Consider the following 288358-nt stretch of genomic DNA (forward strand, 5'->3'; position numbering starts at 1 on the left):
ATAAAGTTTAAAACATAGGATCACGAAGAACGGGACCTTTAAATATTTCATCCACACCAACCGAGCTGAGGCACAAGGTCACACTGGCTTTCCAATCATGAGGATCCAGTGCTTCTTTTTGCTTTCTTTGAACGAGCGAGGCCGGTAGAGTGATTGGGAAATGAACGACACGTGCGACCCATTACTGGTCTCGCTCGTTCCCACATCTCTCGGCCCCGCCCCACTCGTCACAGTTTCAAAATTACTTTTGTCTAACCAGCATGATTCTTCATAAACTGTCCTGCAATGGTTACATATTAGGTCAGTAGACCAAAGTGTGGATTGTTGAAACATGATTCTAAAATTCAGGAGTACATTAGTGCACAGTTTAAGTGTATAGTGTTTAGTAGATTATTTGGGATAAACCTTCTGTCATTCTGAATCTGATGGAACTCATTTAGTAGCATTCGGTATTCACATAATGTATTCAGGATAAGCAAGAAACTGAAAGGAATGCATCTCATTATTCATCAAGACATGATGAAACATATAGCACCTGTATTCGGAAAATAAACTTAATTTGGTTTTTAAATTTAAAGTCTATGAATACACTTTTACTCTGTCTATTCAGGAATATTCTGATACTGTGGTGTAAAAACAGCTTTTGTGCAGTACTGCACCAGTCAGTCTTATTGACAGAAACAGCCTTGGCATCTCTTTGAGTCAGACTCATTTAAATTGTAAAAAGAACAGCTAATGCAATGATAAAATATGTGCATTTTCTCTGACCGCTTTTTTCTCAAGGCCATCCAGCAAACTATAATAACATAGAAGCAAAATAGGAATAGTCAAGATAAGTTATAAATAAATACTCAAAATGCAATTCATTCAGTATGAATAGAGCTGTCAGCAACATCATGAACTGACAGTTAAGAATTGTGGGGTTTTGAGCTCATATTACAAAACTGAATAACCTAAATTTACCTTTTCTTGCAGTATTCGTACTTTAAATCTAGAGTGTTTTAGACTTGAGTGAAGTCATTTGCATTGCATGATGTTACAGCCAGCTAGTTTTCCTCGGAACGCTGTATAAATGAGCAGAAGAAAGAGTCATGCCCTCGGAGCGGTCAGGAACAGTCACCTCACATTATTGCACAAATTACATTGATTGTGTATGAAATCTGTCACCTGTAATGAAGCCGGTTACAGTGTGATAAAATATACCAGCTTTCTGTGTTGTAGCTGCAAAGAGGGACTGAACTTCACAATAGATGGCTGATAAAAATAACTGATTGACTTTTTTCTTGTGATGGTGGCTGGATGAGGGAATTTATTAGCTGTTTGCACCATGAAGAAGAACTTTATTTATTTTTATTTTTTTATGTAGGCCTATATATATATATATATATATATATATATATATATATATATATATATATATATATATATATATATATATATATATATATATATATATATATATATATATATATATATATAATTTATTTTTATGAGATTTTGTTTCAAGAACATCAAGTTTTGAAAAGCCAAAAAAGCAGATATTTATTTGAACTGAGAATCCATGAAATACAGTTCATCATTAATCTTTTTTTTTTTTCTTTTTTTTTTTTTGTTGAAGAAATATGCTCATGTACAGTAGAAATCTTTCAGTGTGCAAAGGTGTCTCTTCTCAGTAATTTTTAATTCAACTCCTTTCCAAAACTTAATAGAAACATGTATACTTTCCTCCTCGTAGCCATAAAACTGTCAAAAGTACTTTCCAAATCAAGAACAACCACCATGTGGCGTGAAATATGGTTCCTCGGAGCCCTGCCTAATGTGCTTGTGCAATTTCAAACTTCGAGAAACTTTTGTGATCAAATTTTACTTCCAAATCATAATCCCACGCTGAAGAACCAGGTTAGGGTTGTTTTGAGTCTCGGAGCATCGCAGTGTGACCGCCGCAACTATATCACATATACAGCTTTCATGTTGTAACATGAAAATCTCTTGGCTTTGGCAGATGCATATGCAAAAGCAAAGCCACATCCTCCTACCCATACCCTATAAGAGCAGGGCATAAAGGCATTATTTCAGATGGGGGAGGATCTTTTCTCCAAAAAAAGCAATTTCTGTTTGAAGAAGCCAGCCCAGGAGATATAAAGAGGTAAAGCTTCTTGGCCTCTCTATTATAATGTCTAGGGAATGCGAGGGTATTATTTTTCTGTTTAAAGCTAGAATGGGAGTGAAGTACATCCCTGTCTGTTTTATAAGCATGATTCTTCATAGTCACCTGTATTTAAGATAAATCTGTGAGAGGATACTGCCCCAGTGCATACTTGGACTGATGTCTGTTGTCATTCTTTCAGTCTTCTCGTTTATCTCTTCTTTTTCCATTTCTGTCTCACTCCATCTTCTACCTAAGGTTTTTTTTTTTCATTGCATATTAGTTGGTTCACTGGGCCTTTAGATGAATACATCTGTGTGGAAGTTACTCTTGCAGACATGCCAGTGGTTCACACACACACACACACACACACAATATTAGATTTTGAAAAGACTATGGCAAGTTCAGTGAATGATTCAGTTCCCCCTTTTGTGCTCATTGGCATGGCAGTCACTTATTTGACATCTGCCCTTGTGTGTTATTCACAAACCTTTCATTTTCAGTATAATGGTGCCACCTACCTCCTAACAAGGAAACTGAATGCCACTTTCCATGAGTTGAAAAGGATAAAAAATAGTTGAAATGATCTGAGAAATTAGATTCTTAACCCTCAAAAATTTAATTGTCAACCCATATTATGTAAGCAGTGCTATTTTTGGTAATTTATTATTATTTTCTATCCATCAAAAATAAATCACTTTAAAATTTGTAGAATTAAATAAAACTTGTTGCCAGTAAAAGGTTATGATTTAAGCTTAAATTAAGGCACTAAACAGAGGATTGATGGTTTCCGAATCATTTTTGGTTTGTAGTTAAACTGTAAAAATTGAGGAAATATAATATGATTTTATTGTAATGGGGGACAGTCATGTGGTAGCAGGGTTCCATGCACAGGTATGGGACAAATGTAAATGTCAGTTATTGAAATAGTCGTTCACTATAATTAACTAAGTATCAATTTACCGGAATATGCTACTGTCCAAAAGTCTGGGTTACTAATTAATGCTTGTATTCACTGACACTGGCTCAGTTTGCTATTACAGGATTAAATTGCATTTTAAATATTAAAACAGAAAACAATTATTTTAAATTCTAATAATATTTTACAGTACTAATTTTTACTGTATTTCTTGATCAAATAAATGCAGAATTGATGAGCATGAAAGACTTAAAAAAATAACTACAAAAAATAAATAGATAGAATCCTAATATTTTGAATGGTAGTGTTTATCAAACTTATCATTTCCTGTAGTATAATGTTAATCACTGGATGCTGTCAAAATGGTCATGACCTCCAATGTTATACAGGATAAAATCCTTGATTTATGGGAGATACAGAAATGCTTTTAAATGTTTTTAAAATGATATAATATATTAATGTTTCTTACATTTATTTAAAAGTTATTGTGTAAAAAAAGACATAATTTTTGCCTCGAATGATTTTTTAAGGGGGGGGGGGTACATGTTCATATGTGAGTCATATTTCACCCTCTCTTCCTTACATTCTTTGGAAGTTTCATAGTTTGTATCCTGGATGTGTGCTGCAGGCAGTGATCCTGCCTTCCTGCACACTTGGACCTGACTACAGTATACTGTTCCAGAGGTGAGTTGAAGATTACCATTGAGGAGATAGAGAGGAAGAGATTGAGAGTAGCAGGCTATTTTCACAGGACCATCTGTCTCTTGTCAGAAACCCTTCGATCGTCTACTGTGCTCACATACAACCTTCACTACAGGAAGAGAAAGAGCGAGAGACTCTGCTGCCATGCAAGATAAATGTCTTTTTCCTGAGCTTCTGTGACCCACTTGAAAGTAATCACTTCCCCGCAACATCTCTGCCTGTTTCTTGTTTTGGATTAAACATTTAATCATCACAATTGTAGTAAACAGTGGTGTTGCCGGTCAGCACTCACTGAACTGTACAGGGAACAACACAAAAGCATTTAATGTGCTACGTGTAAAGATTTTTTTGCAGCTTTTTGCAAAGAAAGCATGGTGGCAATAAAAGTTTAGAAACCACTAGGAAAGTGCTGATTTTACTAAATGAAAGTGACAGACATGTGAACCTGTAGCTCAGAGAGGAGAAGCCAAGTGCCACTGTGACCCAGGAGCACTTAGTTTTTTAGCCTTGGTATTAATATTTATTATTATTTTTAACAGTCAATTATATTTTTTAGTCCAAGTTAATGTAACTGAATTTAGAAGATAGATGGACATAAACATTCTTAAATGAGAGGCAGTTTTACTGCTGTATGTCAAGGCTGAGAGGGTGCAAAGCCAGCCATAAATGTGTGTGTGTGTGTGTATATATATATATATATATATATATATATATATATATATATATATATATATATATATACACACACACACATACACACATACAATTTTAATTTTAAGAGTTTATGTGCACAATAATTATAATAATAATATGCACACACACACAAACACACACACACACACACACACACACACACACACAAATGGATAAGTATAGAGAGGCAAAAAGCGTGGAGGGGAGAAAATGCTGTTAGCCCTTCCTTCCTGTCCCAGGCTCAGATTTTTCAGTTTTTGTATTATCAATCCTGAAGGTTTCAAGGCAAGTTAAATATTTATTAATCTCTCTTCCTTGCTGTATGTACAGTATTGTGTAACTCCAGTCACTAACAGATAGCCCCTTTACGTTTGACTCATTTGAGAGATAACTCTTCCCAAAGTCATGATTCCTGACAGCAAGACAGAGAGACGGAGCCACTGGATCAATATTACCTGTGAAACTGTAGTATTGGTTTTCAGCCCCACATCAGTGGTTCTATAACACTAGTCTGGCTACAGCTCCCCTGTAGGATTTGTAACAAGTCCCCAGCTGTGTATCCTAGCCTGCCCAGATAGACATTGATTGACATACATTGTTACTGTTTTAGCACTCTGTGTCTGATCTTAGTGTCAGTATTCTTACAGACTCCTGTACATCTTTAATATTTTATACTTTTTTCCCTCCCTTTCTTGGCTGCCACACTCAAAAAAATGATTTTTTACATTTGTTCACTTTACCTGAACAATTCATGTTGAATTAATGCCATTTTGGCTATTTTTCAGTTCAACATGATTGTGTCATGTTAAACTGACTTAAAACTGTGACTCGTTGGTTTAACATAAAGTTTTCATTTTGAAAGAACATGTTTCAATCAAGTACCTCAAAATAAGTTTTACACTTCCCATCATGCTTTGCACAGGACTGGATATGGGGAGAGAAAATGTTGAAATAAAGTGTTATTTTATGCAGTTTTTAGTAAAATGTGATCATAAGGAGACTTTTTCATGTCTAATGCTCTATTATATGGGCATTTTAAAAGACTTTATATTGGTGTATTTTGTGCGAGTTACCGTTGTGGTGAAGTGTGGAGCTTGTGGTTGGGTTGAGGACCTGCCAAGTTAGCTAAAATTATAAAAATAGGGAAGTTGCGGCCCAATGGTTAGAGTCGAACTGGCAATCGAAAAGTTGTGAGTTCGAGTCCCGGGCCTGCAGGAATTGTGGGTGGGGGGAGGGCATGTACAGTGCTCTCTCCACCATCAATACCACGACTTAGGTGCCCTTGAGCAAGGCATCGAATCCCCAACTGCCACCCCGGGTACCGCAGCATAAATGGCTCCCCACTGCTCCGGGTGTGTGCTCACAGTGTATGTGTGTGTGTGTGTGTGTTCACTGCTCTGTGTGTGTGCACTTCGGATGGGTTAAATGCAGAGCACAAATTCTGAGTATGGGTCACCATACTTGGCTGAATGTCACGTCACTGTCAATTACAACAATAAAGGTTTGAAAATGTAACATTTTTTGTCCATTTATTCAATAGAATTAAGAAAATGTAAGGTGCTTATATAAAGCAAGTAACAATAAGTTATTGAAAATGAGTAAAGTTTATGTATTATACAAGCTTAAATCACAGTTCATCAGTTTTCATAAAATGTATTTAATTCATTTACGTTAACTGAACATGAAAAGGTGAAGCTTAAACAAATATTAACTTTTGCGTTGGAATTATGTGATTACATTGGATGGAAAATTGACATCTAATTGAATTAAATAAGTTTTAACTTTTGGGGTTAAATATTTTTTTGAGTGCATGAAAACATTTCGTATTCGCTCACATTTATCTTTTATACCTGCTGAGCATGTGTGTGTGTCTTCCTGTCTGTCCATAGTTTGATGTAATGTGCCTTTTTCCATTTCCATAGTTGCAACCTATGCACTAATGCAGGAGATGTGTTCAATATGGCATGAGCAACATGTCAAGTTGCAATTCCACCTCCAGAAAAAATACAGTAAAAGACCTGGACAGTTTGTAAGTCTTTGTGTGTGTGTGTGTGTGTGTGTGTGTGTGTGTGTGTGTGTGTGTGTGTGTGTGTGTGTGTGTGTGTGTGTGTGTGTGTATGTGTGTGTGTGTGTGTGTGTTTGCGTGTGTGTGTTCGTGAGATGCATTAGAATCCATAAAATAGATGGCTTTTCAGTCCATAACTATTTTAGATAAAATGTTTTCCTATTAAAAATATAATAAGTAAAAAATAAGTAAATAAGTAAAACTTAAGTTTACAATCATTTATCATTTTTAATATTTTATATTTGTTTATGTTACATCCACTGTATCTCCTCATGTAATTCTCTTACACATTGTTGTGCTTTATTTATCACTAGGATTTATTTTTTATTTTATTTATTTTTTCACAATCAGCAGTGCTAATTTATTTCCCATTAATCAGACTATTTAGTCTATAACTGATTCACATAAAATCCTTCCCACTAAAAAATAAAATAAAAAAGAATAAATAAAAAACAAGATGTTATTATATATATATATATATATATATATATATATATATATATATATATATATATATATATATATATATATATATATATATATATATATATATATATATTTGATTATGTTACCCTCACTGACTCATGTAATACACTATTTGTTTTTTAAGGGAAAAAAATTGTGTATGTAATGCACTTGCTTTGGCTTTGCCTTTTATTTTTGATTAGGTAAATGCTCCATAGCAGATATAATTAATTTTAAATAACAATTATTATTTTTAAAATCCTATTTTTATTCAGTAAAGCTGATCCAATTTTAATCTCACAAAGGCTGCAGTTTGGTTTTATCCACAGGCAGGATCTTGCTCCGAGTGAAATTGTCTATCCTGACAGCAACACCTTTCATTACAGGAAAGCCAGGTGCACATGGAGAGGTATTGGAAAACCCTGTGACGCTGGCAGACAGCGTGACCCCTTAAGGGTGTGGGACAAGCTTCATCACGTCAAATGATGAGACTACCACATAAAAGTGCAGAGTAAGGGTAACACTGATGCATTATGGGGGAGTTGGTAGGCTGCACACGTATAGAGAGGGCATTAATATTATACTGGGGTTGAAAGTGCCCACTACCCCTAAATTCAGAAGGAAATGTATTTGCACATGCAGTATAAAAACCAATGATGCTAGGTGAAGTATTTAATACTGTATTGTCACTTGAGGTCTGCTTCAATGTCATTAAATTATGAAAAAGTATGAAAAAGCACAATTTTACATTTACTTTTTTACTGAATTCAGGTGATTGTGTGGATCACATGTTGTTTGAATTAATTGAACTTTTTTGGGACATTTATTTAATACATAAACATGAGACCAAATATTTTAACAATAATTTATTGTATGGATCTTCATAACATGGAGACCAGATATTAATGAGAACCCCAACAGGACAGACTCAGTGATATCGACCCATGCGAACACAATTTCAACAATGAGAGCAAGATGCATCTGTGGAAAAGTATGCCAGAAAATGCAAACAGAAGATACATCAGGAAAGGAAGAATTTCACAGCGCAGGATAAGTGACCTATTGGTTAGAGAGTTGGACTTGTAACTCAAAAGTCATGGGTTTGAGTTTCGGTACTGGAAGGGATTGTAGGTGGGGGAAGTGAATGACTAGCTCTCTCTTTCACCTTCAATACCATGACTGAGGTGAGACCCGTGAGCAGTGCTGCCTGGGTGCCCACAATGGTCGGGTGTGTATAAAGTGTGTGTGTTATTTTGTTCACTACACACTGCTGCATGTGTGCACTTGGGTAAAATGCAGAGCACAAATTCCGAGTATGGGACACCATCATTGGCCTCCTTTCTTACTGTACTGCAGGAGTTGCTCTAGATAACATTTGGGGGTTTGGTGCCTTGCTCAATGGTCTCACCTCAGCTGTGGTATTGAGGGTGGAAGAGAGCACTGGTTATTCACTCTCCGTAGCTACAATCCCTGCTGGACCTAAGACTCGAACCCACAACCTTCGGGTTACAAGTCTATAACCATTAGGTGATGACTGCCCCCACTCCCCCTAAGCACCATACTGTTTCATTCCCCCTTTAATGGTGTGCATTCACAAATGTTGTTCGTTCTCTTACCCATTAACTTCTAAAGCCTAGGCTGGCAAACTCGTTGTGAGCCTCTTGAGGTGGTCTGCAGAGGATTTTCAGAATGATCACTCTGCAAAGAATTTACGCTTCTAGGTATTCCTAGGTAGGAAAAGAGAAGGGCGTTCAGATCCGCAGCCTAAGCCACAGAGAAATTGGCTTTGGATTAAGAGGGGAGAACTGATGGGCAATCACTGCTGGGACACAGGCTGGGGTCTGATTAACCCCGACTGGGTCGCTTGGGTGAGGGTGTCAGATGCTGAAAGACCTGAAACACCCAATGACCCCAAGATACATCACTGATGATGTGTCCCTGTGCATCTGCATAATGATGTTATTATATTAATAAATATTCACAGTCCTAGTTTTTATTATTATAATTTTTAATATTTGATATTTGATCATGTTATCTTCACTGTGTATCCTTAAGTAATACATAAGCTTTCAGTAGGTTTTTTTTTTTTCTTCCTATTTTGTTGTTGTTGTTGTTTTTCCCGTAGCAGTTTGTCGGTCCATAACCATTTCTCAGAAAATACTTCCACAATAACTAATAAATAAATAAAATAAGAAATAAAGATATTACTGTATAATGTTTTTAAAATATTTGATATATAATCACGCTACTTCCACTGAATGTTAAAATGTATTGTACTTGTTATTTTGCTTTTGTTTTGATATCTTTTTCTTTAGAATTTTTTTAATAATATATATATATATATATATATATATATATATATATATATATATATATATATATATATATATATATATATATATATATCAGCTTTAATTTTTCAGTCCAAATAGTATTACTTAAACAATAATAAAAATAATAATAATAATAATAAAAATAGATAAAATAAAAAATACAATGCTGCCCTCTGTTGATCCAAAGACATAGCTACAGGTATGTAGTTATAGCTCCAGTACTAAAATTTGAAATAGTCCTGCTTTATAAGCCATTTATCAGCAGATGATTTATTTTCCTTCACCCTACTCCTCATTCACAACTATTTTTGTACATTATTTTTTGTCAAACCACCAGATGGCAACAAAGTCCTTCCAAATAACTTTTATACCTCATTTATACATCACATTATACCTCACATCTCACCTTTCATCGCAATATTTAATGGCCAAAAATACACCAAATGCACTAATATCCACATATCTGAACACATTCATTACCATATTATGTATAAATGAATTTAAAGTAGCCTGAGGATTTTTGGTCTAATATAATTTAGAAAATAATTTAGTAGGCCTGTCCTGCCACCTGCTGTTTTGGATGATTACAAATTATTAAAATACTTTAATTTCCGTGTCACTCTTGAGAATACTCCAATCCAATCACTGCTTACTAACATTATTATTATGATTCATTAATCATCTTTTTTTTGTGCCTTGTAAAACAAATATGCTAACATTAGAACTATATCTCCTCTAACAGGAACAAATCAATTCAACATCTCTTATTATCTCTAAACCCATCACAGACTGCTTGTCTGTGGCAACATACCAAATTGCTGGGCAGGAAACCATGTTACTGAGCTGTAATGAGGCAGTGGGGTCACAGAAAGAAGTGGATGAAGTGTGAAATGAGAGGAACGCAAGAGAGGGATGACATGGGTAGTTAGGTAGCTCTTCCCTCGCTTGTTTACTGTTCAGTAATTGACAGGAAGAGCAGAACAATGGCCTGTTTCAGAAAGGTGGCTGACCTGTTCTCAACTTACTTGCTATATATACAAACACTGTCTAATACGAACACACAAAAAACCCAAGTCAAAACATCTTTTTTTATTATTATTATTATTATTATTATGAGAGACTAAACTGGTTCAGAGCTGGAAAAGGCAAGGCATTCATCTTCATAATGGAAAAAGACAGGCAAGGGCAATACAGAAAGAAAGATTCATCTCTGACAGACAGTGTGGTCATCATTATCTTCCTTTCCAAAGTGTTATGTTGTATTTCTGTCTATGAGATTTTATTCTTTCTCTTGAACTGAAGATTTATTATTTTTTTCTACAAATTCAAATTTTCGTTTTTGCTAAAATTAGTGCTGTCAAATGATTAATAGAAAACAATTAATTTAAAAAAAGTTTTTGCTTTACATAATATGTCTGTATACTGTGTATATTTATTTAATATATATATATAAATACAAACACATCTATGTATATATTTAAGAAAATTGTTTATATATTAAAGTTTTGCAAGATTTTTATATTTTGCAAGTTTTGGATTTTTCTTTTTTATTTAATTTTTATATTTAGATTACCTTTGCTGACACTTAACCTAGTGTGACCTAATTCTCACTTGCTAGTGTTTTGGTGGCATGTTAGTCAGGAAGAGTTTGAACCAGCATTTTAGTCTGTTAAATTGATCCATTACATTAAATTGAGCTTGCCAAGGCATGCTTCTGAGTTAGCAATTCATATTCCAGAAATTGCTTTAAAAAGATATATTCCTGAAACATTAGCATCATAGCACCTAATTACTTTCAAAAACAGTTTAACAGTTTAACAGTTTAAAGTTAAAGAAATAGTTCACCCATGTCATTCCAAACACGTAAGAATTTTTGTTTTCTGTAGATAATTTAAGAAATGCCAGTTTTTCGGTTCCCATTGTTTTTAAAAAAATAATAATAATTTCTTACACATATGAAAATCATATAGGTTTAGAATGACATGAGGTTGAGTAATTGATTTATTGTTGCACTACTGTCCCTTTTAAGAAGATTGAATTTAGTATAACACACTTGTATGTTCTTTTTTCTCTCTCTTATTCTTATTCTCTCTCTCCACCAGTCCTTTATCTGATGTCCCTAATCATCATAATTGTTATCTAATGATTCTGTTATCTAATGCTTATCTCATTCTGTCATCCTCTCGCCCAGTCCTTCTCTTCCTGATTGATTTCTATCGCTTGACCTCAAGTCAAATCCAATATACGGGCACCTCCTTGGACAGCCATATGCCACCCATTGGAGGTCAGAGGGGTTCTTGTGAGGCAGCACACATTCTGTCAGTGTTCTCAGACTCAGTGAGGCGCCTCACTGCAGCCCAGTGCTCAGGCAAGGACAATAACTGCTCCTGAGGGACATATCAAGGGCGGGAGTCTCCTGGCCCACCCAGTAAATCAGACCTTACTGTACAATATGATGGGGAGGAACAGGAAATGTCTGCGAGGGTTTGTGTTCACATAGGGTGGTCAAGGTGTCAAGGTCTGTTAAAAGGGAAAGGAATGGCTGGGTTTAAGAATTAGTTCATTCAAAACATAAAATAATAAATCTAACTGTTGTTCCAAACCCAAATGCCAAAAGTTGTATTATTTACTTGTTTATTTGTTTGTTAGCTTATTTATATATATTTTTTGTAGAATGTTAATTTAAAAAATGACATGAGGCTGACACAATTAAAATTTTTTGATTTTAAGATGCAGGGTTAGTGAGGTTTAGTCTGTTCCTTAAGGTGAATCAAGAAGACTAGATTGGTTTGGAAGTAAAGGTTTGGCTGGTCACCGTTGTCCAGATAGCAGGTGTTGTAACTACAACATAATGCAGGCAAAATGCATCTTTCTCCATTGATCGTATAAAAAAGAAGATATTTTGAACGATGCTGGCAACCAAAAAGTGGTCATACTTTATATTAGGTGGCCTAAACTATTTACTTTCATTTAAAGGAATGATTTTATACAATGCACTTATTGTGTAAGTGCATGTTTTACATCGTACTTATATTTTAAAAATACCTGCGTGCAATTTCATCTATAATTGCTTTTATAGTTACAATGCTGAGCCATTCCTTACACCTTAACCCACCCTTAGACCTACCCATAGCACCAGACTATCCTTAACCTTAACCTCATCCTGCCTCAATAGCAGCAAAAGTGTGTTCCAATACAATATGAACACAATTAGTACATTTTACTTATTTTTGATGTGAGTACATAGTAGTTAAGGCAACCTAATATAAAGTGGGAAAACAGTTTTGGTTCACTTTGATTTCTATTATGGACATAAAATACAATGGAAGTGTTAAACAGTATTAAAACTGTTTGAGTATCAGCGTTCTTCAAAATATCTTATTTTGTGTTCTGCATTAAAAAAAAAAAAAGAGTCATGAAGATGGAACGACATGAAGATAATAAGAATTACTGAATTTTCATTTTTGGTTTGACTGTCCCTTTAAGTTGAAGTACTAAAATAAAAAAAATAAAAAATCGATATAAATTAAAGATAATAATAGAAAAAAACAATTAGGGGGAAATAATTATTTTAATTTTTTTTTATTAAAAATAACAAAAGCGCATACTAGAAATTAAAATTCAGTACATAGCAATAAAATAACATTGCCATTGATGAGACTTAAACAGTAGCAAATTATTTCACAAGCAACGTATAAATTCATGTTAATTTAATATTTATTAAAGCTGTATTGTTGTTTTGACAGTTTCTAATTTGTTTCTTTCGGGATCATGTTCTTGTGGTGTCATCATCCAATCAATACTGCCATTTACAGCTTAAAAAACAGGAACTGAGAAGAGGTAAGAAAATCTAGTGGCATGGAGGAATATGCCTAAAACCTTAAAGACTAGAAAAAAATGTGACATCAGGAGCAAGAGTTGCAGCAGCTGAGGGAAACAGAAAGAATGTGAATGTGCAACTAAGTGCAAGTGTATAAGGCTGGTTTCCCACTGTGAAATACTGCAGTGGATCAGCAGATGTCTTTCTTCAGATTTGTCCCTGAAGAGTTTCCGGCCTCGCATCTTCTGTCTCACATGTACACACTCTCACGCACACACTTAAAAATTCTCTCAGTATGCCTCATTGGAAATCACTGGCATTGATCCAGCTTGATCAATAGAGACACAGAGCTACTGCTGCTCAAAAGGCTTTACTAATACACTCCACGCCAGCCATGACCTACACACACACAGTGTTAGTACACTCACCCGCTGAGTTAATACCAGGGGTGTTCTTGTCCCTGCAAGCTTGACGTGAACTACTTTTAATAAATAGCATGTTAATATAAATTATAAGTATTGGTGGACAGTTATAATAGAGTGTGACCTTTTCTGGGCCAAACATTCTGTATAGAGAGACAGAGCAGGTGCTATTGCTTAACTTATTATATTTATTGCTTAAAATGAACCCCAAATACATGGGAAATGTCTCAATATGTTCAATAAATGAACATTTATTAATATTTTTTTAATCACCTGTTCATTTTTTGCATGTATACCTTTTGTTTTTGGAGTGTACATATTGCATAAAATTTTATTGCAATATTATACACTACCTTTCAAATGTTTGTGGTCTTTTTTTTTCTTTTTTGTTTACTCTTATTTTGCAAGAATGCATTACATTAATAAAGAGTTAAATTATTGACAATGTGTCAAATATGTAAACTCAAGTGTTTTCAATAATAATAATAATAATAATAATAACAATAAATGTTAAAACATTTTAGAATGATTTAGAATGTTAATTTGACACTAAAGACTGGAGTTAACAATTGCATTTCTATACTGTTATCAAATGTACTTTTAAAGTATGCTTTAACCAGTTTGACCAGCACTTAAAAATATGAAATGGACTTCAGATGTCATGATGTAATTTTTCTGCATTTACAGAGTGATTAGTCACATGACACATACAGCTCTTGTGATTGGCTACAAAAATAATGTACTCTCCATGTGCCAACCGAACAATTGCCATTGTGATGAATGGGAATGTTAATGGATAATTTTCACCTTCTTGATTTACAATCTACTGTACTATTCCTACTTGAACCCACAGCGTGGCAGCACTGAGTGTGTGAGATCAGCTCCAGTTCAATGTGTGTGTGTGTGATCTTCTGACAGAGATTTACATCTTTAGTTCATCTGTTTGTATCTTCCATCAAAGAGCCTCATCATGTTGGCCTGCGGGAGAGCGAGATTACCAGCATGCAAGTGTGTAAGAGCGAGCAAGCGAGAGAGAGAAAATCACTAGCCTGTGGCTAAAAGCAAACCTCTTCAGTAATGACAATCCACAACTTCCATTTCTATTCTGAGTCATAATGTGTGTAAGTGAGCGTCTGTGTCTCTGTACATCTGTATGTCTGTGATATGGGTGTGTGTGTGTGTGTGTGTGTGTGTGTGTGTGTGATGACGGCTGTAGCCAGGTGGGTGGGCAGTCGAGGCTCTCTGAGAACACACTCAGCCCAGCTGTTGATGTGATCCTGGCTCTCTTTGAAGTGCGGCTATCGCCCGCCCCTGCGCACACCCTCATGCACACACACATACACACACTCACCAGAGAAACTTCCAGACCTCTCAATGCCAGTCAAAGCACTAATAGCTGTTTTGACGTTATGTGCAAGGTTTGCATGTGCATGCATGTGTGTTTCTGTGTGAGTCATGTTTCTGTGTAAAGGATACATTAGCACAAGGGTTTTTGATATGGGGTCTGAGAACTAAATTAATATTGGCTGAAATTCCAAGGTTTGTAGTCAAGTGTGATATTTTGGTATCTTGGTGTTGTTACCAAAATATCTTACTTTGCAAACTTGCAGACTTAATTTCCAAGATTCTCTACATCAATTTTATAACTCTATTTTTACTGTGCATTTACATACAAATGGGTGTTAGTGCACGGAAATATATATCTGCATTATATTCTAGCAAAGGGTTTTTCACAATGGTGGTTCCAGTGCATGGCTTTGACATTCAACTTTGACAGAAATAAGAAATAATATCTTAAACTGTGCAACTTAATGAAAGAAGTTTTATTTCTTATCTTGACCTATAGCAGATGTTAAAATGGGCAAAATAGAAATCCACCCAAAAAACTCATTTTGAATATTTGGGCTTTGGGCTTGAAAATTATTTGTGGAACTTTGGCCCATATGCAACAATTAAAAAAAATAAAATAAAGATCCATTTGTCAGATGTGCATTATTACAAAGACAGTATGTCAGCTTTTATTTGCCATGGTACTCAAGTCTAATTAAAGCCCAGCTTCACAAATGGGGCTTAGCTTAAGCCAGGGCTAGACCTCAGTTAAATTAAGATATTTAACGCAACTTTTACAAAAAATGGCTTAGAAGAAAACATCACAGGTGTGCATCTTGACACGGAACAATGGCACTGACTTATGATAGATAAGATATGTCAGAGCTAGACATTTTCAGTTGAGACAGCTCAAACATGCATTTTAGTCTGGGACTATAGCTTAAGCCTTGTTTGTTAAACTGGGGACATATGTTTAAAAATGTATGTGTTGTGTATGTGTATGTGTATGTATTTATATATACATAATAAATACACACAGTACACACACACATATTATATATACAAAGACTTTTATTTTTGATTCGATTAATCTTTGCCCAGCACTATAAAATACATTATATTAAAACAGTTAAATTACATTTTAAAATATTACTGTTTTACTGTATTCTTTATTAAATCAATGCAGCCTTGGGGAGCATCAGAAAAAAAAAAAATTTAATGTACAATGAACATTTAGACAAATATTTTTGAGGAAACTCTATGCATATAGCTTAAAACCCTTTAGTTTAATTTAATAAGCTGTTTAGAGATACACTTTGAATCCTGTCCATGAGTGGATAAGATGTGCTCATGTCAGCGGTGTGTGTGTGTAGTCTGTCCATTCATGTTGATTTATGTATGCATGCATGTTTTTGTGCACATAATTGCGCTCCTAGTGTGTCCTTATTCCCATTTCCATCAACTGTATCTGTAGCTGAAATCTCTCCATACATTCCAAGCATTAGGGTCTTATCATGTTACCATGCACTTCCCAAAACTCTCTTATCTCCCTCTCTAATTTGGCACTTGCAATGCATGCTAATGTAGCTTTAAAAAGCTCTCCTCTGAGCCGACATGATACCTGGCCTTACCTGGGCCCCCTGGCTCCCATCTGCCAGTGGTTCCCAGCCTTCGTAACCCCGGTGAAGAGGCCTTTTGTTGGGTCGATAAACCCATCATTGTCTCCCATCCCTCCGATTTGTGAACCACCGGGGGTATCAGCATTCAGTCGCCCTTCATCATCCACAACAACCAGGGTTCCCTTGTTGCCTCTCTTTTTCACATTCACCTGTTCCCTCAATAGCTCATAGTCAGACAGTGATGAAGGGTTGGAAGGAGAGAAAAATGTCTGTCACAGTACCAATGGTATACCATAGTATTTACTTCTACCATAGTATAGTACCTCCCTTCAACAAACTGCACAATGTGAGGTATCATTCATTGCTATAACCAAAATATGTGAGTTACAGTATGCATCAGTGTTGAATACTTAGGGCTGATAACTTCGACAAACTTTGAGTAATATTTAGGATGTCAATACATTCTCTTTTTGTTTTGGAAAATATCTATATGTATTTATATGTATATATTTATATTTATAAAATGTATATTATATATCAATGTAAAAAAAATCATAAATATATACATGCATGTGTGTGTATTTATATATACTTAATACATATATTCACAGTACATACGCATATACTATGTAAACAAAAACTTTTATTTTGGATGCAATTAATCACGATTAATAATTTGACAGCACTAGTTCATACTTGCTGAATAATTGAACAGTAGTTTGACCAATAATGTTCAGACATTGTACATAATCGACAAATGTGCAAGAAGGTGGGAATTACAGAGAGTGGTCAAAGCAATATTATATAATGTAAAGCGACTGCAGAGCATTTCAATAGGAAAACAAAGCCATATTTTAGACAATTTAGAAATGGGACATTATTGGAAAAAATAAGCCATATGGTCACCCTATCAATATTATAGTGTCTATATTCTGTGCACTGCAGCCAAAATAGGTTGTAGCTAATTGTTGATTGATGTGATTATGTTTAGGATTAAGTTAGAGCCAAAGTTCTAGCTTTCTCTTAGTTTGCATAAGCTTGCTGTTGGCTAGCTTTTACAATGCTGAGGAACTGTGGGAAGTCGTTGATATAATTATGTTAGGATTTTATAGCATGCAGGTGGCACCAGCAACACTTCAAAAAGAATACATCTTCTCTCTAGACTTTGAATTACACATGGCAACAACTTGGGAAATTAGTTTTATAAGGATGTGTGACCTTGGCTTGTCTATTGACTTGCAACTGAAATTGCACACTTGAACAAATAACAGAACCCTCACTAAATGTCATCGGCTGACCTTTATGGGCTTTAATTCACTGATTCTTAACTTGGGACACAGGACTGTCTTTGAATTGTGGTAGTAGAATAATAAAATACAACTCGCTTTATAATCGCACAAATTTAGGATAAAATATTAAATAGGATTATAAAAGGAGAAAATGCTTCCAATATCTGTTTTTTTATATCCAGTGACAAACAATTTTCTGGCCGACATTTAACAGAATGTTAAATTATTCACACATCGCTCCAATTGTGTGATTTACTTACAAATTGTTTACATTTTATTTCCATATCGTAATATGCGTTTTCAGTTGTTTAGTGTAGACAGAGATCGTATCTGAAATGCAGCTAAAGCGCCAGTGTAAACGCGGATCGTTTTCATTCGAAAAAACAGGGCCTTAATGTTAAACAGTAGCTGATTCTGTTTCAGTTTTTTAAGATTTTGGTCATACGTTCTTAAAATCAATCTAACTCACTTTTAATTTGAATCCTCCATTTGAGCTCAAAGAGCCCTGTTGATGTCATTGCAAGGTCAAAATATACAATGCATCACAGCCCCATCGAACTTTGCGATCCCAATACTTCAAAGTAAATAAATCTATACACGTAACCAAGACTGATCGCTTTTGGCACATCACCCATATGCCTACTTCTGGAGGAGCTCCATTGGGCATAGACTGTCAGTAAGACAGATGTGTTTAACAATCTTTTCCTTTTGTGAGTGACTAGTACACTAATGTTTGGAGGATATTTGACACTGTCTGAGTCTTGCTCACTAAGCATTATAGTTATTGGGCTGAACAAGTTCTGCTCATTGGCATGAAGCATGCCGGACGTCTCTCAAGAGTGCATCAGATTGGCGTTTATGCCCCAGGGTGACTATTATTGATAGATGCCTGGTCCAAATGAATTAAATATTAACGATTTCAAATTGGAACTGCATGCGTTTGTGTTTTCAGCCAATAAATTTCTCATTATCTACACAAAGCCGTCCCCTCCCTCCAGAAGTATCTACAAATTTCCATCAGCGTGGCGTGTGGTTTTGTATCTTTCCATTAGAGCGTTTCTGTATGTAGTGCAAGATATACATATTCCCTTGTTCTGCTCATCCTCAGACTTTGATTTATGTGTGTGTTTAAATTGAGATCTTTAAAAGCACTGTGTGTGTCATTACAGTTTGTTTTAAGATCTGCAGCTCTCCAGGGCACCAGGAATTTCCCTTTAGACACTAACGTACTCCCTCCCTACAAGCTTTTCTATCTCTCTGTCTCTTTCTGTCTTCTTCTGAATGTGTTCACTGGCATAGCGGTTTGGCAGGCTGCTGTCTTCTTGTATCTGTTTGCGGAGTGATTTGTTTGTGTCTGCATTCGCAAGGGTGCATGCATGTGTATAAGATTCTCACAACATGCCGAGACCATGCTGAGGAATGTTACCCATTCGAGTCAATAATTCGTAGCCATACACACAGAAAGCTGACATCATTGCTCCTTTGAGACAAAAATGTGTGATTTGCTATGCTGTTTGAGTGCTTGAACTTGAGTGGTTCACTTTGTTTGACCTGCGGCAAAAGTCTGGTCCTCATAGTGGCCTTTTTTAACCAAGCATTGCTCACTTAGACAGAAGAAGACCACTTGATTGACATTAGCAGATTATTTTGTTTTTAGGTGCCGTATAGAGGCAGGGGATACATGAAATACATATCACAATTAAACAGGCACAAAAAATCATAGATTTTAGATGGAAAATTATATTTATAAATATATAAAAAAATATTTGATGTATGTTTTTTACAATTATATTTTTATAATTGAATTATATATATATATATATATATATATATATATATATATATATATAGATTTGCTAAAGATTACATTTAACAGTGTTATAAAATTGCTAACATTATTAAAGATATACATTGAGTGAACTTTAACCTGCTAAATGTCTCCCCGTCCCGTATACGGGACACCTATGTTGACTCTACTATATTACAATCAAATTTAATCTAATCTTGACAAACTATATATCGTTGGAAAGGTCTAAGACTCCCAAATATATATTATACCAATATTTTTTGTTAAAAATTATGTAGGAAAAGTAATAGATCAATTTATGACAAGAGTGCACCCTCAGAAATCTACATTACAAAAGGAGCTTTGACCTTTGTTTAAAAAAAAGACTTCCTCGTTGCCTTTTTCTCTATCACATTTTAGAAATCATGAGAAGTTATATATCACTTGAAAACATAAAATCTCAAAATTCATCCTTCAAAACCCATTTTAAAATCAGACATTGCATTACCATGTAAATGGCACATCAAAATCATGTTACAAAATGTTTTCAGTCATGAAATATAAAGATTTAGGTGTGTATCATGCACATTCAAGTCTATCTTCAAAAACGTGAGTGACAGTTATCAGGTTAAATTCTAACAAAGGTCATTTAAATCTAACAATACATTATGAGCGTGCACAATTAAATATCCATTATTGACTAGATTAAAAATATTCTAGTAATGGCCAGTTTAGTATTACCAATATATTGTGCATGCCTAAAAAATCCAAATATTATTTTCAAACAGACTACTGTTAAAAATTAATGTACTTGTTGCAAATCCAGTGATTCATTTTCCTGAAAAGAATTTAGCATCACAAGCATCACAATCAAAAAAGAACTGGTGATCTTAGCTAGCGATGGTGCTTTTTTGTTTTGTTTTGTTTGCATTTTGCATTTTGCATCAGACCGGCTGTGGGTGTGCCGTGTGAGGCTGAGACCTCAGCGTACTTCACTTCAAAAACTGTCTTCGTATCTCTGCGGTCTCTCAATATCGCTGTCCTTTTTTCTCATCTCTATGTTGATCTTTCTTTTCTTAACCCCATCTTTTGGTGTTTGTCTCCCTAGAGTTCTGTATCTTTCTCTCACCCGCATCCTGTCACCTCTTCACTGCTTGTCTGTCTCGGCGGCCGCATCTCTCTTTGATATCCGAGACCAGAGAGTCTCCTGCACAAACAAAGGCCTTCTTTGTGTGTTTGTATATGTGTATTCGCAGCTCTGTCCTTCTGGCTGTTTGTCTGCAAGTGCGGTCCAAACCCATACTGAGACGTAGCGGTCCAAAATCGCTGCGTAATCTCTAAGCTGCATGGGAGAGCTGCTACCGAGTGAGATTGGGATCTGGAAGCGTAAAGGAGTGTGAAGGAGGTCAGACCACACCACTGTGTGTGTGGGTTTGTGTGTGGCATATAAAAAAAGGCTCTTGAATATGATACACTGACTGGCGTTGGCATATTGAGAATCGTAATTCATAACATTTGATACAGATAATGACATCAGACTCATTTAAAAAAGGATGTAATTTAGCACTAACAGAGGATGTTTCTGATTGCAAAACAACAGCAAAATCAAGCAACACACACGCATGTAGAAATAAAGATCACAAACAAGTTTTCCTTAAGGCCATAAATATATTGTATACTACATGAGTATGCAAAAAGCAGACACAAATGGGTTTATTAAATAAAAGTTTATTTTGTGTCACCATACTTACTTGTGTAACTACTCATGTAACCGTCTTTAAATAGGGAAAACATGGAAAAGCTGATGCCTTAGTGAAAGATATCTGATATCTGATATCTGATAATAAGTATGAAAGACCTAAATTTGAGCCATTTAATTTTTCTTAAGGTGCATAACAATGCAAAACAACACCAGAATAATCTAGGTGTTCAGCCTCGCCTGTGTGTGAATGATGCAGAGAGAGAGAGAGAGAGAGAGAGAGAGGAGGAGGAAAAACACATTACTTTTATTGTCTTGTTTGATCTGAAGCAGTTTCACATGGGTTCACACAAGCACTCTCTCTCTCTCTCTCTCTCTCTCTCTCTCTCTCTCTCTCTCTCTCTCTCTCTCTCTCTCATACACAAACACACTCACACAAGCAAGCTCTCTTCCCTGGGGCTAAAGGTTGTGCAGGGTGGAGGTGGAGTGGTGATGCTCAGCTGTTTGCTTCCTCTCAGATAGACATGTTTGTTTTCACACAGCAGGGCTCTGTATGAAAAGACCTGTACTTGTCAGAGCAAATATAACGTTTATCCAGTCTGCCCTTGCACACACACACACACACGCGCGCGCGCGCACAGGTACTCACGCATGCCAGCACACAAGCACAAACCCACACTTTGTTTTCTCGCAGTAGTTTGAGTCTAGGGATGTACAGTGGCATCCAAAGGTCTGAGTGTGCATTGAAAATCTAAGATACAAAATACAGATAAAAGATAAGATACAAAACAGAAAATTTCAAACTATTTATTTATACTGTAGGTCACTAATATGAGTAAATTAGTATTTCAAATTCTTTGTATTTACTGTCAGATGTTCTTGCTTCTATTTTAGCACAAGATGCTCTTTGGCTCATTCTCAAATCATGCGGGATATAACATGTTCATCAGATTTTACGCAAACTTGTTAAGTTCGTGCAGCTCAAGTGCTACATTTTTTACAGCAAAATAAGGAGAAACTAAATACTAATTCAGAAATGTACTGTTAATTTATGTTAATAAATACATAACATACATCAGACTGACCAATCAGGTGTGTAATAAACACTTATAACATATTTTGAATCATGTATTTTCTAAATATATTAATATGTATATACAAATATGTGTCAAATAATTTTATAAAAACATTAATATTCAAATTTTAATATGCTAATAATATATATTTTCTGCTATATGTTTAATATATATTTTTAACATTAAAAATGTATTATAAATAATATATTAACATTTTAAATTATATTTAAAAGTGCTTTTTTAATATGTAAAATCCATTTCTGAAATATCATTAACAAAATATATTAATAATATATATATATGTGTATATTATTTTGTTATTTATTATAAACTATATATATATATATATATATATATATATATATATATATATATATATATATATATATATATATATATATATATATATATATATAGTTTTAAAATATTAATAATAAATGTAGCAATGTATTAATAATTAAAAATTAAATGTTTGTCTGTATATTTATAATTATTACACACACATTACATAGTTATATACACATTTATGTTTAAGAACAAGCATGTTTGTGTGTGCAGTTATTGTTTGTAAATTACTTAATTATTTAGCAATTTAGTAATATTTTATAATAAAATTAAATACATTTGCTAAAATTGTGATTATATATTAGAAAAACACAAAACTTTTGCAGTGTCTCAGAAGCTGTTTATCTACACTTCATAAAGTGTTTAAGTCATTTTATGTGTGTGTTTAGGAAAACTAGTGCCATGTGCATCAAGAGAGACGGAGCGTGTGAAAGACATTTCTCCAGCTGGCTCCTTGCAATGTCTTTGGAATTAGGTGACAGCATCAAACACGGATGGCCACTGCCTAGCTGTCAGAGCAAGAGAATGGAAAGTGTGGCGATTGCTTGGGTTTCTATGTGTTTGTGCAGGAAATACACTCAATGAGCTAATCTGGGTGTATGCCAGAACAAATGCATACAAAGGGTTTGTGATTCTGGAGATTTGCACACTTTTCTAACACACTCATGAACACTTATGGGTTTGAGATATGATACTTTGCAGAAACACAAGTGTGCACTCGCACACACTACACACACACACACACACACACACACACACGCACAATCAGTGATATCTTTGTTGCTTATCACAAGATCTAATTGTGAGTGATCCTTGGTTTTCCCAACCAGGGAATTTCCTCTCCTTGCTGTGGCTTCTTTGAGTGTGTGTGTGTGTGTGTGTGTGTGTGTAAGTAGAAGTGGCTGCACGCCGCACCACCAGCCGCTTTTGAAGTGCACACACACACTCACACTCACAAACCACATAAAAATCTAAACAAGATAATGTTTGCTCTCCAACATGCAGGTAAAAGCAGCCCCTTATGGTACATGTTGTTTCCCTTTGAACTCGCTGACACAAACACAGCTTTTTAAAGAACTGATGACACATCATGGCAGGAGAGGGGAAAAAAAGGGTAGACAGATCACTTATTTTTCATTATTCTCTTTTTTTAGAATGAGCTGTTTTCCCATGTCGGCCATCACTGTTACAGTACTTACTGTGAGCAAGTACCATTCATTTTAACCAAATTTGGTCCATGCCAGTAATATTAGATAATAAAGGTTCCGTAGTTACCAGAACCACATGTTGGCCACAATTATTGTGTCGTATAAAGTGAGAAAGAAAGCCATGAACAGGAAGAGTTGCCTGTGTCAGTTGTGTTTCTAAAGGCTTGCTGAGACTCGCTCTCCACCACTTCCCCTCCTCTCGCTCGCTCATGCGCTCTCTGATTGTCTGATTGATCTCAGCACTGTCTGCACGAGCTTTCATTGCTGACTTTGGGGCCATCCACACAGGACATGTTCTTCAAAAACAGCTAAATGCAGCAGTGCAAAATGTTAAACCTTATTAATCTTTAAGCTCCCTGTACAAAGAAAGTTGTTCGTTGTGGTTAAATTGTACTTGTTTAACAACCCTAAAGTAAATTATTTTCACGATTACTGCTTTTTGTATATGTCATATGAATACTTTCATTCATCAAGGATGAATTAAATTGATCAAAAGCGACAATAAAGACCGTTATAATGTTACAAAAGTTTTCTATTTTAATTGAGTGTTGTTCTGTTGAACTTTCTATTCATCAAATAATCATATTAAAGATGTATCACAGTTTCTACATAAATATTCAGCTGCAAAACAAGTAAAAATGTTTATTGAGCACCGAATCAGCATATTAGAAAGATTTCTGAAGGACCATGTGACACTGAAGTCTGGAATAATGGCTGCTGAAAATATATTACAAATAAATATATTTTTTGAAATATGTTGCATAAATGTAAACATTTGAAGTGTATAAAACTGTATTATTGAACATTTGCACAGGGTTCTAAAGGGAGTAGTTCACTAAAAATGAAAAATGTGTCATCGTTTACTCACCTTCCCCATGGTTCGAAGCCTGTATGAGTTTCTCTCTCACGTTGAACATAAAAGAGGATATTTTGAAAAATGCTGGTAACCAAAGAGTTGATAATCAACACTGACTTCCATATTTATTTTCCTACTATGTAAGTGAATGGGAACTAACAACTGTTTGGTTCTTTAAAATATCTTATTTTGTGCTCAATATAAGAAAGAAACGTAAAGAGGTTTGGAACAACTTGTGGGTGAGTAAATGATGACAAAATTCTGGGGTGAACTATTCCTTTAAACCGTTTTCAGTTTGACACTCAATCCTAAATACATGATGCTCATTGTGTGAGATGCTTTAAAAAAACAGCAATAAGCAGTGCAGTGAGCACAGACCTCCATCTGACTATATTATGTCAGCAAGCCCTTGCAGCTTTCATCACGTGTGTGCATGCACATGTGGGTTGTTGTCGCCTCTTCAGATTTGCTTCTTGATCTCACTGTGGTGATAAACTGCAGGCCAGGAGAAGTAGAACGATAAAGACAGAGAAAGTACAGTTTTTTTCTTTTATTTTTTTCTTTATTTATTTATTTATTTATTTATTTTTCTTTTTTTGGAGTTATTTAAAAAAAAGTCTCCATTTACATTTTATCTCATTTGTGTCCAGAAGAAACCATTGAGATCTTAAAGCAGTCCCATCTGTGATTTTTTTTTTTTTTCCTGTGGGAACAAGTATGTAAAATTGATCCAATAATTGTTAGAAGAGGGAAGACAACATTCTCATTTGGTTAAAATCATTACACAAAATCAAAGGCAGATAGTAGCAGTTTGGCTGCGCGTTTGAGTTTGTCTAGAACTGTGCGTGACAATTCAGTCATTTGAAGGATGTACAGATGATATATTCATATACTTGAAATAAAATATACTGTGTGTATATGTATATAATATGTATAGACGTAATTGAACTCCAAGGGGACACATAAGCTCAACTCATACAGTCTCATTCACAGTGACACATCCACATGTAGAGACACACTGCAGCATCTCTGAGATGAAGTGCAGCAGTGAAAGTGTACTGTCTGCAATCAATATATCCTTGCAAGCCATCACTCAGTGGGGAGTGTGTTGTGTGTGTGTGTGTGTGTGTGTGTGTGTGTGTGTGTGTGTGTGTGTGTGTGCACACGAGCATGCACACACATCAGAAGCTGAGACAGGTGCCTCAGGACACTTCTTCTGAGACTGTTTATTTTGCTTTGTGTAAGCTTAAATTTTTCCTAAATGAAACTACTTTCATTCTTCCATGAAACACAAAAGGAGACATTTAGCTAAATGTTTATGCTGCTCTTTTCCATTGGTGTGTGGGACTGTAGTGCCAAAACTGACTAAATGATTCAGTTACCACACAAGAAGTGTTAATTTAGTATGTTATAAATAATATAGTTTTGTATAAACTTTTTTTGTAATTTTGTAATGTAATGTGCATTTGTCATTTTTTATATTTTCTTTGAATCTTTAGTTTATTTCAGTAATTTTAGTATGTAAATTTAACGTGCACCTATTGTGCCTTTTCGAATAAAACCTTTTTTTTCAGCGTGTTATGTAGCTGAATGTGAACATAAACTACTCTATCTGCAAAGTTGTAAACCCGTGCACGATAAATAAAGTTAATGTATATCAAAAACAAAAGAGTTAGCTCGCAATCACCTGAACGAGTCGTCAGAAATTTGAAACTTATTCTGTTACGGCTCTACATCACAAAGTAACACATAAATGCTACGGATGTGAAAACTCAGAAAATTTAACCTGATCCGAACAAATTTTTTTATGATGGGTGAAAGTTTCAGAGGCAATGAGTAAATGGGATTGACACAATGTGAGGTAGTATTTATCTTTTAAGGTGAAAACTGTCTGCAAAAAAAAAAAAAAAAAAAAAAGGAGGGACATACACAGTTTGTGTGTTGTCTGCTTGAGAGTGAAGCGCACATGATCAGCTCTCGAGGGAGTTGACGGCTGCGATGTGAGCATTTTGTACTTTCTCCCTGGTGAGAGGGTGCGACGTTCTGCCTGTCTTTCTCTGAGGTGATTGATGTGGAAGGCATCGATGAGCTCGCCAGTTGCACAAGCATCAGTTGCACAAGCATCAATTGCACAAGCATATTATGCCTGATATTATAATGAGCAGCTTTAATGAGGAGTGGAGCTCGCGCAGTTGGCTCTCGGGGGCTAAATCTGCTTTTTTTCGCTGTTAAGCGCTCCATTCTCGGCTCAACCTATCTCCACCCGTGTTCCCTATATCTAGAGCTCGTTCTTGAGGCTTGGAAGCCCGTGCTGCGGTTTCTTACCCCTCTGAGGCAGATCTCACTGCAGCATTCATCTTTCTCTGAGGAGATTGATGTTGTTTGTGTGGCAAAAAAAAAAAGAAACACAGAGGCAATGCGTGTATCACATTGTTTTGTTTTGATGTGAATTTTTCTACACCAGACCATGTTTACTCGTCTGGTTGTTGACTACATTTAATTCTGAGGAATAAAATGAAATATTTATCTGACTATGAGAAGTTGGATGGGGCTCTTGGGATGTAATTTCTCGTATGAGAAGACACGTTTACCTCTCTTCCTCTGAGGAGGTTGAGGCGGTCAGGGGCTGCTGGGCGGAGCAGTCCCAACCCTACCGTGTTCCAGAGGAGACACTTTTTGTACTCCACAGATGCTAAAGTCAGAGTGGTGCTCCCAGGCCGAAAGATTGGGTTGAAAGCAGTTCTGGGGACCGTCTTTTTCACTGGATAGCCTTCGTCATAATGTCCTGACGCCTAAGGCCTTTTTGTGGGCCAGCTCCCTCTGGGGAAGAGCGGTATACACCGCATTACAAGGTGCCTGTCTCTCCTCAGTGCCCCAAGGAGATCAAACTGCCAACCCTGCTGGTGTTCCATGGCACAGTGGTCTCTAGCAGCAATTCTCTCAGTTACTGCCCAGAAACGTATCGTTGCTAGGAGGCTCACTAGCTCTACGAGGTCTCTAGAGCAGCTGGTGGTGTGGGAGCCCCTGCCAAGTGTGCTTCATGGGGTCCTACCATGAGCAGGCTCTGGTCTAGTCTTCCTAGCAGATGACGTGGGTCTGAGGACCGTTGTTTTTAGGAGAATTAAGCTATGAGATTCCTGATGCTGTGGCTCAGGACCTCGGAGGGCAGGCCCCTCTGGGGAAGTGCGGTGTACACCATATTACATGGTGCCCGTCTCTTCGCAGTGCTCTCAGGAGATTGATCTGCCAACCATGCCGGTGTTCCAGGATGCAGCGGTCACCAACTAGCGCTTCTCTCAGTTACCACCCAGAAAAGTGTCGGTGCTAAGAGGCTCGCAAACTCCTTGGCGGTTTCCAGAGCACCTAGTTCAGCAGTCTCCTGACGGTGTAACGTTTGAGCTAATTGCTCTGATGACTCGAGAGGTTGATTCCCTTAGTAGACTATGTGTCTCAGTGGGTCCTGCACATTATAGTGAGAGGCCATAGAATCCAGTTTGGTTCTCCTCCACCTCAGTTCGTTCAGTGGGAACTTTCCCACCCTGGTGGGCCCCAAGCAGGCTCTGATATGGGAACAGAAGTCTGATATGGGAACAGAAGACACTCTCTGAGGATGGAGGCCATCGAGGTGGTCCCTCATTGCATTGCAAAGTCCAGGTCCTACAGCCAGTACTTCACTGTTCCGAGAAAGGACGAGGTGTTGTGTCCTTTTTTAGATCTGCATTTTTTGAACCGCTCAGTCAGGGTACTGAAGTTCAGTATGCTTGCACAGGCCAAGTCTGAGGACTGGTGTGTCACAATCTGTTAAAAAGATGCACTTATCTCCATCCTTCCTCATTGGAAATTCCTGAGGTTTACTTTTGAGGGCACTCGACCACATTGACAATTGGTTGATATTAACTCAATCAGAGCAGATGATGGTTCGGCATCGAAGTGTCATTCTCACTCACATGAAAGAGCTGGGGTTAAGACTTAACGGCAAGAAAAGTGTGCTTTCTCCAGTACAGAGAACCACTTATCTGGGCGTGGTGTGGGATTCGACCATGATGCAGGCATATATGTCACCTGCTTGGATCGAGTCAATCCTCACTGCAGTCGCAAGAGTGATAGAAGGCCGGTCACTCACTGCCAAGCAGTCTCAGAAATTTCTGAGTCTGATGGCCGCTCCGTCTAATGCCTATACTATTGGCCTGCTGTAAATGAGACCCCTACAGTGGTGGCTCAAGACCAAGGGGTTCTCCCCGAGGGGAAACCCAGTTTGCATGCTAAAGGTCAAGTGGCGCTGCCATCGTGCCTTGGACATGTGGAGAAAACCTTGGTTCTTGTCTGAGGGTCTGGTGCTGGGAGCTCCTTGTCGCCGCGTAACTCTGGCTGGGGTGCAGTCATGAGTGGCTTCCCTGCCCGTGGTCTGTGGAGTGACCACCATCTGACATGGCATATCATCTGCATGAGGATGCTGGCCGTGCTTCGAGCACTACATTACTTTCTCCCAGAGGTCTAAGAGGTCACCATGTGTTGTACCGACAACACAGCAGTGGTCTCTAACATTAACCACCAAGGAGCTCTACACTCATGCCGTTTATTCAAACTAGCGTACCAGATCCTTGTGTGGTCCCAGGGTGAGCTCCTCTCGCTGAGAGCAGTCTACATTCCCGGGCATATTAATATGGGAGCAGACATCCTGTCAAGGCAGGGGCCGAGGCCAGGGAAATGGCAGCTTCACAGCGAGGTGATGAAGCAGAGTTGGAGAGGTTGGCCAGACTCGGGTGGATCTGTTTGCGACTTGAGAGACATCGCACTATCCCCTGTGGTTCTCCCTGACTCATCCAGCTCCAATGGGGCTGGACGCCATGGTACAGACATGGCAGAGGCTTCGTCTGTAAGTTTTTCCCCCGATTGTTCTGCCCCCGGGAGTTCTGGAGAGAGTGAGCCGGGACAGAGTCCAGCTGCTGTAAGTAGCCCCGTTCTGGCTGGACCGGGTTGGTTCTTGGGCCTGATTTCTCTCTTCGATGGCCCTCTATGGGAGGTTCCCGTCAGGAGAGATCTCCTCTCGCAGGCAGAGGGTGTGGCCCCGCACGGAGCTTGGAGGCTGTAGGTGTGGTCTCTGAGGAGGCACAACTCTTAGCCTCCGGTCTCTCATCCGAGGTTGTTGAGACCATTCTCCAATCCAGAGCTCCCTCAATGAGGAAACTTTACTCATTGAAGTGGAAGCTTTTCACTTCTTGGTGTGGAAACCGCCAGCAGTTAACTGTCTGGCCCTTCTCTTCGCAGGGTTGACCAACTCCACCCTGAGGGTCTATGTGACAGCCATTGTGGCCTACCGCTCCCCTCTCTGTGGCCAGTCAGTGGGCAGACACCCTCTGGTTGCATGTTTCCTCCATGGCGTTGCATGTTTCCTCCATGATGCTCAAAGCATTCACAGACGCAGTGTCTTGTTCCCTCAAAGAACCATGGTTACATACGTAACCTGAGATGTTTTAGTTGTAGTTTTAAACAATAACCATATTGTAAAATGGTCCATAAGAGTCATGTGCTACATTGCAAATCTTCTGAAACCATACAATAATTGTATGTAATGAACAGACTGAATCGTTCCCTACGCTGTAGTTCTAGCAACATGTGTTCTTTTGTTTACATGTTGTTCATATTTTCTTTCTTTGTTTTATGGAAGAAGAAAACTATATTTAAAACTAAATGAAAGTGAGTAGTTAACTGAATTTTCATTTTTGGTTGAACTTTTCCATTAAATAGACAGCAGCAGAATGGTTCTCTTTGGCACTTATTTTTCCTCCTCTTCAGCTGAAGTGTTTTATCCCATTAAAGAGTGAACTGTAAGCCCAAATCTACTGCATTTACACAAGGCATGTTCCCTATAAGTAATGCAAATTAGAGGATCGTCTTTTGGGAGCATGCTGTCAATCAAACTGAACCCCAAGGCAACACTCAATCTCTCTCCTCACAAAGCTTTAAGAGGAGTTCAGGATGGGGAGTACAGACTTAGTCTTACTCATCCATCATGCGAAAGCTGGCACTGTCCCAGGCAACTTCCTCTCTTTAGATAAATGAATCTTCGTAAGGCTATGTATGTCAAAATATTTTGGATTAAATTTGTCTTCAAGGCAAAATATTAAGTTATGATTTCTTGATTAAATGTTTGGGTAGAAAACCATTTTAAATAAATGCAGACTGATTTAAACACTGCATATTAGAAAGGGGTGTAATCATTAAAATAAATGTAGCTTTAAGTGTTTCCAGAAAAGAAAAGTAAAAAGTACCATGGTACTGTGTGAACATAGTGATTTAACATGTATCTGTGCTTTGACGTGTGTGTGTGTGTGTGTGTGTGTGTGTGTGTGTGTGTGTGTGTGTGTGTGTGTGTGTGTGTGTGTGTGATGAATTAGTGGTTCAGCTAAAACCATCTTGGTAGATATGAAGGCACAAACAGTGATTATGTTAACTCTGAACATAACTACACTTATAATGAGCTTGTCAACCTCAAACATCTACAAACATTGTGGCAGAAAGAGGAACTCGCTCATTTGTAGAATTTTTTCATTTCTCTCTGTAGTCTGCTTTCTTAAGAATACATTATTATATCTCAGAAGTTTCAAAGCTCATGAGGCATACTGGAGATTGAAATTACATTGCGTTTAACCTCAACCTAATAGATTTTTCACCTGAAATCTAGTAAATGTAAGATTGTTTGACTGCATGCTTGCAGGTGTCTTTGCATTTTGTGACATTTTTCAGAAACACATATGAGATTTTTTTTCTCAGGAGAGGAATCTGAAAAGCACAAGATTTAAGCAGAACTCTCTATCCCATAATTGTGTTGCTCTCTGGGAGAAACAAGTTGTCTGAACATTATTTATGTTATGTTTACTTACTTATTTATATTTTTCACACAAAATATGTGGTACTGGATGTTTATCCATGTGTACTGGATGTGACTGATTAAGGAAATACACACACACACACACACACACACACACACACAATTGGAAAAAAATGACCTAGCAGAATAACAATTCCCTCAAGCATCCATAATCTGACACTTCTCTCATTATCAGTGTTTGTGTGTGTGTGTGTGTCTGTGTGTGTGTGTGTGTGTGTGTGTATTTCCTTTGACGTGCCGCATGGACACCTGTGCAGTTTTTACCTGAGCCACAAAGACATGCAGGTGAAAGATCACTCACTTCAACACCTGTCTTAAAACAACACATGCTTTAACTGTCCAAACACACGCACGCACACACACACACACACACATTCTCACAAACATAAATATGTGACTACATAGTGCCTCTATTTCTCTCTCCCTCCCTCTCTCTCTCTTTCTGAGGTGAAAATATTGAAAAGTAGGTCTGTCGATCTGGCCACATCAGCCTCACCTCATCCTTTAACTGTAGTAGTGTTTCTGCTTGGGGGAAAACCCCTGTGTGTGTGTTGTAGGCTGGGGTGTGTGCCGGCAGACTGACTCTCAGTTAGGAGAACCCCTGGCTCATCATCACAGAGATTTAGAGATCACACAACATACAGAGCTTGCTGATATGCCTGCGCACACAAATAAAAGTATCATCCCACCCCCCAAAAAGGGGAAAAGACACACAGTTCAGACACTCCTACCATACAACATGTCAGTTATGTAAGCTGTACTTATGAACTTTTAAACGGAAAAACTCTCAAAATTTGTATTTCTTTTTTGTAAGAAATTTTGCATTTGATTATTCAACATATTATGGAACCACAGATATTATAGGTTATCGTTGCTTTTTAGAGTTAGTGACTAAAAGTGTAAATCTAATGTTTTTTTTTTTTTTTCAGTCATAACATAATGAAACATGGCAAATTGTGTCATCCAAAGACATTACTCCAACATGCAAAACCTATTTAATATGGGCATGGACTGCAATTCTCAAAAAAAGCAAGGAAGAACCAACTAAAAATATGATTAACTGATTATATTCTAGCATTCAATGTATGTTTTATTCCCTTTCAGCTTTGTGTTTCAGTGCATTTTCATTTCATTCCATGATAAGATGTATTTTGCTTTTTTGGACAAATAATTCTGACAATAAAATATTTAACAAAGTTCTTTATTTTATTTACTTTTTTTCATCTTGTATAGTAACAAAAGCAAAAAATACTGAGAAGTTTCTCTCCAGATATCACTTTTGGCTACTACTGTTTTTTTTTTTTTTTTTTTTTTTTTTTTTTTTTAATATGTTTTTGAAAGATGTTTCATCCTTACATATTTGTTTGATCCTAAATGCAGTAAAATAGTAAAATACTTAAATATCACTACAATTTAAAATAACTGATTAACATTTTAATTAAATGTTCATAAGCAATTACTCCAGGTACTCGAAGTTTCACATGATCCTTCAGAAATCATTGCAATACTGATTTGGTGCTGAAGAAACATTTATTTTTATCATTATTAATGTTAAAAAACAGTTGTCCTGCTTAACATATTGTGGAAACCATGATGTTTTTTTTTTTCTTTTTTTTCCAGGATCCTTGATGAACAGAATTTAAAGGAACAGCTTTCATTAGAAATATTTTTGTCAAATTATAATTTTGCTCATATTAATGTACCCTTGCAGAATAGAAGTATGAACTTCTTTAAAAAAAAGTGGAAGTGTATGTTTTCTTTGTTTTCAACCATTTTATTTGCTGTTTTTTTTTATTCAAATGAGCATAAATTGCATAATTTTAGTGTTCCATGCTGACCCCAGTATAGTGAGAGTAATGCACTTGTATTTGACACTCATTTACACTATTTAGAGATGTATTATATTTCTAAACTATTTTAAACGGGAAAACATTATATTAAAGTGAGAGAGTTTGCAAACAAAATGTGTTACAATGCTCTCAATATCCCCTATTTATCTGTAACGTGTTTGCAAGCCCTCATACTAGTGTTATTTTGGAAACGCACGTGTGCCCCACATCCACCCCTCCCCTTACACTACTTAAAAAGTATCATTTCCTTCCTTAAACACACATACAGTCATCTCACTCTCACAGACAGCCAGATTGACAGGCAGCCAGCACATCGAGTGTCATCAAAGCCAATGAATCACAACCGTGGGGGGTAGTGAAAAGCATCAAACAGAAAGAAACAAGAGATGGGAAAGCACAAAGCACTTGCCAGTCGGCGTAATTGTGATATTTCAGACCACACGTGATTCTGTCTGTCTTGAAATGACCTCATGCTTCCTAAGAAAACTTCCACCTGCACTGGCTAAGCAAACCTATATCCCAGAATCCTGCATTTTGCAACAGCTTTGAAAGCTCCTAGTGCATGCTTTCAGAAGACACTTAGCAAAAGAGAAGGCCACTTTGTAAAGGGCCTTCTGCAGGCCAGAGTTACAGGCCAAGGTGTCACTTGAGAAGGTTGCCGTTGGAAGAAAACGGGAGGGGAAATCGTTTTTAGGTCATTGTGTTTTAATGATAGCATTGTGCTGCCTTTTTAACAGTGGGGTATTAAGAGAGAGAGTGAAATGGAAAGAACCAAAGATTCTGAAGCATTAAATGAACATTTTTTAGCAAATTATATTATCATGCACTGTTTAGCATAACTGTTTAAGCTTTTAGGCGATTAAAAACTCATTTGATTTCATTTCACCACAACAGGATCAATGAGAATCAGACAGCTGTATACACCTGCTGTCCTTGCTTACGTTTCCCTTAAAGTCGACCTTTTTCTGCAAATAGACATTCAATAACCATTCACCTCTGACAGGTGACCTTATGTTTCTACTGAAAGGACAGACACAACAAAATGCAGTCATTTGAACTGTTTAATTCCCCAGTGAATTCTGGAACATTCTCAGGCTTTTAAGGATCTGGTTTAATGACATGAGAGAAAAACAAAAACGGGGGGACACCAAGGTGGATCACATACATCCGGAAAATTTACAAATCATAAGAAAATACTTTCTTCAGTAGTTCTATCTCTAGAAGTCGTGTCTCTATAGTGGTAGAAAATAAAGCTCTAATGACGTCCTGTTACATGTTGCATATATTCTTGTAAAAATATTCTTTTAAAATAAATAAATATATAAAATAAATATCTTTAAAAAAACATAAATTAAAGGACCTAAAGAGAAATGTTTGGAGGAGTTTGTCTCCTGCTTGTCCATGCCAGTGTTTAGAAGAGTATGAAATCGCAAAAACATTTCACAGAATTCCTTCAGAAGCCTTCTAGAATTTTCAGTAGTAGTAGTAGATGTCCATCATTCTCTGGCAAGAAGTCCACCAGTGCTCTCTTTTATTCCAAAATCCCTTGTGTCCTACGAACAGCAGGTGTGAATGGATCCAAAACAGTGTTCTGTTCTTCAGGAACTATCCAGACCTTTGGTTCCTGCCACTCCAATCAAGGGCTTTCCATCTCCTGCTAATGCTCCAACCTTGGCCCGCAAAAGGGGGCCTCTTTTCCCCCCGTCTGCCCTGCTTTCTCCTGAGACAGGTTTGTCTGAGGGGGATAAAGAACATGCAGGTCCTTTTTTGGGGTTTAGGTTTGCGGTTCAGTCTTTCAGCTGTGACCTAGTATCTCCTTGTAAAGCTCAGGAACCCGCTCTGGATCCACAGGCCGTGGCAAGAAATGCGTGAAACGCTGGTGCCTCCGAGAGCGTGTTCCATCTCGGGATGTCCCGTCTTTGTTGAGGGCTACATAATAATGAGATCCTCGCTCGCCGTGCCGATACAGGTTAGAAGAGTAAGTGTTGTACCAGTTCTCCTCAAACTGCTCTCTGAACACACACTCCGCTGTCAGCTTTTCCTAAGAGAAAACGAGGCAAGGCAAGGGTTAACCACACTGCAAATGGAAGAATAAACTGTGTCCAAAGGCTATTTGAAATTACGCCATAAATCACTCTCTCAGTTTAGCACGACCAGGCAATGAATGAAATTAATTGTTGCATTACTCAAAATAATATACAGCCGGCACAGTACCAGTAAGAAGAAAATGTGCTATACTTACAGATCCATAGAGTATGCCGTTTTTGTTCATTCCCAGATACAATCCGCTATCCACACCACGGATGCTCACCATCCCCACAGCGAGGCTAATGAATTCCAATATACCTGTGAGAAAGGCACAGCTGTTAGTTCCCAGTTAAGACAGCAGGACAAGCACCTGCAATAGTGGCATCAGACTGGCCTATACTTAATTCATGACGTCTTTCACACTTAATCACTGTGTTTTGCTATATTATAATGTTATTCGAGCACAGTATGACAGGTTTATGAAAATAATAATAATCACTGTTGTCATGATAATATCACATTTTACATTACAGTGCAATTACATACCAATAGTCAGCAATTTCATTATTGAAATATGTATAATGCATATGTTTTTTATTTGATTTCAGAGTTAACCATTAAAATATCCATCAGTTCTGGTCAGTCTATTTACATAAGTGAACTGCATGTGCAATTGTGTTGTGGATATGCTTGTTAATACACAAGCATACTATAAAAATTAAAATAAAACAAAAATTATGGTAAATGTGGTTATTATTATTATGGTTTGTTAGCAGCACAGACTATATAGCTAATAATAATGAAGCAACGATGAAAAATACTTACCAAATCTGCTGTGGTCTTTTCTCGTGCCTTGCACAGAACCGTCCGGTAATATCTCGAGGTGGTAACCGGTCCTGCAGTAGAGCTGCCGCCGGCGGAGGATCCCTTTCATATGCGTCAGGTCCGGTGAAGCACTGCGTGACAGGCGCTCGGCGGAGACGAGGTGCTCGTTCATCAGAGCACCGGAGTCCCCGGGGGGCGTGAGGACAAAATGAGACCCGTGCGCAAAGCTCTCCAAGCCGTGAGAGAAGCTGCCCACCAGCTCGCCGACTGCATCCATCACCGACACTCGAAGAAAAGTTACCTTGAGGAGAACCCCTGTGGTTTTTCTTTCCCTGGTGTTTTGCGTAGTCACTGCTTGCGGCTTTGACAGTCAATGCGTGTTTACATCCGATTATCTCTCTCTATATCTTCTGGTTTTAGCACATGCTCTCTCGACCTTCCAGGCTACTCCTCTTTGCTCCGGTCCCCTGTGTATCCAATACTCTCTCTTAAGCACTCCAGCACAAGCTTATGCGGCTTCTCTCCTCTTGTGGTCTCTGGATGTGACTGGCTCTGCTCTGAGACACCAGCCTAAATATGGCCCTTATGTAAATGCCCTCTTGACATATGCTAATTGAGTCCTTTATAGATGACTGCTTGAAACATAACTCCTTGATCGTTTGATCCTCTTCTTCTGTCTTCTTTGATGATCGGTTTCACCTGCATCCACGCGTTTAATCCATTGATGGATTATGATAAAAGTGCAGAAGGCAACATTGTGGAGATCATGTACAAATCTTTGCAACGAGGAAAAGTGCAGTTGGATGAAGAAGAGGGATGCGCACTGTGTACCGATCCGCTCCGTTCCCCGGGGTTTACGCGCACTGACGCGCTCTGGCGAATCTCTAGTGTGAAGCAGGTGGAAGCCAAGGAGAAAGAAAAAAGAAAAAAGAAAGGGGGCGGTGCTCGATAGAGAACGAGAGAGAGAGAGGGCGAGAAAGAGACAAGACTTCAAGGTGTGTATGTTGTGTGTCGTTAGTAGGCTATTCCAAAAAGTGTGTTCTTCTTGATTTGCGATTTGGTTTTTACACTGAAAAAAAAATAGTGTAGTAGAAACGGGTTTCTCTCAGAAACTGCCAGTGAATTTAATAATTAATAGCAAAGAAACGGCAAGTGTTATGCTACGCTGAATTATAAAATCTTAAATTAAAATCACTTAAATCTTGTGAAACATAGCATACTTCATTTCTACAACTTGCTGTCATTCTTAGATTTAAAGTTTCGGTTGGCTGCCTTAGCCAGGTGTACATTTATATGACCTAAAAGCGCGCATGTAACTGGCTTAAAAAGAATAAAGAAAGAAAAGTCAAAACAACCTGCACATCTGTGCAAACGCCACCACTGCACTATCAACTCTGACTGATGTCAAAGTGCCTTTGAACAGTTCCAGCATAACATGAGTTGAGATGAAGTATCAAAGATATCAGAGATCAAAGATTCATTACGCACAAAAGCAGGGTCATTAACACAAAGGAAGCGAACTGTTTGATGGCAAATCGTTGATACTTATGAGTGATTGATATAGAAATTTTCCAGCCCAACAGCTAAGAACATGTCTCAAAGTAGATATTACATGAAAGATCACTTAGGTATGGATTTGATGTTACCTTATTAATTAAAAAAACAAAGAAAGATGCGCAATCGACTGCCTTATTATAAGTCTACTGTTACAGTAGTGCTGTATTATATGAGCTATTCTCTGGAGCTCATGTGATTTCGTTTACTGTATGTTTATTTATTAATCCATCCATTTATCCAGTCATCCATTGATGTATGTATGTATTTATTTATTAATTCATTCATATTAATTATAAAATATTCAGTAATAATGTAATATGTGTAAATACAATCGTCCATAATGCTATTGTATGTATATATGGTGCACTAAACAGTAGCCTATAATCATCTAGAAACATTTAAGTGCCAAACCCCTTTGCTATCTCTCTGGAGGATAGATCACTTCCACGTAGGTGATTAATCAACAGTTCTCTCAAGGGACACGTTCTCCCACGTCGTTCCCCTTAGCTCATTAGTATTTATGATCTCCAAAAATACCTTAAACCAAAATCAATGTGGTCAGCTAGAGCAGGATCAATCCACAGACGCAGTGGATCGATCGCTTACAATAGAGATGTCAGCCAGATTTCGTGTGACGTTGACAGTTTGCTGCATGCATGGGTAAACTTAAAACAAGTCATACGAGTTTTTCATAAAAGCACCACATTCTCTGATCAGACTTTAGAATCAGTGCAAAGCAGATGTGCGCATTTGACTTCAGTGACTACAGCACAAGTGTCAAAACTAATTTGCGTGATAACACTGGATTGAACTAGCTATGTGTGAATAGATGTTCAAATTGTCTGAATACGAGAAATTTTCAAATAAGTGATTTTCCAGAAGTTTAAGTGTGAATTATTCAGTAGACTTATTTGATTTCTGTTTACATTTTGCTGTACATTAGCTTACCTCTAAGCTTCGTATTTCTCTACGAAAATGATAATTGTTAGCCTACAGTATGTAAATCTATAATACAGTTAAAATCACTTATAGCCTACTTATGTTTTATCGACTTACTGTAAACTGACATAAAGAAAAGTCGCACGAGTTTTGCAATGGTTGTAATATCTATAACTTAAAACGCATACCTATATGGAAAGGGTACCCCGACCTCTTGTTTTGACTTCAAGGGGTTCATAGTGTACATTATGTAAGTTCACAGGTGCCATGCTTTATTGGACTTGCTGTTTCTCTGGTCTGGGTAATCCCGGTGAGGGAGCAGCACATCTCGCGATGAATGCATGTGAACTCGAGAATCTTGCACAAATTCTGTCATACCTACAATAATGGCCGCTGTGCGCAGACTAGGAGTCATATTTAGGAGTTTGTCGCTGTCGTCAGCTACACGGAATGCGCTTTTTCGTTCTCCGGTCAAGGATAACCGATGCATACCCCGAGGTATAGCGGTTGCTGTGGGCGTTGCGACCGGAGGAGCGGTGTTGTATTGTTACTATTCAGAAATGTGCGGATTCAGAGGGAGGAAAGCCCCGATAAATGGAATAGGCTGTCGGGCTCTGCTGCCTTCACTACCCGCTGTAGCCGCCAAGGAGAAGGTATGACTGTTCCCACTGTTCTCAGTGCCACGTAACACTGCGTCCCTATTAGTGCTTTTTTCCTGGCGTCAAATCTATGCAATTGCTAGGGATTGTGCACTTATATTATGCTCTCATGCTGTAGAGTTGGGTGAATTGTTTTGCTTGCGCACACAAACAGTAATAACGCTTGGATGACAATGCGCGTTTGTGTGATGCTGCAGCAGGAAGAAGGGCGCTTTCCTCGGTCATGGTGCTGAAATTACTACGCGCACGTTTCAGATCACATATCTGAGCGTTACGGTTAGATAAAACAGCTATGTACCTATCTGTGCTGTATCATAGAGGCCTGTCAAACGGTAATCTGCACCCTATCAGCGTTGAGCTGTCATGTCTAAGTACAGAATTCTTTGGCACGTGCATATAAACATATTTTTGGGATTTTTGTTCCTTTGGCAGACAGTCAGGTTTGGTTTCCATGGGCTGCCAGATGTTTTGGTCTGACTGTTCCACTTAGTAACTAAATGTTTTCCTGACTGGTGTGGAAACGTTGCAGTTCAAGTTCTTCCATTCCCTGTGTGCGCCTGTTACTATGTTAAATAAAACTTTTCTTTTACTTAATCTAATGCATGGGGATGAAGATATAAAATCAATGTATTTTTCAATTGTTATTTAATCAATTAAAATGTTAAGCTCATTTTACATTATTTTACATCACAGCATTATGCTGTGTATTCATGCGTTGTTTTTCAGAGCACATCTACACTTTTTAAATATTTTTATACTGACAAATCAAACTTTAATCAAAGCAAGTCTTTTTATGACAAGATTCCATAGAGATTTTCTTATTTTTAATGTAAAAAAAGAATGTTCTATACACCAAATTAAATTCAAATTTAAATGTATTTTAGTATTTTAATATCTATATCTTAAATGAGATATTTTGATTCAGTTATCAATCTGTAATTCAATGCAATGCAATTCATACAATGCACGAGGGTACAAGTAAAATCATGACATGACACAAAAGGGCATAACAATTAAACATGATGCCTTTTATTGACATTTTGACGTCTTTCAAAGATATTATCCATTCAACTTGACTGAATGAAGACAGTTTCACTACAAATATTAATTAGCTATTCAACACTGATCTTTTAGCTTGTGATTCATGAATGAGATAAAGACAATGGATTTGAAAAATTGAAATATTAACAAATTGTATTGCTCGTCATTGGTTCTTGCAGGCTCCACTGTTTGATTTTGATGAAAGTGAGGTGTACATGTCGTCTCATGAGCATCGTTTCCGTCTCTTCAGCTCAGTGGAGTATGAGGGACAGCTGTACATGACTCCTCAGAACTTCATCGAGTCGGTCACCATGAGCGAACCCCGCAGTGAGTCACATGTTATTTTCTGATGTCAACATGTGCTCCATCTAAACCCTACAATTATATTTCAAACAGCAGCAGACTGCAAAGCTGTAATAAAATCAGATTAGATTAACTTACTTCAAATTGCAAAATGACTAAACATGTTTATTTGTGCCAATAATTGCATGTCTTTCTTTATGGTAGTACATGATGGTCTTCGAATCAACTAATGTGGTCTTCTCAAACCATTTAATCTAACGTGTCACAAATAGACTTATCTCAGATCATTGTGTTTGTACATTTACTGTATTCATTTAGAAGACACTTTTAAACAGCAACTTACACATGAGCAAGAAAGAGTCTAGGTGTCCTTTTTCTTATTTAGATAAGAATAAAATGATAAAATAACAATCATATGACAAAGGGAAATATGATAGGCTTCTTTTTCCCCAGTACTTTAGTGTAATATTTAAATATTTATGGTCATGTAATGTTTAATTAAATAATCTTTGTGAATTAAATGGTTTGTTGTTGAGGCTTAATCTAATAAATGGATTGCCAGCATGCTAATGAATAAATATTAGAAACAAACGTCATTAATGGGTCTTAATGGGTCAGATCAAAGCTGTGCAAGAGAGCAGTAGAAGTGCTTAGTATTTACTTAGCTGGATTCAAACTGGTCTTTCAAGTGCATTGTCTTGATAGAATAATTGTCATAATGTTCCACAGTAAACACAACAGGCATCTTAAACGAAAAGAACAACATCCATTAATGCTATACCTGCAAATCCCTATTGTTTGTATTGTTTGTGCTCCATGTTTTAACAAATGTTGATTATGAGTAGCAGGAGGCAAATATATTTCATTATTTTTATGTGTTTTAAAGATCATTTCATTAAATCCAATAGGCTTTAGAGATCTTTAATATAAAGGTCTTAAACAAAATTCCTATTTTTTGTAGTTGCTCTATGTGAACCAAACATTATTTCACATGCACCTGTGGAACAGCCCTTGAGACAGTTATGCTTTACAGCTGTCTTGGTGGAAGAGTGGAGTAACATCTCACAGCAAAAAACTGCAAAAAAAAATCTGGTTTTGTCTGATTGTTAAATACTACGGGATGAAACCCCCATTCTGAACTTATCTCACCAGCCACCCTCTTTCTGTTTCTCTCTATCTGTTATTCTTAGTAAGGAAACCTTGGAAGTCCCTCAACAAACAGGTATGCTGCAAATCTTTTAGTAATGCATGCAATGTAGACATGATAGCTCAGTGAAATTATTTGCTATTTAAAGACAATACTTCAGTTTGCATTTCACAGTGTTTGCAGTCCTGAAGATTGAATCATTTTTCCCAAATAGTATGTTTTGTCACGACTTACAGGAGCTGGAGAAGATCTTGTCTGACACTCCACCAGTGTGGAAAGGAACATCTAAGCTGTTCCGGAACCTTCGGGAAAGAGGTGAGTTTTGCATTCCAGCTCATTATTATATGGAAGTAAAACAGCAATGACTATCTTTCATAATATACACTATAATTTATTATATTATGTAAAAATGAAAAAGAGACCAGGTATAATTGTGTAAGTATTCTGTTCTTAAAAGACCATGCTATATATACTCATTCACTATCAGTGAACCATGGTAATACCACCTAATACCATCAGTGGACCATGGTATCACATTATTTCTTTTTGTAAGAGAATGGGAATATAGAAAGTGGGTAAAAATATTGTTTCTCAGTTTTGTGGAGGCTGGACAGAATCATATGAAATATGATACCTGAGTGGTGCTGAATTGTCCTCGCCATTCCTGTCTCTCATTCTCTTCCTCTCTTGCTCTCTCTCACTGGGTACCAGTCAAGCACCAGTTAAGCATGGGCCTGAGGCTTTCACTTCCTGTGAGCACTCTTAAAAATAGCTGTTCACTCTCTAAGTCTCCCTCTTTCTCACTGTTTCCAGTTCCTCTCATTCTCTTACTGGGACCAGTGCAACGTATACATTCTCCAGGCAAAATACATGCTGACCAGAACAGAGGATGAAACCTAAAAACAGAGTGCTGAATTGCATTAATACCTAAACAAAGATTGTTGAAATAACTGCAAGAGCGAGCAGTTCTTCAGCAGCAGAGCCACAATTAAAGTATTTGCTCGTGGCGTACGTAGCAGCACTTGCTCACACCACCAGCTAATTCCCAGCGGTGATAATTATACACACACACACACACTCCACCCTCTTATACTCCAGCAGGACTCTAAAAATAAACCCTCTGAATCCTGTTCTTCCTCATAGTAATTACAGTTTTTGAAATCATCACCTTAAATTGGCGGCGGTGCATTTATCTTGTTGGTTTCACTGATGTGGAGCCATGCATCCAGCAGATGCCCGTGCACAAGAAGCTGCAGCTTGACACGCCGTCTGATCTCAAGCTGTGGTAATGATAGCATGCAGATGTTAATTGAGGAAGCTATGCTAACGAGATCCGTGAATGTGCTCTGGTCTCTAAGGAGCAGTTTCTAAGAGGATGCAAACTCAAGGGAAGTCTTAGTGAAGAACTTGAAGTTAAAAATGTGGCAGTATGAAAACAATACAGCAAGGAATTGTACACCAAGTAAAGATTGTTCTGATTTAACAAATAATTGTTAAATAAATTTTATGTTATTTTATTTTATTTTGGATGTGTTTATTTATTTATATATAAATAATGCCCTGTTCTGCGTAGTTTATTTTGTTTGAATTTAAACAAAATGGATTTATACTTGAAACAAGCACAAATGTCAGTGGGTATGAAAACATGTTTTCTCTTTTTATGTTGCTGTATGATTTCCCTTTAATTTATTCCTTCAATTTTCTTTACTTGGTCTTTAAAAAGTCTTAAATTTACCTTAAAAAAAACATGCAACCTAACCGACTTGGACAGGTTATGTGACATCCTCATCCTCATCTTAATCCTAAAGTTGAACCTGTGTAGTTCTGATTACTAACAGTTGAGAACAACTAATATAGACTGTAAATTAATACCTTTTAGAGCTCATGTGCTGTTTGCTTTTTTATAACAAAAATTCTGCAAATATTTTCCATTACTGTTGTTATGCATCCAGATCAGGAACCAGACCTTTCGTCTCATGCCAGTGTTTCTGCATTATAAATTGAGAACGATTGGTATGCGAACCCTTAAAAGTATGAATCATCTCATACAAACACATCAGATTTGGCATTTAAACTCTAGGAGACAGACTTAGTATTGAGACCGTATTGAACAGGAATGAATGGAATGTAAAACAGCGCCTCTTCATTTAAGGGTCTATGCTCAAAACAAAGATTTGCCACATTTGTAAGCACCATGTCAACATTAACAACATGTCTGCAACTAAAAAGCTGTGTTTTACCAGTTTAAAGCAGCTTTTAGACATCTATTAATGTCTTTCAATTTGTTTTAGATCCCCAGTGATAACCTTTGACCCTGAGTCTAAGCCACAGAATTCGCAGTGGATTTTAAAGGTTTTTTCATCTTTAATGTCATTATTAACCCTCTATTATTACGCACAATAAGAGATGTCAGAGTTTCAAATGAAGGCAAGTGAGATTTGAGAGAGGACAAGATTATCAGAAAATAACTCAATTATACCCACATTTCCCAATCTGATTGTCTCTTCTGGCTGTAGCTGTCTTGCTCAGTGGACTTTGAATGCCTCTGTATTGCTTGAGTGAGTGTGTGAGACCACGGGTGTTGGGTTGAAGTTTCAGTGTCGGGTTTTCCTCCCGAAGGCGCACAGGCAGTGTCCCGTAACACTCAGTCCACTCACCCTGAACTATCTCTTTGCCTGCTACTGTCTCCATGTCCCCCTTCACACAGAAGCTGTGGAGAGGAACACTTTCAATGGAGGTGTAGGAAAACGTATCCCTTCTCCCTGCCCTCCCCCAGTGCCTTTACATAACAGAACTTCCATCTTCTCATCAGCCCACCTCGCTTTGTCTCTTTCTGGCTTTTCTTTTGACTCTCACTCTCTCTTTCCTTCATCCTCCACTTTGCCACTTTTCTCACGAGGCTAACAAAAGCAGGGACAGTTCCCTGTCTAAATGGGGCACATCTCCCAGTCCTGACGGATGCCTCTAGAACACCCTTATCCAAACAGAAGGCTTTGAATGCAGCCTCCGTCTCCATGGCGGTCACTCACAGTGTCAAAGTCTTCAGCTTCGGTGTGTGGGCCAAACGCGGGGCAAATGTTGCCTAAATGTAGACGGACACTTTAGCCAAGAGGCACCTTTTTAGATGTTATCATCATGAAAGGGGGGATTACTCGTCCTTTTTTTGGAGCAGGAAAAGAAGGGAAAAGGGTATGTGGCTCCATCTATCTCTGGAGGCCCCTAGCTTTGAAAATCAGTAAACATTTTAATCCAAGCTTCAGATGAGCCGCCTTCTGAGTTTTCAGTTTAGACAAAGAGTTAAAGAAAAAGGAGAGATTATAAAAAGGGTAGACGAAGCCATTTGTGGGTTGTTAGTGTGTTACTGTACATTAGCAGAATGGATGTGACCCTTTGATATCCTTTTTCAGGCATCATCGCTTACACGGAGTATCTCTTTCTGCTCAGCATTCTGACAAGTGAGTATATGACCTCTATCTCTCCATCTTTTCTCTGTCTCCTTCCCTTAACCCTTCATTCTTATCCCATGCTTTATTTTTCTGTGCCCCTCTCTTTTGAAACCAGGACACTATGCATTTATCCTATTTTAAACATGAATCAAAGATCGTTCTGGTCCATGGATGTTTTACGTCTGTAGTGTGGCCCAGACCTCAGACAAGGCCCACCCAGACTCTCTCCCTCACCAAAGAAAAATAAAAAGTTTCTCTAAAGCCACTTTTTACTCACTTCACATTTAAAGTTTCAGATTTCAGGCCAAAGGAAGATTTTGCTGCTCAGAGGTTGCTCATTTAAATATCAGGAGACTGGGTTCTGTGTTTTATTTTATTTAAACACAGAAAAAGCACATGAACATAAGTCGTATGTTGAAATCAAAGGGTTTCACACATTTCTACATTGAAAATGTTCCAAAACCACGTTTCATGTGAGTTTTTAAAGGTTTTCACGTGTGAGTTTAACATGTGATTGCACATGTGAAGTTCATGTGCTTTTTCTGTAATATCAAATGTTTCTCAGAAAGTTATTTGAAAGAATTTGCACTATTTAAAGAGTATTCTTGAATTGACATAGCCCAACATTTTAAAAGTTCACAATATGGGCAAAGTATTTGCATTTTTGAAATCAAAATAATTAATTGAAAAGTTAAAAAATAAATAAAATAAAGATAAAAGGAATGTTGATCACCTACAGGATCACAAGTTTATCCTAATGCATATATGAAGTTCCATTAGTCATCTAGACACAAATGAGACCAATGTTACTTTATACTAACTGATATAAATGAATGTGGATCGCATAGCCCAGATAATTTAGTGATGGAAGAATTTGTGAGAAATACGAGTTCACATTAAAATCACAGACTTTGGAATCTTGGCTAATTTTGTGCCAAGAAGCACAGTTTGTTACATTGTTGAGATTTCTTCTGAAACATTCATGTGTGAGATAACTCTTTATCTCAAGATTAAACGTCTGTGAAGCAGGAGGTTTCAGCAAAAGTCTTCCGTTCACTATTTAGGAGGAATGACTGAGATGTTAAGTAGATCTCATTTATGATTTTCCATTCTCTTCTGCTGTTGCTTAGGCAACATAACAACGTGAAGACATGTGGCTCTTGACTGGTTCAAAAACACATGAAGAGAGTGATGAAAGGAAAAGTGGTGAAGGCAAAAGTGTATTGCAAGTTCTTGGGGTGATAACAGGTTCTTAGAAATGTGGGCCTCACCTCTGATCTGAGTATTCTTTTCGCTACCTTGTGGCTTAACGTTTAATAGTGGTTTACCAGATTGCTTAATGAACAAATACATTTATACATTGTATTGTTTTATTACATTTGTGCTACAACTTCTAAAAGTAGGCCTAATATAACATTATTTTCGCATCTATTCTTTAGAGCCTCATGCAGGCTTTAAGATTGCTTTTAACATGTTTGATGCTGACGGTAACCAGATGGTGGATAAACGGGAATTTCTTGTGGTGAGTTGATAAATTGTTGGTTCTAGCCCTTGTTGTTTGTTTTTAAAAAAGAATTATTCAACTCACCATTATTTATTTTCTTCCTTTTCTCGATTTCTGTTTATAGTTGCAAGAAATCTTTCGAAAGAAAAATGAGAAGAAAGGAAGAAGGGGAGATGTTGAAAAATCTGCTCAACTGGTAAGTTGATATCAGGATCTTTGTTTAGAACAATACTGTAATCTGTTTTTCAGTCCTAGTTCTCACAAATTGTACATTTTAAATCATAATCCTGTATTTTACATATTTGTACATTTAATTAAAGATAAATAAATAAAATACACAAATTAAAAACTTATTTAGATGTATCCAAAATTCAGTTTTCATAGCACATAAATCTGAGCTTGATAGTCAACATTTCTGATTATTTTTCTCCTGTCACTCAACCATTTGTCAAGTGGGAAAAATTCATACACTATTTTGTTTTCTGTTTGTAAAAAAGTGTCATAAACAGTTTATTTAATTACTTATTAGGATGGTGTAGACAGTATCTCACAGTTGCATATACATTTTGTCACCAATGTGATTTTTAAAGGTTACTGTATATGTTTATAAACCTTGTAGTTTGTTATGCTCAATCAGTAATGATCAATATTTTCCAAATTGCCGGTATTGAGTTGTAGTAAAACTAGAAAACTAGAGGATTTCATGAGATAAACAGGGTTCAAAGGGTTTATGGCATTAACTTAGAATACAGCGTCTATGTTTATGTGTCTTTTGTTCAGAGTGATTGGGGATTCTTATTTAAAATTATATATGTTTTGTTATTCTTCATTGTAAAGGGAAATTTATATTTTGTCATGACATGATAAAGTTTCCATTGATGTATGGTTTGTTAGGATAGGACTATATTTGGACGAGATACAACTATTTGAGAATCTGGAATCTGAGGGCACAAGAAATTAAAAATACTGAGAAAATCGCCTTTGAAGTTGTCCAAATGAATTCTTAGCAATGAATATTACTAATCAAAAAAAAAAGTTTTGTTATATTTACAGTAGGAAATTTACAACATATCTTCATGGAACATGATCTTTACTTAATATCCTAATGATTTTTGTCATAAAGGATAATTGATAATTTTGACCCATACAGTTTTTTTTTTTTTTGGCTATTGCTACAAATATACCTGATACTTAAGACTGGTTCAGTGGTCCTTTCAACACATGATTACTAAACTATATAATGTTCTACATAAGATATAGAAGGAGTGACATCCATTCACTCTCTCTGAATTCAACACTCTTTGAACGAGCTTAGTGTGAGACAGTGGTACTGTAACATGTGATTAGTGGTGTTTGCTTAAGTATTTGTTTTGCTCATGCCTGGGGTTAGTGGTATAACCCTTACCTACAGTAAATATTAAACTTTGGCATATAAAGCATCCTCCAGATATGTATCTCAAGTCATGCAGGCTGTTGAAGAGGAGCTGTGTTATAGGGATGCACTGATGGGTCAGTAAGGTTTTTTTGTTTGTTTGTTTTTGTTTTGTTTTTAAGAAATAAAAAGGGTTATACCACAATTACATTATTTGATCAAAAGTGACAGAAGTCATTTATATTCTACATTTTTTTATTTTAATTTTCAACATTGATAAGAAATGTTTTTTGAGCTTCATGTCAGCATATTAGAAGGATTTCTGAAGGATCATGTGAATAATAAATAAAATAATAATAAATAAAATAAAATAAACAATAAATACATTAAAATATGTAAAAATAGAAAGTGGTTATTGCAATAAACACACTTCAAAATATTTATTTGTTAAATGTACTAATGTAGTTCTGATCAAACACAATCTTTGTGACCATAAGACCTTCTTATAAATAAGATAATCAAAAAATGCATTGCCCCCAAAGGTTTAATGTGTGTGTGTGTGTGTGTGTGTGTGTGTGTGTGTGTGTGTGTGTGTGTGTGTGTGTGTGTGTGTGTTTGTGTGTTTGTGTGTTTGTGGGTGTGTGTGCGTAGTGCATCCCTATTTATTAATTTTCAGAGTTACAATTTTCTGCTTTAGCCAAATGACAAATTGGGTTAAAAAATCCCATGGATGGCCATTGAACAATGGACCTGAGCCATATTTTGACAACACCCTAGCACTAGAACACCTTAACAACTGCAAAACCATACCTTGACAACCAACTACGATGGCCATATCATATTTGCAAGTTTTGCACAGGCAAGCAGCAGTCACATTATCTTCAGAAAATGTACATGCCTAGTTATGGGATGCTCAAAATACCCCTATATATATATATATATCCCAAAGACAACTGAGTACATTTGGCCATCCACTGTAAACTTCCTCTAGACTTACAGTATCTGCATTCACTTTGCCTGTCCCGGATGCATAACCCTTCTTATCTCATTCACATGTCCAGTTTCCCAAGGGCTGCCTGAGAGGGAGCCAGTCACGTCATCCCCTCTTGGAAGCTTGCGAAATTGTGCCAACTGTCCTGTGGTTAAACCACTTTCTACTTTTTGCATGTTTAACCTGTCTTTGTCCATCTCTTCTTATGTCGTTCTCTCCTTCCTCTCTTCTTCCGCATGCTGTGACCTCTCCCCTCGTCTCTGTGTAGAGTATGCAGCTCTATGGATATCAGGTTGCCCCCATCAACAGCGTATGTATCACCCCCGGCCCTCTGGCCTGTGAACTATAACCTCTGTGTGAATCTTGAAATCATGGCAGGAATGATGGGAGAATGAGAGAGATCTGCAGATGACTGAATGAAAATGTGGAGGGAGGTGGAGTGGACCTCAGAGGTCAGAGAGCATGTGGGTGTTTTGCCACAATCAGTCTAATTTGATTCTTATTGATTTTAGTTTGTTTATCCACAACGTGTCAGTTACAAACTTCATCAGTGGGCTATAAAGAACAGGTCTGGGTAAGAGTAGGTGAGGTTGTTGGTGTAAAATGTGTTTTCTATTGAGCCAGCTCTGGAGTCTTTCACTCGTTCACTCATTAAATCACTTACATTACATCTCTCAAATGAGATGTTGAAGTTGCTTCTTCTAGACAACAATGAGATCAAAGGAACATTTATAAAGTCAGAGATTTCAAAATGAACTCAAACTATTTTTTTTTTTCTCAGCTCTTTCAAGACCAAGATTAATGGATATCTTCATATATACTACCATTAAGTCACTAAGGTTTTTAAAATAATTGATTAATGTTTTATTCAGCATGTATGCATTAAATTGATCAAATGTGCTAGAGAAGACATAACAAAATATTCTTAATTTAAATAAATGTTGTTCTTTTGAACTGTATATTCATAAAAAAATCATATAATAAGTTATCACAAAGCACAATCATGTGGCACTGAAGACTAATAACAGAAGACTGTAGTAATGGACAAATAGCTGCTGATTATTCAGCTTTCCCATCACAGAAATATATGATATATTAAAAAAATAATAATAATAATAATAAAATAGAAAGCTGTTTTTTAAATTTTAATAATATTTTACAGTGTTACTGTTTTTACTATTTTATTTATTATTTGTTAAATGCACTAGTTGATAAACAGAAAATATAAATGGGTAGATACTAAAAATCGATTTTCTTTTTAAATAAATTCATTCTAATGACCATAGACTAACAAACCTTTTTTTTTTTTTTTTTTTTTTTTTTTACAATGTTCCCAACTTTATTAGTAGTAGTATTAGTAATAGTAGTACTATAGTAGTGGACAATTCTGTTCACACAAAAACAAAAGACATGGACTTTTACATTCAGATCAAGTACAAACACAAACATCTACACAAGAGTGTCCATGAAAGCCCTCCTGAGCTGGTTTTCCAGTTCCGAAATTTGGATAAAGCCACTTTTTTATATATGTGAATCCCAGAGAGCGACAGAGTGAAAGATAATGGTCTTCATTGTCTATTAAAGCACAGGACTGATGAGAGAGATATATTTCCTGTTTTCCTTAACTTGATGAGTCACTATTGATAGTTTTCACGTGAGGTCACACACTCATAGGAACGCCCAACTGGTGAGCAAAATGAAGAACTGCTCCACTGACCACCAGTAATTTTTATGCAGTTTGCAAAGTAATGAAGTAAAACGCAGATATTAAAAAGTGAAATTCAGTATACATCTTATTGATTATGTATATTCTGTACAGGCAAGCATATTGCATTTATATTCTGGCCTCATCTGCTTGCATATGTAAACTATGCATCATTAATATAGTGATTACTCTTTACTTTAAGTGCTTTTACAGCATTAGTCAAACTGTTAAAATAATTAAACTATCGCCGGTATGGCTTGCAAATGGCCAAAACTTGGAATTTGTTCACAAACCTTTGTTTTATTCTTTTGAGAGGTGATCTAAATATGTGCGGCTGTGAAACAACTGTAGTTTTGTGCTGCAGTTACGGATGTCTTGCCCTCCAGGTCTTCGAGGAGGTCACGTGACTGAAAGCTATCAATTAGTCTCTCAGCCACTGTATAATCATAACTCATTGTATTATTGAATGCACATGCTGTCATGTTGCAACAATTCAGAATCAGTTATTCTGCTTAAGTCATGGCTACTCTGTGTATTTATCACAAGAAACCCCCCCCCCCAAATTGTGTTCCAGCATATTGCTTAAGTCTGAGCCACTGTTATTAGTTCAAAAGTGTCTGAAAAGAACATGGCGAAGTGATATGCATCTAAAAACAAACCTGAAAATATTCATAGACTGGACCAATCATAATCAAGATTTTGTGCTGTGGTACAAACTGTATACTGTGAGTAAATGATGTCGCACATGAGCCATTTCACAGAAGATTCTGTACCTGATATATTGATATATATGCTGGTAAAACCTTTCAATCTTGGTTAATCTCCAATTTTTATTATTATTATTATTATTATTATTATTATTATTATTATTGATCACTCACCTCATATAACCACATACAATTAGCATTTGGCTAACATCAACAAGTCCCCTCTCCCAATCTTCATATTAATCTGTCACACTGTATATTTAGTTGTTCAGGTTGATAAATTTGCAATATATCCTTCATGATTGAGAAAAGGACTGAGAGACCACCTGACACATCCTATTATTAACCATGTCTTTCAAAGCTAACGTGATAACAGCTTTCCATCTCATGCTAACCCCTCTGCAGGTGCTAAAAAAAGAGAGTCAGGAGTTTGTGCCCAGGAGCTACTGGGATATACTGAGACGTGGCGCGAGCCAGGCCCTGTTTTCTGATCTGGCAGAGGTACGGCCATAGCCCTCTGTCCTCCAGTCTCATCCGATGTTTTTATTTGTCCCTAGCCATCCCTAACACAATGCTCTCACCTGGAAAATGTACATTGTAACTATCATTCCTCCCTGTTTTATCATCTCAACCCTATAACATCATTGTCATTTAAATGACCTATGCATATCCTTTTATCCTAATTCATTTTGTAACCCCTTTTTATCTATTTTATCAACTGTTGATCTTCTAGTAAATCTGCTTTTGATGATTCACTCCAAAACTCAACCAACCAATCAGTATTTTTCCTCAAAATTACATTTTTTTTAATATTTAAAATATTAAAAAAACCTTCACATTAGTAAGAAATAAAGCTAAAATTTTCACACACAAAAAAAAGATATTTACCAGTGTTATTTTAATATTTTTTATATACTTTTTAGACATTGTGGGGACCAGCCTTCGGTGCCCATGAGAGGAAGAAAATAGTAAAAATAGTAAATGATGTTTATCTGAAACTGTAACAATGCAAACAGGTGTTCTGTAAGGAGTAGGTTAAGGGGAAATTCCTCTCAATTTACAGAAACAAATGTGTGTGTGTGTATGTGGGTGGGTGGGTTTAGGTTTCAGTTTCACGTTTAACATGATTTTTTTGCAGAGAATTGCAGAGAATTGCTAGCTTGGTTCATGCTTCATCATCGTTTTTGTAATTTCATCATATCGATGTCTGTGTTTAGTTGTTTTTCTGATATTTTGCGTGGGCAATCCTTGTGTTAAACCGACTGCAAATAATAACATAATATCGTAAGTGCTCTCAGCTGGCAGGCACATTAAAAACCTTTGTTTGTGCACTGAATATGTCAGAATATGTCTGCTCATCCTGATGCTGTGTTTGTGTTCTAATGGCTAATAGAGGGCGTCTGTAGGAAGCAGTAGTTTAATGATTGTGGAGAGCTGTGTGCAGATGCCCTGTATTTACTTAGTCTGTTATTCACAATGAAAGGGTAATTTCAGCTTGGCTTCCTCAGATGACACAGCAGTTAGACAGGTCTGTTTGTCTGAGTTGACAACTGCAGGGTACCAGACATTGTGTGTTTGTGGGCTAAAGGGCGCATGCTAGCATGTGTGGAAGTGTGATTGGGGTTACTCATCTTAGAAGTCGACAGCAGTAATCACTGTTTTTACCGCTGTTTTTAGATCAAAGAGTAAAATGCTTCAGGCAGTGTCTAAGTCACACTGTGGGCCTGGCTGTGGTGTTACATAGAATGATGACCTCACATTAATGGTTTCCTGTAACCACAGTGTTGTGATGTCACTCTTCCAGCAGATTGATGATGAAATTGTGAAAGGAGAAAAACAGCTACAAATGTTTTAGATAAAAAAGGATACATTTGTTTATCCGTTTCAGTCACATGGCATATTTATGACCGCCAGTGGGTAAAGTAATGGGGCGAATACAAAAACCCAAAGATACAAATAAAATAAAATAAATACATTTTGCGGGGTGGGGTGTTGATCCATGCCAGATCCCAGAAAAATTTTTTTTTATCTCAAGTTAGGATAGAACCTGCCAAATGTAACATTTGTGGACATTTATTTAAGCTACACTGAGAATATGTTTTTATAAAATAAAATGAATGACTAAAGTTTCAGTCTTTGCTAGTAATTTATATTTATTTCAGTTAAAGTTTTAGTTCAGTATCTTTTATCCCCCCAGTATTGTATTTAGCATATAGAATATTCCAACATTGGCAATATGTATATATTTAATCTACACTGAAAATAAAATGGTGTGGCATTTACTTTGAAACTATTGTCACTCAGGAATTGCTTGCATATAATTTGCACAAAAGAAGAAATGGCAATTAACTTTGAAGTTTAAAGACTGAAATAGTATTCTCTTCTAAAACATGCTAATCACTGTTTTATTTACAATTATGTAAAATTATGTTTTACAGTGTATAATGCAGACTGTTGTTAAGGATTTTCCCCATGATGGTCAAAAATATATGAATTTTTAACAGGTCATTGGCAGCTACCTTTTAAGGCAGGATCCTAATCGGTATGAAACATAATAAGTGATCGATTTAGAGCATTCTTACATAAGTAGCAAGTAGCAACTGTTAACAATAACTTTACACATGCATCACACTAATAATGGTCCTCCCCTGACACTTACAGTTGTTTCCAAAAGAAATGCAATGTTGTGAATAGGTACAAAAATTAACAGCACACACAAATATTGCGTGAAGTAGTATGTTTTAATGAGGTGGAACTGCTTTTTTTGTCAGTGAATGAAATATGTATGTATATTAAAAATCTGTTAAATTTCCTTTCGACATATGATTTGGAGAAGCTGCAGTGTACGTGATACTGCTTTTAAATTAAGTTAAAACAAGGTATCTTAGAAGACAGCATACTTGTATACTTTGGAACAGCTTCTGAGTTGAGAACATGCCTACAATGCTTTTGGAACTCTCTTGTATAAGGCTATTAATGAATAAATAAATATGTATTTGCTTTATCACAATTGTGGTTTTATATCTCACAATTGGGACTTTTTTTTATAAAATTTCACAATTATGGTCATTCTATTCTATTCTATTCTACTCTATATTCTGGAAACAGACTTTCAAAGTGGATTTACTGTTGAACAGTCTCTGTTTTACAGTTTTGTGTTATTGTATGTTGATAAAACACCACACCTCTATCACACTGAATCTATCTGGCTAGTGAAAAAGAACCATTGTTTTTCTCTTTGTAACTACCCACTGATTGTTTCTCCATGGATAGGATTTTAAGCTAGAGGTACAGCATGGACTTGCATTCTGGCCCGCTTTATTGCACAGAGGCCCATAACCATGAGAGGAGCTGTTTAGTGTTTATGCCTGGTTTTACCTGGTCTACCTGGTCTAAGCATGATAGGCTCTTCTTGCAGATGACGGTGAAGCATGGGTAGAAAAAAAAAAAAAAGAAAACCAACCTGGATGTGCACCTTTCGGCCACCTTTCTCCAGGTTTTTGGACGCCGTGCCACTGGCAAAAGTTTTTTTTGTTTGTTTTTTTACTGGTGAATGAACAACATGAACACCTTTTCCTGAGCTCCACTTAAAAAAAAAAGGATTCATGATACTTACAAGATAGCTCAAATTGATCTTTAACTTTAGAGTTGAGGTGTTTAAACAAGCTGAAGATTCTCTCCAGAGAAGGAAAGGTGGAATTTGCTCCTGTGTGCATTTCTTTCACAAATCTCTTGCAGATACACTGTGTGAAAGTTTGCTGCAGAAACGCATGCAATGTGGATGCTCTGTGTGTCTTTGCTCTTGTTGTCATGTTTTGGTGTCCTGTATTTACATCTGGTATAAACGTCCAATCCTGACAAGAGATTTTTGTGAACCACATTCATTAGTAATTGAATATACCAGATGTATACAGGGGGTCTATAAGTGCACAACTGGCATGTTTGTGTGCATTTCTGTGTATCATTGCTCTTTGTGCTTTTGTTTTGGTCTAATATACAATCTTTATGCCATTCTCACCCACTCATGGTATAAAGATGCACGTCTGCACGTCTTCTCAGAACAAGTCTGAAGTGATAAATGGATGCACACTTTCAAGGGCTGGATGGCTGGTACTCTGAATGGCTCAGCAAGCCTATGATGAACTGATTTCTTATTCCAGAGACAGAAGGATTTTTGTCATAGTTTCTTCTTTCTCATTTTGCTCTCTTTACTTCCACTCCTCACCAATCACAGCGTGCCGATGAGAACATGATGATTGACACCACTCTGCTTGTGCACTTCTTTGGCAAGAAAGGAAAGGCAGAGCTAACATTTGACGACTTCTACAGGTATGACAACTTGAGTTGAAAAAAGCCCTAAAAACATGGCACTAATTCATATCCACTTGGCAAGAATGGATGCATGAGAACTAATGTCCATCAAGCAGGTAGAAGAAAATGTTGAAGTCAGTTAACAGCTTGTCCTAACAAGATATAGCATGATAAAATGACAAAGAAGTATTTAAAAACATCTCCTATGCTTAGTTAGGCTGCAAACTGACTCTGATTTTTGCGTTCATTGCTCTTTCAGATTTATGGATAATCTGCAAACGGAAATGTTGGAGATCGAGTTCCTGACTTATTCCAAAGGCATGACCACCATCAGCGAGGAGGACTTTGCACGGATTTTGCTGCGCTACACTAATGTAGAAGATATCCGCAGCTATCTGGAGAATGTGCGGCAGTGTATACCTGATGAGAAGGTAATGAATAACATCACCTAGCCTCTAACTTCATCTGAAAGGAAGGTGTAGGACAACTGTGATGACCACCTCCCCCATACTCACACTTTCACCCAGCATGTTACTTCTCTTCCCAACAGCATTACATGGGTCAACACTGTGTGCCCCGCAAGGAAACTGTATATTAAAAATACAGCTACAAATTAATTTTTACTAACTTTACTAACGCAAAAAAATACTAACACATATATTTTTTCTATGCATGTATAAAGCTCTCTTATTCAGCCCCAAGATTTCTACACCTTGAGTGCTCATTCACCCTTGAATGCTCAAATGGCCCATAGTGAGTGTGGGACACTTGCATGTAAACTGCAGTTTAATCTTATAGTCTCTCTGTTCTCACCCCACTACAACTTAGTTGACTAAACCTTTCCATCCAGCAGACAGCCATCTTTCTTACTATTACCATGTTTGTATAAGAAGCAAGTGTCAAACTCACACGTTGTAGTAAAGTGGAACTGGTCTTTTCCCAGGCCCAGTTGTTTTAATGGAATAGTCAACAAAAAAATAAAATAAAATTACAAAATATGTTGAAAATGTACTCACCCTCAGGCCATGCAGGATAAGTTTGTTTCTTCATTCAAGATTTAGATGAGATTGTTTCTTCATTGGAACAGATCTGGAGAAATTTAGCATTATATAATTTGCCCAGTGGATCCTCTTCAGTAAATGAGTGCCACAGAAATGATAAAAAACATTACAATAATCCGTGTGACTTTATTATTATTATGACTATGTACATAATGTAAAGAACTATGTCTTCAATGCAAACGTTATATTATGTTTCTTTGCTTTCTATTTATTATTTGTTCGGTATACTGTGCCACTATATTAAATCTTTAATAAATTCCTCCAATATTTAGTGACTTTCAGAAGAAACTGATCCCTTTTTTTCCAGATATTCTCATCAGTATCCAGTAAATATCTATACTGATTGCTGTAGTAATGACGCATGTGCTATAGTAATGGTGTAATATAGTCAAAGAATGTCTCTGGTGCACACAAGATGCAGGGTAAGTTCCAGCTCTATTACAGTGTACAAAAACGTCCTGTATTCTCTCTGTCATCCCTGTTTATCTCACACTGGAAGAAAGCAGAGGTTTGTCCCTGCCAGAATGATTCGCCGTCCCGCAGCTCTTGATCAGATCGTGTTTTGTTTGGATTTGCCTTTCATTTTGTTTCAGTTGTTTTTCCTCCCTTTGATTTTGTGGCACGTGTTCAAGAAAGTAAATGACCTTTACTTTCAATCAGCAAAGATTATCTTGTTGTGAGAGCTTTCAATATATTTATTGAGTTTCAAATTATATAAAAAAATACAGTGGCCCCAAAAAGCATTTGGTTGCTTCATCCACACTTAAAATATTTTTCTGTCTGTCTCTCTGTCTCTCTGTCTGTCTGACTGTCTGTCTGTCTGTCTGTCTGTCTGTCTGACTGACTGTCTGTCTGACTGTCTGTCTCTCTGACTGTCTCTCTGTCTCTCTGTCTCTCTGATTGTCTGTCTGTCTGTCTGACTGTCTGTCTCTGTCTCTCTGACTGTCTGTCTGTCTGACTGTCTGTCTCTCTGACTGTCTGTCTGTCTGTCTGTCTGACTGTCTGTCTGTCTGTCTGTCTGTCTGTCTGTCTCTCTGTCTCTGATTGTCTGTCTGACTGTCTGTCTGACTGTCTGTCTCTCTGTCTCTCTGTCTGACTGTCTGTCTGACTGTCTGTCTGTCTGTCTCTCTGTCTCACTGATTGTCTGTCTGTCTGTCTCTCTGTCTCTCTGTCTGACTGTCTGTCTGTCTGTCTGTCTGTCTGTCTGTCTGTCTGTCTCTCTGTCTCTCTGATTGTCTGTCTGTCTGTCTGTCTGACTGTCTGACTGTCTGACTGTCTGTCTGTCTATCTGTCTGTCTGTCTGTCTGTCTGTCTGTCTGTCTGTCTGTCTGTCGGTCTGTCTGTCTGTCTGTCTGTCTGTCTGTCTTTCTGTCTGTTTGTCTGTCTGTCTGTCTGTCTGTCTGTCTGACTGACTTTCTGTCTGTCTGTTTGCCTGTCTGTCTGTCTGTCTGTTTGTCTGTATATCTGTCTTTCTGTCTAAACACATCTATCTATCAGCTTGTCTCTTCCTACCTGGATGTCTGTCTACCTACCTATAAATCAATCTATATATAAAATATATAATGAAATTGCTTCATTTCTATGTGAAGTGTCCAAATACTCTTTCGCCCACTGTATTTGTGTGGGTGTGGGGTGCATATTCGCTTGAGGCAAAGTTTGTGTTTGAATGATATGCTACCCATCTATAGAGGGTCACCTGATGTAGGTTCCTCCATGCCTGACTGCTCTCTTTTAGCTCTTTCCCAGTCCCATCTGAGGGAGCTGTTTGTGTTGAGGGTATCAGGTTTTGGGGCCCCTTTGAGCAGTTTGTACATTTGGCTAGAATGGCTGCACCTTCCTCTCAAAATCCCATGGAATAGACCCTAAACTCACTTTTATGGCATTTTATGGTTTTCCACCAGAGTGCCAAGTCCTGAACTCAGTCCAGCAAAATCCAGCTTTAAACATCAAACAGTTAAGCCTAATGTGTAACTAGAACTATGTTAAATACTTGCAGAGAGGTTTATGTGGATTGCCACAGCTGCGAGACAAGCCTTTCCTGTGCTTTTCTTTTATTCATTTAGGGCACTTTTAAATTATCAAAATGATGAAATTAAATTTCTTTAATTTCAAATATTGAACAGCACGACTGGTTCCAACATTGATGATAATAGGAAATGTTTCCACAGCATCAAATCAGCATATTATGATTTCTGAAGGATCATGTGACCCTGAAGACTGGTGTAATGACTGCAGGAAATTCAGCTTTAGGATCACATAAACAAATTTAATTTTAAAATATATTAAAATAAATATTAAAAAATGGGTATTTTTAATTGAAATAATATTTCAAAACAATGTTATTTTTGAGTAAATAAACTCAGCCTTTGTGTTTGAAAACATATAAAAAAAAGACCCCAAACTTTTTAGCTGTTTTTAAGTCTTGGTGTTCTGTTGTCAGTCAAATAGTAAGTTATCTCTTTGATTCCATGCTATGATGTCATGCTGTTTGTTTTCGTTTCTCTACATCCAGACAGGCTGACAATTATGACATTGCGCTGTAAAATGACTCATGCCTTTCAACCTCGCATGTATCATTGTGTGCATTGTGGCAGAGCACAAAGAGCAGAACATGCATCAGCAAACAAGCATGAGCGGCACAGCATCTGATTTCTTTTGCATATATCAAAATGTTGATTTCTTTTTGTCAATCATTGCATTTGTCTGTTCGGCAGATTCACTTGGGTATGAAATGCAAATTGTGCTTATGGATTTTGTGTGATGTCATGTTGCTCACAGATCCTCTTTGAAATGGAATGGAATGCCAGTTTATGGCAGCTGTGTCGGTTAGAATGGATGTCTCCGATTTAAAAAATGATTTTGCCCCTGTGTCTTTTTGCTCTTTCCTTTCATGATCAGGGCATCACCTTTGAAGAATTCAGGTCTTTCTTCCAGTTCCTCAATAACCTCGAAGACTTCGCCATTGCCATGCAGATGTACAACTTTGCATGTCGCTCCATTGGACAAGGTGAAATATTTTGGACCTGTCACTGTATACTCAAAATACTATTAGACACCCAAATTTGTGGAGCAAATTCACTATCCGAATGTGCATCTATCTGTCTTCCAGATGAGTTTGCTCGGGCAGTGTATGTTGCAACAGGCCTTAAGCTGACCCGTCACCTTGTTAACACCATCTTCAAGATATTTGATGTGGATCATGATGATCAGCTCAGTTACAAAGAGTTCATTGGTATCATGAAGGACCGGCTGCACCGTGGAGGCAGGGTAAGAGAGGGCTGTAGGTGAAAGAATGGTGCATTATCTTCACTGGGTTATCACAAGCCTTCGAATGTAGTCGTGAGAGCTAAGGACAGTATCTCTTCAACTATAGCGCCACCTAGTGCTATATCTGTACAATGAAACCTATATCTTCCTTTAGGGTTTTTTATTATTATTACAGATTTTCTCAGTCACTTTGGTACATTTCTCAGATCAGAATTGAAATTCTCAAAACTACCTGTTCAATTCTCACATCATTGTGTCACTTGTGCACATCATAAAACCAGTTTCTCATTTCTTTGAACAAGTTGCAAATGCTTTGGTACATCCATGCAAATGATTATGTACAATTCTCTGTTGTTTCCTACATTATCAGTTGCTAATGTCATGTTGCTCAAAATGTATTATATAGTTTTCGTTGCAATAGTCTCACCCCCCAAAACATCAAGTCTTTAGTTCATCGTATAAGTCATTAATTGTAAAATGGTTAATCTAGTTGTCATAAACTGCCAAGCACACTTTTTATTTTTATTTTTACACATTATTATTAGACTTGTTGTCAATCTGGCATGAATTGTGCAAGTGAATCTCGACTAATGAAGAGAATTTAGATGATAAACTAATGACAAACCATTTCTCTGAAATAGCTCAAAGGTTACAGTTTTTCTCAATTGCTTTGGCACATTTTTCGAAACAGTCTTAACATTCTCTAAACTGTGAGTGCAAATGTCACAACTGTTTGCAGGAACTTCAAAACTTTATAGCACGTCTACAAAATGTAGTTACTCACCCAAAACATTTAATTCATGCTTCAAAACCTAGTTATTGTGTCAATAATTTGGCCAAGGCCACCAAAATCTAAAGTATTTTTGTCATTGTGTGACCCACACTGGTCAAAATGTTTAGTTTTTTTTTTCACCACCACAGTCAACCATGAAAATTAAGGGTTTAAACAAAAATCTCATATTTTTTGAGAAAATTCAATAGCATGTAGAGAAAAAAAAAAGAATTCTATGAACATTTGTATTTTTACAGTGTTTATTTTTGTACTTCATGTGTATATACACAATACAAGTGTATTTACTGTACATGTAAAGTAACTGACAAGAGTAACAAGATTTCACTTTACATTTCATATTTGTGTATTACCACAAATACACAAACAACAAATAACATTCATGGGAAAAAATAACTCTGACTCTTCTATTTCCACCTCTTCCTCGATTATTTCTTCCTCTACCACCACCGCGTATTCTTACACGCCTTCCAATTGCTCTTCCACGAGAATGTTGCTGCAGTTCAGGGTTGTGAATGTCCTCCATTCTGAAAAACTTCTACAGCAGTGATTGTGCTGTGGGCAATCTATATATATATATATATATATATATATATATATATATTAGTGCTGTCAAAATTAGCGCGTTAACGCATTCGATTAATTTGAAATATTTAACGCGTTAAAATAAAATAACGCAATTAACGCGGTTGCAGTTTTTTTTATTTCCAGTTGTGACCTATGTGTGTTCAACGTGCAAAGAAATATGGATAAGACCAAGGAAGGACTTTTAGACGGAAAGTTTCAGTAGCCTACAAAACTCTGCCGGATTACTCTTCAGGCTGCCACAAGAAACATTACTGTTCATTCAGTCTGCCACAAGAAACAGCAACATTAAAATCATGAACTCAAATGTCATTGTTTAAAAAAAAAAAAAAAAAAAAACAATGACTGTAACAGTGCGTAAATCAGACCTTTCTGTAACGCTAACGTTAATAAGCTTAAACGAAATAATTGTGTAGCGGAGTATTTTTTGTACACAGTGCCGCGAACTGTCAATCACTCCTGTACACTGTAAAACCCGACAAGTTAACAGTAAACAGATTGCCTTGATTTAAACCATGTAAGTTTTAAAACTTTGCATTCAAGTAATTAAGTGATTAACTAAGTGCTGATTGAGAATTAGTGATGAACAGCTGCTGCTAACAAACAGAATCACTGAAGAAAAGAGAAACACAAGAACTACTACAACTGACTTCTGACACAGCCTTAGATGAAATCAACTGAAATAAAATACATGAAATCTCTCAAGATCTGATTAAACAACCTGTATTTCTGTCAGACGTCTACAGAAGATCTTATTGAGAATGAACTAAGGTTTAGATGTTGATTTATTGTTTCATTTGAAGTAACCATGTTAGAGATCAGTGTTTGCTTTAGTTGGGCTCTTGACCCTTGATTACTGTCTTAGTCTTTTCTCTGGCTGTTATAACCGTGTGTTTCTAAAACATTTGTTGTAACTCAAAAGCCCAGAAGAAATGCTGTCAGGCGTTAACCTGTACCTAGGTGTAGGATGTTATGCTTTATATTGGTATAACAACCAATATATATATATATATATAATTATGCGACTGCTAGGAGTCTAATCTCTGATGGAATATGGGTTGTGTAATTAAATTGACTATAGTAAAAGTGACTGTTAGAACCAGTGGTTCTGTAATAATCAGTTAATACAAAGACTTTCCAAACAGTGTGGTCTTCTACGGTGTCAAACAGTCACACAAAGACATCAATAATCAGAATATGAACCTCAACAATGGTGACCATAAAAGAAAAAAAAAGAAAATGCTGCAGAGCATGCTGGGAGCCATGGATGAGTTTTGTACTACAATAGTACCCAGCATGCATTGCAGCATGTTTTTTTGTCACCATTGTTGAGGTTCATATTCTGATTATTGATGTCTGTGTGTGACGAGCTACTGGCATAGAAGACAAATCTATGTGTACAAAATGTTTATGAAATCATTTTTATATTAACAGATTATCACAGAATCACTGGCTCTTAGTGTCATTTTTATTAGGTCCACTTGTACTAATTACACATTTGTTTAATCAGAGATTAGACTCTGTATAGATCAATATTTGTGAATAATAATGAAAAATTATCATCACAGCTATAAAGTATAACAATCTACACGTAGGTACAGGTTAACACCTCATGGCATTTCTTCTGGGCTTTTGAGTTACAACAAATGTGTTTTTGAAACACACGGTTATAACAGCCAGAGAAAAGACTAAGAAAGAAATCAAGGGTCAAGAGCCCAACTAAAGCAAACACTGATCTCTAACATGGTTACTTCAAATATAACAATAAATCAACATCTAAACCTTAGTTCATTCTCAATAAGATCTTCTGTAGACGTCTGACAGAAATAAAGTCAGTCTGGTTATTAATAAGTGGAGCTGGTGATGCTGTTTGTGGGGTTGTTTTATCAGATCTTGAGAGATTTCATGTATTTTATTTCAGTTGATTTCATCTAAGGCTGTGTCTGAAGTCAGTTGTAATAGTTCTTGTGTTTCTCTTTTCTTTAGTGATTCTGTTTGTTAGCAGCAGCTGTTCATCACTAATTCTCAATCAGCACTTAGTTAATCGCTTAATTACTTAATTGCAATGTATATCTTCTTTCAATGAACTCAACTGAATTAAGTTCAGAGTACTCGTAACTATTAGTTTTTTTCAACTTAAATGGTTTAAGGCAATAAGTTTCCTCAAACGGTTTGAGTTAACATAACTTGTCAGGTATGAGTGAGGCTGTGTCTGAAGTCAGCTGTTGTTCCTTTCTCTCTTTTCTTCAGTAATTATGTTTGTTAAAAGCAGGTGTTCATCACTAAAGCTCAATTAATCACTTAATCACTTAATTGCAATGTATATCTTCTTTCAGTGAACTCAACTGAATTAAGTTCAGAGTACTCATAACTGTTAGTTTTTTCAACTTAAATGGTTTAAGGCAATCGGTTTCCTCAAACGGTTTGAGTTAACATAGCTTAAGGATATCTGTTTACTCAAACCGTTTGAGTTAAGTTTACTTGTCGGGTATTACAGTCAAGGCAATCGGTTTACTCAAACGATTTGAGTTAAGTTAACTTGTCGGGTTTTACAGTGTACGCGTGCATCACTGTCCTCCTCGCAGCTGCAGCAACTTGCGCTCTCTCTCTTCATCAAGCTTTAAAACAAAAAGGAGACAAAAGGATCATATTGTCTTTGTGCATAGGCTATAGATTAATTAGATAAATAAATATCTAAATTTGTGCCTTGCCGTCTACGGTATTTTTTTAGAACTTAAAAAAAGATGCTGCAGCCAATGAGCAGCCAGCGGGGGCTGCAGGACGACTCAACCTCCGCAGACAGTTTTTAATGTTTATCAGACAATAAATACTCAAGATTTTGCTTTAGTATAACTCACAACGAGTTTCACACACCTTCTCCGGCCACGTTGAGTTGTTGACACTTAACAGTGGGAAAGCGACACATGCGCTATTCACTTGTGTAACTTAAGGGTGAATGGGTAATGTAGTTTCTGCTCTGGGTGGGATGAATTAGGAAGCTCGCATTGTGAAGGGCGCTCTGAAAATCAGCAGTGCAGGTAAAAGATTAAAACCTCTATTAAAACAGATGTCCAAATGAGCATACCGGTACGCTACAAGCACGTTCTGGGCGCACGGAGAGGTGGCGGTACGCTCAAGAGCTATATTTGGAAGTGGCGGTACTGAGTACCGGTGCATACCGGCCCACTTAAAGCACTGGCAATGACTATACTTTGGAATTTTTTTCAGTCCACTTAGAATTCAACATGGAAATCATTTTTGTTTTTCATTGGCATTGATTGTTTTGAAATTCAAATGGTACTTACATGCCTGTGTTTTTATTTCTGTAATAAATATGGCTTTCAAGCCAACAGTTAAATTGGAGGATATTGATGGTTTATTGCAGGTGTGTTGTTTACATGAGAAAATCTGTTACAAGTTAAACAAAAATTCCAATAAACAATCATATTTTGAATTGAAATATTTTGAATTTAAATTTAAATGTCTTGAGTTTACATTAATTATTTACATTTTACATTTACATATCCAAAAAGTTTCAGTCTTTTAATTGCATTGATTAATCACGATTAATTTTTAAAAATTGTGCGATTAATTAGTTAATTTTTTTTAATCGATTGACAGCACTAATATATATATATATATATATATATATATATATATATATATACTCCCAAAGTTGATTGGTTATGTAAATGGTTAAATGGTTGATTCATATTAAAGGTAATTTGCAATTAGATTGTGAATGCAATTAGAGGTCATGTGCCAATTTAGCAGACATTACAAATAATGTCAATGTCAGATATATTTTAGAATATGCATTCATGTATACTAATTATGATAATTGAATAGATCGTTTTGAACGTGATGACTTACACAATAAATAATGTCTGAGAAGTTCTGAAGTGTTTGACAGTGTAAGTGAGAATCGAGTCATCAGTTTTGATCAACAAGCCATATGCAATTATTTGTTGTCCAAACTGCAGACAGTTTTATGTACTCTTTGCACACATGTGCCAAAGCATTTGCAATTTTCTCAAATCAATAAGAAATTCCAATCTGATGTTAAAAAGAAGCGAATTGTTCAGAGATCTGAACTTAATGTTTTGGGAAATAAAAAAATCATTTGAGAACTGAGCCAAAGCAATTGAGAAAAACTGTAATCTCATGAATCTTCAGTTGGAAAGTTTATACTGTATAGACAGAGAACAACACAAGAGTTACACATTCTGACAATGGACTTATTTTCATCTTTGTGCCCATATTTATTTTTCTATTTCTATATCACATTGATCACATTTTTTTTGGGCCATTATTTTCTAATAGTGACTTTTTTTTTTTCTGATAAAAATATTTGTTCCATATTTTCTTCCTGTAAACTAATTTGTAATTTTCTCTTTTCTGAAGGGCTATAAGACCGTAGAGCGTTTTACTTCATTTAAATCATGTCTGAAGAAGGAACTGGCGGGCAGATAAGTAACCCTATATATACAAGACAGCACTTATTGAAATAGAATTGTTTGGAAATTTTTTACATTTTAACAGAACTTTTGATCAATTTGATGCATCTTTACTAAATAGTTTCTAACAATAGTGTTTATTCTGTGCAGGAAATCTTAATTTAATGTGTAAATATTTGAAAAGTAAAGGTTTTAATTATCTCTTTTCCATTTTCCTTTGCACCAGGTGAATGAAAATCAGGAACATGGCTTTTCTGGTTCAGAATGAAACTGATTTGTCTGCTCTGGAAACGTTTGAGAGAAGATATAGTGCTAGAGATTCCATCATAAAATCTACCTCCTCCTCTTCTGATTTTGAATTCTTGGGCAACTTGGATTGTGATAGTGTCTCTGCGTTCAGTGCTCTACACTGCATGTTCAAGTATTTGCACAGGCCTGCATGATCAAACTTTATTCTGTAATCAACTATTAATCTATTAATAATTTGCATGCAACCTGGAGGACGGCATATCTCTCTGCTGTGTATCTGAATTTCAGCTGGTATAATTTGTATATGTTTTGAAGTTGCTTTGATGGCTGTCATGGCAAAGTAAAGAAATATTTTTTTTTTTTGCATTTTTAATAGAAATGTTTTAAGCAAGATGAGTTACTCATTATGGCCTTTTATTGGTTATATTTATACTATATTATATTGCATCATGCCATACATTTCATTATGCCAATTACAAACAAAAATATTTTTTCCCACTTTCAGGATTGTTAAAATATAATCATACTGAGTGAAAACAGTAATCCTTTATGGTAATAGGCAACCAAAATCATAAATTGGGTTTGAAAGAGATTATGTAGCTCATGTAGCATTAAACCCAATAATCAGCATTGCCTTAATCTAAAATTGTTATTTTATCACACAATTTATTTTTGAACAGGTATGAGTGTACAAAGATTGTCTGAGGCAATTAACAAAAAGTCTAAACATGCTTTTTAGACTGTACTGTAATGCAAGCATTTAACAAATACAGACCTGAAATTCCATATTATGCAAGTCAATAAAGTGGTTTCAATATGCAAATTTATCACTGTGTTTTTAAGATCGATGTGTCCAATGATTCTGTATGACATAATAGGTATAATCTTAATATAGTCTGTACACATGTTCTTATATTAGAGTATTATTTATCCATGAATGTATTCTGTGCATATTTAAAACATTTATAGGAGAAATAGATTGTGCTCAGAAAAAAGTTTCCATTAGTTACATTTTGAAACGTGCTGCTGGCTGTATTTGGTTATTAAACTTATCTTAAGGACGTATGTCTTCAGAATACCGCAAGTGCTGTTTTCTGGATTATAACAAATATTATGAAATTACCTGGAAGAAAATAAATATGAACCGATTGAACAGTTTTCACTCTTATCGGAACCTTTATAAAGACTAGGCGGTTTCCCTCCGGACATTTGTTAGTGCTGCACCAATTCACCATAAAACCCTACAGACACACGTCAACTTCTATATGTAAATAATGTATTCTTTATTTACTGTTATATGTTTTAATATGTATTTTCACATTATGTTTTTGTTCGAAAGTCTCATATGTGACGTTTTGTCTATTTTATTTAGGATGCTCTCTCTTGATTGGTTGCTTTATCACCCGTTGTTTGATTTGCATTATGGGTAACTGCATGTTTGACAATGATATAGGTGTATTTATATTTTTACTACAATAAGAACAAAGTATTTTACATTATTTATAATATATGTACAAAAATAAGAACAATGTTGCAAATTCAATTTCAATGTGTTGGTTGTTTTTATCATCGATGATAATGGTGAGCACTAGTAAATATCGAAATATATGTCAGTATGACTGAAAAATCGTGTATTCCAGATGTGAACTGAAGTGAGATGTGTTTGTATTAGTTGTGTGAAGTGTTGGTGATTGTTAAAATACCAGTGTTTATAAAATTTGCTTTACACAGTTATATTAAGTGTAACGATGACGTAAACCTCTGATCACCGTCTTTGAGACGCAAAGTGTCAGAATAGAGATGAGCTGGTTTTAGTCAGTACAGGTTAAGACTATACTTTCAGGGATCATTTCTATAGTTCTTAACTAGGAAATGTGTTTCGAAAGTGATGCGTCTCCCAAACCACGATGATGAGCTTTGATGCTTTTCTCTGAGCGTGAATCGGATGTAGAGTAATGATTCAATTCATATGCTTTACGTCATTGATGAACGTTCCTCAATGTGATTTCACAGAGAGGAGGAGAAGAGCATGAACAGAGTGGTTCTTTTTAGAGAATTAAAAATAGATATGAGATTTTCAAGGCTGTCTTATTTAGATCTAGTAATGATCCATATGAAATTGAGAAAGATGTGCATTTTTATGAAAATATTCAGGTCTACTGTGATACCTAGAACTGATTTAGTGCATATACGTAGATTAAAGTTGTTCAATAAATGTTTTAATTATGAAAGCATTAAAATCAGCATAATTGATTTCAGATGCTTATTTAATGAATTAAAGCAATTGTAGATCTCTAATGTGTACACCTAAAATAAAAAAAATGAGTTCAAATCACTTATTACAATAAACGTTGTCACAACGTATGAAAAAGAGTTGATGCAACAACAAAGATCAATTGCCAAGAAATATTTCAGAATATGTAAGATTTTTAATAAATATCAAATTTATTCTAGTGAATTAATTTAAACATTTGTGTGTGTGTGAGACAGACTTTACACGTGACACTTGAAACTTAAATCAAATAAGTTATATTTCTGCTTAACCGATACGTTTATTATTAAGCGTCTGAGAAACATTCTGTGGCACACTTCCGCGCAAATTGTAAAATATTAAATATAGAAAATTGTTTAATGTTTTATTCAAATGATCAATTCTTAAGTCACAATTCAGTGAAGTGAAAAAAGTTTTTGAAGTAACTGAAAAAAAAAATGAATGCTTTCATTTTTGCATTTACAGCATAAGGTCTGAAAATTTAATTGTGAAACGTTACACTACACGGATCCTTATGATATGAGACATTTTGAGGCGCCTAACTGTTAGTAAATTAAATTTGCAGTTGAGAATTCAGTTATCTGTACTATAGAATTTAAGTATGTTACGTATTGTGTTATACAGTATGGAGGAAAAGAGAATTACCCGAGGTTTTTTTTTTTCTTTCTTTCTTTTTTGAAGGTGTTAGTAGATTTAGTGAACTTTAATTTTCTTAGTGTTATTTGTTTTTCATATTTCTCGTTTTATAAAGAAAAGTTACACCTGGCATTATTCAATCTGCAATTAATTATTATTATTGTATTTTATTTGGATTATTTTAATGAGACGCAGAAAATGCTATTGTTGACGGTGTAACTTTTCTCATCGCAGTTGTTAGGTTGTGTCACCATCTTTGAGACTCAGAGTGTCAGAATAGAGATGAGCTGGTTTTAGTCAGTACAGGTTAAGACTATACTTTCAGGGATCATTTCTATAGTTCTTAACTAGGAAATGTGTTTCGAAAGTGATGCGTCTCTCAAACCACGATGATGAGCTTTGATGCTTTTCTCTGAGCGTGAATCGGATGTAGAGTAATGATTCAATTCATATGCTTTACGTCATTGATGAACGTTCCTCAATGTGATTTCACAGAGAGGAGGAGAAGAGTATGAACAGAGTGGTTTTATTTTTGAAATCAACAATAGAATCAAATTATAATTTATATTATTTATTCAAGATTGTGTGACATGTGTAATTTGATATGTCATGTAGATTTATGTTTCAGAAAATAATCTATCCATTATTACAAGTACTATGTAATTCAGGTTACTATAAAATAAAAGTGTATCGTTATTGTGTTCTGCAGTATGGAGAAAATATGAGTTCATTTTAGAAAGTTTTTTAATAGTGAATTAAACAAACTGTTAGTTTTTTAAATGTTCATCGTTTTTCCTATTTCTGATGTTAAAATTAACAACTGGCATTATTCAATCTGCAATTGTGTTTAATTTTAATTTTAATATTTTAATGAGACACTAAAAATGCTGTTGTTTCATAAGTCAATAATCTCACTTCGGTTATTAAGTTGTATCACCATCTTTAAAGCTTTAAGAGTGTCAGAATAGACATGAGCTGGTTTTAGTCAGTGTAGAGGAAGACTATACTTTCAAGGATCATTTCTATAATTCTTGACAAGGAAACGGGGTTTAGAAGTGTTGTGTCTCTGCAACCACGATGACGAATTTTGATACTCTTTTTTTTTTTTGAGCATGAATCGGGTGTAGAATGATGATTCATTTCATGAGGTCTAACTGCATCATTATAGCCACGCTTATAAAAAAGATATATATCCAATATTAAATCTTTTGTAGTTAATGAAGCATGTTTTTTTTTTTTTTTTTTTTATTCGGGAGTGTATTAAATTATAAAAATTGAGGTTTGCCTTAGACTCTACTTATTTCATCATTGATAGATTGGTTGTCTGTGGAACTCGAAAGCCCACAGCTGGTATTAATTAACAAAAGTTTAAAGTTATACATTCAGAAATAATTTTTATATTTCTTAACTATGTTCCTTATTGTGTTTTTACAGTATGGGGAAAATAACTATGATTAGTGTTTTTGTTAGTTGTTAATAGAAGACTTAATGAACTGTAAGTTTTCTTAGTGTTTTTATCCTTGATATTTCTTGTTTCATAAAAAGAACTACATTTAGTCATTTAGCAGACACTTTCATCTAAAGCGACTTACAAATTAGGACAATACAAGCAATCAAAACTAACAAAAGAGCAACAATATGTAAGTCAACAATCAGTTCACAGACAGCAGAGAAACAAGGAGCCTATGGCAAGCCGCATTTCCACTGTCGGGCCAGTGCGAGCCAGGGCTTAAAGCGGGCCGGGCGGGGCTCATAGCTCCGGGACAGTAGCATCGAGGCCAGAATAGCGGAGGGTTTCCACAGGGGAGCTTGAAGCACCGCTGCACGTCACTAAAACACGCCCTTTACACGCCTCTCAGAACAACGTCATGCAACCTCATTATTTCACTAACAAAGAGAAGTTATCAGAAAACTAAGAAATAAGTCACTGGAACATGTGCGATCACAAAACCAACACGATAAAAGCGGCCGTTTGTTTGCATGCTTTGTTATATATTCAAATTCAAAAGCATGGATGTTTTAACTATAGAGTAAGTAATACAGTGATCATATTGATTTAATTTATCAAGACTCAAAATTAATCACACATAAATACACTTTCTATTTTATTTATTTATTTTTAACGCTTATGAAAATAGCCTGCTTATTCAGTCGAGTCTGTTTCTGTTTATTTGTAGTCACAGTAGCCTATACGTCACATTATAAGAATGAATGATAATATCTTTATTTTTTTATAAAGGCTCCCGAACAAAAACTTTTTTATGATAGGCTACTTGGAGCTAAACTCTCGAGACGAGGCTTGTGACAGATAATATAAGTTAGCCTACTAAATAATTACACGATTGTGATAGAGAATAAGAAGCTGACGTCTGATTTCTTCAAGCGGTCATATTTACCATGTTTAATGTTAATGCCCAGCGTGCATAGTCTTTTACATCGCTTATAAATATTTTTGCCTTGTATGGTGATTATAATCCACATTGAATCAAGCTATTTCAAACACTCTCTGCTGACTGAAAGTTATTTTTGAGCTTGACGTATTTAAAAAAAAGTGTTTAATGCTGGTGTTAGCTGTTATCTTTCTGTTATGATCCACAGCGCAGACTCTCTATTTTTATAAAAGCTCACGAACAAAAATCATTATTGTATTTTGATTATACGCAACGTGGAGCTAAACTCTTGAAACCAGACGACAGATAAAATGTTAACTTACTTAATAAATACACAGTTGTTATAGAGAATAAGATCTCTGAATTCTCCAAGTGGTTGCATTTACCATTGTAATGTTAATGTTTAGCGTGCATAGTCTTTTACATCGCTTATAAATATTTCTGCCTTTTTTAGTGATAATAATCCACATTGGATCAAGTTATTTCAAAAACTTGCTGCTGACTAAGAGTGAGTTTTGAGCTCAACTGATTTTAAAAAGTCTTTAATACCCATGTTAAAGCTGTTATCTTTCTGAAATGATCCGCGCTGACGCTCTCTAGACGCGGAGAAACCCCGCCTTTGATCGTAACCCCTCCTCTAGCCCCAGCTGGCCCGCTTTGGCCCAAGGATTTCGTCGGGCCGAAAAACCTGGCCGTTGGCCCCGAGGAAGCCCCGACGAGGCACGATCAAGCCCCGGAAGTGACAGTGGAAACGCGACTGGCCCTGGCACGCACTAGCACGCCCGGTCTTAGCTCGATAGTGGAAACACAGCTATTAAGACCATCAGTAGCCGTGTTTCCACTGTCGGGCCAGTGCAAGACAGTGCTTTAAATGGACCAGGCGGGGCTAATAGCCTCGTACCTGTAGCACAAGGCCAAATAACACTGCGTTTCCACCGTCGGGCCAGAAGCTCAGCTGAGCTTCACTTTAACCCGCCCTTAACAAGCCTCTCAGGAACAACGTCATGCAACCCCATCATTTCACCAACAAAGAGAAGTTATCAGAAAACTAACAAGAAACTGGAACTAGCAAGATGACAAAACGAACATGATAAAAATGGCTGTTTGTTTGCATGCTTTGTTAAATATTTAAATCCAAAAGCATCAATGTTTTACTATAATAAGTGATTGATCACAATTAATTAATTTATCAGAACTGAAAATTTGTCACAACGGGTGTGCGGCGGCGACTCTGGACGTGCGCTGGGCCCTTCTCGCGGATCTCCCCAGCTACGGCCCAGCGTCGGGACCTCCGTCTCGGTGCCCCCCTCCTCCGGGCGCCGGAGGAGCCGACTTAGAACTGGTGCGGACCAGGGGAATCCGACTGTTTAATTAAAACAAAGCATCGCGAAGGCCCGCGGCGGGTGTTGACGCGATGTGATTTCTGCCCAGTGCTCTGAATGTCAAAGTGAAGACATGAACATATATTCTATAAAATTTCCTTTCACTTGTTAATAACTACAAAAACTGCAAAACTATGCAGAACATAGTAAGCCCTACATGTTCTAATTTTTTGCTCGTAAAAGACTCAAAGCTTTGTTTTTGATACGAATAATAGACCACTCTGCTTATACTGTATTTCTCTACAGACGACTCATTACTCCACACCAAACTCACAGTCATTAAAGAATATAGTGATTTACCATCTTAAATTAAAGTACGCAACAGCTTCTAGAGCATTTACAAGATATGCATTACAAATTAGAGGTGGGCAGATCGATACTAATATCGATAATATCGATACCAACGTTGGTATCGGTATTGATCGATACCAACGGGAAAATATCGATACTTAAGTTTCAGTTTCTCTCTTTTTGCGACCTGGCCGTGTTTGTCAAAATGCTGCTACTGTCACAGAGCAGAGCAAGCTCTCAAGAGTGCTGCTCGTGCTCGATACTGCTCTCCGCCCCCTCTCCTGTGTTGTACCGTCACGTGACTCACCACTAGCGCTACCACCAGCAGTCAGGCGCGCGCACCGCTCAGCCGCGCATTTCTAACAGCAGTCAGTCAGAGGCGGAGAGAAAGAGGAGCGTTGTATGGCTGTATTTTCAGGCCGATCTACCCTTTTTGTGTTAGCTGTGAAAGGGGTACTAGTTTCTATATTTAAACTACACATAGATTTGCACCAGACTTAATTATTATTTATTATTTTATCAATAGCTGATTCTCCAAGAGCAGTGGATATTACAAGGCGTCTATCAGAAATGATTGTGAAGGACCTGCAGCCTCTTTCCATAGTGGAAGATGTCGGCTTCAGGAATTTTGTACAAGGAGAATTTGTTTTACATTGTGAAGTAAAACTTTGTGACTTTGTTTAAGAAAAAAAAATCCTGAAAAGAAGTGCACAGAGGAGAAACATTTTTTTTTATTAACATGCTACTTGAAAAGAGAATTTGTTTTTACATTTTTTTTTTATATTTGTGAAGTAATCATTTTGTTACTTTGTTTATTTAAATAAAACAGAAGTAACCAAAAGTTGTTTCTGAACAAAAGCTTTTGTAGTACTGATAAATAACCCAAAATGCAAATCACAAAAACAAATTAAAAGTCATGAAAATTCATTTAGATTTAGGTTGAAGACGCTTCCACCTTAATTATTAAAAAGTATTGGTATTGGTATCGGTATCGGCGATACTGGCCCTGTATTTACTTGGTATCGGATCGATACCAAATCTAGCGGTATCGCACACCTCTATTACAAATTAGAGCTCTATTACATAAAAACCTATTTATTTAAAATGAAAATCTATTAGTATCAATTCTGACACAAGGCATCTCAAAGATGGCAACTCTCAAGTGATGAGAAACAACATTTTTTTGATACAGTAGCATTCGATCGTCTCAAACGCTTCTATACATCTAATAAGCATAGTGACTATTGTCACTTGTATATAGTGATCACAATTTCTCTAATCCAATTAGTTATTGCTCAAATGCGTTTGATGAAGCATGGTAACTGGTAAGCATAGTTTTTCAGACTGTTTGAAGCATGTCGTTCTGCTGCCGTTCTTGTGTACTATGTAGAATGAACTGAAATGTAAAGTTTTCTGATTCTTTTATTGTGTAACAAATTAACTGTAATCAACCGGCCGTACTTGTTTTTGGCTTTTACTATGGTTTTTAGGCCCGTGTCCCTTTAAACTCCTCCCTGCTGTGAGTGATGACGCGAGCAGCTCTGAACAGCTGACGTCACGCGCACACGGTTGTTTTCTTGCGAGCCTGTGTACTTCAGACAACAGCTTAATCTCTCATAGTGTTACTACAACTCCACACAGATAATTTTTTGGCAGCCATTTAAGCGTTTCATTTAGGTTTATTGTTCATTAATTTAAACGTCTGTTAGGTCGCTACTACACTAAATAGTGTCGTAGCTAATGCTAATGGTGGCGTTGGGTATTTCTCGGATTTCTGTTTCATTTCATCAGGCCTCTTCAAACTGACATCGCCGAGAGATTCCAGCGTTAGTTGTCGTTTTGGCAGTCGAGGATGAACTGGATTTTCCCCCTGTCCAAGGGCTCTGGATCGATCCCTCCTCTGAACAGCTTACAGAAACAAAGACAGAGACAGATCGAGTCTCTCAAAGCCGCTCACTCCAAGTAAGTCTCATTGCATGGCTGTGTCCCAAACCTAGAGAGCTGAATACCTAGACATCGTTCAGGTATTCGGGATAGCAACAGAGATCGCGCTAAGATATAGGACAGCCAAAATGAATATAGCATCACGATTTCAGCATTGAGAACACGTGCTCGGTGGTCTGATCAGTGAAATGAATCATCTGAATACCCGGTGGTCTGTGTTGTTGTTGTCCGTCCGTGCGTGCGCGCTCGTGCTTGTGTTCTGGATGTGCTGCCCATGTTTCAGATTAAAGTATTAGCTCTTCATAGTTTACTCCAGATCCCTTCTTACTATACAGGATAGGTCTTAAATTAGTGGCATGATACACATAGTATGATTATCATTATATATATATATATATATATATATATATATATATATATATATATATATATATATTAAAACAGATAGAGCCATTTTGTTCCCGCTCGGGTTTAACTTCCCTAATTCTGACAAAGTTACATTATACTAGTCATTAAGAGCACACGTTTTTTGACCTACTTACGCAATGATGAGTTCAACAAAATCTGACGCTGGCAATCTAGTTAACTGTGCCAAGATACCAAAATATAATGACAGCTTCTTGACCTGTTTACCAAAACACTCAATTGTGATTGGCGTTGTGGAGGCCCTAAACATATGCTTTTAACCTTGTTTATTATTATAAAAATAAAAGTTTCATTATTTGTCTGTGACTTCATAATGTCTCCATAGTCTTGCAGAAATTCAGAAGGATGTAGAGTACAGACTTCCTTTTACTGTCAACAATTCGACTATTACTGTCAATATGTAAGTATAAAAAACTGTAGTATTTCTATGCATTTATATGAGTACATTTGCATGGTTTTAAGTGTGATTTAATATCATTTGACTTTGCTGTCATTCACAGCTTGCTCCCACCACAGTTCCCCCAGGAGAAACCAGTGGTCAGCGTGTTTCCACCAGTAGGTCATCATTTAGTAGACGGCAACAATGGAACAATGGTTACCAGCCCACTCATAACTAATGTAAGTTTTTGGTAATTTTATATTACTTTTAAGAAACTGGTCTTTAAAGCCAACATGATATTAAAATTATTGTTACTCCATTTCATAAACGTTTCTCTTGGTCTTTTTGTGCATGATTCATAAATTCACATTGTACAAAATAAAAATGTTTGTCTTCATAATCTTTGATCAAAGTCTAATAATGTCACCTTAGCCAGTGTTTCCCTATGTAGGGTCAACTTAAAACATATGTGGTTTGAGTTCAAATATGGTTCATATTTTTTTATATATTGTTTCTAATAGTCTAAAATGATCATCTGATCAGAACCAGCTGATAATTATATCTTTTGATCATATATATGGCATCTCAACTTGCCGATCACACAAAAACCGATCACATTTTTATAACGTAAGACATGAACCTTCTCACACCGTGAATATCCTACAAATATAAGAAAGATAATTTTATTTCTTATAAAGTAATTCAATATAAAATATGCAGCTATTATACGTTTTATAAATGAGTAATAAAAATATAAATACATTAATAATAATTCAACAAAGTATGAGTAATTTAATTCAACAAATTTCATTACACCTTGCCAAGTAATTTAAAGCCGCTTTCATGGAATCAAGTCACATGCTGGCTTGAGTTGACCTGAAAATGCATAGCTTTCTAAAAAAGTTTTACAGAACAATACAGAAACAAGTTCTACAATCTCAACCGTTATACTTCTCTTTCGTTTTTCCTTCCCGCTCAAGTTTGGAATGCATTCAGATTTAGGAAAAGTAATTCAGAGTCTGCTAGATGAGTTTTGGCAAAGTCCTCCTGCCTTGATGTCAGGTTCCGCCTTTCCTTAGTGAGTACTTTTCACCATTTTACCAGGATTCATATCTAAGTTAAATCGTGTCTAATAAGTAAGATGTCTAATTTGAGTTTTTGTTGTTATCTTCGTCTTGTGACTCAGTATGTACAAACCATCGGGGATGCCTCCTTACCCAACTCAGAGCTTCCATTTTGGTCCTGCCTTCCCACCACAGGATGGTCAGCGTCCTGTCGGCCCTGCCCCTGGGCCACATGGAGGGGTGGAGCCTCAACATGCCCCTCCACGACCAGCAGCACCAGCGTATGGACTCATCACAGACCTTCCTCTTCCTGTACCGACTGCTGACTCACAGGTACCTAACAGGCATTCAGCCAATTGGTTGATTAAGATTACTGCTTTTGTATTTTAACACCGCCATAGACCATTTTGAGATAACAATCTAACGCAACGTTTCTAACACATTTCCAGTTTTACCTTTTTAATGTCCTATTACTTTTGAGTAACCAAAAAGTTCCACATTTTGATAAAAACTTCTGACAGCCGTGTCAACGTTAGTTTTGACTGGATCACCACTTGGTATTGTTTTGAATAGTCTGACGACAAGCAGGAAATGTTAAAGGGTTAGTTCACCCAGATAGCAAAATTATGTCATTAATAACTTACCCTCATTTTGTTTCAAACCTGTAAGACATCCGTTTATCTTCGGAACACAGTTTAAGATATTTTAGATTTAGTCCGAGAGCTCTCACTCCCTCCACTAAAGCTGTGTGTATGGTATACTGTCTATGTCCAGAAAGGTAAGAAACACATCATCAAAGTAGTCCATGTGACATCAGAGGGCATCGAAAATACATTTTGGTCCAAAAATAGCAAAAACGACGACTTTATTCAGCATTGTCTTCTCTTCCGTGTCTGTCCGTGTCTTCCAGCAGTCTGGATATCCGGTTCGCTAACGAATCATTCAGTTCACCAAATCGAACTGAACCGTTTTAAACGGTTCGCGTTTCTAATACACATTAATCCACAAATGACTTAAGCTGTTAACTTTTTTAATGTGGCTAACACTCCCTCTGAGTTCAAACAAACCAATATCCCGGAGTAATTAATGTACTCAAACAGTACATTGACTGAACTACTGTGAAGAGAGAACTGAAGATGAACACTGAGCCAAGCCAGATAATGAACGAAAGATTGACTCGTTCTCGAGTCAAGAAACATTTCTGTCGGACGCATCCGAATCGAGAACCGAGGAGCTGATGATATTGCGCATGTGTTGTGTGATTCAGCGTGAAGCAAACCGACACACAGAGCGTCTGAACTGAACTGATTCTTTCGGTGATTGATTCTGAACTGATTCTGTGCTAGTGTTATGAGCCCAGGTAAACCGAAGGCTTGAATCAAGGGCAATCATCGCAAATGACGCCATTACGTCAAGCGCAAAAGAACTGTTTAACCGTTTTCTTCAACCGGTTTATTGAATCGAACTGTCAGAAAGAACTGCTGGGGATCCGAAAACCGATGCAGCCACATGACCCGTGAACTAGTCTGTCTATTGTTCGGTATCTGGCTCGGCTCGGTGTTCATCTTCAGTTCTCTCTTCACAGCAGTTCAGTCAGTGTACTGTTTGAGTGCATGCATAACTCCAGGATATTGGTTTGTTTGAACTCAGAGGGAGTGTCAGCCACATTAAAAAAAGTTAACAGCTTAAGTCATTTGTGGATTAATGCGTATTAGAGATGCAAACCATTTAAAACGATTCAGATCGATTTGGTGAACTGAATGATTCTTTCGCGAACCGGATATCCAGACTGCTTTGTTTTGAACTCTCTCTCACAACAGACATGGAAGAGAAGACAATGCTGAATAAAGTTGCAGTTTTTGCTATTTTTGGACCAAAAATATCAAATAATGTGATACAAAGTCTAAATAATGAGATAAAAAGTTTGAGGTGTGACAATTATGAGAAAAAACAAACAAAACAAAAAACACCAACTGTGACTTCTCACATGTATTACTTTTATCTCATATTTTGAATTATGATTATGACAATATAAAGCAATCAGACTAAGAGGTTACAGTATTCACACTGTCAGTAAAGGCAGTGTTGTGCTTGCAAAAGACTGTGTTGTTGATTAATATGATATAGTGCTTTTATGTGCATCAAAACTGAGTTCAGTGTACTGTGCCTTATGAAAGCCTTATTTATAAAAAAAAGAAAAAAGAAGACGAAGCTACAATTAAGATAAAATATTGTAAACAATTAAGTTATTATGAAATAAAATTAGTTGATAAAGTCATAATTATGACAAAAAAAAAATGAACACCCATAATTCAAGCCACAATAACCCGTAAATGCTCACTTTTGATGTTCTTCTTATGCAGTCAGGACTCAATGGACACATATACAGGATGCCTGAAATCCCAGATACATTTCCAGAACTGTCTGAGATGAGGTATGATGCTTCATGGCATTGCTTTTTTTTAATGTTTTAGGTATAATACTAAAACATCCCTTTTACTTTTGTCTGTCCATGCAAATTATGTCTTATTTGAACATATGAATTTGATAATCGTCACATTCTCTCATCTTTCTGGTGGGTTTGTCTGTTTGTAATCTCCTAGTAATTCTCAGCTGAAGGACATGAGTGATCAAGATGACATGCTGTTGGAGTTCTTCATGTGTCTGCCTCAGCTCAAACAAGTAACCTCTGACAAAGAGGAACTGGTCAACAACATTGTGGAGATGGCCAGTGAGTTTTCTGAGTGCACTGTAGTTTGAGCTTGTCTCTAATCTAAATTTTAGTCCAAAGTGGTTTCAGTGGGATTTGTGTTGGAAATAAGCAATACACCGATTATTTGAATCATCAAGCTAGTCCTTTAAACCTATAGACCCATACCTGTAACATAGTTCAACATAGATCAGATCCGTTTTTTTTTTGGTTTATAAATAATAGAAGTAATATGTCTTAATTGCAGAAAAGAACCTACAACTCGAGCCTCAACTGGAGAACAAGAGACAAGAGATGTTGTGTAAGGTATGTACTTTCACAAATACTGGAACAAACACTTGGGTCTAAGAGCCTGTACATTTTCACAAGTTGTCTCAGACTTTTGGACCCCACTGTACATTGCGATCTTCTCAGTATTTTTCTTTTTGAGAATGTTAACAATGAGAATGTTTTGTTTTCTGTAGTACGAACAGTTAACCCAGATGAAGTCTGCATTTGAAACCAAAATGCAAAGGCAACATGAGCTGAGTGAGGTAAAACACGCGTGAAAATGATTTATTATTCACATCTGATTGTGACAAGAACTTTTTTTAATCCAGTTGCATTTGGCTCAGGTTAATTGTTGAATGGACTGGACTAGTCAAAACATGATTGTATTTATTTAATCAGAAATAAAGAAAAATAGTAATATTTTGAAATATTAGCATATTTTAAGATTTGGTTTTATTCTTGTAATTGCTGAGGTGCATTTACTCTAGTCTTTAACGGTGCTTAATTCAGTTGTTACCCGATTATTAGTAGATCATTTATAAATGTCTTTGCTTTCACTTTTGATCAATTTAATTGTGTCCTTTACAAATAGAAATATAAACGTTTTCCTCTATTTTCATTATAATATATATATATTTTTTTTACATTCTCTAAAATTTTGATAGTTTCCACAACAATATAAACCTGCACAACTGGTTTCACCATTTGTTAATAGTAAGAAGTATTCAGCATTTTAATTTAATTTAATTTAATAAAGAATCATGCAACACTGAAGAATGAAGTAATGGCTGTTTTTTTTTTTTTTTTTTTTTTAAATGTTCACTTTGATTTTCATTTGCCAGAGCTGCAGTCTGAGTGCAATTCAGGCCAGATTAAAGGTAGCAGCCCATCAGGCCGAAGAGGAGTCGGAGGAGACAGCAGAGAACTTCCTGGAAGGAAAGACAGAGATTGACGACTTCTTAGCCAGCTTCATGGAAAAGAGAACGGTATTAAAGCAATATTCCATATAAAAGAATAAACAAATGTTTAAACGCAGATGTATGGTACACATTTCTCTGTTGGGAATCCTTAGATTCATACATTTCGCAAGACTAGTGTGATGTCCATAAGTCTTTTATGTTCTGCCACAACTTCCTGTTACAGCAAGTACGGTAGTCTGCACAGGAACACAGCTATGCTTGTCGCGCCAGTTCATTAGGTCTTATCATATGGTGTGATATGAAATAGGCGTGCACTTCCTGAAAGATGACATGATGATGGTTTAACCTTCTTTTTCAGCTTTGCCATTGCAGAAGAGCCAAAGAGGAAAAGCTCCAGCAATGCGTGAACACACATGGACAGTTTCCTACCACACATTAGATTGAATGTCCCAGAAAGGTCATTTTCTTCAGACTGATTTACTAATGTAAGAAAGTGTTTTTAACTCCCATGTTGATTAAACACATTAAATGCTTTTTTTTTTTTCTCTCACAGGTTTGGGATCAATCTACCAGCAGAAGAGTGGGCTTGGGACGAGCAGCACATCTTGTGGCCTACAGCCTTGATTGGACAAACCTAGATACATATATGAAAAAGAGATTTTAGCATCATCATCTACTGAAATCAAAGTGATTTTTGCACAGAATTTTCAAAAGTATTGCGCGATCCCTGGTTGAGAAAGACCAGATGTGAGTACGTCTGGATGTGCCCAGTCTGGCTGTGACCCAAAGGCTGTAATCAGAGGAAAGCAAACTCTTCTTAATAGTGTTCAGAAACGGGCCGAGTTCGAAGCTTATTAGTTCAGTTTTGAGTTTATGTGACAAATGGGCTTGGGCCTTGTATGCACTTGAAAATGAGTTTTGAAAAATGAAAAATGTTAATGCTGCCGACAAAAACAAACTGTATTTAATAATGTTGAAAAAAGCCTTTATCATAATTAGACACTGTATTATATGTTTATTTAATTTGATAGGTTAATAAAACGTTTAGAATAATCCCTGCTATGGTTTAAGTGTGGTTTTGCGTTTTCAATAGCATTAATACCATAAGACACCAGAGGTATATGCACAATACATCGGTACCATATCAGTTGAGTTATTTATTTTATGATGGTCAGTAGTACTGAACATTTAATTGAGTTAATTTTCCCTACTTTTAAATTCAGATTATGTCTTCCAAAGCAACTTTATAAACACTTATTTAATAATGTTGTTCATATTCAAATCTGAAAACAAATATCAATTTCTCATACTCTAATTTATGTTGTAATGCCTCATGCTAACTCATCTGTAGCATTTAACAATTGTGCGGTGTTAAGAGCAACGCAACTACCACATTCAAGGCCCGGAAAGGTAGTAAGGACATTAAAATAGTCCGTGTGACATTAGTGAGTCAACTATAATTTTATAAAGCTACAAGAATACTTTTTGTGCGCAAAGAAAACTAAAATAATTACTTTAGTCAACAATTTATTTTCTTTGTCAGTTTTCAAAGCATGTTCATGAGAGTACTACAACACTGTGAGCAGTCAATTCCAATAAAAGCAAATATAAAAAACCTATGCTAAACAAGTTGACCATATTATATACAATATTTAGTTATTATATATACATTTTTCAGAGGCTCGTCATTTTCTGATCAGGAACACCACAAGTGTAACAAGGTGTGGGGAAATTTTTCTAGGAAGCTTCTATGCCGTTTGAGCAAAGTAAGTTTTAGTCCAATTCAATAAAGGAACATTAACATTTTTAGAAAATGGAAAATCCTCTGTGTCAAAATGCCTGGGACACAACAAAAGGGTTCAAATTAATTATTTTTGTGTTTATTTTTAATATATTTGGACAAAAAAAAATTATTCAATTTTAAATTTGCCCATTTATCAGTTATCAGAGGTAGGGATGGGCATGATTAATCGACGATCGATAATTGATCGTTAAGATTTTCCTCGATCATGTTAATTTGTTATCGATTAATCTAAAGCATTTTTTTAATCTAATGCAGGTTGCGTTGCGTAGTGCGAGTCTTCAAGCAAATAAATGAATTTCACTGTGTGGCAGCAATTAAATATTTTACCACCATGGGGCATTTGTCAATGACACCCTACTCGGTTATCTGTGATCTTCCGTTTTGATTTCAAAGAATAATCATGAAGATGTCACGGCGAAGTGTGGCGTGGGACCATTTTGATTTAAAAAGCGAACTAGTTAACTGCAAACATTGCGATGCCGTGTTTAAGTACAACACGGCCACGACTCAAATGATGTACCTATGCATCCCGGCAAATTTTCATGAGGCTTTAACCCTTTCGAGTCGATTAACGCATATATGCGTTTTGAGTCATTTTCTCCTGATAACCCCTGATAAATTACACACTCAGTTTTTATCGTACAGATAAGAGCAATACATCAATCGAATCTGTAAAGGGTCTAGTTTTTTTTGGATACAGACATAATAACAAAAAACCTTTGTGCACTTATAAAATAAAGATAACAAACAAGGTGCGCTGTCTACAGTCTTTGTCTCCGCTGATCGTCATGTACAAACATTTCATTAAAATGAACCGTAACTCCGTGAATACTCAACGAAGAGACATGAGAGAGATATCTATAGAAAGCCTGGAATGTCTACTTTTAAACTAAACAAGTGCTGTCGAAAACAAATATTCTGAGATAAAGTAATCCATATGAAAACAACGCAATGTCTGTTTTTCATATCTCCGCTCATTATATTTAATGTGACCACGCCCCCGCGCTGAACGCGCTATTCAGATTCAAACTGAAGCGCGCGGCTTGAATACGCCCACACAGAAGAAAAGGCAGCGAGACTGTTCTTCAAGTTTTTATTTTATTTTACTGTTTGCTTCGTGATGAGAGGACTAAGACATAATTCACCCCAAAAAGATGTGATGTGGTTGATGATTTGAGAAATGGATTTCCTCAGAAAAAAGAATGAAGCACTTTATTCAGACTCAAAACGCATATATGCGTTAATCGACTCGAAAGGGTTAAGAACGCCTGCTAGCAGCTGCAGGTTCCGCTGCTTTAGAGCACTGCATATGCACGCGGATATATGTTCGGTTTGCCTGAACGTAGTTTAACTGTCTGCCACAAGTTGATCTTGTAATAAAGGTCTCACCGAGGAAAAACACGCTGTATTTTTGTATTCATTGCATTTTTTTATTATAAAAATTAAATAATTAATTATATTATAAAAATATTAATGATTAATCGATAGTCGATCGTTAATTCTCCCGACGATCGACTAAGAAAATTTAATCGAATGCCCATCCCTAATCAGAGGTGTAAAATACTTGAGTAATTTTACTTGATTACTGTACTTGGGTATTATTTTGGGGGATTTGTACTTTACTCAACTACAATTTAAACTGACTACTTGTACTTGATTACATTTCTTAAGAAAAAAAAACTGAAAAAATAATACTTTTTACTCCTTACAAATTTATTTAATCTTGAAAAGTAGATTATATTTTTATTTTATCTTACACACATTAAAATGGTAAACAGAAGCTCAAACGTGTGCCTGACGTGAGAACTAAAGATCATTGTTTTCATGCATCAAACACACACATTTCTACTTCAATTATGACTTTCCTCAGTTATCATTATCATGGGTTGCATGAGTTACTGTCATATTCTCTGTGTATAGTTTTTGAAGTGTCATTTTCGAATGTCCCATACACTTGCATTATATAAAGAGAATTATATATATATATATATATATATATATATATTTTCTAAAACACTTAGTTTGTGCTTATATGATAAATGAAAATCATATAGGATGGCATGAGGGTGGAAACTGAGTTTCCTTTTAATCCCCTGCATTTTTCATTATCTCCCTTTAACCATTCTTCTGTATGTCTGTCAGAAAAATACTTCAGTACAATTTAAAGTAGAACTTTTTTACTTTTACTCAAGTATGTTTTTGACCAGAAGAATACTTTTAATTGAGTAAAATATTTACTGAGTACTTGTACTTTTTACACCTGGTTATCAGCCATAAGATCAAAATAATAATTGTATGAGTGCATCCACAAGAGCTCAGTTTCTGCTAAAACCAAAGAAAACCACCAAGCCATTCATAAGTGGTCTTGAGGAAGAGTGCAAACACTTTGTAAATGCTCCTTTCAAAGCACTTCAGGGAAGCGTTTGACTTGTTTGTCCAACAATGCAAGAAGGGGCAGAAGTGTTTAGGAAACCTGTTTGGGGAAAAGAAATCATTCACTTGAAGTAACCACACATTTAAAATCTATGTTCATCCAAAATTGTAAAAAAACTGGCTCCAGATATGCTGTAATTTTGTTTGCTGTTTGGCAAACACTTTATTGAGAGCATTTGCCTTAGAAATGTAGATATTCATAAGTTCCAGACAAATTGTTTTAAATCTACTATTGTAGCTGAAATGGCAAATCAAATGAATGTGTGAGGGATTGATTGTCTATATGTCAGTTTGCCTACAATTACAGAAGTGGGAAGTAAGTAAATGTAGTGTGCATGCCATACAGCTCTTGGTTCCATAGCCTATAGTTCTTGTTTTTACATTCCATTTAAGGTTTTCTAAACACACAAGTGGGAATCTGATGGTCATAATAGGGACAGTCCAATTTCAATCAAGATATGGGCTATGATCGAACGAAATTCTAACATACACTATGCTGCCCTAGCATAACAGTATGCAGTGCTATATGGTCAAATAAAACTGTTGCATTACATTTCCTAACCAAAATATATATAAAAAATTTAAACCTGATAAAAGAGATTACTTCCATTTCATATATTGCTTTGTGGGACAAAGAATTTTAAGCAGTGTGTATTTTGGCCAAATAAGTAAATATTTGGTACGGAAGCTCGTTTCCACCATGGGATAAAACAAAAAGAAGCAATAACGAGTTTTATCTCTTTTGTCATAATTGTAAAATATAAAGAAAGAATTTAGAGATACGAATTTGCAATTGCCGAAAAACAAAAAGTCAGAATTGTTAGATAAATCTATGGTGGAAACAAAACAATTTGCAAGATCTAAACTCTCAAACAAAGAAAAACGTAATAAATGTGTTTGTCTCACAATTTTCTTTTAACAATTTTTTTTCCCATTGCGTGGCTGAAACAAGTTTCCATAATAATTCTGGGTTATCGGATATATGTTCTGTGTATTAGTATGAGTAGTATGGTAATATGCTGTTCTGAACATAGCTATGGACAATGTAAACAAAAAAATGACATGACGGCTTAAAGTTTCAGACAGTGAAATACAGTCAAACTAAAACCTAAAAAACCATACAAGAAATAAAAATTTACTATAATGAAATAAAGTCTTATCGCCAGACCATCTTTGATATGTGTACTTGTTCACATACTTAAATATAAATTCACACACAGATTAAAAAAAAATTAAAATAACATTAAAAACACAGCAGTTCCCAGTTTGATACCCGTTACTGTGCTTTGTCACCAGTTCTGTTTTACTTCAGGCGTTTGCTTTGACCACCTCGTCAGAATCAGGGTCCTTAGTGTCGTCTCCACCACTAGAGGAGTAGCTGCTGAGGTCAGCCACACCGGACTCGAAATCACTGCCGGTTGAAAGGTCATCAGGGTCACCGTTCTTGTGCGGGGTTGCTAACTGTAGCTGCAGTGTGAAGGAAGGAGTGTTCTTCTCGCTTCTTGGGGTAGTGAAGTAGTCTTGAGGGCTGCTGAGTTCGCTCTCGGTTGGAATTGGACGTCGGACATGTTCAGACAACTTGTTGGTCTTCTTCCTCTCCCCTGAAGTTTTCCTTTCCTCCAGTTGGGCAAGTCTCTGTGTAACACGTTTGAAGAGGACAAGGTTGGCGAGTTTTACAAAAGAAGGAACAAATTTAATTCCAATGGGATAATGTTCGAAATCCATACACCTTCCATTTCTAAACTGCCTAAAATGTCCAGGTTTTGGCTTTGTTTTCCAATTGAAATTGTCTCTCTACAGTCCTCATACATGATACATACACATATTTGCATTGCTTTGACTATGTACAATTATGTTACATACAATAGCTGCACACTATTAGTCAAACTACTTTTACCCAGACTTTTTAGGCAATTTAGAAATCCTGACCAGCACATGTCCAGGAAAAATAGTCACCCTAATAAAATGGAACACTAGTATACAATATAGTAAACATGTAATGTGTAACTCTGCTTGAGGATGAATTTTAAATGCTTGATGATACAGATGTGATATTTATTCATGCATGTGTATGCCTTGTCTAGCGTCCGTCTCCCGTGGTACCTCCTGGTGGGCGCTAAGCTCCTCCTCCAATTGTTGTGACTCCTCCCTCACTGCGTTCAGGCAATCTGCTGAAGATTGGTATGAGGCCACACTTTTCTCTGCACAGCCGTACATCCCCTTCCAAAACCTAGAACATAATTTTCAGTTGATTGATCCTCTGTTGCATAAAGATCACCGACAAACTAATTTTATTCACTTCTCAAAAACAAAATGCATTTTAGGCAGCAATAAAAGACTTAGCGGGGAGCTTTGTCTTGTCACTACATCATTAGAAAATGTTTATGTCGCGGAGCACAATGTGCTGTTTTATAGACTTTCTTAAACATATTAATAGATTTTTTCAGCCAATGTCATTTGGATGAATGAATGAAGAAAATTGCAGTTATCATATTTTGGTAGCCTTTTTAATTCTCTTGATCTAGATTGCATGATTTCACTGTGTTGGTATTTAATTTTTGTATTATTACTATTAGTATAAGTAATAATGATATTAATTCTATAGTACTATTTATTAATATTTTAAATGAGCTTTTATTTGTATATTTCTTATTCACATTATTTTAAGTGTTAAAACGTGCCAGTTGGGCAGAAAAAACAATCTTGTTGTGTCTGTTTTTTCTTGCCAAATGACAGATATTTTGTCTTGCTTAAGTTTTGTCTTTGCAAAAACTTACTAACAACATTTTAATACTTTTTTTCCTTCTTCAGAAAACTTAAGACATTTTGCTTTCTCAAGTAAACACGTTGATTCAATAATTTTACATATTTATACTAGGAAAGACAAAAATACTAAGATCTTTTTTTTTTTTTTTTAACAGTGCATTCAAATCTGCCGTGTTGAATTTTAGCCGTAAGTATTTTTCATCGATGTTCAGTGTAACAAAATGGTTTAATAACATTTTTCTAAGCTGTTTTTAACAAGTAAACCTGAGTCATTGATTCGCTGATCCATTGTCATACACCAACCAGACGACATACCCAAAATAGGTCTATCTTTTAATTTTCAAGACTAGTTTCCACCTAAACCTCCACTGGAACACACTTGAGGAGGCTTTTTGATCAGGAACATGGAGGCTGAAGGTCAAGGTCACCCATCTAAATGTATCCCAAAAGTAATGTTTCTTTTTCATATCAACAGTTATTTGTTGAACTTTTTGAAGAATACAGGCATCTTTGAGATTGGATTAGCCTAAATTAAATCATTAAAACTCTCTAGTGATCAAGTCAAACAATCGCTCTTATGAGGTAATAATCTTTCAAATCTGGGCACTAAATTGCCTTGGTGGAAATTAACAAGTATGTTTATTCCTTGCTTAATTCGATATTTAAATAAATCAACTCTGACTTCTTTTCTTTTGCTACATTGGCTTAAAACAAACATGCACAAATGTGTCATTGCAAGCTATTTTTTGTCCATTATACTTTCACTTCACTTCCTTATTCTTACAGTGTGGCGTTTTGTCATCTCTGAGCCAATTCCAAAAGAAGTATGACTATTTTACAACAGGAAGTGTAATGATCATATAGTGACAATTCAGTTGGGCTGACTTACTTGAAGCAGTAGGCAGTGGTGAGAGGTTTCAGAACACCCTGTGTCTGACTGTGGTCTGTCCTGTATAGAGGGTTGGTGTATTCAGCCCTGTTCTCCCACAGGTGCGGCCACAAAGAGTGTGTTCGCTCTTGTAACCTGCATAGTCCACAAAGAGAGAGACTGAGTAAACTAGCACATAAACTTAATGAAACCAAGATGGTCCGATGGTTACAACAGGCTACATTTCCTTTTGTTTTGAACTAGATTCTATACCACATTAAACAAAAATTGAGAACAGTTTTTTTTTTAAGTGGGTATACGATTGGCATGTTTATCTGGTCCACTTTGCAGGTTGGTCTGGTCAGAATGCCCACTCAACAGGAAAAGACCATCTAAAGGATTTAAAGGGACGAACCAAACCATATTTTTGGTTTTACTTTGTTTTTAGCAATGCTTTTTCTCAGACACATACTTGTTCTTCTTCAACACCAAGCCAATGATCATTCTGCTTTTCACAATGCTGGCATTAGTCAGACTTTCATCAGTGGCTTTTCGGCCAACTGATCATTTTCAATTGGATGTGAGTGACTGGCTGTTCGGCTTAGAGAACCAATGTAAGAGAAAAAAAGTGATGAAAGCAAGCCAGGAAAAGTTAAGCAAGACTTTCCCTACATCCAATTAAGCCTAGTTCCCTACTATATAGTTGGTGGAAAACAATATGTGAGACAAGTAGTATGTCCAAATTCATAGTATAGTTGTAAAACAATAGGTAAAAAGTGGATGAGCTACTTCTGGAGAGATTCTGAAGTGTGCCTCTGATGAACTCTTTACTAACCCAGGAGGCCATAGGCAGGGAAGTGATGTGAGTCATGCTACTGATACTGGTAGACCACATGACAGTGACAACATAAAAAAACCTGCATTGCTTACAAGACTGGCTGAGTGGATGAGTGCAGAAATATGCTAATTTGACACGGTATGCAAGCAGTCATGGGCGAGGCCTAAGCAATATGACATTATACTGGTCAGAAAATCTAAACGGCTTGATAGTTTAGACTTTTTAGGTTTTTGGGGAATAAAAAAAAAAAGAGGTGTGAACTGAGTTTTATCATTGTTGGTTGGTTGTGTCCACACACACTGGACACATTTATATCCTATGTCCCCTTTAATGGTTGTGAAGTATGCAAAGTACCTACTAGGCTTAATGTGATTTTTAACCATAGACTGTATAAAAACATGGAGTGTTTCAAGTGTCCGTGAAGTCACCCATTGGTTTCCGAAGAGCATTTTTGAAGATAAAGTAGGCAGAGCCGGCCATCACCATCTTGGCAGCGCGTCACTGCCTTATATAGTCTATGGTCACTGCGTGTCACTCCCAGATAATCGAAAATGGGCAAAAAGACAGGAGCTGGTTGCTGAAGCCACGCCCACCTAGCTCGACAGCATTGACGGGAATGGGCAATCCACATGTCACTCAAGTAGCCGCACCCTTAATTATGCAGAACTTTAAGGCTTTATATAATTTAAATGGATGGGTTATAAAATAATTCACCCCCTCACAGCTGTCAGACTGTAAACATTTTTTTTCTGCTGTAAAGTTGTTGTAAAGTTGCTTCTTGTTTTTAACACAACTTTGTACTTTGTTTTGTATCCACAGTCTTAGCTCTTCCATTTCCGTTTCAAATACAGACTACTGCCACATGCTGGTATGGAGAGTTATTTCCTCTCATGCAAACACAGAACCTACAAAATAAATGGCTGTTGCCTGTTGGCTGTAGTGTTTGCTGTGTGTTCAAGCGCAACTTTTGGTCGAGACACAAGTGACACCACAGTTGGTTTGGTGCTTTAGGAGCTCTCATAATATCAGCTTAAAAATGACTTTGGTTCCTGGCTGGATGATTTTTGTGAACAACTTGCCAGAAAACAGACTATGGTCCATCTATACAAGTACATCTGAAACCATCTCAATTCAAGAAGTGGTTGATTGCTGTCAAAATCAGAACCAAGTTATCCTATGTGCTCTGACATGTTGAGCTGCAGTTGCACAAGCAGCTGGTGTGAGTAGAGGCCTGGCAAATTTTGCTGATCCTGATCCCCCCTCTTCTCTCACTTCAATAAAATGAGCAATTATGTTATTTTTACCTCAAATCTCTCCTCTCTTTCTGGCAATTTCCAATGAAGTTCCCATACTGGCAGGAGTAGATATGTGTGTGTAGCTGTATGAGGAATCGCTCATTGAACTCAAAAGCACAGGGGAACTGCTGCATCAACTGCCACATGCACTCCAGAAACTGGTCCATGACTGGAGAAACCTCCTTAGGGTCACCATCAAGGTGAGCATACCTGTAGAAGTAATAAATGAATTTTGGTGTTTTCTGTCACAGATGTGCCAAGTATGAATGTGCACATATGTTAATTACTTTTCATGAATGAATAACAACATAAACATTACAGAAAGTTATCGTTTGGCTTTAGAAGACTTTGAATATGTTTCTGTAACTGTAAGCTTTTGCTATATGGGATAAAACAGCTTGAGCATTCTTGAAAATGTTCTCCTTTTCTGTTCCATGTAAGAAAATGTTCACATTTGAGGAGACTGACCCTGTAACATTTCATGATTGGAGCGTAGAGACTCGCTTAAAGCTTAGAGATGCATAGCCTAACATTGTATACTGCGTGACTGATGGTTTGGTCACAGTGTTTGCTATGGATTTAGGAATGAGACTTTTCTTGTTTTGCATGTTATCCATGAACAACATACACAGTAGGGGAGATCCACATAAAAGCTTCAATTCGGTTATGCAATTAACTGCAAGTTGTATGTGGTGTCCAACATGCGAGGCCAGAAACATGCAGATTAAAATGAAAACACAAACCTGTGGGAAAACTTGTGTCCAAATGACACCCAGTCCTTCTCAATCAGGACCTACAAAAAACAAGACTTGTGTTCAAAATAGAAAAAAAAATATGTTATATATTTAGTCTTAGATGATGTTGCACTTAACAAAAATCAAAGCAAAATGTATCAGTCGCCAATGAAGTTATTATTACCATCAGTCCTTTGATAGTTCTGTAGTATGGATCCAGTAGCACACTAGCCACCGAGCAGGCCTGAGCTGTTCTGTCCCACCCGTCTGAACAGTGCACCAAAACACTCACTCCCTCCTCTGCCACTGCCTGACAACACAGATATGAATGGAAGAATATGTGTGTGATCATATCATACTTATATTGTATTTGAAGATACAAATGATTCTTCAAAATGTTTTATTTTTTTCTAAGGCTCCTGTATTTATGTTCAGTTATTTCACTTTAATGGCAATGGAAAGAACCTATCCATTGCCATTAAAGTAAAATTACTGAACCTACACATAGGAGCCTGATAAAAATGTTCATTTTAAAAGAAAATTTCAAATGACACTTAGAGGCTTTTGCATCTGAACTCTTCATTTGTACTTAGGTTTTTAACTCGGATGTTTTTGGACTTATTTGCAACATGAGATAATGCCATGTTTTGTTAGATATGTAATTTCCATGATTTTACATTGCCTTTCATAGCCACTTGGGATAACAGAGCATGGCCTTTCAAAAACCATATGTAAAAACGTAAAAGAAAAGAAAAGAATAATAATGTATTGCCTTTGCAATGAAGACTCCAGCATCCAGCACAGCTTTGATATGTTTTAGCCACCCAGAGTTCTCCAGACCCCACAGGAAATCGCTCATGGAGGGAGCAGCGAGTTCACCAACTGTGAGACAGAAAAGGTTCATTTTTTATATGGACAGCAAATCAACACCAGACAAGTATCTGCTGGCATTAAAGTATTGCAGATTAATCGGTTTACCATCTATAAGCTTCTGTTGGCTGTTCCTCATGACATGGATGTTTTCTATGCCAATGAACTGTAGTTTTATGTTAGTGTAATTGTCTTCATTTTCATAGCCCTTCCCTGCTGCACGATTAGCCATGGCATTTAGCTGGAAATCGTTACAAACAGTGTTTCAAACAGTGTTTCAATGTCACAATGCTGCTGGTATTTATGATTAGATTCAAAATATCAACATTATATTCCAACATTCTGAGATGGGTGGGTGCTTCATGTATTGCAAAAAAAGCCAAATGTAATGCAAAAAAAAAAAGCCAAGGGCAACTACATAAATATTTAAGTTTCAGTAACAACTTTTGCATTGCTACAAATAATGGTATCTTTTTAACTTTCTATAAATTAAAACAGTTTAACGGTTTCTATGGGACAACTTTCCAATGACCCCGTCTAAATCTCAACAGCTTGTCCAACCTGCCCTTCCTCTTTGCTTTGGGATCCCTCACCTTTGGCCTTGTGTCCACCACATACATGAACTCGCTGAGGGGGTTTGACTTCATAATGGCCTGCAGCATCTGCTCATCTTCTGAGGAGCGTGCACTGAAACCAGAAAGAGGCTGACTGCTCCGGCAAATTGATGCCTAGGAAACCAATGGTGTAAGAATTTAAAAATAGAAAAGTGGGGAGGAGAAGACAAATGAAAAGACAAACAAACAACAAACAAGACATATTAAAAGATTTGTCTTAACATATTAAGCTTGATATAAAAAGAGAAAGTCTACATTGGGTTGATCTTGAGTTCAAAGGAGTGTCATTATTTTTGCACTCACACTGGTGTCTCTGTGAAAGTAACAGAGAACAGGAAGACGCCCTCGACTCCGGAACTTGGCACTGCCCACAATGACAGCAGGGGAGGCTGACTTTGGCACAAACAGCTCTGATGGGTAAGTGTCACTCAACTGCCAATCAGAATATTCGGATTAGAACTAGTGTTTTACATTCTTGTGGTCAACAGTGGCCCGGTTTATTTAGTAACACACATTCTTAGGACTCATTTAGGACACATTTAGACATGCTTTATGTGCAAGCTTCATCGAAATTCCTTAAAATATAACAATTTGCTCTGCCCCTGAGCAACTTTTCTTTTCTGTTACTGAAGAAACAAAACAAAAAAAGAGCTAGTTCTCAATTTATGTTCCATAAAAGAAAATCAGTCATAGTTGTGAAACTACATGATCTCAAAAGTACCTTTAGTCTTCTAGCTTTGTTTTTCACAGTGTAATTTAAGACACAAACACTGATCTTTGAAATTTTGTAGAAAATGAAATGGTTATTGACCTTGAGCATGAACAGGCATTTGATCAAACACTTACTCTGTACTCATGATTGGCTGCTGTGACCTGCCAGAGGTTGCGGGGTATTCCCATTCGACTGAATTCTGCCTTCAGGTCGATGAAGCCCCATGCCTTTTCCCTTAACTCTTTATCCAGGTTGGGGTTAAAAGAGAAACAAAACAGCTCTCCGTAGTGTTCTGCACATACGACATTAGTAAGGGAGGGACATTAATGAGTGTGTAGCTCAGCTCTCATGGGTGAAATTCACAAACTGCGTAGAATTGTGCTCTGACGTTGTTTGAATTTCACAGACAGCGGATTTTCATAATGATCTGTGATGACCTTGGATTGTCAAAGCAAAAAAGACAGTGTTCACTTTTCACAGAATAAAATGCAAATATATGGAACATTTTTCATGCTTCGCCAAATCATGTGATGGTCCTTCATCTAGGACCTTGTGCACATCTCTATACGAGTGTTGGCCTTGTTTTATGAATTGGAAAAGCCACTTGATTAACAGTCAGATTAATAAAGTCATAAATCAGATTTTGGTACTTCAAGTAGATTCTTACAGTATATTATCACCATAGTTTTTTTTTTTTTTAAGATATATTTTCTTTCTGATCATTGAAAAAAAAAAAATTGTAAACACTGTACACATTTTCAGATTTTAATACTGTATAATATGAATGAAAGCAAGCATGTATTTAGCATTCGACTGTTTAAGAACAGTCTGAAAGCATCATGTTTAATATTCACAACAGTGTGAACAGTGTGTTTTTCTTTACCTGGGCGTGAAAGCCGGGTGAGGCAGGCCAGCACATCTAAACAGTCCTTCTCCTGTGGGATCAGCAGTCGGTAAACATGGAAGTTCTTACAGCGGATAATAAGAGGACTTCCTGATGAGTTTGTTGGGAGTCTCTCCACATTGTATACCAAACTGTGCAGGACCTAGCAAAGCAAGATAGATCCTTAGTGGCTGAGAAACTCTGGATTCATTCATATTTTTAGAACTTTCTTGTTTAGACATAAAGATACACAGTAAGCTCTAAATTGTTTTTTAGAAGATATCACCAGATAATGAATTAATAACTCAAATTATGGTATAATATCACCAGTTAAAGAATTAACCATATATATATATATATATATATATATATATATATATATATATATATATATATATATATATATATATATATATATATATATATATATATATATATATATATATACACACATACACACACACACTCTCTCTCTCATGTTAAGTGGTATTTTCCAGCTCTTTAGAATTGGATATTTTTAACTGAAATTCAACTGCTTGATTGCTTGTATCATTTCAAAATATGAGTAATGTCAATGATAAACAGAAAAAACACAGATAAATCCATTTTCTGTTTTAAATTTAGCCAAAATAAAATAAATAAATAAAAAATAAAAGAAGGAAGAAGCTTGATTGTCTACATGAAAGGGTTTCAATTCTTACCCAGGTCTCTTTAAGGGCCTCTGAGTTCTCTACAAATATAGTGTGAGTAGAGGAAAGGTATAATGTTCCCACCGTAGATTTCCTGGGACTCACAATCATACGCACATTTTCCACCTGAAAGAAAGCAACATACAATATTTATTTTATTTTTATTTTATTTTTTTCTAAAAAACAATCTTTTACATTATATGTTATCAATTGTAACAGGATGTCAATTATTTCACAATCAAAAGACCAAGCTTCTCTTTTTTCCACAGCTTGACATTATGCTAAAACATTCAAGCAGTATTATGAAATGAAGTATACCTAGGGACAGATCACGTATGTACTTGTCCTAACCTTGAATACATTAAAATCCTAAAATACCATACCATACTATTTTTATGAAATAGTAAGATCTGCTGAGTGTCATGGTGCATCAGCAGTGCTGAGGCTGAACCATTATTCAGATCTTGTTACAATGCACTAGATGGGGGGTGCACTGTGGCCTATCACTGGGAATATTCCGTCAAACCATTTATTTTCACACAAAATTCAATCGGTAAGCAAATATTACGTTTTAAAAAGCATGTCATGCAAAACGAAAGCGATCAAGAGGATGACCGCTGTATTGCAAGCGTGTATTAACTACCCGGACAGAAAGGACACCAGCAGTAGTACCTTTGGTGTTCTGATGTGCTCCATCCTAGAGACGCCTGTCCAAATGATGCGCAGAAAATTAATCCGGACCGACCGGGGAATCGGGTCTTTTTCAGGTCAGAAGAACAGAGCAGTTCGTCGCATGTTGGTTAAAAGAACATCATTTGATATTGGGATGGACCGCCGGTACTGTAACTCAAACCATGGCTCTGGTCTAAGTGCAGAGATCCGAATGCGCTCAGACTGGTACACGGTGGACAACACAGTGTGCACACGCACGCTTCGAATCCTACTATGGCGAAGAACTAGCTCATGAATATTAAGTAAATTGCGTGACGTTTGTCCAATAGTTTTCTCTGATTGGTTGAAAGGTAGCAGCGTAAGGTGTGCTCTAGTCAGAGGGCGAATGAACGATTCTCACTTTGAGGAAGGTTTGGGTTATTCATTTTAATGAAGGTACGTGACTGGACGCTTTAGGAAGGTAACCAAGCAACGTCACTAAGAACTATTCAATATTTATGACCCAATCCCTCGCCGTAGTATGATTTGTATTTCGTATTACCTTGGATTAGTTCACAATCTGCGCAAGCGCAAGCATCCCGTCTGTATCCCCACTGAAATATATAAACTATCGCCCTTGAAATGAATCAAGACTAAGAACAAGGTGATAGATAATGGTTGTATTTTAAGAGATACTCTATATAATGTTCTGAATAAATATATATAGCATTTGCATATCTGTATTGGTTATTATATATATTATAATTGCGTGTTTCCATTATTTAAGCGATTTGGTAATTAACATCTAAAGTTGATTTCCAGTCACACGATTCAAAGAATCAATCACAGAGTTACAATTGCTGGTCACACAGTTTTGTCCTCTATCATGTTATTTTCAGACAAGCATTATTGAGCTGATGCATACGTTTTGTAATATAATGGTGCCAAATCTTTCACAATTCAAAATGACCCTTGTCATATGATTCTTTCAACATTCAAAACTTCTTTCATTTTATGATTATCATTTGTATACAAAAATCTTGATTTAAGTGATTACGATAAATGTTGTTGTTTCTTGTGTACAGGTTTGTCCAGATGGTGGCGATAAATTCCTGCTGTGAAGATTTGTGAAACAGTGTGGCTCGAGTTTCCCCATTGTTTACACGTGCACTTTACATGTGGTAACGTTTTATTTATATAATTTATTTTAATATATATTTAATTTTTTACTTAAGCTAAGTTTAACATTAGTTAAAAATTAACTACCGATCTATTGGTCATGTCCATTATCTGTCAAGTTGTACTTTGATCAATGTCAGAGGAGGTGCAGTTGTTTATAATCAAAGCTGAATTTGATTATAAATTCATAGAATTTTTTTGGTTGAGTTTTTTGTATTTTTTATGACTGTGAATATTAACTCTTGCTAATCAAATTTCTCCCTAATAATTCCCGTACTTAACCTTTATTATAATGGGACAGAAATTCATAATAAAACAGCTTCGCTCAACGCTGGAAAACTGGGACATCATAGGTTATGTAACCGACCTAGTCTGGCATGTCCTTCTTTTTTTTTTTTTTTACATTTATTGATGACTGATTGTTTTAAATGCTTACTTTTTTCCCCAATATTGTTTTGACGTCTGGTAAATAGGAGACAAATGGAAATACAGAAATTAATAGAATCATATGACAAAATACACTTGAACACTTCTTCATGGATTAATTCATGTCAATTAATATATCAAAGTGTCATTTCATGTTTGTTTATTTTTTTCAAGAGTTCAGGCTTATAATGTAGAGTTTTACAGTATTGTTCACATTTACGGAAGACCAGGCATAAGGCAAATAGTTTAATGTGTTATGGTCACCCAAACATGTATGTATTTAAATAAATAAATACAAATGTAAAAGTTTTGTTTTAAATGGCATAGACTGCATCAAAATAATTTTATCCATTTGTGTAAAACAAAGCATTTAAAGGGGTCATATGATGTTGCTAAAAATAACATTTATTTGTGTATTTGGTGTAATGAAATGTGAGAAAACATAATTTTCCACATACTAACCATTATTGTTTCTCCTCTATGCCCCGCCTTCTGAAACACTTAGATTTTTACAAAGCTCATCAGTAGGAAAAGTGAGGTGTGCTCTGATTGGCCAGCTATCCAGTGCTTAGTGATTGGTTGAATGCCTCAAGCATCTGACGGATATGTTACGCCCCTCAACAATGTAATCAGACTGTGATGCATGTCTCAATCAGAATAATAGCATGACAAGACAAAAACAATAAAACCCATTACAACCAATCCATTTGTTGCATCCACTGGAGACATAATGAATGATTATGACTTATACTGTGTTTTAACCCGTTGCGTTGCATCGTGCCGCATAAACATAAAACTATGTCTGCATTTGTGATCAGAGAAACGACTAACAACAAGCTTTACTCTACACTGCTCAAAACTCGTGTTTGAATCATCAGTAGCAAATCCTTTAAACATGTAAATGTACTTACAGACTGTGAGTCAGAACAGCTGGCATTGTAATCTTCTCTCCCAGGATCAGGAAACATCCTCCATAAAATGTGCTGCACACATCTGAATATTTGGGTTGAACTGTTCTGGAACAGTGTTGTAAATACAACTTAACCACTGATCTCTAGTTGTGTCCTCTTTTGGAAGGCCAAACAAAAGTACCTTTGCTTTCACAATGAAACAGCATCTCCATGAAATGGCCCCGACGGCAACAGCGAGAATCAAACGTTATACCTTCTTTTTTTCATGAACATTTGGGTGGTGTTGTGCAAATCTTCCCACATCGTGACATAGACATATAAATAAATAAATAATAAATAAATAAATTTAAGGGAAAAATATATTGTAAGTTAATGTTGTTAAATAGAATACTTTTATAATGTTCTCAATCTCTGAACTAAAACAATTATTTTTTGTGTAATTTGAAAAATATATTTTCAGACCTTCCTCAAACTCACTTATTGAACGTTTCTGTGTCGAACTGGTCAATAAAGCCACAGTGTTTTCAGGGTAATCATTCTACAGATGAGAAAGTGCCTGTGGCTGCAGTTTTAAGAAACTAGTCCAGCTGAGGCTCCAGTCCGAGCTGCGTGAAGGCCATGATGGACAGCTTGCTGTGGCGGTATCTTTTCTCTGTCACTCTGCTTTAACAAGAGAAGACAAGAAACAGAACATAGTTGCTTACACTTGGTCTTATTTTCTTGGTCCTCCTTTCTCAGTGATGTAGAAACCTAAACAGTTTTGAAGTGTATTCATAAATTCAATTGCATTAAAAGGTGCTTGGTAAGATTTTTATTTTCTTATACTCACCATTCACTTGAGTAAAAATGTGTTAAAGATCAAAATGGTGAAATAAAAATTAAATTTTGAAATAACTATTTTACTTATTATTATGTTATAAAATGTAATTTATTTCTGTGATGGCAAAGCTGATTTTTCATGAGCATTTAATTTGGTGTCATATTTATTAACAGAATCACTCATACTCATTGACCTTAATCAGGGGAGAAACCATATTGAATTTAACACAGATGAAAATGAGGCTGTGAAGGAAGACTTGCAGTCTTTACTCTAAATGGAGTTGTGAAACGTATGTAATTCCTACACACTCTTATGGAGTTTTTGTCTGCTTTTTTATTTTCCAGAAAGATGTTTCAGCTGCACAATCAGTATGTTTTTAAACAATAATACATTCCAATGAACACACAGTAATTCTGTCCCTCACAGCCTCATTTTCATTCCTGTCTAAAATTAAACATGGCACCATTCTGACTTAGGTTTATTATATTGTATGCAGGGTAAATTCATTTAAATTGAATGACCAGATAATATTGGAATGGCATTTTTCTATATTTGACATGGGACCTGATTTTACTGGTCTTAGTTTGCTCAGAGTGAGGTGTGCACTGTCAATCTTGACATTCTATTTTTATTTATAAAGTTTATATATTAGTAGTAAACACATGAATCTCTAAAAATATCATGAATGTTATATTTATGGTCTCTTCATTTTAAATAATGAATTGTTTTTGGTTGAGTAAAGATTATTAGTAACTCTATCTGCTGAAGTGTGCGGTGAGGTTGAATGTCTATATTTACGGGCCCTTAAAAGAGTGCTGATGTTTCTATATGAGTTACTAGTCTAATAGAGGGCGCCTGGGAAACATATGACCTTCAGACTGCTGGATCATATGCATGGGTGGTCAGGTTAGTGAGCTTCCATTCTATGTTTAAGTGAAGATGGATGCTGCTATTTCTTTCCTGAATGCATCAATCAAATACCTTTTAATTTTTTTTTACATTGGACCTAAAGGACCATTGTCCATGTTCAAATCTAGGTATCAATTTATTTCTATCTGTTCTAAAACAGAATAGCTATTGAATTTGTGAGGGTGTGTTAAAATGCGCTGGACAGATAAAGAGTGAAATTAAAGCCCTGCTATCTACAATGTTGGTTCAGTGTACCACACAAACGCACACACACACACACACGTACACACACACACACACACACACACACACACACTTGTTGGTATATGTGGTTTATGGGGACTCTCCATAGGCGTAATGGGTTTTATACTGTACAAACTGTATTTTCTATTTCCCTACCCCAACCCTACACCTAAACCTAATCCTCACAGGAAACTTTGTGCATTTTTGGATTTACAAAATAACTAATTCTGTATGATTTATAAGCGTTTTGAATTACGGGGACACTAAAAATGTCCTCATAAACCACCTCCTCATTGTAATACCTGTGTCATATCTATGTCATTATACAAATTTGTGTCCTTGTTAACCACATAAACAAGCTCACACACTCACACACACACACACACACATCACAGATGTGTCCAGGTTTGAAGTGCTGTCCTGGCTATAAAAAAAGATTTATGACATAGTTGCACAAAACCACTTAAACATGAATCTGTTTTTATCTCATATGACATTTTAATTATTAGGTTAGGAATTATGAATATATGAAAGAGATATTATGAATCTGCACTTCCAATATACCAAATTAACAACAAATTAACAGTCCTACAACACTTTTTTTTTAGATTTTAAAGGTGAACTGTGAGTTAAGATTTGCATTTAAAGGTTATTTTAATTGCAGCAAATACTGCCACCCTTTCATATATATATATATATATATATATATATATATATATATATATATATACACACACACACACACACACACACACACACACACACACACACACACAGACACTTTCATAGTTAATAGTAGTGTTTGATAAGCCAAAGTTCACATGCATTGACATAAAGCATTTTTGTAGGTTCAAGTGAAACCTTTGTCTGCTTGACTAAAGGTGCTGATTTGTTTTCCCAAGTGATCCTGATGTTAGTTCTCTGGAAGACTGCAAATATCAAATTTATCTTTAACCTGATAACATGACCAGGTCAAGCATTTATTGCACATCCATGACTCCTGTGTCTGAGCTTATGTTAAAATATATGCAAATGTGCTGTTTGCTAGTGTGGTCTAAGCTTAAAAAGACCCGGAGGCAAACGAACTGTTCTAAACAGAATTCTTTGAAACAATATGGTCCTAGTCTCCTTACAAGTGGTCTGCTTGTCATCTCTCAAAACGGTGCTGAACACATTGAAGGCAAACAGAAATATGGACTTCGTTCTAACAGTCTATTTAAGGGCAGTTAAACACAGTTACTCAGCACTCTGATATCATGCATCTCAATGTCAGTGGTTACAGCTGTGGTTATGGTTGCTGGCTGGGGTTTGTGTGTGTCATTGAAATTGTGTTTTTCCACACAATGTGTTATGCCCCCCCCCCCCCCCTTTTTTTAATTCTGAATGATGTTGGGAGTGAGACTGTACTTTTACAAGTAAATAACTAGTTGACTGTGATATGAAGTGGACAGGACAATATCTTTCCACAACTTAAGTCTTCACTGAGAATCTTTTTTTTTGGTTTGTTTGTGTGTATGTTTTGTCTCAGTGCTTGTCAGCAGTGTTTTCCTGCCGTCTAATTTGAGTTTATCTGGAAAAAAACAGCTGTAAAACTGAAGATACCATAGTCTATTATTGACCACAGTTCAGTGATAAGTCCGCTGACTAACCCACTATTTAGTTGATAGCAAGCCAGAATATCATACTTGCTGGTATGCTATTTTGACTTGCGTCAGCAAGCAATCACCCGGGACACCCCAGCAACCATATAGCATTCTGCCAAAACCATTGAGAACACTTAAAAAATAGAAAAATGGTATTTTGTGCAATTTAGTCTTCAGAAGTGCAATGTATCATTTGTTTCAGTAGTGTTACAAATATGACACAGAGTGAACTGATTAGCATTTTGTACGTCTATTTATTATTATTATTATTTATTTCTATTTCTTTATAAATGTCAGAAAGAGTTCTTTAAGATTATTAGTTTTTAGAATAAAAAAGATGAAGACTGTCTGTATTTTGACAAATTTGGTGAAACTAAAGGGTTTTGTCTAAATGGTTTTGACCATGATGAATATCACTATATTCAATATACTGTTAAAAAAACTGGGTTTAGTAGGGGGTTCTTACCAAGGCTGCATGTAACAGTAATATTATTAAATATTAATTATCTTTTCTTTTCTATATTTTTTTAATCTATTCTAATATATTTCATTTTTTAACTTAGTTTATTTGTAATTTTATTTTAACATAATTTATTCATGTGATGGTAAAGCTGCATTTTCAGCAGTCATTAATCCAGTCTTCAGTGTCACATGGTCCTTTGGAAAGGATCTTTTTTTTTTTTTTTTTTTTGGAAATCTTGATACATTTGCAGGATTCCTTGATGACTACAAAGTTCGAAAGAACAGCATGAAATAGAAATCTTTTGTAACATTATAAATGTTTTACTGTCAAAATTGTATCGATTTAATGCATACTTTTGGAATAAATTATTTAATTTAAAATTGAAATGCTTGTGTACCAATAAAGTAAAAGTAAAAGACAATGACTTGTTTTAGTTCATAATGTGTATCACACACTCTCCAGAAGAACTGTGAACTCAACGGACACGCATTTGGCTGGATTATCACTGTTAATCTGAACAGATTTGTGTGGGTTTTTAATCTCCCATTTTGAGTTAAAACCAACTGTAGTAAATCTGGATCATTTTACATCGTCTTTCCTTTTTTTATATAGTCATCTCTATCATTCACTAGATTCAAAACTGAACAGACAGAATCAGTTTCATCAAACAAGAGAGTTTTGGCTGCTTAGCAATCATGCATTCTGACACTCACAAGAGGGCCCCTTATTTCCTTCAGAAGTTGTAGCCATGAGGAGGTAATATGCCCACCCATTTACACACACATACAAAGCCATTCTTAGTCAGCAATGAACTTTGATCTCTCTGACACATAGAGAAAACCCCATCAGGGTTGACATGAAAACCCCAGCAGCCTTTAATAGTGTTTAATAGAGATTCTTTTTGCGGTTTTATTTTGTTTTTATGTGATGCTCGTGTGTGTCGCAGACCAGGGAAGATTGCCTTGGCTGGCATATTCATAGAGTTCTGGGTAAGGGGAGGAAAATGCATTCCAGGGCTACCTCGGAGAAGTCACTCACTCTCTGACACACACACACACACACACACACGCGCGCGCGCTTCTGGTCGGTTCCTGCGGCAGGGTTTTGGCTGCAGCTGAAGAGAGGGGAGGGGTCTCTCTGTCTCCGCTCTGACTGAAGCTGCTCTCTTGCAGTGCTTTTGCTGGCAGGATCGAATGAAACGGGACGTTCAGTCCGGGACAGGCTCACCTTGTGGAAAATGTGCGTTTTGATACAATGAGGACTGATTCCAAACACTTGAAAAGCAGGTATGTCTTCGGTGGCATATTTATGTCATTTACTGCGTAGTTGCATGAGACAGCCTCTAACTTTTCTTCAGCTCCATGTAGGCGAATGATGTTTTTATGGTTTTCCAGTCAGCTGGGTCTTTTTCACAGTCTAATAACTTATATTAGGATAAGAAGGTACGTTCTTGGAGCTAATAGTTTATTTATATTGCGATTTTTTTAATAGCTTACATCTCCAATCCATGTATTTGTATGGTGCCACAACAATTACATGTACAGTTATATAATGTAATGTTGATTTGTTTGCGCATGTGATGCTGGTATTGATAAGTGTGTTCGTGGAACCCGAATCACTGCTGTATATATTAATGATGAAGTTATTAGAGCACATCCTCTTTTTGGATGCTTTCCAGCACTCTTTGACATAACCAGGGTGATCTATTGATCTGTTGACACGTTACCTTGTACCAGTAGTACATGCACCAGCACCAAAGTCGAAATGTGCCAGACACCATCGCTGCTTTAGAGGGACGTGACTCTTTGTGTGTTGTAAGATTATTTGCTCTAGTGAACACAGTATATGCACCTGTTTGTATACCTTACCTTACCTTTCCTAGCCTAAAAATATTCATAACCACCTTTTTGCACTTAATTGACCCAAAACTGTTGTCAGCTCTTTTACTATAGTACGTTAAAAATAATATGATAATATATACATTTGAAATCAGAATAGGAGTGCTGGAGAGGCTTGTGGGTGTTTTGGTATGGCAGACACTGCTAATGACGAAGTACAGCTCGTCTCTATGGCAACTGTTTGGGAACTGAGAGAAATCCAAGTTGATGGTGCCTGTTACCTGCCTGAGAGGATTCTGAGACGAACTTATAATTTACTGATCAGTATATCTTATCAGTATTAGTATATCTCTGTGTTCAGAAACAGATGGCTTCAAATAGTGGTTTTCTGGGAAGTTATCTTAAAGGTGACATATCATGACAGTCAGCCTGTTTCTATGTGTTTAAGTGCTATAGTCGGGCCAACAAGCGTCTACAAGCGACAGTGGTGTACCAGTTCTAACTGTTCTGTCTTTGGATGCAGTGACGAGCACAGAAAACTATTTAGAATCCCAGCCTCAAAAGAGACAAGAAATGTGTATTGTTTTATTTTCTGTATATTATGCTGAAAAAAAAAATGCAATTTATTTCCCAGCTGTTTACCTTCAGAAACATAACCGACTGTTTTTGTAACTTGTATGTTTTCAACATAAACTTGTGTGTGTTTGAAAGCTTAAGCGCAATAAGATATGAAAGAGAACTTAGTTTAGTACTCACGTGCCGTGTGACAGCCGGTAAACAGATATGGCTTTAAAATGCATGGTTTCGGCACCATAGACATGATAATCAAAACCAAACAGATGATAATTATTAGAATCTGAGTTGTAAAGGCACAGATTCTGTAAAATGAGACAGGGGACAGCAGCTCATTTGCATTTAAAGATACATGCAAGAAAACAGCGTGTTTCTGCTTCCACACAAAACAGGCTTTTTCAAAATGATATAATACAGGATATGTGGGGTATTTTGAGCTGAAACTTCACAGACACATTCTGGGGACACCTGAGACTTATATTATGTAAAAAGGGGCATAATAGGTCTCCTTTATTATTTTAAGATTAAAGTCATAATAAGACTCAAAATGTGATCAGGTGCAATAACAGCTGATGAGCACAATCAAACTTATTTTGTTGTCAGTATGGCAATTAAATTGTAAGTATGTAGTAAATGATAAAAAATGATTAGTTACAATGACTAATTTCATCAGTATGACTATACTTAACAACTATGTGTGTGTGATAAGCCTATCATAATCAATTTTGTACAGCCACATAGATTAAAATGCTTTTTTCATCGCTGTTCTCACGTATTGAAAGTGGTTAATCTTCCTTATTAAGATGTCATCATTCTAGCCATGAGCCTTAATTACGGTTGCATGTTTTTTTTTTTTTTTTTATTTGTACGCAAATAAATGAGTACATCCCTGTTTCAGAGTATAGATGGCATTGCATTAGTTACAGTATTTTATTTTGTATTATATAAACCAACATATATAGAGATTCAATGTCAAAATGTACAAATAACTAAACGATTATTCTTTTGAAAATAAACAAATAAGATCTGTATTAAAGATGACATTATTACGCTTGCTAAACAACAACAACTAAATAAATATCTACTGAACCACAGTCCTTTGACTTTTACTTCAGTAATGATTGCTTAAGAATTCAAGCACCAGTAAATCTGCAGCTCTTTCTTAATATGTTTGACATTTCTTCCAGTCAATTTAGGGCCTATGTAGAGTTGTGCAAATCTGGACTTGACGCTGAAGCATTAGAATAAGCCTATGAGATCAGTTTTGGCACCAAGTGCTACTATGGGGAATAAACACCTTTTCAACTGCTGTAGCACCAGCCAAGCAAAAAGCCTGCTAATGCTCGGCTATGCAGTATAATTACACAGTATGGAGAGTGATATAGAGATGCAAAGGAAGTCACAAAAGAATATTTTATGGAGAGAGTATTTTATTCTGTTCACAGAGGAATTTTTATTTTCACTGTACAAAGTCACTCCTTGCTTAAATATGTCTATTAGTATTGCTCTGCTTGTGCAATGCAACCAGACTGTTATCAGAATGCATACACCAAGTTATCACATATGCCACGTGCAAAGTCCTTGTACTCTAGGATTTGTGTTGTGTGGAACAGTTTTTAATGGAACAGCTTTAGACCACAGGCTACGTCTACATTTAACTGACCAGGACACTTAGACAGGTGTCTGCACTATGATAGAGAGAGAGAGTATTTTGGGCCTGAGTCTATTTTTAGGTCTTAAATGGGAGGCGGAAAGAGAAATAAAACGTAAAAAAATTACTAAGTTTCTGAATTAAAATGTGCATTTCTGAATCAAATAGATGATTTTTTTAGGGTTTTGTGTTATGCAAAAGCGATTGTTAATAGGAAAAGCATAGAGGAGACTGATGTTAGAATGAGAAAGAGAGAGACCAGTATGAAAACTGAGACACTGTTGCATAATCGCTCCTAGCATCTCGGAAAGAATGACATTTATGTGGAGGTGTAACTGCCCACCTTAATAATTGATGTTGTTTATTCAAGTCGTCATCTAGCTGTGGTCATTTTGCTCAGTCTTTTAAGTCATATAAGGACAATATTAGTTGCAAATATAAGAAATGCATTTGTCTCATTTTGAGCGGCCTGAATTTGAACAATGCTAGAAGTGGCCAAAAATAATTTCAATTCTAAAAGCTTTGTCAATTTATGCGTAGGTGGTTTAAGAAGACATAGCAGCCTTTTGTCATCACATACTGAAATATTTTTGTTCTAGGTCATCAGCGTAATTCCTCATTAATGGAAATACTCACCTAATTACAAAAAAACCGTGTTACAGAAAGGCCGCAGCTCCCAAATGATATTAACCTTGGGAGTTATGCAGGTGCTAAATATGTGAGATGATGCTACAGAAGCTGTGCAGAAATTTGATCAGATGTTCTGTAAGGTTATAGAGGTGTTGTCATTTTAGTTCTGGGAAAAGCTAATGTATTGTGTATCACATTGACTCTTTGGAAGGTCATGCTGAAACTTAAGTCCATGGTTTTCTGATACAGCTCGGTATTACTGATTATATAAGTTCATGGGACATCCTCTGTTGTTGCTGTGGCCCTAAAGGCACTGAGGAGTGTTCTATAGATCCACTCGGTTCAGTCCTAGAACATCATAATCGTTTTCTGGATCATTCTGTCAGGGAAAAAGCATTAGCCACCCTTCGCTTCACTGTTGTTTTCACCCAGAGGGCCAGTGGGCAAACAGAAAACTGGGTTGATGTCAGTCATTCACTGGTGTGACGATGCCATAAAACACCATTCTGATTTAAATGCATGTGCCACTGCAGATTTTTGAGCCAGTTGGATTTAGAAAGCAGCTTCTAAAACTATTTGTATGTTTGATTATTAAGTGTAAGCACAGTTATTGTAGGAAAAGTCACACATGTAATGTCAAAATATGTTCAGTCAAAGTAAATAGCATGCATAGATCAGTTGTTTTAAACTTAAAGTGATTTTTGCTGTTCTTCTCCGTACATTCAAGTTGCCCATTGTTGATCTCATTATAGTTTTTGTGAATTTGTTGAATTTTTGTGAATCTCTGTGCATTTATTTGTGGATCATACTCTATTAATTTGGAATAATGGAACAAAAGTAACTGTCCCAAAAAGCAAACTCTATTTTTTAAAAACAAAACATAGTATTACTCTTTGCATATTTTATGTTTGTTACTTTAGTTAGAGTTTAGTTATTTTTTTCTAGTAGTAAAAGACAGTTCTTTGAGATTTTTAGCTGTGCATCTCTAGGCTTGAGTTTTGTGAACTTTCTGTCCCAGCGTGATGCTCGCTCAGAGTTATTTCAGTTGACAGGCATGCAGCGCAGCACAACAGGGCTCACTTTGCTCGTCATCTATTGCGTTGTGTATAGCACACATAAATGTGTAGGGCACGCTGCAAATCTGCTGGGTTTATGGAGACCACGACAGTGAGTGTAGAGAAATGTGTCTTGTCTTGTAACCTCACATTTGTTCAGCTGATACCTCGCTCACTCTCATTCTCTTCACACCCCGGGGGTTAGTAGGACTGACCCTAACACAGCATGAAATCATTGCTGCAGTATGCTTCTCTCTGTCACACTCTCTCCCCTTTCTCTGTTTGGCTATGTGTCTCATCTCTCTGATAATCTGGGTAGAAAGACGTTAAACCAAGTGTTATTATCAATCTCAGAAGATTAGAGAGGCCTTGGAAAACCCATGTTACACGGACAGAGAGAGCTATGCAGGCCAGGGTCATGTACTTCATGCTCAGTATCCCACTGCTCTCTGATCTGAGCACAGTGGGAAACGAGAAAGCGTTGCATAATACCGTGATCATTGAATCTATAAACAGGGCTGTTGATTGTACCGAAGTAGCTTTAAGAATTTGTTATTTTTTACATTTTCAGATTTTTCTACGACATCATAGTTCAGTACTGAATTTTGTGAAATATTTTTACAATTGAAAACATCTTTGGAAAACATTTTGTTTTTGTTTTTGTTTTTTTGTGGAGTCATTACTTCAGTTTTTATTGTCATGATCCTGCAGAAATCATTCTTATATGTTGAATTGTTGCTCCCGATTCATTTCATATTATCAATGTTGAAAACAGTTTGTGCAGTGTATTTTTTAATTTTTTATTTGATCAATAAAACTTTCAAATGAACGGCAATTATTTGAAACAGAAGGTTTTTGTAAGATTATAAAAGTCTTTACTGTCACTTTTAATTAATTTAATGTGCCCTAATTCTGAATAAATAATTAATTAATTTAATAAAAACCTTACTGACCCCAAACTTTTGAATGGTAGTGTATTTAACCCCCCAAAACAATGGTTCCTTGAATCAGCATGTCTCTTCCCATTAATGCAACTTTTCAATTGCCACTTACTAACAATAGCAAATAGCAAATCATTGTTTTGTGATGTTTAGTAAAGGCTATATTAGTTATTTTAAGTCTCTTGATTGAACATCAGAAAACATCAGTCAACAAAGAAAATTACTTTTATCAAATACTTTCATCATCATTTATGAATAAAAAAATTAAATAAAATTTCATACATGTATTATGGTTGAAATCTGCAGTTCCACTCAATACATAGTGAATAACTTCATAAGTGATGCTTGTACTTTTGCATGAGTGCATGACCAGCTCTTAGAAAGGGCACAGACGCATTTAGCCACCCACACATCCTCCCAGCCCGGCTTGATATCTGCATGTTCTTTGTATTAAACGATGACTTTTGGTGTATTCAACGAAAGATTTTGTGAGCAGAACAATCAGACTCTTGGTCGTGGACCATTCAGCATTTGTCTGGAAACACAAGGCCACCTTTGTGGCTGTAACTGTCCCCATTGCCTCGTGTGTGTGTGTGAAAGAGAATGCCCTGAATATCAAAATAAAAGCCTGCTTCTTTTATTAGCTTTTATCTGCCCTACATTGTCACCCACATTTGATTGAAAAGTGTGACTCTGACTTAAGACATAAGACTCAGACTTGATTGTGCACGTGCATGTCTAAATTATGCAAAGAGTGACTAATTTAGAGATAAATCTCCATGCAGGGATCTTTAAACAAGTTTTTCCAGTACTCAAGCAGATTAACAGATTTCATGAATCAATTTAGAGAGGGACAAAGAGTGATTTATATTATATTAGACACACACACACACACCCACCCACACACACACACACACACACACACATACATACATTTACGAACTAACCCGAGACTGTCAAAAATACTTAAAAGCTAAATGTTGACATTAGCATATATGAATATATTATATAAGTTGAACAAAATAATGTCTTATGGAAACTATATAAAAGAGTTGAGCAATGCATGAGAAATTGCCAGTAGGGAGCAGTAGAGCTCTTCATTAAACCTCTCTACTAAACAGTACACAACATTTTCTTATTTTATAAAATATTATACTATGGCTTATTGTCATTCATTACTAGATTTGACTAGAAGTTGAGTCAGAATGCTATTTTTGCATTATTGATTGATTGATTGATTGATTTTTTTTTATTATTCAACACTACTGTTGGGTTTGCTTTTTCATATATGACTTTGGTTTCCCTGTGTTTATCTCAGTCTCTATAATCTTTAAATCTCTTAACACAGTACAGATCAGGACTAGATGAAATACAACTGACACGCTGTTGTCGTTTCTTATTCCTTAGAGTCATTAAAAGGGTGCCAGCAAATCCATGGACGTCATCCTCTGAATGATCAAAGCAATAGACTTTCTACGATGAGAAACACATTAATCCCTTCTTCTACAAAGTAGAGTATTTCCAGTCCATCAGTGCTGGATTGGATCAAGCTATGGGGGATGTGGCTGTATGATTGTGTCTCCATCCACAAGTCTCATGGAATCACCAACAAACAAATCTGAGCTTCCATCACCTGCACTTCCCAAGAGGCCTTCTCAGGGATCTCAGCACGGGATGTGTCTGGCACTACACAGTAGTGAACAGAGTAGCAATGCTTTCACCTCTGAGTCCCCGTTGTCATCGTCATCGACCTTGCTCCTGTACGATAGAGGTGAGAAATCACCGGACTCGGTGCGAAGCTTGAGTAGTCTGAGCAGTCTCAGAACAGATAGTCCCCTGGATGTGGACATGCCGGAGGTGGAGATGGGAAAAGCAACAGCCAGCAGTGATGATTCTGGCATACAGAGCCCAGACTCCAGACCAGACTACAATGAAGACAACGACAACTCTGTGTCTGTCTATCTGGATGCTAAAGAAGACTGTTGGAGTGACAATGACAACAACAATGTCACTTTGGTGGTAACACATAAGGTTGGCCAAGCTGATGGTGATGATACATCCTTGTGCTCTTCAGAAAACGGCGATGATGATGATGATGATGATACTAAAGAGGAGGAGGAAGAAGACTCTTTTCTTTCTTTAGCCTCTATAGAATTAATAATGAAGAGCCAAGTTGGTGTCTCTGATCTGGAAGTCTCTATCAGCTCTGACGTGGTGATGCCTATCAATGTTTCACCAGAAGGCCAACAAGCAGAAGTGCCTAACATGGCTGTGGTGAATGAACACCAAAGGGAAGTTGTGTATGAAGAAGAGGAAGTTATATTGTCTTCGGCCATTCAAGAAACTGATGTCATGAATGAGACAGTGGTGTCCCTTGAAAATACTCCTATAACAGATACCAGGAACATAAGTTCTCACATCTCAAAAGAGGAAAACCAGCCAAAGTCCACAGCAAAAAAGAGCAATGATCTGGAAGGAAGTGTTAAAGCCAAGCCTTCTACAAGGGCTGCTCTGACCAAAGCCACAAAACCTGAGGCGAAGAGGTTCCCCAGGCCAGACCTGAGGAACATGAAGGCCAAGATCATCTCCAGGGCTGCCTCTGTGCCAAGACCAGCCAAACCCGCAAAAACAAACACTAATGTTAACCAATCAGCTTCAGGAAGTGTGAAGGTTCATGCTAGTAGGAAGGTGGAAGATAAAGCTGTTGGAAAAAGGAGTAGATCATCATCAAACCATACGAGAGGGAAAGAAACAAAGAAGGTGGTCAGTGGTGGTCAAGAGAAAGATGTAAACACTTTATCCTTGCCGATACAAGGAGAAGAAACAATGAAGTCAGAATACCCCCCATCAATTGATTTTAAAGATGAAGAAGAGCTGCAGCTTGAGAACGAAGCGGGCAAAGAAACCTCTAAGAGCACCAGCAAGGTTAGTGAGAGATTTTTCCCTTTATTCCCTCATGTAGATTAAGTTGCTGTTATATGTTGTAGCTATTGTTGTTCCGCATAATAATATTGAAACAAACATTAAAAATCCATTTGTATCTAGGCTATATGAAGGACTTATTATTTCTCTAGAGGAATTTGTATTTTAATTTATTTAGTTTCTACATTTAGAAATGTTTTTACATTTTATTTAAGCCATAGGCTAAATTTTTCAGTTTATGTGTTTATATTTTACTTTTTTAAAGCATTTAGTACATTTAGAAACAACTTTAGTTATTGTTGTTGTTTTTGTTACAACTTTTATTAAGATTTATTAATTCAGATTATAGGAATGCTAAGCCTTTTGTTAGTATTTTATTAAGTACTTTACAAGTTTTTACAATTAGATTTTTTTTTTTACTTTTAATAATAATTTTAGTATTAGTATTATTATTACTTTTATTACTGTGTATTTTGATTACATTTTGTTTGGTAATTTTATAACTTTTATGAATCTTTATTCAGTACATTTACATTTTATAATTACTATAATTAAACCCTTTATTACTGATTACATTTAGTTTCATTTAGTAACATTTTTACATTTAGTAAAAACTTTATCAGACACCATCAGGTGTTATAATAAAGCATCCTTTGACTAGTCAAGTAAGTTACATATATTGGGATGGACTGACAGGCTTAGACTGAGACCCAGCCAGTGGAAACTAGAGCCCGACCGATATGTTTTTTTGGGGGGGCGTTACCAATACTAGTATTAGGGAGTAAAAAAGGGCTGATATCAATATATTGGGCAATATTTTTGTAAGGGTGGCACAATATGATTTTTTTCAGAACCAATCCTGATCCAATAACAAAAGTTCAATAAGTTCAACAAAAGGACAATACCGATACTGATCCGATACCAGCACAGTTTTTATTTTTTATTTCTATACCTCAGTGTGTGTTGACTTGATCATCACTCTTTTTGTTTCACACAATCTTCTAAAGATAGACAACTTCATTATGAAGAAAAATAACAAATTAAAAAATAATCTTTGAGAAAAATTATATTTTAAACTAGGTTAGTAGATAATTCAGCAGCAAAAGTTACTCTACAAAAATGATAAATTTACAATGATTTTTATAAAATCTAAACATTTAAAGAAAAAAATATTTAGTGGGGAAACAAATAAAAGTAAATAGGTGTAATCTGGTAAAATGTTAAACACTGCTCTTTAAGTAAATTAATTATATATAAATATATGCAATAAATTAAATACGTTTCTTTTACATTTATAGTACAGTAATGAGGCAGCAACATATAATAGATAAGACAGAACAAGAAAGGCTATTAACAATATTTCATTGTGCAAAAGTATTATAACTTGAAAGACCCCAATACATCCCTTGCGCAGAATGATGCACTTGAAGCAAGATGGATCTCCACCAAATTCAGGGGATCCCTTCAGCTCGATGAGCCCTCTTGAAGTGCCACCCTTCATGCAATGGTAACCCCCGGGATTACCAAAATGGTTGGCACCCGCTCCACGAATTTAATCGCCAGTAACTCCCAGACCCCGGGGGGTATTGATGCGGGGGTGGTCTCATTCAAAAGGAGGCCTTGAGATGTACACTTGATTCAGCGTTCAAGAGGGTTCCTCAAGCTGATTGGATCCATCGCACTGTAAGGGCGATATGGCCGTTCACGGTTTCAATTGTATTCCATACACTTCATCCAGGTCGCCAGTAGCAAACAATGGAGCATGCTTTATGTTTTGTAAAAAAAAAAAATAATAATAATATTGGCAGCATATTCGCCGATACCGAAGTATCGATGTCAGACTCTAGAGATATATCTGAGATATATCGGTATACCGATATATCGGTTGGACTTAAGTGGAAACATGTTCACTTTTGATCACCAATGGCAGGAAGAATTAAGATTAGGAAGCATTCTAGACTTACACCCAGGCCTTTCAGGTTGTTTGTGTCATTTATGCACATACATCCAAATTTTGGTTTACTTAAACTGGAACATTCATTTACTGTAAACCTGTATATGAATATCAGCTGTATGATTCCATGTCAATCTTCTCCACATGAGGAGAACTGCTTCAACAAGTCCAGCTCTATACATGTCATCACATGATTGAGCTATGCTGTTATTCAGGCTTAAAATGTGTTATTATGTTGGGTCTAATCAAATGTCAAGAGTAAATGTAGACCTCAAAAAGGTTTTCGAATGCAAACACTGTGATCAGTGACAAACACAAATTTTAATTTGTGCATCAACACCTTGTTTTTCTCTATATGTTCACTGTCCAGTCTTACAGCATGTCAGAGCACTTACGCAATTCTACGTAAGTGCTTTTGGATGTTTCTGCTTTACTATGTTGTTAAGAAACATACAATTTCAGTTCCCTCTCTCCCTTTCCTGCCTTTTTCAGCTTGGTTAGAGAACATAAGTGAGATGTTTTTGCCAATAAAACAACTGTCTTGGAACAGAATTAGAAGGGAAACATTCCTGAGAGGAGTTTGACTCATATGAACAGTGATTCAGACAACAGAATCTTTCCACAAACTCACTCCATGTGTGTGTCGAGTTCAGAAATGAGCAGGAGAAAAGGAAAAGGTCTGGGCTGGTCCTGACATCAGAAGCCCCGAGGGAATAACACAATAGAAACGTTTTCCCTTTGCCTTTTTTTTTTTTTTTTTTTTCTTCTTCTGCTTTTTGGAGCTGGCGAGTCTTATTTCCCCTCCCTCCTTTCCGCTCCTCCTCCCTCTTCTTCTTGCTTCTCTCTCTCTCTGTACCGCTGCACATTTTCTGTCTGTTCTGTGGAATGGCTAACACTATGGTTAGCCTACGGCGCCCAGAGTTGGGCTCCCTCGCTTGGGATGCTGTTGCTAATCAACAACTCTTTCTACAGACTGTGTCTTCCAAGTTGGGACCATCTCTAGGGACCAACAGTACCTCCACCTCTGGACCCCCAGAGACCAGACTGAAGCCCTCTAACCGAGAAGCTCGACCCACAGGTAGTCTGGGTCCAACGGGAGGCCGAGCGGTTCAGCTGGCGGGTGAGTTTTGCTTGTTTAACACTCCACATGCCCAGAAGAAAATCTCAAAGTCATCATTTAAGGAAGTAGGCAGAGTGAACGCTACAGTGGAAGAGCTTCTAGATTGTTTTCTTCAGTGTAATGTTTCCGGTAAGCTTATACTGATATTGTAAGTGTGATTATTTCACCAGCATCACTGTCACAGTTCAGGTAACTTAAAACTAAAATGTGTTGTCTGCCTGATTCACATTTGCAAAATAATTTGACATAGCATAGTTGTGGTTTTTAAATGTGTGTACATAGTCTTTTTATATAGAGCTGATTATAATTTCTTTCTTTCTTTCTTTCTTTCTTTCTTTCTTTCTTTCTTTCTTTCTTTCTTTCTTTCTTCTTTCTTTCTTTCTTTCTTTCTTTCTTTCTTTCTATTTAATCTTACTTTTCTATTTAATACTAACTGTATCAAACTACCATTCAAAAGTTTGGGTTTATTAAGATTATAATCTTTTTTTAAATTAAAATAAAATACAGCTACATTAATTAGTAAAAATAGTTCACAATACAGATTTACTATCTGATCAAATAAATGCAGCCTTAGTAAGCAAAAGATGCATCTTATAAAAAACATATCTTATTGACTGAAGCGTTTGAACAATAGTGTATATTTTATTATTTAGAATTCTTATTATTTATTCAAATAATAAACTAAACATATAATAGACAAAATAACTGATAATATAAATAAATAATAAAATATATTAGTAATTACCTAACCTCAAAATATTTTATTGCATTGTTTTATTTTTATTTATTATATATTTTTATTTGTTAAAATAAATCAATGTAATTACTTTGTGTCCTAGTTTTAAAGACGTCCCCAGGTTTTGTCAGATTTAACTATATATATATAACTATATATATATCTATATATATATAGATATATATATATATATATTATTTTTTATTTTTTTTTGCTTTTGCTTTAAATTAGCTGTGTGAGAATTAGGTTAGGGGTTTACCTAATAGAATCAGTTCCTTATAAAAACCATTAGGTCTATGGGATCTCCTTACCAGTGAATCCAACATGTGTCTGTGTTAGCGAGTGAGCGGGAAGCTGCAGCTGGTGTTAATAAACCTGCAGAACTCAACACTTCAGGGTCCAAACTTTGCGCTGTGCTACGTAGCTCTCCTCTCTGTCTGTGCCACTGCCAACATGTTCATCATTCAAAGCCATAACACACACTTGAATTTAATTCTTTACACTTAACTTCAGTTTCCTGTCTCAATTTGTCCATTCATCTCTATTCCTCTTTGCCATTCTCTCTCTTTCCCTCCTCCCATCCTGTCATGTTTATGTCTGTCCGTTTCTTGTGTGTGTAGCCTAAGGCAGTTTTCCTGTTCTGGTCAGAAAAAGACATCTTATTGTGCTCAGTGTGTATATATATCTATATGTCTACACTTTTGAAAAGTTTCGGGCTGTCCCGTAACTTAACCTTTCTCTGTGTCATCCCCTTTTCTTTCTATTTTGCGTGTTTCCTCTTTCTTTAATTACAAGGGTAGCAGGGATATGTTTGGGTGCTTGTTATGCTGGGGCCATTCATTATTCTATATGTTTGTGTGTGCGTCATGTTTCAGTGTCAATGAAAAGTAGAATTGAATCAAGCAGAGAAGGTCACATTCCTCCTAGACAATCGTCGTCTTGTTTCTCCACAGAAACCTCAGGCCTACACTGTGATTTTCACTCCACAATCTAATTGCTGCCAATCAGGGGAAAGTTTTGTGTTGAAGGATATCTGTTACTGTGGAGTTAGATTCCCAAAACACTGCCATTCTATATCACCAGGACTACTACTTATATAATTATCAGGATAAAGAAGTTTTGTTTATTACATTATTTGATAGATTAACTATTTTTAGTGCCTTATGCAGATGACATTTTTTTATATTAAACACTGATTTCGTGGAAATAAGTGAGTGATATCTATTTGCAAAGTTACTGTTAAAATCTTTATTAGTATTTTATTAGGTTTGCACTTATTAGCTTCATCAAGGTGAACTGTTTTGTGTGATTGATTAGCCTAACGATTTCTTCTTTTAGCTACACAGATTTAGCTGCACCACTGCACCTTTTTTTCTGTGTTTTTGCTTGCTTTACTTTATTGTAGATAGTAACGAGTGATCAGATAAATCCACTTGCAGAATAAAAACCCAAAATTAGACTTTGCCTGGAGGTGAAGAAGCAAAATGTAGTACCATGTTTTCTCCAGCAGGTGGCATGTATCTCACTTATTGGCATCACTGCTGTTGAATCTAGTGTCATTTAAACACTTAAAAACATAGGAAAGTGCAGGGTTTCAGAGAGTGGTTTCTGGACCTGACTCCGGAGAAAGTGAGGAATCTCGCTGTACCAGACCGGCAGATTCAAACATAGCTGTAAATATATGTATTTATTTATTTTTTATTTTGGCAGACCTGGCATTCCATATAAATACAGCAGGTGACATGATGTGTATTTGTGCTGGTTGGTCTCCATAGCAGTGCCCCCAGAAGACCTTACGTTATGTACAGGATGTGTTTGTGTGAGGCGTTCAACCCACTGGAGTCAGAAACAGGATGCAGGAGACACACAGAGATTTCCCAGCACACTACTGCACGTTTTTACAAAGAAAAAGACACAAACACAACACAAGCTTCCCAGAAATTCGGTTGTGATACTTAGTTGGTTTTATTTTTTTTTTAAACTGGGATAACTGTGAAAACAAAGTATGAAAAAATACATCAACAAATAACTATAAATCAGTCAAGATAATCTTTAAAGTTTGTATGCATGAAAATATTTCATAAGTAAAAAAAAAATTACAGAATCATTATGGTGGGTATGGAAGTGCTCAAGATGCTATGCTATATGGTGTATGCTATATAAATAACTGCAGTCTATTAAATAATTGAGTAGACTGTGAGTGCAGCTGTCTGAATAGAACTGCCATGAAAACATCCAGTTTAGCCAGAATATGCTATAGTATAACTGAAGATGAAAAAGTAGAATTGATTTATAACTGTTTTGTTCTTTTGCATTCAGGTATTCCAAGGATGCGCAGCACAGGACCCTGCAGCCCAAATTCTGTTTCCAGCCCTTGTTGTAAAGGTCCTCAGAAAGCTGCATCTTCCAAACTGCCAGTCAAAGGCCTACCCACAAGCCCCAGCTGCTCATCACTGGGAAGTACAATCAGCGAAAGCAATAATATTGCTGTAAACAAAGGTGCGTGTCTGTAAGAGATCATACAGTCACCATACTCCTAATCAGTACTTTGAAGAAACAAGACATTTACTTAAGATGCAGATGACACATGAATATACACTAAAGTACTATGGTATCAACATTTGAGAGACAGAGTTTGCCAGGTTTTTTTTAATTAAAATCTTCAGAACTTAGACTGCCCTCATTCCTTTGGTCAAAGGTCACGTCTGCTCTGAGTTTAGCAGTGACTGTGAGCAACAGTCATATACAATACAATCTCTGCCATTCCAAAACTCTGTGTTGTAGACATTAATCACAACATCCTCTGCATGACACCCTCTTAGAATCATGATTAGTTCATGCCCACACACTCCTGCTGTCAACTCACAACCTACATCCAAGAAGAATCAATATAGCCACTGAGTTATCATGGTAACTTGGAGAAATTAGATCTAGTTTTAGTAGGAAAACATATGAAGGTTTTGAAGGTAATTTCACTACAAAACGGCCAATTAATATTGAAACAAAAGCCTTTAATTTGAATGATTAACTGATACAGTGATGACATGCTTAGCTTTTTACAAAATGCATTTAATGAAGTAATTGGTTCCTTATTTGAGTTTGGTATATTTTTGCACAATCATATACTCAGTATTTTTATTTATTTATTTATAAGATTTGTTTAAGGTGTTATTAATATGTGTTTTCAGTGATTTATAGACATTTAAACATTAATTAAAAAATAATATCAGTAAATTTAAGTGAAAGTAACATTTAAAATGTGAACTGGAACAAGAGAGTACATTTATATTCAAGATATATTCTCTGAAAAAAAATCTTAATATCATGTACAATTGTGCTTTTTAGGTAAATGTATTCTTTTTTTTTAAAAGTGTTGACATTTAAAAGAAGAAAAATGCTAATAAAGAATTTATTTTTTTGCATTGTACACAGTATTGTTTTCTAATGTGATGTGATGATTTCTCTTTAACCAGTTCCTGCTGAGGGGATAAAGAGTGAGGAGAAGTCTATCAAACAATCACTGGCATCCCAGCTTCAAGGAAAGTGTCTAGTCAGCAAACCCGTGTCAGGTCACCGCAGCAGAGCGAGCTCCACGCCGTCTAAACCAGCGACAGGTGGGAGAAACATACATACATGTCTCTCCAGCAGCACCCACATTTGTCCACATTCATCTGTCTCTCATCATTTATTATTCACTCATCAAAACCTCACTCTCCTATAAACATTAATCAGTGGGAAAGCTCCGATTGTCTTAAGCTAATGACACTGCAATTAGCAGTCCTTTGATGTCATTAAACCACAATAGGATTACTACCATATACCCCTCTTAATAGGTTTTAAACATTTTTAAAAACCTAACTTGTTAATGTAATTAGTGTATAGTTCCATTTTATTGTTATGCCAGCAGCAACTGATATAAATAGATCAGATTAGTGTTTTTAATATGGAAAGTTAATGCAAATCATCTACAAAACATTGTTTAAAAATAATCATTGTTATCATTGAAACAAGTTAAAATTCACCCTGTATGCAAAGTTGCATTAAAATATTAAAATGCTATTGAGAGAATATATCTTGGATATGTGGCACCAGTATATATATATATATATATATATATATATATATATATATATATATATATATATATATATATATATATATATAAAAGTGACAGTAAAAACAGTTTTAATCACACAAAAGATTTATATTTTAAAGAAATAATGTTCTTTTCAACTTTATATTTATAATATATAATTATTATTTTATCTTTTATATATTTATAATAGATGAAAATGTGTCACAGCTTCCACAAATATATTAAGCACCGCAAATATTGATAATAATAAGAAATGGTGTCATGTGATACTGAACTGAAAATACATTTAAAATATATTAGAAAATATTTATTTAAAATCGTAATAATATATCACAATATTACTGCTATTATTATTATTTTTTTGTATATATATATTTTTTATGAAAAAAATGCAGTATGGGGAGCTTCAGAGACTTCTTTCAAAAACATAAAAAACCTTTAAACCCCACATTTCTAAATTATGCACAAATCAAGACAAGATATTCCTTAAAGATTGCAAGACTGATTGTTATAGTTAATACTGATTGCCTTGCTAATTGATTTGTTAATGTTTCTGTTCCACCCTGTCCCACCCATTGCCATAAATACACTCATGCACCTAACACCTCTACAGTACACCTGACTCAGTCTGTTAACATGAAGTTTGATTTCTTCTGCACTATTTCATTAGGGCTGAAGGCCCCAGCTGTGACCAGCAACGTGACAGCTAAGACCAACCAAAATGCTTTGCAACGCAGTGGTTCTGCACGACTCGTTCGTTCATCATCAGTAGCAGGTAAGGAGAGAAAAAAAAAACATATTGTGTGTGTCCATATCCAAATACGCTCTACCACTGCTGCATTGTCAAAAGTACTTTAGCTTGAACTGTTTGTATCCTTACCATCACTTTTATTCAACACTGTTTCACTTCCAAAACTTTGTGGTGTGTATGTGGATCTTTGAAGTTTTTTGTGAAGTAGGTTTAATTCTGGGTTTAATTCATGCACTGTGCTTAGTGCTACATTTTGGAAAGGGACAGTTTGATGGTTAAATGAACATAAATATGGCCATATGATATAAAAGTTATAGAATGACTGAACAGTGGATTCCTCTGTATCTGTGCTCATGCATTTGTCTCATACACATGTGATACGATGGCAAAAAGTATGTGAAGTATGTGAACCCATCGGGATTAGTCATTTTTTTTGTGTTGATTGGTCATAAAATGTCATCTGATCACCATTGAAGTCAGAACTATTGACACGCACAATGTACTTTCAATAACAGCACACAGACAGTTATAGTCTTTCATTTGTTTATTGAACACATCCTATTAAACATTCACTGTGGAAAAAGTAAGTGAACCTTACGTTGTTGATGTTGATGATCTGAATGATACACAACAATTTTTTTTGAGTTTCATGAGTTGGTCATGACTCACTTGACTGCCTACTTTTATTCAGAAAAATCTTCCAGTTCCTGTAAATTCAAGCATATTCTTCATAGTTGAACTCTTTACAAAAGTGAGATCCATCTTTTCACACTTAGGACATTTAATGGAGTTATACACAGATATTACAAAGGGTGAAAAAATTAATTGGAGAAAACTTAAAAATGTATTTATTACTATTAATATATGTGATTGAAATCATTTATTATCCGCTGAAGGAAGGCAGCTTCATGATCAAAAGGTGATATTTCTTTATTTTAATAATAATAAAAAAAAACATTATAGAGTACTGGATAACCCCATTGCCTTTTGAACCTTCTTCTGCAATTCCCAGAAATTCTGCAGTGCTTCTCCACAGACATCCTCAAGCTAAAATTCCAGGCACATGCACAACCAGTTTACCCAACCAGTGCACGTTTCTTGGTATTTCTGGCCTTTCCGTCTTGTTTTACTTATAAACAACTTGACTTTAATAAAATATTAGCCACAAGCACCAGCTCCACCCCTTGACTGTTGCTAATTTATGTTACTCTGACCATGCAGCTTTTGACCTTTAGAGGTGAATATGGAAGCACAATAGTGTCAGAACACAGCCGTTCATGTGCTGCTTGATGTCTTTTTATTCAACAATGTCACTCATCAATATTCTGAGGCGCTTGTTTCTCTCGCTCTCTCTCTGTTTCTTTTTCTTTACCCAACAAAGGCATCCAGGAAGCCTGCTGCTTGGAAGATACATAAATGTTAAATAGATGTCTCAGAGAAGGCACCTAAAAAAAGATGGAAAGAAGAAGAATAAAAAGGAAGATTATGACATGAGGCAAGATTAGGGACTAAGAAGAACTTTATGCCTATGAAATAAGAAAAATTACAAAAAATAAAATAAAATAAAAAATAATATATATATATATATATATATATATATATATATATATATATATAGAGAGAGAGAGAGAGAGAGAGAGAGAGAGAGAGAGAGAGAGAGAATAAGAATGTAAGATTTCAGTGTTTAAATATTTACTAAAATTAATTAATAATAAAATAATAAAAATTCTGTCATCATTTTCTAACCCACCTCATTTCAAGTCTGTATGACTTTATTACTTATATATGGCACACAAGAAAATTAAGAAATAAATAAATATTATATATTTATATAAATATTATAATTGATTATTATTATTATTATTATTATTATTATTATTATTATTATTGCCCATATAATGAAAGTCAGTGGAAAACAACATTGGACCCAATTAGCTTTCGTTATTTGGTTAAATTCTGTCATCTAAGCATTCTTATATATTTTAATTTTATTTTATATATATCTATTTATTTATTGTATCTTGTATTTTAAATATGTCTTGAATTATGTTTTCTTACCTTGTCGGTGTTTTTTCTTGTTTTAAGCAAAAACCTCGCCAAATTTTGTTGCATTCAAAAGCATTAAAGGAGGGAGAGTGAAAATAATCAAATAACTGCATTTTGTTTAAGAAAGTTTAAATATTTTATAAATGAAAATACTGATTAAGAAAAAAAAATTGCAGTGTAATTGTAAATCAGTAGCTATGCAGCATCTTTCATCCTCACACCATAATCATACCCATACTGTAGCCAAGAGAGAGGGACTGAGAGAAGGACGTTACTCATAACACACCTACTCCCCGCTCTCTGCAAACTCCCTCCCCTTCCATCCCCCCTTCTGAGTGCACGAGTGTGTGTGTCAAGCTACAGAGAGCTTGGCTTCATGTGTGTGTGCGTGCGTGTGTGTGTGTGTGTGCGTGCGTGTGCAGCACACATAAAGGATTAGCGTGTGCACATTTGCAAGAGAGAGAGAGAGAGGAGGAGAATATATGAGAGACTGGCTGGTTCAGCATCCAAGAGGATAGCGCTGAACAGAGTGGCTGTTCCCACAAGAGCTACGCACCATTGCCAATCCAATCTTCATCGTCAGTTTGGTGTTTCTGTAGCAGTATCATTTTTTAAGACATTTTCTGAGAGATTTGGAGACTCTAGCTATTTGTATTTTTTTGGCAATTTTTTCTCCACCTATTTGGACTTTCCCTCTTATACCTTAAGGGGACCTTAACACTGGAATGTGACAGATACCAGAAGATTTTATTTTAATAATTATTTATTTATCATGTTAATTTTTTTTATATTTTCTTGATTTTTTGTGGAGGAATTCCTCTCCTCCATTTAAACGTTGAAGGTCATGTTATGGTCTTCGAGACTTCGTTCCCTATCAAACTTCCACGTGAAGCTCACGGCTAAAGGACTATTCCGCAATCTCCAGCTACTGCCAGGATGCAAGAAGACCACGGTGGTCTTCCATGCAGGTTGGGGAACCTCTCCTTTCCCTTCCTCCATCTCTCAATCTCTCCCTTCATCTCTCCCTCACCATACGCCCCTTCCCCCTCCCATATTTCTCATTTTGACAGCCGTCTCTTCATAGTTACCGTTGTTCTATCCATGCTTTAAGGAGCATGTGGCAGCCTCCACTATTGTTTCTTTTAACAGAAGATGCTTACAAAGAATCGTATGTGTTTGTGGGTCTGCGTGTGTGTGTGTGTGTGTGTAAAGTAGTGAAAGGCCTGATCGCGTGATATTTCGTGAGTGATTCCTGTGCCAGAGGGCACCATGTGCAGTGCCAGAAATAGAAACTGCTTGCTGTGTTTTATCTGTGCTGTCTCTGCTTCCTTTTATTCATATGTAAACAGCACATTTACATAAACAAGGGGAACGGTATATATTGATTTTTGTGCTGTGAGTAAATAAAGCACTGATTGATGTGATAGTGTGTGTGTGTGTGTGTTTATGAAGATGGTAAGGGCACAGCTGATTGCTAGGATGTGTTTCTGTGTTTTCAGATGCACATTTTATGTCTTAATTCTCTACTAAATTCTCCAGCGCCCTCCTTCTTTCTAGGTCAGATGAGAATTTGGGTTAGGGTTCATGTAAGGGTGCTCTCTCCCTAACTGTCCGACCCTCTTTCTCTCTCTTTCTGTGAATCTGTTGGATGATTTCAGTCATGGGGATTAATAGGAATTTCTCTTCATTATTAATTAATAGGGAATTAATAGGGTTTTCATGCTGACATCTGCTTTCTTTTACTCTTAATGACCTAATAAACCATTTTACATTCTTTGTAACCTATCTCTACGATAGCTTTATAGTAACTATTGCTTTGTCAGCTCAAGTCTATCAGTATATAATATGTCTTATTTGTATTTTTTAACAATATCTATAATCCATCCATCCATCCATCGATGTTAGTGTGTGTTAGGCATTTAATTAAGATGATTATTAAAAGTATGAACTATTAGTATAAATAAGTGTCATTCAAATATAAATACAATAAAATAATTTGCTTAATTTCGTTATGCCATAAAAAAAATAACATCCACACAGCAGATCTACAAAGCAGATATATATATATATATATATTAATTTCTTTTCCTTTTTTTTCTATTTTATTTTTGGGTAAAACATGACCTGGATATGTTCACAAATATTATTTCTCTACCACACCAGTGGTATAGGCATGGCATTCTCAATATTCTCCCCACAGTGGAAAATTCCAGAATATTCTTGAACACATACATTCAGAGTGCAGCATCTCCTCATAGCTGTCTCCATAGAAACTAGGATGCTGGATCATGTGGTGCTGTTATCTACAGTCCTGATATATGTGACCTGAACAGCCGGTGTGAGTGAGTGAGTGAGTGAGACTCGAGCATCAGCAGAGAGAACAGTCTGTACATATACTAAACGCTCCTGCACACACTGCACGAGATACTCGATCAGATTAATCTTCATCCGAGTACACAGGCTCTCTAATCAGAGCAAATGTATTGATTTTAGAAATGTAATGTTGTGTGAGCATGTAAATAGATATATATGTGCCAAATGCGCAGGGACACAGTGTTCTCAAATTTGGCCAGCAAACTCAGACATTAATTACAGCCTTCATTTTTTAATCTATCTGGATTTGATGGCTTGCTTTGGATTTGGTCATTTTCATCCCTCATCATGCGATTTAATCTAAACACAGCCACTGGCCTCATTCTTATAATTCCAATCCAGATTATTTCCCTGGATCTACCTTCTTATTCTATTTTCCACCTGACTGTGTCGTGGTACCTTCATAGTACTTTTTGTCCACAATAAGGACTTTAAGGAGGGTCATTTTAGGTTGAATAACAATAAAAACATGTAGGTATATCTGAATTAAACTAAATGATCAAAACAAGTGTGCTTGTTGTAATATTTACAGTACTTTTCAAAGTTTGGGGCCAGTGCATTTTTTTAAAGGAGTTAATACTTTTTATTCATCAAGGATACATTAAACTGATCCAAAGTGACAGTAAATACTTTTAATTTCATTAATATTTCAAATAAATGCCATTCTGTTAGACTTTCATTTTATCAATTTATTAAAGAATCTTGTCAAATGCATCACTTTTTCCACAATATTAAGCAGCACTACTCTTTTTATATTCAGCATTGATTGCACAACATTACTGTGTTTTGATCAAACAAACACAACCTTGGTAAGCTTAAGGTTTAACATTAGATAGTTTCATTTTGCTAGATGAAACTATGTCACAGTTAGACTGAGAAGATGTGCCGTGATCTGATTGAATGTGTTCGGTCTCCTTTTGAATGTGTGGCACTGTTTCTGTCTTAGTGAGATAATTCTTTCCATTAAGAAAAATACTGAAACGTTTATTCAGGCTTTCCTTCAGAGCGGGTGCATAATTTCCTCATCTGCCATCCAGTAATTATGTGGAAGCCTTTTTTTTTTCTTTGGAGGCTTGCGGTTTGCTGGTTGTATGAGTGTGTGTGTGTGAGGTTTAATCTTGCTCAGAGGATTGCTCAGAGAAACAACAGCATCAAAGGAGCACCACTCTGTCTGTTAGCACAACCATGAACATATCCGGCCTGGGTGTGGACACGCTTGACGGAGCTTGTGTTTGGACGCCGGTGGTTGAGCCCTGCTCAGTGTGTATGTGTGTGGTAGCTAGTTACGCTCTGTCTCCAGTGGAGTGTTTGGGGGACAGCAATCACAGCATGTCTCCTGTCACGGTAGACCATCATAAACACTTATTACGAGGCCTAGACTGCACACTGATTACATGCTACTTATGCACTTATCATGTTCACACACAGACGCACACACAAGCAGAGACTATGTACACTCGCTGACATTTAACAAAGCATAGTGATGACGTTCAATGATTTTGTACTCTACAACTAAGTTCATATATATATATATATATATATATATATATATATATATATATCTCACCAATTTCAGCAAGCTTTTAGAAAGCATCAATCAAACACAATACATAGTGAATCAAATAACAGTAGACAATGCATTGAATACATGAGTTTTATATTTAACTACCATAGCTTTACCCTGTCTTATTAGACATGCTACCATTGTAATACAGTTCCATATTTTAAAGAGTTCCGTGGCATTTAAATGTGGCATAGGCCAATATAAAAGAAAAGCTATCATCCAATACCACAATAGTACCACTGCACAGTTTTGAAAGGCTATTGGGGACATAAATCTGTGCCACAATGACATCCATAGTAGCGGAGTATTGCAGTGATGTGATCAGAGCTGATGACACAGTCCTGTGGGGTGGCAGATTGTGCAGATGTGGTCATGTGACCGCAGGCAAGGGCACTGCTCAGCACTGAGTTACAGTTATTTAAGGACATTACATTTCACCTCAAAGCACACATATTCCCTCACATCACACTGAGCCAGAAAAAGACTGCAGCAATCTTTCTGTTTCAAGCCTGTGTTTAAATAATGTAACAGTGACATCCGTCAGAAGGGAGCTTTGCATTATACATAAAGACTTCCAGGTTTAGAAGAAAATAGGTTTTGTATTAAGTATAAAAAAGAAAGAGGAAATATCTGACCAAAGAGCATTTTAATCATTGGACATTTATCATAAATAGGATAACATATTTCTATTTATTTAATTGGATACAATTCATAGTCGAAATAAGTAAACAACATGCCTACTGAGTGTTCTTATTCTTTGATGCACAAAGCAGAAAAGAGAACAAAGAATAATATGAGTGATACATTATTTGTAGATGATTTATTGTGTAAATTAATTTATTCAAAAGCTATACAAAGCTGAAAGCAGAATCTAAGGGTCCTACCACAGTGAAAATATATCTGCCAGCTGGGGGCGTCAGAGAGACTCTCTGATTCATGGAAGGTGATTTAAAGGGAAAGTTCACCCATAAATTTGAATTTCTGTCACCATTTCTCACAGATCTTACAGCTATATTCGAAATTCCATATTCAGCCGAGTATTCTGAAGCCATACAGTGATGCCTAGGGGCGAGAAGATTCCCTCACTTTCTCAGTTCAAAACAAATCTCGTTAATGCTTATATAATCATTTTGAAACAGATTTTTGAAACATGAATCATTTATTTTTATCAAGAATATATTTAAAATGCTGTAAGTGATTCTGTAAAGTATCATTCAGTATTTTTCAATAAATAAACATTACAGTTTTACATAGGAAGATTATTGGAGACATTGTACTGTTGTTTACATAAGACACATTAGGAGCAGCATTTACATAATCCTATATGCATTTAAAAATTACACAATTAAATGAAATCTCATTGTGAATTCGACTGAATCAAAGTATTTTTAATTAATAAAAATCTTTCCTGAATCAAATTGAAAACCTACACTTTTCTTTTTTTGGGTGTACTGTTCCTTTAAGGCCAGCTATCCAAAGCAGTCTACTAGAGAAAGAGACATAAACTGCATCAGCAATAGCTAATATTCAGTTTGCACTCTTCACCTCTTCACAATGTTTGTGTGTATATTATGGTTACTTGGCAGATTTGTGTGTGGGATATTTTAATGTTGCTTGGTAAATACACAAACAAGGACAAAATTAGCATCTAAATTACAGTTTTTTCATACACAGACTGGGGAGTTTGACAGAAGCCAACCAAATACCAAAATTACACATACAGTATATCCAGCCTTCGTCTGTCTTTATAACTTTATGTGTAAGCTTTACATATCTAATTAAGATATGAAGAAATTAGTAGAGGGCAGTTTGAAAATCGTTATGACATTTTGCTAATTCAAAAATGTTTTGTGTAGATGATATACTGATTGTTTGCAGTATGAGAGATGTGTGAGTCAATATTCATCACAGATTATGGGAAGGAAAACCTTACTTTGACTTCAGTTAGCCTATAGAAGATGAGACCGAAATGCACTTTCAGCAGACACACACACACACACTCAATCTCTCTCTCTTTCTAATGCACTCTTAATGTGTTCTCTAGACCTTAGTGCATTTCCATTAAGATGCAATCCCAGCATGCACCAGGACTTTTTCTCAGCATCAACACAAGAGAGGGCGTATGTTATTTGCGTGCCGAGTTTGTTTCTTAAAGCTTTTGTTGCAGAGATTTCCTATTAGTCATGTTCATTTCTTTCTCATGAATCCATTAAGATCTAAATATTTTTCTAGTGTATGGGTGTGAATGTTCTTCTCATGAGGGCAGTTTTTGCTTTCAGTTGTACTGATTGAATTGAGGAGTATATGTGATTCTGGACTGTGAAATCATGCTGAACATAATGGCCACACTGAACACCTGCTCTTTTACAGTGGACAAGAGCTCCAAAGGGCCCAAAGCTGCAGGGGCAACAGCTGGACGGACACAGCAGCACAGCTCAGCTAGTCAAGGAGGACCGACGGAGGAAGAGGAAGAGAAAGATCTTCGTCTTCAAAATGAGAAGAAAAGTCAATGCATCCTGCATCTCCGTAAACTCATCGTTAACGGCAATCGGCGGCTGGAGGCTCTTGCTCTGGTTGTGCAGCACATCTTCAGTGAGGTTGGAGAACTTTACTGTTAAAATCTTTGTCTTTTTTTATCTAGATGTTACTTTGTCAGCTTTATTCCCATTTATTTTCTATTTTTCTTTCTTGCAGTGGTTTTAATATATAGTTATTGAGCATATTACTGATCTTTTGGCAAAGTGGTCTTTGGCTGAGAGCTGTGCAAAATGGTGTTTTATATATATCACTGTGTTTAATAAAGCGCTAATTTATTATCATTTAAGATAATTTAAGAAAACAGCAAAAACAGAAATTTTGTGAAATGTTTTTGCAATTAGAAATAAATATTTCTGATTTGAATATGTTTTAAAATGTTATTTATTTCCATGATGGAAAAGATAATTTTTCAGCAGCCATTTATGTAGTCTTCAGTGTCGCACGATCCTTTAGCTGATTTGGCACTCAAGAAACTTCTTCTTTTTAACCATTTTGAAAACAGTTGTACTACTTAATGTTTTTGTGCAAACCAACAGTATTCAAAGGTACAATACAAAGTTACTAGGGTATTAATTTCTTTCAGAATTTTTTTTAATTGTCCCCAAACTTTTGAACGGCAGTCTGTTTAACATAATTATACATATCTTATATAATGAAGTCTTGACTATTCAAATTATCTTCAATCAAGAGATCTTTGTTCCTCTGTTTTATTAGTCAGATTATAATTGCAGGTATCTCAAATTATCATTTCATCCTTTGAAAATGTAATTGGGTCAGATGCAATTACAAACATCTGAAATGTAATTATGGATAATCAAGCATACTACAAGGACATGTCATAATGTATGCGCCTGTCAGTTTTGTCTACAAAGCAGATAAGTAGGAAATGTTTCATATGGTGGTACCATTAACCAGGATTTCCAGGTGTGTTGAAACTAAAAGGGCTCCAGGGGGATGTTCTCCCACATTCACTCTAAATGTCATGCATGAATTAGGTTAGTCAATAAGCCAAGTCTGACCTTACCCCTTCACATGATCTCTTTGCAACCCACCGAAACACAGCTCCTTCTATTCATTCATCGCCATCAGATCCACATGCTACTGGGCCTCTTTAGTTTGATGTTGCACTTGTGCATTGATCTCCCTCCTTTAATTTACTTCTTATCTTCAGCCATTGTTCTTGGAAATGGAATGTGGCTTCAGCGCAGCTTCGGTAGCGACTCAAGCTTGCACAATATACGTTGAAGAGGAAACAGTTGGCCTCTTTTGGGTCTCTTTGACTAAATGTCAGAGCCATCAAACTCTGTGTATACAGCCTGGCATGATCAAATATCTGGGAGTGTCTGTAAAAGGCCTTTATTTCGTGATTGGCTGGATCCTGGATACAGTCTTGTCACAGTGCTAATCTCCATTCCCCTTCTTTCAGTTTGCAAATATTTGCAGATCAAAGGAGCTGTCAATCACTAGGTGTAACTAAGTATTTAAGGACTGGTCTGAATAAATCAACCATGAGGTAAACACTCTTCCAAAACAATAGGAAGATAATAAATCACAGATTAATATTCTCTTGTATGAATGTAAGAATGTAACAGAAAACTGTTCATAAAACAGAAATTACAATTAAGAAGCAATTCAATTGTTTTTTTTCCGTTTTTTTTTTTAGCTTGCCTAACCAGTTAAACGTAATAATTAATCACCGGCTTTGACATGTCCTTGCCACGCGGCTTAAGGCTTATTGAATGCCTTTTTAATGCTTTAACATCTTGGTAAGAAGTTTCTCAAATGTTTGTGTAGACTAATAGACCACTATCCACTACCACTATCGTGGATACAGACTTAAATACATCCAATTATATAATGTCAGCTTGGATCATTCTGAAACCTGTGTGTGTGAGAGGGAAGTTTCAAGCCTACTGTTCATTTGATTGGGGAGCTTAGTAACACCCTACCGTTTTACATATTTGTGTATCTGACAGAGTAGGTTTGAGTGTAATCCCGCCCTCATGGGCCCTGAGGCAGAACCACTGACAGTAAAATCATCTAGACGCACGATGTTGTACTGAACCCTGCACCGTCTGATGATGTGTGATCATCTGAAGGCATGAACTGTCTTGTATTTCCTGCATGACTGGCTGGAATAGTTCTCGATTTTGAATGTTGAAATTGATTGAGGCCAGAGAGATAAAAGCCTGCAAGAATATACAAATGTAACATCCACTCAAATAGAGGTGAATTAAGATACTAGAGATTCGAAAATAAAACTTCAAATAGAATAGTTTGGATCATAAAAAGGTTCTGGCGCAGATAGGTTGGAGAAAGTACTGGCCCACTGACGGCAGCCAAAAAAGGCATTCCAAAGAGGTGGAGGAATGGATTACATTTTGTTGAAAGTATTTGACAACATATATTTGTTCTTTGAAATAATGTGCACTCATAAATCATGCACTAGGCTAGGAATGTGTGTTAAGAAAGGGAAATTGGGTACATTGTTATTGCGTGTTGACTTTAAATGTACTGTAATCTTCCTGATCTAATATCTAGATAAACACTATTAGCTAGGTTAGAAGTTGGGAACTGGTTTCTTTCTTTCTTTTTTTTCTTTTTCTACTTTAAGTCTGCTATTTTCAAATTTCCAGTTTAGCCATCTCATTCCATGCATTCCTCAGTGTCCTAATGTCCATTTGTTATCTTATCTCCATATCTCTCAATAACAGCAAGACTTCCCACATCAATTCTTATCAAAACAGCTTAAAAAACACATAGGATACTTCACAAATTTTGCACTTCTACTCCAGAAACCCCACATACTGTCTAGAAAACATAAATCTTTCACTTTCTTTCCACTCATGAAAAAAAGGAGACCTTACTTTGGGGAAAGTTGACAATTTTAGCCCTTTTGTGTCACCCACAGTGATTGATAGTGAGCACAGAGGAATGCACCAGCTGCTACTGAGCCCCGGGGGCGGGATTTGGAGAAGGGGTGTGGTTTATTTTCCCACCTCACTGCTGTTTGGTTGAGAACAGTAGAGTAATGTTTCTCTGTAGCCACCCACCACTTAGCATTTTACAATACTTTATATAATATAATGACATGAAATTTTTGACAAAAAAATAAAATAATAATAATGATAAAAAAGGAAAATAACACTGTGGAAGTGTCTACTAAAAATTTTATATTTCATGTAAAGCTAGCTGAAATAAAATTTGTTCAAGCACATGCAAATGTCAGTATGTGCTTGAACTGTCATCAAAATTGTTTCATGTGGATTTGATTCAAATCTAACTTTGAGCAAATACCTCATTATTTTCATTTCTTTCTAATTACTAATTTGTTCTGATTCTTCATGTTTTTTTGTTGGTTTTCTTTTCCACAGCCATGCAGTCCTGTGGTCTTCTGCCATGTAACGGTTCCCATGTTGATCATAATATTATATAAACTCCAATACACCAAGCACGATCTCATTTATAGAACAGCCATGTTATGTAACTCTGAAATCACCTTTGGACTTACTTCTTTCCTATGTACCCTGGCAAAATGTGATTCATCCATTACTCTGGTCTCAGTATATCAGTAAGAACCAATCAAATTGGTTGTCTATAAAAAAAGATAGATTTTCTTCATAACCACAGAACCAACTTTTCCACCTACTCACTCTTTCAACATTCATCTATCCATTTTCTCTTATCTGAGTTTCCACTCCCTCTCTCTTAGGAGGAATACGGGAGCAGGTCTGTGATAGGGAGGGAGTTGTTTCTAATGCAGCATGCCTGGAGACTGATGCTGACAGACCAGTTTGTAGCATAGAGAAGGAGGAAAGTATTGAGGAGTGTTGGGTTGTTTGACCGGCGGGGGAGAAGAGAGAGCAGGAGTGTGAGTTTGAGGAGAAGATGGGCTCCTCCGGGAGCAAACCTGGCTTGAAGAAGCTTCCAGGCTCCAAGAAGAACCAAAAGGTGTAGTTTAGTTCCTTTGAGTGGTTATTTTTGCCATTACTGATATTGGAAGATTTGTTAGTTGCTACTCTGTTTCTCAGAAACTTCTTTCTCAAAGTGTAGGTATGTTTTGATTCTTAACTTCCTGCTCCTCAACCAACCTATTGTCAATGTTGACAGGTGATTGAGTATGGTTTGTGATGGCAGCTGTGTGTCATGTGTTGTGCATATGGACTAATCTTTATTTATGTTTCCAGTTTTTCAGTTTGTGCATTCAAACTTGAAGTGCACAGTCACATGCTTGAGTCTGTAGAAGGCGTTCTTTGAATGTTTTGCCCATGCAAAATGTGTTTTTGTATAGTTCAGTTGTGTAAAACTCAAGTCCTCTTATCTCAGGCCATGAACCTCAGTGTATGTGAGTACAGTAACCATAACAGGGAGTTTGACTTCAGTTTGGACGTGAGGTTTGTGTGTCAGTCAGCATGTTCTGCTAAGAAAACATCTATCACGTGTTCCTCAGTTTTTATCACAGAACATAGTAATCTCTCCCAGGCCATGTGATCTGTTGCGGCTAAGAGGTTACTTCAACATTAAGCGTCACTTAATCATGGACACACACACATATGTTCTTCCTGAAACATTTAATCAGCCTCACACTAACTCTTGATCATGTTGCAGATAAGAAACTGTTTGTGATGATTCTTATCCAACATCAACAACAACCCATTCTGTCAGTACTGACAGTGTCCAGTTGAGTCACACATAATGCATGATATCATTGCAAAAGCTTCGGGATTGCAGAGTGTTTTATTCATAATTCTAATCAAATGTAAGGCTTGGTTTTTTACAGTATTTTTGAAGTTGAGTTGAATCATGTCTTGAATCTTTTCAAGGTTTTGGTGAAATTTTAATGACTTGTAGTGCAGTTGTTCTTATTCTGTGGACCACTGGTAGTCAACGACCAGATTCTAAGTTAGTGGATGTTTAAAAAACAAATGCATCTAAATTAATAACTATAATAGACAAAGGAGTAACAACATTACATTAAATGACTGATTAATCAATTCATAACAATAAAATAGTTAACTAATTATGTTAACAGTAATTTGGGATTCAAATATGTTTGAATATGTTCTTATTTAACAAACATTGGGCTCATAGAAGTTCATTGGCTGTGAGTGGAAGTAGCTTAATGAAAAGTATTTCAATGAAAGATGAATTTGCTAAATATGTGCTGGTTTCCCCCAGTAGCGATTATTTGGTTATCATCTGTATATGCTTATTCATATTTTCAATTAGCTTTTATTTTTATATAATAATAATAATAATAAACATTTTATTTAGTATAGCACCTTTAAAAGAGTACTTTCTCAAAGCACTTAACAACACAAGCAAACACAACAATCCAGAGTAATACACAAAAATACTGAATAACAATCAGTTAAATTAAAAAAAGTTTCAAGACAAATTTGCTTCCCTGATGTGTATGTATGTAGCTTTTATATATATTTTTATCATTCGTTTCAGTCATTTTGGTGTTTCAAATTCATTATATGTTTTTGATTTTTATTAAAATGTTTCTAAAATGTTTTAATAACCATTGCATTGTGACGAGCTATTTTTCTAAAAATATTTAAAACAACGCATTATTTTTTGTATTAAACATTGATTCACCTTTTATGCCCTTACATTATTTAACTAAATGTAATATATAAATATATAATTTTTTAAAGAATATAAATTCATCTTTTCCTATACAGTGTAATACTATATATTATTTTACAATAAAATCTTTCTTTATGTAACTAGCTATGCTTTTACACTTTTTTGATTTGTCTGAGTGACTCATTTTTGGTTTTGTTTCTTCTCGTTATAGCGTGAGGTGGCAGTCAAACAGAGGGAAGAACTTTCTGTCCAAATCAACAACCTGCGAGAGCAACTGGGTAAGCAACACATGTCCAGTCACACACAGAGACTCGGTTATTATGTCCCTTCTCAAGGCTCACAGACCCAAAGCTTTCATCTTGGTTAGATAGCAGTCATTTAACAGGTGCTTTTATTCAGAGTGACTAGAAAAACACTAATTGTAGGGAAAGTCTCTGTGAGAAACCTTGGAATAACTGCCTTGCTCAAGGGCACAATTCTGATAAAATAGGACTGTGTGAATGTCTAGTTTCGGGGTCACACCTAGTTGCAATTGCGGAATTTGTCTGTTTTTTTTTTTTCTTACGGATTATTTACCCAAGCCATATTTAGCTGTATTCATTCAATTCTTCTTAAGAAAGTGTTAAATTGTAGTGACCTTTATTTTCTTTGTCTATATTGTCATTAACACAACTTAGCTTGTGTTTGGAGCTTTATTACCTTGCTGAGAATTGCCAGTCACATATTGGATGATATTATTCTCCACATTCCAGAGTGAGGCTGTTTCGTGTTTTATCCTGTTGAATTCTCTGTTCTGATGAGCATTGTATTGATGGAAGTGTACAGCTAATTATTTGTAAATTGGGAAACCGATGTTAACAAGCACACAGCAATCACATTCCACCTGTTTTATTACGCCCTGTAGACGTTTGGCTGCCTTTTATTGTGTTTGCAGTTGGTGTATTTGTTTGTATGTGTTAGCAACAAAATATGACTCCTCGGTCCATTCGTACCTTGAACACAAATGCACACACATTCTTGGCAAGCCTGGACACACACATTTCTAATGCTGTAGAATGGCAGGGATGTGCAGCTTGTTATGTTTAATTAGTCCGACCTTACGCACTGACATGGCCTTTGGCTTCGGGACAAGTGTGAGGGATGTGTGTGGTGCATGAGGAATGTTTCACACACACTGGCTCCTGTCTGAAGGAAGTTGGCTGAATGACACTCTGTTCCTGGTTCAGTCCTCACAGAATTCAAAGAAATAGTTATCCTGAGGCTTCGGAAACACATGCATGCTAGGCTTAAATGTCCATTAAAACTTTGAGAGGAATCTTAACTGCATTTTGCAGAATTTGTAATTGTCATTTTAGTGTAAATGTACTGATTAAAAAATATATAATTCCAAATATATAGTTCCATTCTAGTTTCTATTGATACTTGTGGGAATTAAACCATCAGCATGTTCCAGATTATACTGGCTGAAAAATAAATATATATATATATATATATATATATATATATATATATATATACAGTATATGTATATACAGTATATGTATGTATTATGGCATTTATTAATATTTTGAATAAACTTTTATTTTTAGATTTTCAGTTTTCATTATAAAAATTTTGTTTATATTTGTAATGTGCTTTTTTATTTTTATTAATATTTTTTGTATTTCTTTTTAGCTTTATTTTTAGTCATTTTATTACTTAAAATGTGCATTTCTGTTCTATTTTGTTTCTTATTTTATTTCATCTTTATTTCAGTTAACAAAAACACTTTTCAGCAGTTTTAACTTTTAGAAGTGTTCTTCTGTTTCAATTTACATTAGGTTCAATTCTAGTTTTTAATCTCTTTGTCGAATTAAACCCATGGCACATTCTAGATTTTGTGTTATATTCTACTGGCTCCATCAAAACGTTCTAGGTTTTCTAAACTTTTTATTCACTGATGAGTCCGCAGAATCTAGAATAGAATTCTGACAACTTAAGGAATTTTACCACCAGCACATTCTAGGTTCAATTCTGGATTTTCCTGACTCTGTAGAAAATTGACCAACTGGTGGATTCTATTGTTTTGTCTGGATTCAATAGAATGCTCAATTTGTAATAAAATCTAGAATGTACTGATGGTTTTGGGAATTTGTTCAAGTTTTTATCAAGACTAATACCAAATTCTTCAAAACCCTAATTCAGACCAAGACCTGCCCAAGAAATATTGTTGTAAACAAAGAGAAAATCTATTCCAGCGTTAAATAGCCCCAGTGTGTTAGATATGGAGTAGATAAATCTAGACCTTAAATCCAGACCAAGAACTAAGACAAAGCCAAGTTTATTTAACTCTTGTGAGTTCTGAAGATCAGGACCACAGGTTCAAGAATCCTCTTCTTCCTAACATGCTCCTCTCTATCTCTTAATTCCCAGGCAATTCTATCTCAAGTTGTGAACAGCTGGAGAAAGAGAAGGAGGAGGTGCATGTAACTTTGGAGGCATTGTTTCAGAAACTACAGGAGCAGCATCAGACAGAACTACAGCAGCTGGAGGAGCGGCTGAAGGACTTCTACTCCGCCGAATGGGACAAGACCCACGAGGCCTATCAGAGAGAGGCGGATAAATGCAGGGCTCTCATGCAGCAGCAGGTGGGATCTTACCTGGGCTAGCCTCTGCTTTCATCACACAGAAATCACAAGTGTTATCTTGAATTACAGAAATCACAAGTGATCTCTAATCGCACAATTTTACGTCTGGTTTATTGTGAATTTTTTTTTTGTCTTTAAATTCATTCATTTATAATTGTTTTGACTGTGAATACATGGCATCAGTAACTAAAAACATGTTTACGTGATGGTGCATCTGTTCTGCAATACTAACCAGTGCAACTTAAGCCAAAAAATTCAAAGTTTATTTTTTTTCCACGGACAGGTGGAGGATGTGAGGAGCAAACAAGAAGCACTGAGGAGTCAACAGGAAGTGGCACACACTCAGCAGATAACAGCACTGAAACAGGAACATGAGACTTCACTTGCAGGTCATTTCACTCATCAGAAGGCCTATTGTTTATCCTTTCATTAAATGCACTATATTTTATATATTTATTTTGATCTAATCTTTCTGTCAGAGGAGGAAAATCAATCAATTTTTCTTTTTCATTTTCCAGAGCTCAGGAAGACTCATGAACAGGACGTGCAAGAACTTGATAAAACACTCAAGGAATCTGAAGCCATGCTCAATGTATGCATCGCCGTCTTAACATACCAATACGAATTAACTTAATTTAATCTTCAAAATTTATAGTATTCATATTATGCTTAATTTGCACATTTTTGGCTTTCTGGTAATTGTTTTTTTTGTTTTTTCACTTTTCTCTCCCCTACAGGAGAAAATTCTGACTTTGACAGCAGAAAACGAGGCGTTGAAAGAAAGACTGAGAGAAGAAGAGCAACGGAGGAGAGCTCTGGCAGACAAAAGTCAGGTAAAATATGTATTATTCACAGTATGACCACATAACTGGTTTACAGTTCGTGTAATTGAGTTTAAATCCTTTTTCCACTAGTTTTATGACAAGCCCCAAATCTACTGACAATATACCATTAAAACTTATTAAAAAATTAATATTTTGACTTTTTTTTCAATTTTTCAGTTTTAGTTTTTTTTTTATTACTTTTTAAATATTTCTGTTAGGCTTATTAATTTTTCTTTTCATTTTAGTTCTATTAATTTTAGTACTTCAATTTAGTTTCACATTTAAAATTATTACATTTTCATGTATTATTTACATGATATTGTAGTTCAGCTGTTTTTCTTTGAACAAAAATGACTGTTAATAGTTATAAATAAAAACTGTGTCCTAATGCAGTCCATTAGAAATGTTTAGATATGTGTGTTTTTTTCTGTTCTGGTGTGCTTGTCGACAACATTTGGCCCCTTAACCGTAGTTTCAAGCGGGCCATCTGATTAACCATCTTGACCATGTAAAGCTAGTTACTGTGACCCATGCCAAGCCTGTGACCTGTAGAGTTGCTCCGTGTATTTCTTTGTAGTCCCAGATGCCGTTAACACAAACTGAGCACCGTTTTCTCTGTGTGCAGAAAGACGCCCACACACTGTATTTGGAACAAGAGCTGGAGAGTCTCAGAGCTGTGCTGGAAATAAAGACCAACCAGATACACCAGCAAGACAAGAAACTCATGCAGATGGACAAACTGGTGAGAATATGCACATGTGTAATAATAATAATAATAATAATAATAATAAAAATAATAAATATGCATTAGATGCCCCTGTAGCTTCATTGTGGCATTATGAGCCAATCAAATTCTGATTACACTTGTTTCTGTCACTGTATTTATAATCAGCCTTTGCCAGGTCAGCTGTCTTCATGTAAAGTAGCTTCCTTATATTCCTGATACATCATTTATGCCACTTTTAGATATAGTAGAATAGTTAAACCCAATTCTGTTTAATTAGAATTTCTTGAAGATACTTTGAAGAATGGTTTTGTCCATAATGATAACAAAAATGATTTTGTGGTGAAGTAAATACTACGGAAAACAAGTTCATTTCTATATGTATTTTCTACATGAAAAAGTTAGTTCAGGCAAAAAAAAAAAAAAAAAGTAAATTCTATATTAGGACTCAATTCAAGGTTGTAGAAATTAAAGCATAAATATCAGTGTTATTAAATTTTGCAAAACCTAAAAAAAAACTTCTAATACTGGTGGTCTCATCATAAACTGGGATGTAAATAATAATAACAAGGTTGATTTTTTTTTTATTAATATTTATTCATTGCTGTTTTCCAGCTGTAGTCACTGTAATGTTTTATCATTGCTTTTGTTGTTAGGTTTAATAACATTCATAATCCAAAATCGATCAACAGAATGTATTGAAATCTTTGTGTTCGGATGAATGCTACATTATTAATTAAGTAGATATGGTGTCTATATGATATGAATTGCATTATTTACTTCTATGTTTCTGAGTAAAACATACACTTTAAAAGCGTGGTTTAATTCAGTGCTATACTGAGTAAAAGAGCCTTGACTAAGTGTAAAAAGTGTTTTTTTTTGTGTGTGTGTGTGTAATTTGCCACATTTATTTGTAACTTAACATTGGGTTTACTATTGGTTTAGCATGTTTTTGATGAATAAATAATACATTCATGTTTTTAACGTTGTTTACAGATTGATGATAATATGAAACTGGAAGAGTGTTTAAAGAAGGTCCAGCAGGAGAACGAGGACTACAAGGCTAGGATGGACAAACATGCTGCACTTTCAAAGTAAGTAGAATTTTTGTAGGCACAACAAATCGACTATTTTGTCTATTTATTGGATCCAGCATAGCCTTTTCATCATAACATCAATGTATTCAATTTTCAAAGTGGAGCTATTAATTTTTTTATTTTTCTTGTTTGACTGTAGGCAGCTCTCCTCCGAGCAGGCCATGCTTCAACAGACCCTACAGAAAGAGTCAAAGGTCAACAAACGGCTATCTATGGAGAATGAGGAGTTGCTGTGGAAACTACACAACGGGGACCTTTGCAGCCCTCGACGCCTCTCACCCTCCTCTCCTTTCCACTCGCCCCGAAACTCTGCCTCCTTCTCCACAACCCCGGTATCACCCAGATAACCTCTGACCTCTGGCCACGCTTGCTCAGAGGCAACTATGGACCTTTTGGCCATTTTATTCCTATAATAGGACTTGTACAGTTTGTAAAGCCTTGTAATGTTGACAAATGTTCCCTTTCCAGTTAAGACAATGATGCACGGTTGCACTTCTAGATCAAGGAATTGCCTTGTTCAGTTACACGCTTGTTTGTTCTTTAATGTCTGTCTCTCCCCCTTCTTCAATATCTTTCACAAACACACACAAACATTACTCTGAGGAGGGAACATACCTCAGGGATTGTACATAAAGCGTCTCTTCCTTGGACTGCCATTTTTCTTTTACTTGTGCTCTTTTGTCCTTTTTGATTATTTTATTAAAACGGTTTGTGCATAGTAAGTCAAAGTGTAAAGCTGTCGTATTCTTTCTATGCTGACAAGAACACTATATGACATTTGCAGAAATTATGGAAAACAGAAGTCCTCTGTTTGCTTGGACTGACATTTTTCAGCATGAATGCAGAAAGGAAAAAAAGACATTTCGAGAAAGAAGCTTAAATCTCAACCACCCCTCTGAACTGGAGTGCATATATTGTAGATCCAGAGCTCTATTCCTGATATTGTGGAATGTATTTACTTCTCTCCCAAACTGTTTTCAGTGGCCCACACACCCAGAATGCTTAAGGTGTGAATGTGTCCCTAACTCAACCACAGTGCCCTTCTTTGCTTTATTTAATTTTTATTTTTTTAATTAATGCATTAAATTTCTGGATGTTTATCTATTATATTTTGTATTGTTTATTGTAATGCAAACAGCACACAGGGTTTATTTATTTATTTATTTTTATTTAGTTTAGAAATTATTTGAATAAAGTACATATATACGTTAGTGGAAATAAGAAAATAATGGTGGTTTTGTACTTTAAGAAATAACTCTTATAATTGTTCTTTATTCCACCACCTTTACAAAAAAAAAATAATAATAATAAAAAAAAAATAATAATAATAATATAATTTGTTTTCATACTGGTAGGAGTTGAAATTAAGTTGACATTTTCAGTCTGATGGAAGGGATAGCCTGCCCAAAATGAAAAACGTTTCCCATTGACTTCTATTATTATATATTTTTTTGTACTGCAGTAAGTCAGTGAAAACCAAAGCAACAATTTTCAAAAATATCTTCTTTTGTGTTCTAGAGAAGAAAGTAAGTCATTCAGGTTTGAAACGGCATGAGGCAGAGCAGCAGAGTAAAATATAACAGTTGTATTATTCTTTTTTTGGAAGTGGACTATTACTTCAACCTATTGTGCCACCTTGTGGTTAAAGCTAAAACGTTTCAGTGTAAATGGAACGAGAGGGACATCTAGTGGACATAATTGGAAATGCGAAGTGATTGGAGGAGTGGAATACTACTGACAAGTTACACGAACAAAAATATTATATTTTATTATAATATTAAATATTTAATTTTATATTTTTATATGTAGTCTTTGTAAATTTTAATATGAGCAAATGTTTTCTTGTGTGTAAGAGTTGCTCATTTTATTTAACTATTTTTATGTTTTTGTATTTTTTTTAAAACTGGGGATAAAGGAAAGCAAAATAAACTGTATTAAGTATTAATAGTTATTTGGAGTTTCTCTGGGTTAAGCAAAATTTCAGCAAAATTATTAAATACTTTTTTTTTTTAAATACAATTTATTAAAAAGTAAATGATATCAGGTAGAAATTATTTTTCAACTTTAAAGCATAGCTGATAAGAGATCTACATTTAGAGACCATGTTGACATACTTTTTTCCAGGAAAACCTGCAGAAAATCTAATAACAGTAACTTACACGCTAGAGCTTAAGTATTCCTTACGGTGTGTGTAAAGAGTCTGAGAGGGCAGGAATGAGATTATAAAGGGCATGTGTGTGCATGTGTCAATATCTCACAGGAATGATCATAACTCACAGTATTTGCTTATTGAATTGCACTGAGAAAATGCTCACTGCATGATATCAACAGTCTGCTATTGATCAATAATATATCATGCTTCATATTCAGTAGTTGTGCAAACAGCCCCAAGCTCAGCTATTTCAGTAGAAATATGTCTAACAGTAAAAATACACAAACGCATCTTTTCAAAAAGGATATCATTCCTTGATGGACACTCGTGAAGGTATGTTTAAAATGGGTAGCCAAATGAAAGCATAAATGTCAGTGAAAAATAAGCCTAAGAACATTGTAACACTTTATTTTACAGTGTCCTTTTTACAAGTTAAATGTACTTGCTATAGCACTAACAGTAAATTATGCATAATTACATTAAACTAATCCTAAACCAAAACCATAATAGTATGTGTTGTTAACCGATATTTCATCAGCATAACCTACCAAGAGTGCTTATGATAAAGAGCACAACGAACAAGTACTCATTGATAAAAAATCTCCCAGGCCCTGTAAATTTATGTGACCTGAAGAGAAAGACTTTATATGTCTTATCCTATGTAAAAACAAGCTGGACGTTCATTTTTCAAAGTATTAACTATTGTTATTATACTAGGGGTTATCCTTGGAATTATTTCCCATGTTAACAATTTGGTTAGGCCTATGTGTACATGTTTCATTACATAATACCACGTTATTTTGAAATGCAATCCGTTAAAACAGAAATATTTGGTTTTTCATTTATTTGAAGTATTTCAACTCATCACCATCATTCCATCACTCACATTTCTCCGCATCTGTACTTTTAAGAGATTGCGCATAACTTCTCCAACTGTTCCGAATGCATCCGAGAAGTAAAATAGTGCCACACTTTTGAGGCCTCCGTTTGTTAGCTAGCTTAACACATTTACTGATATCAATCTTGAAAGATAAACATACAACTTTTAATGTCAACATATAGAACATATAAAAAGGAAATCAACAATAAATGTCTGTTCAATGAAAACGAGAGCGGTATCCTTTCGCCTGTTTGTTTGGATATGGGCTAAAGATGGCCGCGACTGGAGAGGCGGTCACTCCGAGTGGATGGCACATTACGCATTGACACTTTATCTGTGATTTTAATAAACTACATATGATAATTATTTTCATGTTGCAGTAATAGGTTGCCTCAGCGTTCAAGGTAAGTTTCCTGATTATTGAGTAAAACAACCTGCTAGCGGTGCTCTTTCAGTTGTTTTTCTTTCAACTTCTCTGAACGTTAGCTTGCTAATGTTAGCTCACTCACTAAAGACATTCAAAGTTATTTCAAGAAATATCAGCATATTTCGTATCTCGGAGTGAAATACGACTCAAATGTGAAAGTTTTGCTCTCGTTTTATTACTATGGGAAACATTTTAAATTGGACAATTTGATCTGGGACGCTTGAAGGTGGACCAAGTGGATCGTATTATGTGAGAGAATGATGCACCGGTCAGATGCCTTTGTGTCAGGTGGACAAGTTTAAGAACACCAAGCTCTGTGTCAATATAAAATAACACACTATTGAGCTGATGTGTGATTTAGCTTCTAATCTCCCTTATCTTCATTATAAATATATTAATCAGACTTGAGATATTTGGTTTTGTTGTTGTGACTCTGTTGTGTTTATTTCTCCAAGCCGCGAGGTTTCGCGGGAACTAACCTTAACAGTTCCAAGGCTCGTGCCAGAGGTTTCTATGGTGACAGATAAAAAAAAAAGCTTTCACGCGCCTGTTAAAGTCTCTGTCAGTTTATATGCTCAATGATTTAATGTCTGTAATGACTTTTATGTCTATCTTTAAAAAAACAATAATATCGCAAACTGACGTTACTCTTAACATATTCAGCACAGTTTTACCTGCACAGGTGAAAGCGCCTGTAAGAGAGACGCGAGTGTTGACAGTTCGCCTGGAAACTGAGCGGGTTGACCGGGTTAACCGTTTTAACGGAATCTTCTCTCACAATCGAGCAGATTATAAGACCACAACCAGACCTCAGTGCACAGTTCTCGGAGAACAAAGAGCACAGACATCGTTTTTGAAAAGTAAGTTACGTTTAGGTAACCATCTAACGCCATTTTGAACATTAAAAGTAGTAATGTGTTTAAATTACATGTAAGTTATACGTAACGTCATATATAACGTTAACTGTTAAGTTACATGTAACGTTAAGTACTATGGTCGTGTCATTGTTGTAACGTTTCTTTTGGAAATTCAATACCACACTGAATACTTAAGTTAAGTCAAAATACAGTTGTATTACAATTATTGCAGCATGGTATTGCCACAAAACATTTTGTTTTATGATACCGATATTAGGGAGTAAAAAAGGCAGATATTCTTTGTGTGTACGTTATATTATAATATAGTAACGTTACCAGTCAGAAGTTTGGACACTATTTATTTATATACAATTTTTTTGCAGTGACCACTCAAATGTGGTGTTCACACCCTTATAATGATGTGACAAAGATATTTAACGAAGGTTGGGCATTTAACAAACTTTATTATGCAAAATGAGTCTGACATCAGTGCACTGAACAGTAAATTTGGCATTTATTTAACTTTTTTTTTTCAATTCAATTGACATATTGGTAAGCCCTGCTCCCTGGAAAATGTTACATTGCGACCATGCTTTTTTAAATGTGTTTGAGCCCATATAGCCTACATTTACACAGCGTTGTTCTGGTTTGCCAGTTGGTCACGAATGTTCACAAATTAAATAAAAGGCATTGTTTCTTTTTTTACTAAATTCTCACCATCTAACCCTCTACTTTCGCAGGTTACTTTATTGCCATTCACTTTGTATCATTGTTTTCACGTCTCATACTGTTGTTTCTATTTTAATGTACTTTTAAAGTTTAAATCGCATTAGAAGCTTAATTTGTACATTATGAATGAAGGATGCATTTATATAACGTCACTGTCACTCACAGCTGCTTGCACATGTTTTGCCTACCGGAGTGGCTGATGTACTTGCGGCAACCACATGTGACGACCCCGGGCTTGACTATTCTTTGTCCACTGTGAAAGCCGATCCGGTGATCCAAAGCACAAAGTTGATGTATTTCCTCAGCGACCAGCACGAATCACCTCTAGTAATGTCAAAGTGGATATTGTCCTTTTTTGGAAGGCAAAACAAAGTAGTTTTTATTTCACAATGAAACACACAGCATCTCCACAACATGGCGGCAGAGGCTACACCTAGAATAAAAGTTACGCCTTACTTCTTTGCTTTGCTTCGATTATTTGGGCGGTGATATGCAAATCTTCCCACACAGTGACGTAGATGTGAGGACGTGTTAGAACTAGTGCTGCAACGACGCGTCGACTTCATCGATTACGTCGACTACAAAAATATGTTGACGTGCGTGAAATGCGTCAACGCATCACACTGTTTACATCTTGCTTAATGGCATACTGGGAATGGAGTAAGTTGCATTCTATCACAAAAACAGAGACCACTGTTATCAAAAGTATGGGAATACTTTAAACAGACGTCAAATGAAATGGCCCTTTGTACCCTTTTTAAAACTGATATGGTGTACCACGGCAGCACAACTGCGATGCACGAGCACCTCAGAGGAAAACATCCTGGCGCTCTCTCCGGTGTCACGATTTAACTGGTTACCGTGTGATCTGGCGACCAACTTCCTGGTTCAGGTCTCTGCTGCAGATGTGATGGAACAAACTGATGTGATATTATTAAGTGTCTAATAAATGCAGACTTGGTCATTGCATGATTCTGATATTCTTGTAAAGATTACAAGTTATTGCTATGATCACCCGTAGCAGCTGAAGTAGGGATAAAATAAAAAATAAAGTCTGTGTTGGCACGAGTTTCGAATACGCGTTAGGTTCCGTTCACACATCGCGCCTAAAATGCTCGGAAAATGCTAGTCGCACCGCTTTCTCCTTTCCAAAGCGCTCGGGCAGTTGCGCCCCTGGGGCCTCTGCCGTTGCTAAGCAACCATGACGTGCTCTCTCCATGAAGACCGTTTCTTCATCTTAGCTGAGCTTTACACGTTGTTATGGGAAAGGATGAAGCTGAATGGTTAGTTCTTGTCACATGACCCGCGGTGCGCTTGCAGCTCTCTGAAAAGTTGAGATGTTTTAACTCTAACTCAATTCGGTGCGGATGCACCTGTTTTCGTGTGTGCGTCGTGACTGCATCGCTTCCATTATGAGCGCACATACCACGCGCCTACATTGGAAATAATGAACTTGAGCGCGCAAAAGATGCGATATGTGAACGGCCCCTTAAAAGACAGTGCCCCGTGAGACAACAGTCACAAACCACCGAGCTACCCCGAATCAGCTCCAGATCTCTGGAAACCATCCTAAACCATAGCAGAACCCTGACTACATTTTATAGTTTGTGATGCTAAAGAACATGTCATGATGTCTCAGACAACTGTAAATGTGTGGCTACTGTGGTTTAATTATAAGCGCTATTGTAAACTCATATTTACCATAGTAAAATCATTTTCTTTGCCTCTTTATTTTTGTATACTGTAAAAACTTCAACCACATTGGTTGAAAATGAATAAAGGTTGAAATATTATAGTAGAAGTTGTAATTATATTTTTTTATAAAGTTATCCAAAGGATTCATTAGCTAATCAAAAAAAGAACATTAATTATTTATTGTAATAAAAATAATCGTTAGAGTAGTCGACTAATCCAAAAAATAATCGTTAGATTAGTCAACAGAAAAAATTATCGTTAGTTGCAGCTCTAGTTAGAACAAGGCGTTTTAGGAGGGCATGGAGAAGTCTTAACTTTCCTAAAGAATATCTTTAGATTTGAGACTTAAGTCTTTGCAACTTTACAGATCTTCTTTATGCACCAAGAGACTGTAACGCTCCAAAGAGAAAGGAAAAACTTAAATCGCATCATATGACCTCTTTAAAGCGATTCATCCAGGTTGCCAGTAGCAAACAAGGGAGAGCACTCTGCTGAAAAAAAAAAAACTATGTAATTACACCATTTACAGGCATTTTATCTGTGTTTTATATACTGTAAAAATATCGGTGGCATATTTTCGCCGATACCAATATATCTGCAACAGACATATATCGACTGATAAAATCTGCAGAATGATATATCGGTTGGGCTTAGGGATGTTCATTTTAACCAGTTACCCATTAGCCCACCGTTCAGAATTTTGACCGATTAATATAATCAGTTAAATGGTTTAAAAAGTCATTTATTTATTTTCAGTAATTTATCAAAATATTTAAAAAGGTTTGTTGAATGGTTAAAATATGCTACACACACACACACACACACACACATGTTTTTTAGAGAGAGAAAAAACAAACATAAGTATATAAGTATAAGTCATAAGTCTTGTATAATAAGTTGGCCTAATGCCAAATGTTTACAAACGTAATAATAAACTGTATACATAGCTAGGCTATTTTAGTTCCCCCCACTCCACAACAAATCCTTTCAATTAACAGTATTTAGAAAAGAACAAGAATTAAAAATAGGCCTTTCAGAAGTTATAGCAATATAAAGGATAAGCCAAAACAAATTAATCTAGGCTGAAACGAAACTGAAACCAAAGTTGGGTATCTCATTCGACACAAAATCAAATGTTTCCTTATTCACAATGTATTTTAATGTCAAATTATTATTTAGGCTATTATACAGCCTACTTCACTCGCGTTCCAATTTCCATGTAAAAGGAATTTTTTTGCATAACATCACGGCGGTATGGTGATAACACTTAAAGGCACAGAATTTACTACATATTTAAATTAAGCAGTGTGTTCTTTTTTTTTTTTCATATGTTTGACTGACTGTATTTTATTATGTTAATGAACAGGCTGCATTGTCAATGTAGCATAGCTTAACTGTGTGTTCGCATGTGTAATCAATTGAATTTTTAATTTTTTTTTTCTTTAACAGTGGAAGCAACTTCTCCTTTTAGTCATAAACAGTGGAAGCAACCACTTTTAGTCATAAATATAATCAGAATTGCAAACTGTTTGCTTTTATTTGTGTACATTCACAATAAAATCAAATAGTTTTGCTTAACATAAGCCTAAAGAAAAATAGGATGTCGCTGTCTGGTTTCCTTTTGCACAGCACAAAAATGTACTGAAACTGCGTTTTTCATTCATTTTCTTAATTATTTATTTTTATTTATTGTATAGACATATTTATTCATAATATGTATGTGTATAGCCTAGTTTTATTATGTTTTTCCCACTTGCAGAAGTGCTGCAGGTGCATGATGTGATATGACCATGTGAATCCTCATGTTCTGTTGTTTTTTTGCTTTATGGCATGTAAAATTATTCTCTGAGGAAACGAATGTTCGTATTTAGAATTTCTGATTTAATTTAATTCTAATTTAAAATAATCGTATTGGTTAACGGTTAATAATCAGTTAACGAGCGTTGGTTGTTGGTTAGGAAAAATAACTGAAATGAACATCCCTAGTTGGGGCTGTATTTGACATGCTCAGTGTGGCATGTTATATGTTGCTTGGCAGCTGGTCAAACAAACCTCAGCCCGTCAAATGAAATGGTCACATCAAGAAGCTGTGTGGCTACACAGTGTATGAATTTTCAGAGAAAAAAAAAAAATTGGGTATATGCATTTATTTAGGTGAGGTTTGTCTAAGTGTTCATTTGGTGGTTTTCTGCAGGCTCTGATTGTTCATGATGGCGACGGGCGGCACACCATTTGAAGAAGGCACAGATGAGCAGGAGCTGCACAACTGGAGCATTACCAATGGAAGCTTAGATGACAGACTCAACAATATGGTATGATTAAGTGGCACTGATACTTCTGCATAACAGAATCATAAAAGTGTGGCAAGGATGAAGTATGTTTGTAGGCCAACCTGGAAGTTAGCATCACTCTGGTTCCCTCTACAAAAAGTCAGTAGGTTCTTTCTGTTGACTTCTGGAGTAAAATAAAAGTTCATGAGACTTGGGTATTAATAACTTTTATACATTTTAAACCCTAAACATTTAGCTGACATAGACACTTTTTATTATGGATGGACACTTTTTATTTAACTTGTTTTGGACTGATGCGCTGCAACACCCACTTAGTGCCATTAAACAGCTTGAAAGATCAAAGACAATTTTTTTAGATAACTCCAACTGGATTTGTCTGAAAGAAGAAAGTAATATAAACCTAGGATGCTTTGAGGGGGAGTAATTTATGGGCTAATTTTCATTTTTTGGGTGAACTAACCCTTTAAAGACCTTATTTCAGGAATTTAAGATCCCATTAAAAAACCCTACCGAATTTTGTATGATTGAACCAAAAGGGCATTGTTTCTGGGCTTTATGACTCTTCTCTCTATATTTTAGGCTTGTGAGCTGATGTTCATTTAATGCTCAGTTGCATTAAACAGTAAAGCTTTAGCAAAACCTCATTAAACTGTGCTATCATTTATAGTTTGCAAATGTTGATACGCTATTCTCTCAGGATTGGGGAGTGCAGCAGAAGAAGGCAAACCGCTCCTCTGAGAAGAACAGGAAGAAGTTCTCTGCTGTGTCAGAGAGCCGGCTAACCAATGACATTTCCCCAGAGTCCACTCCTGGAGCAGGACGACGGAGGGCACGCACGCCCCATTCCTTCCCTTATGTGAAGTATAGCACTCAAATGTCTGTGCCTGACCAGGCTGAGCTCGACAGACTCCGGCAGGTCATAAACTTCACAGATCTAGATGAGGTGAGTGGGGCTTTACAACCAGGATCAGGTTTGTAGCACACTTTCCTGACTCATTGATTCTGGCTGAAGTTCTGGGCTTCCTACTGTTTCAAGACAGGAAGATCATTGATTTGAACTAGTTCTGAACCAAATCCTCAGAAGCAAACACTTAAACTCAAATACTCACTATCAAATAGATAACTGTCAAATTCAGGTCAGCTTTTAAATGAAATGCAAATGTCAGTGACATCATCTGGTAAACCAAAATATCACTTTTCACCCCTACAGAGAAGTATTGGCAGCGACTCTCAAGGTCGAGTCACTGCAGCCAACAATCAGAGACAGCTGTCAACTGAGTCCAAGAAACCATTCAACTTCCTGCCAATTCACCTCAACACTAATAAAAGCAAAGAGCCCACTGCATCCACTTCTTCTACACCTGGGGGCAAGGAACCCAAGAAACAGAGTCCTGGGAAAGAGCTGTTTGCCCCAGTGCCAGCAGTTGTTAAAGAGCCTTTTAGTCTAGACAGAGCCCAGCGGTTTGGATTGGAGGATGATAAAGCAGAGCTCAGCATTGACAGCAGTCAGGTAATTTAAAGTTAAATGTCTTTATAATGTCTTAATATTGTCTCTACAGGGCTCCAGACTGCGACCAAAAACCAAATTTTCTGGCGCGACCACCGCATTGCCCAACTCATAAGCTCTGCCATTTCTGTTGCATTTGAGAAACATCAAATGGCAAACTGTGCTACTTTTCAGCTGCGCAGCTTGGACCTTTTATAAGCTCTGATCGCGACGCAAACAGATTTGTCCGAGCTTAAAACAGCTATACTCGGGAGCCAAAGTTGATTTCACGACACTGTTACTGAACAGATGCAACAGTGCTGCAAGATCCATTGAGAAGAGTTTAAATTCACCATACAATGATATGGTTACTTCGAGATCTAGTTAAATTCATTCAAACTGCACAGAATTCAAGCACTTTTCGATAACTTTCAACCATTTCACACAACTATTTTCAGCACTTTAAAGCTATAAGATGGTCCAGTTTGAATGTTATTTTTTTATGGGATGAACAAAATATACTTTGTTGAGAACAAAAACTCATGGAAAATTTTAATTTACAGTTGACAAAAGTGTTCTTAACAAAAAAGAAAATGTGGAAAAAAAAAAAAAAAATACTTATCCCAGTTTAGTTATTTCCCCAGTTGCATAGTTTAAATTGTGAATTGCATGCACTAAAAAGTTGACAGAATACACTTTCTGTACTTGTTTTGCACTACTACTACGGTATATTGTCCTTGTCCAGAAAGGTAATAAAAACATCAAAGTAGTCTGTGTGACATCAGAGGGTCAGTTAGAATTTGTTGAAGCATCGAAAATACATTTTGGTCCAAAAATAACAAAAATTATAAGTTTATTCAGCATTGTCTTCTCTTCCGGATCACAACAAATTCTAACTGACCCTCTGATGTCACATGGACTACTTTGATGTTTTTATTACTTTTCTGGACAAGGACAGTGTACCGTAAATACATTTTCAATGGAGGGACAGAAAGCTCTCGGACTAAATCGAAAATATCTTAAACTGTGTTCCGAAGATGAACAGAGGTCTTACGGGATTGGAAAGACATGATGGTGAGTCATTAATGACATCATTTTAATTTTTGGGTGACCTTACCCTTTAACTCAAGCTTAATGCTTTACTGTCAAATCTTTATAAACAAATAAGAAATGAAGATGAAATATTATTAGTAACTGCACTTATTAATGCAAAACAATGGTAATATTATGATTAAATTATCTTTATTTTGAATACCCCCACAGACCACCTCCAGCGCTCCCAAATCTGCTCCTGGCACCACCATCTGCAGAACTTAGTGCTGCTGGTGCAACTCCTCACAAATGTTACATTTATGCATGTAGCAGACGCTTTTATCCAAAGTGACTTAGAGGGCCCTATTTTAACGGTCTAAATGCAAAGTGTAAATCGCACGGCGCAGGTGCGCTCAGGGCATGTCCAAATCCACTTTTTCCATTTTAACAACGGAAAAACGATCCGTGTGTCGGGTCGCATTTTTGGAATGGGTTGTCCCTATTCTGTTGAGTAATGGGCGTAACGTTCAATAAACCAATCGGAGTGTCATCTCCCATTCCCTTTAAGAGTGGGATGCGCTCGCGAAATGGCGGATCGTTATTTACATGGTGGAATTTCTTGGTGAAAAAAGCTGAATGCTTCTCAAGCAAAGAAACTGATTTGCTCATGCGAGAAGTTAAAGTGCGCGAGCAGATCATCTACGGGACAAGCTGGAATCCACCAAAGCTCCGTGCGATGAGTCCGTTAATATATATGTGTGTGTATTGACACGATTGTTCAATTAATTAGCCAATTTTATTCATCATAAGTAGTAATAGGCTGAATTGCAAATAGGTAGCCTAATTCTAATAGACGCAATGAATATCCATCATTACATTTTTATATTTATATAGCGTACACAATAATATAACTGTAATCATTTTGTATCTATGTAAATATTGCGCCATTGACGTTAGACTTTAGACCAGCTTTGAGTTGGTCTATGGCGCAGTCTATTTTCAGCTCCTTAAAATAGCAATGCACCTGAACACACCTCTTTTTTAGCCCAGCATGCCCATGGGCGCAAGAAAATGGCCGCAAATGCATTTGCCTATTAAAACAACGTGGCGCTGGATGGGAAAATGCAAATGCGCTGGACTGAAACTAGCAAACAACCTTGCGCTGCGTCTTGCATTGCATTGCGCAGGGTGCATGATAGGGCCCACAGTGCATTCAGGCTAACTTTTTTTTTTCCCCTGGGAATCAAACCCACAACATTGCACTGGCAACGCAAAGGTCTACCACCTGAGCCACAGGAACATATGAGGAAATGTTAGTCTGGAGCCCTGTCTCTAGGTGTGTGCATGTGCATTTATCATTAGGTGTGTTTACATGGACCATTGTATTCCAAATTCTTATCAGTTTGACAGGACATGTAAACATTTGATCAAAGATAAAAACCAAAACTGGAAAGTTTTGCGCATGTGATGTATGATACACAAAACAATCTGATGCTGTTGTTTTTGTTGTTGTTGAATGTAACAAATGAATGTTTTCAGTCTAAAATTCTCTTTCCACTCTTTTAACTTTTATTTTGATGTCGCGATGAACAGTTAACATGTTTAGAAGGATAACAATGAATTCTATTTTGTTGGCATACAGGTGCTGGTCATATAATTAGAATTCCATCAAAAAGTTGATTTATTTCACTAATTCCATTCAAAAAGTGAAACGTGTGTATTATATCCATTCATTACACACAGATTGATATATTTCAAATGTTTATTCCTTTTAATTTTGATGTTTATAACACACAACTAAGGAAAATCCCAAATTAATATAAATAAAGGGCATATTAAACCTGCAGTTCATATATTTGCTAACTGAATCGCAGCTTTTGTGAATTCACAACAGCATTATTATTCATTGTAGTTTCTAAATAATTGTAATATTTCATGCAGCCTTGAATGGTCTAATAGCCTAATGCTTTTCATGGATTCTTGTCCATGGAATGTGCCACTTACGGTATTTTGCTGATTAATAGACACAGACAAAATGCAATTGATTTATTTTTTTATGATCAAGAACTCAAATTTATTAAAAGAAACCTGAACGCCCTACTTGTGACACATAAATGCGCTCATTAACCTGATCACTTTGTAAGGTATTTATGTAAATGCTATGTACACTTTCGATGCACCATTAACAATCTAGATTCAATTTAAAAACTTTTTTTTTTTACCTCTACAAGTCTCTTCTCCCTCATTAGTCTGAAACTGTCAATCATCAAGTATTATTAATGTGAACAATTATTACACTGCCTATACAAAATAAGAAGGCTGTTTGTAAAAGACTTAAGAATGATCTTCTTTTAAATATTAAAAGCAGATGGCACAAATTCACTGTGTTCATTAGAACATTCCCTCCTGTTGTTGCGGAGCAAAAACTGGAGCACAGATGTGTCAGTGTGCACTCAGAATTTAGGCCAGTTTAAAAATATGCCACTGTCCGTGTGAGAGCTCTCCCTCGGTCTCTTTCTCTGCTCTTCTCTGTCTCTCTTTCCACCTCCTGTTATCTTTTCAATCTATTTCTCAGTCTTTTCGCCTTTCTATTTGATTGTTTTATTTCCTTTTCTGCCTGTGCACCTCTGTTCACTCACGTAGTTTCTTCATTCAGGTGGTCAGCAAACTGGTGCAAATTCGTGAATACATCGGGAAGGCCACATCCATGAGAGACGACCTGGTGGAAAAGAACGATGTACCTGCAAATGTGGAACGGCTCTCCCTTCTTATCACTCACTTGAAAGAACAGGAGAAGTCTTACCTGCGTTTTCTTCAGAAGATGCTGGTCAGTATTTCTCTCTCAGGTCTTTAGAAAGTTGTTATTGTGTTTTATATGCACTTTTATGACATTTATACACAACTACTTTTCTTTCTTTTGTTTATTTTGTATAAATCATTGCTCAGATGAATATAACAACAATTTCAGGATTGTACTGTAGGATTTTCAGTGGTTGATGATATTGTAAATATACATCTGACATACTTAAGAAATGGTCATGCAAATTATCTTAATCTTCTTATAGTTCTTATTATCTCTGCTTTTTAAGATGGAAACATTATTTGTGAATTACTAAACTGCAACACTGTTCAATGACTCGTGACTACTGCCTAAATATCCAAAATAGGACTTTCTGATTTTATGCTAGGGCTAGGCAATATATATATATAAAAAAAATGATATCTCGATATTGTATACAATATTCAATATATATGAAGTAGTGCAAATAATTACAGAAAGTGAATTCTGTCAACTTTTTAGTGCATGCAATTCACAATTTAATCTATTTAATCTAAGTATTTTATATATAAAAAAAAAAAGAAAATACGTTTTTTTATTTATTTATTTTTACTAAGAACATAAGTCTGTCTGTCTGTGGTTTTAAGAGGAGCTCTGTGACATGAAACTATGTTCCCACTGACACTTAAAAACCCTCTTAGATGGGGAGCTAGTTGCTGAAGCTCATAGCTATTTCTTATATATAAATTAATACCAAAGACTTTTGCACTCTCTCTGTCTATATTATGAAAACTGGTAAATATAACCGTGAAATTCCTAAATAGTAATTCCGAATGGCCATAGTCTATGCATCTCTATTCAAACATCAGCGGTTGGGTAAGTGCATTTATTCAGCGATCGCAATCTCATTGTATCAATCTCATTTCATTGTAACTGTAAAGCTCTGATTGGGGGATTGGCAACCGCACTCATGAAAGCTCTCGTAGTAGAGGCGTGTAGAGCAGTCCGCAGTTACATGTTCCTCTTTTGAACGTTCGGCACGTTCTTTTAGGAAAGTATGCTTGAATTTGAAATATTTGATATTCCAGATATTTTCTAATTTTACATCGTCGTCAAAATTATATATTTATATATATTATCGCTAATATCCAATATATTGCCCAGCCCTAGTTTATTCTTGTGATTGTTTAACAGTGTAACACAAACAGGTGTGATTTCTTAGACCTCTATTACAAGTAAGTCAGCTAAAGGTTTTTTATTTGTGGTTTTCTTAAAAAAAAAAGAAAATGTGAAAGAGGTTATTAAAACTCGACATGTAAATATCAATCATGAGTAAAACAACTAAATTTTTACATAAATCAGAGGGCCATCAGAGTGCTGCCACAGTATATTAGCTGCAAAAACAAGATGATGACAAAGTGTGGGGAAAATTGCAGGTTATATAGCTCAGTGTTTGCATTTTCTAGTTTGAGAAATATGGAACCTTGACAGAATGACAGAAAGCAGAAGCATATCTAGTTTGACATTGATTTCTGTCATTTTGTTATGTCATGAGAGAAGAAAGGATGTCTTTTAAAATTATTTAATGCACAATGAACAAATATCTGTTATCAAGTGTTTGTATTAAATAGCATTCACAAACATTAATGAATGTTGTTCATTAAGAGGTGTTTCAAAGATGGCCGCTGAGTGACATGACTTGACTTAAGGCTAATTTATACTTCTACGTCGGACCTACGCCATAGCCTTTACACCGCAAGGCTATGCAGCAGTTTTTATTTATACTTCTGCAACGTTGTCCGCATCGACGTGCAGTACACATGCAAACCGCTAGTCTGCAGTGTCCACAGGCATGTTGCTTGCGTAACATCGCAGACCACGGCAAAAGCCAAAGAAGCAGCAGCTAGTCAGAGAAGCATTATAGCCGTGATGGCGGCAAATAAATATTAAGTCATTACAAAAGTAGAAAACAGTGGAACAGGAGAAGATGGCATTTTTTCCATCTCCTCAAGGACTTGTACCACGGCAGATCAACATTGTTGGTCGCGGACAACTAGTGATGTATAATGCTATGTAGTATAATAAATAAGACACTTGTTATTTGCTTTGTTTTATTTTATATAAGAAGGTATAACATTAAAATATATTAAAATGCACATAAAAACACTTAAAACTTAAGTACATTTGGAGAGAGGGGTTCTTGCATAACAATCACAGCCCTTGTGGTCCGCAAAGTGTTGACACGCTGTTATATTTTTGTAGTGGTGCACGTCAGGCAACGCTGTACTACACATAACCTATGGCGTAGCTACGGCTACATTCGACACAGAAATATAAATTGGGCTTTAAAAGGACTTTGGTATTATTTGGACTTTGGACTTGTTTTATTTCTATCTGACATTCAAATTAAAATATGGGATAATATTAATAACAGAAACTCTGAATATAAAAAAATATAATCGAAACTTACCTGCTTGAACTTGATCGGGGTGTTTTGTTAGTTTCATGTGTTTCCTACTCTTGAGGTCGCCTCTGCTTTTATGAAGAGGTTGCCAGGTTTTCACAACAAGGGGTCCTCCGTTAAAAATTGTGTTCCGGGGTTAAAGTGCACGTGTTTTGGCATGGTTCCGCTGGTGAAATTCACATTCCAGGAGCTAAATATCACATATTTTGGGTCGTTTTTCAACCCGCAGACATGAAAAATTACCCGTTACTACAGTGTTAATGTACCCCAGTTCCACGGGAAAACCCCGGACTTGGCAAGACTGGAAGAGGATAGTTTTCGGATAGTGCTTCAAGAAACCGGGTTGACCGGGTCCTCAGTACCAATGGTACTTAAGAAAACCTGGTACCGTAACGGTTTTTAACCGACTTGGTATCGAAATACCAGTTCTTTTGACAGCACTAGTACATATATGTACATTGAGGGCCCTATTTTAACGATCTGAAACGCAAGTGTCAAAGCGCGAAGCGCAAGTAACTTTGTGGGCGGGTCTCGGCGCTGTTGCTATTTTCCCGGCGGGATAAATGGCTCTTGCGCCCGGCGCAAATCTAAAATGGGTTGGTCTGAAGTAGCTTCATTATTCATAGGTGTGGTTTGGGCGTAACGTGAAATAAACCAATCAGAGCGTCATCCAACATTCCCTTTAAAATCAGGTGCGCAAGTTCCATTATGGATTGCTATTATTATGGCGTATTTACCAGGCGCACGCCAGGAGTGGTTCACAGCCGAGGAGACTGATGTTCTTGTAAGAGCAGTGAAAGACAGAGAAGTTGTGTTGTATGGGGATGGGAGAATAATTAGCCTGAATAATTTGTAAGCTAGATTTATGCCTATTTTTTTCACATCTTCGTGTCACACCACAATGATTTCCGTCATCTCATGTGTTCATATTTTTTTAGTGTAACAATTTATGATTTGCAAAAATAACTGTTGCATCTGTGTAGATTACATGAGCAAAGTGTATGCGCGTTGTGCACGCTATACATTATGGTCAAGCATGCGCCCTTAAAATAGCATAATGAACAACGCGCAATGCGCCACTGACTTTAGACTAGTTTTTTTCTGGTCAGTGGCGCTATTGTTTAATGGAACAGCAAAATAGCACCAGGGATTGTTTGCGCCGGAACACGCCTCCTTTTTTGCGCTGAAACGCCCAGGGAGCGCAAGTTCATTCACTAGTTTAGCGAGCTTTGCGCGGGTGCATAATAGGAATGACACATGCGTCGGTGTACAAAGTCAATTGCGCTGGGTGCAAGATAGGGCCCTGAGTGTTATCCACACAAAATTGTTGAAGCTAATAATTGCACATTTTATTTGGATTTTTTTCTTTAAAATACATTAACACATTAACTACAAAACAATTAGAGTAATTGTGATTAATTCTAGATCTATTGTCAGATTGCACAAAACTTATCAGCAGTCTCTCAGTAACCTGAATCATACCACAGATATTCCGTGTTAGGCTTTGTTTTTAGTGGCATAGGCTTGATAAATGTAACTCAAATCTAGGGCAGCATGTCGTCTTTCTTCCCCCTCAGCTTGTTTTTGCACTTAAATGTGACCTTGCTCGCTCTGTGCATACATTTTTGAGTGTAAAGCTCAATGAAAAATGTATATTGTCCAGGTTCTTTGTGTTGAGCTGTTGCCTTTGTTTGGTTTACTCCTTTGTTTAAATACCCAATTGTAGCAGTATTTGCAAGTGTGTGCAGCTTCTAAATTGGGTCTGTTCTGAGCCCTGCCCCTCCTCCCTACGCTTTACAGGCGAGGGAAAATGAGGATGATGATGAAGGTGCCACAGTGGACTCTGCAGTGGGTTCAGGCTCAGTGGCCGAGAGCACATCTCTGAACCTGGAGCCACGCTCTGAAGCCTCCAGTGCCACTGTGAGTACTCAAGGCCCCTTCTCTTGTCATGCCTGAACAGAAAATTAATCAGGATGCAACAGGCATGCAAGTTGGAATCTAGAGTTCATGCTTTGTAAGCGTAGTTGGCTACACGGATTGCTGATTCCTCTTAACAGATAGGAAATTTGTTTTATAGTTATTCATTTTTCTGGTTTGACCTGTTTTTCTAGTTTGTCATTGAAGGTCATTGGTGTAGTCTTTTATAACTGACTCTTTTGCTGGTGTTTTTTTACTCCACCCCAAAATGAACATTTTGTCATTAATCACTTAACCCCATGTTGTTCCAAACCCATAAAAGCTTCGTTAGTCTTTGTAACTCAATTTAAGATATTTTGGATGAAAACGGGGAGGCTTGTGACAGTCCCATTGACTGCAAAGTAAATTAAACTGTCAAAGCACAGAAAAGTATGAAAGACTTCGTCGGAATAGTCCCATCTGCCATCAGTGGTTTAATCTGAATTTAATGAAGTGACGAGAACACAACAATGATTTTATCAAACAATTCGTCTCTATGTCAGCATAGCGCCATTTTGCAGAATATCCACTGGACACAAATAGCATATGCTATTCTGTGTCAGCCGCGCCAAATGTAAAATATTTCAGATATTAAATGGAATGATACAATAACGTTATTAATTGGTTTATGGGCATTTTCTATGCTGTTCGGAACTATAAAATTTGATTTTGTTTCTGGTTCTGTTCCTGTCAAAATTTAGTTTGTTTGTTAGTTTGTTTCCTTTTTCATTTTCGTTCCTTGAACCCTCAAGGTTCAGAGCCCTACTTGGAATTGTATAGTTTGTTTTAGGATGAATCGACCAAAAGCCTCACAAGGGGAAAAAAAGTGCTTTAGAGTTTTATTATTTGTCCATGACCGACTATTTTGGGGTTCAGAACTTGTAGAACAGCTAATTCTGTGCATTTATAACTGCTTCACCAAATGTCTTTAAATTGTGTGATGTGATTATGCACCACAGGCTCAACAATACGTGTATTTCCTGCTAACCTGTGGCTGGTTTCATAAGCTAGTTCTTTTCTTTTCAGTAACATAAAAGGGTTGCAGTAATTTGCATCTGAAAAATGTTCCCCTTGTAACTAAACTACTTATCAATTCTTGTATACTTTCTTATATACGTTCTTGAAAGTGACAGTTGAGTCGGCTGGCCTGAATAGGGTGACCACCCGTCGCGTAGCGCACAGCGCACAGCGTTTGAAGCCCAATTTATGCGTCCCACAAATTGAGACTGTGTCACGCACAATCAATGCTTGCTCAAAGAAAAGTTGGTCGCTCATCTATATCTGGAGTCATCAACCCGCCGATCGCGGTCGACAAGTCGATCTTGGAAGCATTTTAAGTCGATCGCGAAGATTTTCCAAAATCTGAGAAAGAAAGGTGCGAGCCTCCGGTGCGAGTTGGGAGGTGCGAGCCTCCGCTGACTGCTTTTTTTTTGTTTTAGACCAGATCATACAACTGATTTAGACGCGGGTGCCGGTGTGATGAGGTGTACTAATATCTGTCTGCTCGGGCATGATTGTTTTAGGCCTGTAATTGATTGATTATTGAGGTAATAGGGATGGCACGGTTCGCTGAAAAAAAAACCCCAAACCGTTTCTGTTGATGCATGCGCATTCTGGCTTCCCAAACATTACAAAAACATGAGAAAAAAAGAAAAAAAACCCTGGACAAATCATTCACTCTTGTTCAACAAGAATGCTGTATATAAGCAGTAATTTATTCTTAAAGTGAATAAATTGTAATGAAAAATAAATACAATTAAATAGCTAAAGTAAATCGTAAGTTGAAGTGCATTTGTCGATTCTGTCATAAGCATACAGTACATTAGCAATTACACATGTTTAGGGGAATAGGGCATTATTAATATACCATGTAAGGTGGTATGTGCTAGAAATAATGGGTAAACCACTATCAGTGAGTCTGCCCATGGGGTGGGGGCAACACCGCGCAAGGCAGTGTCCCACATTGCCCCTCAGAAACATACCCCTTGTCCCCACTTGGGCTTATTAGCAGGTGGTCACCCTAGGCCTGAAGCTTTCTTACACCATGGGCCTTGGTCAGCAGGGATCCTTATTGTTGAGCTCAGGCATTAGCTGACTGTAATGTCTCTAACAACCTGCAACCTCAGCATGTTGTTGTTTTTACATAGTTCCACAGGTTGATACTAGTAATTTCTCTTTTTTTTTTCTCTATCCTTCTCAGGGCCATGGTGTGTGTGGAGAACAGAAAGAAGAGCTAGAGAACATGAGAAAGCAGCATGATCTACTAAAAAAGATGCTAGAACAGCAGGAACAACTCCGAGCACTACAAGGCCGTCAGGTGGCACTGCTGGCCATGCAGCAAAGCGCTGAACAAGCCATAGCAGTGATGGATGACACTGGTGCGGGAAAAGATTAACTTCATGCTGCTTGAAGTTAGAATTGTTTCCATTATTTTTGACATCGTTTTTGCATTACAGTTGTTACAGAGACTACTGGAAGTGTGTCTGGAAGGAGCATTACCTCAGAGCTCAATGATGAACTCAACGATCTTATCCAGCGCTTTCATAACCAACTGCATGATTCTCAGGTACACACACACACACACACACATACACACACACACCTAAGCCTGATTTTTATTTATTTAAATTGATGTGTAATTTAGTTTGATTGGAACTCAACATACAAAAGTATGTTAATATGTGAAATATGAATGTTTTGTGCTCTAGGCTTTTAAAATCTCTTATGGTAAATATTAGTTATAGAATAATGTTATATGTAAAAAGAGAGAGAGAGTGACTGCATTGCAGTTTGACATTTCAACATCTGTTATTGAAAGCAATTGTTGAATGACGTGGTTCCATTCTTTGGACAGACAAAAGTTCTGTTGTCCTAGCTAAATAATGTAACCACATCACATGGCGTAGCATTCAATTTAATGTTTAACTACTGTTACATAAAAAAAAATGTATCTGTTCCTTAATAAAACAAAACCTAACAACTAAATTTCTCTCAGTCTCAGACGGTCCCTGACAACCGACGGCAGGCAGAATGTCTCTCTCATTCAAGAGAGGTGTGCCGATCACGCACTACCCGTAATTCCAGGAGTCAGTTGCCCTCCTCTGCCCCACTAACTACTGCATCAACATCCTCCAGCACTAAACTCACCAAACTGCAGGAACTACAGGACAAAAAGCAGACCATGGACAAGATCCTTCAGGAACTACACTCCCTTAGAGACCAGACCCTTAACAACAGTTCATGTAAGCCCCCTCACACAGCAAATGTTGCTACTATGAGCCTTTCTATTTTTAATAAGCCCCTTCTCTTTAGATGATCTGTAAATCTGTTGTTATGTTAAATGCTTTTGATGCAGTTGTGTGAAAGTACTGTTACTGAATAAATAATGTATTTGTGTTTCTTCAGGTCAGAGTGTCAGTCAGCGTGGGACACGCATGGGCATGTCAGAGCGTCCCTATGTATTGGGTAGAGAGGGAAATGGACCACGTCCAGTGAGGCAGAACTCTTCCTCATCTTACACGCATATAGATGATAACCACCCTGCTGATAAACTCAGGTTTCTTTATTAATCTTATTTGATGGATGAACAGATTTTTTTTTGGTTTTTGTTTTTTGGTAATTTTTAGTAATGCAGCATATTTTATTTCTGTTTTGTCACTTAATGCAGGAAACTTAAGGAGGTGCACAAGCGTTTGAATGAACTAAGAGAGCTTGTTCAGTATTATGAACAGACATCAGATATGGTGGTGGACACAGTAAATGAGAATTTGAAGGAAGATGATGATGAAACAGAGGACGGTTCACTTTTTGAGGCCATGTTTGATTCAGAGCAGGAGAACCATGAACCAGTCACTAACATCAGGTACAGAGTAGTCACTTGAGTACAAGACTTGTGTGCACACTATTGAAAGTTTGATGGACAAGAGCATAATCATTTAAATACTGTTTTGGAAGTGTTAGCTACAAAATGTAAACGTTTATGTGTTAACATGAGACTGTGTGAGAATTTTAGAATGGTCCATTTGGCAATACCAGAGTACTAGAGTGACTAGGCCTGGGTTGACGGTTAAAGTCAAAACGCGGTGCTGGAATTTTATATGAACCGACAGTCTTCAGAAAAGTTTGTGTAATTTTCATTTCATCTTTCATATAATTCCCGATAGCTTTCATGAACGCAGTGCTGCTTTGTATACAGCTTTTACCAGGAAACTGCTATTTCTACTGCTCCAAAAACACCTCCTGTTGGCAGTAGGGATATGCCGGTATCAAATTTTCATGTTGCGATTAATTGCTTGTGCTTTTATCACAGCAACACGGTATTATCACAATATTGAAATTTAATAGCAAAAAAGTGTTGTCATAGTACAGTATAACAGTTTTAATACCTTTCTTCTTATAGCAAAAATAACCAGACATTTAAATAGCCTACAATAAAACAATACACAAAAAAGGTATCATTAAAAATGTTATACCGATTAAAGTCCAAAAGAATGATAAAGACCAACAGGTATCACTTTACAATAAAATCTCATTAGTTAACCTTAGTTGAAGCATTAACATTCACAATGAGCAATAGCTACGTTTGCTACAGAAATTATTAATCTTTGTAAAAAAGAAAAAAAAAAATACAACTCTTAGCTGTCACGTTCATAATCTTTTCTTGCTAAAATAATGATGCAGTGCATCTGATATAAATGCAGAGCCGTTTCACCCGGCTTTTGTGAGCGCACAAGATCTTGCGATATTACTCCTTGAGGAGTATCTTGCGATATCTGTAAAAAGTTGATTTTGTGGTAAAACCTTTGATAGTGCTAGCATTATATTGTTCAGTCTTTTATTGCATGTGCAGTTTGTTTGGGTTTCATTTTGGAACACATATAAGGTCTGATGCGCTTTGTGTTACACTGTTATCATTTACAAACATGGAGTGTGTCTGCATCTCAGCAGCTCAGTCCACCAGCTCTTCCTCTGCATATGCTGTGAGTTTGGGTTGTTTAAAGGGTTAGTTCGCCACGAAAATGAAAATTATGTCATTAATAATAGAGGTGCTCCGATCACGATCGGCCGATCGTTATGCGCATCTCGTCAGTAAAGCCGGTTTTCTAATCAGCTGTTAATTCCATCAGGTGCGTGATTTCACATAGAGCAGCTGTTACTACACAGAGCCGTTGTTAAAAGAGAAGATGCGCAAATCACGTTAATTTTCAGCGTTTATTGGCCCATCTTCTCAGTTAACAACGGCTCTGTGTAGTAACGGCAGCTCTATGTGAAATCACGCACCTGATGGAATTAACCGCTGATTAGAAAACCGGCTTTACTGACGAGATGCGCATTAACGATCGGCCGATCGTGATCGGAGCACCCCTAATTAATAACTCACCCTTATGCTGTTCCAAACATGTAAGACTTCCTTTTATCTTCGGAACACAGTTTAAGATATTTTAGATTTAGCCCGAGAGCTCTCAGTCCCTACATTGAAGCAGTGTGTACGGTATACTCTCCATGTCCAGAAAGGTAAGAAAAACATCATCAAAGTAGTCCATGTGACATCAGAGGGTCAGTTAGAATTTTTTGAAGCATCGAAAATACATTTTGGTCCAAAAATAGCAAAAACGACGACTTTATTCAGCAGTGTCTTCTCTTCCGTGTCTGTGTGAGAGAGAGTTCAAATCAAAGCAGTCTGGATATCCGGTTCGCGAACGAATCAATCAGTTCACCAAATCGAACTGAATCGTTTTAAACGGTTCGTGTTTCTAATACACGTTAATCCACAAATGACTTAAGCTGTTAACTTTTTTTAATGTGGCTGACACTCCCTCTGTCTACTGCCACCGGCGGTAGTGCATGTGACGTCACACTATAGCAAGCATAATATAAAATTTTGTATATAAGTGTAATAACTGTAATAGTGTCAAATTCTAAGTCTGTGGTAATTAACACATTACCTCAAACACAGTGTTTCCTTTAGATTGGCAGATTTGAGCGTAGGAAAATAGTTTATGCATTCAGCACATTAATTTAGTGTTGAGCCATCTGCATTCATGTCACCCATCCGCGTTTGCACAAGTTCTCGTGATCGCAAACGCTGGCTGGTCAGGTTTGTTGAGGCTTTCTCCAAACTGGCCAAATACAAACAAGACAGCGATAAATAAAAATGTAAACAAGAAATATTGCAACGATTCCTATTTCAAAGAGAGCGCATGCAGATGAGGAGTTATTGAGCTCGCTTGGTTGCGGAAAAGTAAACCGGACACAACACCACCGCGACGCAACAGGTTTAGTCTGTTTAGTGTCTACACAGGACATTTGAACTCCGTGTACCTTAGTACCTCACAGACCGGACGGGGATTTATCATGTCGTGTTGTGCTGCATCCAGTGTAGCATCACTGATTATAATGAGTATTTTGTCATGCTGCGCGCTCGCGTTAGACAGGGTGTATTTAACTTTCTTATTTAGGCGTCTTTCTTGTTTAACTGCATTATTTTTTGGATATTTAAGTGTTTTGCCGGCGGCGTTCACTGACAGAAGTTCTCAAATAAACACGAACTGACAAGTTAAATAGGATGTGTTAGATGAGTGAGACAGTGCTGGGCTGATTTCATAGACATGTGCATACATATAAATATATCCTGTATATAATATATATAAAATATATTACATGCATCCACAGTTTAAGTCAGTTTTAAATTGAAGCCTTTAATCGCCTTTTTTGGTAATTCCATGAATTAACTGACCACAACACTGCTTGCACATAGTTTATTTCGTAGTTTGATATGAAAGGATACGCACAAAGGAAGCGCGCAATGGCGCCTTTGAGCACAGGACAGTTTCCGAACTCCCATTACTTGCCACTGATAATAAAGTGAAGAGGACTGCGTGTCTGAAACGTCTCCTGCTCAGTCATTCTGCGACTGAATAAATTCACTCAATGTAGTCAATATTAAGCCTGTTTTTTTTACTTTGGTCTATTTTTATTACTAAAGTATATCAGATTACCCAATTGTCACAATAATCAGTATTACTTGATTACCAAGATAATCATTAATTATGGCTATAAATTAAATATTTCAAAATACAATTACATTGTTTTACGTTTTGTGATTAAAATGACAATTTTTTTTTTGTTGTAATTTTAAATTTCTTAAAAATAGTATTTATTAAAATACTGTCTTATTCTAGTTAACCAAGTATCTGTATTTTTTTCTCATCTCATGAGCTAAGTCAGGGATAGGCAAGTTCGGTCCTGGAGGGCCACAGACCTGCAAAGTTCAGCTTCAACCTTAATCAAACACACCTGAACAAGCCTATCAAATCCACTCAGGATTACTAAGGTACAGGCAGGTGAGGTTTTTTTTTTCCCCCAGGGTTGGACCTGAACTGTGCAGGACTGTGGCTCTCCAGGACCGAACTTGCCTACCCCTGAGCTAAGTGTACTGTCACACCCCTAGTGTCTGCGAGCATGATAGCTCATAACCTTCCAAGTGCATAATGAAGTTTTTACTCTTCAGGTGAATCATATATTCATAAAAAATAACTTTGAAAAAGGAAAGTGATAACTTTGACTTAGTATCCTTTCCAATGTTAATGTTGCCACAGCCATTGCATGCTTTGCATGATTTTGCCATTTTGTTGTATTCATTTATTTATTAGAATTTGAACGGCAATGATATTGTGATCTCTGATTTTGGTCCTAAATTCCTAAAGTCCGGGAATTTCATTGTGCATTTTTTCTACGAACCCTGGGTAGAACCCTCATTCGACTGCTCTAAACACACAGATGCATTTGCCATCTAAATAATAGGGAATCTACCTATATTATTAGTTTTTGGTTGTGTAGATGGAGATTATTTCTGAAACGCAGTGAAAACTTCAGTGTAGACGAGGATCGTTTCCATTTTAAAACGTAAACACGCAAGTGTAAACCGGGCCAGAGAGTGAATGTGCTTTCATTCAGAGCATCTCTCACACGTTCTGCCATGCAATTCTCATCATTGGCGTGCAAACACCTCTCTGATGCATCTCTTGTTCACCTCAGAGTGCACACAAAAACATCGGTGTGTGCATTGTGAATAGTTAATGGGAAAAGTATTCTTAAAATGCATTCATAATTTTGAATGATTTGTAATAAATAATTATTCTTGGTATTTTGAAGTGCCCACGATAACGATACTGTGCATATTCATTATCATTATGTATCGCTTTACCCAATACCACACGTGTAGTTGGCAGAGAATTAAATTGCCTTTTCAGTAAGCCTGTCTGCGGTTTTATATTTACATTACATTACATTCACACACACACACACACACACACATACATAATTTGTAGCCCAGTAATCACATTAAGCTTTGTGCTTTGTTACTTTTTATATGAAATTTGTATGAAATCTCAGCTTTTAAATTCTGTTAATTACCATTTTGACACGTTTGATGTGGCATGACAGATGGCTGTAGCCACCTCAATTTAAGCTGCAACACTGAGCACATGTGTAGCGATCATCTTTATCTCTTTACTACTAGTTCTAGCATGGAACAAACATCTGAATGTATGAGCTATAATACAGAGCAACTTGCTGAAATGTATTATGTCTCCTGTAAGGATTGTCTCAACTACTGAAAGATCCAGTGTCCATAGCTTGCCCATAGCTATTAATTGAGTATATTCATTAAATTTTTACCTAACTTAGTAATGCGTGTTAATAATTCTGTCATGAAAATATGTTTTTATGAAACACAATTCAAAAACGAATTGGAGTAGAAACAGAATTATATAATTAAAACGCTGGTTTAACAACTGCCTCATGTTCAATTTAATTTGTATTCAACAAATTTTTATTTTGTTGATCTAAAAATTGCAATTAAATGTAATGTAATATTTAGGAAAAAATATTATATTTTGGATTCTGTATTTAATTGAAAACATTTAACATCATAGTATGTATCAACTGACAGGGTTACCTGTAGAGTTTACAGAGAGATTGTTTTCATTCAGAAAAATGTAATCGTACTGTACCTGATATATATCCAGAAAAATGTATAATCAAATTAAATTCATGAAATCTGTGTCAATACCCAGCTTTAGTGTCTTGCAAGAAAAATTATTTGGTCATGTGCTGTTCCAAAACACTGGCAGTCAGCATGGGTGGTCCAATCTTGAATATTTGTCTTCTCAATGCATCATCTGTGTAATTTATAGGATACACTTTGCCTCTGCTTCTGTGAGAATTGTCCTGTTGAAGGAATCTGAAAATAACTTCCTGCTTTTCAGTTGTTGTTAATTGAGGGCAAATTCAAAAGCATTGCATTACCAAGCACAAGGTTGGGGGTTCGAATCCCAGGGAACACATGTTAGGAGAAAATTGTTAGCATTGAATGCAATGTAAGTCACTTTGGATAAAAGCATCTGCTAAATGCATAAATTTATTTCCATAGAAATTCAGCCCAACCACAGACTCAGAGTAACTGGATGGACATGAACAGTTTGGGGAAAGCTCACAGTGCCTCCAATAATAGAGATGGCCGTCTGAACACGGAATGTGAAATCAACAACCGCTCAGCAGCCAACCTCCGCAGTCTCAACGTCCCTTCAGTCATAGGTCAGACCTCACAAGCTGTCAAATCTAGAAATAGTCATTGTTATGCAATATGTCAACACAGTCGTTCTTTGTATAAAATCAAAAACAAGCTGTGCTGACAAAACTATCAACCTATTAACTATTTATTATTTGATTTGCATTATCACTTTAGAATGTCAATTCAATCGGGACAGGCCTTATGATGGTGTTAAAGATGAGGATGATGATGAGGCACTGGAGGATGATGATGGGGCAAGAGGAGGAGGAGGAGACCGAGACAGTGACGGCTCAGGCTACAGTCGTAGAAGCAGTCTAGGTGGTGACACAGATTATGCTCAGAAAGTCCGTCGTCTTCAAACAGCCAAACAGAAACTCAGACAACTCCAAGAACTGGTGGCCATGGTGGAGGTGAGAGCCTGGAGCCATGAGGCTGATATGAGGTTTCTGGTAATTCATAATGCATAGCTGCCAACCTCTACACAGACTGCTGAGAACATCACATCTGTAAAGAAGCAGCTAACAACACTTTATTCTGTAGCTTGCTTCCTAATCAAGTAGTTTATTAGTGAACCTGTCATTGTATGTTATGAAAACTTTTGGCTCTTGGATGAATTGCCTCTGTTCTTTTTTTTTCTAAGTTATTTTGGATGAAAGCATCTACTACATGCATAAATATAATATCGATGCAAATATAGTGTGAGTGTAGCTTGTATTCAGATTCTCCTTTCTGCTTTTTCTTTGTTAGGCTTTCTTTTGCCAACCTGTTAAAGACTTTTTCTCCTTTTCTGTTAATGTTACTGTAGAGTGATGATACAGATGGTACTACAGCTAATGAGGATGAGGGTTTGAAACAGCAACCCAATAACACCCGAGCAACAGCTCCCAAAATCCAGAGGGACATCGCCCTCTCTGAAAAGACCAGGTAAGTGTATATTTCTCACAGGGAAATTAGATTTTTGCTTGCATTTTCAGTTTATATTGTGTTGTTTGTAAACTTGCTTTAAGATCATGCTGTAGCATGTTTTTGCAAAGTGTCTTTTGTTAAACATCATGTATAATACCCGTTTGTTTTGTTAGAGAGAAATTGTATGAGGAGAAACTCAAGCAGCAGCAGCAGGAACTAACGCAGCTTCATGAAGAGAGACAGAGACTGATGGAGATTCAGGGCAAGATTCAGGACTTACAATGGGCTTGTCCTGACCTGCAGGTACTTCAAACATGAACTTTTTTTGTGCATGTTACTCTCATAAAAACACAGAACTTCTGAGACATTCTTATTTAATTGAATCACGTCTCCTGTCAGTCATCTGTGAGCAGTAGTGTCAGTGGACAGATGAGGAAGATTCCTGCAGCAGCCTCTACTCCTGCACCGTTACACTCCTCTTCCTCAGCTAAAGCCAACACTAGTGGCCTCAAACCCACCACTGAACCTCCTCCAGTTACTGTCACAGACAATGAGGTTAGTGCACATTTGAAATGGCAGTTTTGCTTCCATTCTATATCATGTAGCGTTTTCAAATGAATATTTTAAGGAAAATTTTAAATTGTGATCTTATACTCTTCCTCACGCCATTCCAAATCTATGAGATTTTTGTTCATCTTTGAAACACAAAATGAAACCTGAGAGATTTCTGTTCCTTCACTGAAAGTCCATGTCACCAGAACTTTTAAGCTTCCAAAAGATCATAAAGAAATTGTAAAAGTTATCCATGCATCATCAAACCTCATTGGTTCTCGCATGTCAAGCAAGCACTTTTGAACCTCCATTTACTGTATTTACTTTTCGATTTCAGTGGAGGGACAGAAATCTCTTTAAGTTTCATTAAAAATATCTACATAAGGGTGAGTAATTGATGGAGGTTGAGGCTCAGGTGTATTCCCACCAGTAAAGTTCTAGTTCATTTGCTTTGTTCTGGACCAAATACAATGTTTATTTATTATTATTATTATTTTTTTATCCATTAATCGTTCATCCATTCAACTGTAGCAGAAATAATTCGTTTTTCAGCTGGGTCTCTGTATCGTTGTTTGTTCCACACCGAGAGCGATTTCTGTATTCACACTCATTCAAAAAAAATCCATAACAAGGGGTGAAATTGAGTAAGATTCATTCGAACCAAACAAGACCCTCTGATTTGTTTGCAGAAATATGAAAGTCCAAGTTTTATTTAAGTACATTTTTATAAAAGTTTTATTTATTTTTGGGGGGATTAGCTGTGGTTGGAGATGCGAAGGCATCAGATGTTGCGTGAGGAGTTGAGACAGAGGCGGAAGCATTTGGAGAGTCTGATGGCTGAGCAGCAGAGGAGAAGCACACTTAATGATGACACGCATGAGACCCAGTCCTACAGCCGTGATGAAAGGTAACACACTGGCTTGACATCTCATGGCTTAGTGTTTCAAAATGTCTTAAATATGTGCTGCGAGAATTGAATTTGTTGGTTTGCGAAAGATGTTTATCATAATTTTTCCATCAGAACCGCGGCCACCTGGGGTGGTTCGACACAGTGTCCCCTTGGTGATGATGATGATTACTCCTCTGAGGTGGGGGCTGAGGAAGAGGACGATGATGGACATGATGAGGGAGAGGAGTCCAGTTCCACTGATGAGCTGCATGCTTGCTCCATACAAAAACAACGCAACTACAGCAGAGATGGGTAAATGCACAGGCACACAATACTATACTATACATCAAACCCTTACATTATTAACGGTCTTGTCAATTCATGCAGTCTGAAAGTGCACAGGGAAATGAATGCAAGTCCTTCCCCCCGTGGATCAAGGGGTCACTCTCGTCAGCAGCCGCAAACTGAAAGAGGTAGTTCCAGTAGAGCCAAGCGGCAAGAGAACCTGCGATGGGCGGCTGATCTGTCTCTCTCTGAGGGCTCTGCACCAGCACACTGGCAGGAACAGATCACACACCTCCAGAAACAGCTCAACTTCAGCACTACCATGTGCCAAACCTTGCTACAGGATCAACAGGTCAGAGAGTATAGAATTAAAGATACATCAATGTATCAGCCAATTGTTTCAAAACAGCCACTGATCTGAGCTGATTATTTCAAAATTCAAACAATAAATGTTGCTTTGAAGCTCTTAAATGTGGTGTGACTGATTGCTGTTGTGCCTCAGTTCAAGCGTATGTTAAAAGATACAGTACAAGCTTCTGAAATGTATCATGTCTTATTTAATCACTCAATCAGAGTTTCAGCTGTGGAAAACCCTAAATAAAACCGCTTGTGATCTGACACACTATTTAACAGGAAAATTCTTACAGTTAATAGTATCACTGATGTACCAAATGAGAGGATTCCCTGTGCAATATGCAGCATTAGTTGGTAGAAATGTTTGGTTGCACTTTATTTTAAGGTGTCATTGTTACAGTGTAATTACACATTTAAAAGTACTGAGCAATATTAATTAACTACATGTACTTCCTATAGGGTTAGGATTAGGGTTTGCATGCAATAAAGCATAATTTATAGATGTTATAATAGTAAGTAAATGTAACATGTAACAAGAACACCTCAAAATAAAGTGTTACCGAATTTTATTTCTTTAGGACAGCTAACTGGTATCATTATATTGAATTGGCATTCGGAAATTGGCAGAGAAATTTAATATCATTGCATATCTATACAACATTGTTTAACTTTCTTTATTTTCTTACTAACAACTTTTTTTATTTCCCCTGTCATCTCTAGACTCTTTCATACATGCTACAGGCTCTTCTCGCAGGCCCCTATGGTGTTGTGTCCAATAATGTGACCTCTCCTCAAATCCCTCTTATCATGCACCAACTAAACCAGTGTTACACACAGCTGGCTTGGCAGCAGAACAATGTCAATCGGTGGGTCTTTAGACTTTAAAATAAAAAATATCAATTGGGAAAATATTTTTTTGTTAAGCATGAATGAGGCATTCACTGTAGATGCACTACAGTTTAAAAGTTTGGGATCAGGTTTTTCAGAAGCTCCCCAAATCTGCTTTTATTTAATCTAAAAGGATAGTAAAAACAGTAATATTATGAGTAGCATAACAAATTAATGTTTTGTATTTTAGTATCTTTTTAAACTGTAATATAAAGAACATCCTTTATTTGAAATACAATTGTAAATATCATTGTCTTTTGAGAGAGTATTTCTTTCAAGAAAAAAAATACTGACCCCAAACTTTTGAATGGTATTGTAGTTCCAAACTTAGAGTAAGCTTTGGTTTCATTTGTTCCTCCTTTCTGGTAGGTTGAAACAGGTTCTGAATGATCTGTTACGGCAGCAGCAGAGTCAGTCATTGTCAGGACAACAGCAACATCAAAATTTTGGGCAGGATTCTGCATCATCATCTCTGTTCGTAAACTATCCTCCTGTGAACACACTCAGTATGCCTGGAATCCCAAACTTCTCCAGTTTCCCAACTGGTATTGCTATTATCTGTTTGTAAAATTAAGGAATTACATTAATTAAAGAAAATTACATACTTCCATATATATATATATATATATATAAATGTTTTTCTTCTAAACTTTTTTTCTGGTTTTAGGTTTTAATTTCAGTCCCATATTTCCCTCTTCAGTTGGAGATTTTCAGCAGAACCAGGCCGGTTCAGATCCACAGCATGATCCAAACATATCCCTTAAAACAGAATACATGAGTTTCCCCCCTTCACTACCAAGATCTCCATTGAATAAGGCAGAGAAACGGTACAAATGTGTTTCTGTATTTTGGATTAAAGTTAATCATAATTATATTAATTGCAGTCAGGTGAAAATGCAAGAATTACCTACTTTGTGTTGCATAAACTACAAAAAGGAAGAAAAACTGTACCGAATCTTGTTAATTTTTTCCTCCCTTTACAGGTTCCCATCTCAACCTGACAATGTTCCCGATGCTAACAACTCTAGCTGGTTAAACTCCTCTCTGAATCGCTCTGGTCAGAGAACCACCCTCACCTCTGACCGTCAAAGTCAAATAGAGCAGAACTCCCCTTCCTCCTCTGCTGTCCCTCACCCTTCCACTTCCCGGGATCTTTCTTACGTACCTGACTCCCAGGAGTCTACAAGCAGCCTTCCAGACAGGGCAGATCCAACCACTGTCACCAAGACTTTCAGAGCAGGACGTAAGGCTGCAGCACAGGCCAGCCTGGCTTCTAGAGACAAGACTCCCAACACAAAGAGCCGCCGCAGGAGAGGCAGGGGACAAAAGAACACCGGTGTGTCTTTATTTATAATTGACATACTACAAACTTAACTGCCCATTAGAAAGCAAAGTTTATCTCAGTCACAGTAATTGAGTATATGGATTTTATTTATTTTTTTTTCAAATGGAGTTGTTTTTCTCACTTTCAGCATCTGTGGACAGTGACAGTGCTTCGAGTGACTCTCACTTTGATCAGGACCGAGAGCGCTCCTCTCAGGTCAGATACAAAGATCTCAACCAGGGTCTGCTTGACAAACTCACACAGGAGAAACTGGACAGCAAGACCAAGAACAGCAAGCCAAATGACCTTTCATCTGGTATGCCTTTTCATAGATTCTGCTACAGATATCATTGACTACACTAAACTTATAATGGTAGAACAATGCGAACAGTCTTGTTATACAGTGTACACTAGGCAGCTGTATATTCTTCAACCAGAGAACCATCTGCCACCACAGTATAGCAAGACAACTGACTTTTCTCCATTCTTATTTAATTTTAACATCATATGTCGATATAATTTGAACATCTCATGTCCCCTGTCCCCTGTGTTACTCACTAATTGAAAAAAAAAAAAAAAAATCTGTTTTTGTTCACATTTCATTTTGGGATTTGTGCTTGGTTTCTTCACAGCATATGCTTGGAGAACACCTTTTCTCTCTAACAGAATTGCATGCACTGAAGTCCCAGGTAACTCCACGTTCATCAGCTGTTTGAACTGCTAACTACTTGTTAACATTTTTTTTTATCTGCATGTTTCCTTTGTGTCATTTCTCCTCTCCTTTTCTAAACTGCTTTGACATGCATAGGAAGTACTAAGTGTGAGGCAGGTGTTTTAATTTTCATGGCACAGAATCTCTCACATAGATATACATTTAGAGACGGAGTTGTATTAAGTTAATTTCTATAGTCCGGTATCATTATTTCAAAAGATTGGGAAATTGGGGGAATCTGCTGTATTATTCATAACACCATTAACATAATTTTTTATTAATAATGTTAATAATGTTTTATACCTTAGCTTTTTGAGTTGTGGATCTGAGCATGGTGTTGAGTAAAAACATCCCTTAAATTTTCTTGAATGTTAAGTGAACTTAACATAGTATTTTTGAACATCTGTGTGAAGTTCAAGTACTAAAGGTCTTGCTATTTGTGTACTTGAATGTAAAACATGTTTGCATACATGTTTAGTTTTTTGTATAATTAGTTTGCATATACAGCAGTTGTTTGATCCACTGTTGACAGTAGATTGCCTATGTTCGTCTTTCATTTTGTTCTGTCTGTGTGTATTACTTTTCTCTAGATGTAAGCAGTGATTTCTCTCTGTTTGAGGCCCTGAGAGAGACGATCTACTCTGAGGTAGCAACGCTGATCTCTCAGAATGAGTCTCGGCCTCACTTCCTCATTGAACTTTTCCATGAGCTTCAGCTGCTTAATACAGACTACCTTCGCCAGAGGGCCCTCTACTCACTACAGGTACAGTACACAACAATCGAACTTGTGCACACCTCTATAGACACAACAGGCTCACATGAAGACTGGATGGTTTTCCACAATTTTTGTGTTAATTGTGTTGGAAATCTACACAATGGATTTAAATGAAAAATGAGTCCCTTAGATTTGAGAATGTTGAAAGAATGACCAGATTAATTACAATAAAATGATAACTAAAGACCATGCCAAAGGAGTTGAAAAGAAACATTTTGAGTGAGAAAAAGAAGGGTTCAATTCTGGATTTAGTGGCAGAGGGTATATCCTTAATTTCAAAGAGAGCGGTTCATGAGAACAATGTCAAACTGCAAACACTGGGAACAACGAAGCTACTGACCGGAAGAGGGTGAAAACGACTCTCCACTGACCAGGATGACCAGCCAATCCCCAGACCTGAACCCCATTAAAAACAACTGAAATGTGATCAAGAGGAAGATGGATGGCCACAAGCCATCAAAACAATCTGGGCTGCTTGAATTTTTGTGCCATGAGTGGCATAATATCCCCGAACAGCAATGTGGAGAACATGCCAAGATGCATGAAAGCTGTGATTGAATATCAGTTATTCCACTATAATTGATTTCCTAAGATAAAACATTATTATTATGTTTAAAAATAAATATCATTTATCATCAAAAATCATGAACTTGTTTTCTTTGCATTATTTTAGGTCTTGTATAACATTGTATATGTTTGGCCATTTTCTGCAAATAAATGCTTAAAATGAGAATGTTTATTTAGAATTTGGGAGTATTTGCTTAAATACCAAAGAGCTATTTTCACTATTTCAGTAGATCTCTTGTAGTGTTGTGGTTTTCTTTTGTGATGACTGCGTCTGTTTTTAAAGTAATAACCGTATTTCATTGTTGGCTCTGACCACCAGGACATTGTAACGAGGCACCTGACGGAGAAGAGCGTGGCAGACGAGCAGGCATCTTCTTTGGGTCCGACTGCATGGGCCACAGGTTCCCAGTCAGAGCTCACACCTAGTGAGAGCTTGGCTACCAGTGACAATGTGAGACATATGTCCTAATCATCTGTTTTTCTTTTTTTCTTTACTCTCTTTATCACACAAGCTAATGTTGGCTATTGATTCCAGGATGCATCTGAGAAGATTGTAACGGTTAAATCCAACTCTATACTGAAGAGGGTAGCAGATAGAGACTCGATGGACAATGAGAGCCTGCTGTCCACCTCTTCCAACCTTGAACCCTTTGCTAGTGATGATCTGGGTAAGAAGACAAGTGCTGTATGCATCATGCCAAAAACGCATGGGATGGGTTTCTTACCACAATCATGCTTGCTTTGCTGGGCTGGGGCTGGGCTGGGCTGGGCTGGATCCTGTTGTACACCTCTTGAATACGATTGTTTCTGTTTCTCTCTCTATCCATTGATTTCCTTTCTGCTTCTCCAGGTAACACAGTAATTCATTTAGATAAGGCATTGGCCAGGATGAGGGAGTATGAGCGTATGAAGCTGAGGGCTGGGTGTAACACAGATAACCCTGAGCACAGCTCTGGTGCTGCTGCTGCTGCTGCCGCCTCAGTACTCACTCAAGGTACTGCTGTGAACACACTCGGCTGCAAATTAGACCCAACATTCTGTTGCAAGTGCTTCTAACTGTGTGTCCCTAACCAGATACAATGCAACAAGTTTCCATACACAGTCAATACAATGTGATTTTTGAGCATAGAAACCAAACAGCTGGTAAACGACTGATCAGAAACGTATTGCATTGCATCTCCTTATGATATACTGTGACTTCTAATCACGGCCACTGATTCCCTGACTAGAAGGAATAATCCAGGCTTTTTACAATCTTGTGACTGTGCATCACACTTCTCTTCTCACATCTCCTGATTTTCAAATGTTCAAACTTTGACATGTCCTTCAGTGTGGTTAAAACATTAAAAGGTAATTTGCTAATTCATTTTCCCATTCATTAGGGTGAGAAAAACCTGGAATGTTTCTTTAGTCTGAGAGATTGCTATTAATGATTATGGGTTTAAATGTTTATAATTAGCACTGGCTCTGCTTGCTTTAAACGTACCTAATGAATGCTTGGGTTTTATAGTTCTTCAGGTAGACCTAATTGTGTTATAATGGATTTTCTGTGTATGTGTGTCAATGTCTGATTTTAGGTGCAGGACATTCATCTACAGATGCACATTGTCCTCAGATCGACACACAACAGCTCGACAGACAGATCAAAGCTATCATGACGGAAGTTATTCCTTTCCTAAAGGTGAGCTTGCTCCACCTTTCTTTTCAAATTTACAAATAAATGAACCAATAAAGTTGCAGTTCATAGACCTGCTGGTTTGCTTAATGTCTTTCTGTCAGGAGCATGTTGGGGATGTGTGTTCACACCAGCTGCTCACATCTGTGAGACGCATGGTGCTCAAACTCACTCGGCAAAATGACGAAAGCAAAGAGTTTGTTCGGTTCTTCCACCGACAGCTGGGAGGCATCCTGCAGGTAAGCTCATTTGTAAAGTTTTATTTATTTTTCCTTATGAAATTAGCCTTTTTTTAATAGCATAAAGTTTGCTTGGTTTTTTGGTATCGATGTTGGTATCAAAAATTGTGGATCTTAATTTTTTTTTAAATATAGATATACATAGATATATATAGATTTATATGAATTATTAGGTTTGTAACAACCTTGTTTCCAGCAACAACAACAAAAAGTAATGTAACATACTGTTACATTAGTATACATATACTGTATACACATCATGTATAAAAACAAGTTTTTGTAAAGAATAGTATTTTTGAGAATCATAAGCATAAGCATATGTAGGTAGTCACTACTCGCTGGATCACAGCCTGCATTTCTTTCTAAATGCTTGAAGTGTATAATAATGTCCAAGATCTTGGTTTTGTGCACAGGACTCCTTGAGTAAGTTTGTTGGGCGGACGCTGCAAGACTGTGGTGAGGACCTGCTAGTAGAGATCTCTGAGATCCTCTTTAATGAGCTTGCCTTCTTCAGACTGATGCAGGATTTAGACCAGAACACCTCCAAAAACAAACTCAGAACCAAGAGATGCTCTGACCACACATCTCCAAAACACTCACCTCACACCGAGGTAGGCTTGAGTGATTGATCATCTTCATGTGTATGTGACAATGCTTCTGTGTTTGAGCAACTAGTGTTTTTATTTAGGAGGCGAAAACTCTAGAGAGAGAAAAGACATTCTCCCCATCATATTTTGATGAAGACAGAGTAAGTTATAATTGTTGAAACACTTACAACATTCACAATAAATCACTAAGCAGCTCCACTGCACTTCATCTAAAGCCCCACAGCAGAACAGATTTAAATGCTAGCTTGCAGAATCAGACTGAGGAAAACACCTTACTGATTTCACACAGAAAACAGCAGCTGTTGTTCAACTATTAGTGTTTATGATCTTTTTCATTATGATTTTCTTTATTTTTTGATTGTCTTGAATTGACTTTAAATGTGTTTTTTGTATCCTTAGGATCAGGATGAGACTGAGAATGGTGGGTTGCTTCATGAGAGGGAAGAGGACAAAGAGAAAGATGCACAGAGCAGTGAAGCATCTGAGGTGGAAGAAGAGGAGGGAGAAGGGCTGCCTCTTTCTATAAGTAAGTTTATCTGAAACATGGAAAAATAAGTTTACCTCTGGGAAAAAGTACAGTGTATAGAAAAAGTGTGGGTCACTTGTGCCGTTTATTTGATCAACAATATACCAAAAAAAAGCAATATTGTGAAATATTAAATATTTATAGTTTCCTATTATAATACATTGTAAAATGGAATTTATTCATTTTGAGGCCAAGCTGAATTTTCAGCAGCCATCTCTATTGTTTTCAGTCACATAATCATTTAGAAAATCCTATGACTTTTGATTAGTTTTCTGAATTATAAAAAAAAAAAAGTACAGACCCCAGGAGTTATGAACTTTAATGTAAAAAAAAATCTCTGTTTTACTATAATGTTAATATTTTAAGTGATTACATAATGTTCTTCCTTTAAATTGGCATCATGGAAACACCATCTAGGGTAAATGATATGCTTGGCTTTCTACAGTACCTACAGTGTTTGCTGGAGGTTGTCTGTTTTATCGCTTACAGGTTGAGACTTTTCTGTAATCTATTTGAATTTGATAAGATTTAGTTTGACTTGTGTGTGTATAGGGTATATCTCGAACATCACCTGACCCTAAGAATGATAAAAAAAAAAAAAAAAAAAACTTTTAGATATCATTCCACATATGTGATGGACATTGGTTATGGTAATCATTGCTATCTACTTTAAAGACATCTTGAGTAACACTGCCTCATATTTAATGAAGCATATACGAAACGCTTGAACCAGACCAGGTAAACAGAATACAGATGTATCTTCCACATAACCCCTATCGTCTTTTTTTCTTCAGGCCTGTCTAAAGCAGAGACACAGGCTCTATGCAACTACGGCAGTGGAGAAGATGAAAATGAAGTGGAGGAGATGGAGGAGTTTGAGTCTGGACCCGTTGAGGTGCAAACATCATTACAAGCCAGCATGGACAACACTAGTGAACACAGCCAGGTGTGTTGGCATTTAATAATCTGATTCAGCTCAGACAAATGACAAACACACTGATCATGACCTGTTGTGGTGTTTCAGGGCTCTGCCTTACAAAATGAAGCCCCCCACGAATCCAAATCAGACTTAGAAAACTCCGAAAGCAGCCAATGTATGCCTTTTTCTTTCTTCTTATACCATTAACATTTATTGAGATCTATTGCAGTATTTATCCTCCACTCATTGAATTTTGTCTCCCTTTTTCAAACAGTGAAAAACATGAAATCTGAGTCCAAAGACATGTTTCAGCCTCCAGAGGAGGGCAGAGAGGAGGCAAAAACTAGTTCAGGCGATGAAAGACGGGAGGAGGAGGAGGAGGACTGTACTATTTCTCCAGCCCAGGAAACACCACAGAGCTCAGATACAGCCAGTCCTGACACAGAATCTCCAGTCATGATCAACACTGATGTGGGTCTCATTCTTCTCAGCAAACCTCTTTTATTCATTCATTTAGAATCTTTTTAAAGCATATTTTTAAAACATGTATTATATTCCTATTTTGTCTGACTTTTCATAATAAAGGAGGCTGGATCTGGAAATACCAGCCAGAGATCAGACGAGGAAGATTTTGTGAAGGTTGAGGATCTTCCTCTTCAGATGTCTCTTCTTTGTGAGGTAAGAGCTTGAGTGATCGCTCTCTAATAGGAATATGGGGCATGATAGTCAAGTTGACAAGTACAATTCATGAAAAAGTGAACCTATTTTTTGTTGTTGAATGTCAGTCACATGCACTGTTGTAGATGTGTTTAACATGTCCCTATATTCTAAAGGGTATAAGACATCATCAAAGAGCAGAGTTGGGTATAACGCGTTACAAAGTATTCTAATTACTTTTCGTGATAACGCAGTAATGTAACTCATTACATTTAAAATAAATGTAATTTGATTACAGTTACTGATGTCAATAAAATTACGTTACTTGCGTTACAAATGTTTTGGTAAGAAAAAATATTAAAGTAAATAAATTAAAATGCATTTCTAATCACGTTTTGGGGCGGCTGCCTCAGTTATTGAGCATGCGCTTTAATGAATTACCGAAGAACTCGTGCTGTTAAAATGGACGGAGATTTTTGTTCAAGATCGGGAGGGAAGGTAACTTCTGGACAGGTGAAGAGAGCTGTAGCAGCGTGTGTGGTGGAGGAAATGCTGCCCTTGTCGACTGTGGAATCGCAGTCATTTAGAGACTTGCTTTCGATGATAGTGACGGACAGCTCTGTACCCTTGCAGGACCGAAAGACATTTGCAAGGTGTCTAGATAAATGCTATGCGGATGGAGGGCTGTCACTTTTGTGTAAAAAGCATTTTCGATTTTTAAGACATGTTCATTTAATTGATTGTAAAATCGATTTTCCATGTCAAAAAAAAAAGACGTTTCCTTGTTTTTCAACGCCACATAGAGCGCTTGGAAACACACAAGTCAGCAATATTTCTTATTTATTGGCATTAAAGCTTTAATCTGGCCTTAAAAGTTAGGCCCGACAGGACCCGAGCTCGACAGGTTTCGGCCCCAGCCCGAGAAGTATTACATTTTGATTGACAGCTTTTTAAAAGCCCGAACCCGTGTGCAGCGCAGCCCGACATTCAGATATGCGCACGCACACAGCTCTTTTGCCTTTTGTCAACAATGAGTCATTTATACAGGTTTTAACATAATTTATTAATAACTAACGTAGACTAGGCCACTTGGAAGTTGGAATAAAGAAATAAAATAAGTAGGGATGCACGATAATATCGGCACAATATCGGTATCGGCCGATAAAAGCTTAAAATGACCATTATCGGTATCGGCCGATATGAATATTTCTGCCGATGAGCCAAACCGATATTCTCCAAGTGAAATAATTGACCTGTTTTTCAGATGTGAATGTCTGTCTACATTTGTAAAATAATAAATTTATGGTAGAATCAGTACAGAAGAGATACATGGATTTCTCTTCAGTAAAATTAAAGTTTAAATATATCAGTATATATTTGTATATATATCGATATCGGTATCGGCATCGGCCAAAATTATTTAGAAAATATCGGCTTATCGAATATCGGCCAAAATCCAATATCGTGCATCCCTAAAAATAAGTCCTCTGTAACATCGTAACATCTCAGCACTCTAAATAGACATAGACTCATTTAGCCTATAAATAAAAAAAACGCACCAATAAAAACGAGTCTTTTTTAACAGATTAAATTAAGATTAATTTTTAATTAAGATGGGTATTTGGCAATAACGAAATTAAGATAAAGGCTCCGCCGGTTTTGCTTCTCCACATATCAGCTGACATTTAATAATAGAATAATGCCAACATTAGCGTAAATGCTCAGTCCACATTATGCATTTAAGCCTTAATGAATATTTAGTTATCATTTGAAAAACCTTTACACACAGAGATTAGGCTAGGTCTACATGTTTTTGTGAAGGAAAATGATTGAATCCACTGTAGATGTCTTCAATGTGTTCCATGCGCTCACTGATGGTGCGTCATTATTCACTCATTAATCTCATTATAAACATGGTCAAAACTTTTCCACACCCCATAACTTTGCTTTAGTTGCTGGTGAAATCAAAACGTATTTTCGCCAGAGGCAAGCCTCCGTTGCATCTACTCAGCATCCATTCCACATCTTTCTCGCGCTAATCGAAACACATCACATGAACGTTCATTTACCTCACAAACTGCAAGCGCAAGCCCGAGCCAGCGTAACATGATATAAAGTAAGCCATAACACAAGTTTTTTACATCTATATTTTTTTAATTGTTTAATTATTTTTAAATAAATCGATAATTATTTCAAAATCGATTCCCTATTTTCATTTTCGAAACTTTTTTTGGTTGGTCCGATCGATTGTGCAATCGATTTTCGAACTAAAAGTGACAGCCCTATGCGGATATGGAGTATGTACTTAAAAAAAAATCGATCGTTTGGAATATGTCTCCACAACCGCAGACATCTGGACTTGTAATAATAGAAGCTTCCTTGGAATGACACCCATGTAGTGAAGACATACTGTAGATACATTTAAAAAGACTACAGTTTTCATTGTTAGGCAAGTTTATGTTAAGAATGTTAAGTTATAGAAATGCATTGCATTTTTAATTCAAGTTGCTGTTTTCATATTTCTCTAATATATTTCAGTCAATATTAAATTACGGAAAGAACTTCACTTTGTTTGTAGTTTTTTTCCTTGTATGTTTAATAGGTTTTCAAAGTAACTTGAAAGTAAAGTAATTAGTAATCTGATTACTTTTTACATGCAGTAATCAGTAATGTAATCAAATTACAATTTTAGAGCAGTAATTAGTAATTTGTAGTGGATTACTTTTTTTGAGTAACTTACCCAACACTGTCAAAGAGTGCTGTTTTTAAACATTTTCTGTACAGGAAGAGCTTTGTAAGAGGATCTCAGAAGAGCAGCAGAATAATAACTTAACAGCTGAAATCCTGAATGGAAATAAAGAAGAGATTACAGGATTGGTGGGAAATGCTCAAGCACTCAAAGAGCCTGGTAACTATTAAATGTCTTCCAAACCTTGTGCATTTGATATTCATATTACTATGATTAGTTAATCAACAGATATCCCTGTGATGGATGAAGAAATGTTTTTCTCCTATCTATTTTTTATTTTTTTTTCAGAAACCATTGGAGCTCAGAGTGCATGAGAATGGTATTTTGATTCGTCTTATCATTCATGCAACATTACTGTATAATAAGCTTAATACCTTGCCCAGTTAAGTCTTGGTGAATTAACCTGTCAGCATGTGTGATCTAACAGTTCAAGAGACGTTAAAGAAGTCTCTCTACACTTGTAATCATTTTATTTGGATTGTTTTATGAAGAATGTAGGAGACACTTTTTTGAAGGGGCTCTTGTCTTTAAGCCTGCAAGTACTTTTTCTGTCTTTCTTTGTTTAGCCAGAACTCTCCGTAAAAGCTCCTTCAAATACTTTGGTTTAAGAGATGCTAATCATTTTTGTGTTCCTATGTTTGGCATGGTTTGGCTTTTGTTTTTGCATTTCTTTCTAGGATATCTTCCCAGATTGCTATGATTATTTGCCAGTGCAATACATAAAGGACAATAGATGTTTTTTCTGATTCAGGACAAAATCCCTGTTTAAATGTATTTGACTTGACACAGGATACATGATGAAATGTTAATGGATAGAGCAAAATCGCATATTAGCACTGGTACACTGTCCTGTCCTTTCTTATCGCTCTCTTTGAAATGTTTTCTCCTGCTTTTATTTTTACCTTTTTAAGGCATGTTGGCCAATGCTTGGGTTCTCATCCCATTTCATCTTATGTAATTCTCCAATGTAGATTATTAAAATAAAACATTGATTTTTACCACTTACTGCAGTGATTGCTCTCTTTATCCCATTTACACAAAACCTGCTTTGGCAAGTGTTTATTTTGCAGAATGTTGACTGACTCAGTGCATTATTTCCACAAATAATTGTATCTCCATGATTTTATTTGTTATCTGTGCAAATTTGTTTATTGCTTTATGTACATTCATTTCTTTCAGTTGATAATTTTCCCTCGTACATTTGTTAACAGTGCTGATGAGGTTTAATAAAGTTATGAGACAACGGTAGTGTTGATTATCAAGTTGTTCCACTGTGCATAATTCTTTGTTAATGTAGTTACAAAAACATTCTATACAAAAATGTCAATCACATTCACACAAATTTAAAAGAAACTGTAAAATCTGTCATACATATCAACTGTGCAATTATTTTTTGTTTCCATAACATGCATCATTAGACAAGTTACTGTACCTGTTTGCCAGGTTAAGCTTGATTAAACCCAATGATGCCCACAAAAAGCAGACGACAAACCTTTTAGCATGTAAGCCTACTGATTCTTAATGAAGCTAAATTATGAATTAGATTCTTCTTTGCCCAAATGTACAGCCGTCTGTCCCTCACCACGGCATGCAGGGGTTAGGACAGTCACGGATGTACGACTCCAGTGTTCCCTTAGACACCTCCATAAGAGTCGTGTAGGTGGTCAACTGTACAGCACAATAAAGGGGAAGTGTTAATAAACAAGCCATAAAATGAAATATAAAACACTTAACAGTAAACTATGATGGACCTACTTTATTTAACACTGGCTTGGTGGAAAGGACATCATAGACTGTCTTTATGGAGATATCCTGAAAGGATTAAAAAAAAATATATATAGTACACACATTTTTAATAACAGTTTAGGTCAATGTTTGCAGTGTCAAAACTCACAGCCTGTGTGGTCTGATTCATGCATTTCATAGCAGGAGTTCTGCGGTCATCCAGAAACAGAGGCTCTTTCCAGTGATCATAGTTAGTCTCCAACACATACCACCTGCCATTCTTCACATCCAGCCTAAAATACAGTACATGAAAAAAAAAAAAAAAGTGTTAGCTGTAATACTGACAACCTCAAATTCACAACTTCTTTCAACTATACGTGTAAAGAAAAGCGATGCTTGTTCACTCACTCCAGTGGATTGATGCTGTGTGTTCTGGATCTGGTGATAATGCAGGCTTGACCGGGCTGGTTTCCTCCGAGGATGAAGTACGCTGGAGCCAGCAGTTTAGTGTCAGACAACAGAGCCTTGGCACTTTCATAGCTAAAAGAAGGGGATATCCAAATAATCAATAATCTTTAGGAACCCAAGAAACTTCCATCTGATTCTTTTGTTTTATATTTCAATATTTAATATTAAAAAATAAAGAAACAAATTGCTAAATATATACTGCCTGTCAAAATAAGATTTCAATAACACTTTAAGGCATTACCAGAGTTTAAAACCCCTTTATCCTACCCTTACTATACATAAGCAGCAATTCAGATAGATAATAGTGAAAATAGGACCTTAAAATAAGAGACCACTATTTTTTTATTTATTATTTTTTGAAAGACATCATTCTCACCAAGGCTGCATGTATTTGAAAAACAGTAACACTGCGAAATATATATATTTTTTTGAAGAACTATATTTTAAAATTATTTATGTTATGTCTGAATTGTGTCAATTTGTCTCCAGTGATCATTCGGAAATCATTCGAATAAGCTAATTTTGCTTAAAATTTTTACTTTTTGCTGCTTAATATTTTTGTGGAACCTGTAATACATTATTTCACAATATCAGTGTTTTTAGTTTATGTTCTTTTTTATTATTATTTTCAAAGAAATGCAACCATGGAAAGCAGAAGATATATATATATATATAAACTATCATAATTATTCCAAACTTCTGACTGGTGGTACACAGGTAACACTTTACTTGATGTTTATATTAAATTATAACTTGATTGTAAATGCAGATTAATGCCTTACACTAAAATAAAAAAAAGTTTTATAAGACATAGATGTGGTTATAATAATTTATGAAAGCATAATGCATTAGATTGTGTATTATAATTCATTAAAATACATTTATAATGCACCATAATGCATTATATAAAAAATATGTATTAATATATTTATCTATAGCCAACCTAGTAGCATTCTCCAGCACAGAACGAGTCAGAAAACTCATCCACATGCCGTCTCTCTTCCCCAAGATCCACTCCAGAATCCCTAGAATTCACAATAAAACATTCTAACAAAAAAGATCTAACCAAATTAAATCAGTATTTGTATATGGAGAAAATAAATTTTTCCTGCAAATCCTCAAGAAGCAAAGCTTCAACATATTTTTGACAATTCCTAATATGACTCAGCAAATGTCAGGCAAAGGCTTACCGATGTAGCCTCCATCCAGACTGAATCGTTCATTCATAGTGAGAGTGAATGAGTGCTACAAAGAAGACAAAAGACAGAGACACGGTGACAAACAGAAGCAATGTGATCACTGACCAACAATCCATGCTTTCACAATTCTCTTTCCTGTTAAATAGCAGAAGTCAAACTAAAAACAATGTGAGAGACAAAAGGGCATTCTGAATCTTGTCACCGTGTTTTATCATTCATTCTGGATTCAGACCTAATGAACTCGGGTGGCTCATACTGATGTGAGCTCTGTCCTTACCGGATGAATACCGGTCAGCATGCCCACGTATCCTGCAAAATTAGTGGATTTAAAGACGGTCTGGTTGTTGCGTCTAAAGTCAATGTTGACAACCAGTGGCTTCAGCTTCTCTGTGATGATCCATGACCTGTTCTTCAAATCCCAACTGTAAGCAGAAGAGAGCACAGAACAATATGACATCTTCATATTTCAATCAAAACATTCTCAATAATTGAGGAAGTAGGTTAACAACAATGCACTAAACTCACCCCATGAAAAGTCCAAAGTCCAGGTTCCTTGCATGGATGAGATTGCCTATAAAAAAAACAAACCTTTTTTTTTTTTTTTTTTTTAACTACCAAAACAAGCTTAGAGTTGGTATGATTTTGTAAGTCTCTTGTGCGCACCAACACTGGATTTATTTAAAAATGACTGTATTAGAATTATAATTACTATTACAATTTTAAAAAAACTGTTAAATATCATTCATTCCTGTTATGGTGAAGCTGAATTTTTAGCAGTTGTTACTCCAATCTTCACTGTCACATGATCCTTCAGAAAGAATTTGAATATGCTGATTTGGTCCAAACAGCATTTCTTCTTCTTCTTCTCCTTTTTTTTTTCAAAACAGTGATTCGTTTTTTAAAGATTCTTAACAGAAAGTTCAAAAGAACAACATTTATTTGAAATAGAATTTGATTTTAGCATGATAAAAGTTTTGACTGTCACTATTGACCCCAAACTTTTGACTGATACTGTATGTCATATAATCTGTATTTAATATTTTATAACACAGATTCAAATTATTAACTATTATAAAAAACAAAAATTAAATCAATGTGATCTATAGATGATATACTCACCATTGACATCCTCTGCAACCAGAGAAGTGCATACAGTGAACACCTCATAAAATACGTTGAAGAGCACCACCTCACCTGAGAACAAGTCATTTGTGTGATTTAAATATAGATTTTATTTAACAGTGTTATGCATAATAGTATGGTTTTGATGCATACCCAAAGGAACACCAGACACTGATGCTATTCCTCTGATCTCCTCATTGAACGGATAAGGCAGGGTATCCACCATGAAGGGCTGGGGATAAACACATTATAGTCCATTTAGCAAACACTGTTATTATTCTTGTAGTCGATGATCTGTGACAGCTTCTGTATATGTCTGATATGAGGTTTAAGATTATTGTTGACTTAAGTCAATCATGATTAAAAACCACACAAAATGATATGTTAGATAGATTAGAGATTCCTTAATAACTCACCAAGTCCTTGTCTACTAGATCAATAAGCTTTCCACTGGGAACAAATGCATCTGCTAGATCTCTGATAGCCTTAATCATGCTCACCATCTAAAGACAAAGCACATGAGCTCTTGAGCAACGGGAACACGTCAGCCCTTCTCAGATCATCTGGTTTTAGGTTTGCAGACGTCAAGGTTTTACAGTTCAATTTTGGTTCACAAAAGTTCAAAAACACATCAATTAAAAGAGATAAGATGAAAATCAACTAATAAGGCAACTAATAATCAAGTAATGCCACAAACTGTACGTTTTGCTGTAAGTGCATTCATAGATAGAGCACTGAAACAGTGAGGTATGAACTCACATCATTCTTTTTGTCTGTAATGATATCTGTCCATCTTTTGCTTGGTGGTAAATCCAGATTAACAGTATACCAGGACACATCGCCTTTAAATCTAAAAGATACAGAGATTATACAGATTTTCTTATTCTCTCTATTTTCAGTGAGAATTACAAACGTGTAACTACATAATACAATCGTTCATATTTGGAGAAAATCGGGATTTAAGTTCATTTAATTGTTAAATTGCTGTTTCATATTTTGTGTTTGCATAACAAGGATACATATCCACCCTGTTACAAAACACGTGACTTTGTTTCACTTCTTTAAAACTAAAGTATACTTAGTTTTGCTTATTAACATCACAGACAATAAGCTGTCAAAATACAAACTTTTGGAAATGTTTCAAATGAATTGTACATATCTGTTATACCGTTGGATTTTAATGTACACCTGTTGTACGTGATTTAACACGGATTTAAATGTCGATCTCTGACAGCAGTTTTTACAGGTTGTAGAATTGATCATTTCACTCGTCATACTCACGTTGGTCCGTTTGGAGGATACATGCCACTTCTGCACTCTTCTGTGTACTGAAATATAAACATTAGTCATTTATCACATATTTACTGTAAACTGGAGTTGCTAATAAGGTTACAAAAAAATAGTAATGGCGTATAGGTAAAAATTGATAGCCTGAATAACACTGTAAGTCGCTTTGGATAAATGCAATTGGATTGTCTGCTAAATGCAAAAATGTAATTTAATTTAAACACAAACTATTATAGCCCTGCTATTATTCTAAGTGATATATCTGATATGAGTAGACATGAGGATTATCGCAATCAAACATTTGTTTTCATAAATATCAATGACAACTTTAGTTTGTCACTTACCGGTGGTACATACTGCGAAGACGAACACATAAACATAAAAGAGAGAATAAAAGAGCAGAAGTTTAGTCTGGTGATCATGGTGAAACGAGCAGTGCCCCTCGGCAGAGTCTGTGTGTGTGAACGCGGAAGTGCCGATGATTCTCGTGACGGTTCGAGACACTGTGGGGGAGTTACCTAAACAATGAGTTACAAAATAAAAGATGACTTAACACTCTGTCTTTGGGGTTGTCCCTGTTATACAGGATATATATATATAATTGTCGTAGCATAAGTCGGGCCAACATCATCTTTTTTTTTTTTAATTTTAAAGCCTTTTAAGAATAAATAATAACCGCAGAATAACAACGCCGTTTTATCTCTCTTGATACAAACGTGATCGGTAAAATCCAGTTAAACAAATAGGCGAATGTATTGCGCCATCTGTCGTCTGTAGACGGAAGTGCAACAACAAGCATAAAGTTTAGAGCTGAGATGAACTCTCCAATGACTGAGCAGTTTTAATAGTCAATATTCAAGAGCTATTAAGAACACTTAAATTACACAGTCATCAAAAATGCACACTTGTTTAAATGTAATCTTGAAGCGCTTATACATTTTGACAATTAGTTACAAAAAATGTTAGGAGGTAAATCTTAAAACTGCAATCATCATTTAAAAATCAATATTCAGCTAACAAACAGCAGATTTATTAACTGCAGTGATGAACGGTCATTATTAAATATCCATTATGTCTTCAAATGTGGCTTAATGTTAACAATGTTTTTATTTAAATATCAAATCCTACAAAAATCACACCATGACAACACTAAACGATTTCAGTCAGAAACATTAAGGATAACCAAATGTTTCCACAAGTTATTCATTCTTTGCTTTTTTTTGTATATATCTATGTACCATTAAAATTTGCTTACAATAAATTGATTAAACAATTGAGATTGGGTTTTACAATCCATTTAATATAGAGCATTAATCAAATTAACATTCCAATATTAAAGAAATGACTTGTTATTTTTTAAGTAATTTGTTAAATGACAATATCACTTAAAGGTCATTTAAAAACAACAACAAAACATTTTCTTATAAAAAGTGACTAGGTTTATTATCTATAAAAAAAAGAGTGATTCCATTCTCAGTTTAATTCAATTTAATCGATTGAAACACTTCTGGATTCACTTGCAGTATCTGTCAGCCTTCATCTTGGCTCTCCTAAAAAATAAAACATAATTTCTTATAATTTAATTCATGTTTATTTGAATAGCATTTTTCATGATACACATTGTTACAAAGCAGCTGCACAGAAAATGTGGTGCATTTGGTCTCAAACACCATCCACCATCACCAATGCATATCTACTGTACATAATCTAACACTTTTTCATCCATCTAAGTGTGATTAGTTAAATAAGCATGCTACAGTCATTTATTATCCAGTATGAGCACAATTTGAGGTCAGATGTCTTACATGTCTTTTTCTCTTCACCTCTCTTTCTGTGCACGAACGGATCTGTGGAGGACAGATAAGCATGAAAAATAGCATTTATAGAAAATAGTTGTAATTTGACAGGAAGTCTTAAGTGTTCAGATAAAATACAATGTATTCACTGCCATTCTCACTGATTTATTTCTCAAAACATTGCTGAGCTTTAGGATTACATATAATGATGTCTAAAATAGCTGGGAATCATTCTGTCCTTCGGACAACAACAACAGCAAAAATCCTCTCCCTTGAGTAATTCATCTTGGTGTGGACTGTGAGTTTAGAGAGGTTCACCTTGATCATCTCCTCCTCTCCAGCTGTCTCCAGCATCAAGCAAGGCCATTTTACCCTACAGAAAACAAGAAACAACACAAGTAGAAGAAATGGTAGAAACTGAATTCAAAACTTCTGGCTAAAATGTACTAGAGTTATTCACATTTCCTATACAAAAATTAAGTATTTTCATTGTGGCTGGTGAATTGGTTTGATTGACAGATTCACTCACTTTCTGAAACACTGTTTCCCACTGTTCCCTGGAGCCGATGGCATCTGATCGACTAACCACAACACCGTCTGAGTTTATACCTAAATACTTCCCTTAGCCTGACTTTAGCGCTAGCCTACACACAAAAAAAAGATAAGAAAAATGAGTCACATGATCAGATGAACTCAATTAGTTATACAACTTTCAATTACAGACATTTAACTACTTTTTCCCGGACTTCGCTACTGATCAGTCTTGAACACTGATGATCCCCATCACTGCTCAGAAACTAAGTTATGGATATGGTTATGACATTTATCTGAAGTCTGAGAGTGTGATGGCAGTAAGCTGTCTGGAAGATCTCCTTTATTCTCTGGAAACATAAAACATATGTATTTCTACACTTGTATACACTAACATAAAGAAACTCGGTAAGATTTGTTTTTAAGTCATCTCCTATGCTCAACAAGGCTACAGTTATTTGATCATATCAGTTGAAAGACTAACTGAAGCCTAATTAAAGTTTTAGCTAATTAATTATAATTATTCAATTAAAAAACTACTGCATTATTACAATAGACAAATCTGTGACAGCCATTTCTAATCTAATCCACAGAAGTCAGAGCCGCCACACATTTACCCCTGAATGATTTCTATGTCATCAAAAACATTTATAAGAACATGGAAAAAAGATGGGAAATTCTAATATAATAATATCAAATACAGAGAACAAAGAAAAGTATTGTATATAAACTACTTGGCAATAACTCACAATACTGCTGAGTCTTGCAGTCTTTTAACAGTAGTTTGTTCTTCAACCATGAGTGACTGAATAAAAGGATGAGTAAACCTGAACGCTGATATTCTATTCTATCTGCTGTAGATGATTTGTGATATTGAATTCAGCAAAAGCATTCAAATGATATGCTCAAAAAGATTCAAAAGAGAGCAGTGTGTGTGCCCATGTTTTTTTCTCTGGAGATGCATTGGTCATGAAGTAGGTGTCAACAGCAGTTTCAGTCATTCATTTAGTAATTTCAGGTATCAACTGCTACATTAAATTGATTTTAGAGAGCATGCACAAATTTCATGGTGCTTCCAAAGTGATGCAGAGGCCGAGCCTTATAACCAGCGGTCAGTGAAAAGCAGAAAATAAGGCTGGAAAGAAAAACAATCGTAAACAACTCCTTCTGGTGACTGGACTATGAAATTGCTCTGTGCTTTGCATGAACGGCTGCGGTAATAGCGTCTGACGATCCATAACATTATTCAGGTTTTTAAATCCCACACTGAGAGCAAAAGAAAAACACCAGCACCTAGCCATCTCTACTTTTGAGACTTATTTGTTCTGCACTATTAGAGGGACCTTTTCAATTTAAAAGGCAATATAAAAGCTGCATGGCATGGCTGAAAAAAGAATACAATGCAATATAATTGCAGAGAAAGATTTGCCTGTTGCCTGAAAATACTGAAAAGGGTGCTTCTAAAAAGCATTTTAAAACATGGTCCTTTAAAAAATATATATATATATATATATATATATATATATATATATATATTTCCAATAAAGATTCTAGTTCAAAATTTTCAAATCATTTTAAATCTCACCAGTATATAAATGCACCTGATCATGGTCCACAACCTTTGTAACATCATCCTACAGAGTCAATTATTTTTGTACCTCTTTTCCTCTGCTTAAGTTTTAAATAAAATAAAATAAAATAAAATAAAATAAAAAATAACATTATTATTATTTTTTTATTATTTAAATATGTTCCTTGAGGTGCACTTAAAATGTTAGCCAAAAATATTTTTCATAATCATACAAATCTCAACAACTAAAATCCTTAATCGTTTGGACCCTTAGTTTGAAATGCTCCTTTTTAACCCTTAATCAGTCGTTGGGGTCTAGCTGACCCCGCTGAGAGATTCCTTATTTTAATTTTTTTTAAGTGTTCCCTTCATCTCAGGGGCATGAGACTCTGACTTTTCCTAAATAATCTATCTAAACACACAAAAATCTGGACTTTATTTGGTTGTTCTAAAGATGTGTACATTTTGTAAGATATTTGCAGTAAAATATCCAAAAACCACTAGGCTAGTGTTATATATTTTGTCCAGCTGATTACTAACAATATCTCTAATGTTTTCAACTACTTGTAAATCATGAGAAAATTCCCATTCTAAACAATGACATTAGTTACCCTTTGTATCCGCCTTTACTTACGTAGAAACCACATGACAGCAGTGTTGTGGACAAATGCAGAAGTAGTGTCTAGCGTCCAGCAAACCACTAGCTTGCTTCAAGCAGTTCCTTATTTACTTACTTCTTGCATGTTTTATGGTGGATTGTGTTCCTTAATTATGGAACATAATTACTGTTTACTGTCTGTCATAAATGTAAGCGTACGGGCCAACCAAACGACCCAAGAAGAGTTTGGGACAAGAGGAGAGAAAGAGCGAGCGAGGATCAATATCAGTGTTGCATTTTCTAGATGGAGAGAGCTTTGCGATAAACTAGAAAGAGAGCCAATCTCGCTTGTGTTTTACTTGACAGGTGAGTTTTTTTGATTGGTATCTTGACAGAAAACCTATGGTATTATAACGATCAACAAGATTAGTATTATGGGGCATATACGGCAAACGCGGGGCATCACGTCTCTAGAACCGCACGAGGACACGTCTGATCCATAGTCTGATCGTGTCTTTGCATTGACTTTGTATGTAATCTACTCACGCAAATCGTTGAACTCGCACTTGTTATGTATGCCCAATTATTGTGTTAGAATGTACACAAGTGTATATATTTGTTGAACAAGTGGTAATCGTTTTAATATCGTCTAATTGATGGCCGTCAGCGGTTGGGTAGAAGACAACAAATCCCACCATTCCACACTCCTTCTTAGCTTCATCAAACCATGCGATTGTTATTGTTTTTTGGGAGTGCGCCCTCTAGTGGCAGATCCCACAACCTGTACCTTTAAGGACCCTGCCGTCAGACATTGAAACATTGAAAAGGGATGGGAAAAGTGAAGAAAAAAACAACCAAAAGATTTTGTCAAAAGATCCAGTATTCGGTTCGGATGCGCTGTGAGTTAGTCGGCTTCACGCTGAATCAGGCATGCGCAGTATCATCAGTTCATCGGTTCTCAAATCGGATGTGTTCTCAGTTCAGTGTACTGTACTACTCCAAAAACTGATGCAACCGTTCGTGACTCGAGAACAAGAATCGCTCCAGCAGTGGGTGTGTTCATACATTATCTTGCTCTGCTCGGTGTTCATCTTCAGTTCTCTCTTCACATCAGTTCAGTCAGTGTACTATTTGAGTAAATGAATTAATCCGGGATATTGGTTTATTCTGACTCAGAGGGAGTGTCAGTCACGTTAAAAAAGTTAACAGCTTAAATTATTTGTGGATTAATGCTTATTGGAGATGCGGACCGTTTCAAACGATTCAGTTCGATTTGGTGAACTGGTTCAACCGGTTCACTAAGAAGAACCGGTTAAATTGAACGGTTCGATCGCGAATCGGACATCACTAGTGGAGTATCCCTTTAAAGCTCACCAGTAAACAGCCACTTATGATTGGCTAACCTTACTCCATTACATCAAAACAATTAGTACATTAAAATACAGTACTGTTACTTTGTAGAGGAAAGAATACAAATACTTGTTTATCAAAGGTGTTTCTGATGCCAAATTCTGCGTTAGTCAATACATATAATTATCTATGAATTGATATATTTTACAACTCCATGGGCAAAGTGACAATTAACGTTACCAACGATATTAATCTCGTCTTCATCATCATCTCGTTTTCTCTTCTTTTCCTTCTTTCTGCGCAATATGGAAGATGCAGGCCAGCGTTTAAAATATGATATTAGATAACTTAACTTACATCAATTAGAACAGTGAGTTAATTAACTGTGAACGTTAATGAGAAATGACACAACTCTGGAGGAATGCAATATAAAAAGAAAGCCTTACTTTTTATCGTTTAACCCTTTTAGGACGAGTTTGCTGGACTGTCATGCTCACACACGATTAAAGCAGCTGAATTAAAACGTGTTTTTGGGATACAAGATATTTTCATACTGGAAAAAGCGTTTTCCTGCAACAGTGTGTAGGAGTACTACGGTGGCCCAGATGAGTCCGCTGAAGATCTGGGTATGAGAAGTGCGACACCCATCGGTTGGAAAACGCACTGCTTACTGTTGTGCTTAAAGGAACACTCCACCGTTTTTTGAAATAGGGCTTATTCACATTATTTCCTACATTTAGATAGGTGGGCAAATGCATTTTTGTGTCAGTGCATGCATTGTTTCAGTTTGACTGGGTCGGCGTTAGCTTAGCTTAGCACAATGAATGGAATCCTTTGTTGCCAGCTAGCATGGCCTGAGTAAAAGTGATCAAAAAAATAAAAAAACCCCCACCTAATTACTTCTTGTGGCCTGCGTATTCACAACGAGTACAAATAGCGATCCAGATTAACACTAGGCGATTTCCTAGGCAGATATTGACTTGGGACTATATTATGGGGAAGCACAGGCGAAGCACTGCTGCTTAGGCGAAGCACTGCTACTTCGGCGCAGAGATATCACGCAACACATGAAATCCCACGACTTCCGTCAACATACCGGCGTGAATAGTAGCTGCCTGGCTATTTTCCTTACAGTACACGAATGCCGATGAACATGGCTGATTTTGAGAGAGACGAAGAGGGTGACTTCTCAGACAGTCAAGAACCATACCTATTTGAACCAGAGTTTACAGAAGACGAGCTGCGTGCTTTGGAAATAGAACGACAGGAGGAGGAGGTTGCGTTCGCTCAACAGCCTGAGGACGTGAGGATGAGAGCCAACATGAACTGGTGGTGTGAATGTGGGGGAATATGCCAATCTATAACCGACGGAAATAGAGTGTCTGTGCTGAAGAGAGTGGGACATGTTTTTGCCATTGATGACCAGGCTCAACACGTCAGATCAAGATGAGCGTGCCCGAAGTTGTGTCACATCTACAGAGGATTTCACGGCGCTGATCCATTCTGCAGTACTCTATTTTTTTTTCCGGTGTGACAAAGTGAACTGGAAAAAACGCCCCACGCCGAATGGACAGCTGTCCACAGAGTAAGTGATTATTTTAATCATGACGCATTTATAGATCGACCCATATTATACCTGTATTCACATAGAGTTGATGTTTTCATGTGTTGCGTGATATCTCTGCGCCGAAGTAGCAGTGCTTCGCCTAAGCAGCAGTGCTTCGCCTGTGTTTCCCCATAATATAGTCCCAAGTCAATATCTGCCTAGGAAATTGCCTAGTGTTAATCTGGATCGCTATTTGTACTCGTTGTGAATACGCAGGCCACAAGAAGTAATTAGGTGTTTTTTTTTTAATTTTTTTTATCACTTTTACTCAGGCCATGCTAGCTGGCAACAAAGGATTCCATTCATTGTGCTAAGCTAAGCTAACGCCGACCCAGTCAAACTAAAACAATGCATGCACTGACACAAAAATGCATTTGCCCACCTATCTAAATATAGGAAATAATGTGAATAAGCCCTATTTCAAAAAACGGTGGAGTTTTCCTTTAAGAAGAAAAAAAACATCAAAAACACCATAGCAAGCTAGGATGAATATAAAAGTTTACTAGAGTAAAGACTTAGAGATAAATGTGTTGTGGTAGCTTGAAAAGAGACATTATTTTATTATTGTTAACTGTGATTTCTCCAGAGCTTATTGTGGATGTCTGATATCGAATAGGGCTACTTTGGCTTACTTGTTGGAAATAAACAATTACTTGGAAATCCATTAAAACGGTATATAACTTTATATATTTATTAAATGTTATATATTTTCATACTATATGTTATGTTGTATGAATATGTGTGGTATGAATGTAATCTAGATGTATTTGTAATCTGGTTACTGCAATGTGACGTATGACAACAGCTGCATCATTTCACTGCCATTCACAGCTTTTGTTTTCTGTCGAGGCTCTGCAGAGTTTAGCTCCAACCAGCTCCAACTCACACCTGCTTGGAAGTTTCTAGTAATCCTGAAGAGTTTGATTAGCTGGATCAGGTGTGTTTGATTAGGGTTGGAGCTAAACTGTGGCTCTCCAGGAATTGAGTTTGAGACCAGACGTTTTCTGAATACTGTGAATTCGAACATTTCACACACCATTTCACACAGTTAAGTATTATAGGAGGAAGGTATGCATATTCACTTGCTGCCTCAGTCAGGTGCACTTGACTTGACTTTCCATTTCCAATGTGATGGATGAAGCCATTTTACATTTTTGCCAAATGTTGAGACTTTTTACACAAAATTAAAGAGATAGCTAAACAACTGAATGTACATTTTATACTTAGAAAAAATACTCACCTTTCTTTAATGCATAGTTTGTATCTGTTTGACATTAACCCATATAAAATAAAAATGGGGGTCAGATTTAAGTAATTTATTGCACTGAATGTTCTTATACCTACAGGACACATTTTTTTGCTCATCTGGGTAGTATAGTATAGTTGCTTATATTCTTTTAAAATGTAATAATTACATTGCATTAAATGTCATAGCCATTTTATAAACTAACTGCCATTTGGCGATATGAGTAGCTGCAGACATATATATATATATATATATATATATATATATATATATATATATATATATATATGTGGGAATAATAGTTATTTTATTTTTTTAAAATACTGTTTTTACAAAATAGAATGTTTTCAAAAGCAGGTCTTGGGAGGCGATGTTCGATTTAGCTAAAATCTAGGTACATGTTTGTAAAAATACAGAATGTTTTTAGTTTGGGTGTGGGTTAACGCCAGATTATAGTATTTTTATAGCTAGCTTTGTATAGAGTCAACAGAAGTAAATTGAATATGTGTGTGGGTGTGTGTTGTCAAGGTATTCTCCAAAAATGCAAAAAAAGCGTTCAGTGAAGGTTGTGTTTAGGGGTAGGTTATGGTTAGGGGATAGAAAATACAGTTTGTAAAGTATAAAAATCATTCTTATTTCTATGATGAGTCTTCATAAAACACATAAACCCAAGCTTATGTTGCTCCTACAATGGTTTTAAATCACAGGCTGTGTAAGAAAGGATATGTTTTTGCTAGATTGGTTATCAGACTGGAGGGAGGAGCCAAGGATGTGTGTCTCCAGGCCCATTTCTCTCCAGACACAGCGTCTGCCATGAGTGAGCCACCATTTAAACCAAAATAGCTCTGAACATGGCAAAGCCCTCTTATTTAAAACCTCAGCAGACCACTGTAATAACGAAACGCTGGAGTACAAACACACACAATGTGGAGTCGCTACTGTGTCATTCATTTTAATACATCCTTTTAAAGGCCTATTAAATCAGTCAGATCAAATCAGTTACACAGAAACAGCCCACAGAGGATCAAACTCTGCTAATGGCAATCATTAAAGGGTGGCCTGTTGAAGAACTGGTCCGAGCATGCAATAAATCATAGAGTGACACTGCCAGGAAGTAAAATAAACAAGACAGCTGCGTTTTGGGCAGACTTTAAATGCAAACAGGAGAATAAGTTGAACAGGGTGACTGGAGGAACAGCAAAGACAGCTTGCATGTGGTTAGACTAGACATAAACCATAATTGATTCCAGATATCCCAGACAGACACTGACACACACAAAGCACATTAACCTGCTAAAAATGGATGCTAACGTTAATTTCCTTTTAAAATGGTGGCTTACATCAAATGCTTAATATTATGCATGTCAGATGTATCAGATTATAATCTTCTGAAAGACTTGGAGTAGACATGCTTAATCGTAAGTGATAAGACTAAAGGATCAGGGCGGGCAGCTTTGGTGATGGGATTGTTTAATGAGATGTTCGTATCCACGTTCAGTGTCTTTCTCTTGTCCTTGTTGAAAGGCTTTTTGTCTCTGTGTTCGGCCTGCCCCATTACCTCCATCTCTCAAGTGGAATAGAGAATTTATCATCCTTAGCAAGCATCAACATAGTATCAGACACAACGGAACTGGGGATGTCGAGGAGGAAGAGCGAGGGAAAGATGGCTTAATATATAGTCTAATGAGTTTAGTGTTTCATTTCCTCCCATGGTGCCAGTCATCAGTCAGGTGGTTGGCTATAGATAGTGATTGGACTGACTTTAAAAATAATATAGCTAAGCCATGATACAGTGCCAGCAAGAACAGAATGGCTGACAGCATATCATTGGAAACTTCTGTTTTTATAAAGTCAGACCAACTCCTCATATACTTTTTCCTTTCATTAAAATATGTTGTTAATATTTATATATGTTAAAAATATGTATTATTTTAATTAAGGGATTTTTGTTTTCTGTCTGCTGGGTTTCAAAGCTCAGGATAGTCACTAGGTCATGATGTCATTTCCTTGTTGCTCCAGAGTGATTTGTAACATTTAAGCTCATGTGATTGGGTCAAAGACAACTTTGTCTATAACTAAACATAGCAGATTTCATATCATATACTTCCAGGATCTGTGGTGTGTGTGATTGATGAACTTCATAGCTGAATGAGTTCAGATGAGCCAAATGCAATTAAACACACACATAAAAATGCCAATGTTAGTGAGGAAATGCATTTAATCGTTGGCATGAATGTCTTCGCTGAAGCCAGCTGTTATTCTTAGCCAGAATAATCAAGGAACTAAAATCACAGACTTTTGGTTCGGAAGCTGCTTCTAAATCACAGCTAAAAACAAAAATTAAGATCAAAATGTGACTTGTTTATGAGCCAGTACATGCTGCTTCTCGCTGAGCCCGGGGAAATAGTTCGGGACTAAGCCAAATTTAATTTGGTGACTGCAGTTCATTTTGTTGAACAACCTGAGGTAGCCTATGTTTCATAACTTCACATATGTACCTTGCTTCTTTCTTTGTATGTCTCAGTTTTTTTTGTTTATGGTGGTGGTACAGCAGTGTACTGTGGTTGCTTGTACTCTTAGTAAAATTCTCTGCAGAGACACAGGATTGCTGAGAAGATAACGTCGCCCCCATGAGGTATAACAAAGAAAATTGCTGTGCACAAGACTGCATAGGGTTCTCTTACCGAAAACCTCTGATGGGATCTGTGCCTTCTGATATTTGACAGTGACTGACAGAGGAAATAATGGGGAGGGGGAATGCACACAGGACCGGAGAATGCAGCTGCTAATGGGACCACCGCAGCACCTCCGCGTTGCAGACAGTAAGTGATTTTTGGGCTGGCAGACAGCTCAGTAGCTCAGGGTCTGTGTGTCTCTCTGAGTGCCACTGTGTTAATGAGAAATGATTTGAGCTGGAGAAGAATGATTGACGGTGAAGAGCAGGTGGTCGACACCGAGGTGTGAGCTTACCGTGTAAGACAGTATCATAACACATGCCTTCCATCCACTTTTTGCTGTTGTGGATGTCAGACTCCCTCTCGTCCCCTTACACACCAGGTACAGCCTTTTGAGGGTCTTGCAACAATGTGTGCATCGATTCAGGAGAACCTTTCCACCATGTAACCGAATCTCTAGAGTGCCACCTTCGCCCTCAGGCTAAATTCAGGATATAATGTCACATTTTGTGAGGTTAACAAGTTGCCTCTCATGACGCTGACCCAGTGATTGAGCTGTGGGTTGAAGCCTTCCGGAGGTGAGCTATAGCTTTAGGTTTCGCTGACAAGTAATTTGACAAATAACTGCAGAGAAATGCACATTTAGGAGTTTATTCAAGGCAGCTCCAATAAAAAACTATTTATAGCAGAATCTAAAGTAAAGAAAATAATGCTTGCTTTGTTGAAATAAAGCCAGGTTGAGATCAGGTGTAGCAACAGCGTATGGAAAATGTACTCTTTGGCCCATGCATGGGAAAAGCTCACCGGTTTGGGTTTTGGTAACTGTTTGGACAATAGCTTCAGGCACAGGAAACTGGACTGAAATGCTGTATATCGAAGACCTTTGAAAGACTCCAGCTGAGATTCCTCTGTCATGGGTCTCTACCCTCAAACAGACTACAAGCTAGAGTCACTTTAGGGCTCAGCCAATTTCTCACTGTGATTTGGAGGGGAAGAGATCGCAGCATGAATAACTAGCCGTGAAATTTCCCTCTCAACACTTCTGGAGGAGGTAACATACCAGTTTCTCCGGCCCCATCTTTTCTATTCTATTTCGCTTCTCTCTGTGTATCCTTTTACAAGAGGATTTTTCTGCCTTTCCTTCACAAATATACCTTCCAATATCTGTGAAATTTACGGTAAAAACATCAGCTGTTGAAAAGAACATAGTAGCAATATTTTAGTTTTATGGATTAAATTTACAGTACAAAAAAAGTATATTTCATTAACTGAATATTAATATACCAAATGACTAAAATACTTAAATCTTTCTAAAAGGTTTGTACATTTATAATACACTGACATCATGCATACGTAAATAATACTGTGTGCCCACACAAATATACCATCATTGTAACACATATGATACAAAAAAATGCAATAAGATAAGATGTAAATACCTAATTAACACAGGTGGTAATAAAAAATAAACTAAGAGGAAATGGTTATTTTAATAAAAAAAACATTGAACATGAAGTGCGTCACACAAATAATTTACTGTTTTTCACTGTACATTTTAAGATGACTTTTTCACTTCCAAAAACTGTAAATTTAACAGTATTTTATGGTGAAATGTCCCATTAGATATATTATATTTCTTCCACCTATAACACCATTAGACAATTAACAGGTTTTTGCAGTCTCCTGGCACTAAAATTACAATGATTTTTACATTGTGCCTTCTGATAAGTTTCATTTCAAGTGTGACTGCAACATGAACAAAACACCTTCTATCTAATGCAGCCTATGGTGGTGGGTAAAGGCAGACAGAATAGAAAGGTGGTAAACAAATCATGAAATCATAGTAATCAAATAATAAATCCCATCCCAAAATGCAGGGTAGAGTTAATAAATGTTGAATTATGCATTCAGACTCTTTTTAGAGGTTAAAGTACCACAAGTCTCTTTATAATTACAAGTTATCAACAGCGGCCGAACCCATCATTTTAGAGACCCACAAAAATGCACTTACTCATAGACTGCTCTGTGTGTTTATCAGTGACTGTTTCCCTCTGTCTCTTGCACACACATACAGACTTACAAGACATTTTAAACACACACACACACACACACACAATCTGTTAAAGCATATTTGTTATTAACATAGTGAGAGAGTTGCTGAAGTCACAAGTTTGACTGACAAATTCCACTTCCCTTCCAAGTGTCATTAACATGTTTTTAGTTGTAAAAAAAACAAACACACACACACACGTTACACAAGTATATCACAAACACCTAATCGTGTGTGATAGATGTTAACTCTGTGATGCCTCTGAACCTTTTTTTTTATTACTTTTTAAACATCTATAAGCATAACATATAAATTACAAACAGATAAATAGGAAATAATGTAATGACGTTCATACATGTGAATATAAAAAATGAAAAAAGCAACTTACAAGATCATAGCCATAAAGTTGGGAATGTGTACATGTCGGCTCACATCCTTGAGTCCCGAGTTATGGTCTTCTTCATACAAGAGAAATCTTACATAGATATCGATCATTTATTTACTATCCCTTTAATATTTTCAAGAAGCAAATTCTAGAGATGTTATTCCCAAACACTTTGGACATAGTCACCTGCACATCATCACAGAAAAACTACATGTTCTTACAACTCCAGAAGAAGATATGTTGAGATTTGTCTACTAATCTTTAATGTAACAATGTAATAGTTTAAATAAAATATTGTCAGAGCATTACTATGTACACTAATAAAATGAATATAAAACTATAATAGGAAATAAATATAAATTGATAAAGCCTTTCAAAAAAAAAAAAAAAAAAAAAAACATACATACATACATACACACACACACACACACACACACACACACACACACACATATATATATATATATATATATATATATATATATTTATTATTATTATTATTATTATTATTATTATTATTATTATTATTTTGAATAAAGTAATAGTAATAATATAACATAAAAAATAACATAACTTTTGGAAATGTCTTTAAAAAGGTATTAATCAAACACTGGTGGGTGGAAGAATATCCTTGATTGGATGATATGACCTTGATTGGAAAAAAAAAATAGCTTAAATCTCCAATGTGAATATGCACAATTTCCTGTGGAGCTAAAGTGATGTGATGCAGTTTAGGCTTTTTGGAACTATATGTGTGTGCAACTGAATGAATGAATGATAGAGGTTTAACTGGAAATGACTGAACATTAGGAATTCTTTAATCAGACGACTCTGACAGTGATCAATGCAGTGATTTCCTTCTGAGGGAATGCACCTCAAAATATGAGTTTTTCTATCTTTCTGCACTATCCCTAACACCTGCACTTTTTCAGTCAATTTCAGAAAGCAAGAAACGAGCTTTGAAAGTTTCTCAAAGTATTTCACTCAACGAAATGTATGGCAGTGAAGGAGAAAGCTTCTTACCTCAGTCTCCTCTCAAGTTTCACACTGAAAGTCCTTCTTCTTTAGGAAGCTATGTATGTCTAACTTTGTCTCTCTGTATTAGTTCTGGTGGTGACAGAGCAAAGCACACATTCAGGCAGAGCACAGTTCTCTTTCTCTGAGAGTTTGCATCATCTGTCTTTTTGCCTACAGCATTCAATCTCTGCGGAGTAACTCTCAGTGGGTCTGCAGGGGGCAGTATGTGCTTGCACTTGGCATTACCAGCGCACTCCATTATCTGGTTATGCACTGGGATTTGCAACACTGCAATATTGAGCAATACTACATCCATGTGCCATCTTGCACATCATTAATATATGTCCCACTCTTCGTTCATTAATCTTATATGATGACTACTACATAGCAGATTGTTTTTTTACGATTATCTTGGATAGTCACACAGTAATAAACAGTAAATTCAACCTCACCTTCAGCCATTTGTCACACTAAACAACCATAACCTTATCAGCAAATCTTCAGATATGAAACTGTGCTGAAATCTGCTACCTAAACCCCTTAAAAGAAAGAAAAAATGGTTTCATGGTTCTTTTGTTGGAGGCATGACAAATTATATGCAGTACTGTTTATCTGAAGCCAGCTTATCTCCTCATGGCTTTCAGCAGCTAGTTTGGAAAAAAGGTGCTGGAAAATGCCCTGAAATGGTCAAAGTAGAATAACAAGGTTTTTAAGGTACTGCTAGTGCCTTAGTTACTGAATACCCTGGTGATACGGAAGCAGCGATTTGCATGGGTGAAAAAATTCAGAGGTGAGAGGGTTTTGGAAGGGGTTGCTGAGTTCAGCTGCAGTGCTTTGTTGTACTAATGCAGTTCCTTGTTTATTTCAGTTCATCATGATAACAAAACACTTTTGTAGTGGTTTTGATGTACTTGAATAATACGAGAACCCTGCAATGGTAAACTCTTCAAAACTCAATGAATACTCTGAATAATAAAAAAGTGAAATCTGAATAAAAACAGTGCTGATAGTCTTTGACTCTTTTCTTAAAGGGACAGTTCTAACAAAAAAGAAACAAAAAAAAAAGAAACAAAAAAATAAAAATGTGTCTTCCTCAGCTAACAGGAAATGTTCTTTGAACTAAGATCACATTCTGCCAATGTTCTCTCAAAGTTATGGACAAAAAATAAAAAGAATCTTGCAGTAACATTAATAGAATGTGCATGCAAAGTTACCTGGGTCCTTAATGATGGTCTCAAAACGTTAGCACAAAAACATTCATCTGGACGTATTAAATGCTTGGAGAACATTCAGAAATAAAATTTGTATAACTCAACATGAACATTAGCAAACAATATTTGTGTCAGCAGGATCTATGGAGCACAAAAGGATGAAGATGCATGAAAACAATTTGATTTAATGGCAATGATGCTAAACATATAGAGCTTAAATATGCAGAAATGCAAATGAAATTTGAGGGCACCAGCAGAGTTGCTGGCAGGATTAATTAGTTATTAAGAGGCATTTGGAATTACGGAGACTCACATTTGTCACCTTTACTCTAAATTGGAAGCTCAACTCTGCTCGCTTGATGAGTGAGAACAAAGTTCATTGGTTCTTCTGCGTGAAACAAACATGTTTCCATTTACCATATGTGAAGTTAAGACACTTGCATTTTACTTCTCAGTTCATAAGGATTTCTTTTACAGTGTCTTTATGAACAATTATGGAAAACATAAAGGTTGAGGTGAATGGGGACACCGAAATCTCTCAGGTTTCTTTAAATATATCTTGATCTGTGTGACCTTTTAATTTTTTTTTTTTTTATGGAAATTAGTAGTTTCAGAGGATCAGTATAATCAATTCAATCCCCAGTGTTAAAACTACTTTTCTTAAACATACAGTAGTATATGAATCATGGAATCTTTTACCACGGTCAATAATTAGGATAGCACAGAAAACAGATTTTACAAGGCAGGTAAAGGCACACCTTGGTTTATTGTAGCTATAGAAAATTGAGGCATACAAATTAATTGGCTTTATAGTATGTGTTTTTTTTTTTATATAACAAGGTGGAAGGCATGTTTAAAGTGGTGTTCATGGAATGTGAAAAACGTATTTAATCATTTTTTTAAGTATGTAATAATGTATGAATTTTAAGTGTTATGTGGACCGCAGGAAGACTAGCAGTACTCTTGGCCATAGCTAATGGGGATCTAAATAAACAAACAAAAAAATATGTCAAATGAACAAAAAAAGAGTTTTTTGGGAATATGAGGGACACAGGTTTAAAAAAGCAAAAACTGAAAAAGGCAGAAAGATGGAGGAAGCAGGTCAATAAACGCAAGTGAAAGGGTCTGCACACCAGAGAAAGAGAGAGAGAGAGAGAGAGAGAGAGAGATGTTCAATAATTGACAACCTGTGTATTTTTAACACTCTCCCCATTCATTAAAGATGCTGTTGGATGAGAGTCACAGCTACTCCGGTTGCTCGGGGACTGACAGGCTGTAAATCATTCAGCGCCACCACGTGTGCTACCACTCTTCACTCGTGCTAACCAGCGGGGACCACTGCCTCACAGTGAGACTCTGTGATTTAAGCACCAAGCTAACACTAATGTTAATACAGGTAGTTGCGCTTCACCTTCACGAACCAGCAGGGGCGACTCCTTCGAAAAGCGAATGCATTTCTATGGAGATAAGCCTGATTTGTTTCAGTAGCGATATTAAGATGCATGGAATATGGTATGTAGGTTTCTATACGTCAGAACAAACTGACAAATCACACAGTTATATATGGTCTTGCAGATCACCTGCAGTGTTTTTCAGCATACTGCACAACCGATCCATGAACAAAATATTGTAGACAGTTATTGATAGTTATTGTAATGGATGATTCAAAAAGATTCAGAAACTTGAGTTTAAAATTGACAAATCATTAACTCACATAATTAATCAAACTCACTGAATCGGTAAGAGTGGCTACTGAATTAACATATAACATAAGTCATTGCAAAATTACTTTAATATATCCACTTGGCTGCTCTTACTAGCTGTGGCAAGAAAGCAAAAATCTGTACACTTCATAGTCGTGCCTGTGAAATAATTAGTAAGTGTATATATTTTTCACTCAGTTGAATGCATTTTATTATTCATTTATTTATGTGGTGGTGTCACAGATTTCAGATTTGCCTGCTCTCAAAATAAATGTAATGCGGCTGGTCACTTTACAGGTCAGTCATATGGTTCTTCCTGTATAATTGGCTGGTTTTAGTACAGAATAAATTACAGTCTAGATTAGACTTTATGCTGGTAGTCAACAGTATGACTATGAGGGACTAATGAGGATAAACCAGCTGGGAAATTCATGAAAGAAAAAGACAAAAGTACCAGAATCAGTCAGTACTCTCACCAACTCATTAACTTTATAAAGCTAATGTTTTTCTCGGGAAATGAGTCTGCTTTGTTTCAGTAGGGATGTTAAGATTCATGGAATACGGTATGTAGATTTCAGTACGTCACAACAGTTATGAACAGTACAGTGTTGCAGATCACAGCAATGTTTGCTGCAGATACTGCACAATCTGTGTAGTCCAGTCCAAGAACAAATGACTCTTATGAGGCAGTTCTTTCAATGAATCGTTAAAAAAGATCCCAGTTTGGATTTGACAAATCTTTCACCCATATGTTCACTCCAACTCACCAAATCAGTTGATCACTAAATATCACTCACGTCAATGCAAAACTACTTAAACATATCCATCAGGCTATCTCCTGCTTGCTGTACCAAGAAAGCAAAAAATCTCTACTGCTCATAGTCATGCTCTGAAATAATCAGTATGCATATTTTCAGCCATTGCAAAAATGTTTAGGATTTCTTCCCATGTTTTAATAATGTGATTTCACAGATTTCATATTCACCTGCTACTAAATGGCTCCTAAAAATAAAATGAACTGTGGTTGGTCACTTCAGCTGCAGTTCATTGGCTGATTCTTGGGAAAATAAATTGCCATCTGGTCTGGACTTTATGCTGGTAGTCAACAATATGGCTATGGGAGACTAATAAGCATAAATCAGCCTGGAAACTCATCAATAAACAAGCCAGGACTACCAGAATCACTGTAACCTAGTTGTATTAGCCATTACATAGGTGATTGGACAGTATATTGCTTTATCAGTGCATCTTAAATTTACATGAGATAGTGGCTGATTAAGAATAAAAAAATTGCTAGTAGCAAAATGTCCCCAGAAATGTCTCACTGGGGCCTTGTTTCTATCATAATAGACAGGACAGTGCCTAAACCATCTGGCCTACCCACTCGTGCCTGCTCAATCCTGGCATTTCCCTGGCACTGAAGTGTTTGTGATTTAGCAGAGCGTCTCTGCTGAGACTGGACTGGTCATTGTTAATCTGCTGTTAAAGCTGAGAACAGTACAACTCTAGAGGGAATGGCAGCAGCTGCTGCTGTCAGAATTACAATTCATCCTAACTCACTCTCCACAATATGAACGTAAAGATGCTAGCCTGCTCATAATTAGCTTGGAAATTATAACAAGAGAAGCAACATTCTCACAGTAGCCAGAACAACCCGAGGTGGAAAGATTAATAATTTATGTCTAAGCAAGACTACATGTCAGTAAGGTCATTTTGTGTAAGTCTAGAAAAAAAAAAAAGAGCAAGTGTACTTTTCCAAACTTTTCTATCATAACTAAAAACACACAAATGTTCAACCTGATTTTCTATATATTCATATTTGTTGGTGTTTCAAACAGGTCATTCTCAGGACTTTGGCTAATGTTCTGTCAAGTTATGAAAAATGTGTCTTTCTTTATTGTCAATACATTGTTTGTTTAAGTTATTTTGTCATTAATAACATTCTTAAAACATTACTTATTATCCCTGGAACTTTATGCTTTCGTTACTAATTACTACCTGTTTCAGAACATTCAAAGGTTACACATAAACATAAAAACATAATGAATAAAGTTTTCTTAACTTAATGGGAATGTTAGCAAAATTTCCTTAGAATATATTTTTTTTAGGGAACAGCTTTGTTGCCTCTCGATGTGCCACTTGCTTTCAGTGTAGATTAGCTCTATGTGCATCTTCAGATGCACATGGACAAACCAGAATAATTGTAATGACAACACCAACAAAAATATATTAAGTAAGCAAAGATAATCAACACATGACAGATAACTGAAGGGAACAATATATAAAATGACAACACCATAAATAAAAGCAGCAAAGAGCACAACAATAAATAGTAATATGTAACATTACTCGGTATAGTTTAATCATGCTGTCATGCATTGCTGAGAACCCGAGTATTGCATCTAAACAACATTATCCTCAGATTTCACACCTGCTCAAAAATATGTCTGAGAGAAATTGAGAAAATAAGAAATGAAAACGCTTACTTTGTGGCTATCTGAGTCTTTGGTGGGTTTGGTTTTTAATGTTTAAAGCTTAAAACAGTAACTGTCAAAGAAAAGCCTTTTTAAAGAAATATATGGGGAAGGACCTGTCGACGCAAATTTGTCACACAGAGTGAAAATGCAAACTAACCAAACTTTCTCTAGTTTCTTTCTCTCTCTCTCTCTCTCTCTCTCTCTTTTAAAGAGGATAAAATGTATTTCTTTTTTAAAACATTTTTAATTTTTCTAAAGTAACTTCTTAACTCAAGGACAGTCTTTAAAACTTGACAGTTCCTACCATTTAATGTCAGTAGCAGGCAAAATGCTTGTTTGCATTTCCTCTTAAATCGTAATCTCATGGAAACTGTTTTAGATTATCCGCAAGAGGAGCATTTTCTACATGGATTAGTATAGTCATACTGTAGGAACGTATCTCGCACACACTCACACTTCAACACCATGTGGGAATTTTTTATAAACTATTTCCATCACCAAAAACAATCTCTCTATCTCTCTCCCAAACAGATGCAGTGTGCCAAATGATTTGTGTATAGCTCTTGTGTTCTCTAAATCCTCTCCAAACAACAGACCCACTCACGTGTTTCATCTTCTGGCACAACCTCAAAGGTTTAATTATGAAAGAGGAAATGGATGAGCCTCAGAGAGAGGAGCACATCCAGTGTTAATGCTCTGTATGGGGCTGATCTCATCAGATCATTTGACCTCTCAAGATTTTAATGTTTCCATATCAGTAGCACTCCACATGTCGCACAAGACCATCAGAGAAGACACAATGAGATTTTGCAAGGGGAGAATCAGTGTCGTCTTAAACCCCTGAAGAGCCACTTAAGCAGTTAGTCTGTACTGATCCCTCTCACTAGGGATTCCACATGTGCAGACTTACAAACACTGTTTGATTCCAGTCGAAAATTTTCAGCTTTGCATTAATTAAAGTCAAATCTCACCCCCACATGCAACCATCTTTTTATTAGCAAACTAGGACATTTGTGCATGAACAAACTAATATTGCCAGTAGTTTAGTGTGTTAATCCTAGAGTTTTGCCATCTAATTTCAGAGATTGTAAAAGGTTTATTTAGCGGTGTCACATCACACTGTAAAAAAAAAACAAAAAAAAACATTTGTGACATTTAAAGTAATACACTGGCAGCAGTGGTTGCCCGATTTTCACCATTGAAAATATGGTAGCAACATTTTAGGTTGTACAGACTTAACCTAAATTTACAGTAAAACACTGTATTTCATTAACTGATGTAATATTAATAAACCAACATATTGAAGTACCAGTATCTGTTTTGAACCATTATAATGCACCGATAACCACCAAAAACTGGTGGTTATGAGAAAATGACATGATGAACCAAAGCTCACCACAGACAGCTTTTCTATGTGCTGAGGAGGGCAATATTTAGAAGTTGCACATATAGAAGTTGTCTCATTCACACAAACACTGTATATAGGATATAGCATATATAGTATGGAAACTTACTGTTAACTAATTGATGGGTTTCTACTGTAGCATTTTTACAGTCTTTCACTGTTAAAATCAAATGGTTTTTTTACAGTGATATCTGAACTAATCTTACCTGTGACCTGTTTCTGGAAGTGTTTTTTTATTTTTTTTTTGCAGAATTATAGGGCAAAGTTTCGTCAGGATTTATAATATATATTTATGTATATAAGAAGTCATAATAAAATATCATGCTAAATATCAATAATTTAATCCAGTTCAGGTACAGTTCACCCAAAAATGAAAATTTGCTATTAATTTACTCACCTTCAGGTAATATATATCCTCAGGCAAATGGTGCGTCCATGGTTCATGTTGAGATTGCGAGATCATACTTTTTTTTTATGTAGGTTGAGGCATCCAGGATAAGATTCATTTTTGGGTAAACTGTCCCTTTAATGATGATATCATTTCAATTGTAATCTTCACGATGCATTGTGCCTGGTCTTTTGGCAGCAATCTAAAGAAGAACATGACTTTGTTCTTCATCTAAACAGGATTTAATTTTTTTTTTTTTAAATAAAATTAATATAATTTTACATCTTCATTAAGTCGATCTCCCCTTGGAGGTTTTCTGAAGCCCTGGGCCCCTGCTTGAGAACCACTGCACTAGCCTCTTCTAAGGAATCACCCCTGCCAATAATATACTATCTATAAACTCTTGACAGCACAAACGTAATATATTTGTCTTATAATGCAGCTAAGACATATAGCTTTTTTTGGGTGGCCAGTGCCCCATATGTAATGGTGTGATGATTTCCAGGAGATGATGTAAATCGCACTACTGTACATGAGCATTTATAAAAAAATTATGCATTTACACATTTATTAACTGACAGATACATCCATTTTGAGGTATATGGAGACAAGTTGTAGAGTATTGCATTTAGGTTTTTATCAGCTGACGCAAACAGACCTTGACAACTAACATATGTACTGTTTCAGTTCTTTTAGGGCCATCTCTCTGTATAGCCATATAATTGCCCGTTAGCACACGTCCTCCTCAAGAACACACATATGCCATATACTCACTCATACCCTCCCTCTTCCTCCCGTGAATAAAACATGATCTCCTTAATCAAAAAAATCACAACCTCTCAGAACTAAAAAGCATGACTCTAACTTTCCATGTTGTTTCAGAATGCACATAGCAGTGGAAGTCTTGAAGTCATCTTCACTGTCGACATCCACGACCGATGGCACGTCAAACACTTTTGATGTAAATTAAATGGTAGACTTTCTCACACACAAACACACATGCACAGAGCAAAGTAAAACAAACGTAATGACACTGCTTACAGGCCTCTTTGACATGCGTTATAAAAGTCCACTGTTGTTTCCTTCACAATCCCAAAAGGCAGCTGTCTCATCTGCTGTTCAAAAACTTGGTGAGCTGGCTACACAGAAAACATTTTAAGGCATCATAGACACGTTCCTGAACCATGGTGATGGTCGCTGTTGAAACTGCATTGCTAAGCACTGAAACCTTGCAAATCTTCTGTTCCAAATTGCAGAATTTTAATCAAACATAGCTGTATTACCATCAAACTACAAATTAAGAATTAATAAAAGAACACAAATTATACTGACACTTCATATATTCCTAGTGTTAAGATCTGTTTTCCACTTTAAAGAATCTTTTGTGCAGATATTAAAGGCTGACATGAAGCCATAGATGCCAAAAAAGGGTTTGGAAATCAGCTCCCTATGTACTGTAGATTGAAAGCAGTGAGGTAGCTCATTAGGTTTTGAACAGGGCTGTACTTGTTATAGTTTGGCAAATGGAATTGCTGTTGGATTTCAAACTTGAAATTTAAAGCATAATTTTTAATAAAAATAAATCTACTCCTTAACCTACACAGACAAAGACACACTCTCTTTCACTCTCTCTCTCTCTCTCTTTCATTCACACACACACACACACACACACACACACACACACACACACACACACACACACACACACACACACACACACACACACACAACCCAAGTATAAAGAATATTCTTTTTGCATGTATATGTGGTCAGGAGATCCTTGGCCTGGAGATACTGTGGTTGACCTGAAGGCATAATGTGAAAGTGTGAGGGTTTTACTAACCAGAAGAACAAAGCTCATTAGAGACATTAAAGATCACAGTGGAGGGAGCACAGCTGTGATCTCTGGCCCAACACACTCGTCTCTGCTCTTTCACATGATCTCAGTCTCTCAGTGCAGAGCTTATTTATAGCCTCTGCTTTACGCATTTTATATATCACTGCTTTTTCTTTCTTTAGTTCTCAGATTCAAGTTTAACTGCTGTAAACACATTATGAGGTTGTTTACATGGTATCTGTTACATATATAATTTTAGAAATCCTATTGCAATTCTTTAATTAAACAATATCACACATCAAGTGCTGTTGGCAGACAAACATTGATTTAGAGTATAATATCACATTTATTATATCACAAAGCTCAATTTGCAAAAAGATAATATTGAGTGACTTAGATTTAAGACACAATATTGTCGTATACTATTTATGTTCAGTAAATGAAAATATTTCCAAACACTTTCAAAATGTGGTCAATAAGTTTTTATTGATAAAATGTTCTGTCATGACAACTCCTGGAAGATTTTAGTGGAATATTTTAATGGATATGACAATGGGAATGTATTTGGTCTGTGGCAGAATAGATCTGCTACATTGTTGCTGCTGAGTTGGTTATTTCTGTTGTTTTAGATTATTGCTGCTACATAATACCATAGCAGATCTATCCAGGTGGATTTGGGGAAGTTGGAGGGTTTCAGAGGAACCCATCAGCCTGTGCCATTTAGAGTTTCGTGACAGAATTTGGCATTAATGGTGTTAACTTCTAATCAGTGTTTTAGAATAAATGTATTAATTAAATTACATTTTAATTAAAATTAAATTTATTAATTAAGACTCATGAAGACAGTAAGAAAGTAAGAACAGTAGTAAGTAATTCAGTAATGTGTATTACAGTATATTCTGTGATGAAGAAACTAGCTATTAGATGTTTGATACTAACTAGGTGTTTGTCATGAATGAGAGAGAGAATGGGTTCAGCATCCCTTGGCTAAAAAGAAGTGTATGCCTGCACAGGGCCTGACCTTATCAATTGAGTTAGATCGATAGTCCCTCATCAACACACTGAGACAAATATTCTGCTACAGCCTGTCCCCCAAAACATTTGGCAAAGGTCAAGGTGAGATACACAGGTCTGTAGAATAAATGTTTATTTTTATTGATTTTCAAGGGGGACAAAACAATACAAACTGAGAATTACAGCAGAAAGGTTTTTTTTGTTTTTTTGTATAGCAGCACGCATATAAAACAAAATCTCAGACTTTGATTCCATGCTTATTTTATAAACAAAAGCCTTACCAGATTTGTGTCACATTGTCCTGTTTCATTTAATGCAGGATGCAGTTTAGTGCAGGAGAACTGGGCTTGAATCCATTGGAGGAAAAAAAAAAACTGGGCTGTAGAATTACAAATCCATCAGCATTAATAATGTAGACTGAACCTTGGACAGTTAGTAGTGACACAAACACACCCACATTTAGTTTTTGTCTATAAATCATCACTGGAATACATAAATATGTGTACGAATCTGCCTCAAAGTCTGTTCACCTTGCTGAGAGACAAGGTTCTGAGTGGTCATATGATAATAAGATGACTTCCTTTGCAGAAAACATTGGGAAAGATCAAAGTTGTAAGGCCAGTGAGAATGGGTTGTGGGAGCAATATGATCTGTAAATCCAGCTGTGTAGCTGGTAATACAAAACAAATCCCAGGTACGTTTAAGATCAAAAGTACTGTGTCAAAGGTACACCACTGCAGTATCTTTGACACATATATAGTGCGGCAGTGGCTGGGAGATCAGAGCAGCACACATCATCTCAGAATGTTCTAACACTATCAGCTATAAGCTCAACACTGTAAAAAAATAAAAAAAATAATAATAATCTGTAAAATTTATGGTAAACAACAGGTAGCTGTGTTTGCCTGAATATTACTGTAAAAATTATGGTAGCACCATTTTAGATTTTACGGATTCAACTTAAATTTACATAATTTTTTTTTTTGATTGTTCTGCAATCAGTTTTGTACCTTTGCAATAAAACTGATAACCACCAAAAGCAGGTGGTGATGAGAAAGTCCATGATGAAACTGAAATAATACAGTAAAAATAAATTTATGAAAAAACTATGAGGAAACATTGTTTTCAATGGAAAACCATCAAATGTGAAATGTAACAAATTATTATTTTCTTTCTTTCTTTCTTTCTTTCTTTCTTTCTTTCTTTCTTTCTTTCTTTCAAAATAAACAAATAAATAGTAATAAAATAAATCTGACCACAAACCATCAAATCACAAACTGGCTCATTTTTTACTTATTTTAAAGGCAAATAAAATCATTCATGTCATTTGTTAATAAAACTGTATTTTAGAAAGATAAAATAAGTATAACTGTGCAACACACAGTGGTGTTTTTAAACAAATTGATCAAGTAACATTTATATTTATGTTGCAGTAGGTTTCTGAAGAGCATTTTTGAAGCTCAAAGTGTGCTGAGACAGCCATCAGCATCTTGGCTGCGCATGACTCCCAGATAATCAAAATGGGCAAAAAGTCTGTCATTTCAATAAGCAACGTCTCTGATTTTAGGTGGAATTATTATAGTGCATAATTACTTACTGTGGTCAGAATTACAGTGTGGCAAAGCATTTGGTTGAAAATGACATCATGGTAAAGATTGCCAGCCTCAAAGAAGTTTAAACTGGGAGTTGCTAGAAAATCAACACATAATGTTTTAATCCCCTAGTTAGCAAGCCAGAGGCAACAGTGGAAAAAAAACAAAGAACTCAATTTTTATGGTAGCAGAAAAAAAAACATAAATAAAAACTTGGGATAACCCAGGATACAATGGTGCAGGGTGCAGCCAGTTCTGCTCTGTCTTAACAATTTTAAAAATTGTCAAATTAAACATTAACAAGTGTCTTGTAGGTGAATGATTCTTGTGTGAAGGACGTTGTGCCTGTCCTAAAACCTGTGGCCTTTGCACCTGACCACTGGTCTACTTACATGGCATACTTCTGGTATTTTTGTTTAAATTGGTGTGAAGACCGCAAATGTGTTAAATTATTTATTACCCGATGGGACACAGTAATACTGTGCAAATGCTTTACAAAATATAAAACATACTCGCATACTCATGAGTAAAATGAGCAGAACTAATTTTTTTACTACCAAAATTACATGTTATTAATTTAACTTACCCTGGAAAGTTCTCGATATCTTGTTATTTCAGGACACATGAGTTCCTAAACATGATGAATGGTGGGACACGCTTAGCCTCAAACATAGTAGGGGTAGAGTGGCAATTTCACATACTTACTTCCCATCACATGCACATGCTCTCAAACGGCCAAGACTGCAAGTGTGGGTAATGGCCTAGTCACTTTTTCATTCACAAATCAATCAGCGTTTTTAAACAATCTGTTAAACTTATGATTCAGTGACACTCTTAAAGCAGTCGCCTGCAGAAAGAATCACTGAAAAAACTCCACTAATTTACTATATTTAAAAGAATATTGATGACTAAAAAGTAAACAGACAGTATAACTAAGGAATTACGGTATACAGTTCATACAGTGTAGGAAGATCGAAACAGTAAAGATTAAATACATTTTTACATTTTTAGAATGATCTTTCTCAGCAGTCTAATAGCACTTAAAAAGAAGGCCAGCTTTATCGTTCACAGATACTGAATGGTTTAGTTTTTGACAATGCTAAATAGTTAAGTAGCGAAACGTTTAGCATTTTATATAGTTTCACATTACAGAAATGTTCAATGACCGAAAAAAAAAAAAAATCCTGTGATACTAAACTTTGTTTTTGTCAAACTTTGCCATTTTTAATTGAAAACATAGTATAAATTCTTGACATGATTCATGTAATCCATGGCTTGTGACATGTGACAAGGCAAGAATTTAATTTGGCAGTTTTGCATTTTTATTTGCAAAATATTATAATTGATTAAAGCTGCAGTCCGTAAGTTTAGCCTCTTTGTCACCATCTCTTTTTTGCAATTTTGCAATTGCAGCTATTTGCGGAGTTATTTTCCTTGAGTCAGTTGTGTGGGTTGTGGATCCTGTAGTTTGGAATTACAGATTCTAGCCTACGACTTGGAATATATGACCCCAATAAGAATTTTCACTGGATATTGTCACCTGAAAAAGTAAGTGACATGTCTACCACTTTTGTTCTGACCAACTGAGGAAAAAAAGTATTACTTTAAATTGTGCTACCAAAGGTGATTAAATCTAACAATCACTTTTGTTGTCATACTTTTTTCTCAAGTGGTTAATGTTAACAACATCAGCATTGCATTTATGTAGTGTAGGAATATGATTTAATTTCAGTCACATGTATTTAATAAACACATAATACTTTCTGGATTACAATCCACAATCAAAATTGAATTATTCCAGCTGCTGTGAGAAAAGACTATAAATGATCCACCGCCTGCAGCATCCTCACATGCGATATAGCCTGTTATTAAATTATTAAATTCTTTTAAAAACTGACCTCCTCCAATGTTTATGACTTGGTTACAGCCTTGAGGAGGGCTGCTGTTTCTTTAGAGTACCTCTATTTTCAGCTCTGATTTTTGAAGAAGATGTCCTTTTAAACTTGTCCTTGTTGGATTCAGGTCTTGATGCTGTCAAGTAATTTACAGAAGGTACAGACTCATTTAGTTCAATTTAAGAGATGTCCCAATGAGTGCTGGAACATTACATTAGTGCTTGTACTCTCCTCTTCTCCTTTTGTACCTTTTCCCATTAACTTTTCAGTTGTCCTGAGGATCTTCATATGCAATCACTGTCACAGGATTGTGCTCAGTTTGTTTATTTATTTATGTTTATGAGTTTCTGATTAAAGTATTGTATTGTCTTGTCAGATGTGATATCTCTCTGTACACTGTTAGCAAGAGAAATATTTTACCTTTCTGTGTGGAGGAACCAGTGGAGGACACAATCATTTGAATGTCAATGTTTTAAATTGATGGACAGCAGCACCTGAAGCCTTTTATATTTTTGAACAACCAGTAATTTAAAAGATTTTAAAAAATGTGCATTTTTTAATAGGTTTTAGCAATTAGCTTTCTCTCCTTCCAAATGACCTTTTTTGTTAAATTGGTTCATGCTATTAAAAATTAAAAATAAATAAAACCAAGAGCACCACTGGCACCGTAGTCACACTGGTGCACTGAGCACTACTGAGATGTCTCGTTCCCAGAAAAAAAGAAGGTCTGGACTGTGATAAGGTAAAATTTTATTTGAATTTAAGAACAATGAAATAAATAAATAAATAAATAAATAAATAAATAAATAAATAAATAAATAAATAAAAAATTGTGTCTTCCTAAACCAAGTGTTACATATTTTTTCTCGTCTTCGATGACCATCCTTTGAATATTGCATAATAAACCAAAATTATTTAAATAACTGTTTGTTTGTTTGTTTGAGATTTTGATTGTTGTGTTTGTAGCTTTTTTTAGTCTAAACTCCTTTCAATTCCTCTCCCGCAACCATAAAGTTAGAATACATCACATTTGTTAACAGCAGCATTCTGGGAGTAATATTGCTTTACTATTTTTTTTGTATCATATTTTAAAATGAAGTTGTGTTTCTTCTTCTAAACTGTACTGCTATATGGTCTCTTATCTCCCTCTCACAGCTGTCTATTATGAGCTCTCTGCCTGTGAACACTGACTGACAGGTTTCTTTTTCCAATTACTTTCCAAACATCGGTCAGCGTGGCCTTATTTTAAATAGGCAGCCATCTCTGCAGTTAAGCACATTAAAAATGGTAAATAAACTGCCAGACACCACTTCTGACAATCTGGAATTGGACTACTGGCTTTGGTTGGCTGTTCGGCTTAATTCACTGAACCACATGGTGGACAAAAGGCCAGTGAGCAAGACGTAAAGAGTTTTAATTCTTAATCTTATTTTGGCAAACAACATTAAACAACTTTATTACTATATTGGATTTCATGTAAGAGAGTGAAACAGAGAGTTTGAATCTAGATTAACTACCCATATATGGCTACCTAAGAAAAAGACAGATCACTGTGGAAACTATTTTTTTTCTTTTATCATATATAAGCTGCAATGTAATCATTTCTAATATTAAAACGCCCAACATGTACATATTCTTAGTTCTCCCAACACTGATTAGAATCTTCATTAAAACTGAGCATCTGTGGGTGGGAGAAGTCATTATACTGAAATGAACTTCATTCTAGTATGGGGAAACAGAACCTTTATTCTTTCAAGAAGAGTATATATATATATATATATATATATATATATATATATATATATATATATATATATATATATATATATATATATATATATACACACACACAATACAATGTAAATAAAAAATATAAAGAAAAGATTGTGAATATGGTCGAAATTGAAATAAAAATCATTCTGCTTCATTAGTAAGAAAATTTGTATTCCATTACAACTGAATAAGATCCACTGAATTAACTTCTGGAAGTCTCTATAGTCATAATTGACTCTTTTGAAACCTGTGAAAGCTATCAGATGACCTTTACACACAGAAACCTGAGGCATCAAAGACATTCGCACAAACACTAGTGATAGCTGATAAGAGTTCGATTGTTTGTAAGAAGCTAAACAAACATGGTAAGCCAGTTAACTTGGCTTCACCCTCGTCTCTGGTGCTTTCTTAGATCCCTTTTAATGAATTTTAAGAGACACAAACTGTACATTTTGGGCATTTTGTCCAATATCCAAGAGATATGTTCCTGCTGAACCACTGTCTTTGAAATTAATAGTAAAGATAACAAATAAAATTCTCCAGGTGTAATGACCTCTTTGACATCAACTCTCTCTGGCCTAAATGAAAACAAGATAACATACCAAAGTATGCCACAGAAGCAGAAGGAGATTATTTTTGTTTCTAATTAAGTCTTTGTATGATTTAATGAACCCAATGCGAACACTGGCTCGGAAAGTCCCTGTTTATATCTATGAATCTTCATTATGCCAGCTAAACATAGTTGCTTAATTCATTCAGTTCCATGGGGTCAGTAATTATATACCATTTAAAAACACTGTGACTGGAATAATACATTTATGCCATTGAAATTATGAAGTAAACTTGGTTTGGCCAAATTAAAGCTGTCAACCTTTTAAAGCAAGCATGTGCAGGCCACAAATAAGAGAGTGTGTTCGTGAAAGGACATTTAATGAGGCAAATCAATGTGTGTCTCGTCTCCTCTCCTGTATATGTTCCATTTTTACTGTATAAATTTCAATTAAAAACATTCTCAGGAAAAATAGAAGTAATAATAATGAAACAAGTGTGAAAAAGTAAACCTTTTATCTGATAAAGTGCACAAGCTCTGTCTCACTCACACACATAGTAGACACTGTGAGAAAGTAAAAGCAATTAAGTGATAACATACAGGCAGAAAGGAATGTGTGCCAAATTTTTGTGTGTGAAAAACCAACACACCAAGCCCCATTTCACACGTTTCCAAGATGAATCTTCATTATGCCAGCTAAACATAATATATATATATATATATATATATATATATATATATATATATATATACAATATGCTTTATTGCATAGTAAGATGAATTGTAAATTAGTTTGGATATCACTGTATTTGTATAAATCATAAGACTTGTATTGGCTCCAGCACTGTTTCAATGGAAACGGGTTTGAAAAGGTGAGATAGAAACACTCAGAGTAACATCCTGAGAAAAGGGGATGACTGCCAATCTCCTAATTTACAAGGAATTCCAAATGAATATGGTTTGTTTGTGTTGTGAGCCAATTTGCTTAATAGCTAAACTCAAATTATGAGACTGAACAGTTTACCTTGGTGTTTGGAAAGGTGTAAGACATTACAAGAGAACCACCTCCAGGCTAAACAAACTAATCTCATTGGTATTCAATATACATGCATTCCATAGATCTAACAAAAGATCTTCAGTGCTATTTTATCCAGGGCACACTGACTCACATCTGAGGTAACCAACAACACTAGAACTGGCAAACAGACAGTTCCTCCATATCACTTACGGTCAATAAACCGTGCTTTAATTTAAATGTTTACTACCTGCATTGCCTCATCTTATCTCACTTTATGGTTCCATTTTATCTCTAGAATACAAAGACGCAATTGACAGCAAGATGTCTGACAGCTAAATGTCAAACAGCCAGTAATCACCTAATAAATTAATAAACACTAGTTGATGTTACCGCTGGGGTGATACATTGGTGCCACTGTGTATGAATAAACAAGAAAGACAGATTCACTGTCCTTATCTATGAAGCTAAAGGGCTTTTAGCGTTTCTCCAGCTATCTCAATCTGATTTCTATTGATTCACCGGCATTTATTTGCATAGTGTGACATGAAATAAAACTGAGTTTACAGAAACTCATCAGCTTGTCATCAAAGCATTTAAAGCTTGGTTTTAAATTGGATGCTGTCTTATATAATTCCTTAAATGCTCCTTTTCAATGCAAACAACAACCTTACTTAAGTAGCGGCCAAATCTGGCCCATTAATAATAAGTCTACAGAACATGTTTATTTTTTATACATCTATGCAAGATATTAATTCCATTATTTAGAATTCCAAGAATTCCTTAATTAACTTGTGTCACTACCCTTCAACATGGGTCTAAAACTATGTTATTTCAGTTATGGCTGAGTGTTTCTTTGCTGAATCTTTGAAAAAAATGCATTTTATCATTTATTATTCCTGGTATTTTATTGTTTGTTTGTTTGCCCTTTCATGCTTTATAAACAAACACAGTTTTCGTAATTCTACATTAATTTTACCCACATGGATCAACAATGACCCACATCGAAACCTTTGATATTTGCAAATTTTTACAAGTGGTAACATATTTACTGCAGAAAGCTATTGACCTGCCCCACATTTCACAACTCAACATGGCTGCTTTAGTATAATTGATGCATTTAGTCTTATTATATAATCTATTACCACATAAACTATTTGATATATTGTGAAAGATAACTGGATATAATGTTTGAATGTTACACTGGGTAAACATGGACAAACCCAGCGAATGGATTGTTTTCAACCTACAGCTGGGTTAAATGTTTAACCCAACCTTCTGGGCAGTAACCCAACAGCTGGGTCAAAACAACCCAATCTATTTTACCCAGTGCTGGGTTGTATTTAACCCATCATGACGATGAAGATCAGGCAATTAGTCCTTATTCAGAGTCTGAAATATCTGATGCTAATGACTTAGACAATGTGCCACAGGGTCAATCCGGAGTTGTGGGTGTAAACTCTCCTTGATGAAGAAGAGTCATTTGATGACACTGATGACTTATCTGTTGAGTCCTTAAAGAGGAAACTCAGACCCAGTCCAATAGATTGAGTGAAAATGGTTTGCATCTACTCATGTAAACAGAGAACATGGAGCTGTTTGAGATACAATTTGAGATTGCACTGTACCTGTGTGATTTTATTTCGTTAGTTTTATTCAACAGTTCAATTTCACTGTGGTCGGTTGTCAGTGATATGCATATGTTATGTGTGACAAAGTGACAAAAAATAAACATATTCCATGTGTTAAATGTGTTGGTCTAAATAACTGCTAGCATAATTATTTTAATGAAACGTCTTTTTATTTTAATATTAAAATGTCTTTTAATGTCTTCTTCTTATTTTTTATCATGCATTTTGCATAGATGGGTCATTTTTGACCCATGTGACTAAACTTGATGTAGTAACAAAAAACCCAGAAAAAAAGAAAAACATATTTGTGATCTCTGTAAAAATCATTTTTTTATATTCATGGATCATGGAATTTACAGATCAGGGAATAGTAAATGCAGAAATAAACTTATTTAAAAAAAAAATACCCAGTGAAGTGGGCCATTTTAGATCCATGTTGTGCATTAGAAGGGGTTTTCATGGTTTAATCTGTACATAGTTCAGCTAGTTCTTGAACATGAAGGTCTCCTGCATAGACATATTTGATCATGTCTTATACAATTAAAAGCATTTATGAAAATTACTTTATAAATTGGCAGACCAGTATTCAAACAGACAGGAATTTACGGCTAATCCTAATTAAATTTGTTTTAATTGAAGGCCCCTGATTACATTAAAGCTAATAAAGACAGAGTTTTAGGTTTTCAATGCAAACAGGTTTGACAAAAGTGCTTTTAATAAAATTTAATGGAATTTGATTGAAACTTGAAAAGTCTAGTTTATGTGTTGTTCTGTTGTTGTTTCATAAAAAGGGCATAATAATAATAATAATAATAATTACTTTTAATTATAAGTACTATAAATAATGTAAAAAAATATATATTTTAAATGACAAAACTAAAAGCTTTTTAATGGACTATCAGAGATGGCATTTGTGGAAGCATCATTTACTGAAAACCATAAAAAAGATCACTCTGAAACACGCAGCACATCAGATTACTTATTAATATGATTACAATGCAGTCTTTGCAATTTGATACTCATGCTAAACCATAGCTAAATGATGTGGTCTTGAAAGAAAGATGTTGAAGAGTGCTGGAATATGTCTCGTTTTGAAATGGAAAATTGCAATTCAATGCTGGTCTTTTATAGTGCATGTATTATAAAAGGGATGAAAGATGGTGTTTGCAGTGCAACATGTTAAAGAATGAATCAGTGACAAAAGGGACCATTTTTTTCCCCACACATTTCCACTCCAGGCCATATCATGTTCTATATTATCCAAGGAACATTATGCAAGGAAATGGATCTCCTCACCTGTTATTTGCATAAATCAGCATTATGTTCTTGAGGCCCATTATTCATAGCCATAGTGCCCTTACAGGCAGCAATGGCAGCGCTGGAGTGAACTCCTACACAAAGAGAGTTTGGGTGAGGGCGTATGGTATCTGCAAGGGGGCAGTTGATTAATACCCATGAGTGCTTGTTTTTTTCTAGGGGGATTGATGCATGTGAAGAGGTCTGAAGATGCTCCTTCATTGGGGTGAGAAACAGCCTGGCCTGTCTGTTATTATTGAGGGCTTCTTGAAAGCTCTTGACAGAGTGAGAGAAAAAGAGGCAATGTTCTGACAGCAGGATTACCATTTCATTGGCTACACAAGTCATAGCTTTGCAAACAACGTGCCAGCAGGCATGACACACAACTATGCGTCAGTGAGGATTAGAACAAGATTAAAATGAAAAAAATGTAGTCAACACTGCAAATCCTCAAACTCCTAATACGTCTAATGATGCAACTGCTGTATTATAATATTAGTCGCAATTTGTTCTGCTCTATTTTTCTAAAAACTACATACAAATTGTGTGCTTTTCAGTCTTGTCACAGATATCAGATGCCACATTAGCCTATGAGACTCATTATGCACTGCACAATAGCTCATAACCATCTATTGAATGAATGTCTGTTTTAATTTTGTTGAAACCATTTTTCAACATCACCATAAAGTAAGATGTGCAAAAATACATTTTTAAGACTGACTAGTCTGGGTAATGGTCTGAATAACTAAATCAGTGATTTAGAAAGTCTGGTTCCAGATCACATGGCCCCAATCAAATACATTTCTTTTGTAAGACATGTTCTTGCTTTTAAAAACAGCTAAATGCAGTGCAATTAACAGAGCACAAGAGTCTTTAAGCTTCACTGGTTAAAAGGAGACAAAAAAACGAAAGGTGAAAATTCTCTTGGAAGGTTTACCAAGTCTAGTGTATAAATTTCAGCACTATTAAATATGCAATTGTATGAAATGTGCAAATGTATAAATAATATACAATTGTATAAGTATTTATGTTAGAAGTAAGAGAATGCAGAGTGATAAGAGAGAGACATTAAATTATGTGATGACAATGGTCATTTATGGGTATACACTACAGTTTAGCAGTTATTATACTGTAGACCATGGTGTAATTTAGGTTCATTTCACTAGCTTGCACAATTACACATACTCTTTGTATGCGTACATTCCCATGAAGACACTCACTGTTTAAAGTACGGAGTTCCCCGAGGTCTTTGAAAACCAGAATCATGAATTCAGCAAACTAGTGTTTTAGTGATGGATTATTTTAGGCTTTGATGTCCTCAACAACCTGAGAACTAACTTTAAGTCCCTCCAAATGAAGCTGAAGTTAAGCTGTAGTCGATACTGTAAACACACATGAAAGACTATCTCAGGACCACCCATGTGCATGCCGTATTTATTTAACATGGTAACCCATGGAATTTAGCACTCTCTAATCCACTCAAGAGAGTTACATTCTGTGATAAAGGTTGACAGAATAATCCCTTTCATCTCTTCTTCTTCCTCTGTGTCATGGTTGTCCTCTTCATCTCTTGCACAGCAGGTGTGTATCAGTTTAGGAGTAAGTACACATTGTGATATGTGCACATGAAATGATTTATTAATGTGATTCCCTAAATCGAATAATGTTTTGATATGGCTAGATTTGCTGAAAGTTTAAAATACTTTGAATCTGAGAAATTAAAAATATCAACATGATTTCAAAACAGACTGGATGTCTATATACTGTACATAACAGTTTGCCTGACACTGATTTTACTGGATAAATAATAAATGTTCATATATATGATCCAATTTCTTTTTTAACTGTCAATCTAGACTAGAGCTTATCTTCAGTGCGAATTTTCTATCCAGCTACAGTTTAGCATGTTTTTGGCATTAATAATGAATGATTCTCAATCAGATTTATACAAACAGATTTGCATGAAACCACTTTCAGACATCACAATCACCAGTAAACATAATTTAATCAAAGTCAGAACTAATATTCACACCTATAATCATCTTGGGATTTTCTCAAAAATAATTTAAATAAAAGATTTGATTAACCAATTGGCATATCATGTAATTTAATCAATTGAAATGTTCTCATAGCCCTTAATTCAAAACACTACACAAAGCAAAATATACAATGAAGCAAAAGTAAAACGTTTCTGTCAATACATGCTTTACAAAGTAAATAACTCCCTATATTGTGAGGGAGGTTGAGAGGAAGGGGGCGAGTATGAGCAATGAGGAGAGAGACATACAATTGCATTTGGTAAAAGCCTATATACCAGCAACCAGACGAGAAGAGTAAGAAAAAAGTACTGTTCATGGCCTGTCAGCTTGAATCGAGTCCGCATCCAAAACGAATACCCTCCTTTGCTCCTAAATAAGAAACAGAAAAGTAGCTCCTCTGTGCAGAGATCAGCAGAGCACGGGTGACTGAAGGAGTCAATGGCTTGAGTATTTCTCCTTAATACCCCTTGAGTGAGTGAGTGTGTATGTGTGTAGACGCATTTTAGACCCAGATGGTTCATCAGTGTGACCTCAGTGGGTCAGTAAGCTCAGGAGAATGAAGGCGACACAGCGGGACAGAAAATATTGCATTAAAGGATCATAGCAGCAGGAAAAGTCACCTTTCCAACTGGTAAACATGAGGAGACATTGAATGTCCACTTTTACACAAGCGTGCTGTTGTACTGAATTTAATATAATTGTTGTGTAACAAGGGATTCAGATTAGTCTTACAGCCTATTCCTGTTTTCGACCGTATGTTTGTACTTGCAGTGTACTTTGTAGATGCTAAAACCTACAATCTAAATCATGAGCAGTTTTATGTATTTACATGTATTTAAATGTAGATGTGAAATCTTTAATTTGTAATGAATATTGTAACTTGAATATTTACTTGCAGAGAGATAAACTTGCAGTTCTGAAAAAAGTCAGAATTTGCTAAATGTAAGCAAATATATAGATATTTTCTAGATATAGAATTGACTAAAACTTGACTAAAATTCTTTTTTCTTTTTATATATCGCAAATATTGATTTAGATTATGTGTTTACTTCTCCAAAATTTTCCCCTCACAATTTTAGTGAATCTGAATTTTTCTTTCTGAATTCTAAGTAAACATTTCGTAATTCTGCTCCCCCCTCCATGGAATAAAAACTAAAAAGAAGCTAATTGTGACTTTTTAATCTCGAAATTCTGTTCATCATTTCGTAGCTGCGAGTTAATATCTCACAAATTGCTGTATTGCAAGCTGTAAACAAAATTACAATTTATATCTTAAAATTCTGAGTTGGTATCTCGCAATTCTAATATATAAGAAAAAAGTGTGAATTGTAAGCCAAAATTCACATTTACCTTTTTAATTGGTTTAGCTTCCATACCAGAGATTGCACATTTTTAGATGGTTTAAAATGGATAATTTACCCCAAAATGAAAGTTCTGTCATAATTTGCGTACCCTCATGTTATTCCAAACCTGAATCACCACATGTCTTCAGTGGAACAGAGATAGATGGAAATGGAATGAAGTTTGTTTACAACTGTATATCACATGGTTATCTCACTTTGACATACACATACAAATACAGTCACAATTCTGTTGGAATGCAAAAATCCATTTCACAAGTACAAAGCTGATGCTTCACTGTGATGCTTCACATCCTCTTCGGTTCTGATAAAGCTGCGGCTGGCAATCGCTGAAGAAGTTTTCATACTGATGAGCCATCGACAAATCCATGACATGTAAAACAGTATATTTCAGATCTGCGTAAAATGGCAGTGACCAGAGTGACAGAAGTTTGCATCTAACACACTTAGATAAGCCAACATGGTACCGTTATCATCGATCAGTTTGTTATCACCTCCGCTCCTGAAATCTAATTAAAATCACCCGTCCCTGTTAGAGGACTCAACTCTGATTGACGAAGGCAACCGTTCACTCAGCTGCACTTAGAAGTTAAACCTGCATTAAAACTGTAGGCCTGTGAAGCAAAAATATTAATTCGCCGTCTGAATAATCACGCTGTTACATTTTTCCATCAACCTGCGGGTGAACCATCATTAGCCTTACTGTTCATTATAATCACTAACGTCGTACACAGCCATTTCTGCCAAAAACTTTGACTGAACGCAAACGCCTTCCACGATGGCAGAGTAGTTTTTCTCCAGTCGAGTCTGGAAATGTAACTGCGACAGATAAGTCCAGGCATGCTTAATGTTGTTAGTACACAGCTCTGTAACTACTGGATTTCATTTCCTCCTGTTTCGCACCTCTCCTTACTGGCTTTCTGTTTACCAGCTAGGGCCAGACTCATTTGCATAGTAATGACAAGAGTGTATGCGTGCAAAGCAGCAACTTTAAAATGCGTTAATGGGCTCATATTTATTCATGGCATTCCAGGGAGAGTCCAAACACATAAAAATGCGGGTATGAGATACCTTAAAATAATATATCGTTTTAAATATGTGGCTTTGCAAATGCCGGAAAATAAAAATAGCAGGGTTACACTAAATACAGTTTATGGAACATTTTTACCACAATGACATAATGTATTTAAATCAATTTGATTTATATGCAAATATTGATATAATGTGATACATTTCACCAATTAATCAGCTTTAGAGTTAATAGAAAATAGGTCTTTTGTTTCTAAATATATAAAAAAATAATTAGTTAAGATAACAAACAGTCTCTTGTAGCATCTCTGCTGCTTAAGACAGATAACAAATGGCATGTTTATATTTTATGCAATGCAAAACTGTCAGCATGTTAATAATTTCTCCAAAGGCTCAGAAATCATACTTGGTGGAAGAAGTCTCTTCATTAACATTTTTAACTGCAGCGTTTCAAATCATATTTTTGTGTTGTTTGCATAAAGCAAGTTAATCTGTCAGGAAGTGGTAGACATCTGGTGGCTTCGGCTTTGGGAATTTTACATGCACTTACTCAGTCTCCTCAGTTCCACTTCGAGATGAACATATTTGCTGAAATCTATCAAGTATGTGTCTAGTCAAGTACACAGGGGCTACAGATCTCTCAATGTTAGCTGCAGGAGAACAGTGAACTTTCCAGAAGCCATTTATCTATCTATCAGGGTCAGTCACAGCTCTTATATCATCTGTATCTCCATAAATAGCATTTTTACATAGATGGAACCAAATGAGACACTATTAACACTCACAGCTGACGTATACCGTAAGTTAATATTTAAAAACTTTAATAAGCAACAAAATACATAGTGCATCAAATGTTGGCAGAAATAATTTGTAATTCAAAAGAATATATATATATATATATATATATATATATATATATATATATATATATATATATATTCATTTATTTAAAAAAAATATATAAAAATATATTGGTTCTCAATATTTATCTCAGCTCTGTTGGCCATCCCGGATGGAAATCTTTTGTTAAGAATATGACAGATTGAAATATCCATTAAAGTTATATTTGAACTTTGATTTTGTTCAAAATTAACTGGTACCATATCTTAAAATGCAGGACAGTTTCATTACATTAATTTTGCCCAAATATAGGTAGGAAGCCTACTAAAAATACAAATCTTGGCATGCATTCATTTATATATAAAGGTGGTTAAGTGACTAATCTTCCTGGATTCACTCCTTTATTATGTTCTTATGTTTTGACGCTCAAGACAACGACACTTATGAACTGACAATCTTCCCCTGCTTTGAGATGATGCATGTGACATTCAGAGCATTGCGTCCTAACCTGATCGTAGAGCAAGTACAGAGCAGCAGTCATTTATAGTCGAAGAAATAAAGCTTGGATAATGTCATCATCGTCATCATCTTTGCCTCATGCTGTGGTAGAACAGTAGATTTTAAAGGTCTCAAAGCTGGGAGGACAGGAAGGGTGCATAGAGGGGTTTGCTGATGTGCTAATTGCAGGAAAAATATAAAGATAAGAACCAAGGATAATTTCTCTCTCTTTTTTTTATTGGGTTTTGTGTTTATTTTATTTTTGGGTCCAAATGGCAGTTCTTTTGAGACATGTGAATGCTTTGCATGAGATGTGAAGAATAGCTCTCTGAAGGCAAGACATACATTATAATATACTAAATGAGACCAAGATCAACATGGCCTGATAGCCTTTATATGAAGTGCAAATATGTGTGATCAACAAATTCTCATTACAATGCCTAAATGTTTTATATTTTGGTGAAATGTTGGCTAATTAGTCTGAGTTGTGATTTCCGTTATAGTAGCATTCCTGTATGTGATGCCATCTAAGGGCCCGAAGATCGCGGGCATCCAGTATGGTTTTCCGGCCTTGACCCTTACGCACAGAGATTGTTCCAGATTCTCTCAATCTTTGGATGATATTATGCACTGTAGATGATGACAACTTCAAACTCTTTGCAGTTTTTCTCTGAGAAACTCCTTTCTGATATTGCTCCACTATTTTTCGCCACAACATTGGGGGAATTGGTGATCCTCTGCCCATCTTGACTTCTGAGAGACACTTCCACTCTGAGAGGCTATTTTTATACCCAATCATGTTGCCAATTGACCTAAGAAGTTGCAAATTGGTCCTCCAGCTGTTCCTTATATGTACATTTAAATTTCTGGCCTCTTATTGCTACCTGTTCAAACATTTTTGGAATGTATAGCTCTCGTGAAATCCAAAATGAGCCAATATTTGACATGACATTTCAAAATTTCTCACTTTCAACATTTGATATGTTATTTATATTCTATGGTGAATAAAATATAAGTTTATGAGATTTGTAAATTATTCCATTCATTTTTTACTCACAATTTGTACAGTATCTTAACTTTTTTGGAATCGGGATTGTACAGTACATTGCTTTATCATCTCACAAGCATCCCAAAACACGCTTACTTTCTTTGGTAACACTTTAGTATAGGGACTAATTCTTAGTATTAGCCAGTTGACTATTTGCATGCCTATTATTAAAATACTGGTCATTTATTAGTACTTTATAAAGCACATATTGTGCATGACCATATTCTCCATCCCTAATTCTAAACTTAACAACCCTACTTACTGTTACTATTACTATTAATAATCAGCAAATTAAGAGTTTATTGAGGAAAAAGATGTAGTAAATGAATTGTTAATAGCAATAATTGGACTTAAAATAAAGTGACCCTTTCTTTTGAAAAATCATATATTTCACATTGTACAAATTCATATAAATTCTACACCTCATATAATATGTGTTCCCCTTAGACTAGGTTTAGTGTCCCATGCTGGGAAGGGGCAATCCAAACTTGTTTTTCCGTGTTTTTTTTTTTTTTTTTTTTTAGCTCAAAATCCTATGTTTCGCTCACTAAGCACCAGCAATCCACTTTAATCAAGCAAAATCAGTTTTGGTGCTAAAACAAAGCAGACAGTGTGCGCTAATAAACAACACTATTTAAATTCTTACCGAATCTACCATGTTTCACATTACACAGACAGACTGCAGCATGTTAAATAAGGAAACCTCGGTTAAATCAGTGACAACCTGATCAGGATCATGTACTACACATGAAATGGCTGTGAGCATTCCGGTCATACTTCTTCAAGACGGCACTCTTCTCCTTTTTGTGGCGCTTCCCATCTTTGACACAGGGTCGTGGGAACCAGCTAGCATCATACAGTGTGACCTTATTAGCCAGATTTTTTCTGCTATCCAACCTCACTAGCATAACGACCCTATCTCCTGCCGTCTTTGGCGTCACGTATCAGTGCCCAAGCACAACGAATCAAATGTGAACTTTCATTTGAGTACCACTGCATGCGTATCTCTTTCGGTGGAACATTCCGTATGCTTGTTCATTGGAGTCTGTCTCGTGACATTTGGCTGAAATATCACAAAATGTCAGCACCATGTTGGGGAGAGGGAGGGAACAGGTGGAGCTCTCCATAAACCTGACACAAAGACAGCTCAAGGCATCTGGCTTGCTCTCTACTGTGAGACAGTTGCATATGAGCTGTCATTGTGATATGATGCTGTTCACATTTGTGAACAGGCAGACAGCCTTCTTCATAGATTACACCACCTCAGTTATTTTCTTAAGCTTATGTTTTTAGACAAACACATGCCCATTGGTACAAATGCCTCTGCTTAGGATTAATAGGTTTCTAACCTCTGTTCAGATTTGTGCTTAGGGCTATTGACATTTCTGCTCCTCTGAGTGACACGGACGGACTCTCACAGGTATGGTAGGGTGATACCACTTATTTTCTTGCTGAACTAACACAAATTGTACAAAGATTATTTTGATTTGTATTTTTTTCATGGGGGGGGGGGGGTCATAGGGCATTTAGCATTTAAAAATCCATTAAATAGACTTAAATTGATAGTTTACTTAAACATTAAGCCATAAATTGCTCACGCTCATGTTGTTCTGAACCTGTATGTTCCTTTTTTGAAAAAAAAAAACAAAAAAACTATACAAGTCTTCTTCTAAACATCTCCACAGAAGAAATAATAAAGTAACGTTTGAAATGATATAAAGGTGAGTAAATTATGGATGATCAGATTTTCATTTTACTAGCCATTTAAATTGAACATCTGTCCAAAAGGATCCTTTTCAATTCCATTTATTAACAACAATAAAAAAAAAAAAAAGATTTAAGAAATAAATGTGGACCTGAACAGCCACAAGGAGAATCACAGTAAGATTCTGGTAAATACTGGTGTGATGTTGCCTTCCAAAAAGATGTGTATTAAAACCACGTGCAAAATAAATACAAAGTGCTGTCATGAAACTCTAAAACTCTAACTATCAGACCTGTTCTGCCAAGACTATACACATTAATTAAATATATTCAAAATAAACTACAAACATAAAAGTATATACATTTATTTCCATATATTCAAAATAAACTACACACATAAAATTGTACACATTTATTTTGTCCTCACATTCTTTCTTGTAACTCTTCCCTCTAGATCACACACCTGACTGAAAGGCTCATTATGCAGCTCATTATGTGGGCCTTTGTCTTCTCAGGTGTAAATCACAATAATATTCATGATAGTTGACGCCTACTCGCATATGACTTTTACAAACAAAATTGTCTTATAAATTTAAATCAGTCTATTGTTCTCTGTGAGTAAGCAAACAAGATGATTTTAACATAATTTTGAAGCAAAAACTGGAGGCTACAAGCTCCAGGTTTGACAGTCTTGTGAATAAAAGTTCTGTATTTGTTTTATGTCCTTATTTCAGTGACTTTAATATTGTTGTTTTTCACTAACCACCCATAAATGTTGTTTTCTCAAAAACACAACCATGTACATTCAGTACATGCTATTTGTATTTTATTGTAGCCCAGTTTGTACTGAATACAGTGTTTTCAGACTTTAGTCATGAATATATTTATAAGCAACTGAAAAAAGCACTAAAGTCAAGGCATGTCAACATTTTTCCAGGCCCCCCAAACCCCCTAAACTTCAGAGGGTTAACTTTGTCATGTTCATTACCATTCTAAACCCTGCAAGAGTTGTCCTGACAGAAATCTGTTTAAGAACATGAAAACAAAGGCTATTAAGAAAAAACATTTACAGTAACAGTACAAACTTCCCTTTTCCACACTCAATCAATGCTACAAATAACCATGTTCGACTTGCTCTACTAATCCGTCCACTAATTCACCCCAAGTTTATGCTTCCTTTAAGACCATGCCCACTCGACTAAAACAGGAAATATACACCAGTAAACCCCATGTAAATATTATAAAACACATAAGAATATTAAGAAGACAATAAAAACTGTGTTGAAAGACAATGTCAAGGTCTTTCCACCCCAATCATTTTCAGTGATATGGAAAAATATGTAGAGAGCTTGTGTTATACATTCATTTGAATGTTAAATACAATATGTGTCAATAGATTGCAATAAAAGCATGTCACAGATCTCACAATATCAAAATAAGCCATTTTTGAAGGCAGGTTAAATACAAGCTTTATTTAAAAGTACATTTTAAGCTATTAATCTTGCAATATACTGTATTTTATGTCAAAAGATCAAGGAAAATTAGATTTCTCATGTCAAACGGCCCCTTTAATATGTCATCAAGACACCAAAGGTTGACAGCTGCAAAAATACTTTCCACACATAGGTAAATTATTTTTCAATTCTTGATTATTTGAAACCTACACATCTTTTCAACTTTCCTATAAAGCCTCTTTCTGTAATTCCATACAGTACTTTCCTCTTAAGCAGTTTTAAAGCCTCTCTCTCTTTCGGACTTTTAGAGAGACAGGCTGCTTGCTGAGAGCTGGGAGAGAAAGAGTTTTAAAATCTCTCTTATCAGCTCTATGTGCTCGGTTACTTTCCAGAAAGGATTTCCAGAAAGTTCAAAGACTCTCACAAATTTACAGTCTTAGTTTATCTGCCACTCACTCACATTTAAATACAGACAAACCTGGGTTGTTAAATAAAAAGGGTGAGACCATCTAAAACAGAGTATTAAAAATGAAAGAGAAAATGTTCCAGATACAGTATAGAGAGAAGTAAAACAATGTGTTAACCATTATAAAAATAACAGTAATTTGAATGAACATTCAGTGTTTACATTTAACTAAGTGTTTTTTTTTTAACAACAAAGATGTTTAAAAATTGTCCATATGCTGTTAAGAATTGGATTTGTTTTTGCATTGTTTATATAGCATTTTCACCAAATAGAGGTGGTCATTTCAATGGGAAAATAAGATTTTCTTAAGACATAAGCAGAAGTCAGTTGCTTGGTAGGGCAACACTGATATCTGAGATTTCAATAATTCACAATGCATAATTGATAGCAGACAATTTGCTCTCTCTTTCTACTCTCATAAATGTTAATAATTCATATAATTCTTTGGAATAAATTATACAAAAATGTTTTGAAACCCACACGGATCCTGCCTTGTTGGAACTATTGAACTCTAAATTGTGTTTTATTATCATTTCATGAACATCATGCGCCTCAAGTTGCAGCAATAAATCAGCTGGGCACACAAGCATAGGCCTTCCTAGACTCATGCTGTGATCCAGAAAGTCCAGGAGCAAATTACCAGACTCAAGAGGAAATTAATGAATAAAAGAATACAAAAAAATGTATAAATTAATTAATAAATAAAATTTCCCACACAACGCCGTAACTTGCTGACTTACTGCCATATTACAATACATCACTGAAGAAAATAACCAATCACGAACACCCTTTCCCTAAAACCATTGTAACATAATCACACCTCTGTTGTTTGAACCACATTGGTTCAACAGTTTATTGATGTTAATGTCGTCAAGCAAATGTGGTGACAAACTTTTATTAATTAATTGATGCGAGATCTTCGAGATGCTGCTGTAATGAACATGGCATCCGAGGACTACATTATTTTTTGTTCCCTGTCTTTTTGATTCATTGTGGGTTATCTTACATCACACTCCAGGGTTTTCATGTGCATTTATTCACATTAACTCAAACTGAAAGAAAGATATAGTGTGTACTGCATATTAGCTTTCTTATGGTGACCAAGAGCATTAAGTCCACATCACTTGTCTCTCGTGGAAATGTCGCCACAATAGCAGACCGGTGTGTAATACTCTCAGACATATTTTAAAGATTCTATGCCGCAAACTTAAAATTTTTCACATACTTTTGAAAACCCAGCATTTAGTTGATCCCGATAAGCGCTGGTCATCACAGTTGTAAACATGATGCCTTTCTTCTTTCGTAAAGGGGTTTGGCACAACGGTATCTTTGTTTCCAGGTGGAAGTTTAAGAACGCGACACACACGTCTTGAGGAAATCCTGTAGAATTCAGCCAATCCGATGACGACTTCAACATTCCTGAAGTGTTTCCACTTTTGTGTCCCATATGCATCAGACATTTAGCCAACGGTCTGTGGGCGTGATGTCTGAGGCTGAGACTAGCATCTAACAAGAAATTATGCTTCTAACCACAGGTTGAGAGCTGTTGTTCCAGTCACATCCTGTAAGTTTCAGTGCTGATTGTTTGATCATGCTTTTGGGAAACACTAAATTGTTGAACTATGTTGGTAATGACGGAGCGTGTAACCATTGGCTAACTATTCTTTTAGAAAATGCAAACCCATATGTGACAGTAATACATTAACACTAGAACTACCAAGGCAGTCATTTTGACCGTTTTAAAGATTTGCAATGTAATAACTTTGTTGAAATATAACCCATATAACTACAGTTCCATGACTTTTCTTAAATTAATGTAAATTTTATTTTAACATTGTTATTTTATTAAAATTACAAAACACAAAAGAGTTCTGAGTATTTCTACCTTGAATGGCCATAGCGGTCAATTTGACCGCACATATTACAGGCGTTGTATCTCCTCAGCGCTTTTTCCAGCCGTTAAAGATGTGCGTAGCTGTTGCCTAGCAACCTTTCTCTGGCAGTTTTGTATGCTGTTGCTAAGCTAAAACTTAGCTTTACCGTCAAAATGGCAACAAGAAAGAAAATGACTGTCACTGAGGTTTTATCCTTGCTTGAGAACATTGATGATGCAGAGTCTGATGGAGGAGCAGAGAGCGATGTCTCTTGGTCTCTTGACAGTTCGTCTGACACTGATTCTGAGAGTGATTCAGAGTTTATTATCTGTCCTAATATAACAGAACTATTTATTCATTCTAGATTTCATTAGAGGCTGCATAAAATTGTTTCTGATTCGTGTGGTCCAAACATTTCCGATAATGCTAAAGCATTGTAAACTCCAAAAGTCAAAATGTATTGAATAAAGACAGAAGTAATCATTTCCAAAATTCACAATATGTTTTTATCTAACGAAATATTCTGCTTCATTTTATATTTGTTGACATTTTGACTTTCAAAAACAACATTTTAACTGCAGTGAAAAACTTTGATCTCCAGCTTGCCGGATGCAAATTGCGGAAAGCAAATTGCGGCATGCACTTTTGTGGGAGGTCTAGTAGCTCTTACACAATAATATCACGAACATATTATATTATGTATGCTTAAATTACCCCACATTTTTTCATAAGACATGACCATAGAAAGCTTTGAAGTAAATATAACATGACAAAAATGACATTCACTGCTGTCTGGTATGAACAGTCAAAATGACCGCTATTGGCAGTTCTAGTAGTTATAGAATTCCGGTAGTGCTAGTGTTAATAACATATTGTCAGCATCTTAAATGTAAGCCATTTTATAAACAACTTTAGTGACAAACCAGAACTAAAAATGAGACATAAATATTCAAATATTCTCTTCTGTTAGTAAAATTGCAGAAATATTGTGACGAGTGGGGCAGGGCCGAGGTACGTGGGAACGAGGAGTGAGGCCGGTGGAGTGATTGGAGATGAGCTACACCTGCGACCCACCACTGGTCTCGAGTCCCACGTAGGAGATGGAAGGATATAAAACTGGAGCGACGACAGTGAAGGACGAGAGAGGACCGGGCCTGGGCTTTATTTTATGTTTGCTTTTTTATTTGTGATTATTAAAGTTTCATTTGATTGTCCTCCGGTTCCCGCCTCCTTCTTCCCGATGATTAGGAAGTTTTAATTACTACAGCTGACCAATTTGCTGCCCTAGGCAAGATTTTACCTGGCACCCCATGCATCACAGCCCATTTCACTCTGTCATTGTGTTCATGATTTAGCATACATTAACAAAAGCAGTGCTGTCTACATTGGATGCTGCGTCGGGCACGCTACACAACAAATTACCAACAACTGATCGTGTGCGCGCTCTGTTTTTGATGCACTTCAAGCACTTTTTTTTGCTTTATTTGGTAGTATTTCAAATTAATGGTTTTTAAAGAGTAGCCTATTTTTAAAAACAAATATGTAAAAAAACAGAATTTTCATTTTTGGGTGAACTGCCCATTTAAAGTTTAAATGTGTACAATAACAATGTACCCATTTTGCTTATTTCCTCTTAACACTTAATTACTAATTACTAAGTGTTAAAACAGGCAATTCCGCTAAAAGCTCACCTTGTCTCATTGTCACATCCACCTCACTGTCATAGCTTTCACCTGGCCATGATCGATGAGGGGCCTGCTGCTGCAGGGTCTGAAACTGAAATATATGGCTTCAAATGGTTGCTAAAATATCGTCTCAGGTTACAAATGTAACCTTGGTTCCCTGAGAACAGGGAACGAGACAATACGTCAACGACGCTATGGGGAACGCCTCAGGTGTGACAGGTGTCTGAAATCAAATATCAACTCACAGCAATCATGCTGACCGGCGACAGCCGTGAATCATCAGCTTGAATGATGAGCGTGCGACCTGGATATAAAAAGGGCGCCTTGAAACCATGACAATATCCTTTCGTCTGAAGGGACTGTTTGGCAGGCAGACCCTGAGGCATGGCTGGGAGACGTATTGTCTCGTTCCCTGTTCTCAGGGAACCAAGGTTACATTTGTAACCTGAGACGTTCCCTTTCGAAGGGAACTTCGACAATACGTCAACGACGCTATGGGGAACGAAATACCCACGCCGCCATGCTAAAGGGAGTGCATGCCCAATGGCAGTGACAACTGTCAGAACCAGCAATTCAATGAACGCTAGAACCACTCACCCTCAGGTCACACAGGGCTGTCAGTGACAGCACTCCCTACGGTCATAGCCCAAGCTATATGATACCACAGAAAACCTCCATAAACATAGTTTAGTGAAAGGTCTACCTGGGCCTGCTCAAGGGCCTAGGACCACAACTTCAACTTCTTAGAAGGGGTCCCTTCTAGGGAATGTGGCTAGGGAACCCGAGGGAACCCCAGCCAGTCACTATTCAGGGGAATGTGCCACCTGAAATGCCACCAGGCAGGCCTGACCTGGTGTCACTACATAAGACACTACAGACTGGCCACTTCCTGTCTGTCCGAAGACAGAGCCTCTGGACACTTGCCTTTAGGAAGGCATCCAGCCCGAGGAACTGCGGAGCAGGCAGTGAACCACTCGGCCCGGATCTCAGAGACGGGATATCCTGGAGAGTATGACTCAGCATAGTGCTTTACAACCCTTGCCAGCGAGGGGAGTTTCTCTACTCGATCCACGGATCTACCCAGTGTTTGTGTTTCAAAAAACACTGAGGAGGCCTGTGAGGGCCTAAGGACTGATCTAACTGGGAGGCCTCATGAGAGGCCTACGACCGACTGACCAGACTCAGGAGACCACATACTCACATTGACCCTCAGTGAGGGGAGCATAAGATCTACCTGGTAGGCAACCAGGCTGTAGCAGGATAAAAAAGTTCCAGGAGGGAACCCGTAGCAGAGAATAAAAACTTGAGCCGAGCCAGGGTGCAAACTCACCTCCGGTAGCTGCCTGATAAGGACTGCTAAACTGAAAGTAAGTGGCCACTAGCTTACGAAACCCAGCATCACCGTGAAACTACTCCCAGGGAGACCTGGAGAAGCCTACTACCTGACAACCACAGTATGTGGGAGCTCACCTTCAGAGAGGCCTGGTGAAGCCTGCTATCTGATAACCACAATATGTGGGAGTTCACCTACAGAGAAGCCTAGAGAGGCCTACTACCTGTTACCAGATAACCACCTTAAGTGGAAACTGAAAGTCATTTGGAACTCAACTCCAGGGAGGCCTGGTGAGGCCTACTACCTGACAACCACAGTATGTGGGAGCTCAACTTCAGGGAGGCCTAGTGAGGCCTACTACCTGATAAACACAGTGCAGGAAAGCTTACTTTCAGGAAGGCCTGGAGAGGCCTACTACCTGAAAACCATAGCTGATAGTGAGCCAGACTGGCAGTCCAGTTGACTGTCTTTGGGGCTTTGCCTTCAGGGAGGCCTTATGAGGCCTACTACCTGACAGTTCAAAGAAGCGGGAATTCAACTCCAGGGAGGCCTGTGGGGCCTGCCACCTAGTAACCACAATATGTGGGATTAAACCCTCAGGGAGGCCTAGTAAAGCCTACTACCTGACCACCACAAAATGTGGGAGCCCACCTTCAGGGAGGCCTGAAGAGGCCTACTACCTGAAACAGTCTAATCAGCTGGATGTAACTGATGCTGGGGACTCGCCTAACAGGGAGGCCTGGTCGAGCCTGCTAGCTGATAGCGAGTCTATTCTGCTACTTTACCGAACACTGCTGGAACCATACTATTAAAAACTCTTCCTATAGTTTTGTCCAAGTGTATGTTCCACAATGTTGCGACCCACCTCAGAGGAGGCCTGTTAAGGCCTACTAATCAGCAGTGAGCCTTCTGCCCGAACTACCAGGGCCAACCACCGAAGGTGAGCTGGCCTAGGAGCCCTATTGGGGGCTATTCCGTCAAGGAGGCCTGCTGGGGCCTACTACCCAACTGTGCAGCCTTCGCAGCAGAAATCTGTTGCTACAGCATCCTGGTACCTAATCACATTGCCAGAGGCAGTGTACTCAGCAAATAGCAATACCCTTATAGCAGGGGAGTACAACATACGCCATTCTGCCTAGTGGAGGCCCCATTAGGGGCCTACCTACTAAATGCATAGGCGTCAGCCCATGGCAATGCTCTGGCTTCAAAGGGAGCGGAGTTCAAAAACCGGAATGAAATGTAGTTTAGAACTCCCTGCTCAACCGGAGCCATCGTGGTGTGAGGTAGATACATACAGAGCTGAGAATGGACTACTCAAAACTACCCTGAGTTAGCGGGGGAGTAACAACCATATGCCCCTGCAATGTTAGACAGGGAGCAGGCCTGCAAGTGGCTCCAAAGGGTGACAGGGATTTGTCCTGCGCCCAGCCTAGGGGAGCGGGGGGGCTAAATTGCAAGCCAACCCACTTCAACCCATCGGTCGAGCGATTAGCTCAACGGGCTGAGTGGAGCCAGCTCTAGAGGCCCAAAAACATCTCTGTTCGGCAGGGTCTGACAAACTCTCACTTCGCAGGGCGAAAGATGGCCTAACCCTGCCAGACTGATCCTACCTCAGCTACCACCCTGCATTACTCTATCATCCCTGAATGCAGAGAAAGGGGCGGGCCTTGGCCAACAACTCCCATTTAAGGGAGGAGGCTGAAATCAAGGGGAGGAAGCCTAACACATAATGAATGTGGCAGCTATACTTAGCAACACGCCTCCAACATCCCTAGCACAGCCTAGGCCAGCTACAGAGGCGGCCCGGATGAGGGCCGACCTACAAGCATAGATCTACCTGAGGGCTCGGAGGAGCCACAGCCTTCTTGATTGAGAGGCCGTGAAAACACTCAACCTACTGAAACCCAACAGAGCTCAGGGGAGCGAGTACTCAGGATACCAATGTCACAAACCGATAGGCAGGACATCTATCTGAAGATCTATCTGAAGCGCCAGCGTCAGTCTAAACCTAAAGCAAAAAAGTTTTTTTTTTTTTTTTTTAGGAAGACCAACTACTCTACCCTCTGGGTGGCTAATAGCCCTGAGGCTAAACAGAAATGAGCGGTGGCCCACCACGCATATAAAATGTTATGACAGGAAGGCCATCACATACTCAGCACAGAAGCCGAATCTTCTTTGAGCTTCCTCCTAATTCGTTCTAGCCACCAACTGGGGGAGGCTTCAGGGCCCTAAAGTCCATACTTTAATTGCTCCTCTAAGAATGACCCCCTAGGTCTATACAGGGAACAGGGTCTGTAGAGAAATACAGTCAGTGTTAGTTATACACACATAATTTTACAAACCAAAAGTTCACCTGCGGCGTGCGGAGTGAAGACTCGCCAGAGAGTTCTCAATGAATCTGGGGTCCACCACTTTTACATGCCTAAAAGAGGCGCTCACATCAACCAGTTGCTACGGTGGGCCATCAGAACATAGTTCTCATCATAAGGCCCATCCCCAGGGCTGGTGTAACGTAAACGCCTGGGGAGTCAAGAAGAGGGAGAGGGCTGGTAGAAAAGGCCCTCCAGGGAGATCAAACCCTATTTCCGCTGAGCGTTGCAGCGCTTGTGCTGAATGACCTCCCTTAAGTCCCTCTTTTTGCGGGAGGCCCGCCTCCTCTGTGTCCTACTCCTCCATGGAGGGGGGGCACGAGAGGCGACACTAGACCTCTGGTCCTGCCTACGGTCCTCAGACCAAGACGGACCAGGTCCTCCCGCCTGCCTGGGCTGGGGCCCGGATCTCAGAGGTATGCAGGTCTTAAATGCAGCTGAGCGCGCCTTCGCCTCCCTAAACTTTCCAACCACCGCCTCAACGGAGGTGCCAAAAAGTTTAGCAGGCGAAACTGGTGAATCAAGGAGAAGGGATTTTTCTTTCTCCCCGATATCAGCCAAGTTGAGCCACAGATGCCTCTCTGTGGCCACCATCGCCGCCATCGATCGGCCGATCGCGGCAGCAGTCTGTTTAGTGGCCCGGAGGGACAAATCTGTGGTCCGGCGCAACTCAGCGACTGCCTCAGGGGACAGCCCTGCCCCCTGGTCAAGATCCTGCAGCAGGTCAGCTTGGTAGGCTTGGAGCACTGCCATGGTATGAAGGGCAGCACCAGCCTGACCTGCCGCCGTGTACGCTCTGCCATTCAAGCGAGCCGTGGCTTTAAGGGGCTTGGATGGCAGAGTTGGAGCTTTTAGTGTCGACACCCGCCCAGAAACGAGATAGTTCGCAAACGTCTCTTCAATGGGCGGCATCGACACATAACCGTACTCACCGATCCCCTCAACATCAGCGAAGTTGCCCCGCTGATGTCGATGAATACGGGCAGAGTACGGTTTCTTCCATGCCATCTCGATCTCTGAATGGAGATCAGGAAGGAATGGAAGGCTCTGCTGAGCTGGTGGTCTATGTTCAGGGAGAAACCGATCATCCAAACGACCGTGAACGATCTCTCCCTGAGCGCGCCGCCATGGCAACTGAAGTTTGTCAGTGGCGCGCTCCATAACTTCCACCAGCTCTGCGTACACGGGGCAGGATGGCTGACGAGGTTGAGGATCTAAATCATCCTCTTCAGCCATCTTTTGCCCGGCCTGAAGAGCACTCGCTGCAGTATAATTAGGAGAAAAGTCTCTGTCATCCACCTGCAGCTCACTCTCGTCAGCCGATGACGCGTCCGAGAGGTTAACGCCCCTCTCGAGACTGTCAGCGAGCTCCATCTGGGAGCCCCATGAAGCGCGTGGTCGCTCTGCCTCGGCACGAGCGGGACCCGATCCGCAAGGACCAGACGCTGAACTCTCTTCCCTCGAGACGAGAGCCCGACGAGAGCGGATCGTTTTCATAGGAAAACGCTCACAATTTGCACAGGATGCTCCCTCAAGAGCATCCTGTGCGTGCTCTTCACCCAAACAGTACACACACATCTCGTGAGTGTCACCCGGCGACAAATATCTTGCGCACGGGTCAGCACATTTCACAAAACTTTTAGGACTTGCCTTAGATGTGCGTTTAATTTCTTCGCTGTAAGCAGACGTTTAAATCAGACAAAACAGTCCCTGAAGACGAAAAGGATATTGTCATGGTTTCAAGGCGCCCTTTTTATATCCAGGTCGCACGCTCATCATTCAAGCTGATGATTCACGGCTGTCGCCGGTCAGCATGATTGCTGTGAGTTGATATTTGATTTCAGACACCTGTCACACCTGAGGCGTTCCCCATAGCGTCGTTGACGTATTGTCGAAGTTCCCTTCGAAAGGGAAACCTTAAAACCATAAAACCTTTTTTTTAAAGTGTAGGCTAAGTACAAGTTAATTGCTGATTATTTGTCTGTTTAAAATAAATGCAGACTATAGAATCACAGGGTACACTAACCACCAAACTAGACATTCAGTCTTTACGTTTAAAAATAAGTAATTTTCAATCATTAAGATGTGCATTAAACTGATAACATTACTGAGCGTGCGCGAGCTAATTTGCATAACAATGCGTTAAAATAGGCGCTAACGATCTGTGTTTTCGCGGGTGTTAGATTTTGACAATGGAGGGAAATATACAGTGTTTTCATGTAAACTTCTGACTCTGGGGAGAACTCCTCCAAGAGTAGATATTTATGTTAAAACAATGTCAATGCTCGATTATGCATTTGGAGCTCACCTTTCTTTTAAAAAAACTGAGTGAGCAACTGCTTGCCCTGATTTGCCTTTCTCTCTTTAATCTTCGTTTCTTTTCGTTTTTGAGCCCCTGATTTTCCTTTCTTAAGGAAAGACATGACTCTTCCCCTGTCTTACTAGTTCATATCAGGGCTAATTTCAGCTCCTGTCTTATTTTACTGTCTATGCTCCTGTCTCATTAACTGATTCACCGCTGGTCCGCAGCTGAAGCACCTGAATTGCGGGTCGTACCATTTACATTGAATCGAGAGGGGTGGTGGGGCCCTGCACAGAATGAAAATGACTTTGTTATACCAAACTAGTGCCTAACTACAAGTTTAGTTTTGCACAGGAACTTTTTTATTTGTACATAAATCCTATACAAATGTTAGTGCATGTATATGTATGCATAGAAAACTGACTTTTAAGGGCCTCCCCCCTGCCTCGGGCCCTGGGTACTCGGTACCCTTTACCCCCCCAGTCCGACGCCCCTGGGGGTGGCAGCTCCATTCGCCAGGGGGCCGGAGCCTGCTGCCATCCGCAGGAACGGGGAGGAGCAGGGAACGGGGGACTCCTGCTGGCTGCCCAAAACCGGAGGAGCCGTCGCCGTCCATCATGCACCGCAGAAGAGATCACCCAGCTGGTGGAGGGCCAAGCAGCAGTGCGTCTGGGAACCGGATTTTTTTTGTTTTCCTCTCTCCCCTCTCTCGTCTCTGTCGCTCCTCCTTCCATCTCCTTCTCTCTCGCCTCGTCTGTCCTACCCCCAGGTTCCCGCAGGTCCCTGTGAGCGGTCCCCCCAGGAGGAAGGGTGGGGGGGTGGGGGTAGAGTAGTCTCGAGGGTACCCCCCGGCCTGCGAGGGGCGATGGGGGTATGTGACGAGTGGGGCGGGGCTGAGGGATGTGGAGTGAGGCCGGTGGAGTGATTGGAGATGAGCTACACCTGCGACCCACCACCGGTCTCGAGTCCCACGTAGGAGATGGAAGGAGATAAAACTGGAACGACGACAGTGAAGGACGAGAGAGGACCAGGCCTGGGCTTTATTTTATGTTTGCTTTTTATTTGTGCGCATCAGTCGTCCGTGAGGGGCTGATGCGCTGTTTTGTGTTTATTTGTGATTATTAAAGTTTAATTTGATTGTCCGCCGGTCCCGCCTCCTTCTTCCCGATGATTAGGGAGTTTTAATTATTACAGTCATACTTTTCATCATATTAAGAATCTTGTATTTGCTTGCCATTGTCTAATTAATCAAACTAAGAATTTAGTTTAAGTGTCTGACTTGATCTAGCACATTTCCATAAACTACTACAACACAAGCATATCACATTTTTTTTAAGTTACAGAGCTCCAAAGGTCCTACATACCAGGAATGATCCAAATGGAAGCTGGCCTATTTGTCAGGATTAAATGCTTTTGCGCAAATTCAAAATAAATTTCCTGTCAACATCCATCCCTGTCATACACTAAAACCTTTCACTCTGTCTTCTCCACAGATCAGAAGCAACATAAGGTGTTCAAAACACTGACTGTGAAGCACAAACTCACTCTGACCTTATGTTTGCTTTAGCCTTTCAGTTTTGGCAGCTTCCCCAGACTTATACTTCCCCGGAGTGCACTTGTTGCTCCGGCCTCCCTGAATCTTCCTGGTGTGCACTCAGGGTCAAGGAAAGGGGAGATCAGTTCAATTTGGATTTCAGCCCAAAACCTCACTATACCATTTCCCCCCTATGAAAACAGCCCCAATGCATGCCTAATAATCACCTTTATAATCCCAGAAGGTCAGTAGGAGTTCACTTCATTCTTAGATAGATAGTGCCACCAAGTATAATTGAGTGCTGAAACACTTTAAAGCTCTTTTTTTTTATCCTGTTCAAAGAATCAAAAACATGTTTGATCATAACTGAGGGCATATAACTTAAAAGTTATTTTTTATTGGAGGAGGTGAGCAGTAACCTAAATAGATCTAAAGGAAGGTATGCTGGTCTTTTCAAATCAAATAACTTTGCAAAAACAAACAAATAATTATATAATCTATATATTTTTTTGTCATATTTCCAGTTAAAATAACACATCACACACAAAAAAAGTTCTCAAAAAGCAAATGTATGCAATTTACTTGTTCTAAGGATGTTAAATTTTTTTGTTTTCTTTGGTAGAAAACAAGACATTAATAGTAATTAAATTGTCTTTGGTGATTTAAAATGTTATTGTAATTAATAACTGACATTCTTCCACTGTTTTGCACATACAGAGATTGGCTGTTGAGATTGGATCTGTATTATCTGCATGTTTCAGTTTAACAAAAACATTCTTCTCATTTTCTCTTTCTTGTTATTCTCTTTCTTTCCCCCCAGACTTTGTGTTTAATGCTGTCCATCTTACCTCAGAGCTTGGCAGACCATCAGTACAATATATCAATATTTTTGTTCTTTTGTGTCTAAATGAACACAGACAAACTGATAATGAAAAGCTCTATATCACACTAACAATTTTGCATCTTTGTATTGTTTTTTCTTCTTCTTCCCAATACTCTGTATAAAACTACAACTCAATATTAAACATATATTTATTTATGCTTCCTATAGAGGACGTAATGTAGGGGAAAAGGTTGTGCAAGCTGGTTACTGGAAGGATGTTAGTTTGATTCCTTCAAGCATATTTTGTGGTTGTCATTGCCTTTGAGCACAGCTATTGTGTCCTTGAGTAAGGCAGTTAACCTTAGTTGCACCACAGCTATTATCTGTGAAATAAATGTACTATAAGTCCTTTGGATGAAAGCATCTGCTCCTTTAAATGGTGACTCAATAGATGATTAAGAAGACAATTGCAACAGAAAACATTCAAACATCCATTCAATGATGTCAATCCACTAAGAGTTCATTGAAAAAAAAAAAAAAAAAAAAAAAAAAAAAATTCACACTCTTCTTTAAAATGTAAAAGGGAGATTTCAAAAATTCTGTCATCATTAATTTACAATCTATTTTAAAAAACCTGTATGTGGTTCTTTCTTCTGTGGAACATAAAATATGATGGTAATCAAACAATTGTTGCCCATTCCTATTGACTTCCATATTATATACATTTACATTTACATATACGGATACATTTACTATGGAAGTCAATGAGGACCAACAACATTTCACCAAATATCTTCTTTTACATCCAGTAGATAATAATAATAATAATAATAATAATAATAATAATAATAATAATAATAATAATAATACAGGTTTAAAAAAAACTTGAGGGTGAGTTGAATTGACAGAAGTTTCATTTTTTTGTGAATTATCCCTTTAATAGTAATCAACCACCCACTGTGCGCCACAGTGGTTTAAATTAAATCTGTCATTGTCAATGAAACCATCACTCAAACTGAGCATCATTTTCTTTTTTGCTCTCTCTCTTTCTCATACACATAACCATGAATAAACACAAATGAACGTCACTTGCTCAAGTCAATAATATCCTGCCAAATGTCAACATGTAGGCTGAACTAAAAATGCTTGTAAAAACCAAACAAACCATTGTTTTAGGGTCATATGATTACAGGACTTGTAACACTCCATAACCACATTATTTATGTAAATCTTTCTTTGACAGATGCATTTGAAAGGAGGAAATGGTAAATTGTTGTTTGTCCTTGTTAAAAGGGATCGCTGTCAATGACATTTTACTCGCTGTATGGCTATATCCCTGCCTTTGCTTTGAATTTATGGTAAATAGCTGTGGGTACTCTGGAGAGTCTGCAAGCTTGTGTATGTGTGTGTGAAGTGTGGTCAACGATGAAGAAGATAAATGAATATCTTTCAGCACTGTCGATATGAGACACCACATTTAGAGCCCTTTGAGAGACCCCAGCTTCAGAGACCATGTGCTCATTGTGCACATTTATTAATATGTACTCACTCTCATGTCATCCCAAACTCACACAAGTTCACTAAGGTACATTTTTAAAGTATTTTTTGAAGTATAAATATTCTGGTAAACAACATTAGACACCATTGGCTCTTGCATGTCAAACCTGACACAATGCTTCTAATGGAAGCACTTGGCTTTGCAAAACTTTAAATATAGTACATAAGTCATATGGGCCACATTTATGGTGTTTTTTTAGAACATGCCACATCGAAAAAAAAATTATAATAATAAAAAGAAAAAGAAAGGGAGAGAAAAAGAAAGAAAATAGAGAAAATCATTTTTAAAACAACATGGGGAACAGCAAGTAAATACTAACACCATATGGGTATATTTTATTTTAAAGTGTCCTTGTTACAGTGTAATTATACATTTAAGTACGTAATCATATTAATTAACAACACATACTTACTATAGGGTTAGGTTTAGGGTTTGTTGCATGTACAATTTATTGCTATAATTATAGTAAGTATAAGTATTGTACAAAACTGTAAAATAAATGTTACCTATAATTTTCGGTAACAGTTTATTTTAAGGTGTCCTTGTTATATGTTACATGTACTTACCTATTCTAATGACAAAAGATTATGAATAATTACACACAAGTAACCCTAACCCTAATGTTAACCCCAACAATATAGTAAAAACATGTAATTAATTAGTATTACTTAACATTACATGTATAATAACACTGTAACAAGGACACTTTAAGATAAAATGTAACCATATTTTATTTTTGTTCAACAATGCACAACATGGGCATCGCTAGGGGCCATTTTTAGGGGGGCTACAGCCATAAACTCTCAATATGACTATAGTCATAAACAAAATCTCAATCAGTTCCCCATCTACTGAAGCCTAAGTTTTTGCTGCGTTTACCCCTCATCACACCACAGCTGTTTCCTCCAGTGAAAATGAAGCACATATGATGAACGCATTATAAAATGATCATGTTGCAATTTTCATTTGAAAATGTAACTTGCAATGTAATACATTTTCCAGTGTATGTGGCAAAGAGGTTTGCATACTTGAGAGGGTTGTAGTACTAGAAATGCAAACTGTAAAAAATTGTGTGTACAGTAAACAGGTTTATGCCTGTGTGTGTGTGTGTGTGTGTGTGTGTGTGTGTGTGTGTGAGAGAGATCATGAAGTCTTGTATTTGGCTTATTCAGTTATATGTTATACCTATCTGCGATACAGTGGAATACTCCACTTTTTGGTATATGAATATATTATACCTTCTTTGGGGTCTGAGCCCCCCTAAAATTAAAATCCTAGAATCGCCCTTCATGCACACTCTGTATGAACATGAATGTTCCATTTGAAGAATGTGTGTTGGAAGTGCAGTATTAGTATTTATGGCCACAATGTACCATTCAGCCACTCACTCCATTTCTTTTTTTATGCAAAAATAAAAATACGACCTTTTTTTGCATACAAAAAGAAATCAAGTTTGCCCGTTGAGTGGCTGAATCAGTGTACCCCCCCTGATTATCAACAGAGTTTCATTTGGGCTTGACAATACACATACAAAACAAACTATTGTAGTTAAATATGAACTGGTTCTGTCAATTGTTACATTTTAAAATGTGCCAAAAAGCTGTGTTTTTTAATTCCAGCCGTCACAAAAAAATAAAAAAATAAAAATAAATAAAATAAAATAAATCATTATTTTCATATTCAACCCCTTTATGTATACATTTCCTTCTTCAGAGCACAACATATATTTTTTAAATGATATGATGGTTTTCCCCCTATAAACTTGCTAGCCTTATGACCATCAAAGTCAGATATATTGGTTCCAGTGGTCTAGGTGGAACTAGAAGAGGTGGTATGAGATGAGATTAAGTGCACAAATGAAGGTGCTAACTACAGTACATACAAAGTACAAAACAAACAAAATGGAAATAAACAAAATAACAAAAACGAATTTAGATATAGTTCTCAAACTCAGCACCTCCACTGGCCCACACAAACACTATAAAAACAATTGTTGGAGCGGCAAACCTAACACTAAACCCTTATCTGTACAGACCCCTTGATGTTACATAAGGATTAAATGGAATTAACTCTTCATTTACAATTCATATTTCTGTAATGACACTCTTATGCATAGCCATTTGAATAAACAAAAGACAGGAACTACCACAAGCAATTCTAAGCAATTTAAATCAAATACATACATTCAAATACATGCATTTATGCGCACTAACAGAAAAAAAAACAAATACACTTACACTACAAATAAACAATGAAAAAAATGAAAGAAATCAAACTTAAAAAATTGTGATGACTTATAATCAGCCACAGTGATTACATCCATAGAAAGATGTATGTAGACACACATAGATATAGACAGAGGCTTATAGAGAGTATATTAATATTGTATAACTTCCACACCAAATGACATAAATTACTAAAGAACTTGTACGACGCTCCAGTGATGATGTCATCTGATAAATCACCATCAAAATTCCCATTTTTGTCCGCACAGTTAATAAATTAGGTCCAGATTTTATTATATACTTTTTTAATAATTGAGAAAAGTCAGTTCTCAGCAGGTCAAAGGTCAATTGTGAGAAAAGTCTCAAAGTTGATTAATAATAAATATTCCAGAAAGTTTGGGACATATATTAAAATTTAAATATTCATTGCATTCAAGAGCAAATACACTGATTAAATATTCACTCATTTCTCTAACTCTGTTTATGTGAATAAGTAAAGGTAGGCATCATTTGCTGTGCACTAAATATGAAAAGGCAATAACAAGTACAGTATGACTTTTGAGAGAACTCATCTAAACTTATAATTTCTCATTGTAATACAGTCATACATAATTCATGTGAAGCAAAGCTAGCAATGATATATGCAACAAACACTGCTAACAAGTAATGAGCACAAAACATCTTGACACAAATCATATTGTACAGTGAGAATCTGATCTTCGAGACATCCACAAGCAATCATCCATCCATATCTCTATGAATCAAAATAAGGTCAGGAGATTTCATTTTAATAATGATTTGGAATAATGCATCAAATGATGCATCCCAGGTCATCCCAGGAGTTCACAAGCTCCTATTGTGTAAACAGATATTAGATTTACATAGATTTCATACATTACATTTAATATTAGATGAGATAGACAGTTTTTTCTGTTTTTATCTAAACCATCACACAATCATTATGCCTTGAAATGCTTTTTGCAGGTAAATAATAGACACTATTATGTATACCTGATGGCAGAGCTATTCCATGCTCCCCGGTGCCCGAGTATTGATTATGCTATAGTTCAGTATTCAACGCTTCGGTAAACAGTCCCCACAGAGATCTAGTCATCTCATGAATTTGTATGATTGAATTCCTTGTGTGATAACATTGATCTGTTATATTAGATGGACTACAGCCTGAATAATCTAATGTAGAGGCGAGGCCTGCCAGGTGGAAATGCAAGATAATTCTAATCTTTTCTTCTGTTAACAATGGCTGTAAACTATTTTAGTTCTGATGTGTAACAATGGTGGTATTTACAGGAGAATGGAAAGAGGAGGAATACACAATGTGCTGTGTCCTACTGTACTTTTAAAGTATAAATATATTCTGATATCACATGGGCACTCTGTAAAAATTATTATGAGTATGTTTTACAATAAAATAAAATTTTGCTTATTTAAACTTTTAATTTTCTTGTTAATTTCAGTGTTTTACATGCCATTTTTTTTTTGTAATCGTTTGTGAAATTTACTTGCAGTATTTTTTATTTTTCACAGTTCAGTGAAAACTAAATAGTTAACTAAGTTACCTATACATATGGGGAGAAACAATGTGCCTCTATGACGCTTTTAAAATCTATAGGTTTGAGAGGTCCAGCAATTTCTGGCCTAGTCGATGGAGTTTTATAAATATTTTGCTTGGGTGAAACTGGACCCTTACACAACAGAAATAATAATTGGTTTTCCTATTTTGACATAGTTTGACAGTTGTTTCATAGCATTTATTATTGCCAATTTATTTGTTTATTGATTTAAAACCAACGGAGGGTCACTTTTTGAATACAGACTTGGATACATTTGTCATTTCAATTGTTCTATATACAGATAACAACTTTGCTTTACACCCCTAGAAAATACCGTATTTTTCGGACTATAAGTCGCACCTGAGTATAAGTCGCATTTATTTAGAACCAAGAACCAAGAGAAAACATTACCGTCTACATCCACGAGGGGGCGCTCTATGTCTTCAGTGTAGACTACAGGAGCACTGAGCAGCATAGAGCGCCCTCTCGCGGCTGTAGACGGTAATGTTCTCTCTTGGTTCATGTCAAATTAATTTTTAAGTAATAAAGAAGTCGCACCTGACTATAAGTAGCAGGACCAGCCAAACTATGAAAAGAGTGCGACTTATAGTCCGGAAAATAGGGTACAAACATCACCTTAGACAGTGTCTAGATAGCAAGTCACAAGAAGCTATGCAGTACAGATTTTACATTGTTCCTTACAAGTGGATGGAACAATTCTACCATGAAAAATGTGACATATTTTTCCCGCTTTTTGGAGCATCTTGTAATCGTCAGGTCCTCACATGCGCAAGCACATCAATTCTGTTTACAGCTTGATGATATTCTAATTGAACAGAACATTCACACAGTAATCAAGCTACATTTGCTGCCATTAATCAAAACCATCCTGTGACATTTAGCTAATTGGACGGAAATTTGTGTTCGCTATACACAGAGAGAGTAAGCAAAAGGCAGAGAACAAATTACTGGTGAAGTTCATGGTTTAACATTTGAGGGCCTTAGCATTTGACTGGATGATGGATGGAGTTCGATTCCAGAGCTCACTGAAGTGTCTGTTTAAATAAGTGCGGGGATGTAAGTAGTTTTTAATAATGCCAAGTGATGTGGGATTAAGTGTACATTTACAGAGCAGTGAGACTCAAAGATAAATGTGTATGTGTAGACTACGTATATGACTAATAAGTGACGTGCTTCTTTACACTGTTTTCTTAAAACAAATGCAAGACTGGGATAAATGCTTTAGGGAGACTCAAGGGTGGAGCTGAATTTAACCTTTCATTGCTTTTCATTTAACAATACTTCCTTAATCAAATCTACAGTGCACAGTTTCTACAGGGAAAGTCCCTCTTGGGTTATATGGGGTTAAGTGCTTTGTTCAAGGACTCAATTGTGGCAGCTCATAAATTCTCCTTTTGGGATTTCAATCTTCATTTCTTCGACTGCTAGTATAGATCTTTAACAACTTATGTTTACATGACAACATTTTCAGGCCGTTTACATGACAACATTTTCAGGCAAAAACAGGCAACGTTTTACAAGTTTTGCTTGTTCGTTTACATGACAATGGCATTTTGGGGACTGAAAACACATATTTTTGAAATCGGTTTCAAAGTACAAGTTTTTGAAAATGCCACCATTATCATTTCCGAGTAAACACTCAATATTGGAATCTTTGAAAACAGTGATGTCATGCGCATGTGTAGTACTTTTCTAGGTGTGTAGACAGTAGGTGTTGATTTTAAAGGCAAGCACGAACAAACATACACAATAATACCACAATTTATTTAGTTAACAAGCTTCACCTTGCAGGACCATCATGCTGGGGACTAAATTTACCTACAATCTGACAGGTTTGACTAGTACGTTTTAATGATATAATAGTTCATGACCTAGAACAATTGCACCAACATACTGTAAACTAGCATAGACATTCTTTAACATGAAATGCAAAGGGAAACAATATACTGTGGCCATGAAATAAGAATAATTTTCCAGGACCAAAAAAATCATTTTTATTTTAGGCCCATCTTTGCCATGCTGTACTAGCCTCTTCCCTCATTTTAGTGAAATTGTGACAACGTTTTGATAAAATGACTTTAAAAGTCTAAACTTGAGAACTGGATCAGTCTGATTTGACATTTTTCATTGGGCACATTTTTATGCTAAGCTCTGTAACTCTTTTCTTTTCAAGATATTTTTAGCTTAATGCAGCCATCCATGCATATAAGTCCCCACATCCATTTAAAGATAATAATAATAATAAAAAATCAAACAGGTAAAGATACTGTAATGGCTTTACAGCACACCTCACCCAGACATACACACGTAAAAAAAAAAAAAAAAAAAAAAAAAAAACAATACATATTTGGAGATAATCAGGAAAAAACCAGAAGGTGAGTTCAATCCATCTGTCTTTTCCAACCCTACTGCTTTCTCACACACAAACACCAGATCTGACATGCACTGACACCAATGGGTAACATACACACTGAAATGATGTCTGAAATAAGATTCATGCTACATGTTCTCACACAGTGCAAACCTGACCTTACAGAGGGTCAACACCCAAACAGTAGTCAAAGCGTTCAGCAATTCATCACTGTCTCTGTGTGATATACTCTGAACCCTTGTCTCCTCAGCTGGTGTGAGGAAAACAAGCCTTGGTGTAGCATGAGGTCTCAGTGTGGTCAGCCTGAAGATAGTCTTGAATAATTGGTCTATCAGTTGAGCAGGGACGTTTCTGAATGCAATGGATAACTGATGCTAGGACGGCATAGATTGTTTGTCTTAGTTTGCGGTGACCTCTGGTTGTCCCTTAGAAAAGCCCATCAGTATAAGAACCACAAAGTAAAAGGATAGTGTAGATCGTACATCTGTCCCTGGCTGAGTTCTGGGACCTGCACTGCTTTGAATTTGAATTAGAGGAGAGGTTAAGTCATGTCAGAGTATATATATGTGTATATGTGTGTGTGTGGTGGGGCACTACAGGGAAGATAGAAGGGGTGATTAAGAGATTTTCTCCCCTCTCTCTTGCATTGCACTTATGACACTCTTCGCATCAACTCTGAAAGAATTTCCTAATTATTTTTCTCAGTGCAAATTCTCATGCATCACTGTCTCTGGAGGGATCTAAACCAGAATCCTCCCTTTCATATGGGTGAAAATGTCATTGTTTTATTCAATAGATGGTGCACCAAAAGTAAGGATATTCAAATATAAAGTTGACCTGCAGTGAGTAAACAAGAATTAGACTAAACCAGGATGGTTACACTAGACTTAAAGTGTGCATAATTTTTATAGACACTGCAACATCACTCTAATAATAGATATCAAACATAATAGATAAAAAAACGGAAAAAATGCAATCTACTCCAATTTACTGCAACTGCGCAATCATGCATATTTAAAGTTTTTGTGTATTATTACTATTATTTTTATTATTTTAATTCGATACACATTTGCAGGTTGGACTTCACCAGACTGGAACTTTGGAACAAAATGGATGCAAAAGTTTGTTTAGTTTCTTCTTTCTCTCATGCACATGCATATTAATGGAAATGTATGCAACAAAAAGTGTGTGACCATCCCTTAACTAGGTAGTGTATGTCTGTTAACACAGAGCACACAGAGGACCAATCCAAGCAATCTGTCAGTTTGTGAGAAATTTCAATACTGTCTGATTGGGGATTTCAGCTTCCTGAGAGTGGTGAAAGACTTTGATCCACTGACTCAAAGTTTCAGTTCTTGAATCCTGCTGAGCCTTATGTGCCCAGAAGAGATTGTTTAAAGGGGGGGGGGGGGGTGAAATGCTTGTTTTCACTCAATATCCTGTTAATCTTGAGTACCTATAGAGTAGTACTGCATCCTTCATAACTCCAAAAAGTCTTTAGTTTTATTATATTCATAAGAGAAAGATAGTCTGTACCGATTTTTCCCGGAAAAACACGACAGGCTGGAGGCGTGACGTGTGGGCGGAGCTAAAGAATCACGAGCGCCAGTAGGCTTTTGAGTTGAGAGCGTTTGGAAGCTGTCACACAGATCCAGTGGCTGAAATTTAACAAGAGCAGCATCAGCAAACGAGGTCTCTATGTGGTATGTACTAAAACTGTATATATTTGCTTAGCGGTTTTGGAAAATGACTAAGTTCCACTTTATGTCGTCTTTTTTTTTTTTTTTAAGCTGTACATGTGGAAAGTGCAGTTTGATGACAACATCGCATGTTGTTTACTTGATGTGCTTATGCGCCGATAGCTAAGTTAACAACAACCCTTTTTCCCTTTTTCGTTGTGAATGCATTATCCTTAAGAAATAAACGATGTGCAAATCCAGCGTGAAACTGGGCCTTGTTTGTAAAACAAGCATCTTCGAAATGCAGGGAACAAACAAAAACACTTGCACAACTCCGTTGATGCTCTGTAAAAATAAACTCCATCCACTGGTCCCTTAATGCTGTTTTTTTTTTGGTAATCTGTGCAGGGTTGTCTTGCCCTGGCAACCAAAAACACACTTCTGTGACATTTCGCGACGCTCTCGCTCTGATCAGTGAATGTCTCTGCTGTGCTCTGCTATACGGGAGCGCGCGCTCTTCCGGCAGAAGTGTCCTTAGGACCCATATATGGAAATTCCGCTCCATCTAACGTCACACAGAGCCATACTCGAAAAAAACTTTCCGAAACTTGTGACAAACCGGAAGGAGTATTTTTGGAACAGAAATACTCCTTCAAACGTACAAATTAATTTTTGAAACTTTGTCCATGTTTAGCATGGGAATCCAACTCTTTAACAGTGTAAAAAACTCTGTATGCATGAAATAGCATTTCACCCCCCCTTTAACAAACCCAGAGAAGTGTTTACCCAACATCTCATCATTCATTCATACTTTATTTAATTTCACACCCATATGATACAAAAAAAATATATATAAGAATAATAATAATGATAATAATAATAATATATAATAATAATGTATCTTTTTTTCATTAAAATGCACTGGTTCTCAAAATTTCCCTATTCAGTGTTTTATTAATTTTTCCCTGTTCATGTCTATATAATACATCTGAGTGATTTTATATAAATATTAAGTTTATATAATTTAATTTTCAGAAATTGCCATATTTAAAAATGCTAAACTGATTAGTAAATGTCTTTTGCAGTGTTTAATGTGAAAATAAGTCTAATTTGGTTATAACCATGATCATTAGATTTGCACAGTAACCGTCACGTCTCTTGCACTTTATATCTGTGAACAAGCGTGTACAACCACATCTGGGACTAATTAAACTCAATAAAAATGCTGGAGCTTCAACATTTTTTATTCAAACTCCTTTGCTGGTGTGATGCTCAGTGACTCCTGGCTACATTCCCCTCTCCTCTCCATTACTGTGAAGTGATGTATTGATGTTCCCTTATTCCCAATGCCATTTCCAGTGCCCTTCGAACTAAACATGTGTCTTCCCTTCAGACGGAAATCTCATATGATGGCAGAATACCCTACAGCTGAATCGAACACACCTCTGAACTTAGCATGTCTGATAGACAAACAAAATGTGGACCATAAAAGTATGATTACTTCTATTAATCACTGTTCATATGACGTTTCTAAACTTGGGAACTGGATTAGTCCAATTCATAGACAAAAAGGTTGAAATGTCGATGTATGTGAACATTAGCCTGACTACGTCAGACTTCCTACTTCCGCTCAATTTCATTTTGCTTCTGTACTCAGTCTGATACAGCGTCAGAGCTTTCTGTTTGCCACCGGTCTGGAAACAGCCGGGCCAATCAACAGAGGGCGGGCTGAGAGCCGTGACGTAGATGCGTAGATTAACTTCGCATAATCTGCAAAAGTCGTTTACAGCCATGTTCACTCCGGTATTTCGCTCGCATCATCATGTGTTTACAACAGGTTTAAAGTGGAAGTTCAATCATAGATTTGAGTTCGATGCATGATGTCTGTGCTTCGATGCGGCTGTACAGGCGCATAACATACGTCATAACTAAATGTATCTGATTGGCTTACGGTAACCAATGATTTTAAACTTCAGACAAGCGCCCCCTAGTGAGAGAGAAAACACTTCTCTATTATGCCATTCCAGAGTCTGTCTACAAAGCAAAGTGAAGTAGCAGAGTCTGGTATTACCAGGCTATGTGAACATGGGAGGCTGGAAATATAGATTTGTGAAATTTGCTGCATTCCAAACTTTGAGTGTGGCGAAATGTGACTTATTAAGAATGCAAGCTCTAAAGCTGTAGCTATCTAGATTGTATATATATTTCATTATGGATTTATTATTATTTGTTATATGTTCAATCTGTGTTATTACCTAGATGAAAATGTAACGCCATATCAGGACCATTGCCATATCTGTAAAAAATTTAGCATAGAAATAGCATCAGACATTTTTTTTTGAGTACTGAAGCAACTGATTCAGTAAAAAGATCTGAATTAAGAAAAAAAAAAAAAAGTCAAACATACATTAGCTAATTCTCCTATAATGAACATTTAGGAATGTGTCAGGAAAAGCAATGATGAATTAAAGCACAATAAAGAAGTAAAAAAGTTATAAAATAAATATTTACAGAATGTTCATTTTTAGGTAAACTATTTGTTTAACATTGTAGATTGTTAATGCAATGTTGGACACACAATCTACTGTATATCAGTGTATTACTATATTTTTAGATGCCATGCCAAATTATAAAAGATTAATCTACATAAATGAAGATCAGTATGTTATATTACATTTTCTTGCACTTTATAGCTATTTTTGAACACAAGACATAACTCTGTCAACAGCCGTTTAAAGACATTCACTGTTAATCAACTGGTTTAGCACGGCTGTATTTAACCAACTTAATTATTTCAATATTGTGCCTTTAATTACATTTAGAAATTGACTAGAAAAAAAAATACTTTCATTTAAAAATACAGAAATCAATTTGTTATTTGTACTTTCAAATATAATTGCAGTTTAAATGCACACATCTTTTAGACTTAAAGCCAATTGAAGTCACATGTTTATAGAATTCATTTTACACAGAACAGCATGAATTGCACAGAAATATATTCTGTGCTGATATGCCAAAACCAAGAGGTGATCTATATGAATTAAAAATAAATATGTGTTGTTTCCATAAGTGTTGCAGTTAACCATTAGAAATCATAGTTGTGTACATGTATGATTACATTACCTTTGATGAAGAATAAAAATTTAAACTGTTTAGAAAAATATTTATGATTTAAATGTTGCTTAAATAAATAAATAAATAAATAAACAAATAAATAAATAAATTAATTAATTTACTCAAAATGCACACACTTTTAATAGAAAGAAACAAAGAAACAGGCAGCTTGCCAATATGATAATGTGCTTTCAATTTATTTTAATATATATATATTTGTATATTTGTTATTTATTTATTTATTTATTTATTGAATTCAGCTTGAAGGGAGGAAAAGCAAATAAGCCCCTGTCTAATGAAAGTTTGGAGCAGATGTTCATTACTGCAGACATTTGTCCACTCTCATATAAATGCGTTTATTAATTAAAATACCTCTGTGTGTGGAATGTTTGAGACTAAATGATTAAAAAGCGTGAGCATATGGTTCAGTAATTAAGATATGTGGGCTCTCTCTCTCTCTAATGCCCAGCTATCAGGTGTAAATGAAAGTGATTTGAAAGCCAGGTGTCCACTGGTACTGTCTTAAACATTACATTTCAAAACTTGTGCATGTTCTCATTCTGTATTACGGTTTGGGGATCAGAGATGGGCTCTTAATTTTTTCCCTTTTAATTTGAAGCACACCTGGACATGTTTATTTTCAATGTGTGAATAGCAGGAAAATAGGAAATATTTTAGACACACGCATGCACATCAGAAAGAGAAAGCTGGTCAAAAGAGCACTTATGTGTATCTGCATTCAAGTGCATAATGGATTTGGACTGCATGGTTGAATATGTTCATATTAGCAGGGCAGTCTTTAAAAGGGGTTTAGGGCAGACTGTACATTCATATTGGAGGAAAATAAGTTTTATTTGGCATCATTAGAAATAAGGCAGCTGGTTCAATCATTTTCAGTCCTAATTATCCAGATATTGCACAGATTCTTCAAAAAAAAAAAAAAAAAAAAATATAAAGGAAATGTAAAAAAAAAAAAAATATAATAATAATAATAAAAATGTTTATATAATAATTAATAATAATACAAAATAAATAAAAATGTTGCCTCAATATTTCCCTGGATAAAAGTATGGTTAAGAAATTAAAAAGGCTACCAAGAAGGGAAGAAACCATAATAAGGGCAAATAATACAATGCAAATACAATGCAAATAAGCAGATAATCATATGGCAAACAAACTAACAAAAAAATCTATAGAAAGAAAAGAAAAGAAATCCATTCATTTTGACAAGAAATAAGGCAATGATTCCATTCGCAGGAAAGAGAAAAGTATGCGGAGAACTTGAACAACAGAATGGTTTGTTTGAAAAAGAAACTCATGTTCTTTTGTGGAACACAAACAAGAAGTTTAGCAGAATGCCAAGCCTACAATAAAACTGAATGGTGCAGCTCAACCAGCTATGGAAATAAAATGGTGTCTGCCAAACCTTCTAAACACCCCCCCGCCCCGCCTCACCCTTTTTTAAAGGAGCACCAAAAAATCCACAAGGCTCTGAAATCTCAGGGTGCTTATTTTCCCATGAACCGTAATTTAATTTACAATCATCATGCTTTTTATGAGGAAAATGTTCTTCTACGAATTACAAATGTGTATAGTTTGGGTATGTTTGGGCAATTAGGTACATGTAATGGGGAAAAACTGTAAGTATAACATTCTTTCATTTATTTCTGCATTTTAGTCAATGGACTTGTAAATATATATAGGCCTACGTGTTTGAGTGTGAGTAAGTGGGTTAGTATGTATATGTGTGTCAGGTTTCTGACCATATCCTCCTGTTCAGAGTCTCCTCACTTGGCTCCACAAGTCTGCTTGAGTGCTCTTTAAATACACACACACACACACACACACACACACACACACACACACACACACACACACACACACACACACACACGCACACACACGATGCGTTTTGATTAATTAATCTAATTAATGGAAAATTACATCTGGCTGTGAGAATGCCCCAAAAAAGATTATTTAAAGATTATTAATTAATTACCTAAAATCTCTTGATGTAATAACCTAGAACACTATCTACGACTCAATGGTTGCTCTGTCAATTCTTCGTCATCAGTGTGCCAGGTGTGCTATTTAATAGGAATCTTTCCTTTAAAAGAAAGCATTTGTTAAACTGCATTTTTCTGTCTCAAAAACATATCTAAATTATGACCTATGCTCTCAATGTCAAATGCAGAAACATTAATTCATGCGTTCAGGACCTCAAGGTTAGATTATTGTAATGCTTTATTGGGCGGTTGTTCTGCACACTTAATAAACAAACTCCAGCTGTTACAATGCGCAGCAGCTGGATCTCTTAATAGAACCAGGAATTATGACCATATTAGCCTGATTCTGTCAACACTGCACTGGCTACCTATCAAACATTGTATAGATTTTAAAATCTTGCTTATTACTTATAAAGGCCTGAGTGGTTTAGCAAAACCACTTATAATTACACTGTACATTGATATTTGTTAACTTTCCTTGAAATAAATATTGGAAACGTATTGCCTTGGGAAAATCTACAGATTTCAAGGTTACCAAGTGTATTCAAGATTTTATGAACTGGTATGTGAGTAAACTCCAATATATTGAGCAATCAAACTACTTTTTTTTTTAGGCAAAAGTTAGCAAGACTGTTTTCTGTCTATTGATCTATATCTTCAACAAACTAAAAGTCTTACCTGATAAAAAAAAAAAAAAAAAAAAAATCACAATACAATCTTTAGTTATTTATCTTTAAAGTTCACGTTACCCCTGCCCATCAGAAACCATAGATTTCATCAGAACATAACACTGCTTATATTAGTCAATACTTGGTTGGTAGGTGGTTCCTGTCAAGGACTGACATACTGCTGTCAGTGACATTACTCTTAGTTTATGCTTAATTGGTTGAATGAAAAAGATGTCTTGGCTGAGGGAAATACAGATACAGAAGATACAGAACAAAGCATTTACTTTGGGAGCACTGCATATTCATCCTATCAGCATGCAGAGTGAGTGAAAGTGAGAAAAGGAAATCTGTATGAAATAAATTGAATGACCTTTATACCAACTCTATCTAATATAGCAACTCTGTCCACTGCTTCTGTCCAGCTTCGTAAACGAAAATGGTATCGACTTCCGTGGGAAGTGAAATAATAACAGTCTACAGGGTTGCTCATGATCGCACCAAGCTAATTTACCTCAGAAGGACACCCAGCTTCAAAATCAATATCTTATGTCAACTGAAGAAATAATAAGCAATTTAAAGAAATTCCTGTGATGCTATAGCAAGTGCTGCGGGTCATGAACCATGTCAGTACCTTTGGAAAGTAAACGGCTGTGCTTGTGAATCGGAAATCATATCAGGGAAGGCAGAAGCTGGGTGATGTGACTGTTTTTTTATAAGGGAAATCATCAAGGTTTTAAAATGTAAAGTGATTCCAGGAGCGCAGAATAGAGGTATATGTCTAAAGAGAAGAAGAGTGAATGAATGAATGAATGAGCACTGCATCTCACACACACTGCCATCATTTATCTACAAGGCACTACAGTTAAGAGCTTACATATCTTTCAGTACAGCACTACAATCAGCTAGACATCTCTCTCTCTCTCTCTCTCTCTCACTGTACAATCAAAGGTTTGTTTGCCTCTCTTGAAAATCTCTTAAAAGCAAGAAGGCAGAGAAGCACCTCTACCTGCAAGGTCCACAATTACACATTTTTCTCACTTTCAAGGGTACATCTACTACACAATCACTGCTTTTATTTCAGCTTTTCTGAAACAAATTTTTGTGAGAGTGAGACAAAAAGTGCCTTTGCTGAGAGTGCAAAACTATTTCTTCTAAAAATACATCTTGTTCTCTGACCACAGATTCTGGAACTTGTAATCAACAAGGAAAGTGCGAGTCTGAAGGGTGAATTCACTTGAAAAATGTATTAATATTGCATTCTGTACGTCAAACCATGTAACCATCCATATATATATATAAATTAAGCTTATTATAGATAAATTAAATAATAATTTGTAAGCATATATATATACTAAAACCACAACTTTTTTTTGCATTCAAATTATTAATAAATTAAATAAATACCTATTTTTTTTTTGCACCACTATTAAAGAGACCTTTCAGACCTGAACCACATATGAGCAGAGACAAAAAAAAATTATGGGCATAGAATGGTCAGTGTGATGGGGTAGAGTCCTTTATTTTTTGGCGTGGGGGGAAATATATATTAATTTTTTTACAAGAAAGGGGCACAAATATATATGTCTACATTATTGCCAAAAATCTTAAAAACTATGCACATTAAAAAAATAAAAAAAATAAAAAATAAATAAATAAATAATTAGCCCTCGCATTGAGTTCCTCAATGAGGTTAAAATTATATTAGATACACCAGTAAAGGTCAAAGTCTGGAGGTTACTTGCGTCTCCTGTGAAAAAGGGAATCCTGTTGAAAGGGTTATCCCGATGTCACTGATTGGCTGGAAGTTCAGTAGTGGCTGAATTGACGTCTTGGGAAGGCCCGTGGTGGGGCGTTGGCTGAAAATGGAGTTGTGTGGCTGGTTGAAGTTGAACGCGCAGGCGAGGTCGACGTTACAAAACTTAACTCGAAACTCTCAAACGGAAAAGAAAATAAGTAAAGTTTGACGAGACTAGGTTGTGTTCCTTCTCATCCTGGCTAAGTAGCAGCAGGCTTGCAGGCCGAAGCACGCTGGAACCGCGCTCAAAGAACAGTTATGACTAAACAGCATGGCTAGAAGCTAAATCTAGGTAGCAAAGCTACAAGCTAAATGCTAAGAGCAGGCATGACTAGTAGCAGAAGCAAAGCTAACAACTAAAAGCCAAGATTTTATGGTGTCCTAAGTATTTAAACTAGCATGTTGGCCACACCTCAAATGTTGTCTTGACCAATCAGATATTGTCTTGGCTTGGGGGGGATCATAAATCATATGTTTATCTTACCAAGCATGTGGTCCGAATTTTCCCACTCTTGCAGGGTCTAATTTTGGACATGATTCCTATAACACGAATATGATATATTTGACAAATAAAAGATTGTCTGTGCTAATTCAAGCAAGCAAATTCGATCACACACATACCAAACATAATTATGAATCTTTAAGCTATATCATAGTTATAAAAAACACACACAATAGGTGATTATAACATGATAGTCAAATGTGTGGGTTACACATAAATGAATATGGAGTGAAGCAATGGACTGATTCATTTATAAGTCTTTTTGAGTTAATTCTGGTCCATATATATATTTCTTTGCCATTCTCTTGAAAAAAACTTCTGTTGAGACCAGTCTGGTTCTGCTGGGAGGGGGAAGTCAATGGAGCTGTTTAACTCGATCTCATGGGTTTACATGTGATGTCCAGCGTTGCATTTCCATTACGAACAACACATTTGACATCAAATTTCTCTTCTTCGAATTGAAATGGTAAATAATTGTTCTAGTGGTGTTAATGTTGAAAGCTGTTGTGTTAACAAGTTGGTTGCTCATCTTGCTTGGTTCTTGTGGCACTAGAACTGATTTATGACTTCCTGAGGAATTCAGCTCGTGTTTCAAACACAGCCCTGATAGACTCTTTCATTTGTCTGGTTCGAGTCATTGCTGTTACATATATGTTTATTAAGATCATTCTATTTTCTATTGAAACCCACAATAATATTGAAAATATCATTAAGCTTAATATATATATATTATAAAAGTCATCATTTATTGGGTACTTTCAATTAGGGCTGTGGGTGTCCTGAACCCTAACCCCTAAATTAAAAAAATATATATATATATTGAAATAAAAAAATTAAATAAAACAATTCCATTGTTGTTTTAAAAAGTATATTTTTGATTCTTTTATAAAGTGAATTTATAATTACTTAATTTGACCTTTTCTTTTTGTAAATTATGAAAACTGCATTTTTCATGTCACTACAAAAATAGTGCTATGTCTAGGTCCATTGGCCCAGACCGATTTTAACAAAACCCATAAATGTATGATTAGGAAATATTCCTGTGTCCCCCTTTCTCAAACAGCTACAAGGTATGTGTGAGTAGATAGGTCTCATCATTTCATGGTAAATGTGTTCAAAACTCTGCGCTTAACTTAAGCAACGTCACTGTGTTCTGCATTTAGCATTTAGTTTTTAAATGTATACCACTGTTCAGAACTGTGCTAGCTAAACATGTGCTGATTATCATCTTTGAGCTAGTTTAAAAAATATCTAAAATTGTCACTACCGAAACATTTTTTGACGTGTAGAACAATCTTCCGGGGAGAGATGTAAATAAGCACCACTATGAAAAAATATTCAGCGAGAGTGCACCTAAACAATGTCAAATAACCATGGTACTGTAAGTGTCAGCAAAAATGCCTCTTTAGCTTTTCTTCTGAGCACCATGGCGGTATAGTGCTCCTGAATTTTCTCTACATTCATGCACTCTTAATAAGCACAAATCAATAAAAGCACAAGCAAACAAAAGCTCACTTAGACCTCAAATGCAGCCGCCTCTCTAAGAGCACACAGACCCTCAGAAGCTATTACTGTGTTGATGTCTCTCTTAAAGCAGCTGGGACTTTAACAATCTGCTCTTTGAGAGAGCTGAGTGACAATTGGTTGGCTTTTTGTTCCCCTTTAACATCAGCAGGTCTTATGAAATATCATCTTCATGGCTCACTCTGGACATGTGTTTAAATTAAAGTAACATCACAGAATGCATTGCTGTTGACGGTTCTTGGCACAGAACATTGATTTTGTTGTGAACAGAACGCCTCGAGCTCAGAGAGCATTTGGAGTGGATTGGGTGGGACAGCATGCTGAGATGTAGGTGGTCGTATAGGATGAGCCCTGGTGGTTGTGAATGCTGATTTGATATATTTGTGAGTGTGTGTGTAACCCTCCTCCTGGCTGGTCAGAGGCCAGAGTCATTATAAAGGGATGATGGGGAGTTGCTCAACAGCGTCCGGTTGGAGAGCTGCTTACTCATCGTTCTTCCTCTGCTGTTTCTCACTGTGTGGCAGAGGAAGAGTCTCGCAGACAGGAAGTTAAGGGTGGGTGCATGTGGATTTGTGTTCATGTGGAGGAGTATAAGAGGAAAACATTCCTTGCTCTGAAAGTAATGGCAGAATATTTCTGGTCTGAAGAATATTTTGTACCAGACAAAACAAAGCACTTTAAACAGTAGTTTAAGGAGTCCAAGTGTATAAAATGTGCACACGTGTCAGCAAACATTGGGCCGAGTGCAGCTTAATTCTGTTGGCAGTACTTTTAGTGACAGGACAGGCAGTTCCAAACACTGGTTTGTGAAGCTTCATAAACTTTTGCAAATCATTTGTTTAGAACCAGCAATTTGGAGCATGTATAAAACAGCCAAAGTCACAAGATTATAATAGACGAGACTAGAGCCCGACCGATATATCGGCCGGCCGATATTATCGGCCGATATGAGCTAATTGCATTTAAATCGGCATCGGCGTTTATAACGGCCGATGAAACATGAGAAACAGTCTCATATTCTTCACTCATGTTATGAGTGTTGCATAGTTTGCCCACCAGAGGGCGGTCTGCAGCTCCAGAGTTGCAACAGCGCCAGAAATCCACAAAGAAGAAAGCGATCAGCCAAGCCACCCAGGTGAGTCTGTCGTTCGTCATGTGAAATGATTGTAGATTTAGTTCATACACTGTATATAAAAACGGTGTGGTAGTTCTAGTTAACGGTCCTATCATTATCACTTCTAAATATTCTGTAACATCACTTACAGCAGCTAATGCATTGCTATATTAGATTAGCCACAAAGCTAATACCATGTTTATCAGTGGAAGAGCGCGAACGTTAATAAGAGGTCGAACTATAAAGTTAGCGTTTAGTGCTTATTCTATTGCGGTGTGTTTCCCACATAATGACCGCGTAATGGGCCTTTCACACAGGACGCGGTATGCACAGCGCTTGGCCGCTGGGTTTAGCGTTGCCCTTCAGATATAACGCGATTTGCCCTGCTCTGCGCTATGGCGTAGGCGGAGTTTTAAAAACTTTTAGCGGGAGCTCTTTCATAGTCTGTTGTTCCTCTTTTCGGTCAGCAGCAAACTGGTATCTGTCCCGTTGTAAGAAGCGAGCGATAGCGCTAGTCCTGCTGATGAGAATTAAGAGAGAAGCAAGGAAGAAGAGGCTACCCTCAGGCCCAGGGAACAATTTGGTGAATTCAGGCTGGTTACGTTACTCTAACGCTAATATAGCTTCTTTTTAGCAGGCCCCTTAAATGCTTGCTATTAACTTGTTTGAAGGTGGTTCTTCTCAAAATTGACAGCGGTGTGTTCATGGCACTAACGTTAACCATTTTGATTCAGACTGCACAAAGAGAAGAGGAGAAGATATACGGGTCCGTTGTGAATGTGTCTGTGAGAGCAAATATAGTGTAGTTACAGTAACTACAGTAGGTGCGTCAGAAATGATTAAATCAGAGGGGACATGTAAATAAATGTGAGCTGAACAAGCGCTTTTTTCTTTTCTTTTTTTTCTTACATATTGTTTCAAAGCAGCTTTACAGACATAACAGGAAAATGTTGAAATAATATTGTTAAATATAAGGAGGTTAATACCTATTGCTTGACAAATAAAAAATATATATATATATATATTTCTCATTTTTGCCTATGTAGGAGATCCCTGTTTATTATTATTATAATTCTAATGATGACATGAGTAATGATACATGGTGATATTATTAATACACATGCTTATTCTTTCTCTGTCTCTCTTTCTGCCCTACAGATGGCTGAAAAAGGTGAATGCTGTAGCAGCAAAGTGTGGGACTACTTCTGCAAATACTTTAACTTTAGTATTATAATTTATTTACAGTACACACACAGACTGTTAAAATCAGCTTCAACTGGAAGAAAGTAAAAGTGTTAAATGTTTAAAATCAGACTGTTTTTTGATCGTTAAAAAATATATACTTTTGATGTGCAATTGTTTAGTGATTGAGACCGTAATCTAAGGCTTTTTTTTACATAAATCCCTTCTGGAAAATGGTTTATACAGCCCACATACATAGAACAGGCAGATATTTTGCCATTGAATGTTATGTAAGTGCAGCTTATAGGAAATGGGTCTAATATCCAGTTTATTTTCAAAATCAAAATATCGGCTTATAAATCGGCTCTTTTCAAGTTAATATCGGCATCGGCATCGGCCCCCAAAAATCCATATCGGTCGGGCTCTAGACGAGACATTGTTACATCAAGTGTTTCAAAGCGTTTCAAAATTCAGTCTGATAGAATACATTTTCTGTAAACCAATCTATGTTGTTTTACCCAATCTCGGACCAGTTTTTTAAAGACATTTCATAGATATTTTTAATGACACTCTATCATAATAAAATTTAAGAGCCTTGGTTAATAGTCTCTTAATGGCCTGGTTAACAAAGCGTTCAAAAAACAAACAAACAAACAAAACAAGCTCGGGATTGAAAAAAAAAAAAAGAAATTACACAGACACTTTATATTTAATGTTATTATATGATTTGTTAATTGCATTCAATGGATTTAAAAGTTTCAATTAATCATTTGCAATAGTTTTTTTGTAAAAGGTGTTTTTATGAATTGCCACTTGGGCATTGTATTCCTTGCATTTAGAAAAGCAGGCATCACTAGCATGTGCCGTTTTGAGCATTTTGAAACAATTGCAATTGCCTGAACTGATTCGGAAACATTTTTTAAAAGTATGTTTCTCCCATCACTATGTACTTTAACAATAATAAAACAATAATAATGCTCACACTCCCTCAGGTAATTCCAAAACAGTACATCTTTGATTCTTCAGTGGGTCACAAAGGGAATAATTTAGTAAATACTCAATTGCATGACTACATGAATGGGGTCTTTTATCAAAGGTATGGCTCCATGTTTTAGAAGCAAACGATGTGCAAATACAGCGTCGACTTGGGCCTTGTTTATAAAATATTCGTCACTCAAATGACCAGAATGCACAAACGCACTTGATACACTCCGTTGCTGCCTCGGAAAAAGAAATCCACTGTTCATGTAATGCTGGGTCCTCGGGGAAGCTGAACACTGTAAACTTTCCCTCACATTCAAAAATGCACTTATTTGGAGGCATTCCTGTACAATTCTGAAGCACGTTGATGTGTGCGGTCTCGCTCTCCTCCTTTCAATGTGTGTCCGCGGGTCCACTTTTCCGGGAGAAATGCTCATATAAGGACTTCGTTTTCATCTACGTCATTAGATTGACGATTGAAAAAAAAAAAAAAAAAAAAACAGCTGAAACTTGTACCAACCTGGAAGTAAGATTTTCGGCACAGAAATTCTTAGTCATTCTTCTAAATTATTTTTTAGAACTTTGGCCATGTTTAGCATGAGAATCCATCTCTTTAACACTGTGAACAACTCTGAATACACAAAACAACATTGTACCCCCCCCCCCCCCCCCTTTAAACAGTATAGATGCCATATTCAATTATACATAGATGAAAATGAGGATGATAGAAACAGAGGCATGTCTTTACAGTGGCGCGCACTTTATAATGGTATAACAGATGACATCTTTCAAAACTCTTTTATGTTTTTGCCTACTAAAAGACTGTTAGATTTCAGTAGTTCAGCTCTGATAAAATGTATATATAATGTTCCAAATATGCCATTTAACCCTGAACATGCATCAGCAATCATCCATCCATTACAGTATATGGATTCTCTGTTGGATAGTTCACAAACCCCCCCCCCCCCCCCCCCCACACACACACACAAATTATTCCCCCTCCTGTTGTTAGAAGTCTTTTTGAAATGCAAAAAGAGAAATTTTGATTATTAGTCAGACAGAGAATTCAGTGGCCATGATATTCTTTAAAATTTCTAATTTTAAGAAGGAAGAAACTCATATGGGTTTGGAATGACAGGGTGAGTAAATTTCAGTTTTCATTTTGGGTTCAACTATTCTATGAACTATTGAGGTGACTTCTTTCTTTCTGTCACTCTCGCTTTCAGAATTTGTGCTGTGGCAGCATTAACATAGTATGTAATCCAATGAAGCTTCTGTCCTGAATGGCAAACAAAGAGATGAGAGACAAAAGGAGAAAGGGAGGAGGTGGAGACAAAGTCAGTGTAGAATGTTAATGCCAGCTCTAGACACCCATTCACTGTTACTTCTGCGTCATATTCAAATGAAGCAGTCAGCCAACATGTACACACCATATAAATCAAGCATATGAAACATCTTGATTATACATTTTCTGAGTTTGCCGTATTCAAATATGGTGTGTGTATAGTAAATATTAGTAGCTATATTTAGGCTACTTTACTGGTGTTCTGACTGATATAAATAATATCTGACAAACTTTAACTGTGATTACAACTCCAAAAGCTGCTGTATATTTTATAGAATCTTCTGATCACCGATTGGTGAAGACAAACAGTCAGAGCATTTTTACCTGCAGTCCAGACTCAGAGCTCCTGAACCCAGAGCTCCTGAACCAAGCAAACTCTTTTTAAATTGCATTAAAAGGATAATGATCTAATTACAGAACCAATGGATATTTAAAGAGATTTCAAACCTGTATGTATATATATATATATATATACTACAGGTGCTTCTCAATGAATTAGAATGTCGAGGATTTTTTAATTTTATTTCAGTAATTCAACTCAAATTGTGAAACTCATGTATTAAATCTTTGATAATTGTGACAATCTCAGCAGCTCATCTACATTGTCAGCAGCTCATCTGCATAGTCTCTTGTTTCTCATTTTCCTCTTGATAGCTCATAGATTCTCTATGGGGTTCAGGTCTGGTGAGTTTGCTGGCCAGTCAAGCACACCAACACCATTGTCATTTAACCAACTTTTATTGCTTTTGGCAGTGTGGGAAGGTGCCAAATCCTGCTGGAAGATGAAATCAGCATATTCAAAAAGCTGGTCAGCAGAAGGAAGCATGAAGTGCTCCAAGATATCTTGGTAAATGTTTGCAGTGACTTTGGTTTTCAAAAAGACACAATGGACCAACACTGGCCGATGACATTGCACCCCAAATCATCATAGACTGAGGAAACTTAACACTGGACTTCAAGCAACTTGGGCTATGAGCTTCTCCACCCTTCCTGCAGACTCTAGAACCTTGGTTTGCAATTGAAATACAAAACTTGCTATCATCTGAAAAATGGACCTTGGACCAATGGCAACAGTCCATTTCTTCTCCTTACCCCAGGTAAGATGCCTCTGACATTGTCTGTGGTTCAGGAGTGGCAAAACAAGAGGAATACGACAGCAGTTGATGCCTTGACCCCTGATTCAGTGCATTCCTTGTAAAGTTCTCTAAAATTCTTGAATCCAGTTTGCTTGACAATCCTCATAAGGCTCTGGTTCGCTCAGTTGGTTGTGCATCTTTTTCTTCCACACTTTTCTGTTCTACTCAACTTTCTGTTAACATGCCTAGATATAGCACTCTGTGAACAGCCAGCTTATTGGCAATTCATTTTTGTGACTTACACTCCATGTGAAGGGTGTCATTAATCGTCAGCGACCGTTTTGAAGGCTCAGGAAACCTTTACAGGTGATTTTAGTTGTTAAGCTGTTGGCATGTCATCATATTGTAATTTGTTGACCTAATTTGTTTATCGTGAATTGGTGGGGTTTTGTTAAATGTCAGCCAAAATCATCAGAATTAAAATAATCAAATACTTAGACTACTTCAGTCTGTTTGCATTGAATTTGTTTAATACATGAGTTTTACCATTTGAGATGAATTACTGAAATAAATGAACTTTTCCTTGACATTCAAATTTATCAAAAAGCACCTGTATATTGTCTGTATAATGTAAGTCAATAATTGCCAAAACTGTTTGGTTACCAGCATTATTCAAAATATCTTTATGTTCCACAGTAGGAAAAAATGCATAGCAATTTGGAACAGCACGAGAGTGAGTAAATGAAGATGAAAATTTTTGGGTGAGCTATTGCTGTAAAAACTGCATTTCCATATTTTGGACAGACTACAGCAGTGGTCAACTGCTTGATCAATAAACTATGTATAAAATAAATACCGTTAATTTAGTAAAACTCAAATTAAAGTAAAAAGTTCAAGTGTGACAAAGCTGACCTAATTGTCACTGCTGGGCAACACTGGCACACACACGCACACACCTACACTTAAGCAGAAATACTTACCTTTGTAATAACTCACGCTCATTTCCCTCCTGGTGTTCCGCCGTCGGCAGCGCGGGTGCACACGCACTCCCGATGGCACATATGTGTTGGACATTATTTCATCTTCCCCTCCACATCCGTCAATATTCATAACCCCGGACATTTCACACACTCACACTGCACGTTGTTTGATGTCGTCTTGTCTAATCGGTGTTTGTTATGTTGAATTGGGCGTGCGATGGTCGGTGTTCCGGTGTGAGACGCTGCCAAACAGAGCGATAGAGCGGCGATCACTTATGACGTCACTGACGGCGCCGCGCTGCCGCAGCGCACCGGAAACCAGCCAAACCATTGTTTTATATTTAGTAGGGGGTACCTTGTTTTTGCGTGTATATAAATTAAATGGTTGAATGTAGTATTTTTGTGTTTAATGTTTTATTTGTTGATTTATGTGTTTTGAGTTTGTGTTTAGTATTAATTAATTGTGTAAAAGTAGAAATGCCTGAAGTAGTGGGGTTTTTACCATCTGTTATTACCTGTTTGAAAAGTCCCATTTGAAGGGGGTGGAGTCTGTCCTATATAAGGGCAGGCCAGAATAAAACTTATCACTTGTTTACCAAGTCGGAGCGAGAGAGCAACTGTGGTGCCTCAAGCGATCTTTTTGTAACGCCTGTATATTGTGGATACTTACCTGTATATTGACTTTTTTCATTTGGATTATTCCATCTTTATTTTTCTGTTTGTTGTTTCTTTGGTACTTTGTTCACCTATATATATATTTTTTTTTTTTTTCACCATTGGACTGTGTATATTTTTTGGCACTGTAAATAAATTGCACTTGCACATAAGTGCTATTGCGGGCTGAGCCATCATTTAACATCTTTTACGGACATTCACAACGTCCCCAAGCGAGTGGTGGTTCTCGTTTTATCACATCAAGCAAAATTCTTCATTATCTTTCCCAGTTTAAAAAAATGCAAATAGTCTTAACAAAATGAGGCATCATAAAAATTCATGCTTGCATGTATATGCAAAATGATTTTTTTTTTTTTTTTAACTAAATAAGTTGTTTCCCATAACAGTTGTTTACATAGAGTCTACAAGAATCAAAATAACTGAATTCACACAAAGGAACCAGTTAAAGATTTATACCATAATGTGTGTTGTCACCTGCATGCCCTGAAATGGTTTATAGTTAAAACACCTTGATGGATTTTTGTCTTACAAACATGCAGGATTACTAACATGAATTTTTATCACCTGTTTGGACTCTCATTCTGATGGCACTAATTCACTGCAGAGGATCCATTGGTAAGCAGCAATGCGATTCTAAATCTCTCCAAATGTGTTCCGATGAAGAAAGAATCTCATCTACATCTGGGATAGCCTGAGGGTGAGTATTTCTTGGCAAACTATTCCTATAATGCAATTTGTTACCTTCTTGAGCATCAGTGAATGTAACTCTGTATCCCTCAACTGTCCTCAATGTGAAAAGATGGATATCCAAATAATATCACTCTCAGAAAGGATTCATATATGCAGAAGATTCTAGAATAATTTTTTTATTTATTATTATTATTATTATTTTAATTTCTGAAGAACACTGGGCAGTTTATCTGGTAACAACACACAGTATTAAGATTCAAGAGTAGATGTAAACTTTTGAACTCATCCTCATTTGTGTAAATACAGTTATTTTGTCTTCTAAACATCTGCAATTTGAAAAAAGTTAATAAAATAAAAGCTTATTCAGACAGTACTAAATAAATAACAATATGCAATTTTTATAACCCCTCCTAATTTTGTTAAAATTTTTGTTAAAATTGTTAAAATCAATCTTGCATATTGTGCATGGGGTATTGAAAATCATGAGCAGAGTATAGTATTGTTCACATGTTTTATAAAATGAAAATTTACATTAACAGTGCCCTCTCTCTCTCTGTATATATATTTTTTTTATCCACAGAGGGGTTCTTGGCCTGAAAGAGGTAGACGATCACTGGCTTAAAGTTTGCTAAATTACACACACAGAAGTTCTTCCTTTACACCCTTTATTCTGTGTCCATTTCTCTTTTTCTGTGACCTTCAGAATTAGTCAGTGCAGCTAATGAGGAAAGAAAACTGTTTAAAAATGCAGCTGCAAATGCAGCAGATTAATTGCACTCATCAGCTTTGGTAATAATGTGATAATGTGTTTTTCGGGTGTTAATGTAAACTACGGTAAGAACTTCTAGACTAAGATAAAAAGGGAAGAGAGTAAAAGAGAGCTGGAGAGGCCGTCTTGATTAATGGCATTGGGAAACTCTCTGGACTTCTGTCTGTGTTTGTGTGTGGTACAATGGGGAAGTATTGATGAGCTTACAGGATGTTGAAAAGCAGATTGGAAAGAATTGCAAAGTCTCTTCAGGACATATTGATTGGGGGAAACTTAAAGTGGGGAGCTGTTTATTTCAGAATCATGGGCCAAAGCCCTAAACCTAAATTCACAATCAAACCCCCACTGTGTTCTCGTTGACAGGCATACAGAAGTAGCTCTTCAAATGCGGGTAAAGAAGTGCATGGCGATCACCTATTTGATTTGAGGACTGACTGTAGGAGGGCTCTTAGAGAACCAGTGCTGCCATCTCTTTGAATGAAAGAAAACAACATCACAGTATTAACAATGCAATAAAACTTGGTGTTATTGAGTGTTTATTAAACAACAAATAATTATGTTGTGGTTTTTGTATTTGGTGCCCTGTGGTATTAGTGTGTTCAGTTGGTAGCCTGCCGACAGTCTTTTGTTTTTATTCCAGCTCTCCACTACAGAAATGAAGCATTCAGTTCAGCCAATCATATTATGAAAATCATTAAAAGAAGTTCATGCTATACTCCACACTGCATGCGGTATTTTATTTTTTAGTGAAACAAAAGTGCATAATGATCCAAACAAAAACACCATAAAAAAAATCAACCAATGCTCATTGGAAAAACCATCCAAACAAGTTTTAGAGAATCCATAAATATGCAAGCATACTGCTACGTCAAATTGTATTAGCTTACAAATCATGCACTATGGTAGAAGTGTTTTGAGGTGTGAACACAGTATTGAGCCACACAATTAATTGTTAATCTGCCCGTCATAGTTTCTATGAAAAAGGAATATAAGTTGTTTGTTTTTTATTGCCTTTAGTGTTCAACTGCATTGTTTTATATGTAAAAGCCTATGTATTTTAGAATTTAGCAACAATTTTGACAGGGGCATGTTATTGCAATTAAGATATGTAGCTAAGAAATAAAGTCTATATACGTAAGACTTTAAAAGCCAAATATCTTTTTGAAATGTAAATCAAGAAAACAAATTAAATCATTATTAAGATGATAATTTTTACATTCACTAAAATTCTCATTTGTGTTCTGATTCGAGAATGGTTGACACCATTGGCACCAAAACAAAGCTGGAGCACCATGAAGGTGAGTAAATAACGACATGATGAAATGATAATGACATTATTTTCATTTGTATTATTTAAACACCTACAAGATTATTTACATGAAATGAACGTTTAACTTTGTAAAAATGTGTAAAATCTCCGTTCTGCACAGATCTCTTGACTTAAGAACAAAATCTTTTATGAATCATTTTTCTCTGTGCTCCTCCACATATTTCCCAGTATACCCTAAAGCTCTAGGCAGAACATTACCAACCATCAGGACCATCCAGACAGATGCCGACACAGAAAACCTGCATTGCACATGTCATACCTCCAGGCCTTTTACACACGTACACACACACACACACACACACAATTATCCGTGACAGCATTTCAAGGGCTAATTTTCACTTTAATGTTCAGCCTCATGAGCTTGTGAAGTGTTATCAGAGTGAAAAAGGGGGTTTTAATTTGTTCTTCAGTCATCATAAATTTGCGGAGACTGTTCATTGGGAAAGGTTCTTCCAATAGAAGTTATTCAGCAATGAAATATATCCACTGTTTTTTCACAGTGCTAATTTTTAAGGTACTCATTCAAACATGTAAGTTTATATTAGGTTGTTGAACAGGAAATTGGCTGCTTTTGACATCTATTGACCCGATAGAACACATAATGAAAAGCATGTTATTTACTTCCGCGACAACTGAATTAAGATTCCAGCAATGTCCTGATAATCTTTTTTTTTGCTAGGTGAAACTTAAATTTGTTTATCTGCAGTGTTCCTATAAGTTCTTTTTAACCTTAGACAAGGTCATTTATTTTGGCTGCCTGTTGTACTAGCATTTACCCATTTCAAGGTTATTGCAGTGATGTATTGGCTTATTGAATCCTATCAGCCTTGCTATTACCGACAGACTGTCTAATTTTGTTCAATTTGAGCTGGCATATGGCAGTATGGCCAAGCAGAATGTACTGTGTGAAACGAAGTAACAGGTAAATAAATGGGTTGTTAAAAATGTAGAAAATGGCAGAAGAATCATGGAGGGTGGAAGATCAGCAACTTGTGAGTTTATCTGAGGGTTTTATCAGTTCTTGTGAAGTTTACAATATATACACTTGCAGATTTTTGATCACAATATCATATTAAATAATGAATTCCTCAATTCAAAATGAATAATGCCTGCATAATTTGGCATTTCTCTTTCATGGTTTCTTAAGATAACATTTCAAGGTTCCTTTTATAAAAAAACAAGAAATATCATTAGGACTGACGTGGATCTACAATAACAATAAAGCATTTTGACAGCCAAAAGGTGTGCGTTGACAAGTTTGAGTGGCAGTTTATTAATTAGTTAATTATTTATTCACATTGATTTCTTACTTATTAACATAACAATTCAGTGGTTTTCTCTCTAATGTCAAAGCACACAGAGAAGCTATGATGTGCAATGAATAAAAAGGAAGAATCAATTAACACATTAAAAAACACTCAATTTAACAAACTTCAAGCATTCACTGACAATAACACGTAAACATTTTTTTCTAGAATCTATCATTCATTCTTTGTTTTGCCAAAAACATACAAATAAAAACACTACCTTATGATATTTTAATAAATAAAAACCTTCACTGTGTTTGTAGACTAAGGTTATAATTATGAGACTAATGCTGTTGTGAATGTAATTTGCTCAGCATTTTTGTTTATTAAACTGCTTTATAAAAGCAAGATCACACGAGCAGTCATGTTTTCCACTTCCAAGTTAGTTTTAGTGTACATTATTTCTGTAAATGTTTTATTATTAATAAGAATCTTATTATTGGGTTTAAAAGATGTACAAATATATAGCCAATAGGAAGGTTACAAACATAAATATTGCCACATTTTACAGCTTTCTATTTTTTCTTTCTATTGTTTTAGGTATCATTGAACCATCATTTCTTTATAATAAAAAAAAAAAAAAAAAAAAAAAACCCTTAAAGTTGCTGTTATGCTTAATAAATGAACAGAATCTGACAAATAAGCCAAATTGATACATTTCTAGTTTTCCCTTAAAAAATAAAAAAAATAAAAAAATTAGGTTGTGAAGTGGATGAGTTGTGCTACAGTCACTGTAACACTACACAATATTAACTATTATATATTACAGAACCTAGAACATGTCAAATAAACATTTTCTCAACCATCCTAAGAGCCATTGCATTTCAAAGGTACAGATAGCTGCGTGAATGTTTTTAGTAGTGCTCTGTATCTGTAACAGGCTCACAATAGGAATGCAGTCTGCTTTGGCAATGCTGCTGCATAGTATTCATGTTGCCATAACAACTAGAGGACATTAGACTTTTCACACATGCCACTCATCACTCTTGGATTTAAATAATGTGACCTGTGAATCACACTTCTCTTTCAAATTTGAATTCAACATTCAATGACAATAATATTCTACAATTGTAGCAAAATAGTCACTTCATTGGATTTCGTTTGAAACAAATTTAACAAAATTGCAAGGACAGGCTTTGCTCTTCTATTCTTAACCAAGTATCTCATTATAAAGAGATACTTCAAAAATGAAGAATAAAAATGGCAATAGCCTATTCTATTATCAAATCACATTCATATAAACAGTAAATTGCGCTAAGAGTCTTTAACTTGTCAATGAAACTGCAGCTAATGAGACTCTTGGAGGTTCCTGGTTTTTGAAATTCTGAGATTGAGATGCGTCTACTTTCCCTGTCCTCCCAAGGGGACACGTCATTTATTCTGTTCATGTTTAGCCTCTGGAGTGACAAAATAATGACACCTTCATCCCTCACAGCTCGGGAAGATTGGAAGCATCAGGTACAAAAGCGCAGCTTCTGATGTTACAGTACTTGAAGCTGACCTGGACAGACTGAGTAAGGAGGACTGTCTACTCACGGATACCTTTACCTAAGTGTTGAGCTTGCTTTTAAAAGCTTGCTTTTCAAATCTTAATATGAAGCTTTTTCTGTCTCACCCAGGAACTGGAGATTCACTGTGCTCCTAATTTACAAATGCAGCAAATGAAATGTTCTCAAAAGCGCTTTTACTTTATTAAGTGGGAAAGAAATGTGAAAGAAAATGGATGACAAATAAAATGGAGAGATCTTAAGAGTCATTATCATAGCTGTAAAATATTGGCATATTATGTGGTATAAAGATGATTCATTACCTCTCTCTAAAATAATAGCACAGTCTTTGGCTTGTTCTCTTTGCCAGAGAAAGAGTCATGCTAATATTCACTACAAAGAAGTCAATTTTGCTGTGGAGTAATGGTTCCCAAAGAGAAATCTTAATCTCAGTCCAACATGCCCCCTGTAAAACTCCAATCAATAATTGTTATACTCATTAATATCTAGCCAGGATGTTTACTCATTATTATTATTTAGACATTACAAATTACTTAGAGTTTACTCATTATTTTAAAACATTACACTCTAAGGAAAGTATATTTTAATTTAGAATGATTTTTCACATTGTACTTTCATTAATTTTCTCTGTTAAAGACAAATAGCTTGCAAGATATTATCATTAAGAGAAGCTGCACATGAGAAAACAAATGCAAGTTTCATGTTGCTATAAATAAGATAAGAATGAGAAGTGATAAGCATTTATAAGACGAGCAGACATCCAGTGAACAAATAAACCCAACTGAGGAGAAATACACACGTTGAGAGCACTCAAAATTCTCAGTGCATGATGTTCATAAGTTGAGGAAAGATCAATTTGTTTAGTGTCAAAGTTGAAAAATTTTAAGAAATCTTTAGCATAATGTTGCCATGATATTTTAAGTATTTTTAAACGTTTTTGAAGAGTGCATAAATAGGTTTTGCTATGCTATTGATCTAGAGCAAAGGGTTGCTTCAAAACAAACGTTTAGATGCTGAACTGAATGTAGAGCAAAAACCTAAGTCGAAAAACCATTTCAAGGCATCTAATGTTTTAAACAAATCCATTGTCTTGCAAATTCTCGGTCTCCATGCATTCCTGTCAGGCATTTCTGCCAACAGCTGCTCTGTTGATTCTCCACAGTGATTCTTGGAAGCAGTGGAGGGCGGATGTGCCCTGGAAAGACAAGGAGTCCTGCCTCCTGAAGCTTTGCTACCTCACCGCTCTGGGTTGGAGGTTGTCTCTCTGTGTCCCTTGAGCATGCATGGCCAGTGGTTGTTCAACTTTTCTGGTGCAGGAGCAGAAAGTGCCAGAAATGAGATTCAGCTGTAAATTGAGTAGGTTGCATGTGTATGTGGTATAAATGCCATAAACAGATTCATCACACAACACACTTTCATTTGCTTGACATTAAACGCATCATGCGTGTGGATGTGTTATGAGTAGCTATTACTTATTGACCTAGTGACAGAAATAGGACAAGCAAGAGACCCTTTATATTTGCAGCTCATACAGTACTTTGAATGCAGGGTAGCTTAGTTTTAAAAATGCTGCATTGACTTTTGCACATCAAGAGCACATTCTGTGGCAAAGGTTTTCAAAAGAAAAGTATGGGATTTCTTGCATAATACACCGCCAATGAACAGTCATTTAAAGGTCATCCTACTATACATAGGACTGTGGATAATGTGTATAAGTGGACACACACACAGACAGAAACACACACACACTGTATGTACAGCACTTTGTTCAAAGGTTCTTTTTTAAATGTTATTCATGAAAAAAGTAGATAATATAATGGACATTACTCTATGGCTAAATTAATGCTTAATCAGTTGAAGAAGTGCATCTTTACATCGGGGAATAAATAAGCATAATTGGTCAAAATTACCACAACCTAAAGGCTTTGTAGCACAAGTATTATAATTGTATTTCAGTAAAGAAAACAAGTTAAACAATGAAGTCATGTATGATTTAATGTTCAGATCTCTTAAGAGAATTGTCCCTTGGACAAATGAGTGTCAGCCATTAACCCTAAACATGTTGCTTGGTTTCCAAGGTTAGACTTGTTACAGAACTTTTGACTTTGCAGCTGACTTTACTGGAGATTGAGAATTTTTATTTTTTTTATTTTTTAATCATAGGAAAGCATTAATACAAACTACAAATCTGTTAAATTCTCCAAAGCATTCTTTAATTAGGCATATTTAATGAATTAGGACTTGTGTGTAGTCATTATCCGATCTCACTATGGAGAACAGTCACTTACATGCATTATAATTGCCTAAAAAACTCAAAGACAAAAACTCATAGACAAAATTCTATCAACAAGATCAAAACTGTAAACATACACCCCCATACTCTCTCAATCAAAAACTAAACCTCATATAATGGGTTTCTCCAGGCAATGATTAACACAAATATTCTTCTCAGTCTGTGTGTGTGGTGCAGGGACATATGTCAGGATTATGACTTTCTAATAGCCACATTAGCACTCTGAATGGTTGGAAAAGTGTTTCTCATGTCCACTGATACGGATTGCAGAAGTAGGGTGACAGGGTAGGGTTTAAGATGTAATTTTATCCATTCGATTATAAAAGATTAGTTTTACAGATGGTGACACATCAAGATGAGGTGGCCAGAGGGCTTGAAGAAAAGTCTGAGAAATAATAATAACATACAGAGGGCTTATTCGTACTCTTTTCATATTCATACACTGATATTTTGGAGACAACTCTTATCCTCAGCTAGCTTGAATGTGCTTTCTATGTCAACATTTATTTTAAAGATAAGAGCTTTGTATTAATGTTTTTCAGGACACATTGCATGCTATTGTAACAAGTACATGTCTTTATATGAAAGGGGCCAGACAAAAATCCCCCAAAATGTAGGTTTTAAATAGTCAGGGCGAAGAACAAACACATGCATAACTTTTCCTAACTTAACACTCTGATACTTCAAGGACCAACAAACTAGAACTAAACGGACCAGGTTTATAAACAAAGGAAGTAATCAGAAGAACAAACAGGTGGGGAGTAATCAATTAATAAAGAAGAGGAATGTCCAAGTAAGGAAAACTCAAAAGAAACAGCAGAATAAAAGTCTGTTACATTACTCCCCCCTCTCGGAAGGCTCACCCCGAGCCATAACAACGGGAAGGGGTGGAGTGAGCATCCTGGAGGTTGGTGCAGGACAGGAACATGGAGGAGTTGAGGAGGGCCTCCATGGCGGATCTGGAGACTTGGGTGACCATGGCGGATCTGGAGGATTAATGTATTTTTTTTTTTCAGGTAGCATTCGCATGCATATAAAAGCAAATATTTTCAAAACATTTTGAAAAGGTGAATGTGCATCATCAAATGTAATTGCAGTTTTTTCAGACATTCCCTGGCCTTCAGTGGTCAGACAAACAGAATGTCCAGTTGGTCCAGCATGACAAACAGGACCATGTTTTGATTCCCTCAGCTACAAATCAACCTACAATAGCTGTCTCTGCACATTAACCAGAACAAGAGAAAGCATTTTAACATCTAAAAAAATGAATCTTTGAATGTGATTATGTAAAGTTAATAGTTTCCTTTAAAAAAAAAAAAAAAAAAAAATCAAGATATTAAAATGTATGAGCAAATATAAGAGAAGCTTAAACAAACCAAGACACCATTATTTATATCTGGAAAGACAGGAAAGCAGTCTGTGCTTGACTTTAGAGTTGTTTCTTTCTACTTTAAAAAGAGATTTTAATTTGAACACAAACTGCATAATAAATGACATGATGCAGTTAGGATGTCATCTAAATGTTTCTCTGAATGGTTCGCTCCTGACAAGAAAATTGCCCTGTGTGGACATGTGCTGTCTGATTTTTTTTCTTCTTTCTCCTCCTTTTTCTCTCTCCATCGGTGTGTGGTTTCCCCAAGTCAAAAATTAAAATGAAGGGTTTTCTATTTTGAGAGGTAGCAATTATCTTTTTTCCTCAACATGTGATGCTGTGCTCCATCTCCACCACTAGGCCTTCAGGGATTGTATCTGACAATGTGCCGGCCGGTGCTGTTGGGTTGCTGGCCTTACTTTAGCCACAACACACTCTTATTTTATTTTACATTAAAAAAAAATTGTTTATTCATTGCAATAGAGTGGTTCAGTTGCTCACCCATATCTCCTACAGTAAATGGGAGCTGTCAGAATAAGAATTCAAAAAGCTGATAAAAACATTTAGATTTACATTTAGTCATTTAGCGGACACTTCTATCCAAAGGGGAAACAATCAGACCAACGAGAGAGCAACAATATACAAGTGCTGTGTCTCAGAGGTCTCATCTGGTCTAGCACATAACAAGGTAGTTTTTATTTTCATTTTTATTAAAATAAATTAGATTGAATATAACAGAACAGAATAGGTAAGTGCTAGTATTAATTGGTCATTAATCTGTCTTTAGATGTTTTTTTTTTTTTTTTTTTTTTTTTGAAAATAGCTAAAGACTCAGCTGCTCAGATGGAGATAGGGAGGTCATTCAACTAGCTGGAAAAACCGTCCAGGAAAAGGTCTGTGAGAATGATTTTGTGTCTCTTTGGGAAGGCACCAGGAGGCATCGTTCACTTGCAGAATGCAAGTTTCTGGAGGGCGTGTAGGTCTGAACTAATGAGTTTAGGTTTATTGTTGCAGTTCCAGTGGTTGTCTTGTAGGCAAGCATTGGTACCTTGAATTTGATGCGAGGGCTAAAGGCAGCCAGTGCAAACTGATGAAGAGAGGTGTGACGTGAGATTTCTTTGGCTCGTTGAAAACCACTCTGGCTTATGCATTCTGGATCAGTTGCAGAGGCTTGATAATACATGCAGGAAGGCCCGCCAAGAGAGCATTACAATAGTCTGGTTTGTATAGAGCAAGAGTCGGACAAGGAGTTCTCCTATGTTAGGAAGGGTCTAATTTTCCTAATGTTGTACAAGGCAAACTTTCAGGACCAACTGTTGCAATATGGTCTGTGAAGCTTAACTGATCATCTATCACAACTCCAAGGTTCCTGGTTGTCCTGGAACGAGTTATGGTAGACAAACCTAGCTGTATAGAGAGGTTGTGATAAAGTGCTGGGTTGTTGGCTGAGACCAAAATCAGTTCTGTCTTAGTTAGGGTTCACATATGTTTGTCAGACAGGCTGCAATCCAAACAGCTACTGTCGAATCATCTGGCTGTAATGAGAAGTAGAGCTTAGTTTCATCAGAATATCAATGATAGTAAAAGCCATGCTTTTGAATGACGAATCCTAAAGATGACATGTTGATGAAGAAAATAAGTGGTCCAAGCACTAAGCGTTGAGGAACCCCAGTAGCAAGAAGTTGTGACTTAGAAACCTCACCCATCCAAGACACCCTGAAGAACCTATCACAGAGGTAAGACTTGAACCACTGGAGTGCGATTCCTGGGATGCCCATCTTCATGAGGGTGGACAGGAGGATCTGTTGGTTAACTGTGTCAAAAGCATCAGACAGATCCAGCAAGATGAGTACTGAGGATTTGGAAGCTGCTCTTGCCAGTCTCAGGGCTTCATTACCAAGATAATTGCAGTGTCTCAGTTGAGTGGGCACTCTTGAAACCAGATTGGTTGCTGTTCGTGAGGTTGTTCTATGCAAGAAACATAGAGAGTTGGTTGAACACAACTCACTCAAGTGTATTTGCAATTAAGGAAAGAAGGGATACCGGTCTATAGTTTTCTAAAAGTGCTGGATTTAGAGAGGTTTTCTTAATCAGTGACCTGAGCCTGAATCACAAGCCAGCTTGAATGCTGTGGGAAATTTACCAGAGTGAAAAGAGGTGTTGATAAAGTGAGTGGACGTGGGTTTAACTGAAGAAGAAATTTGAGTGGGGATAGGATCAAGCGGACAGGTAGCAGAATGATCGGAAAGGATACGTTTAGGAACATCTGCCTCTGAGAGTGGAGAGAAAGAAGATTATTTATGGTTATGAAGTTTTTATCAGTTGTGGTGTGGAGAACTGGAAACTGATGGTTCTTGTTTCATTTATGAAGAATATTGCAAAGCTATCAGCAGTATGAGTTGATGAAGAAGGGGGTGGAGAAGGACAAGGAAGATAAGAAAAGGTTTTGAAAAGTGTGCGAGAGTCAAAATAGTTGTTAATTTTGTTGTGGTACCACAGTAAACACAGTAAACAAAACAATGTGTCCTAAAAACAACAACCATGCTAAAATCTAATGGGAAATATACAAAAAAACTTACAGACTACTGTCCTCTTCTGCTGATTGACTGCTTCTACTAACAAGCGAAGAGTTTGGTTCCAAAACGTAATAAACTGCATTAAAAAAAATAAAAAAATAAAAAAAAAATAAAAAAAAAATTAGTTTCCGACAAAATCAGTATTCTATCTGGTCGGTATTAAAAAGTCATTTTTGTATTTTTTGCAAAGTGCGATATTTGCAGAGTTATTAGATCATGATTTTTCCCTTATTTTCCAAACAGCGACAAACGTCAGTCTCACTTTTTTACAGAATGCACTATATCCGCTCAACCAATCACAGCACACCATTCCAAGCACTGTAAACGGTAACAACCAATTACAGCACATCATTCCACGCACCCTAGACAGTAATGGGTGCTCTTTGAATACACCTGGCATCCTAGTTTCCCTTATTTACTTTGTACTTAATGATCAACAAACAAGGGCTTCACGATAAATCACATGTGATTGGTCTTTACTGACTTCTACTATCATGTGCTTTCAGATGGAAATTATTCAGATGCATTTAATGCACAGAGCCATAGATCAGTGACAAACTATACGCTATATTGCGTTCATTAGATGAATCACATTTAATTATGAATGCGGTATTGCGTAGCTTGTCAGTGTTAGTGTTTTTGGTAACACTTTAGAATAAGGTTCCATTAGTTAATGTTAGTTAACTACTTTCGTTAACATGAACTAAGCAAGAACAATCCTTCTACAGCATTTATTAGTCTTAGTTCATGTTAATTTCAACATTTACTAATGCATTATTTAAATCAAAAGTTGTGCTTGTTAACATTAGTTAATGCACTGTGAATTACCATGAACTAACAATGAATAACTGTATTTTCATTAACTAACATTAACGAAGATGAATAAATACAGTAATAAATGTATTATTCATTGTTTGTTCATGTTAATTAATACATTAACTAATATTAACTAATGGAACCTTATTCTAAAGTGTTACCGTGTTTTTATTAATGCCATTTATGATTTTTATTTTTAATACAGTACATAGCACCAGTGTTGGGGAAAATTACTTTTAATCCCACTTTGCAGGTGAGATGAATTAATGCACATTTACATTTAGTCTAGAAGTACATCATGTCCACATAGCGCACACAACGCTTCTGTACTTCCGATGTCTCCCAGTATGGGGACAGGAGAATTGTCAGTCAACTAATGGGAAAACAAAGTAACTGGCATAACTTTTTTGAAAAACTAACTCAGATATTTTCCTGTAAATTAAAAAGTAATGTGTTACTTTACTAGTTACTTGAAAAAAAAAGTTATCTGATTGCATAACTTGTACTGCGTTACCCCCAGCATTGCATAGCACTAGTCCACTAAATGAATGTAACATGGCAAATATGAATGCACTTTTTATATATATTTTTATATATATTTGTAATAATTTATAGCATTAACAAGATGACCCGTTGAATTCGCTTGGCCTAGTGGTTAGAGAGATTGACTCCTAATCCTAAGGTTGTGGGTTCGAGTCTTGGGCTGGCATTACCACGACTGATGTGCCCTTGAGCAAGGCACTGACCCCCCAACTGCTCCCTGGGTGCTTCAGTATAAATGGCTGCCAACTGCTCTGGGTGTGTGTTCACAGCTGTGTGTGCACTTTGGAAGGGTTGAATGCAGAGCACGAATTCTCCCATACTTGGCTGTATGTCACGTCACTGTAACATTTTTGCTTAAATTGATTTATTGTGTTTTGGAACTAAACTCTTCAAGTACTTGCAAACAAGGTAAATTATACCTGGCTTTGGCCACGCCTTACTACTTATTAAACACAGTAAACACAGTAAACAAAACAATGTTTCATAGCAATGAAAACTGCGCTAAAATCTAATGGGAAAACAAACACACACACACACACACACACACACACACACAAAAAACACTTACAGACTTCTGTCCTCTTTTGCTGCTCGACTGGTTCTACTCACAATCCAAATCACAATTCACAAGTAACTGACAGACTCTGGTCCATCAATTAACGTCTTGTGAAGCAAAGAGCTGCATGTTTGTAATAAACAAATCCATCATGATGTTTTTATCTTCAACTCGTTGTTTCTGTAAAAAAATAAAAAATAAAATGATGTGATCCTAAAGTTCCCCAAATCTGTTCTGATGAAGAAACAAACTCATCTATGTCTTGGATGGACTGAGGGTAAGTACATTTTCAGCATGTTTTTTGTTTTAGAGTGACCTACTCCTTTGAAGTTTAAATAAACACTCCCCCAGTTCCCCATTTAATGAAACGAAACCTGAGAAAAATATCTTGTTCTGTATGAGGCCAAACTTTCATACTGTTCATGACTGTGAGGCAAACGACTGTGATTCACATAATAAAGGTGAGATAACATTTAATTTTAAACTTTTGGTGTTTCATTCAGTTTGAACAAAACTCATGCACTAAAATATATTTGAAGCAAAAAGGAAAAGAAAAGAAAAATGTACAGCACCAAGAGAAGGTATTACATCTAGTTAAGAATGAGGTTAAAAATCCTGCTTTTCCATCAAGCGGTAGCCTGTCAGCTTTGGAGCTGAAGATACATCAAGAGAAAAAGAGACTGATAGAAGAAGAACAAACCTGGAATAGATTCATTTCAGGGTTGCTCATATATTCAACTTTACATGGTTCAATCCGGCCCTCATGAGCACAGGCACAAAGAAAAATGTGCAGTTTTTACAGCTGTCAATTAATTAAAATAATTAACTGACTGAATATGCTGATTGTTCAAATCAAATAAATTCAATTCAATTCAATTCAATTCTTTTTACGATACAAATCATTGCAAAGCAACTTTACATAAAATTAAGTTTCTACAATATTTAGTAGTAGCTTATAAGTGGTGACTGTCAGTTTATGTGCAAATGACAAGAATTTTCATAGAAATGTATACAAGACATAGTCAACCAGATGATGAACACTATTAACAGCAATTATAATATGATTGCATAGTAAGTAGCGATATTTGATAGTTCTGTATGCTGTTTTAGGGTTAGCATCATCTGAGGTCCTCTGAGGGGTCAGCATCATCTCTTCTCAGGTGTTCTGGATCCAGACTGGAGCTTGTGTAAATCCTACTTACCACGGTATGTAAATCTCGTGGCAAAACAGAGAGACAAATAGAGACATCATTATGCGTAGCTGCTGTTCCAACAAAGTAAAGTTAATTAATATTCTTAATATTTTAAAAAATAATATATTTTTTTTCTAATAATATAAACTTAATGAAATGAATGATTAATTAATTGAATTTGTGTGTAAAATTGTTGATAAATCCATTACAAAATAATGGCATTGAATTATTGAACCTAATTATTAATTTACCTAAGAATGTCTTTACAACCGATTAACACAGAAATCGTTCTGCTTGTGTTCTGTGAATGAGGGCCAGTCATTGTACACCAATCTTCTTGTACACTTAACCAGAAATTAATGATATTTTGATTTATTTTTTTCACTGGGGATGAAACCTTAAAAAGAGACCTAATTCTCAAGTGATTCTCTTAACCTGCTTCCCCTAAATCAACATCCTTCTTTAAATCACTTCATTATCAGCTCCGCGATTTTAATTAGGGCCTTTAACTCTGTACACAGCACTCACTTGTGTGAGTCAATTGGACAATTAATTAGTCAAATAGGTCTCACGGCCTTGTGAATCATTTTAATTGTTGGTTGCTGCTGACTTCACTGTTGTTTAATTTTGAATATATTTATTTGCACATATAATTATGGTCCACATGTGGGCATGTTAAATAACACAATGGAAAACATGTTAATTGTATTATTATTTTAAGTTAAAAGGAAAATTAAACGCTTGCACCATTT

General features: G+C 36.4%; 7 protein-coding genes, 1 long non-coding RNA gene and 2 other non-coding genes across 28 annotated transcripts; 6 read left to right on the forward strand and 4 right to left on the reverse strand.

The window, feature by feature from the left end:
- Positions 1 to 34310: 34310 nt before the first annotated feature.
- Positions 34311 to 37237, reverse strand: LOC113044765 (fibroblast growth factor 20-like). Its single transcript, XM_026204939.1, has 3 exons — positions 36368 to 37237; positions 35757 to 35860; positions 34311 to 35555 (listed from the first exon to the last, which is right to left on the reverse strand). Exons 1-3 carry the CDS (start codon positions 36642 to 36644, stop codon positions 35310 to 35312), a joined length of 627 nt encoding a protein of 208 aa, XP_026060724.1. The 5' UTR covers positions 36645 to 37237; the 3' UTR covers positions 34311 to 35309.
- Positions 37238 to 39168: 1931 nt separating this feature from the next.
- On the forward strand, positions 39169 to 67285 carry micu3a (mitochondrial calcium uptake family, member 3a). 11 transcript variants are annotated; one of them, XM_026203819.1, is made up of 17 exons: positions 39169 to 39516; positions 40743 to 40890; positions 42057 to 42088; positions 42250 to 42328; positions 45421 to 45468; positions 46899 to 46981; positions 47088 to 47159; positions 49595 to 49636; positions 52144 to 52239; positions 55012 to 55026; positions 55973 to 56067; positions 56309 to 56480; positions 57610 to 57618; positions 60009 to 60117; positions 60220 to 60377; positions 66157 to 66221; positions 66433 to 67285. In XM_026203819.1, the coding sequence occupies exons 1-17, from the start codon at positions 39250 to 39252 to the stop codon at positions 66437 to 66439; spliced, it is 1497 nt and encodes a 498-aa protein (XP_026059604.1). In that variant the 5' UTR covers positions 39169 to 39249; the 3' UTR covers positions 66440 to 67285. The 11 variants fall into 11 exon arrangements, with proteins under 11 accessions (XP_026059604.1, XP_026059609.1, XP_026059607.1 ...); XM_026203830.1 differs by having other exon boundaries at positions 39412 to 39516; positions 40814 to 40890; XM_026203824.1 differs by lacking the exon at positions 49595 to 49636.
- Positions 67286 to 68285: 1000 nt separating this feature from the next.
- On the forward strand, positions 68286 to 68501 carry LOC113044825 (small nucleolar RNA U3). Its single transcript, XR_003275931.1, has one exon. It is a non-coding gene; the product is annotated as a small nucleolar RNA U3 (small nucleolar RNA).
- A 1174-nt stretch (positions 68502 to 69675) lies between these two features.
- Positions 69676 to 69891, forward strand: LOC113044826 (small nucleolar RNA U3). Its single transcript, XR_003275932.1, has one exon. It is a non-coding gene; the product is annotated as a small nucleolar RNA U3 (small nucleolar RNA).
- A 5065-nt stretch (positions 69892 to 74956) lies between these two features.
- LOC113044159 (vacuolar protein sorting-associated protein 37A-like) lies at positions 74957 to 82202 on the forward strand. Its single transcript, XM_026203832.1, has 12 exons — positions 74957 to 75391; positions 76125 to 76199; positions 76300 to 76417; positions 77159 to 77256; positions 77365 to 77575; positions 79606 to 79676; positions 79846 to 79973; positions 80200 to 80258; positions 80417 to 80485; positions 81065 to 81208; positions 81501 to 81599; positions 81696 to 82202. The coding sequence occupies exons 1-11, from the start codon at positions 75282 to 75284 to the stop codon at positions 81579 to 81581; spliced, it is 1164 nt and encodes a 387-aa protein (XP_026059617.1). The 5' UTR covers positions 74957 to 75281; the 3' UTR covers positions 81582 to 81599; positions 81696 to 82202.
- A 3307-nt stretch (positions 82203 to 85509) lies between these two features.
- Positions 85510 to 96599, reverse strand: LOC113044160 (myotubularin-related protein 7-like). Of its 2 annotated transcripts, none has more exons than XM_026203833.1 (14): positions 96321 to 96598; positions 95661 to 95774; positions 94960 to 95122; positions 94211 to 94368; positions 93668 to 93796; positions 93344 to 93478; positions 92859 to 92991; positions 92653 to 92762; positions 92065 to 92190; positions 91890 to 91939; positions 91156 to 91356; positions 89035 to 89169; positions 87483 to 87609; positions 85510 to 87014 (listed from the first exon to the last, which is right to left on the reverse strand). In XM_026203833.1, the coding sequence occupies exons 1-14, from the start codon at positions 96342 to 96344 to the stop codon at positions 86688 to 86690; spliced, it is 1932 nt and encodes a 643-aa protein (XP_026059618.1). In that variant the 5' UTR covers positions 96345 to 96598; the 3' UTR covers positions 85510 to 86687. The 2 variants fall into 2 exon arrangements, with proteins under 2 accessions (XP_026059618.1, XP_026059619.1); XM_026203834.1 differs by having other exon boundaries at positions 86704 to 87014; positions 87455 to 87609; positions 96321 to 96599.
- Positions 96600 to 103631: 7032 nt separating this feature from the next.
- Positions 103632 to 141653, forward strand: LOC113044161 (microtubule-associated tumor suppressor 1 homolog). Its single transcript, XM_026203835.1, has 15 exons — positions 103632 to 104179; positions 110989 to 112506; positions 115430 to 115577; positions 118633 to 118812; positions 119787 to 119927; positions 121080 to 121184; positions 129514 to 129740; positions 135488 to 135554; positions 137689 to 137903; positions 138187 to 138292; positions 138422 to 138495; positions 138641 to 138736; positions 139353 to 139469; positions 140448 to 140545; positions 140688 to 141653. The coding sequence occupies exons 2-15, from the start codon at positions 111151 to 111153 to the stop codon at positions 140893 to 140895; spliced, it is 3138 nt and encodes a 1045-aa protein (XP_026059620.1). The 5' UTR covers positions 103632 to 104179; positions 110989 to 111150; the 3' UTR covers positions 140896 to 141653.
- A 2174-nt stretch (positions 141654 to 143827) lies between these two features.
- On the forward strand, positions 143828 to 184498 carry LOC113044162 (pericentriolar material 1 protein-like). 8 transcript variants are annotated; one of them, XM_026203836.1, is made up of 40 exons: positions 143828 to 143984; positions 149483 to 149600; positions 150277 to 150522; positions 150790 to 151089; positions 154754 to 154924; positions 159141 to 159260; positions 161497 to 161674; positions 161753 to 161862; positions 162292 to 162538; positions 162702 to 162852; positions 162964 to 163158; positions 168730 to 168893; positions 169045 to 169280; positions 169676 to 169794; positions 169950 to 170079; positions 170176 to 170331; positions 171087 to 171235; positions 171350 to 171529; positions 171605 to 171854; positions 172577 to 172722; positions 173114 to 173289; positions 173412 to 173571; positions 173728 to 174080; positions 174217 to 174384; positions 174701 to 174757; positions 175371 to 175543; positions 176442 to 176573; positions 176658 to 176790; positions 176973 to 177116; positions 177700 to 177803; positions 177902 to 178036; positions 178450 to 178647; positions 178725 to 178784; positions 179044 to 179170; positions 179965 to 180116; positions 180195 to 180264; positions 180364 to 180560; positions 180675 to 180767; positions 183531 to 183654; positions 183784 to 184498. In XM_026203836.1, the coding sequence occupies exons 2-40, from the start codon at positions 149496 to 149498 to the stop codon at positions 183807 to 183809; spliced, it is 6135 nt and encodes a 2044-aa protein (XP_026059621.1). In that variant the 5' UTR covers positions 143828 to 143984; positions 149483 to 149495; the 3' UTR covers positions 183810 to 184498. The 8 variants fall into 8 exon arrangements, with proteins under 8 accessions (XP_026059621.1, XP_026059623.1, XP_026059625.1 ...); XM_026203838.1 differs by having other exon boundaries at positions 173445 to 173571; XM_026203837.1 differs by lacking the exon at positions 143828 to 143984 and adding an exon at positions 144563 to 144867.
- Positions 184499 to 184621: 123 nt separating this feature from the next.
- Positions 184622 to 189817, reverse strand: LOC113044164 (acid ceramidase-like). Its single transcript, XM_026203845.1, has 14 exons — positions 189641 to 189817; positions 189291 to 189337; positions 188769 to 188859; positions 188426 to 188512; positions 188163 to 188241; positions 188007 to 188081; positions 187413 to 187458; positions 187165 to 187309; positions 186879 to 186933; positions 186632 to 186713; positions 185629 to 185760; positions 185390 to 185513; positions 185251 to 185307; positions 184622 to 185163 (listed from the first exon to the last, which is right to left on the reverse strand). Exons 1-14 carry the CDS (start codon positions 189716 to 189718, stop codon positions 185074 to 185076), a joined length of 1188 nt encoding a protein of 395 aa, XP_026059630.1. The 5' UTR covers positions 189719 to 189817; the 3' UTR covers positions 184622 to 185073.
- Positions 189818 to 190578: 761 nt separating this feature from the next.
- LOC113044165 (uncharacterized) lies at positions 190579 to 195730 on the reverse strand. The gene is made up of 6 exons (XR_003275854.1): positions 195588 to 195730; positions 195382 to 195437; positions 191622 to 191736; positions 191411 to 191465; positions 191102 to 191143; positions 190579 to 190846 (listed from the first exon to the last, which is right to left on the reverse strand). It is a non-coding gene; the product is annotated as an uncharacterized LOC113044165 (long non-coding RNA).
- Between the last annotated feature and the right edge of the window lie 92628 nt (positions 195731 to 288358).

The sequence above is a fragment of the Carassius auratus genome, chromosome 26, assembly GCF_003368295.1.
Source record: "Carassius auratus strain Wakin chromosome 26, ASM336829v1, whole genome shotgun sequence".
NCBI lineage: Eukaryota > Metazoa > Chordata > Actinopteri > Cypriniformes > Cyprinidae > Carassius > Carassius auratus.

Bases quoted from the DNA above. Each gene is read 5' to 3' on its own strand.
- micu3a (XM_026203819.1), top strand. From the start codon at position 39,250: ATGGCCGCTGTGCGCAGACTAGGAGTCATATTTAGGAGTTTGTCGCTG. The intron at 45,469-46,898 runs GTGAGTATATGA...TCTATTCTTTAG, and splicing joins TCTGCTCAGCATTCTGACAA to AGCCTCATGCAGGCTTTAAG. The intron at 56,068-56,308 runs GTATGACAACTT...TTGCTCTTTCAG, and splicing joins ACATTTGACGACTTCTACAG to ATTTATGGATAATCTGCAAA.
- LOC113044765 (XM_026204939.1), bottom strand. From the start codon at position 36,644: ATGGATGCAGTCGGCGAGCTGGTGGGCAGCTTCTCTCACGGCTTGGAG. The intron at 35,861-36,367 runs GTAAGTATTTTT...CCTTTCTCACAG, and splicing joins AAAAGACCACAGCAGATTTG to GTATATTGGAATTCATTAGC. The intron at 35,556-35,756 runs GTAAGTATAGCA...GTTTTCTCTTAG, and splicing joins ACGGCATACTCTATGGATCT to GAAAAGCTGACAGCGGAGTG.
- LOC113044159 (XM_026203832.1), top strand. From the start codon at position 75,282: ATGAACTGGATTTTCCCCCTGTCCAAGGGCTCTGGATCGATCCCTCCT. The intron at 77,257-77,364 runs GTGAGTACTTTT...CTTGTGACTCAG, and splicing joins TCAGGTTCCGCCTTTCCTTA to TATGTACAAACCATCGGGGA. The intron at 80,259-80,416 runs GTATGTACTTTC...TGTTTTCTGTAG, and splicing joins GACAAGAGATGTTGTGTAAG to TACGAACAGTTAACCCAGAT.
- LOC113044162 (XM_026203836.1), top strand. From the start codon at position 149,496: ATGATGGCGACGGGCGGCACACCATTTGAAGAAGGCACAGATGAGCAG. The intron at 174,758-175,370 runs GTAACTCCACGT...ACTTTTCTCTAG, and splicing joins TGCATGCACTGAAGTCCCAG to ATGTAAGCAGTGATTTCTCT. The intron at 178,785-179,043 runs GTAAGTTATAAT...TTGTATCCTTAG, and splicing joins CATATTTTGATGAAGACAGA to GATCAGGATGAGACTGAGAA.
- LOC113044160 (XM_026203833.1), bottom strand. From the start codon at position 96,344: ATGGAGCACATCAGAACACCAAAG. The intron at 92,191-92,652 runs GCAATACATTAT...CTGTGTTGTCAG, and splicing joins CTGGAGTCTTCATTGCAAAG to GCAGTGGCAGAGGAGGGAGT. The intron at 91,357-91,889 runs GTTTGTGTTTTC...TTACTTCTACAG, and splicing joins GGACACAAGTTTTCCCACAG to GTATGCTCACCTTGATGGTG.
- LOC113044161 (XM_026203835.1), top strand. From the start codon at position 111,151: ATGATTGTGTCTCCATCCACAAGTCTCATGGAATCACCAACAAACAAA. The intron at 119,928-121,079 runs GTGGGAGAAACA...CTATTTCATTAG, and splicing joins GCCGTCTAAACCAGCGACAG to GGCTGAAGGCCCCAGCTGTG. The intron at 137,904-138,186 runs GTGGGATCTTAC...TTCCACGGACAG, and splicing joins GGGCTCTCATGCAGCAGCAG to GTGGAGGATGTGAGGAGCAA.
- LOC113044164 (XM_026203845.1), bottom strand. From the start codon at position 189,718: ATGATCACCAGACTAAACTTCTGCTCTTTTATTCTCTCTTTTATGTTT. The intron at 189,338-189,640 runs GTAAGTGACAAA...TTTATATTTCAG, and splicing joins CTTCGCAGTATGTACCACCG to TACACAGAAGAGTGCAGAAG. The intron at 188,860-189,290 runs GTGAGTATGACG...TGTATCTTTTAG, and splicing joins TATCCTCCAAACGGACCAAC to ATTTAAAGGCGATGTGTCCT.